The following is a 288,358-nucleotide window of genomic DNA, read 5'->3' on the forward strand; positions in this document are numbered from 1 at the left end:
ATGAAGGACTGAGCCCTAGAGTTTTAAGGGTTTTCCCAACTTTACTTCTCCTTTGGTTTTCAAGTGTCCAACCCTGCCATCTTCCAGTGGCGTTTCCCAGCTGACCCCAGCTCCCAGCAGTCCCCATTGGCCGCTCTTCCCAACTTTGCTCAGAGACATCAGATCTATAGCTTACTTACAATCAGCCGTGGCGGGAGCAGTCCTAACACAGAGACTGGCAGGCACAATAGATCAGATTGCTTTTGTTGCTGGAAAGCCAGCGGTTAAACACTTACCAGCACACCACCATGCCTCTCTCATGTCTGATGCTAATGAGCCTGACAGACAGTGCTCTTTGAATTTGGCATAGTCATCTCAGACTCCAGGGCAGAAACTAATACTTGGGTCTCATATTTGTTCCCTTCCCCTTCCCCACTCCTTGTCTCTTTTGAGAAAGGAATTACATATTTTTCAGTCAGCTTTGCGCAAAATCTTGGTATCATCTTTGTTTTATCTCTCTGCGCCCACAGAGAATATGCAGAGTTTTAATGGTTATTCCTTTGAAGTTTCTCTTAAAACCATCCTTTTTCCTCATTCTCCTTGCCAACCTTCATCATGTCACACCTGAGTGTATTCAAGAGACTCCCAACTTTCTTTTTTGTTTTTACTTCTGTCTCTCCAATCCTATACATGGCAACAAAATTTTCTTAGTTCCCATCTTTACCCAGTAAAAACTTTCATGGCTCCAGCAGCTCTCTGATCATATTTCATGTCTAACATCCCCTGCCTAGTTTATGAGGCTCCTGTCAATCTGGCTCTATGTTAGCCATCTCACAGGTTTTTCCTACTCTGTCCCATCCCTGTTACTATGACTCTTCCTGTCATCTCACATAAGCCTCAACTCCCAAGCTGTTCTCTCAAGGACTCAGAACACCATTGCTGCAGCTGCAGAAGAGAACGAAGCGGCTGTAGCAGCTGCTGATGCAGCGGCAGATTAACCTCCCAGGCTAAACCTTCTGTTGGACCGCTCTGCATTCGCCCATGTCTAGCTCCCATGGGCCCCTCTTTCTCCATCCAGCTCATCTCCACAACTAGGCATCGCCTTCTCATTTTGAGTCTTATGGAAATCCTGACCAGACTCTGAACTGCCTTCAGTGATTGTACTGCTCTTGCTGAGAACACAGCCCTAGAGGATGCTGGTCCTAGGCTGCATCCTGCTATGCTGATAACCCCAAACGCTGTAAGTCCTGGGTGCTAAACCATGTGCTTGGAGAGAACAGACATGCTTATTTATTCCTGTTGCCTGTGCCCTTTCCTCTCTTTATTCATTTATTTGAATAAAGTTTATTGAGCATATACTGTGTCAGGCACCAGGATGGGCAGTAGAGAAGCAAAGCTGAAAAGACATGATCTCAGCCTTCTGGGACGGGGGTTGGCAACTACAACCCACGGGCCAGATTCAGCTCACTAGCTATTTTTGTACAGCTCGTGAGCTAAGAATTTTTTTCACATATTTAAGTAGTTGGAAAAAGTCAAGAGAATATACGGAACTCAAATTTCAGTGTTGATAAATAACGTTGTCTCGCAGCTCAGGCGGGCCCATTTGCTAAGGTGGCATCTATGGTTGGTTTTCTACTCTAACACCAGAGACCTTATGGCCCACAAAGCCGAAAATATTTACTATCTTGGCCTTTACAGAAAGAGTTTGTTGACCCCATTCCAAGATTTCAACATTTAGTGAGTGAGATAGACATGCGAAACAATTACAATATCCTGGGATGACTAATTTGATGGCAGTAAAAACAAGAGACAGGAGTAGGAGAGAATAAAGCTCCTACTAGAAAAAGTGTCTGGAGGCTAACGTTTGAGTTGTACGGAAGGTGAAAAGATGTTCAACATTTGGATCAGAGAGTGGGGGGAGGGGAAGGCACACAAACATTATGCCAAAGGCACGAGGGCAGGGGAGAGACAGGCATGATTTGGGGAAGAGAACATTTCCACGTACCTGTAGAGTTGACTCCATAGCTTTCAAAAACATAACGTATTGAAGTTGCAGAATGATACTGTTTTTGTAAAGTTTAAATAATGCAGAATAGTAAGGTATGTCTCACGTGTGAATGATAAATACTCAAATCAAGATATGGTGACTACTTTTGAGAAGGATGGTGAGTCTGAGGATGAGCATCCGAGAGATTTCATCTGTACTGCAATGCTTTATACCTTTTAAAACATTTATCAGGCAAACAGGGCAAAACTATTTAATGTGACAATTGCTAAAGCTAATTACTGAGTTCACAGATGCACATTACTTATTTCTTATTCTTTCTATATGTTTGAAATATTTTATAAGGAAAAACAGTGATTTCACCCTCTGCTTTAAAGATGCTCACAGTCCACCGTTTAGAGGTGGAGGTGACTTGGCCTGTGACTAATTTGCATTTGGAACTTTTACAGTGACTAGAACAGAGAGTCCTCCAATCTAGCTTCAAAATGGGTACATTTATCATAAAGTCACACAAAGGACACCTCCTGAAATCAAAGGACAGAAACAAAAGTACAGCCAGGACTCCTGGGGACTGGAGCTGGGAACTGGAAAGTGGCCAGGAACCTGGGTAACCTTTCACAGAGACTGCAAGGTTGTGCTTGTCCTCTCTCTCTCTCTCTCTGTGTGTCTCTCTCTCTCTGTCTCTGTCTCTGATTTTCTCTGGGCATCTGCTTCACTCTGCTCTCTGCTTCCTTGTAACGCCTCTGATTCATCTGTAAGATGGGAAATGGAGTTGCCCTTCTACCACTGACGACTTCCATTTGGCTCTGTTCCAATTTATAATGAAAATATATAACTCATGTATATCATCATTTTGAAGAAGGCCACACAGGTTTATGCCCGTGCCAAGTCCATGTATAGATCAGTGCCACTGCCTAATCTCTTGTTTACTCCTAGTGGCCATCCCAATACCAAGAGTACCCAGGGCTGTTTCCCTGAGCAGAGGCTGTAGGAGGTACCACTTACTATTACTCCTTTTTCTTCTCTTCTTCTCCTCCTCCCATCTGCCTCCCCCTCCTCCTCCTTCTACTACAGCTACTACTACTACTAATAAACACTTTCTTTAAATGCCTACTGTGTTCCAAAGACTACACCACACACTTTACAGACATCATCATTTTTGCTTCATACAACATCCCTATGAGATAATACTATCATCCCCATTTTACAGATGGGGGGAAACGAGGCAGGAAGAAAGCTAGGTGACTTACCCAAGGTCATAGTGTGAATGGTAAAGCCAGGATTCTCAGGCAATCTGAGCATCGCTAGTAAATCGACTGGCATTTCTTGCTCTTTAATTCAGGCTGAGATTGTTGTTATTACAGAGATGCAGAATGCAGGGGGGAGGCGAGAAAGTCATTTAAACAGGGTGCTAAGGGGTAAATAGGACTTCTTACAACAAAGAAGAAGAGTGGATTTAAGAAACGAAACAAATGAACACAGTGGGGGAAAAAAGAGAGAGAAAAACCATAAAACAGACTCTTACCTATAGAGAACAAACTGAGGGTTGCTGGAGGGGATGTGGGTGGGGGATGGGTTAAATGGGTGATGGGTATTAAGGAGGGCACTTGTTGTGTTGAACACTGGGTGTTATATGTAAGTGGTGATTCACTAAATTCTACTCCTGAAACGAATATTATACTGTATGTTAACTAATTAGAACTGAAATAAAAAACTGAAACAAACAAAAGAACAGTGGACACAAAGGCAGGAGAAGAGCCAGGAATGCTCAGTAACCCAGATGGAACCCTGGGTTTGGGATAAGTGGGAGAAAACAGAGAAAACAGAGAAAACACAACAGCAATACCCTTCACTTAATGACCTGTGGGTGGAATTGGCCTCTGCCCAGCAACTATATGATAAGCCATGTAAAGTATAAGCTGTCTGGCTCTTATAAGTTTACCGGATGGGAAAATACAAGGGGATAGGAATTTTTATTTTCAAGGGCCTTGAAAAAATAGTAGGTATATACAGACATAAAAAGATGAATGCCATGGTATTTTCTGTAATAGCAAACGTGGTGGATATTATTAATATTATGGCTAATATTCACCGGATGTTTACTATGTACCAGGACCAGCTAAACTCTTTATACACGTGAGCATATTCATGTACATTAGATCATTTAATTTCACAGGAACCTTATAGATACCATTATCATCCTCATTTGACAAAACCAAAAACTAAGGCTTAGAGTGACTTGTTTAAAGTCCAAAGACTTGACTTGGCAGAACCCATGTCTCTCTGACTCAAAAGCCAATTATGTTAGTCACTGCATTATAATGCACAAAGGTACAACAGCAAATGTGTGCCTAGATTGGTTATGAAACGCCCATATTGTGGACTATCATGCAGGCATTACATGATGCTGTAGTTCTTTATTTTCATGATGCATTGTTAGATGAGAATAAAGTTACAGCATAGCATGTACGGCATAAATATATATATATATACACACATTTTATTTATTAGAAATATGTACATATATTAGAAAGACACAAGTTATGAAATACATTTTTATTACACACAGAAAAATCTAGAAGCATATACACCAAAATATTAACATTGATCTCCTTGTATTGAGATCTGGGATCTTTTATGTTTTGCATGGGTTATTTGCATAAATTCTAGTGACCCTGCTGTATTGGTATACTGCCGGAACAAAGAGGCTCCAAAGTGCAGTAACTCTCTCCTGTGACTCGGCCACTCTCGACTCACAACCTCCAAAGCTGCCTTCGGCATCCACTTGTTCCCAGACAGCTGGGGAGGAAAAGAGGGATCCAGGACAAGCAGTTTGTCTTCAAAGCAATGACCCAGAAGTGACATGATCTCTTGCATGCACACCTCATTGGCCTAATACGAGCAGAAGTGGCAGGGAAATGCAGCTTCTAGCTGGACGGCCCTACACCCTGTTCCTATCACTAAAAGCAGGAAGGGGCTAGTGAGCACTAGGGGACCCTTGTATACAGTTGGCTACTTAGGAAGCAAGATTTTCAGGCATTCCAGAAGAGAAGACTGTTCTATCTCCTCCCCTATATCTCCACCCTCCAAATCATGCTAGAAACCTCCTTCTCCCATAATCCTTTTCAGGGCCATTGCACAGATTTGCCCCACACAACTAGAGAGGACAACATTTGTCAATGCTGGGAGCTGAATGGTGTGCCAGACCAGGCCCAGGGGTGGCCGAGCTTCCTTTCTCTTTCAGTCTGTGCTCCTACTCAAGTGAGCAATCCTTAGCAACTTGCATAGCAGTGTGTGTGTTTCTGACCTGTCCTTGGGAGACTAGGTTTGTATTGGCTGGCCTTTAAGCAAGGATGTCTCCCATCATTACAGTGGAAACCAAACTGCTCTCCCATTGCATGTCTCACTGCTTCCTGCACCACACCCTCTCAGCCACATCTTCCAGCCCTGCACTTCTCAATATATATCCCACCTTGCTGGGGTACCAGTCCAGAGCTGTTGGGAAGGACTTGTTGTTGCTGTGATTAAAGCATTGAATATGTATACATACTGTATAATTCCCTTCACTATATTTTTTTTGACTTGATGTCATGACGCCATTTCTCTGGCTAGCTTCTCTAGTGATAAAACTTCTGAAACAGAATCATACTTAGAATTCATGAATTCAAAATATCTAATTTGTCTTAAAATAGGAATGCCTACACAGAGCAGGAAAAATCCAAGCAGGTCAAAAGGATATCGGTTTCTCCTGACTTCTGTCCTCCGTCCTCTGTTTTTCTATTAGGCAACCACGTAGCCAGTTTCTTGCATATTCTTCCAGAGGACAGAGAAACCATGGTAGTTAATTGGACACACCATAGCCATTGCATGTTTTATTTATGCCACAATCAGAGTTGGGGTCAGAACCTGCAGGGAGTGGACTGAAGGCATTTTCTGAACTCACATCCTGCTCTTCCTACTGCTGTTCCATCCTTTCTCTGTTTCTCCCCAACCATGAGCTCCTTCGTATGCATGCAGGTCAGATGTACCCAGCTCCGTGACGACCTCCATTCCCACCCGGTCCCGTGTGCTGCTTTGATTCTCCAAGAAGAACACTTTTTCCCCTTTTGGTGCTCCCCGAGCACTTTTCTCCAATTCTCCAGAGTTTCTCCAGTAGTCATCATTGTTAGAATGTTCACCTTTCTCTTTCCTTGCTCCCTGTAAGTTCCTTGATTTCATAAACCCTTCATTACAGATCTCTGTGGCTTTACAAAGAAGAGTGCTTATCACATAGTAGGGGCTCCGTAAATTTTTGGCAAATAAAAGAAGACACAGACAAGCCCTTCCCATTGGTGAGTGGAATCTAATTGAGATGTGATTGAATCCCAGGAGCAAACCCTGGCCGGGCTCCTTCTCAAGAAACTGTGAATTTCTCACTGCAGCTCTCCAGAGGGGCCTGCTTATCGGGGCTCAGTGTGTGGTCTAGAATCATGTGCACCGACATATTGCAACGCGGTATTTTAACGATGCCTTAGGTAGGAGGCAGCGCTGTCACATATAAAATGGCTAGAGAACGAGACGGCTCTTCCTCTCCCCATTTTGAAACTTATCAGATATTTTGGAGGAAGATGCAAATATCAGATCCCTTCAGACACACAGATATGGGCAGAGACACATACACGCACGGAAATGCTGTGTCTTCGCTAAATATAACCCTTTGTAGCGACAGTATCTCAATAATTTTCAAGTGAAAAGATAAGGAAGGGGAGCCAAGTCTTTCATAATGAATGCAAGCCTATAGCTTTTAAGCAGGGCTAACATATGGGCCACTGATGTGAATGTGAATGCAAATTAGATATTTTTGATTGCTTGAAATAAAGTCAGCAGAATCAAAGCCTCACACAGCAAATGGTGCAGATTTAACTACGTCAGTGCCAGGTTGGGAGCAAGAGCTCTTAACACATCCTCAGGAAAAAAAGGCTTTCAGGCTGGCATTTTGGATTGAGGCCTTGCTAGGTAGGACAAAGATGTGGCTTTATTGCCATTCTGGCTCTTCTTTTAGAGGAGAGTCTCGCACCCATATAGATTAAAGATCTGCTTTGACCTCTGACCTTTCTGACTTATTACGTTGTCAAAAACCTTAAGGTGGTAAGGAGCTTATGGAGATCATTTTATCCAGTCTCCTGCTTTCAGGGAGGTAAAATCATACTCAACTGGGGTAGGCACCATCCTGGGTGCTGGAGGCCCAGAAGGGAATAAAACAGTCACTTTGTTCAAGGAGGTTGTTTGCGTTTGGAGTTGTGAGACACAAACTCTCACTGCGGTGTTGCATGATTCTTCCTCTGGTGGAAGAGAGCCTAAAATACCAGAGGAGCACAGGTGTAGGTGTAGTTGAGAGAGAGGTTCATACAGTGAGGCACACAGTCCCTTGTGAGGGAGAGCATGGGAGGGTAGCGGGCAGGCAGACTGTGTAAGCGGAGGGGCTCTTGCTCCCAGTGTGCCCAGCCATCTCATGTGATGCCCAAGAGCTGGAGGTACAGGAACAGAGATAAGATCAAGCCTTTCATAATGTGAGGCTTTTGCCCCCTCAAAAGAATGAAGTGCCTGCCAACTAGGCTCCACCATGCAGAAGGTGCCTGCCTGGACTCAGGCAGGGAAAACATGAGAAGCAGAGGTGGTCTATTGGCCCCTTACCCTATATTCCCAGGCTTGAATCCCAGCCACCATAGCCTATCATTTGCAGGGACTTCTACTGTCAAATCAGCCCAACACGTCTGTCCCCTTCTAGTAAATGGGAATCTTCTCTCCACTGCTTCCCTACCCTCTAGCTTAGGGTTTCTAAACCTCACTACCACTGACATTTTTGGACTGGATGCTTCTTTGCTGGAGATGGGGGCTCTTCTCTACATTGTAGGATGTCTATCAGCGATGAGTTGTAACAATCAAAACTGTCTCCAGACATTTCCAAATGTCCTCTGGGGGAGGAGGTGGGGACCAAATTGTCCCCATTTGAGAGCCCTGGTTGTAACCTAAACACGCTGATACTCTCTCCCAGGAAATTCTCATTTCCCTGCTCCAGTGTTACAATGTGACCTTGGTGGGGGCTTGTGGCTCTCTTGTAACAGCCCCTCCCCTTGGCCACAGTCTTACTGAGCCTGGTATGCCTGGTTTGAGCTGCTGCAACCATCATTTCCTCGGTGCTCCCATTGGACCCGGGAGGCTCTTACTTACTTCTAGTAGCACATGTGGACATGATGAGCGTGGAGACTGTTGGTGGTCATATAACCAGTCATAGCCTTAGCTTCCCTAAAAGAGGTGGAGATGACATGAGCAAAATTCTGGTGGTCTATGAGTACCTGGGACTATACGCCCTAAGATCTGTGGTTTGCCTCCATGAGCATTGTACTCTCCTTTATACTGAGTTCATGTAGGTTGAGTTTCAGTCACTTACAAGCAAAGCAGACCTAAGGAACACGCTGTCCCATGGTGAGGAAAGTCCAGTCTGAAGAGAGGCAAACAAGTCAACAAGATGAGAGTGAGGTTGTGATTATGCCAATGTCTGGAGCACAGTCAGTCTGGGCTGCCGATCCCAGGCTGGCTTAGGGCAGAGCTGCTTGCTGGGGGTCATCCTACCTCCAGAAAGCAAAGCAATGACAGGGAGACAAATGACCAGGATTGGGTTCTTGTGTGGGATCAGACCTCTATCTCTTTTGCTTATCCCAGTGAAAGTTTCTATCCCCAGAAATGTGCCCTAATAAAGTGCCCTGGCTCCTAGTTCTACCTCAGTCTTCTAGTGATGGGTTGGCAGGGGCCAGAATGGAGCTGAGAGGAGCTTGACCCTATATAGAAGACTACATTTCTCCTCTTCTTGTTCTTTTCTCCTTTTAAAGGCCAATGACCAAGTAGAGATGCAGCTGTCCTCCCAAGGAGAGGAAATCTACTGAGGATCCTTAAAAAAATCCACTTCCCTTCGTCTGAATCCCCACCTTCATTCCTGTATCACCTGGGGCTTATGGGGTAGATGGCTCAACTCCCAAAGCCTTTATAAATGCTTCTTAAATGCTGTTTCCAGCATTAAATTGGATTGGTACTGGATATTAATAAAATTTATAGAACTTTTTTTAATTTCTATTTATTTTTGAGAAAGACAGAGCACAAGAGGGGGAGGGGCAGAGAGAGAGGGAGACACAGAATCCAAAGTAGGCTTCAGGCTGTCAGCACAGAGCCTGATGTGGGGTTCAAACTTATGAGCTGTAAGATCATGACCTGAGCTGAAGTCAGACACTCAACCAGCTGAGTCCCCCAGGTGCCCCAAATATACAGAACTTTTAAGGAGAATTTAAAATTAACCAAATCTGAGAAGTCAATCACATTTTTTTCTGATTATGAGTTATAATCAGTTATATTTTTCAACCAAATTCAACAGAAAATATATTTTGTATCAAAGAACAATATGGCCACTGTGGCTCCTGGGTGGCTCAGTTGGTTAAGCATCCAACTCCAGCTCAGGTCATGATCTCAGAGTTCATGGGTTTAAGCCCCGTGTTGGGCTCTGTGCTGACAGCTCAGAGCCTGGAGCCTACTCTGGATTCTGTGTCTCTGAGAGCTCTCTGCCCCTCCCTGGCTTGTGTTCTATTACTCTTTCTCTCAAAAATAAATAAACATTTAAAAAAATTTCTTTAATAAAAAAAGTAATATGGCCCCAAAATGCAATTTTGATACTATTGAACCTCACCGTCTCTGTCCATGGCACAGCCTCTAATTCTAATGAAAAAAAAAACACAGAAGAGGAACAATAGTAAAAACAATAGTACAAAAAATAGTACAAAATAGTACAATAATGGTACAAAAATAGTACAGGTCTTTTGTTATCTGCCCTGGCCCCAAACATCTTCTATGATGTATTTAAGTTTCCTTGCCTTGGACAACCCTACTAATGTAATCGTGACAGAAACATCCATGTTATCATAGTACAGCATCCTTTAGTCATAGGCCTTGACTGTATGTCTTTAAAGGAGCATATCAGCCTCTTGACCATGGCTGAGAGATAGGAGAAAGAAAAAATAGATCACCTTAGCAAGCACCAGTTCACCCACCATAGCTGAGTCCTTCAATCTGAAGGGCCCAAAGCTGCATGTCAGAGCTCTACTGGTTAGGAGAAGCTTCCCTGATCCTACAAACAACCCCTACACTAGCTGTGTTTCTTGCTGTGGGAAATTATACACTGAGAACACAACCGTGTAGCTGCTCAAGGTTCCTGGTCAAGCTGTTCTCATCCAAAAAAATTCCTTTCCCTGCTAATACCAGATCCTACTAACTAAACCTGGGTCACTGCTCATCAGGCCTGGAGCTGTATTTTGTGTTTTAAGGATCCCTGGGATTTGTTTGAATCAAGTAGAATAAGACATGCAGACACAGAAATGACTGTCAAGAAGCTAAAAATTTTATACAGTTCCCTGGAAATAGGAAGCTTAATATGCCATGCAGGACAGTACAGAGAAGCACTGGGGTCAGGCAGGAGGCAGAGGAAGCGGGGTCAGGTGGCTGGGGTGGAGGGGTAGGTGTATGGAAATGTAGGCAAGAGCTTTTCTCGTGGTTTCTGTGGGAAGGAAGAAGCAAGGCACCATGAGCAGCTTTAGGATTGGTTAGTTTGAATAATTTCAGCTTGCTCTGGGGCATAGGGGCTGTACCTGATGGTCTGGAACCTGGCCCCGGAGTGATTAGGGCAGGGGAATTAGTAGCTTGACATGTGAGACCCTAATAAATACTTTACTTGGGAGTATTGGTTTGCATATGAAAGGCATGCTGGCTGAGTTGTTTACTATCTCTAGGAATTGACTAACCCTGGATGACACAGTCCATCCAGGGCCAGTGAGGCCCCAGATGTCAAAGCAACAGAATATAGGAAATAAAAAGATATGATTAATACAGTTTGTCATTAGGGATATAAACATTAAGGTGGTTCTCAGACCTTGTATATGTCATGCTACAGAATTTTTTTTTTTTTTTTTTTTTTTTGAGAGAGAGAGAGAGAAATTGAGAGCGTGAGCAGGGGAGAGGAGCAGAGGGAAAGAGAGAAAGAATCCTAAGCAGACTGCACACTCAGTGCAGAGCCTAACGTGGGGCTCAATCCCATGACACTGGGATCATGACCTGAGCCAAAATCAAGAGTCAGATGCTTAACCAACTGAGCCACTCAGGAGCCCCACTACAGAATTCTTTATGCAAATAAAATGTCACTCAGGTGACTAATACATAAAGTAGTTAAAGGATAGCTGCTCTGGTTGACATAAGGATCACCGGCCCAGAGACTTGAATACACAGCCTTCTGTCCTTTTCGTGGGTGGTTCTTGAGGCAATACTAGAGATATATGGATGATGGCTTGGAAACAGGGCATTGGAGGCCTCTCCTAATACCGGTTGTACCTGCCACAATGTGGGAGTCAGTTGCTCACATTCTAGCCCTCTGTGTATACTGCTTGAGTCGGTTGGAGGTTCAAAGAAGGTTCTGGGGACCCACCATCCACATTTGTTCTGCCAGAACACTGCTCTCATGTACACTTGTCTGAAGACAAGGCCAGGAAAGGGGACACCTGAAAACAAGCTGGCACTTGTATGGGGGGCGGGGGGGGGGGGGGGGCTACATCATAGAGCAACTTGTCTGGCGCCCAGAAGATACCTCTCCTAGGACTTGGACGGGACCATGCATAAGGTGCTGGCCTAGGATAAAAGGACTTGAGCAACATCTTCTGCCCCCTTCCTCCTGAGCCTTTGAATCTCAAGTCCTCAGTATCTTCCTACTTCAATGGCTTGAAAAGACCAGTCTGAAGATGAACCAGACAGCCAACGAAGAATAAGGGCAAGACTTTGGCTCAGGGTCTAGTCCAGAATAATCATGATGACCTGCCCCAGACCCTCTTTCTTAGGCCCGTTTCAGTTCACTACATGCAAGGAGGCAATGCAAAGAAGAGAGTAAATCATCATTTCACTATCATTGGCATCATCATCACCGATACTGTTAATTTTATTGCAATTATCATTTTTTTTCATGATATCCCTTTCTTGCTTCGAGGCAATTGTTATTAATGTAAGTTTAAGGTGCTTCATTGCCCTGAAATGGCTGGGAGAAGCTATAGCTCTCTGTCTTGTTAACCTGAATTTTCTGTCTATGTTCTCTCAAGGGACTACAGCAGTGCTGTTGCTGTTATTTCTTGGTTGACTTATTACATCAAGTGCCTATAAGTATGCTGACAGCATGGGCTGGAGAGTCAGTCTCCTATTCCTGGGCTCACTCCAAGACCTCAGGAGAACCTCGTCTCCTCCTGTTCCCTGCTGCTCAGAGAGGATGACCATTTCTTGCCCTTGACTGTACCTCTGTACCCTGTTCCTCCCCATGGTCTTTTCTTATGGGAGAGCATCCCCTGGAAAGAAAGAGTGACCTTCCTGTTTGGAATCTGCGTTTGAAAATGAACCCCAGTTGTTTTGCACTGTGGAAACTTATAAGTAATGTCTCCTTGGAAACAGTGGCACCTGTTGACCCACTTAATCACTTATTGCTCAGGATCAAGTAATGGAATTTTCAGTTTATTTCTTCCTGATTTTGAACTCAGGGCTGTGTTCTGGAGAGTTAAATGAACTGGCTGGAAATCTGTCCTCTGAAAAATTGAACAACATCCTGTTTTTACTTAAGGCTGCACTTTGAATCCCAGAACATCCTGAGCACAAAGGAAACGTGCCTAAATTGAGAGATGATTATATACTATGTGGAATTAGGTTCCCATTCACCCCAGCAGAAACCTGATATGGGAGATTCAAGGTGATGTATGAGAACACTTGGCTAATGCTTAGAAAACTCTTTGTAATACAGTCATGCCTCTATGCATTGGATGCATGATTTTAAACTCCTCTTTTCCTTTTGTTCAAACTGACCTGAAAGTTGCATGTTCAAGTGAGATTATTTATAATACAACGTTTGAACTTTATATAGAGTACGATCCATATATAGGTTGTTATTGTATGTAGTTATCTAAAATGAAAGTACGTGTAATTCTCCACTTACTTTCTTGGCTTCTTAGGTAATATAGAAAATTAAAAGTTAACTGTAACTCATATGGACAGGTCGGTGAAGTAGAAAACAAGCTCATGTGGAGATGGTAAAGAACTGTCCTTGAGCGGATGAATAATGATACAGGGAAGCAGTTGGTGATGGCTTGTGCTGTTCCCAGGCCTTCCTGATTCTGGCACAGTCACCTTGTACATTTCCAAAAATGTAGGGGCAAACACTTTAATATATATCAACAAAAAAAGCAGAGGCATTTGAGGAATATGATAGTATAACTCCAGGGTTAATTTAACAAATTTATCTTTTTAGTTTTTGTAGGATCTGTTTACTTATGATCAGCATACTAAGATTTTGAAATACACTCAGAAATGTCTAAAACTCATTGATGTGGAAACCAGGCCAGACACTGTTCAAATATGTAAAGTGGAGATTCTGAGATGTTCTGTAATTCTAGAGTCGTTGCTGTTGTTATTTTCGTTTTTGTCATTTTGAATTACTAAATGATAGATCCACCAGTGACATAGGAGATGAACTAGTCCAATTATCTCATGATTCACATGATCATCCCGATTTCCAGGATGATCGCTGACCTTCTCAAGGTCACATTCAAAATCTATACTGCCTTATGTGGTAGACATTAGTTACACACAGCTGTTGAACACTTGAAATGTGGCTGGAGAAACTAAAAAACTGAATTTTAAATGTTATTTTAATTAATTTAAATTTAAGGGGTGCCTCAATAGGTTAAACGCCAGACTTAGGCTAATGTCATGATCTCACGGTTCATGGGTTCAAGCCCCAGGTCAGGCTCTGCACTGACTGCTCAGAGCCTGGAGCCTGCTTCAGATTCTGTGTCTCCTTCGCTCTCTGCCCCTTCCCCGCTCACTCTCTGTCTCTGAAAAATGAATAAACATTAGAAAAATTACATTTAAAACTGATAGTTGGTTCAGTTACTGGAAAATTTTAAGTACATCTAGAGTAACTTGGCTATGTTAATCTACTTTTTCAACTATAAAGTTTATGAAATCTAAATACAGATCAATTACTTCTGAGGAGTCTTTGGCATCCAAAGTTAGATGTGCTGTAAGAGTAAAATACACATTAAATTTCGAAGACTTAATATGAAGAAGATACAAATATTTCATTAATAAGTTTTCTGTTGATTGTATGTTGAAATAATATTTAGGATATATTGAATTAAATAAAATTCATTAAAATAATTTTACCTCTTTCTTTTTACTTTGCTTTAATGTGGCTGCTAAAAATTTAATTACACCTGTGGCTCACATTATATTTCTATTGCTAGTGCTGCTGTAGAGGATAAAACAATTAAGACTGCAAATACAGGTTTTTGATTCTTGGTCTCTTGATCTCTCCACTGAACCATGCTGCTGCTTTAGAACATTTTCTTATCTCCTCCATTATCTTTGCAAAAGCTGGTACGTGACCTTTCATCAAAAGTTAAAATGAAATTAAAAGGAAAAAAAAAAACTGTTAGAGAAAGCATTCTGGGAATACGGTGGAAGAGGAAGCACCAGGAATCTGTGTCCCACCTAGACAACTATTGTACTAGCAGAGTCTGTCAGATACAGCTCTTCTGGGACTCCTGAGTCTACTGAAGGTCTGTAACTTCCAGGGGGAGCTTTGAAAGGCAATTTTCACGGTTCTTGGTGGCTCAGTTAAGCATCTGACTCTTGGTTCCGCCTCAGGTTCTCCGGGTTTGTGGGTTTGGGTCCCACATCGGGCTTTGAGCTAACAGTGTAGAGCCTGCTTGGGGTCCTCTCTCTCCCTCTCTCTCTGCCTCTCCTCCCCTCAAAATGAGTAAACATTAAAAAAAAAAAAAGAAAGAAAGAAAGGTAATTTGCAGTAAATTTCAGTCAACATCAGCTCTTAGCACAGTAGCAGCTACTCATCTCCCACCCTCACCTCCATGGTAGGCAGCTGGGCATGTGCTCCTGGAGCAGTCTATGCACAGCTTTCAGGAGCCAACATGAGCAAAAAGGACCCTGTGCTCTGATTGCTGATTACTGCTTCTGGTCATACAGGTACAGGAAAAGAGATAGGTGGCCTGTGTTGTTGCAGGAACATGGCTCTTTCCATTGAGGCGAACCTCTCTCCCTCTGGTTGAAATGACTTGCAGGAGATTTAAAGAGCCAGCACCCATTCCCTCTTCTCCTTTCATTTTTCTCCTTGCCTCCTTTATAAGCCAGACATTAAAGACTAGGACATTCAGAAGCAAAGAATACAGTGCTACAGTAATAGTTGAAGACTGCAATACCCATTTTCAATAATGGATAGTACAACCAGACAGAAGATAAGTAAGGAAATAGAGGACTTACACAACACAATTAACCAATGAGATCTAGCATACATATACAGAACAGCAACGTCATATACATTCTTCTTAAGCGATGAAGCATTTTTTAGCATAGAATATACGTTAGACTACAGACTAAATATCAGTAATTTAAAATGATATATATTATACAAAATATCTTCTCCAAGCACAACCAGATGAAATGAGAAATTGGTAACAGAAATAAAACTGGAAAAGTCACAGATTTGTGGAAACTAAATAACACACTCTTCAACAATCAATGGATCGAAGAAGAAATCACAAGGGAAATTAGAAACAACTTTGAGATGAATAAAAATGTAAACACAACATACCATAACTAATGGAATACAGCAAAAGCAATGCGAATGGGGAAATTTATAGCTATACATGCCTACATTAGTAAACAAGAAAGAGGAGCACCTGGGTGGCTCAGTTGGTTAAGTGTCTGACTTTTCATACTGGCTCAGGTTGTGATCTTGTGGTCGTGAGATCAAGCCCTCCATTGGGCTCTGTGCTGATAGCGCAGAGCCTGCTTGGGATTTTCTCTCTCCCTCTCTCTCTCTGCCCCTCCCCCACTTGCATGTGTGCACTCTCTCTCTCAAAACAAATAAATAAACATTAAAAAAGAAAACAGGAAAGATCTCAAATCAACAACCTAACTTTACAATTTAAAGAACTAAAAAAAACCCAACTAAACCCAAAGCTAGCAAAAAGAAGGTAATAAAAAAGATTACAGTAGAGATAAATGAAATAGAATATAGAAAAATACTAGAGAAAATCAATGAAACCAAAAGTTTTTTCTTTGAAGAGAAATCAAGAAAACTGACAAAGCTTTAGCTAGGTGAATTATATATATATATAAAAAAAAAACAAAAACAAAAACAGGACTTAAATTACTAAAATCAAAGGTTAAAGTGGGTATTACTCCAAATTCTACATAAACAAAATTTATTATAAGACAGTACTATGAACAATTTTATGCCAACAAATAGGATAACCTGTATGAAATGAACAGATTTCTTGAAACACAAAAGCTATCAACATTCAATTATGAAGAAGTAGAAAATCTGAATAGACATAACTAGTAAGGAAGATGATTGCTGTGAGGCATGGGTCTCCCAGTTTGGGGACCTCACAGTGTTAAGGGGGAAGTGTGTCCATTCATGCTACTTTTGGAAAATAACTTAAACACAAACCCCATTCCTTGTGCACTGCTGGTAGGAATGTAAAATGGTGCAGATGCTGTGGAAAACAGCAAGGTATTTCCTCAGAAAATGAAAAGTAGAATTACCACGTGATCCAGCCATTCCACTTCTGGATATATATCCCAAATAACTGAAAGTGAGAACTCGAGGGATATTTGTGCACCCATGGTCATAGCAAGATTGTTCACAGTAGCTAAAGCATGGAAGTAACCCAAGTACCCATTGATTGAATTGATAAGCAAAATGTGGTACAGACCTTCCTCGACTGATGACGGGGTAACATCCTGATAAACCCATTACAAATTGAAAATATCGTAAAGCTGTAATGCATTTACTACACCTAACCTAGTGAACATCACAGCTTACCGTAGCCTACCTTAAATGTGCTCAGAACACTTACATTAACCTATAGTTGGGCAAAATCATCTAACACAAAGCCTACCTTATAATAAAGAGTCGAATATCTCATATAATTTATCGACTACTCTACTGAAAGTGGAAAACAGAATGGTTGTAAGGGTACAGAACGGTTTTAAGTGTATCATTTGTTTACTCTTGGGGTCACATGGCTGACTGGGAATGACTGTCATTGCCCAGCAAGAGAAGGAATCATACTGCACCTTGCTAGCCCAGGGAAAGATACAAAAGATTAAAAATCTGAAGTTATAGAGGTTCAGTTTTACAAGGTGAAGAGTTATGGAGACGGATGGTGGTGCTGGGGGTACGGTATCATGGATGTGGAATACCACTGAATGGTACATCTCAAATGACTAAGATGATAACATTTATGTTATGTGTACTTTACCACCATTTCAAAATAGAAAAAAGGAAAAAAAGAAAAACCTTTCTGGCTGGCCTGGACTCTCTGCTTGGTTATATTACCTATTCCCCATTGCTGGCCTTTTATTTTAAATCTTGGTATTGCTCTCAGTGTGGGCCTGATAATTGTCTCTATTTCTTTATATTATTATTAACCACATTCACCACCCCTCCCTGAAAGAGAACTGTATCGTCATCTCTTAAACTCAGGTGTGGTTGCGAGAGTTGTTTTGACCAGTGAAGCCTGAGGAAGGATGAGGTCTGTCACGTGGGGGTGCAAGCTCTAGAGCCATGTGGACTTGACATTCTTTCTTTCCTTTCTGCCATGATAATAGGCCGAGGCTATGATGTCCCAGGTGGAGACTGTCCCTCATCTGGGACCTGGAGTGAAGGTGACTGGAGCAAGCTGTAGCTGTGGGGACGGCTCAGTAGTGTGAGTGAGAACAGATCTCTTGGGGCAGGAAGCCACCAAGATTCAGGGGTCATTTTTTCTTGCAGCTTAATCTAGTCTCTGGTGTTAATGAATTCTGGGGAAGGTAGGTGGGAGGAAAGGGGAAGACGAGGAAGCTGGGTTGGCCAGCCTAGAGGCGATTTCCATTCTTTTCATTATAGAGGTTTATGTGCGCTTGGCAAAAAATAGCCCATCTAAATGATTTTCACAGAGGTAGAGGGAGAGTAAAGACTTACAGTGCTAAAGAGGCCTATTTAAGACAACAGTGGTTGGGGGGGCACCTGGGTGACTTAGTGGGTTAAGTGTCTGACTCTTGATCTCAGCTCAGGTCTTGATCTCTGTCCTGAGTTCAAGCCCTGCATTGGGCACGAAGCTTACTTAAAATGAAATGGAATTTTGGGGCGCCTGGGTGGTTCAGTTGGTTAAGCATCCGATTCTTGATCTCAGCTCAGGTCTTTATCTCAGGGTCTTGAGTTTGGGCCCTGCACTGGGCTCCATGCTGGGCATGGAGACTACCTTAAAAAAAAGGGCTACGATGGTTGAGTTTATTTTCATTTCAGAAATAAAAAGACTAGTTATAAGGTTTTCAAAGGCAGACAGTGTAGTAAGTGCAGGTCGTGTGGCTATAATGCAAATTTGACCCTGGCTGTTAGAACACAGGCTATGCCAGGCCCTCCTGATTGGAGATGTCACTACTTTCTGGATTTCTGAATGATTAACTACTTCTTTCTGCCTTTTCCAAAATGATATTAGAGGTAAAAGTGGAAAGGGAAAACAGAGTTAGTGACTCAGAGTTGCTTTTAATTGAGTATTTTTAATTATAAAAGAAGTAAACATTCATTTTCAGTTTAAATCATTCAAGAAGAAACAGAGCAAATAGTAGAAGTCTGCTCCTTCTCTGCCTAAAGTGCCCAATTCTATTCCTCAGAAGCTGTTATAATTTCTTCTGTCTTCCAGATGTTTTTTTTTTTTAAGTTTATTTATTTATTTTGAGAGCGAGCACGTGAGCAGGGGAGGGGAAGAGAGAGAGGAGGAGGAGGGGAGAGAAAATCCCAAGCAGACTCACACTATCAGCACAGAGCCTGATGTGAGGCTTAAACCCACAAAGTTGTGAGCTCACGACCTGAGCTGAAATCAAGAGTCGGACGCAAAACTTACTGAGCCACCCGGGCACCCCTGTCTTCCAGATACCGCCAATGTCCGTATCAGCACAGAGATAGCTCTGGATATGTTTGCTGGAATAGTTGAATATTATTTTTTTCAAAGCACCAATATGGTACCGTGCTCCACAAGCTATTCTGTATTTGCTTTGATCACTTCGCAATGATACCTTGGGTATCATGTCAACAAAAAAATTTGTACCATTCTTCCTGTTAGCTATGTAATATTCCTCTGCTTGTATGAACTATAATTTATTTAACTAATGTCCTTTTGACCAGTATCGTTGTTTCTAGGGTTTTTTTTCCTATTATAAAATACTGTAATGGACATCTTTCTCTCTCTTCAATCCATGTAACATTCTGTATAGGTCTTTATGCATGCGTGTTAATATATCTGTGTGAGAAATCAAAAGAAGAAAGCATAATTAAATAGTCCTTTAAAAATGAATAAATACTGTCAAATTGCATCCCAAAATGTGAATGTGAGCAAATCACCCTTGACTATCTTGGGAATGATAGTTTCTTTTAAATTTTTGCTAATATGGTTCAACAGTAGTGATATCTCATTTGACATAATTTGCTTTTTACTAGGAATGCACTTGAACTTTTTATCATACATTTATTGACCATCAAAAAGCAGAATGTGGCAACACTTCTGAGATCTCGTGAAGGGACTTTAGCTCAAAGGCTGGTACCTGAAGTCCTTTGGAGAATGAGTCTGGGCCCCTGGGGGTAAGATCCATGACCTATTTATTTCTGTATCACCTGTGCTCCAACACATCTCCTGAGATATGAAAGACATTCCTTCAGTGTTTGTTGGATGAATGAATAAAAGTGGGTACAATAATGTAGGAAAAGGCTGAAGAAGGTATAGAATTTTCAGAAGAACTGGAGACATGGTGTTTGGGGTACAAGGAATTGAAAGAAAACTCCATAAAAGTTACAGGCACACTCTGCTCATGGATGTGTAACCTGTGCCCCATGCTCGGAAGGGCCCTGACCTTAATTTAATGCATAGCTGGCACCATTTTGAAATTTTTAATAGTTTTTAATAAGGGGTCCTGCATTCCCATTTTGCAATAGACCTCGCAAATTATGTAGCTGGTCCTGAGTACAGAAGGTGAAAGTAAATGGGAAGATAAATATTTAAAAAGTGTTTGGAAAGATGAAGTTGTACTTGAGGGTTACATCTGGATGAAAGTGCAAAGTGGGGCCTCTGGAACCCTTTTATCACATGCTCCTACTTAAACTAAAATAGATCAGCATATGTAGTCCTTTCGAATCCTCATTTTTAGATTAGGAAATTGATGGATAGCTGACCTGTGGCAACAGTAAAATTATAGGTATGATCCCATCAAAAAACATCAGAGTAAGCAGCTGTCCACAGAGTGGGGAAACAAGAAATAGAAAAAGAAGACTCAACCAATTGTCTGCAATGGCAGATTACAATTTAGGATGTAATTACAATAATTACTATGGAAAGAATTACAGTGGGTGCTGAGTTAAATATTTTACTTGTGCAGAATTTCACACCAAGTCCATTGTTTTGTAATAACTGATTTATATTTACCTCAGTACACAAACGAAAATGGTCATTAAGACTCTGAAATGCAGCGGGGCTCCTGGGTGGCTCAGTTGGTTAGGCGTCTGACTTCAGCTCAGGTCATGATCTCGCGGTCCGTGAATTCGAGCCCCGCTTTGGGCTCTGTGTTGACAGCTCAGAGCCTGGAGCCTGTTTCAGAATCTGTGTCTCCCTCTCTCTGACCCTCCCCCATTCATGCTCTGTCTCTCTCTGTCTCAAAAATAAATAAACGTTAAAAAAAATTAAAAAAAAAAAAACTCTGAAATGCAGCAAGTGATAAAATGGAATTCATTTCTATATATTTGACAATTGGTATATTAGGCATGTATATGTCATATAATACATATTAACACAGAAGAGGGAGAATCATATGCCAAGCATCTTGCAAGGGAGAAGGAACATGGTGAATTTCAGGCACTCACTGACAAAGGAAACACCAGAAAAAGACCAAGTTCACGGTGGGAAAATCATAAGTTTGATTTCAGAAGCATATGAAATATTGAATCCAAAGTGCCTCTGAGATATCTCAAAGGAGATGTAATAAGGAATCTTTTGTATTTAGAGAGCAAAAGAAATGTCTAGTTTGGAGTTGCCTGTGTATTGCTGATGATTGAAGGCTTGACCATGGACTAAGCCAAGAAAAATAGGAGAGGGGAGAAACTAGGGGCCAATCCCTGTAGAATGGATAGGCCTGTGTATGGGACTGAGAAGGGGGCCCCAGAACTGGGAGGAAAACCTACCCTGTGTTGAGAACAGACACCAAGGGAAGAGATTATTTTAGGAAGAAGCAGTGGTCAGTGGTGCCAAAAACTACTAGCAGGTGCAATAAAATGATTCTTTTATTCATTACGTTAAGTAACATAGAGGCCGCCACTATCACTGGAAGAGCTGTTCAGGGGCCAGAAGCCAGACCAGGATGGGTCAGGAAGTGGATGGGATAAGAATAGTGAAAATACACATTTGCTGTCACCCTTTCGTTCACTCTCTCCCTCCTTCTCTTGTCCAAAGATATAAAGAATCAAGCCATCTGATTCTCCTTTCTACTCACTCACTTTTCTAAGAAAGCCTGAGATGTAGTGGAGGTGTCCAGGAAGAGCCCATTCTCTCCAGGAGTTGAGGACAAAGGCAGGGCAGTAAAGGTGACTTTCCTGGACCTCTAGCCCTGCTCCAAGTCTTAGTCTGGGGGTGATGTTTGAAGTTGGGGAAATCAGTGAGCAAAAGGCTCCATTCCTCCTTTCAGAAGACAAAGAGATTTGGGGCGTGTTCATCGCCTTCCAGAGGAGGACTAACCCTATATGTAAGCTGACACTCCACCAACAGGAAGTGTGTAGCCAGAGTGCACCGTCCATGAGGCCATGTGCCTGGTGAGCACTGTGCCAACTCCTGGCCTTAGTGCAAAGTGTCATCTCGATTACTGCAAATGCCCAGGGTCTCACATTCGCAAACATCTGAAATTTAGAAGTATGTCTCTGGCTAGAACTGAGACAACACACACAGTCTCAGAAGTACCATAACAGGATTGGAAAGAAGACAGCAAAAACTGTGAATCTGCCTCTATGCCCTTCCACCCCAGGCAACCATTGAATGTCCTGGTGCCCCAATTTCTTGAAATTTCTTGAAATATGGATTACAGAGTCTACTTCATAAGGTTGTTGGGGAGAAAAAATTAAATGATGTAAGATTATGAAAGACACATTGAGCAATGCATAGCATATAGTAAGCATTCAATAAATGTAAGGCATTATTATTTTTATTACTACCAGATGTTCATGAACAACATGATCACATCACATTGTATTTCTGGTATGAAACATAATTTGTTAAATGTAAATATTTTTGAAATAGCATCATTTTTATGACCTTGTTTTGACATTTCTTTATATTTTTAATATCCCAGAGCCTTAAAATAATCTAAAGGTTTCAAGCTCTTCTCCACTCTGGATGGACTGACAGTGGTCACTCAGGAGGACTTGCATATGGAAATGGAATGTGGGAGAAAGTGTCAGTGACAGGGGTTGGAGGTGGGGCTCTACCTCTGTCTTCACAATTGCAAGACATCTCCTGAATGCTCAACCTCCAATGTTTTTTTTTTTTAATTTTTTTAAATGTTTATTTATTTTTGAGATAGAGAAAGAGACAGTGTGAGTGGGGGAAGGGCAGAGAGATTGAGAGAGAGAGAGACAGACAGACAGACAGAATCTGAAACAAGCTCCAGGCTCTGAGCTGTCAGCACAGAGACCAATGCGGGGCTCGAACTCTGGAAGGGTGAGATCATGACCTAGGCCAAAGTCAGACACTTAAGCGACTGAGCCACCCAGGCACACCTTAACCTCCAATGTTCTTTACTGATATGGTGATAAGATGACTGTTGCTGCCAATTCTGTGGTCAATGTTGTTATTCAAATGGCCAGTTCTCCTTGGAAAACTGTCTTCTGGCACTTGGCCACATAGGCAAGGCCAGCTCTTAGCACGTCTGCAGGCAAATGGCATTACTAAAGGTTGCTTTGTGAATTGTTATGTCAAAAATTAGCTTACGGACTGTAGCTCACAAGGGATATTAATGTTTGGGGTGCTTATCAAATAGATTTAGAGCTTTCTAGAGACTGGAGTCTCTGGGGGAAAGAGGAAGGAAAAAATAGCTTGTCTGATCTAGCTTGATGGTCAGGCAGAAGATTCTTACTTTTCATAGAAAAAGAAGAGTTGCTAACAGAAAAGATTGATTACTGGACACAGTTACTCAAACTAGACAAATTAATCTTTGGAAATTCAGAGTTCATGGGATATATATTTTATGAGCAACAACAGGTATGTTACTTGCTACTATTGTCAAGGAAAGAAAATATTCACATTAAGCGATGGTGTTTCTGAAAACCAATTAATTTCTTCAGAAAGGCATTCTGAGTAACTGAGCTATGGCTGTCTTGGCCCCCACCTTGGACTAGCAAGGGAACATATACAGTATTTAGCAAAGCTAAAGCTTCAGGCTGGGAGGAGGAGAGACTAGTTCACAGTGAGTTCTATGGAAAGACATCTAGACCCAGGTGCATTTAGAGGCCATGAAGGAAGGCAAGAATGGCTCCCATTCCCAGGTTCTGTGCTAGGGAGCTCCATTTTGGCAGAGAGCATCTTCGTAGGAGTAGTAATTACATTAACCTGGTCGACAAGTTGAGGAGATATGGGTAGAAGAGAGCAAACAGTAGCTCTCTTCTTGGTGCTCAGTCTGCTAGCATTCATTTTATATCATTTTTATTTGCCTAGAGGATGGGTATTCCACCCACATTTAACAAATGAGGAAACCGAGGCTCAGAGAGTGTATGTGACTCATCCCAGGTCACACCGCGGGCAATTTGGCAGGAGTGGGTGGGTGCTGGGGTCAAGCCCACGTCATCGCTCATGACGCATGATCTTTTCTGCTCCATCCAAACTGCCTCATGGCACAGTTGGGTTCCCCCAGTTTGGATATCTCTTCTTGATGACACTTGGAGGTGTTTTCTAACCAGTGAATTACAAACACAGATTACACGAAAATGGCTCAATATGCATCATGAGATGAGAACTATCTGTGGTTTACTCTTCCATTAGCCTAAATGCAATCATTATATTCCTGCTGACATTGCTTGCCACGCCTCCTTCATTGTGATGAGTTAGTTAATTGACTCATATCTACCTTGATTATGAAAGGGCTCAAACAGTGTAACAAATAAAAATATCATACAGGGAAGTAGAAGGAGCTCAAGAAAGAACTAAGAAAATGTTACAGAAAGGACAGTAGTTCTCAATTGTACTTGGCTAAGGATGTGACTTTGCACTGCTCACTGCTGTGCCCTCTTTTTTCATTTCCTGGATCCTACCTAGCCTCTATCCGGGACTTGTGAGGTTAGTGGATGGTACAGGGCTGGTTGCCTCCTGCCTCCTTACACTGGAGACCCATAATCAATGACAGAGAATGGCCAGTATCAGCTGATAAAATACATCAAAGTTCAAAATTGCCCCCAAATGTCAAAATATTGGTCTATTTCCTTCTAGCACCTTTTTGTTTTTTGCATGTATATGTAAAAACATTTTTGCAGCGTTGAAATTCTACCACACACATCATTTTGTATTCTTTCTTTTTGCCCAGCATTGTATTGTTACAGCATATAAAATTCTATGAAAACAATTTGGGAAACAAATTTAATTAGCTTTTTTTTTTTTTTTTTGAGTTGCGAAACACGTATATTCATATGGTAGACACCTGGCAGGGTATACAGGGTTGTGGTCTCTCCCTACCCACACCCAGCCCTGGCACATGGGGCGGAAATGCCCGCCAGACCTCTTGCTAAGGCTCTGACTCTGGGGCCATCCCTGCGGCTGGTGTAGCAGAGCTGAGTTGCAGAAATTAGAGGGGGTGTTTGCATATGGATTCTCTGGATCTCTAGCCAGGCACCTTTCTTCCTTGATAGTTTTTGTCTAACTCTATGGAATATTCCCTTCTGCCCTGGCTGCCAAAGGTCATTTCTACTGCTTGACCGTTTATAATGATCATAATACTGTGCTCTTGGAAGATCTGGTTGTATCTGCCAGTTTGTTCTGCCCTCAGGCCTCTGGGCAGGAAGCTTGTGAGTTTGTTGGGAAGAGGGGAGCTGCATGTGACCCACGTCCATGGAGGCAGATAAAAGCAAATTCAAAGCAACAAGCTACCCTAGACTGTGCCTAAACCCTCTGACCAGCTGTCCTTGCTCCTGGACTCATGGCTTCAGTTTCTGAACTCTGTATCCAACTTGGATTGCTGCCTCTGGTATCCTTGGCAACTTTCCTGCCTCTTTTTACTACCTGGTCTTTGGCTGGTTCATGTCCGTGGCTTTTGGTGCTCTCTGTTACCACGTGGGTTTGCTCCACCATAACCTCTTGGCTGTATAGAGTTTCAGCTTTGGCCGTGGTAAGCCTATTCTCCATTTCCTTCTGTTGAAATGGGGCAGGTTCCAACATTTTGCCTATGAATGTTGTCAAACTGCTCACTACCTTAGGCAAAACATGAAGTTCCCCCCCACCCCCTCAACCTCCAGTCACCCTCTCACTGCCCCTACCTGGAGAATTCGGTGTGACAGGAAGAAAAGACAGTCATTATCATTGTCCCAGAGAAAGATGAGGAGATAATGGGGTTGACACTCAATTTACATGAGCCACTGCTTGTACTCACCACAATCACCTTGCCCGTATTTCTCTTCTTGAGTAATACAGGGGTAGTTCCAGTACCTTTCTAGGTTCCCAAGCCCAAGAGGGAAAGGCAGAGAGGAGGAACAGGCTGATATCCAGACTGCTCTTCTTCTAACAAGGCAGAATCGATGGCCCCTCTCTGAAGGCATCCTGCAGCCACAATTCTCTGCCTCCGGAGGACGTAGGGTTGGTTGGATAATATACCACCCAATCTGGCCAGACTTGCAGAGGACAAATTGTCAGAAGACTTTTCTTTAGGGAGGTCCCTCTTGCCCTTTCATTCACCGGTGATGTGAGTGAAATGGGCAATGTTTCCAGAAAGCAAAAAGGACTATAAACTGTATTTACATATCCTTTGTCCCAGACATACTATTTCTAGGAATTTACACTTTAGGAAATTACTGGACAAATGTAAGAAGGTGCAACCTGGTAACTGCCACAAGGTGATGACAAAGTTGGCTATAAAAGCCAAAGATACTTAAAGAGGGAGGGAAGAAGGGTAGGAAGAAGGAAAGAGAGAGAGACAGAGACAAAGATACAGAGAGAGAAGCAGAGAGAGGGAGAGAGAGAGAGAGAGGGAGAGAGGGAGAGAGAGAGAGAACTTTAATGCTCCACAATATGGAATTGGTTAAATAAACTGAGGTCCGTCTATAAATGAAATACTATAATACAATATAACATTAAAATGATTTATATGGGATTACTAGCCTAGAAAATGTTATATTGTTAAGTTACAAAAAGCAAGTTACCAAACAGTCTCTTTTTAAGGATATGTACTACATGTTAACAGTGGTTATCTGTGGCTGGTGTGACTTTTAAAACTTATTTTTGTTTATGTGTTATTTTAAATAATCTACAAACTCGTGCATTACTTTGGTAATTAAAAATAGTCAAGGGGGAAAGTATTTAGCAAAGTAATTAAAACCCCCCACCCCAGCCATTCTGAACCCCTTGCTTTGTGTGAGAAGTGACAAGCACCTTGGGGACCCAGACACAACTTCCAGTCTTTGAAGCAACGCTGTCTCCTCAACTCAGGATGAGCAGAGAAATCTGGATGAGAACCTCATACTTGCCATACATTGCCTCATATAAATCCTGGGTGCTGGCAATCCTTAGCCCACAGCAGAATCCCCACCTGCCTGGGGGCCAGCCTGAGGAATATTTTCAAGAGCCCAGAGGACCACCTTCTGTTTCCCAGAAGCTTCTGCACAGCACCACCTGTAGGACAGTCAAGGAAATCTAATGGTTCCTTAGCTCTTTGGACCCTTTTCTGATCTCAGGAAAAGGCTGCCGTTGTCTTTCAGCGCACTAATGCCTGTCCCCACCCACCCTGACCAAAACCAACCCGGCAGGCCCAGCTGCAAATGCGTTAAACGTGCCCTTTCAGGGGCCCCATCCCTGATGGGATCAGGATCTCTCCAGGCAGTACTCAGAATTCTGTGTTTTTAACAAACCATTCTGTACAACTAAACGTTGGAAGACAGGTTGCCCACACAGCCCTACACTCTCTGTGCCATTAGAAACTCATGGCCTGCTGGACTAATTTGTTCTTTCTCTCTGTAGCAAGGTGGCGGGTGTGTGGGAATTCAGACAAGCTGAACCCTACCAACAACTTGAGGAATTCCTTCCTTCCTTCATTCCCACTGCTGGATGCTGGTGGTGAAAGAGTAAGCCATGGCCACCGCTCTCCAGAATCTTGCAAGCAGAGGGAGTGCCGGCTTGTAAACACATGGCTATTATGCAGTGTAGTAGGCCGAGTAGCAGAGGTCAGGAGTAGAGAACCAAGTGTGACATCATCCCAGGCCATGAGGGGGTGGAGAATACAGAACTGGTAAGAAAGCCCATGTGCCTGGAGCACAGGCTGCATGGGAAACAAAGGCTGAGGAATCAGTGTGAGACAGGTTGAGCCCATTCTACAGCCGAGAAAGAGAGGAATTGGGGCTCTAGTAATTTGCTTGCAGTAATAAAGGGCACTAAGATCAGAAATAACTTTTTGTCTCTCCACCCATAGGACATTGGCTGGGATTCCTACCTCCCACCCAGATTGCTACGTTTGGCCGCACAACCCCAGGGAAAGGGATATATTACTGCATTAGCTCTTAATCATTTCGATGTCCTAGGCCCCTTCGAGAAACTGGTGGAATGTGCCTATGCACACACACTTGTGAAAAAATCTCGAGAGGTTTATTGACCCCCCCGAAGCACTTCTACCGTTCACGAGATAAGAACTCTTAACCCACAACAAAGGACAGAGAGAGGTGGGGAAGGGTAAGAACACAAGGAACTGAAATCTAAGAAAAAGATGTTCATCGTTAACTGGGAGAAAATGCCTTCTGAAGGGCAGGAGGAAAACAACAAAATGAGTAGGCTGTGTGATGCGTTGCCAGCAAAACATCCAAAGTGATGACAGCTGACGTGCTAGCAGTATTTTAGGATCTCTCCGCCACTTGCACATTTGTTCCTTAGATACACTGACAAAAGCCCACGTTGGAGATTATTGATTCTCTTTCCATTGAGCCCTTTCTATCGAGGACTACAATAAGAAAGCTCCAGGCCTGGAAAAAACATCGAGCCATTGGTGTGATGAAAACTATGCGATGTGTATTAATGAAATCACTTGGTGCCTTTCCCACAGGATTCCAGAACATTCTCGCTTGGGGACACAGCTTCCCCTGTAGTGCCTCTCTCCCAGAAATTACCTGGGGTGGCAACGACCATCAGTGTTGGCCCAGCCCGACCTCTGCTGTTTAGAGCCTTGTTTTGTTAAAATAAATATGCTAAACTCACTCTCAGTAAGTTTGACGATGGCTGTTCATGAGGTCGTGAGTGGCTCTGTTCAGGTGGGAGCTTACTGGTTTCAGTGTCTCAGTTAGCAGAAATGAGGAATGTAAGAACACAAAGGGTGAAGAGAATTGGGGTCCATGGCCGTAAGATTGCGTAGTTTATCTCTGAACATTGCCAACCTTGACATCTAGTCTGAGGTCATGTTAAAAAGGACATAGACCAGCACTAGGAATGTTTGCTCAGTGAAATTTGTCCTTTTCAAACCTCTCACAGACAGGACCTTAAATGACAAGTCCCCCCCATCCCTGTTTTTAGGAGCCCCAGAGGAGACCTTTGGGGAATCTCTTCATCCACTTCCCTTTCAAACCTTGCAAGGTGTAGATTACTATTGTTCCTGCTTAATAGATGATGAAAGTGGGTCATCTGTAGTGAAAAGAACATGGGGTCTGATCCCATGGAGCTCTGGATTTGGTGGATCTGAGCCTCAACATTCTTATCTATAAAATGGATGTAAACCCTATGCAATCGCACATTATTGTAGCAATGAATCAGATGCTTTAACTAAAGTCAAGTAGACAGTAGGTGTTCAAAATACAGTTTCTTCCCTTCACTAACTGCCCGAAGTTACTCTTCTGGAAAATGGCAGAACCAGGTGTTGTAACAGCAAGTCCAGGAATCATTCCGTGCATTCTGCCCTGCCCTGCCTACATCTTCTGTCTTCTCAAAGCCACCGTGGAAAGAGCTTCAAATTCCCATATGGAGCCTTGGAGATTCACCTTTCATGACAAAGATTCTTGCAGAATTAATTCACAGCATCGCTAAGGTGGGGTGCTGGTGGATGTGAGTAATTTTTTTTTATAGCGTTACAATAATTTATCATCCTCTCTCCAGCAGCCGTACTCTCGCTGGCAGCTCTAAAACCCTACAGTCCACGAGAGAGCAGTGAACAGAAATATTTTCAAGAGCAGATGTGACGTACCTTCAAAACGCAGGATTGTCCCACTGAAACTGGGACATCTGGCAACCCTAAAAAAGCCCAAACTAGATGAAATAAAAATTATGAGATGGAGAAGCAGAAAAATATGTCTTTGCATTGATTAGCAGGGAATGTAATTAATCTCCTTCAACTCCCTTTTCAGTCCTGTGGTGTAAAACAAGGAGAAATTGCAGTCCTGCTGCGTTCCCCTGTGACAGCTCTTACGTGATCATTTCAAAGTAGTACGAGTTTTAAAACTTTGTAGTAATGCCTCCCCTTCTCTTGCTCAGAACTGTTCGGGGAGTGATAAAATTCATGCCCGGACGTCCTCAACACAATGCTTTCCTTAGTAGCCTGGCCGACAGCAGGGCAAGAACGTTCAGCTGACTAGAATCAGGCCAACTTTTACCGTTTTATTAGGAAATTCTACAAACAACTCTTTCTTTGCCTGTGAGATGGCTTTATTCCAATTTCCCTTTTTGTGGATGGGCAGAAACGAGAGGGGAGGGCAGACCAGCCCCAAGAAAAGGAGGGAAGATCTCCAGATTCTTCTCATCTGCTCCTCCATCCTTCTCTTTCTGTTTTGGCTCCTAGCATCCTATGTTATGTTGGTCATTTTCTTCTTATCAAACCTGTGTTGTATTTAGCCTTAATACCATTAGACAAGACACCAGTGTCACTGTGTAGCTGTGTACCTTGGTCTGTGTTCCCTGCTCCGCTCGGTCCAGCACAGTGCCTGAAACGTGTAGGTACTTAGCAGTAAAATGTTTGTGGACTTGAACAAGCCAGGCCCCTCACACAGACCGACGAGCCTGCATTTGGTCTGGAAGAGTCAGTATCTGAGCTCAGTTTGTAATCTGCTAGTGGACAGGCCACAGAAATAAAGAACAAAGATAAAATGTAAGAAACTAGTCTTTTTAAGCCAAATATCCACTCTCTATAAAGGTATATTAAAAATATATAGAATATTAACATATAAATATATTAAATGATTATATATTATATGTGGTATGATATATAAATATATGTGCTATAATAATTATATATTATATATAACAATATATAATACAAATATATATGCTATATCAATTTTATACACACACACACACACACACACACACACACACACCTACTGAATTACATCTTATTCTCCCAAATATTCTATTATTCCTGCTTCCTGGATCAGAGAAGCGTTATGGACTGATTTGTGTCCTCCCCCAAAATCCATACATTGAAGCCCTACCCCCAGTGTGATGATGGTATTTGGAGAAGGAACCTTCTGGAGGAGGTCAAGGGTTAGATGAGCTCCCAAGAGATGAGATTTATGCCCTTATTAGAAGAAGAAGAAAAAAAACCCTCTCTCTCCTTGTGCATAGTCAGAGGAAGTGCCATGCAAAGACACAGCACGATGGCAGCCATCTGCATGCCAGCCAGAAAGAGTTCTCGTCCAGTTGACCCCTTGATCTAGGGCTTCTAGTCTCCAGAAAGATGAGAAATGAGTTTCTGTTGCTTAATCTGTCCAGTCTATGGTATTCTATTAAGGCACTCAGAGCTGACTAACACAAGAAGTGATGCCTGAAGTGGTTAAACACCATACTCATGAGCACTTGGCCATGGAATTTTTGTAAAGGTTGGAAAAAAAAACCCGTGTCTCTGATTGCAAGCCCAGGACAGTCTCCACTACACCATGCAGACAGCTCCAAGTCCATGACCCATCGTGCATGACTATGTAAACTTGCATGGATACAAGCAGCTTTTTCTTTCTTTCTTTTTTTTTTTATAAATTATTTTTTAACGTTTATTTATTTTTGAGACAGAGAAAGACAGGGCACGAACAGGAGAGGGGCAGGGAGAGAGGGAGACACAGAATCTGAAACAGGCTCCAGGCTCTGAGCTGTCAGCACAGAGCCCGACGCGGGGCTTGAACTCACGGACCGTGAGATCATGACCTGAGCCGAAGTCGGACACTTAACCGACCAAGCCACCCAGGCGCCCCTACAAACAGCTTTTTCATCCCAGGGGTTGTTCCCTGGAACAAACCCATTGAGGCTATGCAGGGAAGCTGGAAGACTTGGGTCTGCATCACCCTGTGCCAAGCACAAGCTGTGAAAGCACACCACCTGCTGCTCCCAGCCTCAGTTTCCTTATGTGAATAAGGGGGACTTGTTAAGAGCACTAACTTGAGAGACCCTTGGGAGCTAAGTGCCTTAAAACAACAGACAGCACATCAATTTCAGTCAGAAAGCTCCTCAGAGATGAGACAATTTCTCACTTTGCAAATAAGGAGATTGATCATAAACAATGATCTTTAAGGACTAGCCCTGCCAGAGTCACCTTAAATTCATCCCTTCAGAGAGAACATCCAAGGGCCTTGTTGATTCACACAATTAAGAGAGAGGTCAGGGCCACCTTATTCGTTAGGCACAGACAGTATGGAGTCTAGGGCCCAAAAGACTTTCGGGGCCCATTTTTAGCTTCTTTTAACATCAGAAGAAAAAACATGAACTTTTAGGTCAGAAAATTATGTTATTTTCACACCAAGGCAGTTATAGAATATAATTTTTAATACTGTTTATGAAGGAGGGGCCCCACAAAGACAAAAGTGCCTTAGGCCCATAAAAGTCAGACTGCAGGCCTGAGGAAAGCAGCAAGTAATGAAAATACTTTTACTTCCAAGGGAAACATTTCATTCACTTGGATTAAATACTGCTCTGTAGTTCTGCGGCAGCCACGTTCGACTCCCTCGTGTTCTCCTAAAAGTGCAGCAATCTGGCCAAAGTCTTGTCTGCTCGCGCTGTTCCCACTGTCTACATCATCTCTTTGCTCTATACCATCTTCTCCACTAGGCAAATATTCTTTTTTTTTTTTTTATTTTTTTTTTTAAATTTTTTTTTAACGTTTTATTTATTTTTGAGACAGAGAGAGACAGAGCATGAATGGGGGAGGGGCAGAGAGAGAGGGAGACACAGAATCGGAAGCAGGCTCCAGGCTCTGAGCCATCAGCCCAGAGCCCGACGCAGGGCTCGAACTCACGGACCGTGAGATCGTGACCTGAGCTGAAGTCTGACGCTTAACCGACTGAGCCACCCAGGCGCCCCTAGGCAAATATTCTAATGTACACTCACCTTTGTGCCTTTGCTAAAACGCATTGCAGCCCTTGGTCTCTGGGTTTTGACTACTCGCATCACCCTCATCACCCTGTGCTTTGTGTTTTAATCATTCAGTCAGTGAGCCAGCCATATCCAAAGTTTACAGAGTGCCCTGTGCGATGTGGTAAAGCTTAGCGGTAAAGACCGGATTCTGGTCCTAAGTTCGAAACGCAGTTTTGCCTAGTCAGTAAACATACTTTCTTTCTTCCTCTGTAAAATGGGGAAAATGATAGCATTTGCCTCACCAGATTCTTATGAAGATTATTTGAGAATACGCACATGTGTGCACACACATTTGCATACCCAGACTCACTGCCGGGAACATAGTAAGTACTATGTAATGATAGATATTATCATTATTTATTGTTAATTAATAGTAATAGTATTATTATTACCAATTTCTAGGCCCTAAGCATACGAGGAGCCCCTTACGAGGGTCACAATCTGGTGGGAAAATAGGCATATAAAGAAAAAACATTAAGATATATCTTTCTAAGTATTTTGAGAACCCAGACTCTCTCTAGCTGGGGGAAGTTGGGAAGGCCTTTTAAATGGAGACTGCATGCAGGTGGATCTTGGTAGAGGGTGGGTTCTTCAGGCTGATGAGGGGGCAGGGCATCTAGGAAGGTTTGCAGACTTGACTATCTCAAATGGCAAGCTATGTTTGGAGATTGGTGAGAAGTTTGGTTGGGCCAGAGCATAGGCCACTCCAGGGAGAGGAGCCGGAAGGGCAATAGGAGGGGCACAGCTGAGACACTCTTAGGAGTTTGGCCTTTTGCCTATAAGCTTTTGGAAACTGGAGAGTAATATGCTTAAATGGGTACTCTGGGGAGACCACCGGGTACGGATGAAGGGAGGCCTGGAGGGAAGGGTCATCGCAGGGGTAGCAGTCACCAAATTATTGTCAGCATGATCTCAGATCTTGGGACTGGATCTAAGGCAGATGGGGTGTGGAGAGAGAGAAGAAGAGGCCGGAAGTGCAAGACTTGGCAGGGCATGGTGACAGATTGGTTGTAGGAAGACGGGGTGAGGGAAAGATGGAGGCTGACTGATTCTTGGTTCTTAGCCCAGGTGGCAAGATCGATGGTGCCTGGGTAAGTGAAGACTGAAAATGGTGAAGAAGGAGGCATTTGCAGTGCTTCTGGAACACACGTGGAGACATCTGGGAAGCAACTGTAGGCATGAGTCTGTGTTCAGAAGGGAGACCTAGGCTGTGATAAAGGTTTAGAGGATTCAGCAAGCACATAGGTGATAGTCAAAGCCACAAGAGTAGCTGAGAGCACCCAGGTGAGGGTGTCAGCCATGGTTGGATGAGAGACACAGATAGCCTGCAGGGATTCAAACCTGAACAGTTTTGGTGAAGTTGGAAGGAGTCAACGACAGTATATTTTGTTAATTGTTCATGTCAGTTTCATGACAATAGCATCTTTGTGTTCTGCAACAAAGGCATTCAGAGCCACTGGTACCATGTGATATAAACTGGAGCATACTGGGGAAATATTACAAGCAGAGGGGAGTTGAGCATACATGATCCTCCAAGGTTCATTATCTCAGAGAAGGGTGTCAAGGTCAGGTGCACCATACAGAGAAAGCTCCCACTACTTTGAAGTTCTACTTATTTGTAACAGTGGGGAGGGTGTGACCACATAACAGTAGAGGCTTCCTGGTAGAGGAGTGTCCTCATTAGAAAATCTGCCTTGGTCCCTGTCCCAGTGAGCTAACCTTTCTCACTGAGCCATTAAAGGGAGGAAGTGAGCCTCCAGGCCCATTGGATCTGTATCTCCCCACTCAGGTATCCCAAACACCTACAACATTGCTCAGCATATAGAAGTGGTCAAAAATAGTCATGGAATCAATAATCAAGGACTGTCTGGTACAGTCCTTGGTACATAGTGAGTGCTCAAGGAGTGAACTTTCCTTATGTCTTCCAGATGCTTACAGGACTCATTTCTAAAAATTCTAATTTATTTCTCTTAGCCCTCTTCCCTGTCACACATCCTAGTGGGGACTGATCCACTTTAGGGCTTCTAAATACCCTGGGGTTCTTTTTCTGTTTTTCCTCCAATCACATTTGTTGTGCCCTCTGTCCCATCCCTCTATCCCTCCCCTTCCTATTAGATAATAACACTTTAGAACAAGTAGGGACAGTGCCATCAGTTGTCAGCTAAGGAAACTGAGACTCCCAGGGTTTAATGTCTTGCCCAAGACCATAGGGGTGGTAATTTGCAGTGTGGGATGGCCTAAGCCTTAGGACTCCAAGTCTGTGGCTCTGCTGCTGCCTGCTACGGGAAGTACTTGGAGTATGGTTCACAATGGTCCTTGAGCAGATCTTTGGGAGATGATGCTGCATTTCCAGAAAAGCTACACAACCCAGGCTGCTTAGGGTGGAATGGTGGAAAGAATACTGTTAGGAGAGCTGGGTTCCTGGGTCAGCTCGGACACTTAGCGTATGTGTGAACTTGGGCAAATCTCAGCAGTGCCCTGGGCCACAGTTTTCACTTCTGCAAAATGAGAATAATAATTCCTGCCCATTTTACACTATAGAATTTTTGAATCAACAATTGAAAAGTCCATATGCCTAAGAAATGCAAATGTACAAATAAATACATAACTGAGTGAAAAAGTTTAGAGGATTATAAAGTTGTCCATAGTATCAGGTGCCTCTTCTTCTTTTTTTTTTTTTTTTCATTATAAAAATGGTCAATAATGAAAAGAGGACCATTTAGGGTCTCTAAAGATTGAGTCACAGTAGCCATTTATGTATCATGTATTAATTTAGATTCTAAATTAATTTTTCCTAAAAGGCATCAGGCATGTTTGAAGTGTGCTTTATAAACTTTTTTTTTTTATCAGACAGATGAAATTTCTGATAGTTCACTCTGGCAGAAATAACTCATTGTCATTGTCATCACTTTGATAAACAAAGCTTTCAGGTCTTAAAACACCCTGGAAGATAGAACTGATATTTGCCAAGGGATCCTTTGGTCCATGAATCTCACCAACTTGTTCCTTGTGCAGTTAGTTACATGAATGAGAAAAAGAGCCTGGCTCTTGGATCTGGGACATCTGAACTGACTCCTGCCAAGTGGCAGGGACAATTTTAGTGCTGCTGAGAATCTGACTGCTGTTTCCGCCTACTCCCGCCTTCCTCCTTCCTCCTGTCCTTGAGCACGCAGATGCTGCCTGCCTTCTGCTCTCTCCTTTACCAGTTTCTTGTATTTCCATGTCTCCTTGCACCCGTTTTCCTCACTCCATATTCTCACTGTTTGCCTCCTCACCCCTCCCCACTCCCTATGCACAACTATGTATTGCTTGGCTTCTCCAGTAGACCTATGCTATCTTTCCTTAACCCTGTGAATACAGTGGGGCACAGCCTGGGAGTAGCAGGGTGACTTCATTTTCTCTTGACCCTCAAAATGCCACTGATAAGAACCCTCTCCAAATGTGAACACATCTCCACTCTCTCGTCTTTGCTCTGGGTTGCCACATCCTTCTGCTAACCAGGCGTCTGTCTCCAGCTCTGCCCTCTCCAGTCTGCAGAATCACCCCCTTACACTCAGAGTGAACTTTCTAAATATTAAATCTGACCAGGTCAACTTCTAGAATGCTGCAGTAAACTCCAGATAAGATCCATTCTTCTCAACGTCATATTCAAAGTCGTCTCTCACCCGGCCCCTGCGCACTGCTTCTAATTTACTCATCTCTAGCTACACATGTAGCACAGACTTAATGTTGACCTCTGATGGCATTGCTAGTGAATGGATGAGTGAGGGAGTGAGTGAGTGAATGAATGAATGAATGGCAACAGTAGGGTACAATGGGAAGAGCATGGACTTTGGGGTAGACCTGTGTGCAGGTGGCTACCACTTATTCACCTACTGAACAATTAGCCTCCTTCAACCCAACTTTTCTGATTAAATAATAGTAAGTCTTCTGCCCTCCCTCAGGGCTGGGACTACGGAGAGGTGAATAAAGGCTTCACCTTGGACAAAAAATTCAGGGGGTCACCAAAACCTCAGTATTCAAGAAAACATTATTTGCACATAATATTTTTTAAAAATCAAAATTAATGTAAAAGAGCCCCATGATGAACACATTTCAAAACTTAATAAAGACCATTTCTGACCTTGCTCTTACGGCTTGCTCTTCGTTCTGCCCTTCTCACAGGGTTACCGTGAGAACTCAGTGCAGGATGTGAACCACCACCTGGCTTGTACCTGGCCTTTTACTTGTTCTTGAGTTCTCTAACACAGTGATGCCTGAGGGTGGCTCACAGACCCATATCTATCCATAAACCATTGTGGATCTGCAAGGAGTTCAAAGTGTTTTTATATTTTTATAGTAATTGGACAGAGTGATGTTATGTCTGCTCAATCTCTTTACAAGTTTGGGCTTCTATTTTGTATGTCTTCTGTTTCTTTCTTTTCCTTTTTTAGCGATTCATCTTGATTATAGCTTATAAACGTTTTGGGGCATAATCGTTTGGAAATCATTTTACAAAACTAGTCCTTCCTCACAGATGATTCAAATACTGAGCTCAAGTTTGAAACAATTCAAAAGGTCTGTGGCTTTCTACAGTGGATTCACTTGTTACTAACATGGAGTGGACCAAACTGTGGGAGGAGGTGGTCTAGGCAATACTAACTGTAGGAGAGACCCCAATATCTGTGTAGTCTATGCAAATGGCGCCCCCTGGTGTTGTGAGCAAGGCAGCCCAGTGTGCATCCTGCACAGTCCATCAGGAGCCACTCTGAACCCCCTGCTTATGGTTCAGGCTGCATTTCATTTCCCCCTTTTATTCCTCTGCTTGCTGCTGCATTCTGCTAGACAATGTATCCATTCTCATCACTCACCTATTCAAGCAACGAATACTCATGAGCCCTTACTATGGGTGGGGACATTCGCAGATGCTGGGAACATAGTGATGAGAACACCAGACGCGGTACGTACCCTTACTGAGCTTACAGTCTATCGGACAGGCCAGATGAACAATTACACAAGCGAATAATTATATCGACTACAACCTGGTGAAGTAGCATAAAAACTAAACACAGTTTATAATGTGATACATTATAGAGCAAGCCCTACTTAACCAGGGTGTTCAGTGAACCTTTCTCTGAGGACGGGAGCCCCGAAGTATGACAAGGTCTTAACCGTACAGGCAGCAAGCAAGAAGCTTTTATAGGCAGAAGGAATAAAATGCATCAAATCACAGGAGGGAAAGGGCCTGCTGTGCTCCAGGACCTGGAAGGAGAGCAGTGTGATGCTATAGAGACAACATCAGGTGAGGTTGAGAGGTAACGTACCACCTCCCACGGCATCCGGAGGCTGTAGTGAGCTATTTGCACGCCACCCTAAATGCAACGAGAAGCCTGCCCCCCAACTTTCAACTGTGTGTCCTGTCTTTGAAACGTGTATTACTTGGGATAATCAGTGTAGCTAACACAAGCCAGCCTAATCTGTCAAGCCTGCGTTAACTGCTGTGGTAGACGTTGTGTTCAGCCGTGCAGGGCCCTGCCTTCCCTCGCTTCCTTGACTGCTCCTCCCCTCACCCCTACTTGTTTCTGCACCGACTCTGACCCTGGGGAACCAGGCTGGGCAGGGACGATCTGCTTGGATTCAGCGACCGGTCAAGGGAGGAAAGCGTGACCCAAGCTGAACTCCTCAGATTACTTCTCTGAGGTTTAGTCTGACTGGAACCAATAGGAAAGCCTTTTGTGATTGGACACCAACCGTGAGCACATTCTCTGCCTTAAGCAGAAAACTTGTGCACACCGTGGAATCAAAAACAGGCGGAGGTAAAGGAGGGATCGATAGGAAGTCGGGACTGTATACAGTTACAGGCCCCGGGCCCTGACCCTTCTGCACTGCTCTGGTTCCTTTATCAAAGAAACCTAACAAGTCCTTTGTACGTATCATTTTGTCCAGCCTTATGGGAGTGGTTTCTGTGACCTGTAACTACAGACATCACACCTGCAGCCTCCCCGGCTGCCCACCACCTGTAGGGCCTGTCCTTTCCCACATTCCCACATTGCCCGAGACTTCATCTGCCTCAACATATTTTATTTATTTTTTATTTAAAAAAATTTTTTTAAATGTTAATTCCAGTAGAGGTAACGTACGGTGTTAAATTAGTTTCAGGTGCACCATATAGTGATTCAACAATTCTCTATTTTAAATACAGTGAAGGAAAGTCCATGTTTCCTGAAGGGTTTCTGTCGGGAACTTTCTACCACTGGGAGACTGAATTTGACTGTTTCTCAATGCTTTGAGGTGTGCTTTATCATAGGGGAAGTTAGCAAATTTAAAGACCATAAGTCAGTATTCTTCACAGATTCTATGGGGCTCCTAAGAGAGGACATATACATATCACCTCTTCACAGATGCACAAGTGCTCACACACGTAGGTACATACACGTGCAAACTCACACATGCCAGAGTGCGTTCTTAATGGATGTTCAGGTTAGTTTCAGTTGTTGCTTTTATGACCAAGTAAAAGGAATACCGTTTTCTTCAATGTTCCATAAATAAAAGGCCTTTTCTTGGGCTCTGGGTCAATTTCAAGTTCTTCAAAACCATCTGGAGCATGATTTCCTTTCTTCTTAACAATTTCTTTGTGCTATTTTTCTTTAAGCTCAACTGTAGTAGAGGGGAAAAAAAAAAAAAAACCCTCTAGAAACCAAGCCAAAAATCGGTGTGAATCTTGACAGCAGGCTCCAAAATGCCAAATGGGAAAGAAAGAAATGGAAACACTGACTTTTTCCAAAGCCATATAACAATTTATCCATATAACAATGCACCCATCTCAACGCGTGTAAACTTTCAGAGGCTGGCCTGGGCCAGGAGGAGCAGTTTGTCTTGGTGGTTACGCATTGTCATATGCCCATCTATCCATCCACTTCTACTACTCTGAATCTGGTGACCTTTAGGATTCGCTGCAAAATCCAGATGTTCAATCTGGCTTGGAAACCCCCAGAGGACTAACTATGGGTGTATTGCAGAGGTACGTGTAGATATTTTAAGCTGCGAATGATAAGTTAATGAGGTAGGTGGCTTGTTGAAGTCTTGGAAGCAATGATCTACTGCCGGAAACTGGATTTTTCTGTGGTTTTATTCACTTTTAAGAATAACTTCTGTTAGTCCTAGATTTATACTAAATTGCTCATAAAGGCTGCATTATAGCTATGATGATGTGCCATTTAGGAGAACCATTTATACAAAATTTTCAACTTCAAAACATATTAAGTATTCACTAGTTATTTTCATATCAAAATAATTCTGTTAGTACATTTTCCTACTAAACAATTCTAGTAAATATCCAGCTTCTCTTGTTTCTTTAAAAAAGATTCTTTGTGGGCACTTTTATGTCATTAGGAGAAAAAAAATATTTTGAGTAAGGTGGGGAATCCATATATTCTGGAACAGAGGTATCAACTTGTAAGTTTTAATTATGTGGCTATTGCTATGAGAAGGTATGGTGACTGCCTTTGTTACTTTTGATCTTAGGAAAAAATTTTGGAGTTCTGAAGTTTAAAGTGACTCTATGACTGAAATAAAGATTGTGGCTGGCAATCAGTTAAGTGTGACAGATTCTATGATCTGCTCTCGAAGCTGGTAAGCTGGTCCTTGAGAAATACCCCTGGATTCTCTTGATTGTCTGCCTGGTAAGGGACAGGTGAGGGGGCAAGAAGCCTGAACTGGGAACCAGAAATCTGCATTGGAGATTAGGCTCTAGTATTGACCATCCAAGTCATCCTTTGGCAAGTCATTTATTTCTCAAATTTCCAGGTTCCCTGTTTGTAAAATGGGAATAATACTTGCCCAAATTTTCTATGTTGTCATGGGATTTAAATGAGATTCCACATGTGAAAATGCTTCTAATCTATTTTTAAAATCACATGAAGATTACTATCATCCTCTTCATTTTGTCCATAAAATAATGGTGTTCTCTGTGCCTGGAATGTTCTGTCCCTGCATCCTCTCAAGGTATATAGGTTTTGATTCCAGCAAAAGGCAGATTTCACCCCCAATTTGTTAATACAAAGACTATACTGAAGGAATAAATGTGTGGATAGGTTTAAGGGATCAACCAGGAAAGGTGAGAAACCTAGGGAGTGGCAAAAGTGAGAAGCCATTGCTACCTCTAAGGCCAGGGTGACTGTGGCTCGGGTGGGAGGCTCCCGGTTACAGAGCTGGAGCCATGGATGGGCTACCTCATGGGAGCCGCGGTTGTGGAGGGCTACAGTCTCCCCAGGGTGCAAAGGCTCAGGTGCTAAGCAAGGAAAAATCAGAAGAAATGCCTCAACTCTCCCTCCTCCTGCCCCCTGGTGTCTCCCTTGGCCAAATTCCATTGTGAGCCAGTTGAGAAGGGAGTTGGATAGGGAAGAGCCGGTATGGATGGGGGCAGGTGGAGAATCACCAGCTCACTGGCTAATTCCTTCTTGTTACTCAGTTCTCATCTCTTAAGAATGCCTTTTCTTACCACCTGGTCTAAAGGACTTTTTGCCAATCCTTTTCAACTCCGTCACCTTGTTGTACTTTTTTGTAACACCTATTATGACTTGAAATCACTTCACCGTTCATTTGCTTGGTTATTTATTGTTTGCCTCCCCCTACAAGAAGGTCCATTCCATGAGGGAGGGTCCTGGTGGGTTTTGTTCACTGCTCTAAGTCTAGAGCCTGGAACATTATAGATGTTTCCTATATCAATATTACTGAAAAATCATCAATGAATAATGATGGTAGAGTAATGGAGGAAGATGATCCATTGGTCAGAGATGCCATCAAATGAATACATGAGCTGTGACTATATCAACAAAAATCATCTTTGCTCCTTGAAAGGAACTGCCAAATTTTCTAGAGAATTCAGACTGCCCACTCTTGCCAGAGGCTAAGGGATGTTTTTGAATGACTTGCTACAAAGACTAGTTGTCCCCTGATTGTTCTTTGCATGCCGCAACAAAAATAGTGTCTTCGTGACAAAGTGTCAGGAAGAACCAAGACCACTCATTTTCTATTTGCATCTGGAGGTGGAGACTCTACCATTTCCTCTACATATCCCTTATCATTCTGGAAAAAGGGGAGCACGTGTTGCACAGAAGCCCTTGCCCCCAAAGACCTGGATGCATCTTGGCAATGACAACAATACTAGTAATCCCTTATACTTGTATAAAGTGCTTTAAGAATCAAAAAGTACTGTTATAGAGGCTCCTGGGTGACTCAGTTGGTTAAGTGTCCAACTCTTGATATCAGCTCAGGTCATGATCTCACGGTTTGTGTGCTGACAGCACAGAGTCTGCTTGGGATTCTCTCTCTCTCTCTCTCTCTCTCTCTCTCTCTCTCTCTTAAAGTAAATAAATATTTAAAAAATAAAGTCTTTTTAAAACAGTACCATTATAGCCATCATCCATTCATCCTGACACTACCTATGGGAGAAGTATTATTTTCTTGTTTCTTAGGTAAGAAAGTGGAGGCTCAAAGATGTTAGGTAAGTTGCCCTGTAGGAAAAATGGAGTTTGGTCTTGAACTCAGTCCCCTTGGGAGCTGTTTCCTATATCATTATCACTGAAAAGAACATAGATCTCTACTGGCAAAACCTGCCACTGACCAGGAAAATCCATGAATGGAAGACCTGGAAGGGTCTTATCTAGCAACTGGCATGAATTCATTCAGCATCTGTTAGTTGATCAGAGAGCTTGGTCAAGTAACAAAGAATGGATTTTGGACTCAGACTTAAGATCTTACTTTGGAACACATTTGCTTTTTGATTTTTAGGTAAGTCATTTCTCTCTGAGTCATAGTTTTCTCTTCTCTAAGTGGGTTATCCACACATGTCTTCCAAAGTCGTTTGGGAATTAACTTGCCCCAAGTTACACCATTAGCAAAGGGCAAAACCAGAATTTGAATTTAGTCATGGAAACTAATAATAACATTGAAATAATAGCATTGAAAATGAGACTGGACATTCCCCAGTCCTCCAATGTCTTATTTGCCCTCTCAGCCAACCCAGTGATTTGCCCACCCCATTGTTAGAAAAATGAGGGGGAGGGAAAGAGGGAAAAGAGATTTGATGTAATGAGTCCTTGCCCTCCAAGTGGGAGGTGAGTCTGAGCATAAGGAAAGCAAAAGATAGGAGCAGAGGCAGAGCGTTCACCCACATTCATCCTGGTAGAAAATTTAGTTTGAATAATCCAAGACTTGAGACTGTCCCTCCCAAATATAAAAGAATATTCCAAGATCGTTTACATGCCTATCCCATCCCTTTGACCTTTGTTTTTCAGTGGCCTCCCGGGAGGGGGGGGGAGGGGAGGATAGGAATCCTGTGGCTCCTTTTGATGCAGGCCGTGGGGACCCAGATGAAGGTAAGAACAGGCAGCTCTCTTCCTGCTGTTCCTACTGGACAGCAGTAAACAGCCAACTGTCCCCAAGGGATGCAGACCTCACCGCTGACGTGAGCATAAACTGCTAAGGCTGCACCCCGTGATGACAATGGAAGGGAGTCCTTGCCGCTCAGGAGGGCAAGTGGACTTTGCAGTTAATCAAGCAGCCGAGTAGACATCGTAGTTAATCATGTCAGATATTGTGGCATCAGCTCTATTTGAAACAAAAGGAGGGTGGAGGTCACCACTGGTACCAGGTAAGAGGAATGGCAGTTAAAGAGGAATGTTTTATCTATGAATTACTCTTTTAAAAAGACAGGAAAGTATGAGGGCTGTGATGTTAATAGGGTCAAGGTTATTTGAAATGTGCATAGGAGTTATTTTTGTGAAGCACAGCTGGCAGTGTCAGTACCTATATTCACCCTAAGAGAGGTGATTCCACCATTATAGCCTCTGAAATTGAGATCAGCTGTCTTGGAAAGTGGAACACACTTTATCTTCATTCACGTGTCCAGTGGAGCTGGGGGACGGTTAGGGGAACAGGTGGAGTGGATTCAATCACTGGATGGAAGAACATAGATTAGAGTGGCCTCCAAGGCTTGGGTAACCTAAACTGCCTGGGCTTCTCAGTGAGCATATCCATATAAGGAGAACAAGAACTCTAACCCCAGTGCCAGGCACAGAGTAATTGCTCACTTAATGAATGTCTAATAATAACAATACATACAGACTTTTTAAATTAAGTACTTATAAAGCAGTAGGTGTTTTGCTGAGATATTCATACATCATTCAGTCCTCTCCCCAACCAGTGAGCTGTAGAGCAGGGATTCAAAACCTGTCCCCCTAATGTTGGCCTTCACACACAGTATCTCTTGGTCACTGCTCTCCTTTGAGGCTTCACTGGCTAGGTGGTGTTAATCTGGGAAGCTGGCTCACACAGTAGTACTAAGTGCTCTCATGGCTTCACAAGGGTCTGTGCATTTTATGGTGTTCTCAGTGCTTTGATACAAATGTCCAATATGTGAAATGTTTGGGCACTTTGGCAACTTCATGGAGGTTTAGGGAAGCATGGAGGATTTTCTTCAGTAACTAGCCGCTCGTTGGAGATCTGTGCCTTTTGGGTAGGGCCAACCAATTTCACTATCATTTTTGAAAATGTTTTCATGAATCTTCAGGAGAAAGGAGACAGCGTCTTGTTAGGCACTGGAGTGGACTTCTCATTTAATCCTTACAATGACATAGAGAAACACATTGTTATTTAAATTCTTGTAGCAAAGGAAACTAAAGCTCAGAATGGTTTATGCACTTAACAGAGGCCACATAGGGACTAGCAGAATCTGGTTTTAAATATAAGCGTTCATGAGTCCAAAGCCCCCAAATCTAGAAGGTTTGGGGAAAAGTGGGGAAGGTGTTTAGTCCACTGCTTTTAAAACTTGCTCTGGGTTCAGTTAGATGGGGAACACATCTTACTTTACCTTGGTTTTAGAGATTCTCAGTGCACATCAGCTCAGGAATGATGCTCAGAATTCCTACTACAAGGACCATTTGTGTATGGCCAGCACTTCTCAAGGGTATCTGACCACCCAGCCTTTCCCATCACCATTCACTGTTGTTGTTGCTGTGCAGGGACTGGTCTTTATTTCCATGTAATATAGATGAACATTCCATGAACCTTGGACTATAAATTGCAAAATTCTGCTTTATTCTGCTCTTGTGAGAGAATCAGTGCCATAGCAGGGACAGCCAATAATTAATACTCTCTTTGTATATGTGATGTGATGTGATGTGATGTGTGTGTGTGTGTGTGTGTGTGATGTGTCTGTGTGATGTGTCTGTGTGCATAAGAGCCTGAGAGTCTGAGTGCTACCACTATGTCTAATTGGGAATAGGAAGAAGATGAATACAGATAAACAAATGTTTTCCCTACAAGTGGACTCAATGACTGCCCCAACTTTTCTTCTTACCCTTTATTACATGAATATTGCAAATGGGAATGTAATGGGAAATAATGTTATCAGGGATTGGCATGTGTTGCTGGGATTGCTGGGAATTGGGATGGCGGTTGTGGAGGAAGGTAGAAACAGGAATCCACTTCCTGGTATGGACAGATGATGCTAAAGTCTGGGATGTGACAGCTTCTTTTAGGAAAGCTGGCAAAGTGATTAGTACCCAGCTTCTCTGAGGCATTGAATATACACCTCTGACCTACAACTAGGGGTAGAGACAAAGGCTGATAAGAAAATTTTAGGATCTCTTCCAATAGAATTGCAGATTTTGGAGAGTCTGCTGGGGCATAAGTTCTTCTACCTCAGTTCCATATCTCAGATAGATGAGACTGGACTGGATGGTATTTAAGGTTTCTCACAGATTAATGCCTGATGACTTCATGATTTTAACCATCTTTACCAAAGGGTTACTAAAAATTGATCATTACGGAATTGTTCAGACTATTTCTTGGTAAGTAGCCCCCAGTATGGTCTCTCCCAGCTTCTTACTAAAATAATCATGAAGAAGCAGATTTAGAGAAAACCCAAAGCATTAGAAACTGAGATTTATATACAACTTGTTATCTGGATTTTGAATGCCTTGTTACTAAGTAAAATACAAATGGAATAATTTCGGAAAAACAAGATCAATTTGTGTCATGACCTGGTTTAATGTAATGAAACAGTATGATTAAAGAAATAATAGATGTTTTCTTTCTTCCATATCATCCCTTGCAGATTTAAGAACTAGAACCTGTACTCACAAGACTATCAGTGTGCATACTCCCCCGTCCTTCACTTTTTAAACTCTTACGCAAAGACTGTGTGTCTTAAAACTCAAGCAGGAGATGCAGAGGGCAGGGCTTCGGCAGAGTGCATTCTGGAAAGTTTCATTATACAAAGAAAATAGTGAAGCCCAAGTCTGAGGAAGGAAACTTACAGAGCACAGCAAGCTTGGAATGATTGATTTTCACATATTGTTTGGGCTCGTAGCCATGAGAGAACAAAGGCAGGAGAATAGCAGGAAGATTACACACTAGTTAAAAGTTTGGTAGAGGCTGGTCAAGGATCTGGAAGATGTGCTCATTGACTTGCCCTTGCACTTTAGGTTGGAGAAGGGAAATCAATAGTGGAAACACCCTGTCTGAAAATACAGGGAATGATTAGATCTCACCTTTCTAACAGCTATCTTATAAACATTCATTTCTTGAAAGATGGACACTAACAGTAAGAGAGCGGTATGGTGAGCAGTATGGGAAAGAAAATAGCATCCAAATGACACATTTGGCATATCATTGGAGAAAATAAGGAAAGGAAGATACTTCTACAAATCATCCATTCATGATCTCAAGGAAAATTTTGGGTAACAGGTTATATTGAACACAGAATGAAAAAGACATGGTCTATGTAAAATATGAGCAGAGAGCCACCAAGAGAGAACAGGTTGAGGTTAAAAGATTGGAGTGGAGAATTAAAATAGACTTAAATAAATAATATAGACTTTTAAAGACTTTTAAAGGACAGTGGCAGCATTAAATTTTACATTGGAGAAAAGTAGAACTAATGTGTAAAAAAATGTTTCAGTGATATGAATGCCAAATTTGTAAATTTTTTCCAGAATGCAGAGGCAACATACAAAAAAGGCAGTGGGGGGCAGTGGGAAGACTATAAACACTAAAGACAAATATAGATGGCCAATTTCAAATTATTATTTTTTTCTGAATGAAACTCTGGAAAAAGTAGAGAGGACATACAGTTATAATAAAAAAGCATTTTCTGCATATTCCATGGGAAGTCAAAGAAATAACATACATCTAGACATTTGGAAAAAGGCAAACAACTAGGATAAAGATAAAAATCAATTATGATCCAAATAAGAAAAACAGGTTTTCTGCAAAGAAACAAACATTAATTTAGCTCAGTTTCTCATTTGTAACCTTAAATGCCAGTAGAACATAAAGCAGTGTTTTTTCTCTGTCAACGAACAGTTTTTAGACCCAAGAATTTTAGACTCAATTTTGAGAGGGCAATAGAAATATATCTTCTGATAAAAAAGAAGCTCATAAAATATGCTAATGACATATCTACCCTACTTGATAAAATTATTTGCAGACCTATTCCAATTAAACAAGAAGGCAAGAAAAATTAGGAGCTCAAGAGCTCAAGAATGAAGAAGTCACAGCATAAAAAGAGTGAGTCTGCATATAGTCTGGCCTATTTAACAATTCTTTGTCAGCATAAATGCACAATATCGTGTATATGTGTAAAGTTATAAGCAAGATTATAGGGGATATGAACAATATGGCTAATAAAGATAATGTTAAAAATATATACCACATTTACATCCTTACAAACTGAGAATCTAAGATCCTATGCCCATAAAACACGAACACAAATCAATGACACATAAAGTCATATAGACAGTATCAAAATTTTCAAAGAATCAATAGTGTAAGCCTCAGTGTCCTGACCTCTGGCCATGCCATGCTTCTAGAATTTAATAACAAAGAGTTAATTTATGAAAGCACCAGTAAATGAAAAGCAAATTTCCAAACAAACCAGGCTGAGTTTTTCAATCTTGTTTTTCAGCTTAAAGTCTTTGGAAGATGACGCCTCTTGTCTCAGAGATGGGTTGGTGTTGGAAAGCATGTCGCACCGCCAGCTGAAGGAAAGGTCAGTTGTGAAACTTAGAGAAGACTGTGGGTTTTCACCTAACAGCTCTGATTACCAAGCAGCGCCTCACCCTTCAGCTAAAATTGCTTTCTTTTAAGTTTATTCATTTATTTATTTTGAGAGAGAGAGAGAGAGAGTGAGAGAGTGAGTAGCTGAGTCAGGGAGGGGCAGAGAGAGAAGGGAAGAGAGAATCCCAGCCAGGCTCTGCACTGTCAGCACACAGAGCCTGACCCAGGGCTCAATCCCATGAACCCTGAGATCATGACCTGGGCTGGAAATCAAGAGTCAGAGTCTTAACCGACTGAGCCACCCAGGTGCCCGAGCTCAAATTGCTTTTGTAAGAGATGTATAATATTGTATAAACCTGAGACAAATTCGACTTCAAATAAGCCAGAAGTGTCCTATGGAGAATGAAAGTAACAGGAAACACTTGCCAAATTGCCAGCTAACTTATAAACATTCATTTCCTGCCCCCAAAGGGTAAGCCTTGAGTAATAAGGGAAATATGTGTCACCTCCCCTTGGCCTGCCTTTAGCAAACTTATCTGAAGTAGGTATTGTTCTTTGTTTAAGTTGAAAACCCAGTCCCCTGAAGACTGTAAGATCTTCCCAGAGGTTTATGCCATAACTGTGGCTCTTTTCCAAGTCTTACATGGTGGAGATACCCGCAGTGTGGGTCCCAGGCCTGTGGGACCTGACATACCACTGAGGGCCCCTTGGCTGTGCCAGGTGGTTTGGGGTAACTTTGCTTCTTGTCAGTTCAGGTGTCCATCAGCTTTCCTTGGTGGTCTTGATGTGCTGCTCCATAGCTTACAAGCTTAAAGGGAGTAATTCACAGTTTTTCAAAGCAGAAAAGTGGTTTGATTGTTAGGCAGCTCTTGAGTACAGTGTTGAAACATCCCGGCCACTAAAACTTCTAGAGATATTGCTCTGTTGAATCATAATGTGTAGTGATTCGTAGAGTGAAAAAGAATATTTTAAGTTGGGCTTGAATTGCAGTGCAGTTCCTGTTTGCTGGTCCCCTTTGCTAGGATTTGGGTGTTGGAACTCCTGAAGCAGGAAGTGAAAACCACAATTTTTGCCTATGACTGGCTCTAATTGCTCATGTTTTGAAATCATCTCCTAACAGAGACTAAGGAATACAGTAGACATTTAATAGATATTTACTGAAAACAATGGAACCTAAGAGGAAGGTGTGTGGTGACCATACTTACTAAATTTTTCCAGAACCTTCTTCATTTTAAACATTCTGCCTCATTATGCAGAGAGGCATAATTTTGTCTTGATTATCAAGTGAAGAAGTATGGTTTCTTTGGTGTGGGTTTCAGATAGCTAAAGGAAGAGATGCTTTGGACATGCTATCAACCTGTGTGAGCAGCACACATAAAACACTAGCACAGTGACATCATGGAAAGCCTCTCATCTTTGGAATCAGAAATTCCTGGGTTTACACCCCAACTGCACTAGGTATTACTTGCATGACTGTGGGCAAAATCTTTATAATTGTAGTGGGCAGAACTGATGTTCCGATGGCCATGATCATGGAAGACATCTGGGGAGGGGGAAGGGAGAAATATTATAGAGTCATATTTCCTGGGACTGAAAGTCCAAAAGCCCTTGTTCCCCTAATACTGCACACATTGTCTTCATGGTCAGCTCTGTGCCTCCAGCTGTACCTCCATGAGAAAAGCCAGGATGCCTACAGTGGGCTTCCTAAAACAACTGGAAGAGAGAATGGACATCAGTAATGTCTCAATGCCTTTTCCTGGAAAATGTTTACTGTTACTCCTGCTCTTTCAACAAACCCAGGAGGATATTTGCAGGCAGTGTATGTTTCTGAAGTTGTAAAGAAATATTTCACTCAGCATCACGACTCTGTGTCAAGGCTGTAGGTTCATTCCAGTTTGAAAGGAGCAGGAAAGGAGAGAAGGAACAGTTGTTGCATATGGGAAAAGCTTTCATAGGTAAATTCTATGATAATGAAAGCCCAGAGATAGCCTCTGTATTTAAATAAACCAACATTTTTTTTTTCTTTTTCTGGTGGAAATATAATGCATTCTGTCATCAGGGCTGCTCCCTGCCTCACCAAGATGGAATAACAGCATCATAGCTGAATTCCACCTGTACCATTCTCTCACCACAATGTTTGGCCAGTGGCCTAAAATACTTGGCTGCAGATGAGGGAAATTAGAGTGTGAGTAACTGGTGTGATTAACTCACCTCTAAACTTAGGGTAAATGAAACTCCCTTTGGCAGGGGGGAAGGAGAAGGGGTTGTAATAGTTATAGCATGTGTTTTCAGCCCTGAAGAAGAAATTAGCAAATGAACTTGAGCCCAGTGATCAGGGATTCATGAGGAATTAAAAAGTACCAGATTCAATGATGCAGTCTGACCATGTTCAGTATTTAGAGATACACTCCACTGGTCCATAGTGCACCATGGGTCTCTGTTCCACAGTAAAATCCCCTAATGCAGGTGCCAAGCTATCAGTACAATGCATTTGGACTGTTTTCAAAGCAAGTGAATTATCTACTGATTCTTTTGTACCTCAAAACCACCCTCCGAGTCAGGCCGGCATGACATTATTATCCCGATTTGGCAGATAAAGAAACTGAGGATCAAAAAAGATAGACCACTTGCCAATGTCACAGAGCTAGTAAGTGATTGGTTCAGTTCTTAAATCCAGAACAATTTGATACAATCCAAATTTATGGAATCCCGACTATGTTCCAACTTTTTGTCTCTTCTTGTCTCTGTCTTCTTGCTCTTCCTAGCAACCACAAAGTCATATCCTCAGGTCCAACATCAGTGTCACTCTGGGTGCCCATTGGGCTCTCTGGTCACAGTCTTGGCCCTGCATTTCCTCAAGACAGATGCTCATGACTGTCAGTTGCATCTCTGCCAAATCTAGTAAGAGATGTTGGCAAATTCACAAAGATCTTGGAAACCCTTTCCTTTCTGAGGCTTCATGGACCCTCTCTGTTCCAAGTGGGTAAGTGTTCCTCAGCTGTGCACATTGGAATATTCAGTAGTTTGTGTCATGGACCACAGAGCAAGGCCTATGTGGAACACATCTTATATTTACTCATCCAGAATGGAGTCTCAAGTGTAGAAGAGGCTTCTTAGGTGTTGATGAGACTATTTATTATTAGGTAAAATTAAAAGGTTATTATTAATGATGATAATCATCATCATCATCTAATAATGCTAGTAGTGGATGCCGTTTACTGGTGTCACACTGTTTTCCAGATGCTTTTATACAATGAGTTCACTTAATCCTCATAAAATCACTACACAAGATGGAAAACTAACATGGCCTGGGCCTCCTTTCTGAGACTGAGCCCTGGACCTACCCCCAATGATAAAGAAAGACAAGGACAGCCCCATCCAACCTACATGAAACACGAGATATTCATGGACAACAGAAGGACCAGCACCACGGATGAGTGACTCAGCAGGAAGGGGGTTTCACACGTGCTCTTTTTTTTTTTCTCCAGACTACTTACTTCCCACTCCACCAACTCTGAAAGGCAAAATCAGCAGGCAGCCCAGAGAAGCTAGGGGACACCTGGTCAGGGTAGGGCTAGAGGCAGGCCACAGGGCCAATAGCAACAGATACATGACAACTGGACCAATCAGCAGTTGAGCTTTTCCTCTTTAATCACCATCCTCCCTGAGCCCAAGGTGTTGGTTAAATGGTGACAAGTAAATGAGAGAGCCACTGTAAAGGAGCTGAGTCAGCACACAGGTACAAAGGTAGCTCAGGTGACTCCTCTGACGAAGGGGCATTCCTTCATCCTCACCATTTAAACTCCTGTGGACATAACGAACAATCCAGGCTTTTACTCTTTCCCATAAGTTCATATAGCCAGCTGAGATGTCCAGTATATCCACAGGAATATGAGCTCAGAGGGAAAAATAGCAAGATAGCTAAAGAGCAAACAACATTAAAAGGAAGATGGCAACTTGAACAGCTTATACTGAATAAAGGAATATTAATAGACCAGAGGAAAAAAAATAAATGACTCCCTATGTGGAAAGACACTACCTTAAAATCATGAAAGTTGACATCACCAGTAATGGAACAAATTGACTTCATATGAGTCTTGATATGGTACATTGAGAGGAACACAGAACACAGAATCACTTTAGTGGTATTTCTGCAAAAATGCATAACCTGAATCTAATCATGGGGAAACATTGGATAACCCAAACCGAGGGACATTCTGCAAGTTTATGCTTCAAAATGTTGCTCCCATTATATTTAAAAGACTTAGGGATGTTCCAGATTAAAGGAGGATAAAGAGACATAACAACTGAATGCAACTCATTATCTAAAATGTTCTTTTGTTACAAAGGACATTTTGGGAACAACTGGTGAATTCTGAATAATGTCTGTAGATTATATAACAATATTTTACAGTACTTTATCAAGATTAATTACCTGATTTTGATCACTATATGGTGTAAGTGATTGTTCTTGTTTTTAGACATTTAACACTGAAGTCTAGGGATAAAGAGGTACCATGTCCATAATTTACTCTCCAATGATTTAGACCTATATATTTATAAATCTATCTGTAGATTGATAAGTAAATAGATAACTATATATAAAATCAAAGAGAGAGAGAGAGAGGACAGAAAATGTGGTAAAATATTAATATGAAATTGGGGTGAATGGCATATATACATTCTTCGTGTTATTTGTATAAGTTTTCTCCAAGAATTAAATTATGTTAAAATATAAAGTTTAAAAATAAGACTCCCACACACATTTCCTATCCCTTTCCTTGCTTTATATATCTTTTCTGTGCTTTTAACACCTGACATATATTCATTTGACTATTTGTTTATCTGTCTCCCTCCAGTATAATATAATTTCAATGAGACATGTTTTGTCCTAGCCATATTTCCAGCATGGAAAATAGTACCTGGCATGTAATAAGTGTCAATAAAACAAATGAATGTGTAATAGCTATTCAATGAATATTCTCAAAGGAGGATATAGAAGGATATTGGAAAAATGAGGCTAGAACAAGAATTCATAAAGAAGAATTTTAGGAGGTAATGGGTATAAAATATGTTAGTTATAATGTAGTGAAATTTAAAAACATGAAAGAAAAGTGCAAGTTCTGAAAGCTTCTGAACAAAAAAAGATCACCTACAGAAAAATAATAATCTAAGAGACAGAGCAGATTTCTCAAGAGCAACAATAGATGCAAGTACACAATGGAATGAAATTTCAAAAGATTTAAGGAAAAGCACATTGAATCTAAAATTTTATATCCAGCTAAATTCTCACTTAAACTTGAACATTAAAAAAGCTATTCTCAGGAATGTAAGGAATGTCAGGACTAGCAGATATACAAAGACCTTGCAAAATAGAAATTCATGTTATTTATAATAATACGTGGAAAATTCACAAAAATTCAAGTACTATCCATCAGTTAATTTCAGATCATCAGCATCATAGAAACTAAAAAATTTATAACTACTTAAAAGAAAGTTTATCATTCTAAATGTATGATCAATAAACAAGATAGGCTCAAAACAAGTGATCTAATATATAATTCAAGAAGATAGATATAAAGCAAGAAAGTAAACCCTTAGAATGAAGAAAGAAGAAATAATAAGAATTAGAGCAGAAACTAAAGCAGTATAGAATAAAAAAGAAATAAAGAAGATGAACAAAACTGAAATTTTGGTCTTTTCAAAAATTTACAAACTTTAGGCATTTGGCAAGACTAATGAAGACAATTAAAAATGTTTATCAGCATATTAATTATATCTGAATTTTAAATATATAATGTAATTAAAAAATTATCTGCAAAATATTTCAGAAAGTTGAGAAATAACTATGGGCAAAATGGAAAGTGTTTACAGCTTAAAAAAATATCACGGACAACTACAGGCAACAATTTGGAAAGCTTGAGCCAAATGCATAAATTTCAAGAAACATTAAATACCCAAATTGGCACAAAAATAAATAGAAAATATGAATAAATCCTATTATCAAAGAAACAGCTAAACACTTCCACTTCCACCCTGCTTTTACCAGCAGAAAACCCCAGGCCCAGATGACTTTTAAAAAGAATTATATCCATTTTTAAATTAAAAAAAAAATTAAAAGAAAGAAAGGTAATTAACTTACTTCATAAGGCTAGTATATTTGCAATTTCAAAGCCAGATAAGAACAAGAAATGGAAATTATATGGACATTTTGCCTAAAAACATAGATAAAAAGTTCAAATTAGATATTAGCTAATGGAATACTTAATGTATTTTAAGGTAATACATGATAATCAAGGAGAGTTTATCTTAGGAAAGTAGTGCCTAAAAGGAAAATTTAACTCAGAAAAAATATTAGAAAAGTAGAATTAGAAGATAGTCTTTTTGGGTTGATAAAGTCTACATATTAAAGATACCCAGGAAACATATGCATATAGACTTGATCCTTTTATTGTAGAGAATTACACAAGGATATACCCACTGTCACTCTACTGTGTTGTTTAAAATGGTGTTAGAAGTGTTGGCCAATGCAATGAGACAAAAATAAATAATTAAGGAGGAAGAAGAAAGAAAGTTATGAAGATAAAAAGGAAAAGGACAATATATATATTACTGTGAATTACATGATCATCTACACAGAAAGAGTAATAGAATTTTCAAAATATGGTAACAATAGAGTTCCATAAGGTTGTCAGATGCAGACTTTGCTGTATCAATATCAATATCAATATCAATATCAATATCAGATACAGACTATGTAACAATATCATTGTTCTATATTAGTGTATTGGTCAGGGTTCTTTAGAGAAACAGAACCAATAGGGGGTGTGTGTGTGTGTGTGTGTGTGTGTGTGTGTGTGTGTGTGAAAATATACATCTTTCTCTCTGTCTCTCTCTCTCACTGGATAGAAATTTATAGAGCGGGGCCTGGGTGGCTCAGTTGGTTGAGCGTCTGACTTCGGCTCAGGTTGAGCGTCCGACTTCCGCTCAGGTCATGATCTTGCAGTTTGTGAGTTCGAGCCCTGTGTCTGTGCTGACAGCTCAGAGCCTGCTTCCGATTCTGTGTCTCCCTCTCTCTACCCCTTCCCCACTCATGCTCTGTCTCTTTCCGTCTCTCAAAGATAAATAAACGTTAAAAAAATTTTTAAAAAAAGAAATTTATTGAGACAGAGATATGAGATATGTACATATATCTCGATATATGTATTGAGATAAATGGTATCTATCTATATAGACAGAGAGACAGAGACAGAGACAAAGAGAGGCAGAAAGATAAAGACACAGAGAGAGATTTGATAAAGAAACATCTCCACAAACAGGAGTAAGAGGAAGTGGATTGACTAAAGATTGTTCAGTAGATGATATTCAGAAAATTGGCTCACCATATGCAAAAAAAAAAAAAAAAAAAATGTTTGGATCCACACTTTATACTGTATATTTGAGTGGACTCCAGAGGTATAAAAGACCTATATATTAGAGGTAAAGCTATAAAATGAATGGGGGGGAGGGACATGATAATTTATTTAATCATTAGGTGGCGAAGTACTTCTTAAATAAGAACCCCAAAGCACAAACCAGAAGGCAAAAATTGGATTTGACAACATCAAAATTAAAGACCTCTGTTCAATGAACCGCTGTATAGATTATGTTAACATATGGGTGGCAGATTAGGAGAACATATTTGCAACTTCAAAAACCAACAAGGGATTAATCTAGAAAATACAAAGGACTCTTATGAATCAACCAGAAACAAAAATGAACACAGTAGAAAAATAGGCAAAGGTTATGACTCTACAATTCAAAGAAATGAGAGCATGGAAGGATAAAAGCATATGATGAAATTCTCAATCTTGTTAGTGAAAGTGTAATGAGAGAAATGAAAATTAAAGTAATACAGACATACTACTTTATGCCCATCTTAATGAAAATCAGGTACCACCCTGAGTTAACAAATGCCTGTGAAATGGGATCTCTCCTGAACCACTGGTGAGAGTATGGACAATACAACACCCTTCTGGAGATCAGTGTGGCACAGCTGGGTGAGGTAAAGGAATGCATGAACCTTCTAGAACAGGCAATGGCCTGACCTATAGAGATGAATAGGAGTAATGAGTCCATAAGGAAAAACCAGACAGAAGAGCAACCAGATCATTCCATTATTCTATAGCATAACGTTCCCTTTGTGGTAATAAGGTGGACCATCGATGTTGATGTTACCAACACCCACCATACATTCCTACTCAAAACAACAAACAGAATAGCCCAAGATGCTAGGCCTCTCAGCTATGATATGTCCTTCACTCTTCAAGGGTAGCTGAAACCTCTAAACTTTGGAGGTGACATCCTGAGTTAAAAAGAGACCCCAGGTAGCTGTAGTTATTCAAAACATCATGGATCCTTGATATTAAGTACATCATTTACACAAAAACAAAGTGAAAATGTAAGCTTAGATATATCTGAGTCATCATTCTTCCTGATCCTTGACTCTAGACCAGCCTTTGTAACTTTGCCTAACTGACTCTGATCCTGAAATCTGACTACAAGTTATATATCCCAGACAAACTCATACACAAGGTCATGAAAGTCTGGTCATGAGAGACATGAACAAGAATGCTTATAAAGTCATTATTGGTGATTAAGTAGCACTGGAGCCCAGTTGAGGCTCTATCAATGGTGGAATGGATAAGTAAAATAAATGGACTGAGTTTGAATCTTATTTGACAATTAGGAACTCTACAAGCAAAGAAGTAAGAGGAGGTTTTTCCTGATAGAGGAAAGAAGCAACATCTGTATGGGTGTGATGTGTGACAAAAACAAAAAATGAAAAACAAAATTATCTTTTAGGTTCTTCAAACAAGTACAATGGTGAGTAAGTGAGTGACATGGTCAGATCACTACTAGCTATGAGGATAGATTGGAATGACAGGAAGTCAGGAGGCTGGAAGACCAGCAAGGTAGCCGATATAACCCAGAATTGTCTAGTCTTAAACAGGTGGTGGTGGTGGAGACAGAATGGAAAGGATAAATTTGAGAGGAGTTAAGGAAGAAGAATTGACAGGGCTTGGTTGTGAAGGGAATGAGGAAGAAGGGATCAATCTAAAATAATCCCCACATTTCTGACTTGAAATTTGAGTGAATGTTTATGTCATTAACTGAGATCAGAAACACGGGGGAATATTTTCTGGGCTTAACAAGTATAAGTCTATGAACAAAAACAATTAAGTGGTTGGCTCTGCTGTCTGGAATCTTTGAGTTCAGTGGGTAAGAAAACCACATAGACAAGTGATATTGTAGCAAAATTGCAAGGAACAGTAATGGCATTGGGGAAGGGAGATTAGCTGCCTTGGGGGGCATATCAGCAGTAGATAAGAGTACAGACTCTGGAGCCAACCATTGGTGTTTGAATCCTAATTCTTCCTCTGAGAGGTTGTGTTCCTAACCTTTCCATGTCTTAGGATCCTCATCTGCAAAACGGGAATGACAGTAGCACCTATCCTGCAGGTCTGGTGTGAGGTTTTCATTAGGACAGTGTTGGAAACATAGTGCTTTAACTGGTGAGTTAGGCATGTCCTCGAAGCAGTATGATAATGTGAAAAAGGGATTCAGACGTGGAGGTAGAAGCATACATTGTTGTTCAGGTCATGTGACCTTGGACAAAGCAAGCCATCTTTCAGACTCTTAGCTTCTCACATGTTACATATGGAAGGAGAAAAAATAAAACAAACAAACAAAAAAAAAAAAGAAACAAAACAAAAAATATCTTTCCTGGCCTGGGCATCCAACAGGTCTTTAGAAACAAAGTAAAATAATGGATGCATTTAATGAAGCTGTAAAGCCAATACTAAATGGAGCAAAATATAATCACTAATGTGATTTCACCGGGGGAAGAAATGCTAACAACAGAACGTACTTGCTGTTTCAAGGGTTTGCCAGTCTGTGGGAACAAGGAAATATCAAGGACAGAGATCTGACCTAGGGATAGAATTACCAATGCATTCCACCTTCCTTTCAGGGTTCTTATGACAATTAACTTGCCAAGTTTCAACCACAAGACCATATGTTTACTAGATCACGTGGGAGAAATGTGGTTTGTTCTGATTATTTGTTTGCATTAACATTAGTGCAGTGCTTCATTTATTATGTTGGCCCAAATTCAATCTGTCAGGAGGCTTCACAGCACATAAAGTGTAAAAATATTCAAAATGCAAGTGATTTTTAAAATAGGAGAACCCTAAGCTCACCTCCCCCCTAGCAGACCTTGTTGGCAATCACCTTGGACCTCACAGAGAGTGGTACTCATGCTGATTACAGTCCCGACCCTTTCTAAAGATTTGAAGATCCTTCTGAAGTGCCAAAGGAATATTCACATGTACCAAAGACAGCTTTAATATTTAATAAAATTTAATTATTCTAATTATTTGGAAGTTGGTATTCAGTGACCTAATTCAAGGTAGGTCATTTGACCAACCAGACCACCCACTTTCTGAGCACTCAGAGTAACTAAATATACATCAACGCCTCCCTTCAATGTTTTCTTACAATTACAAATGGTATGCTAAATTCATACAGTAACTTGTAGGATCATTATAGTACCCAAATTCACAATTGTTATTTTCTAAGTCATAAATCATACCCCAAGGTGAGGCTCCACATAGCCAAACAGATGACTTTATAGCCATACATATGACTTTGCAGTTCCCCAAATGGATCATCCTGTTCAATAATTTTCTACCTTTGTTTGATATTCTACTTTCAACATCTTTCCCACTACCCCAAGTCTAGCTCAAACTTCATCCATCAGGAAAACTCCTACTCATGCTTCAAAACTCCTTTCAGACACTACTCCTTGGTGAAGCCTTCCCAAATTCCTGGTTGATAATATGTCCTCTATCACTCTGGGTCCTCAACATTTCTCCATGGAAGTTACTAGTTGTGGCCCCCAAAAGGCTGTGAGATCCTTGGGGAGAGGAAAGTGATTTGTTCTTCACGTCTCCTTTCCCCAGCCCTGGGTCTGGCACAAGGTAGACCTCCAAAAATCTTGTGGTGCCCATGCATACAGGAAGTCTCCTCTAATTTGGCTCATTTGTCTGAAGGAGCCCCACTATTTCAGATCCCTGTTTTGAATGTTTCCTGATACAAAAAGATCAGGAAAACAGGTTTTTCCCTGGGACAAATGGGTGTGGATTATGAAAATGTTATGCAAGATTAGTCAAATGCTACACTGTTTCCTTCAGGAACTGTCCAGGTACACAACTGCCAGAGAGTTCAGGAGTGGAGTTTGTGTTGCAGGTGGATGAGGGCCGATGGAGGCTGTTGTGATGACCAGCTTCTTGAGGGGGTGGGCTTTGCTTGTCCCCTGACTTCTACTCCAACGGGCCGAGGTAAGACTGTTCATCAGTTTTGCCTTAGCAACCTGAATGTTCTTCTTGATCACTAAAAGAAGGGGCATAGAAAGTCTGTACCCTCTTTCCCTCTTCCTATTTATAAGTACTTTTTATTTATAAGTATTTCCAAGTATCTTTTGACTGGGACCAAGCTAACACGCTTGGGTTGAATGCAGGGGATGTTGATGAGACTGCAGCTGTTAGAAACCAGTAGAATAATGTGAAATGTTGTCGATCATGCAGAGGCTGAGGAGTGAGGAGGAGACAGAGGAAGGGGATTAAGTCTGAGTCTCTGTGGGTGGGGGCAGATCACAGAGGATAATAATCTAGAGCTGTAGCTAAGAAAGGACAAATACATGGTGTGGTCATGAGACCTAGCTGAATGCAGAGGAGGGGAGAAAGGAGGGGGGCAGAGAGAGAGAGATAGAGAGAGAGAGAGAGGAGAGGAGAGTCCAGAGGTAAGAACTACTTATAAGCATGATGCTTCATTTCTGGTTTCCAGATGGTGATATTTTTGTGTGAGGATGTCATTCAGAACAATGCTCAGAATGCCCTAATCAGAATGATATTTTGGTACTTTGTAGCGATACAAAGTATGGCTTTAACAGACATAAGTTGTTGATTAATGAAACATGCTAAAACTAATGAAATTGAATGTTCCAATGGGATAATAGAGCAGATTTATACATATATATTTCCATATCAACATATAGAAATATAATTGCTTTTATTTGATACATGTGTGTCTGTCTCATTATATAATAAAAGTAACTGTACTATCAGTAGATACTTTTCTAAAGTCACTGCAGGGGTCCCTCTCACTTCTCCTGGTTCCAAAATCACCATCACGGGGGTACCCTCTGGAGAGCAGGACGGTCTCTAGTAATTGTTTATTCATATTTGATGATATGTTGCTAAATAATAACTTTCCTTGGCCACTCCCCCAACTCCTCCAAAACAGGAGATCAAGAAGTGAGGGAGTTTGGGGGAAAGGATTTTTTTTTAAGAAAATAGCTGTAGGGCTGCTTTTTAATTCCTTTTTGTACTTCTCTGTTGAAAAATACATAGAGGGATAAATGCAATGAGACAAACAATCTGCTTTCTGCAACAACAGTAAAGGGAAGTCTAGAGAGAAACCAATCATGATATGTTCATACAATGGACAACAATATGGCCACTAAAAAATAAGTCAGATATACATGCTTGGTCATGGCATGATGTCCAGCAAGTGTTTATAGTTGAAAAATGCTGGAGGACTATAATTGACAACAGTTTTTATGATGATTACTTCACAAGACTGAAAAGATAGAAACATTTTCTCACTTCATTTTGCATACATTGTCTTGTTTAAAATGTTTGTGATGAGCCAAAGTGATACGTTTCTTATGTAAAGAACAAGTAATCGAAGGAGGGGAGTGTGAATTAGAGAATGAGAAAAGACAATGAAGAAATCAGGGCACAAATCCCAAGAATGTGATCAAGGTGTACTCTTTTGCAGAAGGGACTAATGATTTTCTATTTCATGTTATAAGGGGCCAAAGACATTGTGTTAGGAAAAGACATAGTCTAAATATGTATTAAATAATCCTTAATAAGTTATGTTGCTAATAATATACTGGGCTCCTAGTTAAACATTGAACTTTTAACCAATTTAATATAATATTAATAAATGGGGGCACTCAGGAAGGAAGGGGAGTACTTTGGAAGCTTAGTTTAATGGTCTTTTAAACCATGGGGTGCACAAAACAACTTGAACAAGTTGTAGAGAATCCCAGAGACACAGGGTTGGGCAAAGGAGAGGGGCCAGAGATTAATAGTAAACCCCATTTTATAAACATCATATTTTATAATATGCACAATATTTCATCACCTTAGTGTCTTATTGGAACTTTAGGTCATTGTGCAAAGGTTTTTTGGTACATATGTATAGGTTCTAGAAAATAAGTATTGAAAATATTTTCAGGGGCACCTGGGTGGCTCAGTTGGTTAAGCGACCAACTTCAGCTCAGGTCATGATCTCGCAGTTTGTGAGTTTGAGCCCACGTTGGGCTCTGTGCTGACAGCTCAGAGCCTGGAGCCTACTTGAGATTCTGTGTCTCCCTCTCTCTCTGCCCCTCCCCTGCTCATGCTCTATGTCTCTCTGTCTCTCAATAATAAATAAATGTTAAAGAAAAAAAATTTTTTTAGTATTTTCAAAGAAGAGATTCAATAAATCAAACTTTAGACTTCATGTAAAAAGCCCACCCAAATTATACGATCTTGTTTGTTTTCTTATTTATTTCTATTAAGTCTATGAAGTCCAATTATGCCTTTTACCCTATAATTTTAGACACCCTGGCTATCCTTCAAATCTCAATAGAGAAAACTCAGGGATAGTGGGGATATAGTATATAAAGATGGCAGGAATTGTGGTTGAGTCAGAGATAGCAAAGCTCAGGAAAAAGTAAGTCACCCATTCAGAGTGACAGAGATAGTGGAGGGTGGAGCCCAGATTTACATCTAAGTCCAAAACTATACTCTTAAGAAAAAGATAAATTTTGCCTAATTCAAAAGTATTATATGCTCACATAGCTATAATTAGAGCCTCACATACCCTTTTACACTTTCTAAAAGGGCAATCTTTATAGAATTGTTAAAGCAGTGACTTCTCTGGGAGAAGATGTGACTGGCACCAAATGTTCCTGACCCAGAGGTTGCTGTGAAAATAGTGTTCCACACAAGAGGTATCCACTCCATTGGATAGTAAAAGAAAGATGGATATATGTTAGATGGAATAATGGCTCCCATAGCAAAGATGTCAATATATTTCCTGGCATATCAAAAAGGACTTCAGGGCACATGGGTGGCTCAGTCGGTTAAGCTTCCAACTTTTGCTCAGGTCATGATGTCACAGTTCTTGAGTTCGAGTCTTGCATTGGCCTATCTGCTATCAGCACACAGCCTGCTTCGGACCCTCTGTCTCCTTCTCTCTCTGCCCCTCCCCTGCTCGCACTCTCTCTGTCTTTCAAAAATAAATAGACATTTTTTTAAGGACTTCATAGAGATGATTAAGTTATGAGTCTTGTGATAGGAAGATTATCCTGAACTATCTGGGTGCACCCAGGGTGAGCACAGGGGTCCTTGTTGGAGAGAGGCAGGGGAGTGACTGAGAGAGGAGATGTGTTAACACAGGTAGAGGGTCCATCAGAGAGATCTGAAGATGCCACCCTGCTGGCTTTGAAGCTGGAGGAAGCAGCCATGAGCCAAGCAATGCAGGCGGCCTCTAGAAACTGGGAAAGTCAAGGAAATGGATTCTCCCCCAGAGTTCCCAGAATGGCATGCAGCCTTCCTAACACCTTGATCTGAGCCCGGTGACACCCAGTTTTGACCTCTGACCTCCAGAACTATAGGATAATAAACGTGTGTTGTCTTGAAGCTAAGTTTGTAGTAATTGGTTACAGCTCATTCGGAAACTAATACCACTGTGATAGGTTTTTCTAGGTGAACTTGTTGTTTCAAGCAATCAGTGTCACTGAGGGGCAGGAGTGAGACTGTGGAGAATATGGCTGATTAAGACAGAGCAGAATCTTTGATGTTGGAAGAGCCTCAGAGTGTGACTTGTAGATGTGTAGACAGTGAAGGGTGCTTCTCCATCATTCTTCCTTAATCTCAGGCCCAAGGAAAAAACAGCATAATTAAAGTGACATACATATAGCAATATGTTCACTTTATCACACAGAATATTTTCTGCAGATTGTAGAAAATAAAAAAAAAAATTTAACTAAGATCTTACAAAATAATTATCCTTGTATTCAACACTTTCATATTTTAACCATTTGTTAAATAATTAATAAATTATTTAAAACTTACAGAAACAGACTTTCTGAACCAATTCCCACAGAGCATACATTTCCTGAATCTCAACCTTCCATCACCTTCCAGAAGATCCAAAAGAAGAATTTGGGCAAGCCATATAATCTCCCTAGAGTTCTTATTTTGTGAAATTATGCCCAATTCATTTAGATGGGAAAAGAATCTTGAATCTTAGATCTGGAAGTCGCCCCAGAGGTGGCAATGGCCCAAATTTTTCATTTTGCATGTGAGGAAACTAGAGCGGTTACTTGTCCAAGATTTCACACTGCATTGCCCTCTGCCTGTGTCCCCAAAGGCACAATATTCCAGGATCTGTACGAGGTAGTAGGAATGCAGAATATTTTTTTTTCCTTGAGAATTTTGTAATTTAAGAAGAAGACAGACAAAACAAACAGCATAAATGTATAAAATGGTTTCTTGTATGGGGTGCCTGGATGGCTCAGTCAATTAAACATCTGACTCTTGATGTTGGCTCAGGTCATGATCTCATGTTTTTGTGAGTTCAAGCCCCACATTGGGCTCCATGCTAACAGTGTGGAGCCTGTCTGGGATTCTCTCTCTCCTCTCTCTTTTACCCTCCCCCACTCACACTATCTCTCCCTCTCTCCACATAAATAAACATTAAAATTAATTTTTTAATGGTTTCTTATAAATACAATGACAGAGGTAAGCACAAGGCACTGGTTGAGCTTAGAGGAGGGGCACACAGCCCAAAAGAGCATCAACCATTGATATCTATTGATTTTAAAAATAAAACTTCTATTCACTTCTTTTTAGTTTATAAAAATAATTATGCCCTTGGTAAATTGTTTTTAAAATACTGTCTCTCTGAATATATATATAATTTTAATGCATATATTCCTATCTGTCACTTAGCACACTATCACAAAAAAAATCTTAATTTTAAAGTCACTGAATCTCAGAGTTGGAGAGGATGTACTACTAAATGCCATCTAGGCCAATTTCTACATGAATAAAACTTTTTATTTTTTAATAGTGTTAGATTTATAGAAAAATTGCAAAGATAGTACAGAGAGTTTCTCATGTCCATTTGTCCCTATTATTAACATCTTACATTAGTGTGGTACATTTGTTGTAATTAATGAACCAATACTGATACATTATTATTAACCAAAGTGCACACTTCATTTAAATTTCCTTAGTTTTTACCAAATGTTCTTTTTTTCTGTTCTACAGTCCCATGCAGGACACCACATTACATTTTGTTGTCACTTCTTCTTAAGCCCCTCTTGACTGACACAGTTTCTTAGATTTTCCTTGTTTTTGATGGCTTTGACATTTAAAAAAACAAAAACAAAAAACACTGATCAGGTATTTTGTAGACTGCCCCTCAGTCGGAATTTGTCTGGTGTTTGTCTTCATGATTAGAGCGAAGTTCTGAGTGTGTAGGAGGAAGATCACAGAAGTAAAGCACCATTGTCTTCATACTGGATGAAGGGTACATGACTATCAACATGACATCGCCGTTGATGCTCACCTTGATCGCTTGGTTCAGGGACTGTCAGGTTTCTCTACTGTAAAGTTACTCCCCACCCCCCACCTTATACTGCACTCTCTGGAAGGAAAGTAACTACGCATCGTCCACATCCACGGAGTGGGAAGTTAGAAGGTGGTGTATCTACCTACATTATTTGGAATTTTTCTGCATGGGAGATTTGTCTGTTTCCCCACGATCATTGAGGACTCACGGATATTGATTTTAAACTTTTAGTTATGATCTCATACTGTTTTATTTATTATATGCTCATATTGTACCAGCTTTGGCCATTAGGAACTTTTTCAGCAGGATTTTGTATCTCTGACATACCACATCAGTGTATGTGTATGTGTGTGTGCTTAGCACTTCCTTACTTTCTGGTGCTGTCAGGACCTATGAGTTTCTGTTTTATATTTCCTGCCCTAGACCTATAATCAGCCATCTCTCAAGGAGCATTGCTTCCTTATATTGGAGAAAGGTATTAGAAACCAAGGCATGCTTATTAACGGTGGGGTGTTTTGCTTCTAGGCCCTCTCAGCTGACAGAAGAAATGTGTGCATATATATACATATATATATATATATATATATATATATACACACACACACGTATATATGTATGTATATATACACATTTTTATGTGTATATATACATACATATATATACATACACACATATATACACATATTTTATTCATACATATGTACATATATACATATATATGTATTTCTTCTGTCAGCTGAGAGAGCCTAGAAGCATATACATATATATATGTATATATATATATATATAATGCTGACCCATGTATACAGACATACCTATAAATATGTCCATATATAACCATCTGTACCTACACTAAGTTAATCATGAGTTAGTACTGATGTCCCCAAGTCTAATCCATTACCACCTGGATCGCTGTAGCCTCTTCCCTTTGCTTATTTATAAATTTCCACTCCAACTGTGAGAAATCTGGCTCCCACATTACGTTTGTGTCTTTGCCCTTTTATTCTCAGTTAGCCTGGCCAGAGATGTATCCCTTCTATTAATCTTTTAGAAAAACTGGCTTTAGTTGCATTCATTTTTCTCTAGTGCTTTCCTGTTTCAACGTCATTGATTTTCGCTCTCATTTTTATTATTTTTCTTTTCTTCTACTTGCTTTAGGCTTATGTTGCTCTTCTTTCTCTAGTTTCCTAAGGTAGAAGCTTAGTTGATCAATTTTAGACTTTATTTTTCTTTCTAAAACATGTGCTATAAATTCCTTTCTGAGCGCTGCTTTTGTAATTTTGTGTTTTCATTTTCATTGAGTTCAAAATATTTAAAAACTATCTTGAGATTTCTTAGCTCACATTGTGTTGTATAGAATTGTGTTGTTTAATGCCATTTGGAAATTTCCCATGCTTTTTTCCATTACTTATTTCTATTTTGATTCCACTGTGCATGAGAACGTATTAAATCTTCACATTTGTCCAGTCTTGTAAATGTATTTTTTAGCCCAGAATGTGGTCAGTCTTGTTGAATGTCCCATGTTAGCTTGAGAAGAATGCACATTCTTCAGCAGGTCGATGCAGTTTTCTATAAATGTAATTTGGATCAAGCCAGTTAATAGTGTTGTTCAGGCTTACTGATTTTCTGCCTACTTTGTGTATCAGTTACTAAAAGAGGGGGGTTGAAGTCTCCAACTATAATAGTAAATTTGTCTATTTCTCTTTTAAGTTCTACCCGTTTTTACGTCATTTTTTGGATGTTTTTTTGTTGGGTGCATATACAAGACTGTTATGTCTTCTTATGTAATTACATTATGCCCATCTCTATCCCTGATAATCTACCTTGCTCTGAGGTCAGCTTTGTTTAAAGTGTATATAGCTAATTCAGCTTTCTTTCGATCAGTGTGGTATATCTTTGTCCATCCCTTTTATCTTTAATTTATCTGAGTTCTTATATTTAAGTGCATTTCTTATAGACAGCATAAAATTAGGGCTGTTTTTTTTTTATACCCTCCTACAGTATTTGGTTTTTGACTGCTGTGTTTAGACCATTCACATTTTAAGTGATTATTGATGTAACTGGATTAGTATCTACTATGTTCGTAACTGTTTTCTCTTGGTTGCACTTGTTCTTTGTTGACTTTTTCCCCTCCCTTTCTGCTTTTAATGAGCATTTTATATGATTCTGTACTTCCTGGCTTAGTTTGTCAATTCTATTAATTTAAAAACATTTTTAGCGATCTCCCTAGAGTTTACAATGCACATTTTAAACTATTCTAAATTCACTTTTAAATAACGCTATACCACTTCTGGTGTAGTACAGATACCTTAAAATGGATACCCAATTTCTCCTTCCCATCCCTGGTGATATTACTGTTACCCATTTCACTGATCCATATGCTATAATCACTCAATACATTGTTATTATTGTTACTTCAAACAGTTATACTTGAGATCAATTAGGAATAAGAAAAACAAAATGTTTTACTTCACCTGTATTTATTTATTCTTCCATGATACTCTTTTCTTTTATCGATCCAAATTTTTTACCTGCATCATTTTCCTTCTGCGTAAAGAAATTCTCTTCACATTTGTTGGCAGACAATTCCACTGATGATGAATTTTCTCAATTTTTGTGTTTCTGAAATGGCTCTATTTTTCTTTACATTTGAAAAATAATTTCACTGGATTGAAAATTCTAATTTGGTGGAATTTTTTCATTCAATGCTCGAAATATTTCACTTCACTCTCATTTTGCTTGCTTGGCTTCTGGTGAGAAGTCTGCTGTAATTCTTATATTTGTTCCTTTGGAGGTACATTTCCCCTCCTCTGGTTCCTTTCAAAATTTTCTCTTTGTTTTTAGTTTTCTATGGTTTGAAAATAATATAACTAGGTATGAGTTTCTCATATGTATACTATCTGGTGCTTTCAAATTTCCTAAATCTGTAGTTTGGAGTCTGCCGTTAATTTTGGAAAGTTTCTGGCTATTATTTAAATATGCTTTTCTGCTCTGCTCTCTTTCTTGTGTTTCTGATATTAAAATTATACATGCCGCATCTTAAAATTGTCCCACAGTTCTTGGATGTTCTGTTTTAGACTTCATTCTTTTTCCTCATTGACTTTTAGTTTGGGAAGTTTCTACTGGCCTATCTTTAAGTTCATCGATTCTTCCCATGGCTGTGTGAGTCTCCTAATGATTTCATCAAAAGTGTTCTTCGTTTTGTTGCAGTATTTTTTCATTTCTAGACTTTCCTTTCAATTTTTTCTTAAGGTTTCCCTCTCTCTGCTTACATTACCCTTCTTTTTTTCTTACATGCTGTCTACTTTTTCCATTATACCCTTAACACATTAATCACAGTTATTTTACATCCCTTATGTGATCATTCCAACATCTGTGTCATATCTGGGTTTGGTTCTAACAATTGTTTTGTCTCTTCAGACTATGTTTTTCTTGCCTTTGATATGTATTGTAAATTTTTGTTGAAAGTCATACGTGTTGTATCAGGTAATAGGAACTGAGGTAAGTAGCCTTTAGTGTGAGAATTTATGTTAATCTGACTAGGTATGGGGCTATGTTTAATGTTTGCTATAGCTCTAGGTACCAGAGTTTCAAATTCCTCTAGTGTCCCTGTTTATAGCTCCTATCTTGACTTTGGTTTTCTTTAAGTAACTCCTCTGAGAAAAAGTGACACAGACAGAGACTTATAGCTCTTTCAGCTATAATCCCCTTTTATTATATTGAAACCCCATTGGCATGTTAGTTAAATTTTGGGGAGAGGAAGCATTCTACAATCTTCCGATTAGATCTCAGTCTTTAATGGCCTATATGTTAGGGTTGTGACTTTCACAGTTCTGTTGTGAAAAGACTGTTTGGTTAGTGGGATAGCCTTCTCCTTCCTGCCCACATTGCCCCACCTGGTAGCACCATTCCCCTCTATATCCTTAAAGCCCGACCCCCGTTGACTACGTTTTGTTTTGTTTTCTCCATAGGTGACATAGGCTAAAATGGTCTAGTATAGGAGAAAAGCTCTTCTACAATTGGAGTAAGAGTCTGTCAAAGTCTTTTTCCCTTGGAAAGCTCCAAAGACTATGGAGAAGGATCTGAGCATATTTCATAATACTTTCAATGCTTTTCCTCTCCCTTTCCCAGAGCCATGAAGGGATCTTTCCTTCATCTTCTCTGTGAGGACCTGGTAGGTTTCCTGGAGGTAAACCCCACAAAAATGTAAGAGATTGTCCTGAATTGTATCCATGACGGATCGTAGATGCTCTCAAACTGTGTCAAATTCAATGTGTTTGTGTTGTGAAATAGTAACTCACATACCACCCTTCATTAGAATTGTATCAGGTTTCAATCTAGATTTAGAAAATGTTATTCTACATTACAAATAATACTACATTTTTTATTATAGTCTGTTCTCAAACTGACACTTTTAAATTTTGTTAACATTTACTTATTTTTAAGAGACAGAGAGACGGTTATTTATTTTTAAGAGACAGAGTGTGAGCAGGAAAGGGACAGAGAGAGGAGACACAGAATTTGAAGCAGGCTCCAGGCTCTGAGCTGTCAACACAGAGCCCGACACAGGGCTCAAACCCACAAACCGTGAGATCATGACCTGAGCCAAGGTCGGGCACTTAACTGACTGAGCCACCCAGGCACCCCTCAAACTGACACTTTATTTTTCAGTTGTAGTTGACGTTATTGCCCTACCTTCTCCTTTAAATCTTGAAGGATTTTTTCTAGTTTCTAAATTATTGGAGAGCAATGAGTCAAATTTTCATATGGAAAAGAACCTAAACTTTAAGGAAGCTGATTTCCATGTTATTTCTAACAAAAACCAATCTGTGAATCCCTCAGTGCCATGAAAATTTTTTTGTACATCTTACTTGTGAATGTGTATTTGAATTCATATTTTCAATATCACAAGGAAAATGACATGTAAATTTTTAATCTGTTTCCTTTGAAACTTAATGAGTTTTCATTGTGTCATAAAATAAAATGCTTACGTGAAAAAAAAAAAGAGGGGCACGTGGGTGGCTCAGTCGGTTGAGTGTCTGACTTCAGCTCAGGTCATGATCTCGCGGTTGGTGAGTTCAAGCCCCGTGTTGGGCTCTGTGCTGACAGCTCGGAGCCTGGAGCCTGCTTCGGATTCTGTGTCTCCCTCTCTCTCTCTGCCCCTCCCTTGCTCATGCTCTGTCTCTCTCTCTCTCTCTGTTTCAAACATAAATTTAAAAAAAACATTAAAAAAAAAGAAAAGAAAAGAAACCTGGGCTTTTTTCTTACTATGTGAAGTTTGTTGACAAAAATGATAGTTGTAAGGGTGATGGTTCTTCTTGAACCACTGAAGAACCAGCTAGACTAAAATGGCTTAGAACCACTATATTGAACAATACTGAAAACACTCATGGAAAGGAATGTGACGAGGCACATTGTAGGAAGCATAATATATCACTAATATAACAACTTTCCGATGATCCTGATACTTTTCCATACTCAAGACAATGTGTAGGCCAGATGAGTCCATGTACCATTTTTTATGAAATGTCTCTGAATAATTGACACTCTCCCTTCCAACTAAACATGCTTAGTGGCTTTAGTAGAGAAAGGAACAAAATCAGTGCCATTGGTTCAGTTTATCAGACATTTACCGAACAGTTATTTATTTCCTATGAGCACAGTAAATAGGAATATGATCCAGCTGCCTGGAGTGTCCTAGAAAACTCCAATACCATCCATTTGCATCCTGAAACTCCAAATACCATCCATTTGCATCCTGAAAGCATTTTATACCTCAATTACAGTGATAAGCAATTTGCAGCATATGCAATATGCAGCTGTTTTGAGTCCTGGCTAGTGGTCCCATTTCAGGAGTAAAGATTAGAGAGCTGCCTCCATTGTGTTACTTTTCTATATGGTCAGATTTAACACATTCATTGTTAAAAAGCAATTTCGGTCTTCTTACCGACTTTCATTATTCTGCAGAGTGGGTAATCTAAGTCATAAGAATGTACATTTTTCCCCATGGGGATCAGTTAAGTGAGACATTAAAGAAAGGGTTTTGTTGTTGTTGTTGCCAGTAATAATGCAGCCCATAAACTTTTAAAATATATCTTGAATTGCTCTGCTTCTAAAAAAAAACTTCATTCACCTATCCTCTGTTATCTTAGATTATTTCACATAGCGTTACAACTTTTTGTTTATTACTCTATTTCCATCCTAAAAAGAGAGCTCCTTAATTCAGTGAGACTATCTTATTTTTACATCTGTAGTACCTAGAAGAGAGTTAGCCCAGAGCTATTGTTCAATAAATACTTGTTGAGATGAAATTAATAAGATTCTATTGAGATTTGAACCTGGCCTCTTTCATTACTGAGCTCTAAACCTAACCTATGTATCCAAGCTGCCTGCACAATTATTAGTATTGTCATCATACATACAAATCATAATGCATCTAAAATGACTGTAGTAAGTTTAAAGACCATTCTTCATACATTATTGCAGTGATCCCTACAATAATTCTGTGAAGGGAGCATCTGTAAAATAAATGTTTGCATTTTACTGGTGAGAATACTGAGATTCAAGAATTGAGATCTTCCCAATGTCTCACATGTAGTACACACTGGAGCCAGCTCTGGGTCCTAAGTTCTAAGCAATTTATGCTTTTCTTTTGTGTAACATGGGGTTTTTCTATCTCAACACTCTTTTGGTATTTGGAACGGAAAAGTTCTTTGCTGCTGGGAGACGGTGCCTGTTCTGTACATTATAGCTTGTTTAACATTATCCTTGGCCCCTATTCATTAGATTCTAGGAGCGTCCCCCACCCCACTGTGACAACAAAAATGTCTCCAGGCATGGCCAAAGGTCCCATTGGCAAAATCAGTTACAGTTGAGACCCAATGGTCTAACAGTAGGCACAATGTGGCACAAAGTACTCTGGGACCAGCATAAATAAAATGAGGGTAAAATGGTATTTGGGGAGGTCTCCTTCACAGTGGAAACAGCATTTAATTTGAATTTTTACTGTAGAAAGATTGAATTGACCTAGCAGGATTTATTGTGATGAGAATGAATTAACAAATATTTGTTGAGCATTCAGGATGTGCCAAATTTAACTCTAAGGGCTAAAATATAATAAGCATTGTTAAATGTCTTCTTAAAATGAAACACCATCTTAACATCCATCCAGTGGAACATAGAGCTATTTTGGGTCACTTAATCTCATGATATGCATTTAACATCTAGATTTATCATATTATCTGCTAAAGATTACTTAGGAAAGAATTGCCTCCAATTTATTTTTGTAGCTTACTAACATAAATCAGTCCCAATCATCATTTAATTGTACTGTACATGGAGTTTGTATTTTCTAGTAAGTTTCTGGCTCATTGGGAATGTTCAAAACTATTGAATTAAAGTGTCTTTGCAAAATGTGGAAGGAAGGAAAGCTTACCTTTAGCTCTGTCCCTGTTCAGCCAGGGTTCTTGGAACTGTGTAGAAACTCTCTCAACAAACATGACAGCTTGATGAGCCCGGGCCTAAATCTACTTCCCATCTATTCAGAACCACTGGAAAACTGAAAAAGACTCTGACATCTCTGAAAATATATGCTTTCTTTCCCTGAATTAATCATTTGGAATATGTATAGGAGCTGTTTGCATACTCTTTGTATGATCTCTAGAAATATATATAATTATTAAGAGAATGGATTTGGGGGACAGATAGACCTAGACTTGCCTACCTCCTACCTCTATCCATATGAACTATATGACTGAGGACAAGTTGTTTTAATATCTGTGAATCTCCGTTTCCTCATCCACAAGATGAGGATAAGAATGATTTCCACCTAGGGCACCTGAGTGGCTCAGTCGGTTGAGCATCCAACTTTGGCTCAGGTCATGATCTCATGGTTTGTGGGTTCAAGCCCTGCATCAGGCTCTGTGCTGACAGCTCAGAGCCTGCAGCCTGCTTCGGATTCTGTGTCTTCTCTTTATCTGCCCCTCCCTCCCCCAGTCATGCTCTGTCTCTCAAAAATAAATAAATGTTAAAAAAATGTTGTTTGTGTTTTTTTTAAACCAAATTTTTTTTAACGTTTATTTATTTTTGAGACAGAAAGAGACAGAGCATGAACGGGTGAGGGTCAGAGAGAGGGAGACACAGAATCCGAAACAGGCTCCAGGCTCCAAGCTGTCAACACAGAGATTTGAACCTAGCCTCGACGCGGGGCTTGAACTCATGGACAGCGAGATCGTGACCTGAGCCGAAGTCAGCCGCTCAACCGACTGAGCCACCCAGGCGCCCCCAAAAAAATGTTTTTTAAAGAATGACTTCCACCTAAGTTTCTTGGGGGGATCAATTAATAAAGTGTTGTCACACTTTTCATGTGGGATTTGGCACAAGCCAATAATAAGTGGTGGCCATCGTTACCATCACCTTATCATCTAATTTTTGTCACAATTACTAAATACAGAATTCCTATATGGGAGGACTCCCTTGAAATGAGAGTGGGTTTACCTTTAAAGGTATGTTGACATAATCTTTTCCCTAAAATAGGAAACACTTCAATGGGTCTTAGTAAACAATGAGGGTCTGAAGAAGATTCTAGGGAGGCTGAAGCTTCCTCTCCCTACTGCAGGCTCAGTCTCTGATCATTAATCTATCACTACCATCATCATTCACATCTTCTTTGTAAGGTTTTCTAAGGGTCTGAGTGGGAATTGTAGCACTCTTCCATCCTAATCAATATGTCTTTTTAAATATTTAATAATAGGAGGTGAGTGTGTATATAGAAGAACAATGACAAGAAGCAGAATTGACCAGAGTTCAATCAGGAGAGAGGATGCACTAACCAGAAACAATGATTCTGAAATACTGAGATTTGTTGGGATTTACTCCATAAGAGTTGTCTTGGAAAATTTGAGGGAAAAAATGTAGATTTTCTCATCCCACCCCAGACCTATTGACTGACTAAAAACATGCTCATTCAGGTTTGAGAACCCTTTAACCAAAAGTCTCAACTGTCTGTTGTCTCTCCCTATGATAACTTACTCCCAGTAGATATTTCAACAATGCATCCAACTCTGTTCCAGAATCCAAGCAACCTGATGATTAAAATTTGGCTTCTCATGAAGGTCAAAGGTTTCAGTTCTTTAGAGCTGACAAGTCTGCTTTAACTTTTGGCATTCTTAACCCTTTTCCTCATCTTGCCCTCCTTCTGGGTCTAGATTCTCCTCTCACTCCAGACTCTCTCTTGGAGTGAATTCATCTGTCACCCTGGCTTCAATTAGGAGTTATTTTGTGGCTGCACATGTATGTTAGTCCAGACTTCACTACTGAACTCTAGACTCACTATCCAAATTGCATTGTGATACTTCCCCTCAGTGTTTCCAGGGGAACCTCAAACTACATTTGCAAAGCAAAACACACTGGATCCCTCCATAAACTTACTCCTCCTTCTATAACCCCTGCCCAATAAAGGAAATGGTATTGTCCACTTGCCCAAGTTGGTAACCTGAGAAAAATCTTCGACCACTGTCTCCCTCCACATTGAGGACAGTCAGTAAAACCTACTGATTTTTTTCTGCCACGTAGTCCTAAATTACTCACATTTTTCTCTCTAATCTTGGGGCCCCGGTTGTAGCCACCATTATATCTCAACTGGTTTTCAGCATCCTGCCTTGAGTTTTTGTTCTTTCCACTCATTCCACTCTCCATATTGAAGCAAGAGGAACTTTTTAGAATATAAATTTGATCATGTCACTTCCTGCTACCCTCAGAATAAAATGTAAACCTCTTAATAGCATATGACATCTTTCATGATCTGGTTACTCCTTCTCATCTCTGGCTATATCATTTGACACTGACTCTTCATAAGTCATGCAGTAGCCGTACCTAGATTCTTGCAATTCTTCAAGTGGACCATTCTTTCTCTTGCCTGAAGACCTTTACACATGCTGTTCCCTCTGCCTAGATCACCCTCCTTCCTCCCACCCACGTAGAGCATAGGGGGGTTACCTTTACTTACTGGCACCTTAAGAAGGCTATCCCAGACAAAAGAGATTACAAGTGAAATCATTTGATCAGGAAGACATTAAAACTGTGCTTCTTTTAGCCTGTTTCCCAGGATAACCCATTAATGGTTGAAGCATTACATAGGGGATTCCTGAGACTTTAGTTCTAGTGCTGAATATACCAAAATTTCATTTTGTGACACTGTGAAATCACTTAGCTTTTCTGGGTCTCACTTTTCTTATCCTTAACATTCTATTACAAGATTTCTGTGTTAACCCAAAGAGATCAAGACTGTGAGAATGGCATACTTATTGAAAATATTCATGGCATCACTTTTCTAGTCTCACTTTTGCTCTACCCTCACCTTCCTTCTAGTTGGACAACACCTACCTTTTAGTTTATTTCTCTTCTCCTTCACCTCCTCAACTAACTAAAATATCAAGTTTAAATTTGATATTTTCCAGGATGTTTTTTCCAAACCCTCAAAGCTGGGCTGAGAACTCGACTTATGAGTTCCCATAAAACTTTCTCTTTTTCCCCAGAAAAAACTTAGCAACTCTACTTGTCATTTTGATCTACTTTATTACCTCCTCCCTTGGACGGTGAACTAGGTCACTTTACTTTAAGTACCGATTTGTGGCTAAGGTGTGTTCTTCTGAAGGCTGAGGGGCAGACCTACAAGGAAGTGTTCTATTTGGGAGACTGTTCTTAGAATATCAGTGCACTGGCTATCAACTGCACATTGTTTACCAGGCTTTGATATATATTGTATCTTCTTTAATTTTCATGCAGAAAGCTTTTTTTTTTTTGTATTCAGTGATGTACACATTACTTTTTCTGAATTAACTACGCCTCTGAAGAGGAATTGATTTTCCCAAGACCATTCTAGTAGGAGCTATGTTTAGATAATTCCAGTCCTAATTCCTAGGACTGTTCTCCTAATTCCTAATGCATATTTCAATGCATGTGCACTGCAATCTCTCACTAAATGAGCTACATTAATAAATAGATATGTAATTAATAGTCAAAATATGAGTAATTGAGGGTTTCTTTGTAGATGTAATTGCATGCTCATTTTTATTTTAAAAAAATCACTTTAAAAAATCATCTGATATAAAAACTGTTAAAATAAAGGACTTCATTTTCTAAGTCTAGTTCTGGACATGATATTTTGAGTAAAGTTTATTTTATCAATTAACCTTTGTCCAAGACCATCATATCCTAATGGGTGGTGCAGAGATCCTGGTCTTCTCAAGGGTAAGTGGGCAACGGATGCCACAGGAGGAGAAGGACGTGGTGTTACCCCTAGCCTTGAGACACACTTGGACTCCTGAGAGTAGAGATTTCAGACATTGGTGGTGAAGAAGTGAGAGAAATCCTAAGAAACAAGAGACATCTCCAGGGATAGGTTTAGGGCCACTTTATATAGGGCTATTGAAATCTTGCTCACAGACACTAGGAGGTTTGCAGAGGAACTCCCTAGGGGAGTGTGTGTGTGTGTGTGTGTGTGTGTGTGTGTGTGAGAGAGAGAGAGAGAGAGAGAGACTAAGAGACTAAGAGACTAAGGCTAAAACAACCTTAGTCCTTCCCTTTTGTATACTGGGGTTCCTGTTTTTTTGAAGTTAAATATCATTTGAAATGCACATGGTCTTTTCTATAATTCTAAACTCTGATAATGCAGTTTATCAAAATGAAGACAATTGTTGGCATGCATGACTCAAGAATAGAATAATTGTTAGGTTGTGTTTTAGCATTGTATCCTTTGTTAAGGATCTGTGGTAAATGTGACCATGAAATTTAATTTTTTTAAATGAGGATGATAATGTGCTTATTTACCTTTCTGAAATGGAACTGTCTGATGTTTCAATGAAAATACTTCATAGATACTGAAATCCCTAGGAAAGTAAAACTATTAGCCCTGACAATTTGGGCCCCTTCTTTATGGGTTTGGGAATATGTGTGTATATGTTTTGTTTCCTCTGAACTTTCTAATAGAACTTCCTGGGAATTGAATCTCTCCACCTGGAATATCAAGTTCTACTGTCCTCATTTGCAGTGATGGTTTGCAATGCAAATTGTTGGGTTGGTAACACATAGCACCATAACCATGGTAACCAAATGAAGACAAGTTTGCTTTACTTCCTCAGCAAAGTACTTTCCAGCCCTGCATTCAGACCTGATGCTACTGCCAACAGTCAAGGGCATTAAAGGAACAGCCAGAGGGTTCAGAGAAATAAAAACACAACTGGACCCATTGTATTCATTTCCCACACTCCTCCCCTTAGTCCAGAATTTGTTACTAAAAACTTCTGCCATTTCTAACTACTTTCTAACTGCTTTCTTGGAGGCAAGGGTAGAGAGAATCACCATGTATCTTTATCCCCAATTTGACTGTAGATTTTGGCAAGCAGACTATCCTGGCTTTCTATGTCTAACTTCGAAATAGGAGCAGATAGAAACCTGGTCACAGTTCTGTGGTCACAAGGACTTTTTTAGTGTTAGCAGCTGTGATGCTCAAGGAGACAGGAAGGTGTCCAAATAAAAACACTTTCTGAGAACAACTACAGCAAGCTACAAGGGCCACTTCTCTGCTGAAATTCCTTTCCTCTGGTATAGTAATTCTTATAATTTGTTAGTTTGTTTCTCGCCTGTGGGGGAAGGGTATTAGTCCTCTGTTCTCATTTTCTCTCCGTTGGAATGGAAGGGCAGCTGTGGCATGTTCTGAATCTTCTTTACCTGCAGCTATGTGACCGGGTGCTTCCCAGGAAGAAAGACTATTAGCAGTAAGGTAAGCAATCTAATTGTCATGGATCCTGGCCTAGATGATTTCAGCACTCCCGTGACTGCCTGGGTGGCCTCCATTAACACGGAAAGGTCAAAAACACAAGGGATGGGAATGCTCTAGACTCAAGATTCTTGGTTTATTTCCCCTAAGTTTGAATACCATTTCAAGTAATGTTCCTGAGATGAGATGCAGAGATTATATTTTCCTTCCTTTTGTAGCTATTGGGACTTGTGTGTCATTTTCACTGATTGTTTATTGCTGCAGTGTGGCTCAGTAGATGATTTTCTAACTCTGCCATTCCTTCTATCATTATTTGTTGGCATTCTACTCTAAAGAATAGCTTCTCCATCTCCCACATGTCTGCAGATTTTAGACATTGGTACATATTACCTGACTTCTCTCCAGGAGGTTTGACTATTTAATATTTCCACAGTGATGAGTGTCAATTTCCCACCTTCTAGATGTTCTCACACTAATGAATTTCTGAGAATCTAACATGGTAACCTATTGTCTTTTTAGCCTTCACTTCTTTGTACGTTACATTTACATTTTTTAGCCATTTCTAGATTTCCTATTTTTTAATTGCCCGATTACATTGCTGCTACTTCTATGTATCTTTTTTTATTGATTTATAATTGCATGTCATATAGTAAGTACATAAAAACCTTTAATTTCACATATTCCACCAAAATTTTTAGTTTTTTTTTTTTAACATTTTGACATTTTTATTATCTTTGCAATAGGAAATTTTAAATTCTTAACTGGTTAAATCCATCATGTTTCCCTTCTTCGCCTTTGGTGTCATTTCTCCACAGGTGTTTACCACCTCAAGATTAGAAAAATGTTTACCAATATTTTATTCTAGGACTATTTTTTTAAGTTTATTTATTTATTTTGAGAGAGAGAAAGAGAGAGAGAGGGAGAGAGGGAGAGAGAATCCCAAGCAGGCTCTGTGCCATCAGTGCAGAGCCCAGTGCAGAGCTTGATCTCATGAACCATGAGATCATGACCTGAGCTGAAATCAAGAATCTGATGCTTAACCAACTAAGCCACCCAGGCACCTCTAGGACTATTTTTGTTTCATTTTTCTCATATTAAATCCTTAACACTATTGAAATTTATTTTGATGAATTATTTAGGGCTCTCTTTTTTGTTTTGCTTTGTGGTTTTTTTCATTAAATTTTAAATTTAGAAAATTTAAATTTAGAAACACACATACAGTTCTAAGAAATAATACAAAGTCTACCTGCCTTAATGCAAAAATCTTTTCAACAGTACATGGATAACCTATTTCTGCCTATGTAGATTTTTATCTGGGACAGCCATCGACAGGTATAAAGTTGTGACATCAGGATAGTTTCTTACAATCACTTATAAGGAATACTATCTGTTTCTTTCTCCACATTCCCTGAGATTTTATGGTTATGATCATAGTGAGAAAGGAAGGATGATGATATCTTTGATGTCAGAGGAGTAAAGTACATGCTAGAATTTGCCTTTGTGAATAATCCAGGTAGGAAAGGAGATTTAGACCCAGGAGCTGGCTTAAAATTTGATCTCTTCTCCTCACTACCAGCTATTTCTGTGTGTTTTTAGATGCAACACTTTCTTGTTGTAGTTAAGAACTTAACCATTATGATGGTTTCCTATTGGACTGAAATATGATGCAATTTGTATTGTATAACAGCATGTTTTTAAACTTGAGGTGTGTGCATCTGAAAAGCTTAAAGAAAATGGCTTGACCAGTCACTTTTTAAAGGTATTAGGAAAGATATATAGAAGGAAGGTGTGATAGAGCCCAATGAAAAGTATTGTTAAGAAAAATAGTCATCTGCATTGGTCAAGGTTCTCCAGAGACATGAGATTATGTGTGTGTGTGTGTGTGTGTGTGTGTGTATACATATATACACATACACATACATACATACATACATACATATGTGTATATGTATACATATATGTGTATATGTATGTATACATATATGTGTATATGTGTATATGTATATATGTGTGTATACATATATGTGTATATGTATATGTGTGTGTGTAATATACATATATGTGTATATATATAATTATATAATACATAATATAATTACATACATTTAATTATAGATAGAGAAATCTATATCTATCTACCTATCTCTCTCTCACACAATTATGGAATCTTAGAGGTTCCATGATCTGCCATCTGCAAGCTGGAGACCCAGGAAAGCTGATGGTGTAGATACAGGCTGAGTCTGAAGCTTGAGAGCTGGGAGCATTCACTTGTGTAAATCCGAGTTGTAGAGCACGAGGAGACTGATGTTCCAGCTCAACAATCAGCCAGAGAAAAGGGGAATTTTATTTACACACTTTTGTTCTATTTAGGCCCTCAGCAGATTAAATAATTCCCGTCCACAGTGGGGAAAACAGTCTGCTTTACTTCAGGCTACCAATTCAAGTGTTAATCTATTCTGGAAACACCCTCATAGACATCCCCAGAAATTAGGATTAGCCAGATATCTGGGCACCCCATGGCTGAGTCATGTAGACACATAAAATTAATCATCACACCATCAGGTAAGATGAGTTGTGCTTTCAGTAAGCTAACATTGAAGAGCATGTGTTTAATTGTCACAAATCCACTGCTGAATAGCCCTTTGGTGAAATTTATGCCATTATTGCTCACATGCATTTTAATCCCCCTGTCTGGAATGTTTGCCTATCCATTAACCTTCTTCAAGAGCCAGAGCCAATACGTCCCTTTCCAAGAAACCTTTGTTATGCCCCTAAATGATCATTTTCCTCCTTCAATATTTGAGAACAGTTATTTTATACTTCTCTTAAAATGTGTTTTATGTCCTACTTCACAGTATATAGTTAATAAGTACTATATTTTGTAATCAACTGTAAGCTCCTCAAAGTTTCTTTGTACACAATAGACAGTAAAATATTTCATTGAATTGAATTAGTAGATGATATTATTGCATTTATTTACTTAATAGTTCATGCGTACGACTATATATATATATATATATATATATATAGTCGTATATAGTACGTATAGTACGTATATAGTACGTATATATATACGTACTATATATATATAGTACGCACAGTACTATCCCTGATGTGACAGAAACTATAAAGATGAGTAAGTCACACTTCCCACCTCCTGAGAGCAAAGACAGAGTCCAGCGTGAAAGTAATCATTCATTCAGTTAACAGTCATGGCTGATCACCTATTATCATCCATGGCCATGGATATAAAAATAAATAAGTCATGGTCCTTGCCAAGGAATTGCCAAGGAGTCCACTTAGTTGAGTGGGAAAGGCAGAAGTGCAAATAAACTCCTTGAGCATGAAAAGTGCCACTATAAGGAGTTGCAAAGGTTTCTGTGAATGCCAGGAGCAGGCTAGGACGGGAGTGGAGGGCGGTAAGGGGAGAAAGTGCTATAAAGTGAGTTCTCTTTGAGCTCAGTAAAATGGTATCCAGGAAAGAGAAAGGCAGCGCTAGCAGAGGGATCTGTAGCCAGTAGCATCAGAGAGGAGGGCATGTTGAACACAAGTAGTTCTGTGTATCCGGAATACAATGTATATGCAGGCACCTGGATTGGGATGCGTGGGAATGGGAGACACCCACACATCCTCTCATTCTCCCTTCCCAGGACGAGGCAAGGCAAATGTTGCGAAGACAAGAGTAGAAATAATGAGGAAAGAGAGAATCATTGAGAAAGAAAAATCTCTTTAAAGTTGGAGAAGGATTGGAACAGGGCTAGGAGTAGATGAGTCAGTTGATTCAATTTTACCAGCACTTCAAATTTCTAAGAAGCTGTATATGTGGTTATTGACCATAATCTTAGTACTCTTTTGCTTATTTCACCAGCAAAAGATGAAAGCCCCAAGTCTAAAAGAACTGACTTTGGGTTCCAACTTGGGCACTACTGCCTTGTCTTTAAATCCAGCTTGCTCCTAAATGTCAGGAGAGAGCACCCTTCACATATTTCATGGTGGGAGGAAGCCACCCACAGAATAAGTCATCACAGACTGCTTGTTCCTCCTAGCAGAGTATTGACAGAACACTCTATTCTCTAAGATCTGCCTTTACTTCACTGAATCACTTGGAAATCTTTACATGTATTTGTGGGACTTTGATACTTGGACAGTGAGGAAGAGCAGAAGGGCATTCCTGGCTTGGCTTTGTTGTTTGAGTTTTTGAGTGGTCTTCCAAGTAATAGGAATGGTGTTTTATTCTCAGCCCTTTTATAGTCTTGATGGACGTAACTTTAAAATATGTTTTAAATGTGAGCTCCACTCATCAACCAACAGGCTACGCGGAGGCCAGAAATAGAATAACCATCTTATGGAATCATCTCATCACATCCAATTCTCTCATATTATGCAAGAAGAAATTACATTCCAAGACAACTTGAAACCACATGCCCAATGTCATACAACCAATGAACTATTTGTTGATTAATTAAAATAAATTACTTTTTGTTTCCCTGGTGATGAGTTAAGATCTTTCCTCTGCTAACGCTGTTGGAAGGCACATAAGAGAAGGTAACAGAAGGTATTTACTCAGATAGCTTTGGTTGAAATAGTGGAAGTGGACAGACATCAAGTGACTAGCCAGAAAATTTCGCTTCAAAATGAAGGTAGAATATATATTTATACAGTTGAATATATATTAACATATATAATCTGATCACTTTTCTAATTCAAATTGCATTGTTCCCTGATATCGTATACCTGTTCCTGGCAAGTTGCACCTTCTCATAAATTGTTTAATTGTTGAATACCACACTTTTCTTCATGGTTTAATAACCAAATTTGCACCGATATTTCTCAATTCCTTTTTGGCATTCATTTAAACAGTAATTTATTCAACAAACATATATCGAGTACCTTTTTCATACAATTATGATATGAGAACTAAGAGCTCTGTCCTGAAGAAAATCCCACAGTGGGATAAACAGAAGGAGTGTTGAAAGTTGGCAGATTATTGAACTGAATGGTCAGGTGTTGATGGGTCATCTAGATTGACAATGAAATCTTCCAGGAGGATGACAAAAAAAAGTCCCACTTTCAATCAACACACACTTATAAAATGTGAAAATACTTTAGTAGTGATTTACATTAAGCTATTGGATTACAGGGAACAATTAAAGCCACACTCACATAGGGAAAGCATGTAGATTAAAAAAAAGATAAGAGGGAGTTGAGAACTGAGGTATAGAACACTAAAAACTTAGAAAAACCAGCAAAAGATCTTGAGAAAAAAGCCTTGAGTGAGATAGGAAGAAATCTGAGAGAGCGTATTATTAAAAAGCATTGTTTCCAACAGATTGTTTCCATTAAGAGGAAGTGCCCAACTACTGAAAATTCTAAAATGATAAGAACTGACAGTTAGTTGAGCATTAGCATACTGATTGGGGTGGGTTATAAAGAGAGTGAGAGGTGTGGATGGTGCTGTACATGGGAGCTTTTTGCTATGATCCAAATGAGACTACAAGTTCTGATTCACATAATAAGGTTGACAAAAGCAGAGGAGGTCAGTGTGAGATATATTTTAAGGGCCCCTCTCTCACTTTCTTCTAAGTAACCTGTTGTGAGGTGTAAAAGGAATAAAGGAATTAAGGAAGACTCATAAGTTCTTGGCCAGAGCAACTGCCTAAATAGTGGCACCATTTATTAATATTGGGGACGCTGGAATAAAGCCAGGGATATAGGGGGTCAAGTAGAAGTCAAGGAAAGAATAAAGAATTCAGTGTGGCACATAGTAACTTAGAAATGTCAGTATCCAAGTGAAGATATCAAGTAATTGGGAATAGCCCATTTGGAAACTCAGGGGCCCTATTCTAAGGATCTGGACTAGATTTGGAAATGTGAATTTGGGAATCATCATCTAGAAAACTAGAGTAGGAGTTGGAGAGAGATTGAAGGGTCATTCAATGACCAATGAGTGGAGGATCATTTTAAGATAAGAGACATTTTAGCATGTTGTAAACTAAAGGGAACAATTCAGTATGGAGGGAAAACAGTGTCCAAGCAACGTCTATGAGTAGAATAGAGGTGACAAGGGATGTTTGAAATTGGGAGTTTAGAGGATATTCACTTACAGTGATGAAGTATGACCCTGGGAATTGAATAGAGAAAGGAGTGTTGAAAGTCAGCAGAAAACTGAACTGAATAGTCAGATGTTGACGGGTCATCTAGATTGACAATGAAATCTTTCAGGAGGATGACAAAAATACCATCCCATTTTCAGTAAGTGAGGCCATATGTCCTGGGTGTTAATGACAACTTAGTTTGGTAGCCTTGAAAGGACAGAGGAAATAAGATCTGAAAGTAACAATGAGGAACATGGAGGAAATTGATATCACCTCTAAGGTTAGGGTCCTGATTCAATGGGTGAAAAGAAAAAACTCAGCTCAGAGAGTGACAAAGTAAGCTGTGTTCAGGTTTCAATTAGAAAAAGGAGATGAAGGGACATTCGATGAGGAGCTTAGGATAAAGAGGATCTGGTGGTTGACAGTCTGTGAATACCAGAGGGCACAGGTGTTGGGAGCACCTGAGAAGGGTGAGAGATTGGGCCAGATGAGGCAATGTCCACTGTCACATGAGCAAGGCTCTAAGGCATGATAAAATTAGTCCTATGATCTTTTAGAGTATGATGTTTGAATCAGTTCTCTTAAAGTGGCAGCCTCCCAGGACTGGTTTCTTAGTCTGTAGAGGGAAGGGAGTTGTATCAAGGGTCATGATAATTATTTTTTTGAGAGCATGAGGAGCTGTGAAGGCTTCTTTTTTAAACTTCTGTGTATGAAGTCATAGTTGAGAAAGGGGCAGGTCTTCCTGGAGCATACGGTTCTATGTAGACTTCTCCTAAATTTTTCTGCTGGGGAAGTCGTTGTATATGGAAGATGGAGGGGAGCCAGGCAAGCCTGGATATCATTGAGATCTCACGAAAGGCTTGAACAGAGGCTGTGGTGATGAGGATCCATAGAAGAGACATAGAGATGGTAAGATTCCTGTAGACTCCGAATTCCTGTGGAATTTTTTTCCTGTGTGACATTTTCTTCTTGACCACAGGGCTCCTTCAGAAGTGGACCCAAGGCTAGAACTATTAGTCTGCAATTATAACCTTGAAATTAAGATCATAGTTGAAGGAATTTCCAAGCTCTGATACGTGTCTCTGTTCTCAAATAAACATGCATTCTCATGGTCACAGAAATATTTTATTCTCGTACTCTCCAAATGTATCTTCTCAATTATTCAAACTAAGTAATCTCAAAATGACACAGCTTATAGGCAAACTATGAGTGTCAAATTTATCTCCTATGGAAAAACAACTGAACTGTTACACTGATTGGTGATTCTTTTTTACCGGACAGTTCTCGACATGAAAATGACCTAGAGAGGCAACATAGAGAAGGAAAATGAAACAAAACAAAAAAACAAAAAACAAAACAAAACAAAAAACCTGACCAATGTGGGTATTGATTGTTTTATACACATTTTTCATTAATTTTTTCCAACAGCCATATGAAGTGGTTATTTCATACTCATTACAGAGATGAAGAAATAGATTATCAGAGATGTTTGAAAATTTCCCTAAGGAGATGTCAGAAAAGCAACAGAGCTGAGATTAAAATCTGGAGTTATCTGACCTGAAAGCACTTGTTCTTTTAACCACATAAGAACCAAGAATACTGGCTAAACCAGCTGGTGTTCCTTTCCCAAATAACCAAGCAATCAACTTGCAGTTACAGATTCTTTACCCTGGGCAGAGTTCTGTGCTGGGATCTGTAGGGAACACAGAGATAAATAAAGCACAGTCCCTATTCTCCAGTATGAATAACCTGTTTGGCGAGATAACCTGTTTGCACAGAGGTGCAAAAAGTTAAATAACCCCAGAGGGCAAGAACGTAACCACTGTCACTGCTTTAAGTATGAGTATCAAATTCTATGATTTCACTGTGGGCTGAAGTCCTCACAGTGAAAAGGAGCAGGTATGGTTGCATTTGCTCAAGGAAGAAAATGTCATGGAAAATTAATGTCACAACACCATTTTTTTTTTTCATTTTGGTCTTTTTAAAAATTTTGAAAGCTTGATAATATTTTAGTACATTACTCTTTGTCTTTTCAATATACTTTGTTGTTGTTTTGTTTTGTTTTTACAAAATTGAGTTTCCGGTGTATATATTATTTTGCATCATCTTTTTAAAATTAAACATAATATGAGAAATTTCCCACATTAATGGAAGTTCTTTATACACATAAGGATTAATAGCATAGTAATTAGAATAGAAAGGATCTGAAGACAGGAAAGGGACCCTCAGGCACAGGAAACAACATAATCTAGGATGAAGATTCATTTTGGGCCAAGCCAGCATCAGCAAGAATTTGGATCCAAATGGTCCTTGGGATAAAGAGTTAACCAGAGGAATCAGCAGAGACCACATACTACAACTTCTGCTCTGTCAGTCCCCTGGGCAATTCAGGGCTACCACCCGATCTGTGTCCCTTTGCAAAGGACTGCTGTCAGGGTCAAGCCCGTGGATGCCAAAGGAGGGTCATTCAAACATCAGAGAATGCAAAGCAGATTTGTTTACTGATCAGAAAGGCATCCATGAAAAACGGCTGAACAAAAGAGTTGTTCTTTACAGACCAGTCCCTGACCCCAGACTTTAGCAAGGGTTCCCACTTTCCTTGGCAAGCTTTTTACTGCTCTCAAGCCAACGACAGCTGAGCTGGAAGGCAGCATACCCTCACTGGTTGTGCGAGCCTGGTGGCTGAGGTCAAACATGCCGTTTTAGAGAGGAAGTCTGAGACATACCAATAAAGCAGCACTTCTATTGAAAATTTTGATGATTTTTACAGGGTTGTATTTGGGAAAGTGGTAGCTAAGTTAAAATTTGACACTGGAGCACAGGAGCCGCAATTTGAGGACTGTGAGCTGCTTGACAGGCCCTGCTCCTACTACAGAGCAGAGTCCTTTGTGCTAAATAGGACCTCACTGTCAGCTGAGGTGGGTGGACGAGCAAGACTATTTTGGGGTATCTTATTTTCCCATAATACATTATTCTTTTCTTCAAACCCTGAGCACGTACTGAGTCTGATATTTCACGAATCTTGTTGAGCGTGATTTGGGAGATTTTCCCTCCTTGTGAAATTCTGCATTGTCAGAGTTGATGCTCTGATAATAATTCACATGCCCAAGATGCACAGCATTGCCAAAGAGAACTTTTTTAATTCAAAAGTACCAAAGCTTGTGTAAAATTAATAACTAGAAATTAAATTCAATTCCTACGGTTTGTCTCGTGTTATAAATTCTAGTATGCCAGATAACCCTATAAAGTTTAGAAATATATATCAGGGCGCCTGGGTGGCTCAATCAGTTGAGTGTCCAACTTCAGCTCAGGTCATGATCTCCCAGTTCGTGGGTTCGAGCCCACATCATACTCTGTGCTGACAGCTCAGAGCCTGGAGCCTGCTTTGGATTCTGTGTCTCCCTCTCTCTCTCTGCCCCTCCCCTGCTCACGCTCTGTCTCTCTCCGTCTCTCAAAAAATAAAATAAAACATTTAAAAACATTTTTAAAAAGAAATATAATCTTATCTGTATTATTTTTGACTTGTGTTAGCATCAAAAGTTTTATTAACATTTATTTGCTCCCAGAGGATATTCTAAAGGTTAACTTTCTGAGGTTGGCTGACTAAAAGGCTCCCCATAAATATAAATTTTAACTGTCCACTCCTTGCTATAATTTTTAAATAATTGAAATTTCTTAGTAATTGTTTTTTTATGCATAAAATTAATAGTCGTCACAATTGTCATTAATTTTTGCAGTAATTTACTATTGCAACAATAAATGTATATTTATACTTCGACTGGATTCTAGAATTTTAATGTACAAAGCATGCAAGGAAACTCTTACTGCCAGTTTCACCAACAATGTTCACCTATGTACTTAAATGAAAATATTCAAATGTTTTCAGTAAATTTGAATGACTTTGCCTTGATAAAACACTGATTAGAAACAATGGTTTATAGCATATGGTTGGTGATTATGCATGAGTTTAAGGATGTAAGGGGTGCTGCTGAAAGAGAAATTTGACTATTTGGTCATTTCTCTAAACTTGGCTAATACACTGCAAATTCAAGCAGATGTCATGGAAAGAAGTTAGTCAGAAAGTGCTTTGGAATTCTAGCTTTGCCACTTTAGTTTTATATGTATTTATTTAGCACCTACTATGTGCTGGGAATATAGTCAAATACTGTAGACATGTCAACAAGTAAGAGGCAGGCCCTTGTTCTTAATGTGCTGATAATCTGGGGGTTTTAACAACTCACTCAGCTGCTATAAGCCTCTGTGTCCACCTCTTACTCTGCAACTCTCATAATGATGTTAATAAAGGTTAAGTGAGATAACAATCAGTATTTCTTGTGCCATATACATAATATACTTACTAATATTCTAATTGTCCCAATCATCCTAGAGGGTAGATGGTATGGTTTAATGATTATGGGAATATGCTTGGAGTCTGGTGCCTGGTTTGAGTGTTGGTTGTTGTGTGGCTTTAGGTGTGCAACTTTAGATACACAACACCTTTCTCTGCTCTTCAATCTACTATAAAATTGTGACAATTAGATTGCCTCCTTGGTTGGCAATTTAATTAAATAATAGATGTATGGAATGCAGCATAGAGTCTAGCACATGATAAGTACTCCACTGAAGTCAACAGTTATTATAACTCAGTACAATTTACACCCAATTAAAAAATAAGAGAATGTAGAAAGATTACATAATTTACCCAAGTCCACCCAATAAGTTGCAGAGATGAGACTCATCCAGGTTGATCTGTTGCCAAAGCCCTTATTTTTTACATTTTGAGTCTCTAAAAATATTTTTATAGATGTAACTGTTGGATAAATTGGAAGCGTATTTATTATGTAATCAATACTTTTAAACTTCCTTCCTGGCTGATGTGCCCTCCAGTCCACAGTTTCTTTGCATCCACATCGCAGTCCATCTGATTGGATCCACCAGAGGGTGGATGTGGCCTGGTGACCGGTGAAGTCACATTAGTCCCAGCCTCCTGTGGCCTCTCCACTTAAGAGGCAACCACTTCTCTGCATTGGGACAGGGAACTCAGCTCTGGTGGGTGAGCCAGGCTCTGGAAGATTGTAAATGTTGGTGGTATGAGCACTCTGGCTTGTCCTTCTCACTGAACCAAGCCCGAAAGCTGACTCATTGCATCTGATTTGTTTGTCTGCATGTTGTAGTTTGCCGAATTACTCCCTTACAATGGCAGAGAGGTCACATGGATCCAGCAACTCCCCAGGAGGCCAAGAAAAGAGCAGGAGAGAGATCCTGAGGTCCACCAAGAGGGCATGGGCTCGCCTAGATCAGCAGCTGCCACCTGGCTCTGAGGAGGAAAGCCAGGGTCTCACCATCCCCCTGCTGGGTGAGAACAGGCCCTCAGGGCTATATGAAAACATCCTGCTGTGGGTGGTAAGGGATGTGGGGACTTGGCTGGGGGCAAATGATTTGGAACAAATGCTTGGCTTTGAAGATACCAGTGTTCCTGGTGGGATGCCAGAAGCATCTATGAAACGGGCACTTCTGACTTTCCCCACAGACATTCAAAACACACACCTTCTTGATGGAAATAGACCAACTGTTCCCTTTCTACTCCGAGGTCTTCTCATCCCAAGTCCCCCATGGACTTGGAGTCCATGCCAGAGACATGAGGCTTCCTTCAGAACACCAAACATTTTATTGAAAGGCTCTTATATGCCGGGTCTTGCACGAAGCATCCCTAATAATTTTAATAGTTTAAAGAGTAATAAGTAGGAAAACACTTCTCCCTCCACAGTGATGTTGCTGTTTGATGGCTTTTCTTCCTTGCCCACCACTTCATTCATTCTACCTCTCTGGAATCCCTAAATTTAAAAATAAGCATCTTCCATGCCCACCTGACATCTTGTGAGTGGGTAAGTCAGGTACTTCACAGTTTGGTGGGACAAAATCAAAGAAAATCAGCCCAGAGTAGCCTGTAGCCGACCAGAAAGGAAAGAAATATTTACTGAGAAATGCTGCTTTTCTACCCTCTCCTTTTTGCCTGTTAACTATTTGTTAATCCACCTTAAAAGGCCTGTGGCTTTTTAACACAGGGTGCCTTTGGCAATCCTGAGACTGTAGTGCAATATATCCCTGGAATGAATGCAAATTTGGTTTAGAACCTGGCAGAGAACTCCTTGCAAATCAACATCACTGGCTAGCCTCCTCAGGTAAATATGATTCAATAAGGAGAGGGTCCATGGTGATCTATATATGACAGGAGAAAGACAAAAGTCTGGTATGCTTAATCACCCTTCATGTTCACACCAGGTAATTTAAAAATTATTCTAACATCTCTTGCACTTTGGTGATTTGTTTTTCTTCCTTTTCACATTTCCTTTCCTTTTCCTTTTCCTTTTCCTTTTCCTTTGCCTTCCTTCTTTCCTTCCTTCTTTCCTTCCTTCCGTCCTTCCTTCCTTCCTTCCTTCCTTCCTTCTTTCCTTTCCTTTCCTTTCCTTTCCTTCTTTCCTTCTTTCTTATTTCTTCAAATCAGTCATTTGGCAAGTTTATATACTTTGTTCTCAGGAAAGGCTGATTATGGAAAGCAGGAAGTTTTGCCTTGGGAAAATGAATGAATATGCTTATAGAAACTTGTGATTGAATATGTAGGAAATAGAGCTATGGGTGGTGGCTGGGTAACAGGTAGCATTATTTTACCTGGTATGCTTTCATTGCTCTGTTTCTTTCTCTTCTGTAGAAGATACCAAACAAGCAAGTATTCAGCAGTGGCTGGACTCTGGATTCTCGTAAGTGTTTCTTCGTGCCCTTACACATTTCTCTTCCAAAGATCCTTGCAAACAATGTGGGTAGCTCTGCTGGGGCAAGGTGTGACAGGTAGGGATTTTCATTTTAACTGGGTGCATGAAGGATGGCTCCATTATTACAAAAGTTATATATCAATTTTAAAGTACACAATAGAATACTGTTCCAGTTCCTGGCTGTTGATTGGTTTTAAAAAGCCCTCCCATAATAAAGCCTAGCTCTGCATTTACTCTCATCTGTTTAATTAAATTGCAATTTAGTATAATTGAGTTGTGCACATAGTTTGACTCGCAATATTTTTGTTTCTTTATAGGGTCTCTGTAAATGAAAACTTTCAGCAAGACATCGACCACACTGGTAAGACAAGAGAACCAGAAGCAGTTAAGCTTTGTGGACCTGAGTAGATTTATTAAAATGTCTGTGTGAATAAATCTTCTTAAAATGAGATTATCGGAGCTTACTAGAAATGGAACAGATCTCAAAAACCACCCAGCTCAATTGCTTTGTTTGATATATAAATCTGAGGCTCAGAAAGGATAGGGGGTTACCCAGCAGCAGCAGGTTGGGGGCTGCAAACCAGGACTCTTGCCACATCATTAGCTCAGACTCTATCAGAATACTCACTGGGTCCTATGAAGACATTTTGTAAGGATATAATTATGGAAATGCAATTGCTTTAACTTTTCCTCGTGCTGTATTGTACTTCTATGTTTAAATCTAGTTTCTTTCTCTTCTTCAGTCTCAAAGTTATATCCTCTCTTTCTAACGATGCACTTGTTCTCAAAAAGAACAATATTGAATTCTACAGCAAACAGTGCAAGTATGTATTTCTGATGCAGAACATATATCACACCTGTTACATTGACGTGATAAGAACATTATAAAAAGAAAACAAAATTAATTGCAGATCTCACAGTTTCCGTATTCTCTAAATGAAATAATGTATTTCATAGAAATACAATCATAAAATGCACTCACCAACTGACTGTTAGTCTGTGGAGCATGCGATGCTTGATCTCAGGGTTGGGAGTTTGAACTCCGTGTTGGGTGTGGAGATTACTTAAAAATAAAATCTTAAAAAAAAATAAATAAAATGCACTCACATTTTAAGTGCTGCTCAGATAGGAATAGAAAACAAGCCCTGGCAATTATAAATGAAAGGCAACACTGACTACAAGATACTTTCTGATTTCATAGATGTTAAAATGTGAAAAAAAGTGTGTTTTAAAATTGGCAAAGTGCCATAAATAATGTATGTAAAAAAATGACATAAATTAGGAGTTTAATGATTAGAGGGGGAAACTATTAGTTTAATGGTTACTTACTTGACTGGTTTTCATTATTTCATTTCCTCCACTGACATCTTCAATTAAGATTGACCATTGGTTACAAACCAGTTTAAACTTGGGACTTTTTTACTTAAAAACAAAATAATACAGTAACAACAGCTAGGTATATCATTGAAATTTCCTCCTTTTCCAAGCTGCTTTATTTTTTTTTAATATAAAATTTCCATGATCCCAAAATCTCTGAAGATGTTTGCCAATAAACCGAATTTAAGTATCTGTTTACAATAGTGCAGAATCAAGAAAAGGCAAGAACTTAAGAACTATAGCCAGCATGAGATGTCAGATATCACTGATGTTTCATCTTACCCGGGTCATGGTGGGAGGCCTGGAACCCACTCTGGAGTTGCCAGTAACTGTTTTATTAAAAGCTTCACTGGGGCGCCTGGGTGGCTCAGTCGGTTGAGCGTCCGACTTCGGCTCAGGTCATGATCTCACAGTCTGTGAGTTCGAGCCCCGCATCGGGCTCTGTGCTGATGGCTCAGAGCCTGGAGCCTGCTTCCGTTTCTGTGTCTCCCTCTCTCTCTGCCCCTTCCCTGCTCATGCTCTGTCTCTCTCTGTCTCAAAAATAAATAAAAACATTAAGAAAAAAAAAAACTTAAAAAAAAAGCTTCACTTCCTAGAAATTAAAGACAACCATGGCCCTTCCACCTCTGAATCAAGTCAATGAACTGTAAAGGCACATACAGGAGGTGCAGAGCTGGAGGAAAGAAGGGATAGCGATCAGAAACACACAGTTCCCATTTGCCAAGTCCTTTATCTTCAGTGAGGTTTTTAATAATAGTGGAAGGGCTTATTACAAGTTTAATTGAGCCTTCATTTTTACAAAGCCCTTTATGATCTATCATATTTTAAACTCAGTCACCTGTGTGGAAACAAGGCTGGTGTTCATCTGAGCTTTGCAGGTGAGGAATTTGGGCCACAAGGTGATCACAGCTGGTTACAAGAGGGCAAAGGAGCATTAAGTCCAGCATTCTATCAGCCCTCCGTGGGCTGGTTTAGCCATGATGAGACCAATAAACGTGGAGTTTAGGGAGCCAAGAGTCATACTGAAAAATGTGGAAACTTAAACGGTATCAGAATCTGGTCATGTGAAGGTCGTGGTGAGGGTGGCAGGGAGAAAATCTGTGGCAAGGTGACAAGAAACTGAAAGGGGAGAAGAGCAATCCCTACTAGAGGCAAAATCCCATAAAAACTCATGCAATCCTATGGCACCTGGGCGACTCGGTGGGTTAAGTGTCTGACTTCTGCTCAGGTCATGGTCTCCTGGTTCGTGAGTACAAGTCTCGCATTGAACTCTGTGCTGTCAGCACAGAGCCTGCTTTGGATCTTCTGTCTCCCTCTCTCTCTGCCTCTCCCCTGCGCGTGCTCTCTCTCTCTCAAAAATAGATAAACCATTAAAAATAAATAAATAAAAAATAAATAGGTAGATAGATAGATAGATAGATAGATGATAGGTAGATGATAGATAGATAGATAGATAGATAGATAGATAAAAAGCTCTCATGCAATCCTAGTATGATGCAGAGTGCTGCATTAGTTCCTGGGGCAGCTCTAACAAATTACCACACACCTGGCAGCCTCAAACAGAAATTTATTGTCTCAAAGTTCTAAAGGCTGAAGTCTGAAATCAAGGTGTGTCAGCCAAGGTCATTCTCTCTCTAAAGGTTCAAGAGAGGAATCCTCCCTTGCCCCTTCCTAACTTTAGGTGACTCCCAGAAATCCTTGACATTTCTTGGCTTGTGGTGACATCCTTTCCATTCTCTGCCTCCATATCCACATGGCCACTTTTCCCTGTGGGTCTTCTTTTCTCTTTTTTTAAGGACATTAGTCATTGCACTTAGGACCCACCCTAATCCAGTATGACCTCATCTTTACTAATTGTATCTACAAAAACCCTATTTCCAAATAAAGAACACATTCTAAAATGAGAGATCAGATACGGAAATTAAATTCAACTCACTACAAGTAGAATTTATTTTAAGGCTGTTTCCTTCATTGGTCACCCCTGAGGCTTTTATACTTTGAAGTAGGAATAAGATTCAAGTGCCTGCTCATCTTATAGGTGACCCAGTGACTCCCAGAGAAGTCAGGTGGGCTTCTAGGTCTCAAACTGAGCCCCAAATAAAATGGGACAGGGGATGGCATAAGGCTTCAGTGGACCTATTGCTGAATTCCTTCTGAATTTTGAGATGACCAAGGTGGGGTGCTGTCCTCTTATGGTGACTCTTGGGCTTTCCTGCTGCTCTGTGTCTACCCAAAGTCTCATTTTTATTAAACTGGAATCTGACTGGCCCATTTCACATCGTGTTGAACACCATTACACCAGGTAAAGCCATTAGCCCTTGGCACTTCCGTCTCTTTATCAGTAGAACCGGGAGGGGAAAGAAATGAATACATGTGAAGGCCACACAGCTAGGTACTTTACATAAGCTATCTCATTTTCCCCAACCATCTTCCGAGGTAAATATTACCATGACTAACTTTTGCAAGGAAGAAAATGAGACTCAGAAAGGTTAAGTAACTTGCCCAAAGTAGCCCAGTCAGTAGACAGGAGGGTCAAGATTTGAATTTGGATCTGTCTGACTCTGTAGCCATGTTGCCTCTCCAGAGGACTGGTTCGATTTACTGTTACTATATGTGCTATGCATGGAAACCCCTGGGAGGAAAGCCCTGCATCAATGTCCTTGCCAGAAAAATCAAAGTGTGAGCATCATGGCTAATGTCACCGACATTTACTTCTCTCTCCAGGTCTTCTGGCTCTTGTGCATCAGCCTTCAGAGCCACAACACAGTCCTCCAGAATTTAAAAGTCTTAGAGTAAAACTAATTTTTGAAGTCAAGCGAGTATCTACGGAAACGTAAAATAACCATATCTGGATCTGAAAGTAAAAAAGACACATCAAATAATTCCTCTGGAAAGCCACATGAAGATAGGCTGGCTGCTTGCCTCCCAAGTCTCATTAAAGCACTTCACGAAGAATGGTCTCTCACTGTCTGCCCTGTCTTCTGACAAATATTTGGGCATTTTAGCTAAGGGGTCTGGCAGTCTTCTTTTTAAGTATCTCCAGAGCATTGTCTGCTCAAGGCACATGGATAACTTACAGGGAACACCCTTATGGAAATCCCTCAATTTTTTTTGTCTTTTTTCTGTCTGAGAACCTCCACCGATGGTGAAGATCAACCCCTCTTCGTGGTCACCAACTGCGCACACAAACACAAGTTTGATTCTCAGTTTTCCCTCAGTGAGGATCTATGGGCCTGCCTTCTTATAGCCACAAACACAATAGGACATTCAGAACCTCTTTGGGGTCAGTTGGGGTGCTAAAGAAACATGGTTATGACTGTTAAGGTCTCTCTTCTCAGGTTTCTGACTCATTCTTAATCCCAGATTCCATATTAAAACTGTGTATAAGAAAGCCTGGGGAGAGGAGCTAGTTTCTGGTAAACCCATTCCCACCACTGAAGAACAAATTAGACATCAGCACCGTCGCCCTGTTAGAGTGCATTGGCGTTATCCTGTGGGGACAGACACCTACACCGATGTGTGTGCCACATTATATAATGTACACTTGTTTACCAACACAGCCAAGAATAACTGCGAGGGAAAAAGAAAAAAAGAAAAAAAAACCAGAACCAACTCCTACAGCAAAGAAACAGTTTTTGTCAAAGATCTGCTTGGAACCATCGATTACTTGATGGGTGGTTAATTCATTTGTCCTTTTAATATTTAGATACTTCTCCAATCCCCAGAGAAATCTTTGAAGCATAAACTTACACCTTTCCGGAAGGAACTCATTAAATAAGAACTTACAGAATCAAATTCTAAAGCCTGTGGTCTATAAGATGAGGTCAATGTAAATCCAGTTAAACATAATAGATACTCCCTAATGCTTATCAAACAAAAGCACTTAGAGCAAAGAACTGAGTTAGGGGAGAATGCAAAGATGTAGAATGCATGGCTCCTGCTCTTACTTATATTACTCTGACTTCCCAGGACCATTGCAATCTGAAAACAACCTGGGCCAGCTTTTCACAAGACCCTCTCGTCTCAGCCCCTCTCATTGCCATCCTAATTCTTTATCTTTCTTCATCTAATTCCTCCCGTCCTAAAATCTTTCCTGTTCTGTTCTCCTCTTGCCCTTCTTTTAAGTCCTGATTCAGGTCCCGTATTCTCTATAAGGCCCTTCCTGACATCTGCATTAAAAGACTCAATTTTTTGTCTGAACACCGGTCACATCCATGAAGGGTTCTGCCTGTATGGCACTTGGTGCTGCCTCCAATTATTAGGGAGAGGACTCACTGACAAAATTGTAAATCCCACTGAGGTAGGAATTATCTCTAACACATCTGATTTCCCCAAAGCTAGTCAACAAAAGATCTTAGTAAAACTGGTCCATAATGAAGCTGATGTGAGTCATATTGGGAAATTTTCAAGGAAGAGAGACTTGGGCTAGTCAAAGAGCAATATGTTTTTGAAGAAAACAAAGAGGCAAAGGAAGACAATGCCACTTGGTTCAAGGAGCTTGAACAAAGGCACGGAATGAAAAGAAAACCAAATGTGTGCAGGAAAACATAGAAAAGGTGGTCAGATTAGAGAAATGGTTTCATGCTGGGGAGCAAAGGTGGAAATTTTTTCTGGTAAAAAAGGTGTTATCAGGTTATAAATGCCTTAAAATCCAGAAAGAAGGAATCACACTTGATGTGTTAAGATCATCTCAGGTTCCAAAGGAGAGGTAGTTGTAATTGGGGTCTGTATTGTGTAGGATTTGGGGACCGTATCTTTGGTCATGAATAGTTAGTGATGGCTGCCACAGGTGCAGTGCTGGGGAATTGAAGTCCACGTGTTACAAACGTGCTATCTCTACACTAGTGAGTTATGCATGATTTCTGAGAAGAGAAATGACAAATTCCAGTGTTTATCCTGCCCCCTTTGGGAAGATGCTGTTGTGAACTCATGAACTCGGGGTGATGTCATGAGGGTGTGGGCTGTGTGTCAGCAGTGGAATGGAGAGGGGGAGTCAACTGCATCCAGAGAAGAAGCAGATACATGGGTGAGGAAGAGCAAAGCATTACAGTTGGCTTTAAGGTTTTTGAGCATGAATGTCAGGGAGAAAGAAGAACCTTTTATTTTCTAAGCATATAGACTGCGATTATTTGCAAACTGAGACAACTCAACCCCGCTGACTGCCTCTACCAAGTGTCTTGGGCATGCAGGAGTTAAATACACAGAAAGCTGCAGAATGCTATTATTTTAGAGCCCTGTGAAAATGTAATTTGATTAGTCTATTGGACGATATTCCAAAGAACCAAATGTCTCCCATGAATCAGTCAGAAATGCTTAGGAAAACCAAAATAAAAAATGCTTTCTAAGCCAATAAAGGTGCTAATTAGTGCCTTCTGCATATCTCACTACATCTTCTCCAGTAATACATTTTGCAGGGTTAAGTGCATGTCTGCTGCTTCAGATGGCAGAAGTCCACCTAACAGTAGGGAGGGTGGCTGGAGACTCAAGTATCTAAAAGGGAATCAGAACCGGCGTTTAACCCATGCAATGGGATGTATTGAGTAGAGCAGAGAACTCTTTTTCTTGCTTTAATTCTCTTCCAAATCAACCCTTATAAAACCTAGGGAGAGTAGGACCTTACTTTTTCTTTCTTTCTTCATCCACCGTTGCTTTTAAAGAGTAGAGTCTGGTTTTTAAAAAACCCAATAAGGGTATCCTAGAAAGAAAAATAAATTGGAGAAAATATCAAGACCAAGCAACTGGAGAAGAAAGAAGGACTTAAGGAGATTGTAGCCAGTAGGGATTTACGTGGTAGATACAGACACATCTATAAGTGTTTTGTTTTCTGCTGGGGCAGCCTCAAGCGTGGTGCCTACAGAAGCTTGAGGAAATGCAGGGTAACAGGAATTTGTCCCATTATGGCATTCCCTAGGTGTCAAATTCTTGCTGTGGTCGGAGGTAGCTGACTCCAGTGCTTCCGGGAGCTGGGCAGGTAACTGCTAATGAACCAAGCAAGCAGGACAGAGAGAGACTGCGGAGAATCGCAGAACACGTGGGCTCCAACAGATCGCTCCCTGAAGAGATCTGGGATTGATACTGCTGTATCTTCTGAGTTTTAAGGAAATTCTAGGAATCTCGGTGCTGGGGAGAACTGGGCTACCAGCTTGTGCCTCTCGGTTCAGGTTCCTTATTGAATATAGGCAAAGGGAACAAGAACCCTGACAAGCCCAGGAAGTTTATCTTGCAAATTAGCAAACTGGAAAACAACAGCAACAACTATACTTGAACTAAAACCAAAAAGACCCTCCAATAGGCAAGGAATAATAGTTTCTTACTGTCCCATTAGTCTCTCAACTGCCTGGTTCCAAATGCTCGAGAGGTATGGAGTAGATTTATATTGTTCACCCCATATGACTTATGTGGCTGAGTTACATTTGTTTTGTAGGGCAGACATTCATTGCAGCCATACTCTCACTATCTTTCAAAATTGTAGTTGTGTATTCTGAGCTTAGTTAAGAACTCACTGTTCACTCACACCTCAGTGATATGCCTTGAGTCCTTATCCTTCCGAGACTGTATGTTCCTTTTCCATCCAGCAGAGTCACTGAGCCCTTGTAACAACAGATGAAAACTATAAGTGTTATTTCCATATATCAAATTTGGCATTCAGAGGCAAGTTCGTGGATACCTTGAGAACTGTTTCTAGTCTCCTCCCCAAACAAGTACTCTGGCTCCACACTGAAGAGCCCTTATTATTTCAGGCTCTTTTTTCATATGTTTCAATCATATAGGTTTGTTGTTGTTGTTTTTTTAATTTCTCCCACATGCATTATATTTCTTATGGTGAAAAACTTCACTTTCTTATGGAAGTGCTGAGTGGCAACATTTCCAGTATGTTACGTGTCACATGTTCGTACTCGGGAAAGCACCCGGGAGAACCACCCTGAGAGGAAATGAGAAGGTTGGTAAACTTCTGGAAGCACCAACCCAAGTTCTGAATGTTGCCCGGGCAGCCAGCAGCCACAGCATTACATCATCACTCCTGCTTACCATAACCACAACGCATCCTAAACGGGCCTCCGCCTCCCAATATCAGCTCTTCTATTCTGCCCTCAGCACCACTAACAAGGCAAATGGACCTTCCGCATCCTCTCTCTCCCATTAATTTGTTTGCTCAAAAATCTTCCCTGGTTTTCCAGGTAAACTCCTCTTTCTGCTTTTCAAATAAGTTACAGGACATTCTGCTGGCAGTGTGGTGTTTTGAAAAGCAACAATAGCAACAAATAAAAATAAGCTGTGGTATCCTGCTGGCCACGGAAAATTTATTTAATCTCTCTGAGCCTCAATTTGGCTCTCTATTAAGGAGAGATTCATAATACCTATTTCCTTGATATGTTGTAAGAATTAAAAGAGGTGCTGCATGCAACATGCTTAGCACACTGCCTCATTCATTTATTATTTAATGTTAAATAGTAACTGTTATTGCTATAATCAATAATAAAGGTAATGATAAATTCCTGGATCTGCTACTTTTGAACGTGTGATCACGGGCTCATTACTCAACTTCTGTGAGTCTGTTTCCTTATCTGAAAAATAAGGATAGGTCCTCAATTTTAAGAGTGTTGTGAGGATTAAGAGATACAAATGCATGGAAGATGGTCAACAAATGCTGGGTCCTTCATGTATTTTTTTTGCCTGTCCCCACCCTTGCTTCTCGACCTTGTGGGCCATGAGAGAGTATTCCAAAATAGCCTATGATCCCTTCTGAATAGCCCTATCGCTGTGCTTTGCATTTGCTACAGACCCTCTTGGTGCATGGCAACACCTCTTTCCATCCATCAAATTTTACCCATTCTTAAAAATCCAAGATAGTATCTCCATGAAACCTTGGCCAACTCCTCCATTTGCCACTGACTTCCCTCTCGACCAAGCAAGTACATTTCTTCAAGTGGTCATCACACAATTTAGCCATTCATTACATTCTGTCTTGTTCACTACAGAGATGCCTTGTACCTCATGCACATACAATCTCGGATATGGAAATCGATCCCATGTTAATTCGTCTGAGGACTAGAAAATCTCCTATGGGACAAAAGGAGATTAAGCTCATGTGCCCTTTTGTTTGTTGCAGTTTCTGTGCGTGAACAAGGGATGGTGTGCATGACCGTGACGGACTACATGAGGTAGGTGTCAGTGTCACTCTGCTCCAGTATCTGACAGCCACAGTTTTTCATAAATGAAAGGGAAGTGAGGAGCTTTCTTAACAATGCCATGGATCTTGGGATTTTGTCACTGGTTTAGCCACAGCACCTGGAACACTTTCACTAGCCTTGAGAGAAATAGAGGTTCTTTAAATGTCATGAGGCAGTGAGCACAATAAACGAACAAATGCTGGCTTGGAGGGAGGATTTAATTAAAATATATGCATAAAACACATGTGACTGTAATACGAGTGTTCAGAAGGACCTGTTCATGAAATAGTTGCATCCGTATTCTCACACTGTCAATGTTAGTCATCACCATGCTATTTGCTGGGCAATAATACAGTTGACCTTTGAACAACACGGCTTTGAACTGTGTGGGTCCACCTATATGCAGACTTTTTTTTTAATTCAAGTATAATTAGCATACAGTGCTGGTTTCAGGTGTACAACATAAAGATTCAACAATTCCATACATTTCTCAGTGCTTGTCATGATAAGCGTACTGTTAATTCTATTTCCCCCATCCCAGCACCCACCTCCACTTTGGCAACCACCAATTTGTTCCCTGTATTAAAGAGTGTGTTGGGTTTTTTATTTAATTTGTCTTCATTAAATTAAATTAAATTTCTTTTAATTTTTAAAATTTTTCTTTGTTTGTGTTGTTTCTTAAATTACACACGTGAATGAAATCATGTGGTATTTGTCTTTCTTTGGCTGATTTCACCATGCAGATTTTTTTTAAATACAATACAGTACTGTAAATGTGTTTTGCTTTTGATTTCCTTAATAACATTTTTTTTTTCTGTAGGCTACTTTATTGTAAGAACACAATATATTATATATAACATATAAAATATGTAATTGACTATTATCGGTAAGGCTTTCGGTGAACAGAAGGCTATAAGTAATTCTGTTTTAAGGGAGTTAAAAGTTATATGTGGAGAGGCACCTGGGTGGCTGGGTCACTTAAGTGTCCGACTCTTGATATCAGCTCAGGTCGTGATCTTACTGACATGAGATCAAACCTGAGTGTGCTGAGCATGGAGCCTGTTCTGGATTCTTTTTCTCCCCCTCTCTCTGCCCCTCCCCTATTCTCTCTCTCTCTCTCTCTCTCTCTCTCTCTCTCAAAAAACAAAGCAAAACAAACAAAAACCAAACAAACACAAAAACACAACAGAGAAATAAACGTTAAAAAACCACCAAAAGTTATTTGTGGAGTTTTGATTGTGTGGGGGGTCAGCACCCTTAACCCTCACGTTGTTCAGGGGTTAACTGTACATAAAATTTCCAATGTTAAGTAGAAAACAGTAAGATTATCTTAATATGAGAATAGAGACTAGGTCTCAAAGCAGTGCTCAACAGTGGCAGCAGCATGACCTCAGAGCTTAATAGAATTGCAAACTTTCAAGCCCAATCCCAGACACTCTGAATCAGAAAATCTCAAGGTGGGGTTCAGAAATCTGTGTTTTTGCAAGCCCTTCAGGGGATTCTGAGAAATACCCTCGTGTAGGTATCCTATGCCAGTGGTATAGAAGGTGAGCTTTTTGACTTTGAGAACTCTGCTTCCATGCCTCAGCCACCCTTGCGTGTCTCAAGATAATTCCAACTAGTTGAAAACCAAATACTCAATACTGTATCCCTCTGACTCCTACCAATTCACAATTTTTCTATTTGGTCGTAGTTTTTCCTTCTTAGCAGATTATTTTTGCTGCTTATAGAGTCATAGAGCCACAAAGGACCCCAGAAATCTCTCAGACAACTTTCTCATTTTGTTGAAGAGGAAAATGAAAGCCAAGGTCAGTGACTCACTCCTGCTCTCATGGCTTGATCAGAACTGTGACTATACATGGATTCTCCTGGATCCAAGGCCAGGGCAGTTTCTGGGTGGCTTTGCTGAGCATTATAAAGGAAAGTAATGCTTACAGACCCCGAATGAAACAGAAATATGGCAGGCTTAATACAAACTGAGGTGAGGCAATAAATGAAAGGATATCTTTTGCCTCTCTCCAGGGCTTCCAGCAAGTTCAACCATCTGTTAAAATCAGGGTCTTTATTATTCAGAAACATACATGTTCTCAGCCTTAACTGCTTCTCTTGCTCTCTTCTCAGAGAAGCAATTGAACAAAGAGGCAAAGGACAAAATCTGGGCAAGGACTAAGGAAAATTCAGGATAACTTGGTCTTCCAGGGAAAGTGAGATCTACATTGTATTCTTTGATAAATTCCCATTTTGTGCCAATTGGCTGTTACAACTGAGGCTCAATGAATCAGTGGTACATCAGAACAATATAAAACTGAACTATATTATAACAGGGGCTCATTCTGTTTGGAAGTGCTTTCAAATGACTTGCAACGCAGGCCCATTTAGCTAGAGTGTCATTGGTTTTTGTGGTGGGGGAGGAGCCAGTTACTGTTGCATATGGGTGGCCACAGGAGACAGCATTTAGAGATTGTTAACCATGCACTATGGAATCCGTCACCGTTATGGGAATTAATAGGGAGTCACTTCAGTAACCGCTCGTCGTACCTCTTTCATCACATAATTTTAACTTCTTTGGAAAGGTGGTGCCTAGCCGAGCTGTGTTCCTGATAGGTTCCCCAATGATTTGCCATCTGTCAAAAGTGAGACATTCTGTCACCTTTATAATGAGCACTAGCGGGCACCTAACACTTAAATTCTCACACCTTCTGTAACACAACGCTCTTGGAAACAGGAGCATCTTCTCCACCGCATGCTCTCTCTTCTCCAAAGGTGCAGCCATTAGGGGTTATTAGAAATGAGGAGGAAATGCAAATGTTTGCTCTGGAAGGGAAAGATTCACAATGATCTCCCAGGGGACTATCTAAATCAACACATCTCATCATTGGTATTTTCCCCCACTGTAGATCTCTGCATCCGTTTTCAGAAACTCCCACCCTTTCTAGAGGGACCAGTTTCAACTCTTGCCATTCTACTGCAAGTATACCACAAAGGTATGTGATTTCCAGGCACTTTTCACCCAGAGAAATCATTCTGTACAACTGTGGATGTCATGAAATTATAAATAGGCATTTGAGAAATAACCTGTTGAATGAATGGATGAGAGAATGAATAAAGGATTTCAAAACTCTGATTCACAAGAACGATGCAAAAGAGTCAAGGAGATCAAGCTAAGTATCTGCCAATGGGGAAATGGTCCAACAAACTAATGGCCCACCCATTTTATAGAATTCTATACAGTGATAAAAGGAATAGGCAGAAAGAACTATATATACTAGCTTAGAACGATCTTCAAGTCATCTTTTTGAGGGGAAAAAGTAAGATGCAGAAAGATATGCAGTAGGGTATGCTACTATTTATAGATCAAACAAGTGAAAACTATAAAGCATATATGTAATATAGAAAAATATATGGAAGTATACAGATAAATTTAGTAGGAGGGGAGTCAGGATTTGTGGGGATAATGGCCAAGGGGAAAGAAACCTTTATGTGTAATATAATGTTTTGACAATGTGAATGTATTTTATGTATTTCTTACATAATTAAATGTAAACAAGAAGAGTTAATGATATTAAAAATGTTTACTGACAAATCAATCAATCAATACATTCTGAGACATGAGATTGTGAGCCTTTAGAAGGCAGAACTATGTCTTTATTCCTTTTTGCACCTTGGGTGCCTAGCAGAGGGCCTAGAACATGACAAATGTTCAATAAATATTTGTATAAATGGGCAAGATAAATATTTGTACCATGAGGACAATATGATAACAGACCAAATCTTTCATACACAAGTTAGATTTCTCCCAAGAATTTTTTTTCTCCCTCAAAACATTTTTATTTGGGGGTGTCAAGAGATTGGTATCCTCAGTTCTTCAGTTCTTTCCAATGATTAAGATATCTGAGCTGAACCATTTAAGACCCACAGTAAGAGTTTTTGGCTTATCTTTTCTTCCTTGATCGAATCAGGAGGCAAAGCCCCAGATCTCTATGTCACATAAGAAAGTGTAAACGTGATGTTGAGTAATGTGTGGTAAGTGGGCCTGCCCAGCGAGACTACAGGTGGCTGTTGTTAAATGTGTGAATGGCTAAATACATGAATTGTAATTAACCCAATTTAAATGATGAAGTCATGAAAGTAAATCATCCAAACTATCTCAAATAAGCTCCTTGGTGTTGCATGTAAAGCAGAGGCAAACAGAAACCTGAAACAAAAGAACCAGGCAAACCTAGGGAAACCTCCTCAAAAGTTCTGCTTCCCATGTAATCCATGAGTTTTTAAAAAAAGGTCAATAGCACAGTTACCAAGGAGAAGGTCAGTGATTGGGAAGTGGTAAGTATACATAAATATAATTTCCAGAGAACTGAAGTTTATAATTTTAAGTGCCAAAGCTGAGTAAAATGATTTGAAGAAAGCACTTCTTATTTCTCACCCAAGTCACACACACACACACACACACACACACACACAAATACAGAATATATTTTAATCCGCTTTAGGGACTACAAATTATTATTTGTAAAGATCAGTCCTTGGAGTCTGCATTTAATGACACCCTCAGCAGATTTGTGTAGCTGAGGATGCCCTCAGACTGATTCTCGTTAAAAACATTCTTTTTTGAGTTCTGCTGTTCACAGTTTTGTTTTGTTTTTGTTTTTTCTTTCGCATCGCCATGAACTACCATTTCTTTGTGGTTATCAGTGCATCGCTTCTGGTTTCTGTCCCACAGTCTTCCTGCTGTCTCTAACTTAACATTTGCTTACTATGAAGTAGACAGATAAATAAACTCATTGGTCTTGCACAGAAAGTACAGCCAAGCAGTCCCTGAATGGGGTTGATGGACTATCCTTTGAGTAAGTATATGTGAGTTCTCATAAATGCACCATCTATTTGCCTATTTAGATTCCTCTTCCATTCAATTTCTAGAAGATTGGGTGTGTGAGGTGACTAGAAAAAAAATGGGTCTTGTTAAATGAACTGTTACTGGATAAAGATATTCATATTTTTACCACAGCATTCCTGAATGGCTGGAATTTTGGGAAAAAGATCCAGTGGAGATTCTCTTGGATCTGGGGTTTGGTGCAGATGAGCCAGACATCTGCACTCAAATCCCAGCCAGATTTCTGGATTGTGGCTCAGCAGCCAGAGGAATCAACAACCAGGTTTTTCTTGAAGCTCAGAAGCAGCGAATGGACATTGAGAACCCGGACTTGTATGGTAAGTGGGGACTGCGTGGTTACTGAATCTCAGCAATGGGGGTGGTGGCCAGGTGAGCCACAGTATTAGGAGAGACCATATGGGATGTATGTGTAGTGACAGTCACCCCTGTGTTGCAGTGGCTTAGAGCAGAAACGTTTACATGTTGATCACTCTACACTACGCGTCTGCTGTGGCTTCATGTGCATGTTTGGGGGAAGATCTGTTGCATATGTCTTCATATGTAGTCTTGGCCCCATCACCTGGAAGTCACTGGTTGCAATGACAGAGAAAAGGTGGAAATGGAGAATCATACTTGACTCTTACCTCTTTCTGCTCAGAATTTACTCATTGATTTCATTGTCCAAAATCAGTTACATGGCCACACTTAACTCCAAAGGGGTGAGAATGTGCAGTCCTACCATATGTCCAGAAGAAAAAATGCAATACCAGTGGAAAGCACTAATATATGCCATAGCCACTTACCGGGGAGGCAGAGAAACCACGAAGCTTATCACAAGTCGCAAGGTGAAACCTTAATTTCCTCATCTATAAGGCTTAGAATGTTACTTATTCTACCATGAGCCGTGAGTGGTAGGTATTAAGCTGTCAGATATCCAGATTTGAGGATTAACTATACCTAAACCTCTTAGTTATCATACATGCTGCTATTTTTCCCCAGCTGGTGGTCAATGGAATTTTCTCTAGGATGTTACTAGGACGCTCTTGGAATGTGTGCTCAAATAATTTGGGGGAAAGATGCCTTGCAGTTAAACAGGTTTATTTACTTCAGGATTTGTTTAGTATGTTGAAGTGCACTCTCAGTCTCCCAGAGAGGATGCAGTGCAGATTTTTCAAAATCATTTAAATATCAAACCCCTCTTGGAGGAACGTTGAAGAACATCTCCTCCATGGGATAGAGTTTGCAGAATTCTAGACTGGAGAAAATGCCAAAATGCTGTTTCTGAAATAAGTTCTTTAAATAAATTCATGAAAGTCAAGTGAGATAAAGTGGTTTTCTCAAACAAATATCTTAGATTTTTCATTTTAGTCTCTGTTTCCCCCATTTTCATGTGGGTAAAATGGGTCTCAAAATTTCAGCAATGCAGTTTTTTAAAAAGAGGATGTATCCCCGAAGATGTTGTTAGGAGATGTTTCTTTACATTTTGGAAGAAATTAGTATCATTCTTTGCTGTCTCCTTCTCCAAGCCGCAGGGAGATGCAAGTTCTTTGATCAATTCTTTATTTGGAGACAATAACTCTTATCAGTATTTGAGGAGTGTTTGACTTGAGCTGTAAAGTAAACATTTTATAGATGAAATTGACACACAGATTATAAAAGACCCGGGAGCTGGCCCCTGCTCCTGTGATTGTGCCCACTCATTTCCACCACTCAAAACTGTGCTAATAACACACTGTAGCCATTCTCACTCAACACTTACCACTTTTGATTCAAGAAAGCCGAGAAGGTTGAATGTAAAATAAGCAATAATAAAATTAGTTGGTTGGTCCAAAAACAGAAGGGAAAAGTATGTCTTATTCAACATCAATTAAAAAAGGCTCAAACGTGAAGGGATGAGAATCAATTGGTTCATTGTTCAATCTACCAAAGGCAAAACAAACAAACAAACCACAAAACACCCACTCACCCAACACCGTAAGACTGTTCTCTGAATTGACTTATCCAGTTAAATGGATAGATTCCTAGTCTAAGTATAAAAATCTGCTATAGGATGGATGGATGACAATCATAAAAATAGAATTATGATTCAATCATACCCTTGGGCTCACAAAGAAAGATTTTGTTTCAGTTAAAGCTGAATTTAGAGGAAAAATGTAATCAGAATGCTTCTGAAAATATCCAGAACCCAAGAGTTCCTTTAGATATTGAAAGAATATCATAAGCCTCTACGAAAAGCCCATCACATTTTTTAAAGTAGAAGGATCAGTAGTCAATGTCTTTGCCTTTCAAGTAGAGGGAGCAGGTAGATGCAAGGATGTGCTCACGGAAGAGTGGGTAGTCCTGAGGGTGCAAGCAACAGAACAGAGGATAGTATCCTTACTCACCAACGTGGCCTTTGACCTTTGCTGAGCTATGCAACCCTGCATGTTATCACTGGGGTTGAGAAAAGGTTGTGTAATAAAAACAAAATGTTCTGTTTCCATCTTTTTGGTTTTATGATCTGGAGATACCAAAACTATTCTTCACCATTTTCTTTCAAAGTGACAATGTGTCCCCAAATTGCCCTATCCGCACTAGGTCTCTTCCATATGCTAATTAAGTCAATAATTGCACATTGCCTACATGCACCACCCAGAAGGACTTACAAGTTGAGGAGCTGGTTCATTTGAAAAGACAAATGGATTTTCACATTAATGACTATCTTCCCTCGGACAACTGAGGACGATAAATTGCCTTCTAGAGTCTTACATATTTATAACTCTAACTACTGTATAGCATTGTGCTTTCACAACAGATGTGAGAGATACGTAAGATGGGTATTATTACACTCATTCTCCTGATGAAGAAACTGTTTACTATGTGCTTGGCACAGACTAAGCACCATATTTCTATTAATTCATCTACTCTGACATCACACACCCAATGATTGGTTGAACTGAGATTTGGATCCAGGCCTTCTGAGTCCCTATTCCATGATCTTTGCACACTGTAGGTGACAGGACAGGTGGAGATGATGGAGGTGATGATTATGGTATCTGCCACCTAAAGCTACGGAAGAATACTCAAGTTCACCTCACATGAAAGAGCTAGCTTCACTCTTTAACCTTTAGTTTAATATACAATATTAAGATTGATCCTTGCCTATAGTTTTTATGGATTTACACATAAAAACTACAAGCATATATGAGTGTATATAGCTATGCATATTTAACTAAATATAAAAGCTATTAGCTTTCCCCAAGACACAGTGGCATCTTCTTATGTTGAGGAATCACCACCACAATAACCAGTGGCACATAGTGAGAAAAACTTAAGTTTCAAGAGTTTAAGTCCTTCCCATCTTGAAAATCACATGTGTTACCAACCTGTTCAGTTTTTACTACATTTATGCAGCTTCAGTGAAAAGACCCAGTCTAAAAATTGTGTGTTTCTTGTATCGTTCAGGTCGTTTCCGACAACTAGAGATCCTGGACCATGTAGCCAATGCCTTCTCATCTTTGCTGAATGATGTTAACATCCTGCAGAATAAAGCTGAAGAGAAATATGGAGGGGGAAGTGTGCAAGGAACCTCAGTGAGTGAGGCCCAAGAACATCGAAGAAGAACGGGTGGACTTTTTAGGAGAGCTTCAAAGCAGAGTATTGCGAAGGACTGCAGCTCAGAAGTGTCAGAGTCATTGAAGATAAGGGGCAAATTTTCCATTGCCTCTGCAAAATCAGGAGAATATGGAGCAGAATTAGCAGCTGTGACAAACAACCATGACCAAAGTCATTTGTGTCCTTCAGCAGAACACTCGTCTCTCCAAGCCTGTGATGACTTGGTACCTTGTCATTCTCCCCAAGCTCTTCTGAGCAGGCAATGGCCTCACCCATCCATGCTGGCCAAGAGGGCTCCTCCTTCCTATATGTCTGAGCGGTCAGTCAAGGACAGAACTCAGAAGGTGAACTCGATCCAAGCTAACAAGCTCAAGAGCTTCTCTCGTCTTGCAGGCAAAGTACCAGACTCCTTCGAAATGGAAGAGGTCAGTGTTGTACCTACACACTCAACTTCTAAGGGAAGTAACCATTCCCAAGGCATCTTCTGCTTTCCACCCTCAGTTAACCCCTTCACCTTTCTAAAAAAATTTTTTTTAACATTTATTTATTTTTGAGACAGAGAGAGACACAGCATGAATGGGGGAGGGGCAGAGAGAGAGGGAAACACAGAATCGGAAGCAGGCTCCAGGCTCTGAGCCATCAGCCCAGAGCCCGACGCGGGGCTCGAACTCGCGGACCGCGAGATCGTGACCTGAGCTGAAGTCGGACGCTTAACTGACTGAGCCACCCAGGCGCCCCCCCCCCTTCACCTTTCAACCCCTCAGCTTTATATCTTATTGTTCCAAATTCCTGTTTTTAGTCTAAAACATTTAAGGTCATTCTAGCATGCTTCCATCCACTCTAACTTTCCTTGTTTCACCAATGGTCTTTGAGAGCCAGTTCAGCTACTTCCCACTCAGTGAAACTTGCCCACACATCCACTCTGTATTCTCACAGCCTTGGCAGGGAGAGCTTGTATGGCAGAGACTGTACATGTGTTTCAATGACATCTCCCCTGCTAGTCTGTCAGCTCCTTGACCACCAGGTTTTGTCCACAAGGAGATGTATCTTGGAAATATGTCCCCCGTGACGCCTAATGCAAGGCCTTGGACAAAGAAGTAGGGACCCAGGTTTGGTTTTGATTTTGCAGGACTAGTATTTTATTTGTTTGTTTGCTTTGGAGTTTATCGATATTCACATAACTCGACCTCCATTTCATACATATTTATTCACAACTCTGTCTACCAAGAACTTTTAGGACCAACCTCATTCCTATGCCACTACACCTTTCTGGGGCTGGCCCCCCCTTCTTCTGGTGACCACGCAGCTGTCAGCATCAGTCTCAGTCTATGCCACCATGAGTCAACTCAGGAAAAGTATGAATGCATTTGATAGTTATCTCACTGTTGGATTCTCCCTGGACTGCACCGCAGCACAGAGCCTCTTGGCATGGGTCCTGTGGCTTGGCTGAAGTTCACACATCAGTGCCCGCTTGCTTTCATGCTTTTCACCACATCTTATGCAGGCTGATCACCCTATATTTTGTTCTTAAAACACAGGAGTGAAACATGTGATGGGGAAAAGATTATACTTTTACAGACTCTTTCCTCACTTGCTGCTTCTTCACACTGCCTATTTGGTTTCCTCCCCACATCATTTATTTCCCATCTACCCAGGGTCAGAGCCCGGTAACTCCTCAAACTTCTCTTTCTTGACTGGGAGAAGGGCTAAGGAATGTCAGTAAACAAAAGATTTTTTGCCCTATATGTGCATGTATGTATATCTTCACATATTTCACAGTCTGCTCCTTCATCTTCCCCTTCACTCACTCATGCTAATTTTCACCCTCATTTAGATGACACCCTTACTTGCACTTCTCAGTCTTTTAAAAAAAATATACACACGTTTTCACACATTTCTCTATTCTTTAATATTATGACAAAGGAAGAGCAAAATTTTTTCCCTTTCATCATGTAAATCATCCAGAAGTGGGGCAGAATATTTATATGCAAATCCCAAGGTGGGACCACCTTTCTTAGAAGCCCTCTACAAGCCAGGCGCTCTGATAGTCTCTGGGGTGCAGAACCTGCCAGCAAGGGAACCTCAGTGCAATGGCAGGAGTGGGCACAGTAACACGCAGGGAGAGTGACAGCTCTACCGGTAAACTTTCATATCACTGTAGACATGTTTGGGACATCTAGGGAGCAGAAAGATAGGTTCCTTTTTTTTTAATGTTCATTTATTTTTGAGAAAGAGACAGAGACAGAGTGCGAGCGGGGGAGGGGCAGAGAGAGAGGGAGACACAGAATCCAAAGCAGGCTCCAGGCTCCAGGCTCCAAGCTCTCAGCACAGAGCCCGACGCAGGGCTCAAACTCACAAACTGTGAGATCATGACCTGAGCTGAAGTCGGATGCTTAACTGACTAAGCCATCCAGGCGCCCCAAGAAGATAGGTTCTTAAACAGCCAAGGGGCTGAGAGGATCAAGAAACTTGCAGGAGGTAAGACTTACCCATAGCCTTAAAAGAAGAAGAGGAATTAGGTGAATATGCCTATTGGTAGCCCTCCCTATCCCACAAAGATATGAAAATTGCCTCAAAATATGTAGCTGTTGATGATCCTAATATCTATGTATATATGTTTATGTGTATACATGTCTTATGTCAAAAATTATTTCAAGAACCTTAAAATATTAAAAAATAAGAACCTTAAAATATTAGTCTGAATGTAAACCAATAGCCTGCAAATATATAAAAATTATAAATGGAGAGGGGCATCTGGGTGGCTCAGTCGCTTAAATGTCCAACTTCAGCTCAGGTCATGATCTCACGGTTTGTGAGTTCAAGCCCCACATCAGGCTCTGTGCTGACAGCTCAGAGCCTGGAGCCTGCTTCTGATTCTGTGTCTCCCTCTCTCTCTGCCCCTTCCCTGCTCATGCTCTGTCTCTCTGTTTCTCAACAATAAATAAATGTTAAAAAAAATTTTTTTAATTATAAATGGAGGAAAAAAGGAGACCTTTGATCTAGTGCCCTGATCTGAAGATAAACTGAGGTAGCACTAAGAAAAATTTTCTTTTATTTCAATCTTGCAAAGATTACTTAATCACCAGAGTACTACTTACAGTAATATAAAGAATATCAAGAAAATCTGCAGTCCATTTGTCATCTGCTATATTACTTAGGATCCAAACAAGAAATTTCACCATCCCCAGCCTGTTGGGATGCCTCACAGACTCTACTGTCCCTTTACAAAGTTTTTTATGCTTCAAGCTTGATTGACTTAGAGGAAAATAAGGTCCATTGGACACCATCTATATGTGAGAGGACAGGGAGAGATAATATTACATTCAGGATAAAAAAGATTCAGAACAGAGTGTCAGTTCTTACATGGTACACTTTCAAATATTCTTAAATAGCAATTATTCAAGGCAAAGCTCTCTGGTGGTATGTATGGAGGTGGGAAGACACTCAGGCCCCAAAATAAAATAATACAAGTTCATATGTTTTGTGTGTTTGTTTGTTTTTATTTTTTTAATGTTTATTTATCTTTGAGAGAGAGAGAGAGAGAGAAAGAGACAGAGCATGAGTGGGGAGGGGCAGAGAGAGACAGACACAGGATCCGAAGCAGGCTCCAGGCTCTGAGCTGTCAGCAAAGAGCCTGAGGTGGGGCTTGAACGCATGAACCACGAGATCATGACTTGAGCTGACGTCGTTCCCTTAACCAACTGGGCCACCCAGGTGCCCCTGTTTCTTTGTTTTTTAAATAAATTTATTTTTATTTTATTTTTTTAAGGATGTTTATTTATTTTGAGAGAGACAGAGAACAAGTGTAAGTGGGAGAGGGGCAGAGAGAGAGGTAAGACAGAATCCCAATCAGGCTCCTCACTGTGAGTGTGAAAGGCCAATCCCATGAACCATGAGATCATAATCTGAGCTGAAAGCAAGAGTCAGACACTCAACCAACTGAGCCACCCAAGTACCCCAAGCTCATATGTTTTTAGGCACATACTAGGGACTCAATAAATATTTGTGAATGATTAAATTAACATCAAAAATATTTGATAATATTAATTTAGTCTGGGTGGCATCCATAGAAAAACAGAATACTCTCTTGAACTTTATAACCAACTTTGTCCCTGGTCTTTCTTTAGTATTTGCCCAGGTTTGTGTGTGTGACAGTCTATATGTGTATCCTAGGCATAGAGCCCCCAAAATGATATAAAGGAAATTCACTACTTGAATTTTGTTTTTCTAAAACGTATACCTAAAATATTATGTCCTCATCACAGTCTGGGAGAAAAATATTTGTTTCACTCAATACCAGTGGATGAGTAAATGAAGCTTGGGTACGTTGCATCTTAAACAGGAACTAATGCCAGATTTAATAGTCATTTTTTAATGGCAAATTTAAGAATCCAATTATAAGAAATGAAAAATATGTGTGAAATTGGCAGATTTTCATGGCATTTAAAACATGAGCCAATATACTTAAATATCTAGCTATCATAATTTCAACTGTGATTGGCCAAAATTACCTCCTGATCAATCTATGATGCTCCCCTAAAGTCCTACTTACAGGCTGAATTTGACAATATTTGGCTCACTTTTCAAAACTATGATTCCAAGAAAATTGTGCATCGATTTTTTTAGTGCAGAAATCAACATACTTTTTGTTTAATTTTACTTAGTGAAACTGAGTCTGTTCCTTTCTTTTTAAATTCCCAAACATATTAAGAGAATTTAATCCTAATGAAGCATCTGCAATTGTAAAGTCAAGGTAGGATGCTTCTTTATAGCCACTATAAAACATGTTTAGTCTTCCTCTCGCTTCCATACAGAGATCCTGCTCCTAGAACTAAATGTAAGAAACATTGACCCTATTATTAAACAATGCCAATTGGCATCCTGAGTAGGTGGAAAATGTTTCCAAAGTTTATAACTGTTCCTTTATTTTTAATTAAAAAAATTATTAATAAGTTTGGCTCAGGGGAAACAACCCAGGAATACACCTGGTTTCCGTTTTAAATTGTTGAGATTTTGTTGTCTGGGGTTGTTTTTCCCTAGATGACCATGTACTTTACATCACACAAAGTGGACTTTCCTCCATGATAATAATCTCAGCAGAAGAGTTTTCTTATTATACTTGAAAATGTCCATGGTACATGTATACAGTATACAGACAAGGTGCACGCTGGTTTGAGTTACAAAACCAATAAAAGTAATGTTAAGAAATATGTCTAATGAACCATAAGTATAAAATAACTTTAAAGAAAACAGATGAAGGATTAAAAAGAGGGAATAAATAGTTCTTCTTACACTGCTAAGCTGTAACCTCATGGTCTTCTCTTTATTCCTGAGTTTATGGCCCTTTCTGGCCACTTGTGCTGGAATGTTTAAATGTCCTTTGATTCAGTTTTCACTATTCAGATATGAACCTAAATGGATAATATGACATGTAGAATAAGATTTATATATAAGGATATTCATCTCACCATTACTTTTATTTGCAAAATTTAGAAAACATTCCAACATTAGGAGAATCATTAAGTAAATTAATGTACCTTCAAAATATGGCCTATTGTAGTCATGAAAAATGGTGTTTTCAAAGGAATTTCACAACGTGGGGAAAGAAGCTCTCCTTCTAAGTTTTGAGTGAAAATTTTTGATTACACAATGATGTCCAAAAACATCATATTAAAAGGGAAACCTGCAAAAATGAACTCTAAAATATCAACAGGAACTGTTTTCTTACCTTCTTTAACTTTTTTTATTCATCAAGTTTCTGTAGTACTTTATCTTATTACTTTTCAAGAAATATTTTTTTTTTTTTTTGAGAGAGAGAGAGAGAGAAAGCGCACAGGAGCAGGGAGGAGCAGAGGCAGAGGGAGAGAGAGAATTTCAAGCAGGCTCCATGCCAGGCATGGAGCCCAGTTCAGGTGTCATCTCATAAAACCCTGAGATCATGACCTGAGCTGAAATCAAGAGCCAGATGTTTAATGGACTGAGTCACCCAGGCACCCTTAAAAGAAATATTTATTATTTTGTTTTACCCATAATTTTATTCTCAGTAGAGCAGTATTTATTAATTTCTGAAAATAACTTTAACGATAAATTCTGCTCTATCAATTTGGAAAACAAATTTTCTTTGAGCTATCTAAGCTCTGTATAGCAACTGAGTTGTGAATTTTCTGAATTGCTTTCCATAAATTTACCAAGTCATAAATAAATCCCTCAGAGAAATAAAATTAAATGTAGGAAATAACTCTCATTCTCCAAGTATATTTAAAGCTCTTTAGGAGCAAAAAAAAAAAAAATCTAGAATAATATTATTATTATTATTTCAGTCTCGCTCAAATGCCGCATCTTCCAGACAGGGTCTCTATTCCTCCCACCTGGAAGTGATTCCCCCATTTCCCTCTCCTGATCTTTAGTTCTTTGAATCTTTATCCCGAGTGCTTGTACCATGCCACCTGCCTGCCCCCCAGTGTAAGCTCTTTGAGTTTAGAAATCATGGTTAATCCTCTTAGCGGTAGCCAGTAGGCACTCATTATATGTTGATTAAATAAATAAAGTGAATTCGTTATGAAAACATTTCTAATGAGATTGATGTATTTTGGTGTCTCAGGTCCAGAGCTTTGAGGAAGAGATGGGTAATCCTCTTGACATGACTTCAGGAATTGCAGGTAAGAATTTCTCCAGGTGTCCAATTTCATCGATGGTCTTTCAGAGAGAAACTGTAAATAACTAGCACTCAACTTTCTCAATATGTAGAACTTAAATTATCTTCAGGAGATATCATAGCCACCACTATGGCCATTTACTACCACCACTATTTCCACCTACTACTATTAAAGGCATACTAGTGATGCCAATGTGCATGCAAATTTCAAAAGACTTACTGCAGAAACGTTCAACGTCCCTGGGGCTGATGCAACATGTGGTTTGTCCAACATTAACTCAGTGTGATTTAATCAGGAGTGGAATGGATTCCACAAAGGACTGGGACTAACTGAATGAGTCATTTCTTACTCCTACTGACAACTGCTTGATGTTAAAAGTCACATCATTTTACCGGGCCTCAGACAAGTGGAGGTAATTTTTAAGTTCTCTGCGAGCACTTACATTCTAAATTAAGTGATTGTAGGACCTTCATATTAAACTCTCCATGGAAACAAGTTGCCTAGATGTAACGTTCCAAATAATCTCTCAGAATCATGTTACATAATCCTAGACAGCAGAGAAGGAGGGCTTTCTCTATACCTCATCCTTCTGCTCCCATTCAGCCATCATTGTGATTCAGCATTTCCATGATCCTATAACAGAGCTAAAAGTAGACAGGGATTAGTGAAGCAAAATAAAGCAGATGAAGCTATTGCATTTCCTGGAAGAAAATATGCAAATTTTTAATTTAATTTAGTGTGGTGTCAAACACATCTTTTTCATTACAAACTGTATGTATGGGCCTCATTTTGCTAAATGCTGTTTAGAAATTATGCATTAGTAATTATAGGGTCCTGCTGATTACATAAATTGTTATCCTGCTCTTCGAAGTAATTACCACATAACCTGCATTGAGGTTTATAAGACAAAAATAAGCATCTGTTTTTCATCTAATTGAATGCTTCTCAGTGAAGCTGGAGGTCCCCGTGCCAATAGGAACTGCCTTCCTTGACATTCAATTAAGAGGTCTACTGATATCATGTAAGTCACCCCAATCATTCCAAAAAATGATTTAGGACGTTAGGCAAAAGCACCAATCTCCATTTCATTTCAAATTCAGAAAGCAAAGTGAGATGGGTGAAGGTTAGCCTAATGAAGAAAATCTGAATTAAAGTAAAGCAAATGTAATTTATTACTTTCAAAAACATTGTCGTAAACCCAGGAAAAAGTAGAACTGAGAAAAAAATAAGTAAAACTAGTTCTATTTCTATTAATAGGCAAAGGGGAAAATTATTACTTTTATTTATATATGAATGACTGAATGAATTCATTTATGTATGAATTATATATATGGATGAATTTATATTTCTATATATATGAATATAAATGAATGAATTTTGACTCAAAGTTAAAAAGATGACTTCATTCAAAAATGAAGGTGTGTGGACTATTTTGACCAATAGGATATGGCAGAAATGATGCTTTACTACTTGTAGAGTGTTGCCTTTAACACACCTGGCTGCTTCCTGGCTCTTGAGATACTTGTTCTTGGAACATTCCCTATGAGAACCCAGCCCTCATGTTGTGAAAATCCCAAGCCGCATGGGAGTGTCCACTCCGGTGGACAGACTTGAATGAGCCTCCATGTGAATAAGGCATCCAAGATGTCCAATCCAGTCAAACTTTCAGATGACTTCAGCTCAGATGTCATCTGACTGCCACTACGTGAGAGAATCCAAGCGACAACCATGTAGCTGAGCTGAGTCACCCCCCAGAACCATGACGGATAATAATCAACTGTGGTTCTAAGTCACAAATATTTAAAGGTTTAGTAATACCAAGTGACAGTAAAAATGTGAAACAAACACTTACCCACTGTTGGTTGTAAGTTAAAATCATAATAATTACCTGAAGTATAATCTGTCAATGTCACACAATTTTAAATGTATGCAAATATTCCAGTTCTGGGATTTGACCCATCAGTAGACTCCAATGTACACACAAGGTTTTTGATTGCAAAAATATATTTATAATAATAAACAGCTAGAGGCAGCCTGAGTGCCCCAAAGTATAAATTAGCTTTAAATAATTATGGTACATTTTTACATTAAAATCTATTCAGATAGTATTTTGGAAAATGAAGCAGATATTTTTGTGTTGATATGAAAAGGTCTCTGAGATATACAGTTGTTAAATGAGAAAAAAATATGTACAAAGGTTTTATATAGACACCTCTTTTTATTAAAAGAGTTATCTATTTCTATGAAGGGGAGAAAGTATGCACAGAATGCTTCTGGAAGAATATCTCAGGAACTGCTAATGGAAGTACCTTAACAGAAGGAAAACTAACATGTTTTAAATTAATTGGCATCTTTTAATTTTCTTTTGTTACCATGTGCATATGTTATTTTCATAACACTACTTAGCAAAAAATTCTGGCAATACTATAGGCAATTGACACAATAAAATGGGGGATTTTGTTGTTAATTCTCTGCTCCCCATGACAACCAGTCCAAAACTTTTGTACACTTTGTATTTTGTATTTTTTAATTTTTAAATCAAAATTATATGTTTGAAGTATGAAACATGATGTATATGCACATACATACTGAAATGATTACAGTAGTGAAACGACTTAGCATATCATCTCTTCACAGTTTCCATTTTATAAGTGTGATAAGTGCACCTGAAATCTACTCTCTTAGCAAATTTTCAATATTCAATATAATATTATTGACTATAGTCACCATGGTTCTTAGATCTCTGGACTTATCCTTACTTAACTGTAGCTTTGTACCCTTTGAACAACATCTCTTCCAAAATTGGGAAACATTTTAATATTCCTCTCAGTCTTTTACTGATCAAGCATGACATAATAGAAGATGGTAGAAAATACATTAATATTATAATTGATAATATGAGCATAATAGAAAAATATTGAAATAAGTATTCTTTATCATTGTTCTTGATATACTTTGTTAGAAGGGCTAATAATTTGTAAATGCAAAGATTATTTCATTGATTTGCTACACGTGCACACATTATGTAAGAGCTACCTTGCCATGGATAAATGCAGTAATATGTGAATTCAATAATAAAAATATAAGCAATACTTCCTCCTCCCAACAAACAAAACAAAATACTAAATCTAGGACTTGTGGACTGAGTTCTCCATCTTTAAAAAAGTGCAGAAAATGCTCATGTAAAACTATTAAGTTCAGATCATTTAAGTAATAATGATGAATATTTCATATAAAATTGAAGAATTGGAACAGAAGCAGTAATCTGAGGCAAATTCATAGCTTTAATCGCTTTCATTATCAAATAAGTAACAACTAAAATGAATTATTTGCCTCAAGAAGCCATCATAAAAAAACATATTTGGAAGTTAGAGATTATTGAACTAGAAATTAATAGTGGAGAAAGCAGAAACAAGTTATTTGACAAGTAAAATCAAAGCATTAGCTTTTTTGTGGGCAAAGCTGTCAAGCAATAAAAAGAGAGAAATGCATACAAACAAAACCAGATAATCAAAATAAAATTAGAGAAAAGACAGAACCACTGATATAGAAGTTATACCATCTGAAAAACTGATGCTAAAATTATAAAGGAACACAAATACAAGTGGTATAATTAAAAACAGGGATAATTAACATGGACATTTCAGAAAATATATGTATAGTAAAACCTTGGTTTGCCAGCATAATTCATTCCAGAAACATGCTTGCTATTCAAAACACTTGTATATCAAAGCAAACTTCGAGAACCATTGGCTCAGTTGTGATCACGTGACATTCGATGTCATGTACTACTCCTATTGCAAGACGTTGCTCATTTATCAAGGTAAAATTTATTTGAAATGTTTGCTTGTCTTGCAGAACACTTGCAGAACAAGTTACTTGTAATCCAAGGTTTTACTGTATTTATATTTCCACATTTTATATAATTTTATATTTATGTTGCCATATTTATATATACATATCTATTGTAAACCTAAAATATTAACAAAATAACATAGCAGAACTCCTAAGTAAACTAATACCAGAGAGGGATAAACCAACAAAAATTAAGTTTATCAAAAGCAACCTGTAAGAACAGCAATTCGCAACAGCAACACCAAACCAAAAGTGTTACATGAGTAGACTCTTCCAGTTTTTCAAGAGATAATTGCTCTTCTGTATAAATTTTCCAGGTAATGTAAACATTTGCAAATCTTTCCAATTCCTCTTAGATTAAAAAAATACAACAACACTTGGTTTCAAAATTGACTAAATTGGCTCATAAAATTGATGAATTTTACTTATGAATACAGATGTAACAATTTTCCTTTTTTTTTTTTTAATGTTTCTTTTATTTTTGAGAGAGACAGAGTGAGAGTGGGGGAGGGGCAGAGGAAGAGGGAGACACAGAATCTGAAGCAGGCTCCAGGCTCTGAGCTGTCAGCACAGAGCCCGACGCGGGGCTCAAACTCACCAACTGTGAGATCATGACCTGAGCCAAAGTCAGATGCTTAACCAACTGAGCCCCCCAGGCACTCCTAAACATTTTCAATAAAGAAATGATGATTTAAATGTAGTAAAGCACCAGAAATATTCTAATCCTTGAAAACTAACTTTTATTCCAAGATTTCAATGTTTCAACAATTGAAAAACTAAAATAATTTGTCAACTACTATGATAAATTATGAAAGGAAATAAATGATATGATCAACTTGATGGATTATGAGAAAGATGTGTGTGCTTATAAAATATTTCACTCTTCACCAACAGAACTCTCAGATGAATGAAATTTCAGATGGATAATTAAATATAAAAAAATGGCACCCAAATTATAAAAGGGCTAATAGTATAAATGTAGATGAATTTTATATAAATTTGGAACAGAAACCTATTTTTAAAGCTTGATTAAAGTGCAATAGCTAATTGAATTAATCAATTTTTCATGACTTTTCTCAAGTTGATTTATTTTGAGAGAAACAAAGACAGCACAAATGGGGGAGGGGCAGAGAGAGAGGGAGAGAGAGAATCCCAAGCAGTCTCTGTGCTGTCAGCACAGAGCCCAATGGACAGTTTGAACTCACAAAACCGTGAGATCATGACCTGAGCCAAAACCAAGAGACGGACACTTAACTGAGCCACGCAGGTGCCCCCAATTTTTCACTAAACATTGAATATACTATGTATGTATGAAAAACAATCATAAAAAATTGAAATGTAAATGACAAGCTGAGAGTATATATTGTCATCATAAACAATAAGTGATTATGATTTTTGCTATACAAAGATTTCTTCCATTACAAACATTTAACAACTTAACAGTGGTGCTTTTCCATAAATTTGAGGGTGGATCAACGTTGGTAGAGTCACTTCAAGCATATTCTATCAACAGTTCAAAAAATTTAGGAATCTCAAAAGATGCAGAAAAAAGAAGACAGCAAAATGTAAACATGATTCATGATTAAAAATCAAAACAGAGAAAAATTATTTGCAAGTAGAAACAGAAGGAAATTTTCTTAATCTGAGAGGCATCTATCAAATCTTCATACCAAATATCAATCCTAACAATGAAACCTTCAAGGAAATCCCATCCAACAAGGAACAGAACTTGCTACACTCCTTTTATTCAGCATTGAACTCAAGGTCAAAGCAGAATGACAACACCATGAAGTAAGATGTATATAAACTTAAAAACTATTCACATTCGCAGGCAAAATAACTGTCTGCATAGAAATCCCAAGAGAACTAATAGGCATATTAATAGAATAATAAGGTTTAGCAACTTTGTTGAATGTAATAGCAAAATGCAAAAATCAGTATTATCTCCAGGCATCAGCAATAACCAATTAGGAAGACATTAAAGAAAAAAAAAAGATTTCTCTCACAATTCCAACAACAATAAACCTATAAGAGTACCTTTGAATATACCTAAATGAAGACTCAGGATATTTATTGGGAAAACTATAAAATATTACCATGTCTCTTAATGAGACCTAAATAAAAGCAAGACTATGTCATGCCCAAGAATGGGAAAGCTCAGTATTATAAAGAAACCAAATATCCACCAATAATAAAATGTACAATACAATTTCAATAAAATCCTGATAGGGCTGTTATTTGCTTTGTTTTGTTTTGTTTTTGTGTGGACCCTGCAAGATGGTCCTGAAATTCCTATGTCCTAGTAAAGGACCAAGGAGAGCTAAGATAATAATGAAGATCGTGGAGGAGAAGTTTATGTTCCTAGAAATCAACACTTATATCATAATTGTAATTAAGGTGTTATACCACTGTTAATTTTTTTTTTCTTTAAAAAGATGATGGATCAGTGAAATAGGGGTCAGAAACAGACCCTTACATGCATAGAAATGCTAAGTCAGAGAAAGCATTTCAAAACCAGTGGAGAAAGGATTAACACAATTGATACAATGAATTGGTTATCCATATGAAAAAGATAGAAAATTACACCCTTAGCTCGTCCCATTAACAAAGATAAATCCAAGTACAGCTAAGGTCTAACTGTGAAAAGCAAACCATTGCTACTTACAGAAGAAAATAAAGAAGGGTATACTTATGACCTCAGAATAAGACCCAATTTCTTAAACAGGACACCCAAAAGCACACTATAAAAAGAAATATGGATAATATGACTTCATTATAATTGTTAATATTGGTTCAACAAAGACAGCATAAACAAAGTTCAAAGACCAGTCACAGGTCAACTATATTACAATTGAAAAATAAACGAAGTCACAAAGTAATAGATATCTACAACCTATGCACAGCAAAATGTTTGTTTCCAGAATTAATATATAATTTCTAAAAGTGAGCCAAAAAAAAAAAAAAAAGGCAAATGACTAAACCAAAAATGCACAGTAAATAAGTATACAATTCACAGAAAAATTAACCAATGAAGAAGAGGGGCTCCTGGGTGGCTCAGTCAGTTAACAGAGCTTGGAGCCTGCTTCCAATTCTGTGTCTCCCTCTCTCTCTGCCCCTCCCCTGCTGTCTCTCTCTCGCGCGCGCGCGCGCGCGCTCAAAAATAAATGAACATTAAAATTTTTTTTTAAAGAAGAAAATATGCTTTACCCTATTATAATCAGGAACAGATAAATTTAAATTATTAGATACCATTTTAGACTGACAAAAATGTTTAAATTTAATTCTACCAAGTATTGGTGACAAAGAAGAAATCTTACACAGCTGATGAGATTATAAATTGGTACAACCATTTTGCAAAGCAGTTTGGCAAAATCCAGTAAAGTTTAAGAAGCACAGACCCTTTGACTCAGCCATTCCATTCATAGGATATGGCCCGGAGAAATCATTACATATATGCAGATGTGAATGAACGTATAAAAACATTTTTTGCAACACTGAAATAGTGAAAAACTTAAAACAACCTAAGGGCAATCAAATCAATAAGAATAAGGTTAATGCTATCATAACATAGTCATAGAGTAGAATAATATACCACAACGATAATAAACAAACAAGTTAACTTATCCACATGGAAAAATACCATGAGTACAAGGTGGAAGTAAGTAAATCAGTTAGATGCATACAATATATAAAATAAATTTACTTTAGCAATAGTTGGTATGTATTAATAATGCATATACAAAGTAAAAGCACAAAAATATACAAGGGAAATATAAACACCAAATTCGGGATCCTGGTTAACTCTGGGAGGTTAGGAGGGAGGAAATGAGTTCAGGAAGGGATAAACCCAGGTAAATAAGACTACTGTGTCTGTAATGGTTCCTTTTTAAAACAAATCTGAAGTAACTATGAAAAAATGTTAAATTTTAATACCACAGTAGGTGGTTACAAGGAATAGATATACATTATGCTACTTTCTATACTTTGTACATGTTTGAAATTTCCCAATGCAAGAAAATTGAACAAAAAATAAAGGTGTCAGTAGGAATTTTATTAACCAAGCTAATGCAAATGAAGCGATTTTCAACCTCAGTAGTAATCTGAGAAATATGAATTAAATTACACCAAAACAGGCAAATGAGTTATTAAATCAATGGAGGTTTAAGAAATCATATAATCTAATGTTGGCCAGAATACATATTGCTTTCTGGAAGGCAATATATAACAATATGTATCAGAAACTTTGCAACTGTGTTTATCTTCCTACCTGGATATACCCTCTAGGAAGTTATCCTAAGGCAATTATAAAAGAGGTGTGAAAAACTAGCTTAAATGTCCAATATAGAGGATTATTTGGAATGGAATAAAATTAAATGGAATATCATTTGGTCATCAAAAATGACAACTGGTATTTCTTGCCACAGTGGTTAAAGACTTACAATTAAAAGATAAAAGCAAGTCATAAAATAAAATGTGTTTCTCAATTCACTTATATAAAATTACATATATAATCTATATAATACACTTAAAAAATAAGTTAAGCTACACTTAATAGTTTGGTGACCATCTCAGGGTGATGGGTTTCAGGTAATATTTTTCCTTTCTTTGTATTTTATACAATTCAAGTTAAAAATTTTAATACAAGTTTCTAACCCTCAACCCTCTCACAAAAAACCAAAATAGAGAAAGCGTGAGTGTACATAGTGTAGACAATGGCAAGGTAGATAATAAATGACGTCTGGTTTTTCCTTCTTGTGCTTCTCTGTGTTTGCTCATTTGTCCACAACAGAATAAACAGTGATTCATCCAAGATAATGCTAAATGTACCTTTTTACAAATTGAGTATATTTGGGGATTTAATGAGAGCTAAATTATTAAGGTTTTACTGATAGGATTTTTGCTCCAAAGCAGATTGGAAAAGGTAACTTTGAAAAGGTACCTTTTATATCCTGTCTCCTGGTTGGTCTTTTGGTCTTCTTCCTGATCAGTTACCACTAAACTAAACTAGATTCTGTTTAGTCTCTTTCGATTTCACAATGTCTCTCTCTTCTCATCTCTCTGTTATTTCGAAGGGGCTGGTGTACTGATTAAGAACACCAAAGACAGCCCATTCTCTCTCTTTTTAAAATTTTATCTATTTAAATTCAAGTTACTTAACATACAGTGTAGTATTGGTTTCAGGAGTAGAACCCAGGGATTCATCACTTACATAGAACCCCCAGTGCTGGTCCCAACAAGTGCCCATCCCCCATTTAGCCCATCCCCCCACCCCATTCTCTTCTTAGGCAGACAAATTCCACAGTCCATGTACTCTTCCTCCTTTCTTTTCTCTACCTGTAAACTCTCCCTTTATGTTATTAGTAGCCTTGATCAATGACACCTCTACAGGACTCATCTGGAAAAACACTAACCATTTGCTTATGTCTCTCTCCCTTATGCTAAATTATGTTCTGCTTGAGATTAGGAATCTTGTCTAATCTACCCACCATCCCCAGACCTAGCACAGTGCCTGACCCATTAGGGAACCCCGTATATGGCAACATCTAAGCTTCTCTTACCTTTGCCAGAAGAGTTTACATTCTCATTCAACAGTGGTGATTTAATGTTGAAACAGTGTTCTGTGGGCAGAGTATAATGACTGTCTTAAAATATAACACATGGTATTTTTAATGATTTTATTGGCATGGACTTCAGTATTTGTAAATTAGGACTGCATCCAATAGGTGTATTCCTTTCAGATCAGCGGATTGGTGCTTTCTTTTTGCATGTTGCATTTAATCCTAAGTAATGTAGACTTACTTTATTTTAGGTTTGCACACATTCCAGCAACATCTCTCAGAAAGTTGTTTTACCTGAATATACATGGAATCTGTTGCTTAACTCTATATTCCAGTCAATTATAATCATTATTAGGAAGCAATTCATTGGGTTTGAGGGGGGTGGTTATTGGTTGCTTTTAAAGTTTATTTATTTATTTTGAGAGAAAGAGAGAAAGAGAGAGCAGGGGAGGGGCAAAGAAAGAGAGAGAGAGAGAGAGAGAGAGAGAGAGAATCCCAAGCAGGCTCTGCACTGTCAGCGCAAAGCCTGATGTGGGGCTCGAACTTAGGAACTGTGAGATCATGACCTGAGCCAAAATCAAGAATCAGATGCTTAACCACCTGAGCCATCCAGGTGCCCCAGGAAGCAATTCATTGTTAAATTAACAGTTAACATTTGACACCCAGACTCACAGTGTCCTGAGCAGTTTCAATTACATTATTTAATGTAATCACCATACTATTCTTTCCTCTTTAGAGATAAGACATCAACAAATTAAGCAACTTGCCTGAATTTACATAGCTGGCAAAAGAAGGACCAAATTCAAGTCAGGATCTTTTGAATGTAAATCTAGTCCTCCTCCCATACTGAATTCATTCATTCAGTGAATATTTAATGAGCGCTTATACAAATAAGAACCTGATCTAGGTGCTGGAGACACAAATGAAAGCAAAACAGAACTTAGTCTTGTAGAGCTCGTGAATAACCAGGGAAACCAACTAATTACTGAATTACTACTGTGGTAAATGTTATGAAGGAAAAGCAAAAGATAAATGGAAAGCTACTAACATCCAGGAAAGAGCCAAGTACACACTTGAGTGCCTTGCTAAAGCATCCCTTTAAATTCTTGGCAACATTTATTAAGTGCTAACTCCATGACAGGTGCCGTTCCAGGCACTTTACGTGTATTAATTCATTGAATCCTTCCTTTGGGGGGGGGGGGGGGGGATTCTACCATTACTATTCCCATTGAACAGATGAGGAAACTGAGGTAGAGAAATTGTGCAACTGCCCCCAGCCACACACCTCGGAGCCCCTGACTGCCTTTTGTTTCTAGTTGGCTTCTGAACTGATTTTGAGAATGCACCTGGTCACAAGCTCTTAGCACTTGCCTTAACTTCTAGTGCAGAACAGCTATTAATTAAAACAACAAAATTGCTCAAAGATAAACTTAGATCACGAGAGTCAGAAGATACTGATTTCTGTGGTTATTTACACATGAATCTACTTTGCCATCTACAGTTTCATACTTGAATTATCACCGCTGGCCTCCCTGATGATGGGGATTGCTAACTTGGAGGTAAGAAATGAACCCCACTGGCACTGAGCAGAGGGGCTGGAGTGCCCATCTCTTTTGTTGTTGGTTTGGTTTGGGTAGTGTTATTTGTTTTCAGGGAATTAGCACACAGGGAAGAGAGATAGGCGAAGTAAAGGGAACTGATCACCGGCGACTGCCTGTTCACAAAACAGACTAGGAGCAGGACACTGGCGAAGCCCAAGCCTCAGTGGCCCTGTCCCTTGGCTCCGTCCCCTGGCCTCAATTTGAGTCCAATTGTTTAATTTTCTACACACCCCACGAAAGGCAATTCCCAGGCTGCTCTGTATCTTCTTTATATTTCCCCGTAATGCCGTCTCTGGCTGTTTAACTGCAGCAGGCTTTATGATAAGAGTTGTTGTTTGTTTTTTCTTCCTTGGCAGTAGGCAAAGACTTAATTTTAAAAGACACACTCAGACTCAAACAGCCCTGAACGACTTACACAGAAAGCAGGGTGTTTTCTAGGCTTGTTTTTGAAATATTGCAATTTTTTTATTAGGCAATTTTATCATTGTTATAAATAAGTAATTGTACTGGGGAGAAGGGATAATCCTTATTTAATTAAATTCATCTATACTCCCAGGTTGGCAGCGAGAAGACATATGTGAGACTAATACCCACAGCCTGCCTCTTTGCATGTGCAATTAAAAATTCACTCTACAGTAGCTCTGGCAGTTTAGTGTTGCTTTTGGCATTTACAAATTCTTTTATTTTGTGACTTTTTTTTTTTACCATACACATATGCTGGAGCAGATGTTGCTTATTTGTTGTTTATTCAAATCTGTAGGCTCTGGCAGCTAACTCCATTGTTCTGTAATGAAGCTTTATTCGCTGTCCTGTATTAGGACCCAGCGCCTGCACGAGAGACTGCGTTAGTTCCCAGTAGGACGCCACAGTTATTGCCCTTGTAGTTGGCTGTTTAGAGTTGGAAGCTTGCGCTGGGGGAGAAAACCACCACAACAAAGAGCTGGGTGGTTACAGTTGGGGGGAGTGGGAGGGAACAGGCAGGAAGGTCACCCTGCAGTGCTCTGCTCTGTGTTTCTGCCCGGTGGCCTCAGCCTGGCATCCGGACTCTGCTGCTGTGGGGTTCTGGTGTCCAAAGCTGGGAAGCATTTCCTTCTTGCTCATTCTCTTCCTTGACTTTCTTTTTCTCTTTCTAGTTATTTGATTCGTTCACAAGCAGGGTGTCTACTGCACCTCCCCACCCAGCTCCAGCCCCTTCTTTCCAGGGCACCCGTGGATTCCTTAACAGCCACATTTAGCCAGAGGAACTCTGTCCGGGGCAAAGCTGTTTCTTCCATATATCACCCCCTCGTCACATCTTTCCTCGTCCACATACTGTTCTGGCTGCCCGTGTCTTGGGGGTAGCCATACTTCATAAAGTCGAGAATGTCAGGTCCACGTTGACCAAAATAAAGACCCGCTGATCCCTAGAGCTCCAATGCCAAATTTTGCCTTCTGGAAAACCCCTGTCTTGGCCAGGAGGCAATCAATCAGAGATGTAACCACCTCCATCTGGCACATTATGACATGGAACCTCACTATTAACACATTTGTGATTCATCTTGTCCCAAGGAGCGGTGCCAGGGATCAAACCACATCCTCCCTCCCTGTGGCAGCTGGGAGCACTCTAGCTTCCCAGCATGCAGAGTTCGCACATTGGCTCCCGTGACATCGCAAGTAACAATTCTTTTAATTATCACACCTTCCCTCCCCCTCCCCACCCACTCCACAGACATTTTGGCACCATGGGGATATTTTGCAGCCGGCAATCAGTACTTTTCTTAATTGACTGAGTGTGTTCCAATAACGTGAAGCCTGGTATTATCCACTATGGAATGAAAGGGGCAGTTGCTTGATGCTGAGTTCTGTAGATACAACGCCCGGCACGTGTTTGGTAGCTTTTACCTCCATAAGCATGCTGTAGTGTTTATTCATAATTTTTAAAAATTATTTCTCTTCATTGTCTATACATGTGAATGTGAATCTCCCTAGGATTGAACTCAAGGACGGTCTGATTCTGGCCCCAGTCCATCCTGGCAGTCTCGCTTCATCTCCCATAGCCTACCCTGCATATATTGGGGTGCTCAGTGTCCTCCATCATTCCCCACTTTTCCATCTCTGTAGTACCTTGCTGCTTTTTCATGGAATCCTTCTGATCTCCTTTTCCACATGCCAAATCTCACCCATCCTTCAGTGTCTCAGTTCAGTTACTACTTTTCTATCACTTTTTCCAAGAACCCTGTTCCCTGGGGATACACCTTCAGTGCTCCCATAAATTTTGACATATGCCTTTACTATAGGCCTTAACACAGTTTGCCTTGAATTATCATTAGCTGGTGTAAGACATATGTCCCTAACTAGATTGTTACTTCTTTTAAGGATTTGTTCCGTGCATCTTCTTAGCTAAAGGTTGGCGTCACATCTACAGAGGGGTTAGCATGGGGAATGGGTTTAAGGAACCAGAATAAATCTTCATTGAGCATTCTGTGTGCCAGGGACTATACCAAGCACTTTACATTCTTCATTTATCCTCAAAACAATGATCCAAACAATCCAAAAGTGGATTTTACTCCCATTTTCTAGATGAGAAAACTGAGGCTCAGAGAGGATAGTAATTTGTATCAAACTAACTCAGCTAGTGAGTGGCTGAGCTAGAATTCACAGAATTTTAGAATTCTAGAATTCTGACCCCAAGCTTTTATTGTTGCTGAAACACTCCCCTATTTTCCTAGTAAAATTTGAATGTTGTTATGTTAGAATAGCCAAGTTACTACCATAATATAAAAATGTAGGTAAAACTAGAGTCATCGTTCAACAGAGAAAACACTGCTATATTTCTAAGGAAATCAAAGTATATTAATTAAATCAAAGTATATTAATATAGCTGAAGTCATCCACACCAAAAAAAAACAGGGACCAAACTGAAGTTTATGACTTAACCAGGAGTTAAATTTATTTAAATTCAGACTTGATACATAATGATTATTTTCATTATGATATTAATATTATAATATTATTATTCAAATCCCCACAGAACTATGCTAGACATGAAAATAAATAGGACCTACCCTGCCATGTCCTTATAAAATCTTTTTGTTTAATAAGAAAGAGATATGTTTCAGAGTTTTTTCAGAAGATAGTTTATGTCAGATATGAAACCAAGAATCCTTTATTTCATTTTAGCCTGAGAGATTGTGGGTAGGGGATTAGAAAGTCAATCTCTCACTGATCTTTTTGATCCTGGATTGAAGAGTATGCAAGGAAGGGAGGATGTGGCCAAGGTCGTTGATGGAAGCCACCAAAGTGGAAGGAAGGGCAGTAAAGTCAACCCATTTCAGATGCTCTTTATCTTGTGTTTTATCCCCTATTCTTGCCCCAGCTCAGCCCTCCCACTCCCCCCACCCTACTGGTTTCTATGACCCTTTAATAACTAGCCAAATGCTAGTATAAAACCTTTCAAGGTGAAACAAGACCATTAATTAACAAGGCCATTAATCAAGAAACTAGGCCATTAATTTAAAAGGGTTTTTTTTTTGCCAAAAATCCCACATAATGTGAAGTAGTATGGAGATCAGTGGCTTGAGAAAGCACAAGGGGGAAATCTTCGCTTCCCAGCTCCTTTTTCAGTATCTGTCAGAAGGAAGTTCCCGGTTCTTGTCTGGTGTAGCAAACATCATCCTGTTATGAGAAGCACGAGGCTCTAGAAAAGGTTGGGCAAACAAGGTATCCCAATGGGAGGAAAACGGGTGCTAGTAAGAGGCTTTGAATATTAGGGTTTTTCCTTTCCTAACTGGATCTCATTCTGGTTGCCCTCCTCACCTTGGGAAGAGAGTTGGTATTTCCCCCTCCCAGCCTCAGCCTTCCCTGGGCAGGTTGAAGCCAGAGGTAAGGCTCATTCTTCTTCCTGGGAAGAGAGGTTAGAGAGAGGCACAGAGCCAGAGCAGCTGAGATTTTGATTGGTTTCTCCCGCTGCCAGCTCTCGTCGGCTTCTGGTGCCCACACAGACGTCAACGATCATATCTGACATGGTCTATTTCCTGCAGCATGTGCAATTTGCCCACCTGCATGGCAATCACACAGGTTTAACCTTGATCAGGGTCTGACGCATTAACCAATAGGCTTTAAAATGTATTTTATAAAATAACAACATGGTATGAACTTATAGATACTCTATTTTCATGAAGTGACTTTCTTTTAAAAATGGGTCGAGTTGGTCTATGGAGACTTTCAAAGTTTGTTTTCTATCGTTATTGTTCCTATTATATTGATAGATAATATTGATAGTATAAATTCTTAGAAATAAGACTGTTTCAGACACCAGTATTTGCTCTTTGTTAAAACTGGAAAGTTTGTGAGGACAAATTATTACGTCCTCACAGTCCGAAGCCCCTGACACGCATACCCTGGTTACCTAGTGTCTAGTGTAGGACCTGACATCTATTAGAAGCTCAAAACTGTTCAATGGGTGAATGAGATCAACAAAGATTTTTCAGGAGCTGTAGTTCCGCCTATGATTCACAGACAATCAAGCTCCTCCCTAAAAGTCTGCAACACAGACAGAAAGTCAAGATGGCCAATCCCCTGAGGCTTAAGTGAAATCAAGGTCACATAGATAAAACCTTGCAAAGATAATATAATCCAGTATCCTAGATTTCTGTTGAACTGACTTGATATGGAAAAAGAGCTTTGAATTTAAAGAGGAAAAAAAGATTTTTTTGTGTCCATCAGACTATCAGTTTCAAATATTTATATCAAATACTGTATTCACTGACGTGTTCGTCAGGGAAATTGAAGAAACTGAAGGTTTATATGGAGATGCTGAATAAAAGATATGGACCAAGGTATTTTGGAAAAGCATTTTTTTCTTTCTGTTTATTTTCCTTTGTGCATATTGCCAACTCTTTCTACATTTTCCAATACCTTCTCAGTATATATATATACATATAATAATTGGATTATAATTGGATTGAATCTTTGTTGGAGTCCCTATTTTTGGAGTACTTCTCTCCTCTGTCTCATGGATGCCTTCACTTTGATGGAGGAATATCTCTAGGAGCTTCCCAAGAAGTATGCTGTTCTTAAAACCAGGTGATTTCATCTCCTTCTAGTTCTGCCCTCATGCATTTTTATTTATTCTTCCATTTCTTTTTTATAATAACTTTATTGAGATACAACTTATATACCATAAAAGTCACTTTTATAATGTGTACCAATTCAGGGATTTTTAGTGTATTCATAGTTGTGTAACTATTATCGCTAATTTTAGAAGATTTCCATCACCCTAAAAATAAGCCCCATGCCATTATCACTCACTTCTTCATGTCTGATGCCCTCTCTCTCCCTATGAAAATTGATAATCTACTTTTTGTTTCAATGTCTATTCTGGCCATTTCATGTCAATGGAATTGTACAATTTGTGGTCTCTTGTGACTGGCTTCTTTCACTTAGCATGACATTTTTGAGATTCATCTATATTGTGGCCTGTATCCATACTTTATTCCTTTTTCTATTGATGAATAATATTCTATTTTATGGATATGACATAAATTCATTTATCCATTCATGAGTTGATAGACGTTTGGGTAGTTTCCACATTTTGGCTATTACGAATAATGCTTCTTTGAACATTTATGTGTAAGTTTTTGTGTAGACATACGTTTTTATTCCACTTGGGTATATACTTAGGAGCGTGATTGCTGGGTCATATGGCAGCTCTGTGTTTAACATTTTGAACAATTGTCGAATTGTTTTCCAAAGCAGCTCTGCCATTTTACACTCCTACCAGAGAGCTGTCACACAGGTCACAGAGTGACAATTCTCCAGGAATGGGGCTTTTCTGGGACTTCCACATCCTTTCTGCTTCCTCCAATAACTGCCAGACCTGTTGGCTTTCCCAGCTACCATTGTTCCAAGGTGCTGGGGCGACGATATGGAATTCAGGAAAGGTTCACTGTTCTTGTGTATACCCAGCTACTTTTTTCCTTTTAATTTTTTTAACATTTACTTATTTTTGAGAGACAAAGTATGAGTGGGGGAGGGGCAGAGAGAGAGGGAGACACAGAATCCAAAGCAGGCTCCAGGCTCTGAGCTGTCACCACAGAGCCCAATGCAGGGCTTGAACTCAAGAACCACGAGATCATGACCTGAGCCGAAGTCGGACGCTCAACTGACTGAGCCGCCCAGGTGCCCCCAGCTACTTTTTTCTTGAATATATGTTCCTTAGATTGTTACAGGGCTTTGGTTAGTTCTAGAGTTATGAAAGAGTTAATTTTGACAGTTCTTGCCGGTGTTCCTGTTGTTTTTATGGAGTAGGAGGGTTTGGAGGTTATTTTTCCACTATTCTAGAAGTACCTCTCTCCCTTTATGTCTTTGTAATAAAACACATTTCTTTCCCGGAGCTGTAGTAGGATATTTGCAAGAAAAAAAATGTGTGTTCCTTCTAGCATTTTGGTCCAGACCCTACATTTATGTTATTATTCAGGAACAATGGATTTTAAATTTTCCGCTAGCAGAATATCAGGTAGTAAGACACACCAGAAGGAAAGATATTCTTGGTTAAGGCCACCTTTCTTTTAAATTCCCATATGATCAGCAGTCTGTTTTATTTCGGTCTGAAGCCAGATCCAGTGGTTATGTTTATATTTATGTTGTATACCCAATAACACTCTGGACATTCCTGAATTTGAGAAATGGCTCCTCAGAAATGCAGATATATCATTTTGAACTCTTTATTGTTCTCTGTACAGCATAAGGACATTAGGTTACATTTGTGGCATTCTTGTCATTAACAAGAGCTTCAATATTTTCTAGCTCATGTGTTTTTTTCCTCACAGTCACCTGTGCAACAGCTCAAGCCGTCAGGCTTATTACCTTTTTTAGATGCTGGACGTTGGCTCGGAGGAGTTAAGTAACTTGCCAGAGAACAACCAGTTAATATGCACCAAGGTTAGGAGTTGAATCCAGGTCACCTACATTAAAGGTTAGAGACCTCTTCACTATACCATCCAGTGGCCTGGATCCCAGGTTTTTGATTGTTGTTTAATACAAACCATCTGATGCTTAAAGTACCTATACAACATCCAGGATTTTCTCAAGCATCTAAAATAAGGGGGCTGGGGAGGTGAGTCCATGAATGTTTCCAATAAATTATGCTTTACAAGGGAAGGCTGGAGCTAAATATCTTTGCTTTTGGAGGGGCGGAGAATGTAGACGGGACTATGAGGCTTAACTTGAGCTCATCAGCTTATCTGAAAAATAATTCTGCATGCAGGTCTGCAGATTTGTACTTTTTCTAGTAACTTAACAAATATTTACTAAGCATCCATTATGTGTCCAGAGCTATAAATAATACTGACAAATCCTCTACAAAAAGAAGAGGTGACATACAAAGTAAAAGGTATATATGCCTCTTGACTATCGTGATTTTCTGTTTCATTCAATACTGTATGCCCATATCCTTAGGACATATGCATATCCTGGTACATAATTGGTGTTCGATACATATTTATGGCATTAATTAACTCACAAGAAATTTCAGATATTTTTAAAGGTTATAAAAAGAGAAAATGGGGTAATGTAGTATAGAGTGTCTGGGCACAGGGAGCTATATTATACCGCATAATTAAGGAAGGTTTCCTGAGGAGAGAGTATCAGACACTCTTGTCATCTGACTTGAGAGTAAGTTATGGCTTATATTTTGAAACCTACTTCAGAAGCAACCACAGAGAAAACTCCTGACTTAGCAGCTATGTTTATGCTTTCAGATCACAAGGACTCCTGAAATGTCCTTTCTTGTTCCCTAGAGTAGAATGGCAGGGGTGGATGCCAGACCACACTGGGGTCCATTGCTAATATTTTCCATCGGCCAAGGGACTCAATGGATATTTCCTTTTAGCTATAAGCTGTAGGCTTGAGAGTGTAACTTAGTTCAGGTTAACTTTATACTAATTTTTTAAAGGAGGATAAGATGGCTTCAGGACATATATATTGATTAGCAAAATGGTAGAAGTTACCATAATCCAGAATTCACCCTTAGAAAACAAAGTGACAAAGGTTCATTAAACACATACTGCCAATATATTCTCATTTGTTCTTCAGGCATGGATACAGGACTAACTGGAGAAAAGCCAAAGATTTGATACATTTAGGTTAATGGAAAAAGGTCCGATCACATGTAGTATTCGTGTGAACTGCAGTAAGTTATTTGAGGCCCACAAACCTCAATGTTTCCATTTTCACAATGGGCATGATAACATTTACCCAACTTGGGTGATGGGCATTGAGGAGGGCACCTGTTGGGATGAGCACTGGGTGTTGTATGGAAATCAATTTGACAATAAATTATATTTAATATAAAAAAAATTCACCCAACTTGGAATTGTAAGCGTGAGGGACATGTACGGAACATCACAAGCAATAATGGCAAGCAGTAAGTGGTAACTATTAGCACTATTGTTACCAAGAAGGATTCATCTCACAGATCCTTTGCAAATCCTCTTCTGTTATTTCTACAGACAAAGATATAAAGACATGAGTGATTATCAGTGTATTGTCCTTAGTACTCTTTTAAGGAAAATGAAACATTAACTTTTAAAAAATGGAAATCCTTTCTCTGATTCTTAGGAGTAAAGTATGTGTAACTACATACACTTTAATTTTCAGGTATGATCAAGACTGTTACGAGTAACATACTAGGAATCGAAGTAAGGACCAATGCAAGTTGTATGGTAGAGGTTACTGGGATTTCTAATTCAGTCTTCTGTTAAGGGGCCTGGCTGCTAGACAATGCTTTGAAAGCATGACAAGAAGCCTACTATCCACACGAACATGTAAATTATTGGAATTCTTGCCATTTTCAAGAATTGTGGTTTGTTATCAATATATAGTAACATCATCTTTAATTGATCATGGCTTTCTATTGTGGCTTTTCTTGATTTTTTAAAAGGTGCATCAATGTTCATTTATATTTCTTTATTTATCAAGTTCATGGTTAGCCCTTCAGGGCCTAGAGATGACTGTTTATATATCTGGGCTTTTTGCTTTCAATAGTTAGATTTTTTAACATGTAGTTTCCAGAGTTCAGTTATGAATCATCGCTACCATTTGTCTTTGACACTGACCTTGGGGAAAGGTTTGTGTTAGAGTGATTTATTAGGAAGTATTCCTAGAAAAACAAACAAACTAACTAACATAGGGGGACTGAGGAGTGGGACCGTGAAGAGAAGGAGGTAATATACTTTTTAATGCACCCTTCCACAGAGCAACAAAGGTCTAATTTTTTCATCATCTCATTGGTTCCACAGGCACTATCTGTTATTTTAGCCTTGAAAAGAGCTAGTAACTTAAATCACACAGTACATTCCCCAGGTAACTGGAAGAATAGTTTTCAATGGCTTTTTTCTGATTTCCTCTGTGCCCAAAGCAAGTGAGGATTATGCACAAGTGAATGAGACAAAACACGCAAGACCAAAAAGGTTTCCAAAATGCATATGCTGGCAGCATGAAAGCATTAGGTTGTCTTTCAAACAATCGTCAGACTCCCAAACCTCTCCTGCCTTCCTTTTGCCTCTCCACACCTGAGCACTCCATTGATCAATGGAGTGATTTTAATCTTCATGGCTGGTATATATGGTGTGGTTGCCCTGGTCGTATTCCAATCTAGATAATTATATCTCCTCTTCCTCAAGCCTCCTGTTGCTGATACTCTGAGTGGCATTCTTCTTTCCTTTTTAACCAACTGCTCCAGGGCATCACTGTGAGGTGGTAAACAGTTGGAGGGAGCTGCCCCAGAGATGGTTGCACATCAGTGGTAGGTGTGCCGTCCTGGTACGATTTGTCTATCAACTTTGTTCAATATTCAAAACTTGTGGCATCTTTCAGGAAGAAAAGCCTAGAGAAAAAGCCTAGATCTTACGATCATTCCTAAACCCTTAGCAGATTCGAAGCATTGCTCTCCTGAGGATGGAGATAACACCAACAATTAAAAAGTGATAGACCTTTACAGAGAGGGTGATTAATGTAAAGGGGTTTCTCAATATGAAGTATTCATTGATAACCTATCATAAAATTAGCCTTCTGTTCAGGTTACCCACAGGTATCATACCTCCGTGCAGTATTAGGCATTTCTAAGTTAAGCAAGAGGGGCATTAAAAAGCACCCAAGGGGTACCTGGGTGGCTCAGTTGGGTGAGTGTCTGACTTCAGCTCAGGTCGTGATCTCGTGGTTCATGGATTCGAGCCCCGCATCGGGCTCCATGCTGACAGCTCAGAGCCTGGAGCCTACTTCTGATTCTGTGTCTCCCTCTCTCTCTGCCCTTCCCCCGCTTGCATTCTGTCTGTCTGTCTCTCTCTCTCAAAAATAAAAGAAACATTAAAAAAAATTTTAAATAGCAACCAAATATACCCAACAATTTACTTAAAAGAAGATGTGTTATCAGCATAACATCAAAACCATCACGCTTTATGTGAAGAAAACTTCATTGTGACTAGAGATAACAGAGTTCAGACAACATTATTTCAGAGAAAACACATTCCAATTGGTCACCTCCATTAACAGTTATTCTCCAGACAAGTTCCTTACCTTCTAAATAATGCAATGTCTCATTTTCTAAAGAAAAAAAAAATCACCATACTCTCTTGTCATTTTTCTGGTTCATGGTTGTGTCCCTCCCTCCAGCTCTTAGGGGAGGGACACTACTTTACCTAAAATAATCAGTTAATTTGGTTGAGGGAACAGAGATACAATATTTGAATTTCAGAAAACAAAAATTTGAGTTCTTCAGAAGAAATGTGCTTACATTTACTTCTAACCCTACAAATCACTTCAGGAAAAGAAAATATAGTCCCTTTTCTATTTTAGCAAGGGAAATGGTGGGAAAAGAATTTCAGAAGCACACTTATATGTATTGCTGTTAAAGAAATTCTACATGCTCTTCAGACATTTCCTGATAGTTGTGGCCTCCCCACAATCCTAAGGAAGCTTGGAGAAGGCAGCAGCCCATCTTCCTGATAGACTTTTAGGAATTGCCTTCCTTCTTGATTCTATTAGTGTTACAGAAGCAAGGGCTATGATGTCCATATCCAGATCAAAAGTATATAAATATTTCTCCAAACTTAAGAACTTTTCTGCTTTATGTATATCTTTCTAGTCACTACCCAATTTGTCCCTCCTTCCCCACAACATGACCAATAGCCCATAACCAATAATTAAGGCTGCTCATGGGAAAATGCAAAGAGGGCAAGTTTACAAATTCTTTGGGAGTTCATCTCATGTCCTTTTCTTCTGATATACAACACTGCTGGAGGCATCTGGGTACTGCCACCTCTGGGTACCCAAGCTTCACAAAACTTTTGGTCAAGAACGGGAAGGCACAGAATGTTTCTTTGCAGATCCATAGCTCACTCCTAAGACAAAATGCCTCCAGTAGGCTCTTCTCCTTAGAGAAGGTAGAGAAGACATTAAAGAAGGTTTTCAGTCAAGGGGCGCCTGGGTGGCTCAGCCGGTTAAGGCACCACCTCTTGATTTCAGCTCAGGTCATGATCTCACGGTTGGTGAGTTTGAGGGTTCTCTCTTTGCCCCCATCCCCCACACATGTGCTCTCTCTTTCTCTCTCTCTCAATCTATCTCTCAAAAAATAAACTTCAAAAGAAAAATAAAAAGGCTTTAAGTCAAGATAGCCAAAGGGAGGGGTGCCTGGGTGGCTCAGTCGGCTGAGCATCCAACTTCAGCTCAGGTCATGATCTCTAGGTTAATGAGTTTGAGCCCCGCATCAGGCTCTCTGCTGACAGCTCAGAGCCTGGAGCCTGCTCTGGATTCTGTGTGTCCTCTCTTTGCCCCTCCCCAACTCATGCTCTGTCTCTCTCTTTCTCAAAATAAATAAACATTAAAAAAGAGAGAAAGAGGGAGAGAGAGAGAGAGAGCCAAAGGGAGCCAAAGAAGGCCAGAAGCAGACTTTCAGAAACTCACTTCCTTAATTGGGTTACAATGTAGAACACCATAATTATAGTTGAGGATTAAGACTCACCTACAATTATTCCTATTTTGTGAATGAGGAAATCAATACTCGTAAAGGTTAAGTAATTTGCTCAAGTTCACCCAGCTGGCAAATGTTGGCATCAGGACAAAGCCCAGAACTCTCTGACTCCAAATGGCATACTCTGCCCAGATCCCGTGCTCTAAATAACTTTATTATAAAATGCGCTTTGCTGATGCAGACTGCTTTCTATCAGAAGCCAGATGGATAAGATGGTTTGTCCCACATATCACAGGGGGTGGGCGACACACAGCATTTCAGGATTCACTCTGTACAACCTGACGGCCCATCGCCTTATATATAGCATGTCTGAGAGAGGAAATCCCTCCACTCCCTGTCTCCGTCTTTACCTTTGTCTTCTTCCAATTTCTAAAGTACACCCATGCTGTCTTTAATTTGTATATAGTAACCATAATGTTCTATTAGTTGTTAAAAATAGATTTAGCCCCCTCTCCTTTTCTTCATCTGTAAATACACGTGAGGTATTCTTTCTCCGTCTCCAGAGGCTTTAGTGCACCATGTTGAGCCAATATGTATACTCATGTTAGATATTTAGGGGTGGGATTGGGGTTATGGTTATTTTCAGGCAATCACATTTTTGTCATTATAAAACAAAGGCTTATGACCACATCTCTAGGCCAACCCTCATACTTTACATATGAGGAAAGAAAGTCCCCTGAGGTTAGTAATTTGCTCCAAGTGCCAGTGATAATTAGTGCCAAATCCAGACCCAAGATTCCATTTTGATCTTCAATTCTGATGATTTTTTTGATTAATGAATTCTCTGTGTAACATGTTCCTAATTTACTCTTTGTTTACACCATATGTGTAGAGCTGAGTTCAAGCAGGTAAATCCACTATACCACAGCATTCTGATGTCAGGAATAAGGTCTGATTTCTCTTCAATCCCTAGAATTTCCCTTAGTGACTGGCACATGGGAAACACTCAAAAATATGTATGTTGAAGAAACAGATGACCAAATAGGTTTTTAAATAAAGCATGTTCTTAAAAACAGTTAAAAAATTAGAGTAAGCTTTTCTTGTGATGTCTTTTTTTTCTTGATGAAACCCAGCGTATTTTATTGATTTTTATTTTATCTTTTTATTTATTTTTAATTGAAATTCAAGCTAGTTAACATACAGTGTTGTCTTGGCTTCAGGAGTAGAACCCAGTGATTCATCTGTTACATGTGACCCCCCAGTGTCATCCCAAAAGTGCCCTCCTTAATGCCCATCACCCATTTAACCCATTGGCCCACTCATCCCCCCCCCCCCGCCACCGCCAACAACCCTCAGTTTGTTCTTTGTATTTAAGAGTCTCTTATGGTTTGCCTCCCTCTCTGTTTTAATCTTATTTTTCCTTCCCTTCCCCTCTGCTCATGGATTGAGTTTCTCAAATTCCAAATAAGAGTGAAATCATATGATATCTTTTTAAAAATCTTTTCCTTTATAAAGTTATGTTATAAATGCTTCATCAAAATAAAATGATCTCACCCAAAATTACAACACTATATTTCAGATTCAGCTACGTTAAATGTTAATAAGAAGGTTCTTTATTTACAGGTATTTAATGATGATTAAAAAAAAAAAACCTTCAGCAAACTTTGCTAAGACTTCTTTATCTACGTATGGCTCAATCTGTGATTTTTCCAGTGTTAAAAGGAACCCAAGTTGATTCTAAAATCAAAGAACAGACAGAAGTTCAAGTGGGTTGTAATCTTGGCAAAAACATGTTCTGCCAAGAAAAAAAAAAAAAGAATTCAGCCTCCAAATCTGTTACTGTGCATGCATCTTCTGGTTTTCCTTTTGTATGAGCAAAGTCCAGGAAAGAGAATCATAGCAACACATAAAGCAATGGAGTATATTTTGTGTGACTAAAAACATAAAAATTGCTCGTTTGAAATTAGACCAACTGTATAACTCCTTTTGAAAAGTCAATTTGTAGTTGGCCACCCTATCACCGCAATTATACTTCAAGTTTGGGTATATAACCTTATGTTCCCAGAACTGCCATGAATAACATTGTATTGTATTGTATTGTACTGTATTGTATTGTATTGTATTGTATTGTATTGTATTGTATTGTAAGTTTATGTATTTTGAGAGAGAGAAGGACAGCACGAGCCAGGGAGGGGCTGAGAGAGGGGGAGAGAGAGAATCCCAAGTAGGCTCCACACTGTCAGCACAGAGCCCAATGTGCGGCTCAAACCCACCAACTGTGAGATCATGACCTGAGCCAAAACCAAGAGTTGGACGCTTAACTGACTGAACCACCCAGGTGCCCCTGTCATGAATAACATTTTAAATCACCATAATTAGCCTAATTGCCTAAATAGCACCTAATCTGATGCTACTAGGTAGAAATAAGTTTTTCTAATATGTTTTTGCTTGTATTTCACTATTTACAGATCTGCAGTTGTCCTTTTCCTTTGTTATCATGTTTCCCTTTGCTATCATGAACATCCCAAAGGTGGATACAACAGCTTAATTTGAGTTCCCCCCTGTAGTAGTTATTCAAAATTTCTGTTCTGAATAGCTTTTAGCATTTAAATCCAACAGTTTTCACATGTCCATGAAACCATGCTCTATCAGAGAAGCCAGTGCTGTTGGGGCCTCAGGTAAAGGGACTTAGTTTTAAATGTGCCCCCAAACTCTTGTTATAAGACCATTTATTCTTTGTAAGGGCCACTGGCATCCTCAAGGTTCATTCTCAGAACATTACACTGTGAACTTCTGGAAAGGAGAGGGATGATCCTATTCACCATGTATCCCCTGAATCTAGCACATTGTCTAGCACACAGTAAGCACTCAATAGATAAATGTTTGTGGAATGAATGAATACATATAGCAAACTTCTTCTAGAAGGTAGCTAATCATCAGTTTTAAGATTATTTTATTGTTTAGGAGGCATACCTTGTGAATTGTGTGTTTCAAAGAAAACATATGTTGGGAAAGATGTTCCGAGATATTTTTCATTGCTATCAAAATAAATAGAAAAGCATTCTTAGTATTTTTCTTTAGCATCTATGCTATCCTTAATGTGTGGCTTGTCCAGTAGACAAGCTCTTCAAAGCCTGGGCTGCATCTTTCAATTCTCATTGTCCATCCAGTGCCTGGCACAGAGTAGCCAATCAGTAAATGGTTGTTGTTATATGAATGGGAATATATATAAAATAATTTTACCAAAATTTAAAAAGGCTTGGTAGCAGAACAGTAGTAGTGCAAAGAAGAAAAGAAAAGAAAAAGCTGACATGGAAGATATTCTCTAGAGAATCATCAGCATAAACAGGACAAAGAGAAGTAAGTGAGTAAATATTACAGATATGGAGGACAATGCCCAATCCTCTGTTCATCTTTTCTCCAAGCTTGAGTGAGTTGAGGTCCCTAAAAACCCAAGCCTATTTTTTATTAAAAAGCATATTAATCAGAATTAACATGAAAGAATATTATGCTATGAGAAAACTAATCATGGCAAGGCATTTTTAGTTGTTGGGTTGATTGTATAGGGTATATCACTCAAACAGGAAAGAGAAAGTATATCAAAGCGTTTGACTAAAAAGAGTTTGAAAAGAAATTATTTACTATGGTGGGCTGGATTGAAGGAACCAGTAAGAGATTGGGAAGTACCCCCAAGACTAGCAAGAGTACAAGGCCATGTCTGAAAAGACAGACAGAATCATGTAACTGGAGCCAGATCAAAGTGGAAGCCTTAGAAGAGAACACCTCACCAAGACTCTTACTAAAAAAGGAATGCAGCCATTTTCAAAAAGCACCTTGAAGGAAGTGGGTGAATAAATACTCCATATTATTTCCCCTGCCCTTCAACCTCCTACTTCTATTTAGCACCTTCCATCAGTGGAACACAAATGCAAGCTTGGAGCATAGACGGGGCAGAGAATGACCTGAGCGAGGCAGTGAAGGTAAAGAAGGGTGAATGGAAAGCACCAGCACACAGCTGGCTTCCCTGAGAGCCCCCTTTGTCTCTGATGCAGCCATGAGTCTCACATCTGTCCCCTAGAATGCAGCTAGATGAAAATCATAAGCCTGATTCTTGAAGAATCTCTTAGTTCTCTAGCATGGTGAATCTAAATGTTTGGTGTTTTTTTTTTTTTTTCCTTTTTGAACCCTGGATTATTACTTTTGATGAAGTAGACTGCCACATAAAAGGGATACTTCCTCCTATCTGAGGATTTGACATAATCATCTGCCAATCAACTGGTTAACTCAAGCAGGAATAATGTTTGCTCCCAGACTGGAGCAAACAAAAAACGAAAAACATTTGGACTGGTTGTCTCTACAACTGTGGCAGTTGAATCAGTACAGAAATTAAAAGCTACAAAAAAATCAGCATTACAAAATCTGCAATCCACCCATTGCCTAAGATGGTGATGGGGACATTGTTCATTTTACCCTGGGAACTTCTAATTTTCTATTTTCAAATATAGGATAAGCACTGGATCTAAATTTAAATGTGTCATTACATTCTTCCAGGATAATGAATGCAGGTTTGCTATTAAAAATTGGATCTGTGCCCCTTCTTTTTCGTCTCAGGAATATCTAATAAATAAGAATCTATGTAGACAAAGAGGATATGTAATTGAAACAATACAATCTTTATAGATCCTTAAAAATGTTCTGTTTTAGAAATATGTAATTGAATTAGAATTCTAACCTGTTTCATTCCAAAATTCTGCATGACCAAACCCCTAATTACTTTATTTCACTTAGCTCCAGGCACACTGGCTTCTTTTCTTCTGTGGGTGGAAACATAGCTTGTGAGGGGGGAGGGAGCAGAGAGAAACATCACAAGTCACTCCCTGTGAATATATTACTCCATAGTGTCCTTTTCAACAATTGTCAAGGTAATTTGTTGATATGATGATTTTTAAGAAAATGGTATTGAAGAGATGCCAGAGGAAGCAGTGTGAATAATGCATTTAAAAATACAATGGTCAGGGGTGCCTGGGTGGCTCAGTCGGTTAAGCGTCCGACTTCAGCTCAGGTCACGATCTCGCGGTCCGTGAGTTCGAGCCCCGCGTCGGCCTCTGGGCTGATGGCTCAGAGCCTGAAGCCTGCTTCCGATTCTGTGTCTCCCTCTCTCTCTGCCCCTTCCCCGTTCATGCTCTGTCTCTCTCTGTCTCAAAAATAAAAACGTTAAAAAATTTTTTTTCTTAAATACAATGGTCAGACCATGGGACCAATAGAGAGGGGTTTTCGTGCTCACTTAACCTCTCAACAAACATCCTCTTAATAGATGCCAGAAGATAGTGGAGGCACATTTTAAATTGGAATTTGTTGCTGAAGAATTCTATACCCTTTCAAATTGTCATATATTTAGTAAGGCATCATTTCAGATAAACAAAGTCTCGGGAATTATAAATTACATAGGCATAATGCAAATGCCATGAAAATTCTTAGAAGAAACATGACAAAATAATTCAACAACAATATCCTCGATCTAAAACCCAAATCATATCATAGAAAGCTGAATGTAGAAGAAAATAAAATATTCAGCAAATACAGATTAATTAGGGAGTCAATACATACTGCTAATTCTTAATGTTGCTAATTGTAGTTTGAAATGTTTGCATATTTTAAGTTATCACCAATTTAATTTAAAAATACTCTACATGCGGGGCGCCTGGGTGGCGCAGTCGGTTAAGCATCCGACTTCAGCCAGGTCACGATCTCGCGGTCCGTGAGTTCGAGCCCCGCGTCAGGCTCTGGGCTGATGGCTCGGAGCCTGGAGCCTGTTTCTGATTCTGTGTCTCCCTCTCTCTCTGCCCCTCCCCCGTTCATGCTCTGTCTCTCTCTGTCCCAAAAATAAATAAAAACGTTGAGAAAAAAAAATTAAAAAAAAAAAAATACTCTACATGCTTTGTGAATTACCAGAGGGGAAACAGCAATCATGAAAATATAGTATACTTGGCAAAAGAATAAACATTAAAATTTAATTATATTAATAATACTACCAAATATTAAGGCCAGGAACCAAGATAAGTGTTTTATATTATTGCCTTTAATCCTCACTGAAGTCTCTGAGATAGCTATTTATGGTGCAGTTCAAAACCAGGTCTACTTAAATGTGATGTTTGGGGGTTATTAATATAACAGTAGGATAGCAAATCCACATTATAACTTGTATCCCAGTTTTCACTGATTTGTATCAGCCATTGGTAATGTCGAACTGTTAAATATTCTAAGGCTGAATTCCAGCTCAGCAGAAGAGATTGTCATGAACTATAAGTGATGCCTATTTTCAGATTTTCATCGAGTATATCACATATTTGCTGAATCAATTCCAGTTATAAAAATAGAAAACATAAAATTACAAACATTGAGACCAAATGCATATCTTATGAAAGTAGTTATAGACGGAATAGTGCATCTAACAAAGGAAAAGACTCAAAAGTCATTTAAAAATTTATCAACATTTAAAATAAGGAATCACAGAAAACCTAAAAGAAAAATGAATGGGCAAAAATATACCACAAAGTATGCCAATGCAAAAAAGAAAAAGAAAACAGGAATGACAGCATTACTATTAGATACTATGGAATTTAAAAAAAAAAGAGGGACCATATAAAAACTTATGAAATAAGTCCAAAGCTATCTTAAGAGGCATAGACATAGTCTTTTCTCTTTTTAGAGACATTAGAATGAAAATAAATTATCTGACTAATGACATTAGAAAATAAATTTTAAAAAATAAGAATTGGGGCTCCTGAGTGGCTCAGTCGGTTAGATGTCTGACTTCAGCTCAGGTCATGATCTCACGGTTCATGAGTTCAAGGCCCGCATTGGGCTCTGTGCTGACAGCTCAGAGCCTGGAGCCTGCTTCGGATTCTGTGTCTCCCTCTCTCTCTCTCTCTCTCTGCCCAACCCTTACTTGTGCTCTGTCTCTCTCTGTCTCTCAAAAATGAATAAATGTTAAAAAAAATTTGTTTTAATAAAAAATAAAAATAGAAAAGTAAGAATTACTATCAATCCAAGAGGTAGAAATCCTGAAATATTAGTAACTATTGCCAAAATTAAAAATTATCAAAAAATTGTATCTTTTAAAATGTGCCATAGTCAGTGGTTTTATGGCTGAGCTCTTTTAAAAGTTTAAGGAAATAATACAATATCAGCTCTCCAAGCTGCTTGAGGGCATAGAAACAGACAGAAACCTACCCAGTTATTTTCCACACAAGTGGCACAATTCTTATACCACAGTCTGAAAAAGAAATGCATGTGTTCACAACCACACACATGTGCACACACACATTATAAGGAATTTTTGGAAAGAAAAAAGCTCACATATATTATGTGAAAAGAAGCAGATTATAAATTGTGTCTGTTATGATTTTAATTTCACAAAATACACACAAAGACAGGTGCACAAAGAAACTGTGATGGATTTAAAGACCGATAGACATATTGTAGTAATTTTCCTGCATGGTTAGAGTATAGGTGATTTTTATTTTCTTATTGACATTTTTTCATTTTCATAATTTTCTTCACCACCATGTACTACTTCTGCAATGCTAAAAAACAACTAATGGTATTAAGCCAAAAGAAGCAGCTTAGAGAAGCAGCCTCTCTCTCTGCATCTCTGTCTCTGTCTCTGTCTCTCTCTCTTTTTTTTTTTTTTTTTTTTGGTAATGATAAAGAAAGTTCATTCTCACCAAAGAACAGAGGAAAGACTGCTAAGCCTAGAGCAATAAACGAACAGAGACAGAGAGAAGGAAGAAAGGGAAAGAGAGAAAAGAAAAAGAAAGGAAGGAAGAATTCCTAGGTAGCAAGAGAATGTCGAGAAGGCACTCATGGAAGTTATAAAAACCTTATGTAGAAATCTTGATAGGATAGAAACTCCTCCGTCCAAGCCTGCTGGCATAGAAGGAAGAATCAAATTGCTTCAGGAATATTTGCCACAATCACGAATGTTCTCAGCCATTTTTCAGTTCTAGGATCACAGTCAAGATAAATATAAGCTCTGTGAGGGCGGGTACCTTTGTTGATGTTGTGCAGGAGTTTCTAGAACAGTGTAGGATCCCGCAGGGGCCCAGTGAACATTTGTGAAATGAAAGAACGAGGGTTTGCAGTAGAGCACCCCCTGGCTCTGCGTCGTGGCCTCTTCTCTTCAGAGTCTTCTCAGTGGCTTGGCCCACAGCAAGAATGGGTTTCAAAGCCAAAGGTAACACCAACAGATTTTAGAATGAAGATCAAAATCATCTCGACAGGATTAGCCAGACCAAATTTCACAAGAAAACAAAATAGAGACTGATCTCAGTATAACTCAACTGGGAACCCAACATCTGACTAGACTAACCCTTGGGCTGTGTGGATAGGAGTGAAATATTCAGAAGTAGGCAAAGGGGAATCCTCCTGTACTCCCTGTTGGTCAGACCACATCGCACCTACTGAATCTAGTTCTGAGTCCTGGATTGTATAGCAAACATTACTGGGTAATGCTTATTCAAAAGTACAAGACAATGGCTTGAAAACTCTGCCCTGTGAGGGCTGATTTAAAGGATCTGGGGATATTTAAGCTGAGGAGGAAAGGCCTGGAGAGTACAAGAGAGCTGTCTTGAGGAAAAGGGGTTAAACATGTTCAGTATTACTCCCTGGAGCAAACTATGACCAAGAAATGGAAAATGCTAAAGCAGATTCAGCTCAATATAAGAAGCATTTTATAAAAGGTATGATATGCTCTGACTCGATAGAAGTAGGTCCCTGTCACCACAAACGTGTAAGCACTAGCTAGATGGCCATCTGTAAGGAATGTTCTGGAAGGGATTCCTGCATTGGATGATAGGTGACACCATTCTATCTTCCAACCTGGAGAACTGACTTTTGTTTGCTCTATAAAACATTTAAAATTCATTTTTAAAATGCCTTTGGGGGAACACAGCCTCTGGAGTCCAGACACTTCACACTGTCCCTATTGTCTTGCATTCTAGCTGCTTCACAAGCTTATGCCATGCCCAGCTCCTGAGGCATTTAAGTTTGCATAGTCTGTAATGTCCAGTCCAGTTCCAAGATAATTGGCCTCTGTGACTCAACCTCACCACAGAGCTGTCACAGAATTTTCTCCCACTAGGAGGCAGAAGGGAGGGGAACATGGCAAAGAAATCAGTGAAGTATAATAGATCCATGTAGACAGTGAGCCCCAATTTAAGGCTGAACTATTCTGCTCTATACGACTCCAGCACATGGTACACCCCCTAAGGACTCCTTTTCTTTTCCTCCCTCCCTCATTTATGTTTCAATTCCACAGACTTCCTTTTTCCTGAGCCTCTAGGAACTCAGACTACATTGAGAGTAAAACTCTCTACTTAGGATTCAGAAGTTATTATCAGCTCAGCTCAGAAAAGCAACCCTTTGAGTTGACTTTTCTGACTACTTTTAGCCATTCCAGAGACTCGGGGCGGGGCCCTGGCTCCTCTGTTCTGTGGTTGGTGTAATGCTGCCACCTGCTGATTATTCAGGCAAAGTGCCTGAGGCATCTGTCTCCTGGCGGGCAGAAATGTTTCAAACTTATTAGGCAGTGAAGCAGTCTTACCCAGGCAGGGTCCACCCACCTGGGAGGGTAAAATCTAACTCTGTGAAGACAGTCCTGTGCTGAAAAAAGTAATTTCTAACAAATATTAATATTAATAATGGTACATATTAATGATATTTATTAATATTATTGATTTATTAATATAATTTATTGATGATATTAATAGTGACAGAATTCTAATTGGTAATGTTACTCTGTCACAAAAATATATATATATATATATATATATATATAATCTTTTACATGTACAGAAAGTCTTCAAGTATTCGTGTATCCAACATGTATTATTAAATATTACCCTCATCACAACCCACAAGTAATCTATCATTACCACATTTATTCTTTTTCCCATGATGAAACATTCAGAGAGCATAAATGGCGTGCCCTAGATCACACAGCTAATAAATGAGAGAGTCAGAATCTGAATCTAGTAGATCTGGTTCCAGATTTTCTAAATGACTCAGTTATGGGACCTGTATGGATCTCAGTAACATATGATGTAGCGAAGTTAGCCCCCTTGAGCTATGGGATTGGCAGAGTGGGGGACCCAGCAGTCTAAAAGGGGCATGACAAACCCATAAGATGGCTGATGGTGGTTTGGAACAGCATCCCTCCCGTAGTGGAGGGTTTGAATAATAAGATCTAGCTAGGAGAAAAAGACTGGTAGGTAGAGGTAAGGTGGGAAGTCAAGGCCCCAACCTAGTGAATTACGGAGGAGCTGTAGTTCTTGGGCATATTAAGAGTCTGTGGAAAATTCCATTGTAGGTGATGAGGCTTCTAAAGTTCTCCCAAACCTGACCTAGATGGTTTCAGCAACTGAGCTGGGTTGGCCTGGGGGTGCTGGTAGTACTTCCATCACTCCCACCAGAGGCCATACTGTCTTCCCATAAGTCTTGCTCTCCATATCACTTATTAGGTGTGAGGACATAGGAGTAACAAACAAACACATTTGAATTTGTCTGTTTCATCATCTATTGATCTATTGTAGCCACCCTGGGTGGGGAAGTTTCTCACCCTTTGTATCATTTAATTGCTACAACCTTAAGGGAATATTTAGAATTTTGCAAACCCAATTTCAAGATGTTTATTGTCTAGTTGCTGAAAAGGTGGTTTATAGGCAAGAAAGATTTTTAGTTTTCTGAAGAAACTAAACCATCTGTAAACTGGCCCACATTTTGCTTGGTGACTCTTTCTAAATGATTCAGATGCATATATTTGACTACTAAAATACAAGATAAACAAGCCTCTATTCCTGGGAGAACTATGCCCAATTCCACCATTTGATCTCACCATCAAAGAAAAACTCTCAAAATCTGGTTGTTTCACAAATACACTTAAATGAGTTTCAGAGGTTATGTTTGTTGTTTTTGTTTGTTGTGCTTTAAATTAACTGAAGGTAACGGTTATAATTTTTAAACCTCCATCTTAGAGGAAATTACTCTTTTTACCTTTTAGAGGCCCTTCATGTTAGTGGTTGTTTATTTCCATTTGGACCAGATTGATATGGACCAACCAGCATATGGAGGAATGAACCCCAACATAGAATTTTGTTCTAGTTCTTGAATGCACAATTTCATCTTAGACTTGTAAGAAGAGGAATAGCAACCATTTTATATGAAGCTTATACGCAATAATAGTAATTGGTTAGGGATTATCTAGTAAGTTCAAAGACTAATGATGTACCTGGAGTCCTTCACAGCTTGCGGTGCAAATCTTGCACCAAAACATATAGAAAGAGGAAGAGGTTCCAAAGCTGTTTTGTCCGTCCTTCAGCAAGGTTCAACCCAGCTATCGAATATCTCTGGGCCCTTTAACGTTTACATGGTATGAGGACAGAGAGTGAGCGGTAAAAATCAGTCCCTTCTTGCTTTCTCTTGTCCCATGCTCTGTCTACTGCAAAGTGGTTCTGGGGGCTAAGTAGAATGTGGGTCCCAAAGCACGTAAACTGGAACAGGAGTCTTGTGTAGAAATCTCTTGACAATCAGCCATCCACTCTGGAGGGCTAGTCAGTGGAGAGGCCCCAGCCAAAGTGATCAGGGCCCTTGGGTGGTACCAAAAAAGTATTTGACATTCTGCATTGAGAGTTTGAAAGGTTTCTGCCCTAATCATCATTTATTTCATACCCATAGTTGATATAAGGAGAAAAATAGGTGATTTGAAAGACAAAACTAAGAGCCTAGAAGACTAAAAAACTAAAACTCTAGAAGAGTTTTAATATTGGTTGAGTTAATTATAACAAGAGCAGTGAAGTCTTAAATATTATACCATATTCTGTAAATATTACACAAGTAAATTTCCTATAATAAATATACAACAGGTATACACTATTTCCTTTGTCAACAAGTAAACAAGTAGTCTGTTACCCAGGCTAAGGTCTCTGTAAAGATTGTACCTCATAGTTAAAGGGAAAGTTCACAGGGAGTTCCTTCCATATAAACTACTCAATTTTATAACAGGTGATTGTTGGTTCGTTTGTTTTACTCTCCTAGGTCTTTGTTATAAACCTCACACTACACTGTTAGTGTTTTTTGTTTAAAGAGTTAGTTGTTATTTTAAAAGATTTAGAGAATTTAAAAAACAATCTTTAAAACTTACCTGCACCTTTTTTTCTTGCAGCACTGTAATGATGTCACTCCACTGTCTTCTCACTTAGATCATTTCCAGGGAGAAACTCTCTGCCTTCCTTAACTTTGTTTCCTTTGTGTATAATGTGTCTTTTTGTTTCTGGCTGATTTTAAGACTTTTCTCTTCATCATTTGTGTTGGAAAATTTCACTTTGATGTACCTTGGTACAGTTTTCTTCTTGGTATATATTTCTTGTGCTTGGGGTTTGTTGAACATCTTGAAAGAAACTTTTTTTTGAAACATTTCTTCCAGTGCACCCCCTCCTCTTTGGGATATTCCAATGACCTACATGTTCCATTACTTGGCTTGTCCCATGGCTCACAGATGCTCTTTTGATTTAAAGAAATTTTTCTTTAATCTCTGCTTTTTACACTTGATCTTAGCCAAAAGGCTGAAAGCTATAATGTCTATTTTGTATTAGGGATACTTTCTACTGCTATGTCTTCAATTTCATGAATTTTTTCTCCTGCAATTTCTAAAATGCTGTTAATTCCACCCAATATGTATTTTACCTGAGACATTGTAGTTTTCATTTTTGGAATTTCTATTTGGGTATTTTTTAATATCTAGCAGTCTCCTCCTTATCATATTTAATCTTTCTTCTAGCTTCTTAAACATATGGACCATAGTCAGACCATTATCCTGAGAGGTAATTCTAACATCTGTGTCAGTTTCAGTTTATTGGGTTGTTTTCCTCACTATGGGTCATACTTTTATGCTCCTTTACATGCCTGATATTTTTTGTTAGATGCCAGATATTGTAGATTTTACTTTGTGGGTGCTAGATATTACTCTATTTCCATAAATATGCTTGAGCTTAGGTCTGGGACACAGCTGAGTTACTGGGAACCAGTCTGATCCTTTCAACTCTCACTTTTAGGATTTGTGATGTGGGGGAAATTGGTCCTCACTCCTGAAGTAAGACCTTCTGAGTACTCTGCCTCACCAGTGCTCTGAGAATTGTGAGGCTTGGGAATCTGGCTGATGGAAGCATTGCACTATTCCAGGCCTGCATGAGTGGTAGGCACTGTGTCTTCTAATCCTTTCCAATGATTCTTTACCTAGTCTTTGGCGTTTCCTCAGGAGCTGATCAGCCTCTCTGGTAAATACTAAGGGGGGTTTCTGTGAGTTATCTCTTTGTGAAGATCTCTCCTCTCTTCCACTCTTCCTGCAAACTCCAGCTGGCTCAGTCATTCCAGACTCTTAGTTTTATCTTTTCAACTTAGGGAGTCTGCCAGGTTCTGCCTGGGTCTGCCCTCCCTCCCTACACCACAGCCTGCAAACCATCTCAAGGCAGGAAGCTGAGTGATCATAGGGCCCACATTATTTGTTCCTGACTTTCAGGGACAGCTACAGCCATTTTTAATTATCTGATGCCTGTACTCTTGAAACCATTTTTTCACATACCTTGTCCAGTTTTTTAGTTGTTTCAGGGGAGGGAAATATAGTTCTTATTACTCCAGCTTGCCAGAAGCAGAAGTCTTCTTTAAGTCTATAACCAGAAACCATTTTCCATGTTTTACCCTTAACTATAGAATAAGAGGTAACAGCAAGGTCAAAGACATTGTTTTCTCAAATTTTCTCCCATCACTCTAGGTTTCAGCTATTAAAAACTTACAGTCTCCTATTAAAGGGCTAGTATCCAAAATCTATAAAGAACTCCCCAAACTCCACACCCAAAAAACAAATAATCCAGTGAAGAAATGGGCAGAAAACATGAATAGACACTTCTCTAAAGAAGACATCCAGATGGCCAATAAGCACATGAAAAGATGCTCAACATCACTCCTCAGCAGGGAAATACAAATCAAAACCACACTGAGATACCACCTCACGCTGGTCAGAGTGGCTAAAATGAACAAATCAGGAGACTATAGACGCTGGAGAGGATGTGGAGAAATGGGAACCCTCTTGCACTGTTGGTGGGAATGCAAACTGGTGCAGCCCCTCTGGAAAACAGTGTGGAGTTTCCTCAAAAAATTAAAAATAGATCTACCCTATGACCCAGCAATAGCACTGCTAGGAATTTACCCAAGGGATACAGGAGTGCTGATGCACCTGTACCCCAATGTTTATAGCAGCACTTTCAACAATAGCCAAATTATGGAAAGAGCCTAAATGTCCATCAACTGATGAATGGATAAAGAAATTGTGGTTTATATGCGCAATGGAATACTACTTGGCAATGAGAAAGAATGAAATCTGGCCTTTTGTAGCAACGTGGATGGAACTGGAGAGTGTTATGCTAAGTGAAATAAGTCATACAGAGAAAGAAAGATACCATACGTTTTCACTCTTATGTGGATCCTGAGAAACTTAACAGAAGACCTTGGGGGAGGGGAAGAAAAAAAAAGAGAGGGAGGGAGGCAAGCCATAAGAGACTCTTAAAAACTGAGACTAAACTAAGTGTTGATGGGGGGTGGGAGGGAGGGGAGGGTGGGTAATGGGCATTGAGGAGGGCAACTGTTAGGATGAGCACTGGGTGTTGTATGGAAACCAACTTGACAATACATTTCATATTAAAAAAAAAACTTACAGTCTCTGATTTTTAGATTTTCACTTTAATGGAGGCTGAATTAAAGAATATGGAGTTTATAAACTTAGATTCTACAAAGCTAAGCTTCTTTCTCTTTACTCTGACCCCAGGATGGGATAGTTGGAATTTGGGTTGGGGAGACCACCTCTGGAACCACATCTCCACCAATTATCTCTGTTCAGACAGATGGGCAGTTAAGACTGGTGGGAGAGAGTCCTACAAGGAGATGAGGTGCTGCTACCCTTATTAGCAGGGCTTCCCCTGAGGGCTGGATCCAGAACACTTAAGCAGAGGTTGGACTGCTTGTTTGTGTGCTTTTTGCTTTTAACTCCTCTGCAGCAGCTAGTGCTTCAAGCAAAGGTAAATTCCCTGTTTCTCACTTAGATACCAAATAGCCAAGCATGACATCCATCAACAACCCCACTCCCCAGACCCACACCCAACCTTTCTCCTAGGACAAATGAGGCTCCTCTTTCTGCTTCTTGTAGAAGAAGGGCTATTCTCCAAATGCCCTCTGCCCAGGTGACTTCCTCTTCTAACCCCATAAAGCATTTCTTATTAAAGAGCAGCAAAAAAATCCTACAATTTAATCTTTAGCAAGTTGATCCTCTAGTAGCCACCCATATCCCCCACCCCCGCTAATGTAACATATCTATGCAAAAAGTTCAAATAGATTTAGAATTTCCAGACGCTTATGTTTACAAAGTTGTTATCTGCCCTCACTTAACACTGTTCTTTCTCTGCCCCTTCCAGCCTATTGCAATGACAAGAGAAGCAGTCTAAAACATGAGCACAGACTTGTAGTCATATAGAGTCCAGATGAAGCTAGCTAGGTTCTTATCTAACATTTCGTTAAAAAAAATAAATAAAGAAGATATACATGTCTTAGTCAGTTAGGGCTGCTATAACAGAATACCACACATTGAGTGGCTTATAAACAACAGAAATGGATTTCTCCCAGTTCTGGAGGCTAGAAGTTCAAGATCAAGGTGCTGGGCCATTTCAGTGCCTGGTGAAGAGCCACTTCCTGGTCCACAGATGGTCACCTTCGCACTGTGTTCCTGCATGGTGGAAGGGACAAGGGGGCTCTCCTCTTTGGGGTCTTTTTTATAAGGTACTAACTCTATTAATGAGACCTCGGCTCTCATTTCCTGATCACTTCCTGAAGGCCCCACCTCTTAATACCATCACCGTGGGGGTTAGGATTTCAACATATGACTTTTGGGGGCCATAATATTCAGTTCATTGCAAAATATATACACACAGATATATACATTTTGTTTTTTGTTTTATCAGCGTGGCATTTAAGATACACGCATTTCCTGCTGGATTTTCTTCCCCTTAGTCAAGACGCATCACAATCATTTGTTATTTAGTTTTAAGAGATGGTAGTTCTTTTTACTTTATTTCATGTTTTTACTCCTTGTATCAGGAAACCAGTGGCACAATTTTCCATGGGCCCTCTGACAATCGATAAAGTAAATCCTTGTAATTCCCTCCTTCATCTACATTTCTGCATTGGGCATTTATGAGGATCTACGGCATGTCGGGCACAGAGGGGGTTTGATCTCAGTCCTGTTGACAGCCTATTTCCCTTCACTTACTCCAGGCCTCTTTATTTCTTTCCACAGGTGCCACAGTGAACAGAGAAAACAGCTGCCAGTCTGACAGCAGTGGGTTCCTGGATGAACCACCAGAACCACTGCCCCTGCAGGTAGAAAGTCCCTGGAGGGCTGGAATAGGAGTAAAAAGAAAGATAAGTAGATTACACGCTGCCACATTTGGAAAAGAGCAACCAGCCCTTAGAAGATATGCACCCTAGGCACCCAAGGGACAGGGGACGATGAAGTCACAATAAACAAGGTGCCATAGGGACACCTGGGGGGCTCAGCCAGTTGAGCTCAGGTCATGATCTAGCAGTCCTTGAGTTCGAGCCCTGCCTCGGGCTCCTTGCTGACAGCTCCAAGTCTGCCTCAGATTCTGTGTCTCCCTCTCTCTCTACCCCTCCCCCACTCAACACTCTGTCTCTCTCAAAAATAAATAAACATTAAACAAATAAAAAAAAAAAGCAAGGTGCCATAAAGCTTAGCATTCCTTTCCTTTTTTTTTTTTCTTTTGACTTTGCTAAATAAGGAAGGTGAGCCTCCTAGAGAGAAGGTCCCAGTTAAAGTAGTAAACTAACATAAACCTGAATTTGTAACCCTGATCTCCTGACTCCTAAGTCAATGGTAATGATAAAGAAACGACACACACATTTTTTTTTTCCCAAGAGACAGAGACAGAGTGCGCGTGTGTGAGCTGAGGAGGGGCAGAGAGAGAGAGAGAGAGAGAGAGAAAGAGAGAAAATCTAAAGCAGGGTCTGCAGCGCGGAGTCAGAGGTGGGGCTCAAACCCATGAACCGTGAGATCATGACCTGAGCCAAGATGAAGAGTCAGACGCTTAACAGACTGAGCCACCCAGGTGCCCCAGTCGCACCCACTTCTTAAACCGAGTGCTTCCACCACCCTCCCGACCCATTTGCCTTTATCCTGGTTTCTCACACAGATGCCTTCCTTGCCAAGCAGCCAGAGTCCTGCTGAGGATGGATGTAGACAGCCGAGGGATCAGAGCCAGCATGCAGTCTCACCCCAGGGCTGCCAACCAGAGTCAGATGAGTCTGATTACAAGGGTACGGTGGGCACATCCTTTCCATATCAAGGCTGGAGTCTCTTGGAAGAAAAGGCCTCGATACAAATGGCGGAGAAAGAGTCTCAGTTTGAGGATATGGAGGAGCCGCCACGGCCACTGACTCCAGATAGTGCCCTTCACAGGACCACCAGAGGGGGAGAGCGCTCGGGGAAAGGGAGCCACGTGAGGCAGCCCCCACCCATGCCCCCAACTGAATGTGAGACTGTGGTGGGCACAGTCACCTCTACATGTGATTGTCCTCTGGGGTTTTTGGCGACCCATATCGCAAAAATGAAGGACGGGTTGCTGAAGCCTGAGGGGCCTGGGGAAATACATGTGCAAACCCACTGCTGCGAGTTCCAAAGATCACCTGGAATTGAACCTGCTCACAAGTTCCTCCATGTTGACTCTGAGGCCCCAACCGAAGAAGAAGGCAGTAAAACTTATTCTGACACCAACAGTATCTTACCGATGGGAGAAAGTCCACCACAGCACGTCCCCAAGCCCAGTAACATCATGCCCTATACAGTTGACCTCATTCAAATATCCAAAAAGTCCATTCCCCACCTAGGCAAACTGGCTGGAGATACTCCCCAAGCAAAGCCAACATTTAGTGCTTTGGGTCAAATACCACCTAAGGCAGAACCTGAGATGGAAAACCTTCCTCCAAATGCTGACTCAAACACTGTGAGCTCCAAGGCTGTGACAGTCCAGATGTCCTCCAATCTGGCATCGGCTGCTCAGAATGCTGTGGCTCTGGGGACTGATTCTAAAGGAACAACTTTAGAATGCACTCTGTGTGACCCTGTCCCCACAACAGAACCAGGACTGGAGACAGAATCAAGACAGTGCAGTGATGTTTCCATTCAGACCTATATACGTGAGCCTAGGCCCTGGCATTGCTGTTCGGCCCCAAGTCTCACCAAATCTGCCTCTCTAGACACAGGCTTCCCTCGTATCTACCCAGCGGGCATCAGCCATGCCGTACCCACTCACTGCTGTGTCTGCTGTCATCACTGTTCGCACTGCCACTCAGAGAGGCAGAGCCCCAACCCTGTGCCCTCAGCCTGTAGGCACTGCCCATGCTTCCATAATCATCTGGAGGCCCAGTTCATGAAGACTTTGAACGTCCTTCAGGACACTACAGTGAGGGAGTTGTGTTCGGTAAGTATTCATCTCTGCAAAGACGGGAAGACAGATGGAGCGATACCACGTTGGGGATAATGTTCAGGCCTCCTGAATGCGGGCACTGAGGGCATGCCTTTCTATCTCAGATCATGAGTAGTATCTGTAAAGTGTTTTTTTTTTTAATTTTTTTTTTAACGTTTATTTATTTTTGAGACAGAGAGAGACAGAGCATGAACAGGGGAGGGGCAGAAAGAGAGGGAGACACAGAATCCGAAACAGGCTCCAGGCTCTGAGCGGTCAGCACAGAGCCTGATGCGGGGCTCGAACTCACGGACCGTGAGATCATGACCTGAGCCGAAGTCGGACGCTCAACCGACCGAGCCACCCAGGCGCCCCTCTGTAAAGTGTTTTATAGCTTACCATATATGCCCTCAAATTTCTTCTTATCTGATGCGTCCAATCAATCACCTTCTGAAGTGAGGCAAATTTCATTATTAATCCCCATTTACAGAGGGATCTAGAACAATAAAGTCATGTGTAAGGTTATAACCAGTAACGCATCTGTACTTATCTCCAATTCAGTCTGACTGAACAGTTCTCTGTCCTAAATTCACTTAGCTGAATAATCTAGCGCAAGGTATGAACGCTCTCTGAGCCTGTTTTGTAAAATAGGGAGACTGTTCATGCCACCAACACAGGCTTGTTTTAGGTTAAGTGAGAGATTGCTTGTGAAGCACTCAGCACACTCAGGCACTCAAAACAGTGCCCAGCACACAGAAAGCCCTAGAAAATGCTAATTGTATGGCTGCTTCTGAGACATAGCATGGGGGGAAGCTCAGAGCCAGGTACAGGATAAGGACTGGCTCTGGAAGCCAGGCAGGAAGACACTGATTAGAACGAGGACCACCGATTAAGCCTAAGTCACTCCACGGGTGAGTGACCCTCCATGCAGACAGAGCCCTCCTCATTTCTCTAGCTGGTGTTAACAGATGACCTTGGGCCCACGTAGACCCAGCTGTGTGGAGATATCTGGCAACTGGAAATAGACCTTTCTCTTCACTTGACACTATGAGACATCAGCACTTCTGCAGAAAATACAGGGGTTTTGCATCTCATTATGCACAATGACCATCTTTAGACTTGTGTGTGGCTTTCAAATGAGTAGGCGTTTAAATGAGAGTGTCCATACAACCAGCTCATGTCTTCTAAAACCTTGTCTCACATTACCTTAGCCTGCTCTCCTCCTAGAATTCACAATTATCAAAAAAAAAAAAAAAAAAATGAGGGGGCGCCTGGGTGCCTCAGTCAGTTAAGAGTCCAACTTCAGCTCAGGTGATGATCTCATGGGTTCAAGCCCCATGTAGGGCTCTGTGCTGACAGCTGGGAGCCTGGAGCCTGCTTCAGATTCTGCGTCTCCCGCTCTCTCTGTCCCTCTCCCGCTCATACTCTGTCTCTTTCTCCTTCAAAAATAAACATTAAAAAAAAATTTTTGATGCTATTTTTACAACAACTTGATCTGACATTATACATCCTGAAATGCATGACATGTCAGGTTTTATTAGATGATAGTGCATTTCTCCATATTTAGATTCAAGGGACCACAAACATACATTCAAAGAAAATAATCAACACACAAGTGCATTATTATACTTACGTGCGGGTATACACACATGCACACACACACACTTGCAGAAAAGCAAGTAAAAATGGGGGAATGCATTCACCCATGAGAGGAGGCTACTTAAACTGAAGAACAAACTCAAGAATGAAGAGAAAAGCCATCTATGGTGGGTGAGTCTGGGTTTGTAAGGCCTGAAAAATATTCTGGAGAAAAATGTCTCTAAATCAGATGCTAAGTGCTAACTAGGACTACAAAAATTATTTATAAAAAAAATTATCTGGAAAATAGATCTTGAACCACATGAAGATTATAGGCAGGGATAGGTACTATCTCTTTACCTGTCAATGGAAGTTCCAACTGCACATTGAAAGTAAGTGCAATTTTAGATAAAAGACTCAGAAAAAATCCCCATCTCATCCCCTTACAGAGAAATATGTAACTGTGCAGAGACTCATTTGACTAATTGGCAGATTCCATTTTTGTTGTCCTGTGGGTCATCTAAAATAATGGTTTGTAGGCATGATTAATTCTTATATATGTGTGTGAATTCTTCATAATAATTTATTAATTTAAAAAAAATCTCCAGGAGAGAAAATGATATTATCTGAAAAAGATTTTTAGATATTAGAAAATGCTTCTATAATGTTTATTATTTAGATTAAATAAAAAGGAAGCATACACAGAACGTAGAAGGTAATAGGAGCCAACTCAAAAGTGAAGTTTCAATGTTTTCTGGTGCTGTTGCTCTTACTATTGAAGTTAAAGTCTGTTTTAATGGGCTTGGGTCATCAAAGTAGACCTTCAATTAACCTTGGGTTACAACCCAACACTTATATTGGAAAAAAGAGTTCAAAACACTTCTTTTTTGTTTTCCTTGCCGAAATTTTTCCTTTTCTCTGAAACTACTTCTATACCTGTTCTAGAGCTGAAATGTAGCTTTAGTATTTCCAAATGACCAGAAGATGGCAGTGTTTCAGAATCTTCTGCATCACTCCCTTCTGAGGGACCAAATGGCCATCAGTTATTCCTAAATTCCAGCCCTGCATGCCTTCCAATCACAAAGGGTTACCCTAAAATAACTAGATGAAGCATAATATTTAATGTCTCTAATGCTCAGCCTACTTGAGTGCCATATTTCCATGCCCCTGGCCTCACCATCCCTAGAACTTGTCAATTAGGACCATTCAAACAACTCACTCTTAAGAAACGAATAACTTCTCCCTGTGTCCAGCTACACTGTAGTTAATAATCCCTGCCATAACTCAGTTAGATCTTGAGAAGAGAATAAATGAATCAGGATACCTGCGCTTGAAATCTGCCCTTTTTTGACCTTGGACAAGTCAGTTTGCCATTCCGTTTCAGAACACTTCTCTATAATAAGAGCCCTCCATGGCCTCTAATATTTTTCTGGTTTCAAGAGCCCTACTGAGGTCACCTTTCAAGCATGCTTGTCAACATCAATAACAGTTCAAAGACTCCTCTACCTGGTTCGAATGTACTCACACTGAAGCCAAAGTAATTTGAGAGTTTTGCCATGTAAAGTATGTTTTTCATGTAAAAATATTAGAGGACGGAATCAAAACTGAACTCTCAAAGCAAAATGATGAGGAGTTTTCAGTAGAAAAACATCACTTGAAGGAAAGTATATCCATTATGACAATTTCAGTAAAAATAACCATGAGGCTGCCAGGATTTGACCATGGCGTTTTGGGGACAAGAGTAAGAAATCTGAGACTTCCTAAAAACAGGGCTAAGAGGAATTAACACAGTTGTAAGACCAGTCTCTGTGGAAGGAATAAGAGGAAGTTGAAAGAGGGCTGCCATAAAAATCAGCTTCTTTTAAAGAGCTTTCCAGGGGTGCCTGGGTGGCTGAGTCAGTTCAGCATCCGACTTCGGCTCAGGTCATGATCTCACCATTCGTGAGTTCAAGCCCCATACGGGCTCTGTACTGACAGCTCAGAGCCTGAAGCCTGCTTCAGATTCTGTATCTCCTCTCTCTGCCTGCCCCCCCATCCTCATGCTCTGTCTCTCTTGGTATCTCAAAAATAAATAAACATTAAAAAAAAAAATTAAAGAGCTTTCCAGAAGCTCTACCAGGCCTGGGAGAGAGAGCATTACAGCCTAAAAAGCATTAATGTCACTTAAAGTCAGATGGATGGAGATGCTGGGGTTCTGGATCATGCATCTGTTCAAAGCATGATCCAACCTGGGCTGGAAAACTAGGCGGGTAACTAGTAAAAATTCAGCAAATCGTGAGGTTCCTGACAAATGGACTGGGCTTCGGGGCTGCAGGAAGATACATAAATTAGGAAACCAAGGCAGAAGCACAGTCATGCAGAGAAAGTACGATTTAAAGAACGATTCACATCAGGAGCAATAAGGAGCAGGATAGGGAGAATAGACAGAGTTCAATTCTAGATTCACTTCATGAGAGAGTAGGATGCCTCATCTATGTCTGCCTTACTCCAGATGAGCTTGTTAGCTACATGGAGCTGATCCTGCAGATTTCACCACCAGGGATTGTGGTTAAGCAGGGCTAAGACTAATAAAAAAATATTCTAAGCAGACTCTCTCTAATCAAACACATACCATCCAGACAGATGTGTTCAATGTTATTGAGATTCAGAGTGAGGCAGTATTCAGCACCCAAATTAAACAAGATTTAACAAGACTCAACTTTTCTAAGCACAAGCCCTCGCTCTGGGCGTTTGTCTACTGCTCTCCCTTTATCTACATCCTCGCACCCCCACATCACCTAGTCCTCCAGACAGACTTTCTGTCTCTGGGACATGATGCCACCAAGGGCCATCCTATAACAGCTGCTCTTCTGTCCCAGACCAGTATTGCCTCCACTAGCCTGGAGAAGCCAAAGGCTGGCCTTTCCCTCTTTTCTCCCCCACACATTAGCAATAGGGCTCCACTGCAGACCAGGGAGCCCAAGTGGGAAGGCAGGCTCGGCCATGGTGAGCTCTTGCAGTGAATCAGGAAGGACTCCCTTCTCAGCTCTTTTCTAATTGTTCTCAGTGCACAGTCCAGGAGATGGAAGCCATGAAGACGGTGTGCCAGTGTTTCCGGGAGCATTTAGAGGAAATTGAACGGCACCTTACAGGACAGCAGGCACTCTTTTACAGGGACATGTCAGAGGAGGAAAGGTAATTATTGAAGAGAGTCATAAAAGTAAGTAGCAGCCCACACACCTGGAGCAAGGAAAGGTAATCAGGGCAGGACAGATGAGCACCAGGGAGCAGGATTAATGAGAAATGAGTCCTTTTCCTTTGCTTTCCTGTTCTTGTCCTTTGCTTTCTCAGTGGGAGTCAGTGAGAGCTATTTGCTAGATAGCAACACTTACTCTTTAAGGCCAAGGCTATTTGAAGTCAGAGGATGGGCAGTCAGCTGGGAAGAGGGGTGGCCAGCAGGATATCTTCAATTGATGTCAATGGGACTTATGCAAATGTAAATGTTGAAAATCTGCATTATTTTCACATAGATTAAAAGCATATATCCCAAAAGTAGATTAGGCATTGCCTGGTCCTGAAGGGTGGGAATAGGGTTCAACTGTTAAGGGGCACAGCTTTTATGGGGCAGATGGAAGCATTCTTAAACTGGTGGTGAGAGATACCACTTGGCAACTTTACTAAAAATCATTGTAGTATACTGTTAAAATAGGTAAATTTTGTGGGATGCAAATTATTCTGCAATAGAGTTGTTTAAACAAGAAAGGAAACCTGGGGCGCCTGGGTGGCTCAGTTGGTTGAGCATCCGACTTCAGCTCAGGTCATGATCCCATGGTTTGCGTGTTCGAGCCCCGCGTTGGGCTCTGTGCTGACAGCTCAGAGCCTGGAGCCTACTTCTGATTCTGTGTCTCTCTCTTTCTCTGCCCCTCCCCTGCTCAAGCTCTGTCTCTCAAAAATAAATAAATTAAAAAAAAAAAAAAAACATTTTAAAAGAAAGAAAACCTGCCCTGGTAATATACCTATGTCTGCAACTGATACAAATAAAGAAGGTGACATTCCCTTTTAAGAAATGCCAGAGGAGTGAGGCACCTGGGTGACTAGTCGGTTAAGCTTCGGACTCTTGGTTTCAACTCAGGTCATGATCTCATGGTTTGTGGGTTTGAGACCTGCCTTGGGCTCCACGCCGACCTTGCAGAGCCTGCTTGGGATTCTTCTCTCTGTCTCTCTCTCTCTCTCTCTCTCTCTCTCTCTCAAAATAAATAAACTGAAAAGAAAAGAAAAGGAAAGAAAAAAGAAAAGAGGAGAAGAGAAAAGAAGAGAAGAGAAAAGAAAAGAAATGTCAGAGGAGTGACCTCCATCTTGAGAGGGACGATGGAGGACTGCGCTTGGAGGTGATGTGAAATTTGGTGATTTTCTATTCTTTCCGTGCAGGGAAGAGGCAGAGCAACTGCAGACTCTACGCCAGGCCCTGCGGCAGCAGGTGGAGGAGCTGGAGTTTCAGTTAGGAGACCGGGCTCGGCAAATCAAAGACGAGATTCTATTGGTACGAGGCAGTGGGGTGTGAAGATTGATCACATCCTGCCCACCGTAGGAGGGATGCGTTAAATCAAAACCTGATTGCACATTCATTTCAGATGCTAGGGTTATGTGCCAATGCCTCTATTTTAAATATAAAGAAACTGAAGCCCAGAAAAGTGCATCACTTGGCCCAAGGCCACGTGGCTGCCTAGCTGATGGCAGTGCAGGATTAGAACTCAGGTCATCTAATTCCTATGCCAATCTTTCCTCCTGCCTTGTAAATAAGAGATAAATATTATTAGCCATTTCCCCAAAGAGAAAAAGAAACACAACTTTTGAGCTAGTGTGGCTTAGTCACTTCCAGAAGCTCCTGCTAGCTCACAGAGCCCACTCTAGAGAATTCCCTGCCCATGAGTACCTTTCCCACAAGTCTGGCTTAGTTATTTGGCACAAATATGGTAAATTGTCCTCTCTTTCTTTTCTTATTTTCCTTGTAGCAGTTTGAGCTTCTCACAGAGGAACAATGGAAACACTATACAAATCTGCATCACTGTAACTGGACAGAAGAAAACGATGGCCAGACTTCGTGTGCTAAAATCCACTCAGCCATGGCCTCCCAGGTTGCCTTTCTTCTGGATGAATACCAGCAGGTTCCCGGCTCAAGCGTGACCCATACAGCTGCCTGTTCCCCACCCACCTGGAAGAGCAACACCAGGATATCTCCTCCAGCTCAGGCTGAGTCAGGTCCAGTCCCTTTGTCAAATTGTCCTATTGGAGAAAAGGATACAAATGACTTCCTCTAGATCAGAGCCGTTTTGATGACCTTCCTGCAAAACATAAGAGCACATTCTCACCAGACAAGGAAATCTAAATTTCCCCCCAAAAGGTGTCTATCAATTCTTCTTCAGCTATTTTTGAAAACATTCTACTCTGGGGGGCAGCTGGGGGGCTCAGTCGGTTAAGTGTCTGACTTTGGCTCAGGTCATGATCTTGGGGTTCATGAGTTTTAGCCCAGTGTCGGTCTCTGTGCCGACAGCTCAGAGCCTGGAGCCTCCTTTGGATTCTGTCTGTCTGTCTGTCTCTCTCTCTCTCTCTGCCCCTCCCCTGCTCATTCTCTGTCTTTCTCTCAAAAATGAATGAACATTAAAAAAAATTTTTTTTTAAATATTCTACTCTGGGGATGACTGGGTAGCTCAGTCAGTTAGGCCTCTGACTCTTGATCTCAGTTCAGGTCTTGATCTCAGGGTCATGAGTTCAAGCCCCATATTGGGGCATGAAGCCTACTTAAATATACATATATTCTGTTGTTGAACCCAGGATAAACTCAATTATTTCAATATTCATTCAATACAGAATAAATGAGCACCTACTGTGTTCCTGGCACAGGGAATATGTATCTTGGTAGCCAAGATGTTAGACAAAGAGAGAAAATAACAACAAACGAGTAAGATGATTTCAATATTGACAAATGCCATCGGAGAGGATAGTGTGGGAACAACGTAGGGGGTGGTGTGGAAGAAAAGCATATGGCATTCCTGAGGGTGACAAGGAAGACCTTGCTGACAGGAGGCTATTTGACTAAGACCCAAAGAGTGAGGAAGAGGAAGCCATGTGAAATTCTGGGGAAAGAACCTTTAAAGCAGAAGGAATGGGAACCTTAACGGCCCTGAGACAAAAACAGCCGGAGTCGCTGAGCACATGAGTGATGGGAGCACGGAGGGAGACGAAGTCCACGGGACCCATTGTGCACCAGAGTCTGAGAGCAGATCCTTCTTCCATGTGGAAGCCATTACAGGTTTTAAACAGGATTGTCATATAGTCAGGGTTACATCTAAAAATCACGCAGACTGCCTGTGGAGAACACACCGCCGGGGACTTGCAGCTGGGCAGCACTTCCGGTCATGACACCATTGGTATAATCCCTGAGGTGAGAAAGCGTCAAGCTGCTTGCGTGCAGCCGGAGAGGTGTGTGAGGCCGCCATCCCAGGGAAATGCAGGATGCATTGGCAGGCTTGAAGTACTGAAGGAATGCTAAGGAACAGGGAATAATCGAGGAATGGAATCGTCAGAAAAACCGGAAAAAGTAACCCCTTGAGAGAAGTTATAATTTGTATAAGATGGGCAAGTGGAGGTCACTTCCTAGCACAGAAACTAGGAGGCTAATTCTTTTGAGACCCCCCACTACCAGAATGGGTCGCCTAGCCCTTCTCATGCTTCATCCTCCTTGCTTTTCAGAAACCTTTGGCTTCAGTAGACCTCTCCTACCCTCTGGACCATCCCACAGTCTCTTCTTTTTCTCTCTCCACACCCACTTCCCCAATATACACACTCAGTCTACAAGCATCTTTAGCTCCAGTTCCCGCCCTCTCTGGAATTCCTATCCAGCACTTTCTACTCTCTGTCAGATAGTTTCACTCGGAAGACCTGCCTGTATGTCTCACTCAGCATCTAACACTTATCCTGTTATTTCCCGAATCAGTTCATCTTCCTGATACTCTCTGTTGATGGCATTACTGTTCTCCTTGACATGCAGACTCAGAACCACAAATTCACGTTGTCGCCTCATCCTCCTTCACTCTCTTCCCCCAGAATCAATGAACACATCACTGCTGAGTTTACTGCCGTAATGCCATTCCCACAAGCCCCTTCAGAACCTGTTACCCAGTGAAGACCCAACAGAGGGGCCTCCTAACTGCCTCTAGCTTCCTTCCCTCTGAGCTATACTGGCCTCTGCCAAATTGGTCTCCCTCATGCATCACTTGGGTCAAATTACACTGGCCCAGCAAGAACTTTTAGGATATCCTAGAGACTTAGAGAGAAGTCACAAGATCATACTTCCCAGAGCAGTCTTGCACCAAAAAAAACTCTGTGTCTTGCCATTATTATGCCCCTCTCTGTATCTCCCGTTGCCTCATTTCCCTTTAGTACATCCCTGTTTTGGCTCCTACATGATGGTTCAGCTTCCAGCCCCAACTTGGCTCCTGTTATATTGCATATATATCCCCCTAAATTGTCTTTTTCTAAAATTTTTAAGCTTTTTCCTCTTTGTCTGGGTCAGACTCCAGGCTCCCTGGTTTATCTTTATTTCTCCAATGTAGGCTTTGGAAAGTTTGCTGTGGTTTCTGCCTGGATAATCAGCCAGATGACTTCAGATATGATGGAGGAGGAAAAGGAGACCTGTTGCCTTCAGATGAAGGGTAGCATATGGAAACCCCAAGGATCGCTAAACATCTCATGGCATTTCCTTACTTAGTCTCCTAACTTTCCAACAAAGAGCACAAACAGGGAACCAGGATGTGGAGAGGCTGCCCATCTCTCCAGAACCATGACTGTCTTCAGCCCCCGATGACCTGATTGCCAATGCTATATCTTCCATAGCTCATGCCCTTCCTCTCATAGACATGAGACCTCTGGAAACCCAGGCCACCTGGGGATCTGTGGATTACTGCTGGTGTCCACAGTGGTTCTCCATCTTGAATACCCTTTAAACTCACTGGGGAGCTTTAAAAAATACTGACATTGAAGCCCCACCCCAGATCAATTAAATAAGAATTCCCAGGGATGGGATCCAGGTATCTACAAATTTTTAAGGTTCTTCAGATGATTCTGATTTGCAGTTAAAACTGAGAGTTGTTGTTCTAGACAGAGAGGCTACCTTACAATTCAATCTTTCCCTGCTGTTTTCTAAGGACTCTTTGATTTCCCCTTTTCCTTTCTATACCACCCCTCTCAGCTAAAGAAGGCTTTCACAATCCATTTGGTTGCGACAGTCACTAAATAACAAAATTAGGAGAGAAAAGAAAGAAAAAATGACATGTGGACTTTATTTCTGTTTTTACAGCATTGACTTCTACCTTGCTCATCAGTTTCATCTTTATTTATAGAGAAGCAGTAAACAGATGACTTTGTTCTGTTTTCCTTCCTTTCCCAAAAGTCCTATTCCAAATGTGATGAAACAGATTAAATATACATATTTGATTAGGTAGGTCAGGGTAAGGATTGTTTGTTTCCTCCATCGAACACCTTCATTCTCTTGCAGGAAACGTCTGTATAAAGTAGCCAATTACAAAAATTATGGAAATTTCTTTTCAATGTATACAGTTGTTCCACCCAGAGGATACAACACAAACATTCTAGGAAGGTGAGCAATTAGGCAATTTTCCTTTACAATGTAAACATTAAAAGTAAATGCAAGGCTGGGTGTTTGAATATTATTTATAGCACCCGAAGATACGAAGCAAGTCTCTCAAGGATAGAATCCACAACAAGCGCTCAGGTAACTCAGAAACTCTGACCTTATGATGTCACCTGTCTTTCGTTCTTCCACCTTCTCCATAAATAAACTTCGAAAATTCATGTGTATAAGTACCGTGCGCTAACTGAATGCACCACTGGAGCACTGGCTGTTGTATGGAAACCAATTTGACAATAAATTTCATATTTAAAAAAATAAATAAACGTTAAAAACAACAAACAAATTCATGTGCATATCATGGTATTTATAGCTGCTACAGTGCATCACTCTGGTATCAATTTGCTCAACTTAATATATCATAAAACGTTGTGGGTATGGACAGGATGTCAAGGTGTTTTCTGGAGTTACCCGGCAAAGAAAATGCCTTCCACCTGGAATCTTCGGGCATACCTTGCTGGCCTATGTCTTTATTTCAGTGTGATACACAATGTGCCATGCCAAGCACTTACATTACAATCTCTTGTTCTCAAAAGTGTGTTCACAGCAAAACTGCTCATTAGGCTTGGAAAACATTTTTTTTTTTTTCCTCAGAACCTAGCTTAAAGCTAAATAAGATTCCACTTTGGAGTCCAGATGTATTTTAACAAATTTCAGCATGCTTTTGTCTTGAGTTGATTCCACAGAAAACAGATGGAAATTAAGATTTGGTGGTTATTAGCTGATATGATCAAAGCGGATAAAATGGACTGACCATGCAGGACACCATTTGTTTATATAAAACTAGGAGTCTTTTGCGTGTGACAAACTTTATCTCGTTTGAGTCTCACAGTGCTGAGGGGAGTATTCCCCATTTGAACAGTGAGGGAGTGAAGATCTGGAGAGATGGACCTACACACTGAGTCTTCTGCTTTATCATTAATAGACAATGGCATGCTGGAGTTAGGGACTCAAGCTCTGGAGTTACATCCAGGGTTTGAAGCTTAAATCCGACTCGACTACTTATCTCTGTGTTGGGTAAACTACTGTAACCCCCTAAGCCGCAGTGTCACCATCTATAAATTACCAGAATTAATGCATACATTAATGCCCTTTAGAACAAGCCTGGAACATGGTTCAGTATGATTCCATACTGAGTCTGGCTCGGTATGATTAGGATCCTGTTGATAATAATGAGAATAGAAGCAACTTTTTAATATCTACTCCATGCAAGGTACTGGGCTAGATATTGTGTGTGTATTTTCACTCATCTTTACAACAATCCTGAAAGAGGAGAATGAACACAAGCTCACACACACACACACACACACACACACACACACATACTCAAGAAGGTTGTAAATTGTCTAAGTTCCGGCAACTGGTAAGAGATTGAGTTGACTCTCTGATTCCCTGCTTTGCCAGTGATTCCCCTTTGTGGCTCTGCCAAGGCTTGGGGCTTATGTGGAGCTCACTGATGGATCCAAATCAGCCAGAGTAGCCCTGCTTTTGACTACATTTCATATTGGGCTTTAATAGAGATTTTCCTTTAAAAAAAAATCTCGTTTCTACAGAAAAATTTGAAAAGTGCTGTACTATGCTAATCACACATGACTCATACGTTCAGATACAGGTTCTGAGTTGCTTTCATACAAGGAAATGACTGCCACCACACAGGAACCCTCAAGAACCTACCATCCAAAAACTCTTAGCTTACTGCCACTTGCCCCACTGCCAGGAATAAGGGCAACAGGTCCTTTGCAGTCTCTGAATGATTTTCTGGGGAGTCTTTTTGTTCTATCATCAAGTCCCGAGATCCTGAATTCTCTTTCTTTGAATGTTGACTGTATTCAAGTTGACTATATTCAGGAAAACCCAGATCACATATTTAAAAAACAGAGGAGATCGTTGCAAAAATATTTATAGGAAGTTAAAAACATAGCAAACTCTTGCAGCACCTGGGTGACTCAGTTGGCTAAGTGTCCGACTTCGGCTCAGGTCATGATCTCAAGGTTCGTGGGTTCAAGCCCCACGTCAGGCTCTGTGCTGACAGCTCAGAGCCTGGACTCTGCTTCGGATTCTGTGTCTCCCTCTCTCTCTGCCCCTCCCCTGCTCGCTCGCTCTCTCTTTCTCAGAAATAAATAAACATTAAGAAAAAAATTTTAAGAAACATAGCACACGCTTTTTAATTTTGAAACCCAAGTCAGGGTTGGAGTCATTTCATTTCATTTCATTGGCAAAAAAGGAAAAGGTCAAACCATACTACCAGATTATTTTCAAATTTAGAAATTGGCAAGAAAACAATTTAACCTCTTCTATATCAAAGGACAGGAGTTGCTTCCCTGTATTAACTTCATTCTATCCAGATTCTATTTCTGTATTCAAGGCCAAAGCTTTGAACAGAGAAGACTGGCTTGAGAAACAATATTGGTAACTCAAGTCACATATTTTCCTTGGTTTTGTTATGCATGAGTGAAGACCCAGGTTGCAAGGTAGAGACAAAAAAGATAAAACCTTGAAGATTGCTTCAAACCACAGCATATGCATAGGCTATGTAGTTTTGTCTAGGAAAGTACTTTTTTTTTTGGTCCACAGATAAACATTTCCCACAAAAGTATCCCATTAGATTTCATTTAACAGATTTTCCCTTATATGTGGATTTTTGTCCACAGGACCAGAGTTATTTTGTCTTCAAAAGGAATAATTCTGTTGAGAAAAAAAGAAGAGAGAAGACTTTCTCATTATGTGAAAACCTGGTCTATTTTCTTTGGGTTTTTTCTTTGTTGAGAAAGTAATCCGTTTCTGTGGCATAACACTAGTCAAATAAAACGGGACATTTGTGCAGAGGTTAAAGATTAAAAGTAGCTTCCCTTTGAGAAGAAAAGCTTCAGAGTGTTTTATTGTGGGTTGGTGGGTTGCATATCTAATTTCAAATTATAATTAAAATAACAACAGCCATACTTTGCAGGGATTGTGGGTTATTAAAAATGATGTCAAATTACCTTTTTTGAAAATTGAGAGAATATGAACAGAAGCCAAAATACAGATGGCATCTTTCTCTAACCAAACTCAGTCTCTAATAGTCTAATTTTAAAACATTAGTTGGCCAGAGGCTTAGTATGGGATGTGCCCTCTCTGAATCTGCCCTCAGTTAAGTAAAGGAAGAGCCCTCTGCATCGAAGGTGGTTTCTTATTTGAATCCTATTGAGGACTTTTCCCTTTGGGGGTACTTTAAGAGCTCAGGAAAATGGAAAGGAAAATGGAAGGGAAAGACAACAATTCCTAAATTACACCTACATTTTCTTTATTCCCATTATCCTTCAATAATTGCTTATTTGTTGATGACAATGTACATGAGTCACAGGACATCTGCATTTTTCTTTTTTAAAATGTAAAGTATTGGGGGCTATTTTACAAGTGTGTAGTTTAGAAGAATTAAGAAACATAATAAGTATCCACATAATAGGTACCCCACATGGACTCTATCCTTACCTAAAGTCTACATGGCACTTAATTGTTCACATTCCCACCTTCCCCTGGACTTCAGAGTAAGTTTCTTAAAAAAAAAAATTTTTTTTAATGTTTATTTATTTTTAAGAGAGACAGAGTGCAAGCAGGGGAGGGACAGAGAGAGAGGGAAACACAGAATCTGAAGTAGGCTCCAGGCTCCAAGCTGTCATCACAGAGTCCAATGACAGACTCACAAACCACAATGATCATGACCTGAGCCGAAGTCAGACGCTTAACTGACTGAGCCACCCAGGCCGCCACCGCCCTCCCCCCCCCCCCCCCCCCCCCCCCCCCCCAGAGTAAGTTTCTTGAAGAGGGGTATTGAGTCCTTATTTTGTAAAATTGTTTGTACAGAGCACTATACCTGGAACATGATAGGGGCATTTGGTGAAAAAAATCCTGAGTGATATTTTCAGAGGGCTTGGAAATCAGCACTGATGGTACTTTTCTTATGACGCTTTAAAATGTTATTCCACTGTTTTCTTTTTTTGTTTTTGCTTTGCCTCCATGGTTTCTGATAAGAGAGTTTCCCTCGTTTGAATCACTGATTCCTTATGTGTAACGTGTTGTTTTTATCTGGCCTTTTTAAGATTTTTGGCTTTGTTTTCTCTGTTCTTTGATTATGATGAATCAGAGAACAGCTTTCTTCAAATTTTTCCTATGTGAGGTTTGCTGAACTTCTTTCATCTGCAAATACATGTTCTTTTTCAAATCTGGAAGTTTTTCAGCCATTATGTCATCAAATATATTTCTGCACCATTTCTTTCTCCTCACCTTCCAGGATTGCAACAACATCAAAATAAGAAGCTTTGAAACTGTGGTTTCTATGCACAATAGAATACTACGTGGCAATGAGAAAGAATGAAATCTGGCCTTTTGTAGCAACATGGATGGAACTGGAGAGTGTTATGCTAAGTGAAATAAGTCATACAGAGAAAGACAGATACCATATGTTTTCACTCTTATGTGGATCCTGAGAAACTTAACAGAAGACCATGGGGGAGAGGAAGGGGAAAAAAAAAAGTTAGAGAGGGAGGGAGCCAAACTATAAGAGACTCTTAAAAACTGAGAATAAACTGAGGTTTGATGGGGATTGGGAGGGAGGGGGAGGGTGGGTGATGGGCATTGAGGAGGGCACCTGTTGGGATGAGCACTGGGTGTTATATGGAAACCAATTTGACAATAAATTTCATATTAAAAAAAAAAAGAAGCTTTGATACTGTCCCACAGCTCTTTGAGGCTCTGTGCATATTTTATCAAACTTTTTTTTTCTTCTGTGTTTTTCAGATTGGATAATTTTTACTGATCTACCATAAAGTTTATGGATTCTTTTTTTTTTTAAGTATTTTTTAAGCTTATTTATTTATTTTGAGAGAGAGACAGAGCAGGAAAGGGACAGAGAGAAAGAGAAAGACAGAATCCCAAGCAGGCTCTGCACTGTCAGAGCAGAGCCCAATGCAGGGCTCAAACTTATGACCCATGAGATCATGACCTGAGCCAAAATCAAGAGTCAGATGGTTAACCAACTGAGCCACTCAGGTGTCCCATTATTGATTCTTTTCTTACTCATCTCCATCCTGCTTTTGTGGTGCTACAGTGGACTTTCTACTTCTGTTATAGTATCTTTCAGTTCAAAATTCCCATTTGGTTCCTGATACACCTCCTATGTTTTGGCTGAGAATTTCTGTCTTTCCAGGAGTGTTCACACCTACTTCATGCACATCATTGTAAGAGGTTCTTAAAGTCTGTGTCCGATTATTACTACATCTGGGTCATCTTGGACTTTGTGTTTGTTGAATATGTTTTCTCTTGAAGGTTGCTAACATTTCCCTGATTCTTTGTATGTCAAGTAATTCTGGAATGTATCCCAGGCATTTTCATATTATGTCCATGAAACTCTGGGTTCTGGGCTTAACTCTGGGTTAAAATTTTTCTGGGGAGTGTTGTTTTTTGTTTGTTTGTTTGTTTGCAACCTAGTTAAGTTCAGACCACAGTCCTGACCCACCCGCATGCTGTGGCTCCAATATCAATTTAATATTGACAAACTTTCTGTATTATCTGGCCTCCCCTGTGCATGCACCATCCAGGGCTCAGTCTGAAACCTGGATGGTGGTCTACACTGTAGGTCAGTTCTCGGAGTGTTTGCTGTGTTGCTTATGGTCAAGTTCTATGCGTGCATGGCTCGTGGTGAGCCCAAGACTTTGCAGACTTAAAGGATCCCTTTCTCCAGCGACCTCTTTTCTGTGAATCCCCCACATTCTCTGACTCCTAGGAGCCCTTTTTCATGGAGAGCCATGGTTTTAGCATCCATGCACTATAATGAACTTCCTGAAACTAGGTCTACCTCGGAGCCAAGTAGCAAGAGGAAAGAGCCTTCGAACCACCTGTTGCTGTGGCTGCTACCCCTATGCCGTCTCCACTGTTGCTGCTTATTGCCACTGCCACAGATACGCCACTACATTACTCAGGCACACCCGAAGTAGGGATTGAGGAGGTAAACCTCTCTCTTTCCCAGGGACTCCTTTCCCAGCCTTCTGGCCCAAGAGAGAATTTTTCTTGCAGCATCTTCTGCTCGCCCTGACTGCGCAGCTTCAAGATTCAGGCTGCCATGGAATCTATGCCAGCAAATACGGGAGGAAAGAAGAAGCAGAGACTCTTCTCGAAAGGTGTGTCCTTTGAGTTTTTTATTCGCCTCCCCTGTTGGCTTGCTCTTCTATATTTTTCAGAGTCTTCAGATAGTTGTTTCATGTATTCTGTTCAGGACTTTGGGTTGTAATCAGGGGAAACGATAGGGTGGCATGCAGTTTCTTCATCTTAACCAGAACCGAAATTTGCCAATCTAATTGTTTCTAATATCCCTTTGTCATGGTAAACAATGCTAACACTTGCTTACTATGTGGTGAGTACTGTCTTGAACCTTTTACATGTAGGAAAACAACAAACGTTTGTCGTAAGCGTCATTATCCCAAGTTTACAAAGGAGGAAACAGAGACTTACGGGGTTAGGTGAATGTTAGGTCAATGTCACACAACTGGAAAACCAAGTGCAATTCCTGGCCGGTCTGACCCCAGAGCCAAACTCTGAGTCAGTCTGCAGTATAGCCATGGCCAGCCCTGTCACACAGCCTGAATGGGGCCAGAGCTGCTGACACTCTGATTACATGTGAGGATCAGGCAGCAGTCTTCTCTGGGACCCGTGTTTTCATAGCTTTCAGCATTGATTAGGTCAAGCTGAAAGATGTACTTATGCACAAGGCAGGTTGAGATTTACTATTGCTTTGTGTTGGTTACTGGGCAGGTGTTTGTTTAAAAGAAGTGGAAACAGGTGTGTGGGCTCTGATTCAATTACATGATGGAGAGGAACACACTGATCCATGGCCATTTTCAAGGAGAGATGCTGATTGTGCTAATTAATCATTTGTCTGTCAGCACAAAATAGAACATAATAGAAAATGATGTTCCAGTTACCACAGGTATGGAACACGGACTCTAGTGTCTGTCACTCCAGCAACCAGATGCAACTGTTTATGATGACAGCAATTAAGATGCAGTAGCTGAGTCCTCCTGGACTACCATGTCTGAGATGGTTTGAAGGAAAGGTGTTTTACAGACTCTTGCCAACAACATGGGACGTCATCCAACAGGAACTGCGTCTCAGAGGAACTGTTCCCTTCAAAGAGATTAACTGAGTCCTTTCGGATCATGACGGTATCCCAGAGATATGGCTGAATGGAATGTTTTTCCATTCTGTGATCTTGGAACACTCAATCTACCTCACGTAACCATGACGTTTATGCCCATAACAGAGTGTCATAATAATATTCAATTCTTTCTTGAAGCTATCCACTTGCCACCCAACAGCCAGAGTGGTCTCTTAAAAACAAATCGGGTACGTTGCTCCTCTGCACAGGAGTCCCCAGTGGCTTTTCAGTACATGTATAATTAAATCCCAACTCCTCACCCAGATCTACAAGGCTCTGCACGACCCAGCCCTGCACACTCCTATGCTCTCTATGATCCAACTTCATGGACCTTCTTGCCAATTGCTGAACAAATTGAGGCCATTCTCACTTCGGAGGGATTTCCTTTGCTGTTTCTTTTTTGTATTTGCTATTCCACTTTCCCCAGACATTCACACAGGTGGTACTTTCTCATTCGGTTCTCTGTTCAAATACCACTTTTTCACAAAGGCTTCCCTTCACAGCCCTACCCAAAATAGGGCTTATTCCTGCACATACCTCCATATATTCTCTATACATTTAGCCTACTTTGTTTTCTTCATGCATTTATTATCTGGATTTTTATTGCTTCATTTATTTGCTCAGTGGCTGTCTCCCTTCCTAGAATATAAGCTTTCTGGGGAAGAGACTTGTCTGTTGCCTTTCCGTATTTTATCTGCAGGCCTAAAACACTGCCTGACACATAATATGTTCGTAAAAGAATTTGATGCGTACATGGACAAGAAGATTAATTAACTAATAAATATTGGATATACACAAATAAGGCACAGTCTAATCCACCAAGGAATTTTTCGTTTGGGGAAGAAAACACATACAGCTAATAATCTGTCCGTGTCACTTCCTTGTTTATACCTTTCAAAAATTCCCCATCAACAGTGAGGTTTCTGAGCCTGGGATCATCATTTTCACCAGATAGTGGAGAAGTTTAGAAAAAAATATTAGGTCACACGTTAAGTCTTTAATAAAGTGAATGCAACCCAAATTACAGTGTTCTAACTTTTGCTTCAGGGTTACATCTTCTTTTAAGTTGGAGGACTTTCCTCTTGGTTGCAATGTAACAAACCTAACTGCATATTATAGTCTCTACCTCAGAGATTTCTCCTCTGCTCCCTTACTTCTCCAGCACATGGAACTTGCTATCTGAGTTCCCATCTTTGTAGGGGCACCTGGGTGGTTAAGTCAGTTAAGCATCAGACTTCAGCTCAGGTCATGATCTCGTGGTCTGTGGGTTCAAGCCCTCCCTGCGTGGAGCTCTGTGCTGACAGCTCAGAGCTTGGAGCCTGCTTTGGATTCTGTGTCTCCCTATCTGTCTCTGCCCCTCCCCTGCTCACGTGCACTCTCTCTCTCAAAAATGAGTAAACATGTTAAAAAATGTTTTTGAATCTCCATGACTGTAAAAGCACTTTCTTCCAAGGGCCTGCTTTGAAGCAGACTATAGTAGGGACAGGTTTCCTTTATCTTTAGGACCTCATGTCTATGTCGGTTTTTCAGATTATGGTAAAACATCTAGCTGGTGATTCTTGAATATGACTGCCCATTACAAAAGCTACTGTTGCCTAGAAAAAAACACCCAGAAATTTTCATATAATAAAAATCTAGTACGGGACCCAGGCAATTCCTTCCAAGAACACATAACCCCAGCCCAGTCATGAGGAAAACATCAGAAAAATGCATTTAGAGAAATTCTACAAAATATCTGACCAGTGTTTCTGACAACTGTCAAGGACATCAAAACAAAGAAAGTCTGAGAAACTGTCACAGCCAAGAGGAGCTTATGGAAAGATGGAGACTACCTATAATGTGGTATACTGAATGGGATGCTGGAAAGGACAAGGGAACAACAGGTGAACACTAAGCAAAAATATATATAGACTTCTTTTTTTGTTAATGTTTATTTAATCCTGAGAGAGAGAGAGAGAGAGAGAGAGAGTAGTCAGCACAGAGTCCGATGCGGTACTCGAACTCACAGACTACAAGATCATGACCTGAGTCAAAGTCAGAAGCTTAACTGACTGAGCCACCCAGGTGCCCCTAAAATACAGACTTCTGAATAAAGTCTGGAATAAAGTATAGATTTCAGTTGGTAATAATGTATCAACATTGTTTTTTTCATTGTAAGAAATGCACTGTGCTAATAATGTAAGCTGTTAATAATAGAGGAAACTGGGTTCAAACACATAGGAAGGAACCTTCTGTACCATCTTCACAATTTTTCTGTAAATCGAAATGTTCCTAGAAATGAAAGTTGATTTTTATTTTTTTTTTAACGTTTTTATTTATTTTTCAGACAGAGACAGAGCATGAACGGGGGAGGGGCAGAGAGAGAGGGAGACACGGAATCGGAAGCAGGCTCCAGGCTCCGAGCCATCAGCCCAGAGCCCGACGCGGGGCTGGAACTCACGGACCTCGAGATCGTGACCCGGGCTGAAGTCAGACGCTTAACCGGCTGAGCCACCCAGGCGCCCTTTTTTTTTTTTTTTTTTAATTTTTTTAATGTTTATTTATTTTTGAGACAGAGAGAGACAGAGCATGAATGGGGCAGGGGCAGAGAGACAGGGAGACACAGAATCGGAAGCAGGCTCCAGGCTCTGAGCCATCAGCCCAGAGCCTGACGCGGGGCTCGAACTCACGGACCCTGAGATCGTGACCTGAGCCGAAGTCGGACACTTAACCGACTGAGCCACCCAGGCGCCCCTGAAAGTTGATTTTTAAAAAGAGAGAGAGAATAATACCAATGTACAACTAAACCAAATTGAAAAAAATATAAATAAACAAATTTTAAAAAGAAGAAAGAAAATGAAAAGATATGCTGTAGGTGGGGAGAAAATACTTAGAAAATACATATCAAATAAAGAACTGGCATTCAGAATATGTAAAGCACTGCCATGACTCAATAATAAGAAAAGAGCCCAAATGGGAAAAAAAAAAAAAACTCACATAAGATTCAGACAAATACTTCAAGTAAATAACATATAGATGGCAAATAAACACATGACAAGAGACACAAATTATTAGCCACTTAAAAAGGCAAATTAAAACCACAATTAAAAAAATAACAAAAAAACACAACAATATACCAGAACACATCTGTTAGAATGATATTAGGGGCACCTGGGTGGCTCAGTTAGTTAAGCATCTCTTTTTTGTTTTTTTTTTTAAGTTTATTTTATTTACTTTGTGAGAGGGAGAGAGCAAGCAAGCAGGGGAGGGGCAGAGAGGGAGGCAGAGAGAGAATCCCAAGAAATGCAAGGCTTCATCCCAAGAATCGTGAGATCATGACCTGAGCCAAAATCAAGAGTCAGAAGCTTAACCCGACTGAGCCACCCAGGCTCCCTGGTGTCCAACTCCCGATTCTGGCCCAGGTCATGATCTCATGGTTCATGGGATCGAACACCATGTCAGACTCTGCAGGAACAGCACAGAGCCTGCTTGGGAGTCTCTCTCTCCTTCTCTCTCTCTGCCCCTCCCCTGCTCGCATGCACACAGTCTCTCTCTCAAAATAAATAAATAAGCTTTAAAAAAAAAAGAATCATGCTAATAACCATAAAAATGATACTGATTATAAATTGCCAAGACCCAATGCTAGCAAGGATGTGGAGCAACTGGAAGTCTCCTACATTCCTGGTGGGAATGCAAACTGCTACAGCTGCTTTGAAAACAGTGTAGCAGTTTTTTTATAACATTAAACATACATTTATGAAACAACCCTTGTGACATTCCACAGATTATGTCAAAGGCGGACTCTGTCCTGTCTCAATGTATATTGAAGGAATATAGAAGGAAATTCTTCCAAACTTGCTTTGATAATTATATGTTGCTTTACTAATTTAGATAGTTGGTTTATTCAATAAATAGCTATTTGGTGCATATTATATACCAGGCACCATAGTAGAGTCTCAAACATACAAAACAAGACAGACAAGATCTTTTCTTTTCCGTGGTTTACATTCTAATGGGTAAAGGCAGAGATAAATAAACAAGAGTCAAGTCAACAAAAACAATAAAATTTCCAATAATGGTAAGTGCTTTTATGTAATCCATAAATACAACAACATGATGGTGACTGTAGAGGTTACATTGTACTGGTCACCAAGATGGACCGGCTCTGTCATTGGGGTACAGACCAGAATAATGGAATAAAACAAATCAGATAACAAATGTTGGCAAGGTTGCACAGAAACTGGAGCTCTCTTACATTGCTTGTGGAAATGTAAAATGGCACAGCCACAATGGAGAACGATTGTTCAAAATGCTAAACAAAGAATTACCGCTTGACCCAGCAATTCTACTTCTGTGTACCCAAGGAAATGAAACTGTATGTCCACACAAAGGCTTGGGCATGAATGTTCATAGAAGCACTGTTCATAAGAGCCAAAAAGTAAAAACAGCACAAACTTCTATCGACTGATGAATGGATAGACAAAATGTGGTACGTCCATACAAGGGGAAACTCTTCAGCAACAAATAAGAATGAAGTACTAATAATGCATGCTGCAACATAAGTGAACCTCGAAAACATACTAAGTGAGAGAAGCCAGCCACAAGAGACCATATGCGTTATGAATCCATTTATGTAAAATGTCCAGAATAATCAAATCTGCAGAGGCAGAACTTAGATTATCAGTTCTCTAGGGCTGGAGAATGAGGCAGGTAATGGAAGTGACTGTCAATGGGTACGAGGTTTCTTTTGGAGGCCATGAAAGTATTCTGAAATTAGATCATGGGTGATGGTTGCACAATTCTGTAAATATAATAAGAGCCATTATATTGTCCACTTGAGTGTAAACTATATCTCAATGAAGTGTTAAAAAATAATAAGGCAATTATGCAAACACCTGAGGCAGAGTGTTTCCAGGGAGGGAACAGCGAGCATGGCCATGAGAGCTGGGAATAAATTTGGTCTATTTAAGGAACAGAGAGAAAGTAAGGCTGGAGCTAGTTGGGGAATGAGAAGCAAATAGAGACCAGGTCAGATAGAGTCTATTAAGCCTTAATGGGAAGCTCGGATTTTATTCTGAGTATGATAAGAAGCCATCGGAGGGTTTGAAGTAGGATAGTGACGGGAGGGGATGCATATTAAGATTAGTCGGGCTACTTTGTGGGTAAGTGACTCAAGGAATATAAAAGAAAGCAGGGAGGCCAGCCAAGACCTATTATGGCAGTTTGTGCAACACTCAGAAATGTAATAGATTTCTTTTTTTCTTTCCTTTCCCTTTCTTTTCCTTATCTTTTCTTTCCTGTGCTTCTCTTCTTTTCATCATAAACAAAAAAACAAGGTCACTTTATATTTAGCAGGACAGTTCTCATGAGTGATCCCAGAAAAAGACACTAGCCAAAATATTTGACCCTCTGTTAACCTTTAGTACCTCAAACAGGTTGTACGTCACCGGTCACAAGAGAACAATCTATTAATAATGAAAAAATTTAGACTCCTTTTATATAATTAGTCCTTATAAAAAAAAAAAGGTAACATTCCAATTTAGTATCAAAACCTGCTTTTCACTCCAAACAGCACTGTCACGGTAAAACATAGGCCACTTCATGTGACTATGACAACTCTTTCCACACCGATTTCCTACCTCACCGCAGCCAAATGATTTCCCTACATCACAAACAAACTACAGTCTTCGGGGTTATGTTTGGAAAAGGAACAATAAGGCATCTGTAGAAAACAACATTTGCATTAGATTCCTCTTCTTGCCTAAGGGGTTATTTGCAGCTCAAGTGGGTGGCAAAGACTAGGCAGGCTTTGTTAGACCATTACTCATGTAATGAGATTTGAGGTCTGCTATTCAACACAATTTTCAGTGGGCACTCTCCCCATGGTTAAATTGCTGCCTACAGACATTTTGATTATCAAATGTAATTTAAAAATGAAAGAACACAAAATACCCCTTCTTTTCTCCAGCCCCACCTCCGCCTTTCAAGTTTTCCATTTATCTCCTAAAGGAGGTTTGCTTAGCAGAATACTATGTTCAACCTTGGAATGTCTGACTCTCACCTGGGACTCCTCCAGCCCTCCTCCCATCCCGTGACAGGTCCCAAGGCATCTCTCCAGTTGACCCAGATATTTCTATGTCAAGAGCCAATCAACCTTGAAATTATGAGTGATTTGACACCTTGTGTTTCAGCCAGCTCCAAACATCCATATACCACATGCCCACTTCTCCATAAAATTAAGCTACACCCATACACTGGTGATTATAACCATTTTAGAGCCTGTTTATGAGTTCTAAACCTGCCCCTGCTTTCAGTGCAATTTTCCTCCAGTTTTTCTCCTTTATGATCCTACACATTTCCCTGTGAACTTTGTTTTGCCCTAATCTCTCTGATAACTTTGGTCTTATTATTACTTGGACTCTAGAGAGATGAAGCAATGTTTTAAAGTAGACTTGTGAGAAACTTTAGAAGTTTGAGCTCAGGCCCCGTGTATCAACTGCTGTGAGACTATCTTAGCACCTCGGCCACAAGCCCAATTGTGTTTCACTGGTCACTCGATGCCTTGCACCATGATGATAGCCTCACAGGTCCACTGGCTCTGGACCTGCTCTACACCACTTCCCTACTCTACACCATCACCACCTCATCACCAAACTGGGGCACACAGGAATGTCTGACTGTCTTCAGCATCATGCCTAGATGGAGGGAAATCATGGGACCCTGTCTTAGACCCTCTGTCCATCTCAGACTACCATGCTGACATTTCTGTGGTGCCCACTCAATATAGTCATAGGATATATAAAACTATGGTCGTGAGTCAACCAGAAGCTCAAATGTGAAGCAAGCTGTAAGTCCCCTGAGCTCTGAGATTCCAAAACCTCTATCAGGGAATCACAGAGATCTAACAGGGATCTAACCAGAAGTGGGGCACAAAACCACACTAAAACTAAATTATTTTTCCCCTCTTATTTCTTTCCTAGCTTCTTCCACCCCTAACCCCACGAGGAATTTTGTACATGTGTGATAGGAGTGTTCTTTGTATCATAACTCCCACTATTTCATGCTCCAAGGATTGATTCAATTTGTGAAAATCTAGTCTGGGAATTTTCTAGAAAATTAATATTTTTCTCTTCTTTCCTAAAGCCCTGTTTTTATAATTTTTATCTTGATGGGGACTTCAAAATGTTCAAAGCTGAGCTATTACTTTTTGTTCTAGGCATTATCAGTTCCCTCTACTGGGGCAAAAATTCTGATTCATGGCCAAAGATTAATGTAAAAAAATGCTGGGTGGAAAGGAGGAGGGAGATATATTTTAACAAGATGAGAAAGTACATTGTGTGATCTTTCAAAACACAATTGCAAACATGAACATTGCAATTACAAATCATTTTCCAATACCGCTTATAGAGAACAAGATGGAGTCACTCATGTCAAGAAGGGGCCCGTGTCAAGCAATGATGCAAGCAGTTAAGGGTACTATGGCTACCAGATATCACTGAGCCTAGCACTAGTTGACGACACCCCAGAACTGATAACAAGCAGAAGCAGAGGAGGTCTGCAGGAGCCCAAAGGGCCAAATCCCTTTTTTAAAAAGGATTTTTGCAGCAAACTGTCAGACTCTTCAGACATAGTCCCCTCTATGTCTGACCACTTCAAAAAGGCAGCTGCCTGATGGATCTCTGAACAGAACTGAGGTCCTTGCCTGCTTGAACTTAATAAACAGCAAGTGCTGAGAGCTGACCCCGACCAGACTGAGGCTTTATCTCAACTGTGTGCCCACAGACTGACTTCGAGTTTGATTCGTTAACTTCCTACCTTCTGTGTTAATCTTGTTTGTTATGTGACTTGTGTTCTGTTTTGTGCGCTGTGTAAGAAGCCAAGTTAATCACATGGTGAAATGTCATTGAGTTTGGGATCCTGAACCTGCTTTATAATTATGTTAACCTTGCTTTATGGCTGAGTAAAGCTGACATTGTAGAAAGACACAACTCGTGTGTTTGCCTTTGTAGTGTGCTCATGACACTAATGCCTTCCATTGATATACAGCTAGCTTCTCATATTTCCTTCTTATTAACAATGAAATAGATATCTTTTTACACAGAACAGACAGTTTTGGTAGGTTAAATTAATAAGAGTGGAATTTCAGGGCCAAAATATTAACATTTTTAAAGCTTTAGATACATGTGGCCAAAGTATCCCTTTCTCCACATAGACCCCCCAACAATTACTCTTCCTCCATACTCTTTTCATAATAAGTCACTATCATTTATTTAACTCTGTCAACCGGGCATGTGAGTTCGGTTTGCATTTATCTGAATATTATGGAAATCAAACAGATTTGCATATACTTTTGACTCTTTTTTTCCTTTGCTTCTTTTCTCTGTTTTTTTCTGTTTTGGTTTTTAATAGCCGATTCATATTCTTTGTACATGTTTGGGAGTGTGGAAATAAATGAAGAGCTTTCAAATGAGAGCAAGCAAAGACTATTCATTTCAGAGCCTCCTATAACAAGGCAGTCGGCCACCATCACTTGTGTTTGGCAGTGATTCAAGGGCAGACAGGGAAGGGGGAAAGCTTTATTGTGAAATAAAGGGAAGTCTTCAACTATGCTCTGGGTGGGAGTTGTTGGCATGGTGAAGCTGGAAATGAATTAAGTGCAAGTGGGCCATCCATATGATTGGTTTGGGGAACATATTTGACCCTGAGTTGGAGCTGGGCAAAAATTAGGGAAAGTGACAGTAATTACCAAGTCACGGCCATTTGGGGCTGATTACTGCAAAGGTTACGGGTCAGAGTTCTTTTTTCATATGTGACCTAGCCATTGTCCATTTGTATACCCAGATTTTCAAGAGGGGAAAGATGTCTTTTTCTCTTTGATACGTAAGAACTCTTTATAGATAAGGAGACTCATTCCTGGACACATGTGTTGCAAATTGATTTTGAATTCTGAACTTGTTGAAGAGTGTTTATGTTATATCAGTTTTTAAATATTATATAAACTATTAATTTTCATAGCCTCTGCTTTAGTTCGCTTGGAAAGATTTTTCACATTCAAGTATTATAAAGTATTTACCTGTATTTTCTTTAATACTTATACTCTTGTTTTAATATATTTAGAATTTATGTTAGTGTAAGATGGGTGGTAAAGACTAGTTTTCCTTTTATCCAGACTGATAGGCTTTTGCCTCAACAACATTTATTAACAAACCCATCCATTGCCCATCAATGGATTCCCACAATAGTTTTGGTTTGACGAGATTATAATATCTGCACGTGAATTTGTAATTGAAGTCTAAGCTTATGAAGTATCTCACAGAGCTTTTAAGAGTCCAATGTGGGGCAAGGAGTAAACTTCAAAGAAAACCCGGAACTAATTGCTGAGGTAGGAGTGTGTATGCCATTGGTAAGAGTTTACTATGTGTTTACAGTTTGTGTCCTTTAAATGTATCTGAAATGCACAAATCTTAAATACATCATTCAATGACTTTTGACAAAAAGTGCAACTCAAACTATTATCAAGAAAATGTGGGGCGCCTGGATGGCTCAGTCAGTTAAGTGTCCGACTTCGGCTCAGGTCACGATCTCACCGTCCGTGAGTTTGAGCCCCGCGTCGGGCTCTGTGCTGACAGCTCAGAGCCTGGAGCCTGTTTCGGATTCTGTGTCTCCCTCTCTCTCTGCCCCTCCCCTGTTCATGCTTTGTCTCTCTCTGTCTCAAAAATAAATAAACGTTAAAAAAAAATTAAAAAAAGAAAAAGAAAATGAACACCATAATAATCTCAAAAGTTTCCTCCTGTTCTTTCCCAGTGAGCCCTTCCCCCTCCTACAGAGACAATCATTACTCTTAATTTTTTTCCCATCATACATTAGTTTTGCCTGTTATTGTCTATAACATACTTTGAAATGCAACACAAATAGTATGTATTGGGGCACCTGGGTGGTTCAGTCAATTGAGCATATGACTTCAGCTCAGGTCATGATCTCATTGTTCATGAGTTCAAGCCCCACAATCAGGCTCACTCCTGTCAGTGTGGAACTCATTTCAGATCCTCTGTCCTGCTCTCTCTCTCTCTCTCTCTCTGTGTCTCAAAAATAAATAAAACTTTAAAAAAATACTATGTGTTGATCGAAGGAGAGAGGAATAAATAGATGGATATTTATATGATAAAGCAAGTATAATAAAATGTTAATGATAAAATCTGGAAAATGGGTATATGTATATTCCCTATAAAATGCTTTCAACTCTGTTTTTGTTTGGAAATGCACATAATAAAATGCTAAAAAAGAGAAAAGAAAAGAAAAAAATCAAAGAAGAGCTAAAACAGTTCTGAAAAAGACCAAGATTAGGGAAATATTGCTACATATCAAAAAATATATAAAGATATATTAATCAATATAGTGTGGTGCTGGTACAGAGATAGAAAAACTGACCAAAAGAATAGACTAGAGAAACCGGAAATAAGGCACATGTATGCAGAAACTTCATTTACGATGGAAATAGCATTGCAGATCTATAAACGAAGAATAACTTTTTCAAGAAACAGTACTTGGACAATTGCTTATCCACATGGAAAAATAAAATAAGATTCCTTTCTGACAGTGTAATATCAGATGAATTAAATGGACTTAAATGGGAAGGCAAGATTGTGGAAGTTTTTGAAAATGTAGTTTACTGATGTGCAGAATCTATTTCCACTTTCCTCTGATGTGTATCCTTGTACTACAGAAATCTTACCAAAAAAAAAAAAAAAAAATTCTCCACTTCCCACTAAGGAACAGGATACAATTAGGTCTAATCAATTAGGCACACTCACATGAGATTTAGAAAGTGGCAATGAGGCCAAGGCCACCTACCTGCTGCTTTAGGTTGCTTTTGGCTTTAAGCAAGTCCAAGGAGAATCCAGCAGGCAGCCTCACTGGCGGAAGGACAGTTGTGATGGCCGCAGTGGCTGGATTCTGTTCCAGGCTTCAGTTACCGGCTTCAGAGCTGTCAAGACATGGCTGACACGGTGGTTGTGACAGCTTTGTGAGTATGGATTTTTTATTCTGGATCATAGATTTTATTTAGATGCGAGATCCAGATTTCATCAGCATTAACTCCCTCTTTTAAACCGCTCAGGTTGAAATACCTTGGTTATATTTCCTGCATTCTGACTGACAGAGCATGCAAGATTAGAAACTACCCTTATGGCCTTTAGGAAAGTATTTCTTAAACAGGACACATCAAAAAAGTCATAAATCAAAGTAATTCACATTTGACTTCTGTTCAAAAAAAGACAATATAAATAGATAAAACCTCACAAAATAGTTGGCGATACTTGCTACATATATCCTTGGTATAGATTAGAATCCTAACTAGATTTTTAAAAAAAAATTAATACGAATCAATAATAAAAAAGGGAGAGAAAGTTTAAAACTTGGCAAAATACATGAACAAGAGAAAGTGCAAATATCCTATCAGCATGTGAAATTATACTTAGTTTCACTGGGAAGCAACAAAATGCAAAATAAATCCACAATACAAAATTCGAACTCATCCGATTGGTAAACATTTAAACAGTGGATCATCCAGTGATACTTGGATATGGAAAAACCATAATTCTAAAACACCACTAATAAGAATGTGTTCTGCTACAGCCACTTTGAAAAAGAGTCTATAATTACTTGGAAGAGTCCAACAAGAGTCCTACCACACAGATATTTCATTGCCAGGAGTACATGTTTGAGAAACTCTTACACATATGAATCAGGAGGTACGAGTAAGAATGATTCTGGGAGCTTTGCTTCTATGGAAAAAAATCTGAAATAATCCAAATGTTCATCAGTAGTAGCATAGATGAATGAACCATAGAATATTCGTTCAGTTACTATGCAACAATGAATTATAGCTACTTGTTGCCTATTTACTCTCAGATCTATTCCTCGCCCTACTGCAAACTACACTTTCTGGGGTCCTTTGCCAACTGACTTCTGGTTAGGTGGGTATCCTGGCCAATCAGATGTACAAGATGGAGGCTGGGGAGTTGGAGGGAGCAGAAATCTAGGATATTTCTCCCTCTTTTTTCCTCTGTTGTAGTGGATTTCCTCCAGCGTAAGCCACATCTCTGCCATTTCCCACCAGACAACTCTTTTCTCTATGGATCCAGCTCTTGCTATGGTTCTAGGTCTCACCAGATGGCCTGGTTCTAAGGTCAGGACCTCTTAAGTTCTTCCAGCCCCCGTGGTGGCAGGGTCTTTGTGCTGATGCTAATAGCTGGCTTCCCTCACCATTCTCTACTTCTCAGGTCTTTGAACCTCCATGGAAACAATGCCTCTATTGCATTTCTTTTGTTTCATACCTAGAGTGGTATTTTTTTTTCTGATCCTTAACTGATACACACAACTGCATATATCAAGTGGATCTGAAAAAGCTTTTTTTAAAAAAAAAGAAAAAAAACAAATTGCAGAAGAATACCGACAATATAATTATAATTACATAGGTTTCATAAGTATGCAAAAGTAATATATTGGTTACGGATATAAACATATGCTAAATCTATAAAGACAAACTATGGGGAAATTTCAGCAGGGGAGGTGTAGTTTCTGAATCTTGTAAATTACCCATTAAAAAAAGATAAAACCAGGGGCACCTGGGTGGCTCAGTTGGTTAAGCGTCTGACTTTGGATCAGGTCAAGATTTCATGGTTTGTGAGTTTGAGCCCCACGTTGGACTCTGCACTGACAGCTCAGAGCCTGGAGCCTGCTTCAGATTCTGTGTCTCCCTCTGCCCTCGCCTGCTTGTTCTCTCTCTCTCCCTCTCAAAAATAAATAAATATTAAAAAAAAAAAGAAGACAAGACAAGGCAACAGAATAGCAAAGCCAAAATCCACTGACATCTACAAGAAAGCAAGTGACCAGGTATCCATCTGAGGAACTACATATAATGAATGTATCTCAGAATCTACTGCCTGAGACATGGAAGAGAATATTTCACCAGTCTCCCATCTTCCAGAGTTGCCCCAGGAAATATTAGTGCCTTGTTAATACCACAATGCTTTCAGGTTTGCACATGTGCCAGAATGGCTGAGCAGGCTTCTGCAGATGCTCAGATGGTAGAAAAGCCCAGGGCAAAAAGCAAGAGATACGCCAGTGCAGCTGAGCCAAGAGCTGTTAACAACGGTCAGAGCAAAATGGTGGGCGAGCCGGAGTCAAAGCCACATCCAAAGCAAACTCTGAAACCTGACAATAAAAGAATACATTTGCTTTTCAAATGCATATATAACATTCAGGAAAATTGGTCATAGTTTAGGTCACAAAACCTCAATAAACTCCCAAGTATGGATATGGTACAAAGAGCATTCTTTGACTCCAATGAAATAAAACTAGAAATTAATTGCAAATGATAGTAATTTTAAGAAATATAAACACACACACACATGTACATACACACTATTAACTTCTAAGTCATGGGGGAGATACAAAACAAAATTGCAGAAGTTCTTTAAAATAACAAAAATGAAAGCATTACACATCAGAAGCTATGACGTACAGTCAAAGCACTAATGAGAGAGAAAATTACATACATATATTGTATATAAGTAAGTATATATATGCAAATGCACATACATATATAAGTACAATATGTATGAATTAACTACCAATTTCAAAATCTAGAAGAAAAAAAATAGTAAACCAAAATAAAGCCACAAGAAGGAACAAATAAGACAAAAACAAAACTTCATGAGTTAAAAAACAGGAAAATACTAGAATTATTCGGTAAATACAAAGTTTTTCTTTGAATAAAATAAATGAAATAGACAAACCACTAGCCAACTAATTAAAGAAAAAAAGGCAAGATGGGGAAATGATGAAGACATAACGTCAATCAGGAATTTTCTTAACGAATCATAAGAAATGACTGCAGAGGGTGACCATTGGTCCCACCTTCCCTAGGACACATTATGTCTGTTGTCCTAGCATTGCTTCCAGTGATCACACACTTTAGATCTCAATTGGAAAATGATTTTTATGGTCACCTCAATTCTGCACAACTCTCTCTATAAATTTGGAAACCCAAATTGAAATGAATAATTTTGTAAAAGATGCAGCAGCAAAACTAACAGCAGAGACAGGAAGTATAAATATGATAATTACCATGGAAGACAAAGAGAAAATAATTATATGGATTCCCCCCAAATAAGCACCGGCACCAGAAAGTTTTACAAGGAAATTTTACCAAACTTTTTAAAGGTCAAATAATAGTAATGTGACTTAAACTATTCCAGAACACAGTAAAAGAAGAAAAACTTCCAAACACAGTTGTGAAGAAAGTAGATTGACACCAAAAGTTGAAAAAGATTATACCAAAATGAAAACTAAATCACTCTCAGTTATGAACGTCAATGAAAACATCTTAAACTATTAGCCACATTAGCCAGTAAAATAAAAATATATATCCTAAGTGATCTCCCCTCCCACAAATGGAAAGCTTGTTAAATATTAGAATGCCTTTTAAAATAATTCAGCATACCAATAAAGCTAAGGAGAAAAATTATATTTTTATATTCATAGGTGCAGAAAAAATATTTTTTGAAATAAGTCAGTCAGAGAAAGACAAATACCATACGATTTCTCTCATAATGTAGAATTTAAGAAACAAAACAAATGAACATAATAGGGGAAAAGAGGCAAACCAAGAAACAGACTGTTAACTATAGAGAACAAACTGATGGTTACTGGAGAAGAGGTGGGCAGAGGGGTGAGTGAATTAGGTGATGGGGATTAAGGAGTGCACATTTTGTGATGAGTACGGGGTGTTGTATCTAAGTGATGAATCCTTAAATTCTGCACCTAGAATTAATATTACACTTATGTTAACTAACTGGAGTTTAAATTAAAACATGGGGGAGAAAGTGTAATATAGAACACAATGTCATATGTATTTTCCCTTTGATCCAATCATGTCACTTCTATGAATCTTTTCCAAAATGAGATATAGAATATTTACATCACTCCCAGAATGTGTCCTATGTTCAGTTACCAGCCTTCCTACCATAAGGAACTTCCTGATTTTTTTTTCAGCATAAATTAGGTTTGCCTGTTTTTGAATTTCATGTAAAATATAATCATACACTATGTATCTGAATTCTCTGCTCAACAAAATGTTTTGAGATAATTTATAATTTTGGGTGTAGTTGTTTACTCCTTTCCACTGTAACATAGCATTCCACTGTGTAAGGACGCCATAATTTATCTATCCATTTTCCTATTGATAGAATTTGGGTTTTGTTTGTTTATTTGTTTGTTTAAGTAGGCTTCGTGCCCAGTGCAGAGCCCATTGTGGGGCTTAAACTCATGACCTTGAGATCAAGACCTGAGCTGATATCAAGAGTCCGGATGTTTAACCAATGGAGCCACCCAGGTGCTCCTCGTTTGGGTTGTTTCTACTTTGGGTTTTTTATGAATGATGTCATTGAAAATTTGTTGAAAATACTTGTCTTATTGAACTACTTTGGCAGCCTTGTCAAAAATCAACTGGTGATATAAATGTGGGTCTTTCTGGTCGGTTTCATTGATCAATTTATCTCTTTCCACTATCTCTATGTCAGTGGTTCTCAACCCGAGTGATTTTGCCCCACCCCTGGAAGGACAGAGGGAGGGAGTCATTTGACAATGTGTGGATAAGTTTATTTGTAACAATTCAGAGAGGGGGCTGCTACTGGCATATAATGAACAGTGGCCAGAGATGGTGTTTAGCATCCTACAGTACATGGGACAATACCCACAACAAGGAATTATCTAGCCCAAAACATAAAATAGTGCCAAGGTTGAGAAACACCAGTCTACATGAATATAACACTGTCTTGATCATGATAGCTTTATAGTAAGTCTTAAAATCTAGTAGTGTAAGTCTTCCAACTTTGTTTTTCTATTTCAAAATTGTTTTGGTTATTCAAACTCTAGAATTTTGAATAAGAATTGCATTGAATCTTTAGATAAACAAGGGAAAACGAGCTTCTTAATGATACTAAGTCATCCAATCCATGAACATGCTCTTGGCTGCAATATTGGTTGATAGGTTTTTTTTTTTTTTTTCTTATCATGTGCTTGCCCAGTTTTTGTATGAAAATTATGCTGGCCCTATAGAATGGGGAAGTATTCCCTTCTTTCTATTTTCTGAAAGATTTTATGTAAACTCAGTATTATTTCCATCTTAAATGTTGGTAAATTTAGTAATGAAGCCATCTGGACTGGAAGTTTTCTTTGTGCAAGAGTTTAATTATGAATTAAATTTCCTTATAATGAAGGGCTATTCAGATTTTCTTTTTTTTTTTTCCTTGCATCCGTTTTGGTAATTTGTGTTCCCTAAACGTTGCTTTAATGACACTCTACAAATTTTTGATATGTTATATTTTTATCAGTCAGTTGAAAGTAGTTGTCTTTGATTTTTATTTCTTGACTAATGGATAATTTTGAAGTTTGTGTCTTAATCATCAAATATTTGAGCATTTTCCAAACACTTTGAGTTCTTTATTTCTAATTTCATTCCACTGTGGCCAGAAAATGTACTGTTTTATTTCAATCCTTAGAAATCAAGGGTGTGTGTGTGTGTGTGTATGTGTGTTTATGGCCCAGCATATATTCTACACTGGTAATGTTCTATATGCCCTCGAAAAGAATGTGTTGTTGAGTGGAATGTTTTAAAATGTCAAATAACTTAACTTGGTTGATACTGTTCTTTAAATCTTTTGTATTGCTATTGATTGTTTTTCCACATGCACTATCAATTACTGAGAGAGATTTAAATCTCTAATTATGTTGTTAAAATCGCTATTATTGTGGATTTCTCTATTTCTTCCTTTACTTCTGACAGTTATTGTTTCATTAAATCCTGCTACTAGGTACCTACACACTTACCATTTATATGTATTCTCGATTAATTGACCCTTTGTCCTTATGAAATGTCCCTCTTTATCTCTGGTAATGTTTCTTGTCCTCAAGTCCACTTTGTCTGATATTAATATTCTAACTTGCGCTTTCTTAAGCTTGCTCTCTGACACATTTTCCCCATTTTTTTGCTTTTATTATATTTGTGTCTTTATGTTTAAAGTCTGGGTCTTATAAACCATAAATAGCTTAGCGTTTCTTTTTTATACAATTGGACAATCCCTGCTTTTTAAATTGAGTGTTCATTTCATTCTAATCACAAATATTGTCCATTTTAAGTCTACAATCTGTATATTTGCTAAGTAACCCCTCTGTTCTTTGTTTCACTTTCCCTCAATTCCTGCTTTCTTTTGAATTAATTATTTCTTGAGATTCCATTTTATCAGTGCTCTTGATTTATCAGACACACCAGTTTGGTTTTTTTTAAGCTGTGGCTCCATGGTTTATAATATACAACTTTAATGTATTACACTCTACCTTCAAGTGATATTATGTCATTTTACACATAATGTAAAAACCTTACAAGAGTATTCTTCCCTTTACCTCCCTTCCAACCTTTGTTGTCATACAATCATACATTTTACTTCTACGTGATATAATCTCAATAAGAAATTGCTATTCTTTGTGCTTTCAGTATCCAACTATCACTTTAAAGATTAAGAGATGAAAAAAATAAAGGTATTTTATCTTTATTCACATGTTTACTATTTCCACGGGTTGTATTTTCTTGCTTCTTTGCATGTCTCGAATTTTTTATTGTATGACAGACATCATGGGAAAAAAAAAAACAAAACAGTAGAGACTGAGGCAAATAATATTTGCCCTGAGCAAAAGGCACACTTATTCTTCTTCTATCATACACTAGCATGGGGGCCTGAATAAATCGAATCTGAGATTAAGCTGGGTTGGGGGCTTTGTTACAGCTTTCATTAGCTTCAATTCACCACTGACTCCAGGTATTTTCAGGGTGGTATAAGGACCTTCTCTTCACTAGGACTTGGGCTCGATGCATTAATGATTTCAAGATTTCTTTAAGATTCACTGTCCAGGGGCGCCTGGGTGGCTCAGTCGGTTAAGCGTCCGACTTCAGCTCAGGTCATGATCTCACACTCTGTGAGTTCGAGCCCCGTGCACAGGCTCTGTGCTGACAGCTCAGAGCCTGGAGCCTGCTTCGCATTCTGTGTCTCCTTCTCTCTCTGCCCCTCCCCTGCTCATGCTCTGTCTCTCTCTGTCTCAAAAATAAATACAAATATTAAAAAGTATATTTTAAAAAAAAGATTCACTGTCCAGCTGCTCCCCTTCAGCACCCTAGGATAGCTCTCTCTACTCATCAGTCAGCTTTCAGCTTTTTGAGTCATTGGGGGCTTCTCTTTGCCCTTCAGTCCTTCTTGTTTTGTGCATTTCTGTAAGATTTCTCTCCATCCTGCTGCCCCGATTCTACCCGTTCACAGTCTCTAAAGTGTACTTGGCGATGGCCTGAAGTGCACTGGCATGATTTCCCCTGATTTTCCTGCTCTGCTCCTTGCATTCTATGGGTTCCTGCCTTGCACTAAGTGATGGCCTGGGTGCCTCAAGGAAAATTTCTTCGCTCTCTTGCCCTGCACGCAGCTTTCAGTGGAGTGGACCACTACATTTAACTTGGAGAAGGTGCTATGAGTCTCAAGGAGAATATCTTTGTTTTCCTCCAGCCCTCCTGCCTTGCCCCAGCCCTCAGCACACTACCTACTCCCTTGCACTCAAGGCAAACCCTTGGGAAAGTGAGAGCAAGTAAATATAGTTCTCTCTGGCCAGGGCTTTTCAGGGTTCTAATGAGCCCTGCAGCTCATACCCAGCCATTAAGATTTCTCTTCATCTACAATGAATTCTTCTTTTGCCTCTCCCTTCCCCAGTGATAAAGGCAATCATTCCTCTATTTTCTCCTAGGAAAAATTCATCACTTTCTCTAATTTTTAGCTCATTTAGCTTTCTTTGCATCTTCGACAATCTGATAGGTTTAAAAAAACTATAATATTTGTGGTTTATCTTGTTTGCTCTCATTGTTAAGACCTTGCAATTTCTTATATGCTAACTGACAGCAAAAGTCTCTCCCCACCTTTAATTTTAATGAATGGACTTTGAATAGTCATGGAAATATAACCTCTTATAACATGTTCTCACATATGATTTCCAAAGTTCTACTGAGCCTCCAAATATAGCTTTTGTCTAAGTTGATCCAGGAGATTCCTATTTGACAAATTAAACTGGATTTTATTATTAATGGCAATGTGAGAATAAAAAATGAAGCAAAGGGAAGAGGATGAGCATTTATTAGGTGTCTGCTATAAGCCGCACACTGTATCAGATACGTTTGTGGTCCTCTCTCTCTTACTACTGATCACAACCCTGTAAGGCAGATATTACTGCCTCCATTTTACAGGTGGGAGACTGAGGTCTCAGAAACTAAACTACCCGTGTTCACCCAAGTGTGACTAGACAGGATAGAATCCAAGCCCAGTTTTCTAGATTTCACATCCTGTGCTTTCTTCCCCAGTATATTAAATGCTCGACACAAGAATGTAGGGGGCAGGGAATGAAGAGGAAATCACGTTGGCAGTAGGGGCTGACCAGGTTGGAGAAGTAAGATCGATCAATGAACCTTGATTCTAGTTAAAGATGTTTGAAGTTGACCTCAAAGGCCATTGGTATCATTTCAATTTCCTGGATGGTGGTGGTAAGGTAAGAAAAGGTTTTCTGGAAACACTGGCAGAGACAAGAGCTGGTTGACTTAGTTTCCCTACTGTGTACACTACCAATCCAAACCCAAATGAACACACAGTCTAGTGATAACCACGTGCTTGTTTGCAAAAGTGGCTTAGAAGCCAAGCCTCCAACCTTCCCTCCCACCAGGGTGCACCCCGGGGCCTCTGCTCTGCAAGCATTCGAGAGCTGCCACTACCAAGCCAGGCAGACTGGACAGACAAGAGGAGGGGCCAGAGTCCTTGCCAGAAATCGGGTCACTGACCTTCTCACTGGCAAAAGGCTGGAGAGTTTCCCACTGGGCTTTATGTGGATAGTAATATGAGGCATATCATTTCCTTGAAATTAAGTGCAGAAGTTATAGCTGTTATTTGAAATACACGCTGGGCTTAAAATTTGCTTTCACATTTTCCTAAATGGTGTGTCATTTTTCATGCAGTTGAAACTAAAGAAGCAAAGTCCTGAAACTTAAAAAAAAAAAATTCTACATCGTAAAAACCTTAGTCAACACTTTTCTTCATGCTCACAGAGTTAATGAACTTAACTTATTAATATTTTTGTAGCACAATTCAAACATGATAACCCTTCATTTAACTACTTCTCCCTGAGCAACAGAAGCTTTAAACTACATTGCACATACCTTAAAACTCTACGTGCCCTTTGGGAAAATACATGTGCTTGCTCCCTCTGTGTTTAGAAGCCCCCATAAGCAGTGTGTCATATCTGCCACTATTACCATCTGGTAGCTGACATCAATTCCCTCGCTGGTTTCCTCCAACAGGGCAGCCTTATATTTGCAGTAACATTTGACAGGCTTTGGTGACGCGGTGGGGATTAGGCTCAGTTCCTTTATTGTGCTGCCTCTCTTGGTGGAGGTTTCTCAGAATTCGGGCAAGTCTCAGATTTGGGGAACTCGTAACAGCTTAGCTTGAAAGAAGCGAGCATGGAAATGGCGATGAATTCATTCTCTGCAGGCCTATCCCTTCTCACGTGCTGTGAGAGGTAACCAGTGACCAGAGAGCACTCGGGTTCCCTTAATGACTTAGAGCTGCATTAGTCAGCATATTTGCAGCATGTTTTTCATCTTTAGTACACTTATTTAATCGAGCATCAGAGAAGCCATGATAGAATTAATATTCAAGCAAAGCTTTGGATTAGTCACCGAATAAAAGCCACATGGCTCCCTTGCTGTTCTGCTGAGTGGTGATCACCATTTTATACAGTAGCCAGATGTCCAGTTTTGAGAACATGTGACTCAAAAGGAATAAAATCAGCTTGATTTTCAGGAAGGAACAAATGATGGGTCTGATTTGTCTGTTTCATTGATGCAGGAGAATAGAAGAGTACGAAACATGGAAAGACCACCAATGCAGCTAGGGGAAGTGTCACACTCATTTAATGAGTGTCACACTCATTAAAGGTAGAGGGAAGAACATTGACCCTGTAGAGGAAAAGACTGGGTTCAAATCACTGCTTTGCCCTTGAGTAGCTATTCAGCATTGACAAGTGATCTAGGTCCTGAAAATCAGCTTTTAAATCTGTAACGTAAAATAACATATACCTGATACAGATGTGATGACAATTAACCAGAATATAGTCAGGAGATTGAAGTAAGAACTTAATAAAAAGCTAGCTAGGTCAGAGTGACTATGCTGTTTAGATCAGAATAATGCTCAAGATCAGTCAGTGTGATTATGTCCCATTGGGTCAAAATGCTGCTCAAGGTCAATGAGACTATGGCCCTTTGGGTCAGAATAAGGCTCAAGGACCTCATAACTCTAAATCTCTATTGGATATGACAAATCAATATAAGCCAGGACCTGGAGACTAGATAGAAATGCAACTAAGTGGGGCAAGTCTTGGAACTGAATCAGCTTCAGGAAATGAGAGAAAATTAAAGCAAAGATAAAAAAGAGATCAAAGATGGCGTATGTGTGGAAAATGGGGATGCAGCTTAGATCAAATACCCAGTCAAGCATCAGAAGACTTCAGTGTCATGTCCTGATAGATGAGCGGCACATCATCAGAGACATTCAGGCAGCCAAATGACATCAGAAAGTAGCGACCAACCCACCCCATTTAAAGACAATTCACCCGTATTCGTGGGAAGGTATTATCATCATAGCCAAAATATCAGAAAATCCAAAGTTTTAGTTAAAATTTGATGGTTCTTGAAACCATATAACACTGTCCCTACAGAAAGATTGGAACTTTTTATTCTTTCTCAGAAGGATAGGTAAATAACTGCTATATTCTGTCAACTTTCAAAATTTGGCTATCCTTGACCATCATCCTCTGCCATATTTCATGCAAAGAACTTTGAGATTGTGATGAGACTGTATTTTATTTACCACTGTATCTGCAGTACCTAACACACTGCCTGCACATAATTCCTCAAAGTTCAGTTGGATGGGTGGATGGATGGATGGGTAGTTGGATGCATGGGTAGTTGGATGCATGGGTAGTTGGATGCATGGATGGATGGATAGATGGATTGTTTCTCTGTCTGGATTGACTTTATCTGCCTTTCATTCAAAATCAATCCTCCATTTCTTCAAAGACCTCAAATCCTCTTCCAAGAAACAGATCCTTGCTTCTTTTCTGACGATCCCACAGCTCTTGGCTCATATCTGCTAGATCACACAGTGTACCCATCATTCTTTCTGTATCTACCTCCTTTCATTTCTACCACATTATGAGCTCCTAAATGGTACGGTCCATATCTTATACGTGTTGAATTCCCTCACCAGGGGTTAACTTCATACCAGTCATGACACCAAGTTATAATTTGAAAACTAAAGGCATAGGAAAAATATTGACAGCAGCCAGAGACAAATGACAAATCACACATGGGAGAACACCAATTTAAATGACAGAGAATTCCTCATCTGAAACCAAAGATGCCAGAAGAAGTAGCATAATATTCTTCAAGTGCTGAAAGTAAAAACAGAAAACAAAAAACAAAAAACTATCAACATCAAAATCTATATCTAGTGATATTATCCTTCAGGAATTAAAGGGAAATAAACACATTCTCAGTAAATGGAAAACTAAAAGAATATGTTGCTAGAAAATATACTCTTTAAAATTTAACCAAAGGAATTTCTTCTAACAGAAAAGAAATGATATAAGAAAGAATCTCAGAGCATCAGGGAAGAAGAAAGAACAGTTGGAAGACTAGAAATATGCGCACTTATAAGAGACTAGCTTTTTGCTTATGAGTTTTAAAAATAATATTTCATGATGAAAACAAAAATTAGAATACCACTTGATATTCAAGACAATGTTTAAAAGTAGGAAAGGTAAGGGACCTAAATGGAATTCAGGTTTCCACACTGCATGTGAAACACTAAAGTGTTGATACCAATAGACTGTTATATTCTGAATGTTTTTGGATGTTTTTATGAGTGTTTATGGATGAGATTAACATTTAAGGCGGTGGACTTTGACTAACCCAGACTACCTTCTGTAATGTGGATGGGCCATATCCAATCAGTTGATGGCCCAAATAGAACAAAAATTAACCTTCCCCAAGTGAAAGGAGATTATGCTGGCAGATCACCTTCAGACTTGAACTGCCTGAGTTTCTAGCCTGACAGCCCACCCTGAAGATTTTGGACATGCCAATCTTCATAACCACATGAGCCAACTCCTTAAAATAAACCTCTTTCTATATGTATGCACTTCCTATTGGTTCTGGTTCTCTGGAGAACCCTGACTACTACAGAGATACATTCAAACAGTCTCTAAATGAATGAAGGTAGAATCCTAAAAAATGCTCAATTTACTTGAAGGAAGGCAAGAAAAAAGAAAGAGAGAAAAAAGAATCAGAAGAAACAAAAAGGAAACAAATAATAAAATATCAGAGTTAAATGCTAATATATCAATAATTGTCTTAAATGTAAATGGTCTAAATATATCAAATAACAGAGATCTGAAGAATGGACAAAAACCACTACTCAACTATATGCTGCTTACAAGAAACTCACTTCCAATTCAACAATACAGATAAGATGAAAGAAAAAGGATGAAAGAAGATATGCATTGCAAACAATTTTTAAGAAGCAGGAGTGTCCATATTAATATAAGGCAACATAGAATTCACAAGAACAAACCTACTAGTAACAAAGAAGAACATTACAAATAATAACAGGATTAATATACCAGGAAGACATAATGGTCAAAACTGCCTAAGCACCAAGTGACAATCTCAGACACAAAAAGCAAAAACTAATAGAATTGAGGATGCAAGGTTGGTTCAATATCTGCAAAACAACGTGATTCATCACATCAATAAAAGAAAGGACAAGAACCATATGATCCTCTCAACAGATGCAGAGAAAGCATTTGACAAAATACAGCATCGTTTCTTGATAAAAACCGTCAAGAAAGTAGGGATAGAAGAAACATACCTCAAGATCATAAAAGCCATATATGAAAGACCAAACACTAATATCATCCTCATTGGGGGAAAACTGAGAGCTCTCCCACTAAGGTCAGGAACAAGAAAGGGATGTCCACTCTTGCCACTGTTATTTAACACAGTATTGGAAGTCTTAGCCTCAGCAATCAGACAACACAAAGAAATAAAAGGCATCCAAATCGGCCAGGAGGAGGTCAAACTTTCACTCTTTGCAGATGACATGATACTCCATATGGAAAACCCAAAAGATTCCACAAAAAAAAAACAAAAAACTGCTAGGATTGATTCACGAATTCAACAAAGTTGCAGGATATAAAATCAATGCACAGAAATCGGTTGCATTCCTACACACCAACAATGAAGCGACAGAAAGAGAAATCAAGGAATCGATCCATTTACAGTTGCACAAAAAAGGCATAAAATACCTAGGAATAAATCTAACCAAAGAGGTGAAAAATCTACACACTGAAAACTATAGAAAGCTTATGAAAGAAATTGAAGAAGACACAAAAAAATGGAAAAAAGATTCCATGCTCCTGGATAGGAAGAACAAATATTGCTAAAATGTCGATACTACAGAAAGCAAACTACATATTCAATGCAATCCCTATCAAAATAACACCAGCATTCTTCACAGAGCTAGAACAAATAATCCTAAAATTTTTATGGAATCAGAAAAGACCCCAAATAGCCAAAGCAATCTTGAAAAAGAAAACCAAAGCAGGAGGCATCACAATCCCAGACTTCAAGCTATACTACAAAGCTGTAATCATCAAGACAGTATGGTACTGGCACAAGAACAGACACTCAGATCAATGGAACAGAATAGAGAACCCAGAAATGGACCCACAAATGTATGGCCAACTAATCTTTGACAAGGCAGGAAAGAATATCCAATGGAATAAAGGCAGTCTCTTCAGCAAGTGGTGCTGGGAAAACTGGACAGCGACATGTAGAAGAATGAACCTGGACTACTGTCTTACACCATACACAAAAATAAGCTCAAAATGGATGAAAGACCTAAATATAAGACAGGAATCCATCAAAATCCTCGAGGAGAAAGCAGGCAAAAAAAACCTCTTTGATATAGGCCACAGCAACTTCTTACTCAACATGTCTCCGGAGGGAAGGGAAACAAAAACAAAAATGAACTACTGGGACCTCATCAAAATAAAAACCTTCCGCACAGCAAAGGAAACAATCAGCAAAACTAAAAGGCAAACAACAGAAGGGGAGAAGATATTTGCAAATGACCTATCAGATAAAGGGTTAGTATCCAAAATCTATAAAGAACTTATCAAAGTCAGCATCCAAAAAACAAATAATCCAGTGAAGAAATGGGCATAAGACATGAATAGACACTTCTCCAAAGAAGACATCCAGATGGCCAACCGACACATGAAAAAGTGCTCCACATCATTCATCATCAGGGAAATACAAATCAAAACTACAATGAGATACCACCTGACACCTGTCAGAATGGCTAATATGAACAACTCAGGCAACAACAGATGTTGGCGAGGATGCGGAGAAAGAGGACCCCTCTTTTTGGTGGGAATGCAATCTGGTGCAGCCACTCTGGAAAACAGTATGGAGGTTCCTCAAAAAACTAAAAGTAGAATACCCTATGACCCAGCAATTGCACTACTAGGCATTTACCCACGGGATACAGGGGTGCTGTTTCGAAGGGACACATGCACCCCCATGTTTATAGCAGCACTATCAACAATAGCCAAAGTATGGAAAGAGCCCAAATGTCCATCAATGGATGAATGAATAAAGAAAATATATATACATATATATATACACAATGGAGTATTACTCGACAATCAAAAAGAATGAAATCTTGCCATTTACAACTACGTGGATGGAACTGGAAGGTACAATGCTAAGTGAAATTAGTCAGTCAGAGAAAGACAAAAATCATATGATTTCACTCATATGAGGACTTTAAGAGACAAAACAGATGAACACAAGGCAAGGGAAACAAAACTAATAAAAAAAACAGGGAGGGGGACAAAACATGAGACTCATAAATATGGAGAACAAACTGAGGGTTACTCGAGGGGGTGTGGGAGGGGGGATGGGCTAAATGGGTAAGGGGCACTAAGGAATCTACTCCTGAAATCATTGTTGCACTATATGCTAACTAATTTGGAAGTAAATTTTAAAAAATAAAACAATAAAATTAAAAATAAATAAAAAATAAAAAAACTAATAGAATTGAAAGGAGAAATAGACAAATCTATAATTAAAGTTGGGGACTTCAACACCCCAATCTCTGCAAATAGACAAGAACTTATCAAAGAAATTGACGATCTGAACAATTCGATCAATATCTAATTGAAAAATATAGAACACTCCATACACATTTTTTTCAAGAAATCATAGAACAGACACCAAGATAAACTATATTGTGGGCCATAAAACAACTCTCAACAAATTTAAAAGAATTGAAATTATGCAAAGTATACTGTCAAACCATAATAGGATCAAACTAGAAATCAATAAAAGAAAGACAATAGAAAAATCTGTAAACATGTGGACATTAAATAACACACTTTTAAACAACCTATGAGTCAAAAAGGAAGCTTCAAAAAATTTGAAGTACCTACAATTAAATAAAAATAAAACCTGGCTGCCTCAGTCAGTTAAGTGTCTGACTCTTGACTTTATAGCACAGGTGATGATCTTACAGTCATGAGATTGGAGCCCCACATCCAGCTCCACGCTGAGTTTCTCTCTCTCTCTCTCTCTCTCTCTCTCTCTCATTCTCTCTCTCCCTCTGCCCCTCCACTGCTCACACTTGTGTGTGTGCATCTCTGTGTGCACTCTTTCTCATATGTGTGTGTGTGTGTGTATAATAAAACTACAACACATCAAAATATGTGGAATGCAGTTAAAACAGCGCTAAAGGGAAATTTATATCATTAGTGCTTACATTCAAACAGAAGAAAGGTCTCAAATCAGTAACCTAAGTTCCTACCTCATGAAACTAGTAAAAGAAGGACAAGATAAATCCAAAGCAAGCAGAAAAGGGGAAGTAATACACATAAGAGCAGAAATCAATGAAATTGAAAAAAGGAATACAATAGAGAAAATCAATGAATCAATAAAATTGATAAGCCTTTAGCAAGACTGACAAATACAGAAGACACGAATCACCAGGGGGTATGTCTACATATCCTGCAGCCATTGAAAAGATAACAAGGGAACAACTTTATGCTCATACATGACAAACTTAGAAGAAATGGACCAGTCTTAGAAAACCACTAACTACCAAAATTTAACGAAGATGAGATAGCCCTAGAATCAGTAAAGAAGTTGAATTTTTGAAGGCTTGAAAGGCTTGAAGGCTTGAAGTCTCCCAAAAGAAATGTCTCTACCCAATGGTTTCAACATCTGAATAGAACAACACTAGTTTATCATAGCTTCTTCCAGCAAATGAAAGAAAAAGGAATAATTCCCAAATAATTATACAAGGTCAGCACTAATTAGATAGTAAAACCAACAAATGACAGCACAAAAGACAATATAGAAGGGATCTACCTCTTTGTATTATTTCGTGTGTATCTACAATTATCCCAAATGACACCACCTTTTATTTCAATAAGCACTTATTGAGTATTTGACAGTTCATTTCTGAAATGTTAAATTGTTTTATATCTTAATTTTAATTAAATGAGAATAAATGACATCAGAACTTATTATTGGGTAATTCAAATAGTCCTCTGTTATGAAGAACTAAAAGGTGTTCAGAGTTTCCCAAAGCAAAACACAGACACTTATTTACCAGAAAATATTGATCTGAAACAGTTATTTCTCCTCTTTAAGGGCTGAAAGAGACAACCAAAGAGACCCAGCAAGATGTCTGGGATAAAAGCAGCCTACAGATATTCAGTGCATTTGCTTATGCTCTTTCTCTCTCCCTTGATTGTGAAAGCCCCATCACCCCTCAACACAGAAACTGCCTTAGATTGATTCTGGAAAGCAAATATTTCAAGTACACACTCGATAGGCTATTGACTAAAATAAATTGTCTAGAAATGCTCATCACTGTGATCATTCTCATTCATAAAGATTGAATATTTGTGATTAAAATGAAAATATATTCATTTAAAGCTAGTTACCATTAGGCATCCATCAGGAATGAAGCCAGAAGCCAATTGAGCCACACGTCAGAAGGCTCTTGGACCAACAAATCATGTCATGGGCACAATGGCTCCTTGCACTTACGCTGGGAGCGCTGTAGGCCAAGGGTCTATGACTTCAACACTGCACATATGTGGCTGTTATTTAGAGCTCTCTGAGGTATAGATTTACATTACCATCTGCCATCTCAGTTGCTGTTTACATCTGCCTTAAAAGGGGGGTTGGGCATAATCAATTAAAGTGTGCATAGAAAGCCCTGGAAAAAAAAAAAGAAACAAAAACCCCACCACAACAACAACCTGAACTTGGCATAAGTACACATGTCCATCCAAAGGGGAAATAAGGAATTCATACTCTCTTCTTTCTTTGAAATATTCCCTTTGAATTGGGGAAATTCAGTGACAGAAGAGTGTTTTAAAATTCCTAACACCGTTTAGCTTCCCTGAAGAGCTTCAGAAATATTCTCAACTATATATGTTTTAAAGTTAATTTATTGATAAATGAGACCTGATATAAATTTAAAACTTTTGCTCCATGAAAGACTCTGGTAGGAGTTAGAAAAGACAAAGACAAGCCATAAACTGGGAGAAAACATTTGCAAAACCGCATTTCTTATAGAGGACTAGTATCTAAAATAAAAAGGAGTTTTCAACAACACTCAACAGTTAAAAAAAAATCCAATTAAGAAATGGGCAAAAGATATGAAGAGACATTTCACCGAAGAAACGTACAAATGTCAAGTGCATGAAAAGATGTTTAACATCATTAGTCCACAGAGAAACACATTAAAATCACAATGAGATACCGCTGCACACCTATAAGAATGACTTTAAAAAAATTGCAACAAAGGGGTGCCTGGGTGTCTCAGTCGGTTAAGCATCTGACTTTGGCTCAAGTCATTATCTTGAAGTTTGTGAGTTCGAGTCCCGCATTGGGCTCTGTGCTGACAGCTCAGAGCCTGGAGCCTGCTTCGGATTCTGTGTCTCCCTCTCTCTCTGCTATTCCCCTGCTCACGCTCTCTCTTTTTCTCAAAAATAAATAAACATTAAAAAAAATTTTTTTGACTGCAACAACACTGAATGCTGGCAACTATGAAGAGAAACTGGATCACTCATAATGGCTGGTGGAAATATAAAATGGTAGAGCCATTTTGGAAAACAGTTTGGCCGTTACTTATTAAATATGCAACTGCCATACAAGCCAGCAATTGCACTCCTGGGCATTTATCCCAGAGAAATGAATACTTATGTTCACACAAAATCCTGTACGTGAATTTTTAGAACAGCTTTATTTGTAATAGCCAAACACTAGGAACAATTCAAATGCCCTACAACATGTGTAAGGTTAAATGTTGGCATATACCATGGAATACTAGGCAGTGATTAAAAAGGAACAGATTATTGATGAATGGAACAATTTGGATGAATCATTGGGAATAAGGCTGAGTTAAAAAAGAAAAAAGCCAAATCCATAAAGTTTCATACTGTATGATTGCATTTATATAGCATTTTTTAAAAAAATTTTAATGTTTATTTTTGAGAGAGAGAGAAGAGGTGAGAGAGAGAGAGAAGGAGACACAGAATTTGAAGCAGGCTCCAGGCTCTGAGCTGTCAGCACAGAGCCTGATGTGGGGCTTGATCTCATGGACAGCGAGATCATGACCTGAGTCAAAGTCGGACGCTTAACCAACTGAGCCACCCAGGTGCCCCTATATAGCATTTTTTAAAGATTTTATTATTTTTTTAAGTAATCCCTACACCCACTGTGGAGCTCGAATTTACAACCCCAAGATCAAGAGTCATATGCTCCACTGACTAGGCCAGCCTGGCTCCCCTATATAGCATTTTAAAAATAGGAACATTATAGAAATGGAGAACAGATTAGTGGTTGGAGGGACTGCTAAGCAGTGAGTAGGAGCAGGGAGAATGAGGAAAGAAAAGGGAAGGGGATGGGTGTGACTAAGGACAACATGAGAGATTCTTGTGATGGAGCTCTTCTGTATCTTGACTGTATCAACACCAATATACCAGCTGAGATACTGTCCTATGTAGTTTTGCAAGATGGCACCACTGGAAGAAATGCTTAAATGGTACAGGAGACTTGTCTGTCTTTTTTTTTTTTAATTTTTTTAACGTTTATTTATTTTTGAGACAGAGAGAGACAAAGCATTAATGGGGGAGGGTCAGAGAGAGGGAGACACAGAATCTGAAACAGGCTCCAGGCTCCGAGCTGTCAGCACAGAGCCCGACGCGGGGCTCAAACTCATGGACTGCGAGATCATGACCTGAGCTGAAGTCGGATGCTGAACCGACTGAGCCACCCAGGCACCCCACATTATTTCTTATAACTATATGTGAATCCAAATTATCTCAGAAAATGTTTAATTTTTTAAAAGAATTGAAGAATTTAGGAAGAAAGCGTGTTTTTTCCCCTCAAGTTTGGAAATGAAGATACTGCTAACCCATTGGCCAAAAAGGCTGTTGATAAGAAGATAAAGCAGGCAGTTTGGAACAGAGAGATGCTTCTAGGGACTTTCTCTTAATATCCAGAGCCTCCCTTCCTAGCCAGGAGCATTACCTTGTGGCAGCCTCCATTTCTTTCCAGTAGATTCCAATAAGGACTAAGACAAACCGGATCTAACAAGGAAGGCTGCTCCCTGCTGATTTGTTACCATGGCCTCTGAATAAACTAACCCTAGGAGTCGGGATGAGTTTATTATGGTTCCAGCCCTATTATTTGGGATACTGGCAAATGGAAAGCGGGAATCAGTCAACTCAATACTGAAGACTAACAAGTAGTTGAGGCCAATGAGGGGCTTCGAGGGATGCACACTGCTTGCAGCCTCTGGAAGGAGAGGAAACAACATGCGTGGATTGTATTCATACCTCTTGGGTGTCATTGGTGGGTGTCCTCTTGGCTGCCCTCCAGAGGTCTCAAGCTGGTCTCTGCCCGAACCCCCAGACTAACCTCCCTGCTCTTCATGCCCAGACCAGCGACTAGATACTGCTCCTCTGGTCAACACAGGACTCCCTCCAGTGAGCTTACCCCCAACACAGACCCTTCCTCTCCATAGGACAGCACATCACACCCAGCCTCGCTTCAACACCATTTGCTCCCCCTGCCCTTTCCTGTAGTGCATGTGAATTCCTAGTATTAGAACATTTGGTTTAGTTCCTTTGGAGGAGCAAATTTTTCCTGGCCCCCACACCCCAACCTAGCTAAGGAGGGCTGCTTTCTTCGCTACGTGCTGTCCTCTCAGAATGATGAGCAGTATTGCAAACCGGTTAAGAGCATGGATTCCACATTTGATTGCCCAGTTCAAGCTCTAGCCTTACCACTTACGAGCAGTGAGATCTTGGGCAGATGATTTATCAGCTCAGTGCCCCAGCAGCGAGAGGGGGATGATGACAGCAGTTTATCTGGCAAGACTGTACTGAAGATAAAATGAGTCAATATGGGTAAAGAGTGCCTGTCACCTGGGAAGCCTTATGGAAATGTCAGCCATTGCTGTTATTCTTCTCACCCGGGGCCCCGGTGGTGAGTGAAAGTGCCTCGTGGTATTTAAACTCAAGTAGATTTGAGAATTAAAATTAGCTGTAGCACCTTTCGGGCAAGTCACCTAAACTGACTGTGCCTCAGCTACCGTATTTGCAAAGTCAGGCCAAAAAACCCTACTGCATCGGGTTGTTTCAGGGATTAGAGGGTCTAGCTGGCTTGTCTGGATTTCTCCAGCCTTGCACACTGGGAACTCAAAGTACCACTCTGTATTGTGTTTTGTAATGGACAATTATTGCAGTGGGAGCAGTGGCAGCGAGATTATCGTCTTCCCCTCTCCATCCCCCTTGCCCTGGCGCCTGTGAAACGGAGCATCCCCATGGCAACAGCGGCAGCTGGTCCCTTGATAAGAGGAGCTGGAGCCCAGCAGCAGCCACTGCTGCAGAGAAGCCGGCCCAGCTTGGGGAGGAGGCTTGCCCTCCCCTTCTCTCGCCTTCTCATCCCAGAGCCTGCACTGATTGGTAAGTGCTTCAGATTTTTACTCCAAGAACTTTTGCAGCAAGGAAAGCAAATTTTCAATAAGTTACTGCTTCTTGATGGTCGCTGGGACAAAGGAGGCGGCAGCTGGTGGTGAAGGGGCAGGGAAGGGGGCGGGGGCGGGGGTGTGCGCTCTGGAGCAAGACTAAGCTGGGGCTAGATGGGGAGCTGGAAAAGTCATCATTTTCAAGACATTTTTTCTAAAGGAGGTGGAGTTCTGAATTCTGTAGAGTCAGAATTCTCGCAAACTAAATTGCTAAGTTTCGAGATGAACACTGATATGTCCACATATTCGCACACCGTGGGAAGGCTCATCTTCTAAGGCTGGGGAGGCTGTGCTTGCCAAAAACACCTTTCCATGCCCTACTTCAAGTAAGACTCACTCCTTGAGGAATACTGCAAATTTAGTCTTTTAATGAACAAACCTGATTTTAAAACGTAGTACTTTTTGACCTGAATTAAATCCTCAGGCTAAAAAGAGATTTGACAAAGGATACGGATTTTATATAATCAGACACCACATTGGGCTGTGGACATAACCTTCTAACTTTTTATTCCATCAAATCAATCCAGGGATGATTACTTTGGGGGAAATTCTTCAGAATTCTTTAGAATTTCCTCAGTTAAGCTGCATCCGCTCGCTTCTGAGAATCAGTAGTACCATATTCCCAAGACTTGGAAAGGGGTGTCTGTGTTGGTTTGTACCTTGGATTGTTCTAATCTCGTGATTAGCTTCAAATAAGGCCAAAGATGAGACAAGGAGACGTTTCCAACGGTTTAATTTAATAAGGATGAAAAGAACAAACAAGGCAACGCACACTTTTTAAAGTGTCAGTGTGCACTGAGATCTGGGCTAGAAGCTTTAGACACGCTGTGTGAATACCCTCAACCCTGGAGAAAGAGCCACCATCAACCCATTTTACAGATGCGGAGACTAAGTTTCCAGGAGGACATACAATTTCCCCAAGTGGACCCAGCTAGAGACCAGTACAAGTAACCAAACATTTGCTTCTACCCCGTATTGCCTCACAGGGCCAAATGCTTGATGTCAGTGACCTTGAGTTAAACTACATATTCTAACATCCAACCAAGAAACTTACTCGGTGTTGAGAGAAAAGACAAAATGCCCAGGCCTGCTTCTGACCTCAAACTGAACTGACCAATCTTTTTAACATGAGGAAATAGCACTACTGTCCCCAAAGTAGGAACCGGCTCTGGGCTGGTGGAGGCCCCCCGCCCCCACAGCGTCCTCAGCTTCAGCAGCCCGCTCTGGCTTGGCTGTCTTCCTGCAATTTGGTGGGCTTCCTTCCCAGGTCCCTGATCTTCCGGTTCCTGTTCTCAAAAGAGAAGGTGACTTTTATCATTAAATGCACTGGCGCCCTTGTGTATTATGTGATGTCAGTTAATATATCTCTTCTCTAGGTGGTGTTTGCATTTACAAGTGTCTCTCTGTGGGGGAAGAAAAAAAGGCTTTTCAGGTGAGGGTGGGCAACTTGATATTATCCAAATCAACACTGTGTGTGAGTGTTAAAATTCAGAGACATTGAACGTGCAATCAACAGCAAGAAGAATGTGAGAGGGTGAAAAATCTTTGTACTAGAGAACAGTTTATGTAATACCCCCAAGGCATCTCATGAGGCCCTAGTCCCTTGGTTAGAATCTGAACACCCAAGGGGCCAGGTATTTAGGTATGAAAGAAAGAGGCAGCACTAAGAACATTCCCAAATTACAGTGAGCTGCTGAGGGAGATGATACAACCTTCCAGGGCAGCATGACAAGCGCAGGGTCCCTTCGCTGGTGCTTGGGATGGGGAGGCTGAATTGAACAGAAAGCATGAGCAGGGGCAGAAATCATTTCTTAGTTCATTCATTAGACTGGCTCGTGTCTTACAGTGGCTCAATCACACAGAGCACTCCTTATTCACCGGGAGGGAAATGACGAGTGAGTAGGGAGAGGGGGTCATCTTATACTAACATTCAACAGACAGGTAAAATGACAGTTACCAAGAAGGTGATACTAAACCAAACTTTTCTCTCCTCGAGTACTTGTTCCTTTCTTTGTGTGAAGGTTTTCTGCCAAAAAGATCTTAATGACATCATCCATGATAGCAGTATCCTCTAATCCCCTGGGCAAAACTCAACCCTGCCCAGCACAGGCTATTGTTGTGACATAAAACCCCAAATCTGAAAACCATCTTTCAGCCCCATAGCAAACAGAAGCTTGCCAGCCTGGCCCAGCACTGCATGCTTGCAATCACACTGGTTTAAAACAGTGTTTCTGGGGTGCCTGGGTGACTCAGTCGCTCATGCGGGGCATGGAGCCTGCTTGGGATTCTCTCTCTCTCTCTTTCTCTCTCCCTCTCTTTCTCTTTCTGCCCCTCCCTGCTAGCACTCTCTCTCTCTCTCTCTTTCTCTAAAAAAAAAAAAAGTTTAAAGTTTAAAGTAAGTAAATAAATAAATAAATATATGAATGAATAAAATAGTGTTGCTTCCCCTACAGACACGAGGTACTATCTTGGGGAAGAAGCAGGTGCCCTCACCTTGTCCAGGGACTTCCAACACTTGGACAATTCACCTGCTAAGGGAAGGCTTCTCTCTCACACGTCCAGTACCGTGAGAGCCGTTTTGTTCAGATGAAGGCTAGCCCGCCCATGGTTCAGCATCTAGATGAAAATGAAAGGTTTGATAATTTTTTAGCTAAACAAGCTGGTCTTCATTAGCTAGTCATCCGGTGTGGTAGAGATGTTACCTAACAGTGACTACCATTCACTCAGTACCTGCAATGTGCAAAGCAGGGAGCTATTCCATTTAACCTTTATAGTAACTCTATGAGGTAGATACTATTTCCTCTATTTTACAGGTAAGAAAAGTGAGGGTAAGAATGGGATAGGGGGGACAGAGAGGGACCTGTGACCCCGGGGGCCCATCCCTCAGTGCACCCCAAAGAGGCTAGCCTTTGCTAATTCTATCATAGCAGCTGTAGCTTGTAGAAAAAAGGGGAAAAAATGATGACATGGTTACTTGGGCTCCATTTACCCCCACTACCTCATTAAGATTTAGCTACTGAATCAAAGTCATACCTCTTTTTGAAGAGCTGAGATTCAGCCTAGATCCATTTGAACTTGAAAGCTCAGATTCGAGTTAAATAACCAGCTATTGAGCACACAGAAGCAGTCATATGATTCAAGTACAAAGAAAAGAACAGCTTACTCTGGCTGGAGAGAAGGAGAGGGGGACCATTGCCAGATAAGACCTAGAACAGAGAGTAGGAGCCTATGGTCAAATGACGGCTCTGACTCTAAGTGTGTAACTAATGATAGGTCCCTTCAACCTCTTCAAGCCTCAGTTCTCCTTCTAAATGAACACTGGACTAGATCCTCAATGGGGTGATTTTCAGCATCAAGTCAATGACGGGGCCTGTGACTTTCTGCCCAGAGTGAAGTAAGATTGGATTGGTTAAGGCGCACAGGCCGTATTTGAGGCTGTAACTTTCCCTCGAGACCTCAGCACTGAGCCCACTCATCCCGACTGATGGTCCAATGGCTTTCCTCTCCACTTGAGCAGGTGGGTGGTAACCACCCAAGTTAACAGCATACTTCCTTATGGTCCCAGGGAGTTGGCAGTCTTTATACAAACATTAAAACAATGGTCTAAATTGATTTCTGCTAAAGTCACTCAGTACAGTCAGTCTGCTCAGAATGACACTAAAAGCCGGGTTCAAGTAATCCGTTAATAGCTCCATCTGCTATGCAATGATCTCAGCTTGTAGGGGGAGAGGCCCTCCAGCCTTCCCGGAGAAAACTGGCTTATTCCTCAGAAGACAACTGAGTTGAACTAATTCTATGAGCTTGAAATGTTAACACAACTGGTCTCTGTGTTCGTCTGCATGCCAGTGATCCAGGAATCTCAAGAACAGAGGATCAGTTTGGGCCACTTTAATCTTTTTTGTCTGCAAGTATTCTTGTTGTGATAGAACGTGAGAAATAAATTTTCAGAAAGAAATAGAACCAAGGCAGATTCTATAAATCTCAAGTAATGCATTTCTCATTCAGACTTGACATATGTCCATTCTGGATTTCCACTCCTGGAGAATGACTACAATAGCTCTGAAAGTTCAATGGATTTGTGGTCTAAGAAAATGGGGGAGGGGGAGGGGGAAACAGACTTGCTTTAATGTCAGAAATCTCTGGGGAGAAAATAATAAAGATCCATTTCAAGACCTAGATTTTTTTCTTACCACCTTATAATACGGGCAGGGAAAAAAAATCTTATTACCTTATAATTACTTTATACTATACATTTATACGTTACATGCTATACTTTGTAGTATGTCATGATAGAAAACCAGAAGGCTGATTCAATTTGGGTTCAAAGGAATCACTGTTTTAAGAGTCTTGGGTATCTAATGGAAATCTTCAGGACTGGGTTTGGACCCAGGCTATTTAATAATTGGATCTTGGCTATTTAAGAATTGCATAACTAAAGAAATTATGTTTTCTGATTCTTGCTTTCTTCATCTATGAAGTAGACATAATCCTACTTTGCAGAACTCAACAGAATATATAGACAAGATTTAATCAAGATTTCTGTAACTCTCAGCTAACTCATTTCTAATTCAGAATTGACAAGTATTCATTCAGAAACTCCCACAGTGCTTCTGAAAGAGGAATAAATATTGAACGTTTGATGAATGGCAGTTATATCCATGTATGTGTGTGTTTCATTTATTTTGACTTAAATCTTTTTTCATGTTTATTTATTTTGAGAGAAAGAGAGAAAGAGCATACATTCACGCACATGCATACAAGCAGGGAAGGGGCAGAGAGAGAGAGAGTCCCAAGCAGTCTCTGCGCTGTCAGCATGGAGCCTGATACAGGGCTCGATATCCGATCAAGAGATCATGACATGAGCCAAAATCAAGAGTTGGATGCTTAACTGACTAAGGCACCCAGGAGCCCCTATTTTGCCTTAAATCTTAAGTTAGAGCTTCTAGTAGTTAAGCATAAGAAACAGACTTGAAAAAATGGGATTGAATTGAGAACGTAGTAAGTGCTCAATAAATACGCTTATTTACTAAGTGAGCAAATGAACAGAAGACACACTAATGGTCTTGTTTCTTATACTTCTGTAGGGCTGGAGAAGATATACCTCCTTCGATGATGTCCACTGAGCAAATGCAGCCACTGGAGCTCTCAGAAGACAGGCTGGACAAGCTAGACCCTCATCGTGAGCACTTAGGTAAATGCTGCAGCGTGCATGTCAGTAGTGAGAGTCAGAAAGGAGGTGTCTCTGCCATCCTCTCACCATTCGGTTGGCAGGCAAGTCAGCGGGAGGCCCCCTGAAACCTGATCGTTTGTACCTTCTGGTGACAGCCAACACCAGCTGGAAAGGCAAATAGCCATGGCTCTGTGGGGTCTGCCATGTAAATATTAGCCGAAGCACTGGAGAGAAGTTCATTAGAGTTACAGAAAGAGAGAAAAGGCATTGTCCTCTTTTCTGGGTCTGACAGAGTCCCAGACAGAGCATTTCTGAGGCAATAAATGGAATGTGGCAGGAGACCCGCTTTCCAGTATTTGCCGGCACACTTACACCCCATGTGCAGTGCAATAAAATATTTCAAATATCTCTCTTTGCCTATCAAGACAGAATTTTAAATAGCCTTTTTCGGCTTTATTGTCAATCTGTTTCCTTTCCAGAACTGACTTTTTGCATAACCTTTGTAATGAAAATACCAGAAACATTTCTGCCTCTACCCATTTCTAAAAATGAGACACTCAGACTTTTGATGGATGGGCCTTTTGCATATTCATAGCCTTTGTTTATGTCTCGCCTGGTTATGAGTCCCCCCTCCTCTCCCCTCTCCCCATTTGCCATCAAGATAGTTTATGTTCAGGATTTCTCCAAAAGTAGGAAAAAGTGCAATGGAAGTAAAAGTCCAAATTGAAGCAAATGTCTTGCTCTCTGTACTGTGCACTGAGTCGTATCCTGGGGTTGAATGGTGACCCATGACTGGTCGACATCCAGCCTGTACTTCCAGAGGCCCTACCGCTGGGCAGCACCCATTCTGACCAACATTCATTCATTCAACAAATGCCTATGGTATGTATGATATGGGGGGGGGTGTTAACTGTGCTATGTGGCAGCAAATTTTTAAAACGGTAATTTCAGTCCGTATGAAACATAGTCCCAAGAACCTCGGCTTACTCTTGGTGCCATAACACGCCAGGAATGTAACCTTTAGTTTTTCATCTGGCCTTCCCAACTTCAGTTTCCTCGTCTGCAAATTGGAGATAATAGCACGCCTTCCTTGTGGGCTTGGTGTAAGGACTACATGAAAGAATGTGTTTGGGATACGATATGAATATTTAACAACCGGTAAGACACAGGAATTGATTAGTCAGAGAAGGTGTTGGTCATTCCCACACACTAGAAGGATGTGGAATTATCTCGTACATAAGCAGTACTCAGGAAAGTTCCCCACTCACCTCTTTTTTTTTGTATATGTAAACCTAAAAGCAAATAGTGCAATGCCTTACATATAATATGATCTCAATAAATATTTATTAAATTGAAATGATTGGATGGAATTATTCAAATCCTTTAGGTGAAAGGAAACATGTGTTACTATTAAATATGGCTGAAGGGAATGATGCTATTTGATTTTTTGGTTATATACTGTGATCTTTGGATGATGCGGGCATAATAATGTATGGTTACTAAGTATTTCTCCTGGTAGGTTTCTCATGCATATTGAATTTTCTAAAACAAAGGACCCCATCCAGACATAAAGCCCAATAGATCACAGCAACTTGAAAACAAGGACCATTTCTTACCTGTCTTTTTAGCCCTAGAATCTTGCTCAAGACCTGACATAGAGTAGGAACTTGATCAACGTTTGTTGAATAAATGCATGAATGAATGACACAGGTTATATCTAGACCCACAAAACTGAAGTGAACAGGTTTGACACATTTAACCCCCAGTGTTTTGAAGACATTGACCTGAATATTTTCATAAAAGAGAAACAGAGAGAAAAAGAAGGGAGGAAGGAAAGAAGGAAGGAAGGAAGGAGAATAAAAGGAAGAAGGAAAAGAGGAAGGGGCTGAAAATATCCAATTAATACCTGAATTTCCCCAAATTCATTCACAGCCGTAGATGTAACCAGACTGTATCCAGGTCATAGTGAATTTCTTCACTGTCTATGGCTTCTTTGAACCCTAACAGACTATCTCCTTATATATAACATGTTTGAGTTCATTCATTCAAGCATACATCCAACAAATATTTATTAATTGCTGTAAGGAGATAAAAACACAAGATACCTGTCATCAAAGACGGCAGAGAAGATATATGCAGAAAAGGTGTTACATGAACAAAACTCCTGCAGCTACCCAGAAGCTGAGAAAGGATACCCAAGACTGTGAAAGACTTACAGAGATGGGGTGGGGAGGTGGGCTTTCTTTGGATCTTATAGAAGGTGTCAGGGGGTGAGCAATGGCCAGAGTCAATTTTTTTTGAGGATTTGAGATATATCAAATGTAACAACTACTTTACCAACATTAACAAATGTAGTCTTCTGTCACACACACACACACACACACACACACACACACACTGATTTAATATTATCCCCATTTAAAAATTTGAGACGATATCAAAGTTCCTAGAAAGTGAGGGCCAAATTCTCAGAACTAACAGGGGACAGAGTCAGCGATTGAACTGGGATCAGTCCAACATCACTTATCCATTCAACATGCATTTATCGGAGGGAGAGGCAACTAAGAATAAAATTATTAAAAGGACATAATCCTTAATTTCCATGAAGCCTCTTTCTAGAGCAGGAGAGAAACCATTATAGAATAAACAGGTGCTAGAACAATGACAGAGAAGCTCAGAGGAGTGCGCCATCAACAAAAGCATTGAGGAGTCAGATGGAGCAAAGAAAATAATGGGCGAGGAGTGATCAGACTGGATTAATTGTGTACCCTGGCATCTGATGGATGTGATGCAGAGCCTCACAAGCTCCGGGCACTGAGAAAGGTAAAAAGCTGGGTAAGAGGGCAGGAGGACCTGGGGTTGAGATGGGCAACTGGGAGAATTGCAATGCCAGTGTGCAGTGAACCAAGACACCAATGCTGAAGGCAAGTGTGAATCATCCGGGTGACCACCTGACCGCAGAAATGGAGGTGGGTGAGGAATTTGCAGAGAACTTTACTACAAGACTGAAGAGCATGCCTGGCTCCATCCTGACCCGTGAAGTCTTCAAGAGAGCAAGCCTTGAGGAAAAGAAGTTAAGAAAGAGCATTTAGCACAGAGAACCTGTTCTCCCATCAGAAATTTAACTCACACCCACTCTGTGGCTTGCCTAATTATATTTTAAAGTTCTCTTTTGCTTTGATTATCCATCCCCTTTGGCGTTTTGTAGAATATTCCAGTTTTCTGTTTTACTGTGTATTTGTGCAAGGCTCCTAAAGTCTGATGTAGACTAGGCCAAAATATATAAATAATTTTCCTTTTCAGACCAAATGGCTCCTGCAAGTGCTTGGAAACCAACCAGTTTGTGAGCAACCCTTATTCACATCACATTCTTTTTTATTTTGCATCCCCTCAATATCAGATGACCTTTCAGACCAGTTCATTAAGGACTGTGATCTCAAAAAGAAGCCAAGAAAGGGAAAAAATGTGCAGGTTGCCCTGAATGTTGAGTCAGACCAAAAAAAACCAAGAAGAAAAGATACACCGGCGTTGCACATCCCGCCTTTCATACCAGGTAACGGACAATGAGTTCAGTTCGCACATCTGTAAAAGGGAACCGCTGCCGTAGATCACATTGGTCTTACAACGTTTCCTTAAATACTTGGGTGTTTTTAAATCACTGGTACTATCCCTACATCTGTCTTCATGACAATATGGCCAGCTGCTATAACAAATGAATTACAAAATGTTAATGGCACAAGTTTTGGGGTTTTTTTTTTTTTTTCACTCATCAATAGTGCAAGTTGCAAAAGCAGGTTCTGCTCCAAACAGTAATTCAAGGATTCTGGCCGGTGGCAGTTTGCACGTCACCAGCACATGGCTTTCAAAGTCACCGTGAGCCTCAGCATCCAGCAGGCCCAGGGATGAAGTGGGGAGGGGCGCAGAACAGAGGGCAACATTGGCAGGCCCAAAAGGGGCACACCTCGCGTCCTTCAGTCACAAACTTCACCGGACTGCAAGGGAGGCTGAGAAGTGTAGACTCTCTGTGCCCAGGAAAAAGCAAAATGGTTTGACAAACACGTTGTCTAACGTGTCTCTCTAACAACCTTGTGTGTGAGGTGTGATACTGTTTCCCAACAGTTTTGTTTGGTCTTCTTTCCTTTTCTCCTTCCCTCTGGGTCATGTATTTAGTGTTCTTTCCACTCATGACCCACTTGGAGGGCCACAAAACAAATAAAAGCCAGAGCTTCCTGGGAAGGAACTTTCAGTTTTACAAGACAAAACAGAAGCACCTAAATAGCTGAAATATGCAGGAAGAAATAACAACTTTATGTAAAAGTTGTTTACTTATGTAAAAGTAAAATAATTGCTTTATGTAAGTAATGAGGTCCTTACATAAAGACTCCAGGAGCTCAGCCTGGGCAAGGGGTTGTGGAAAGTTTCCTAGAAGAGGCCGCTTTCAGAGAGTCTTTAAATGATGGAGAGAAATTTCACATGTGGGAGAGGTGAGAAGGCAGGCAAGACACTGAAGAGTGAAGCATGTGGCCTGCAGAACAACAAATGATGCATTGCTCTAGCCAGGATGGCCCTGGGAGGCAGGCAAACCTGGGCTCAATTCCTGGCCCTGACCCCTGGGAGCTGGGCTGCTGTGGGTATATTTCGGTGCCTCGTTTTCCTCAGACGTGTGACGGTGATGGTAATATGAAATTCCTCAGTGTTTTCTGAGGCTAAAATAAAATCAGGCACGTGAAACCCTTTACTTAGAGGATGTTCGCTAGTGTTGCCTCAATAGAGACGAATTCTTAATATTGAAACGATTGTTTAAAATAAGTTTGAAAAGATATATTGACTACCATCACTAGGTATATGTGCAAATATGAAGGCATAGTCCTTACGTATTAGGATATATGTGTTTGACCCTGTTTCCCCATTTGTTCCCCAAACCATGCAGGTGTGCTTTCAGAACATTTAATTCAAAGATACGATGTTCAAGAGAGACATCCAAAGGGCAAAATGAGTCCAGCTCTTCATAACACTGACCTGGAACAGAAAAAACCAAGGAGAAAAGACACACCTGCCCTGCACGTGTCCCCCTTTGCAGCAGGTAAAAGAGCTGGTGCAAGGCATTTGCAGGGGGTGATGGGAACAGGTCAAGAGCCTTGCCATCTGGAACTGCCACGGGCGTGGCCTTTGTCCTGGCCCAGCAATCTGTGTCACACAGAAGTGCTCTGGGGAAGAGGAGCATTTATTGCTGCCTTTCACGTTTACCTTCCCCGGCAGCTCCCCCAGGGCTGAGTTGGAGCTGGGGGAGGTTCAGAGCATTACTCATGCTTCAGCAGGACTGGTCGAATTCACTGGGCCAATGAAATAGAAATGTCAGTGGGTCCTTGAAAAGAGTTGAAATATCCCCCTCCCTAGTCTTCCATGAATCATGCATCCTATGACTGATAGCTGATTCTCCCAAGACGCCTGAATATACTGACCAAATCTTTAAAACAAGAGAAAGAGAGAGGGAGAGGGAGAGAAAGGGAGATTCAGAAATAATGATAGCCACCTTAATATGTGTCAAATCAAACGAAAAAGTCTTGCTGAACTATGTACACCACCCCAGGCTATATAAGGCAGCTAATGTATGAAGTGTAGTCTTGTCCCTGAGAATGTTAAGTGCAGGTTGGGGAAAAAGACATATACATTCACGATTAGGTTATAAGACTGAGAGAGTCTTATACATGTGACTGAGTGAGTCACATGTGTGAGTGTGTGTTTTACACAGATATTTGGAGGGGGTGGCAGAGAAGAAAATGTAGTAATGTTCATTGAGACTCTACTAAATGTTAGGTACTGAGTTCAGTGTGTTTGTGGATTTTGTTTAAATCAGCTGAGTAACACAAGAAAGGACCTATTAGGTCCCTTCACATAAAAAAGCTGAAAGAGAATGTATGTAACTTCAAGTCTTCTGTGGATGACATTGACGGAGAGGTAGCTGCTTGGTTGATTGGTTGGACTGAGATGGGATGATTAGGAGGACAGATAAATGGATCAAATTATGCTCAAGATCAAACACAGTGATGCAGCAGAGCTGGGGCTCTAATCCAGGTCTGCCTTACGTCGTACTGTGGTGGATAGTTGGGACTTTCAGCTCTATGGCAATCCAGAAGGGACCCTTAGGGAGGAGATGAGATTTTGTTGCTATAGAACTATGTTTCCCCATTATTTTATTTAATAAAAAATTGAAAGACACCTCAGAAGAAGACATCATAAATAGGCAGTCAGGGATACAGACAAGGCCACTGATCTCTGTGGAGCAGAGCCAGGCAAGGACGCATGGAGCATTGAGGAGGCATTTCTCTGAAGAAGTGGACCAAGGACCAAGTGGCAGGTTCTGAACTGCCTCAAACGTGTTCTCATATGCCTGCAATGAACCTCCAACCCATCACACATTTCCCCCAAGCTCTGCCTCTGTCCCAGTTCTAGTCACCTTTCAAGACTCAACCAGATCAAAGTCTCTGCTAACAGACCCCTCCGAGTCCAAAATGAATCTTTTCTGTCCGTAACTAACTCTGTAGTAGATGGGCGTGCAAACTGAGACTGTCATCTTTCAGTATAGTTTTCATCATTCTTGCTGCTATTTTTGTAGCTTTTCTTTCAATTGACTTAAATTTGATGAATTCATGAGAACTGGCCTGTGATTGCTCTATGTTGCTGGTATTGACCTTGCTGTCTAGCCAAGTCCCTTCTGTACAGCAGTGCTCAATAAGGATCTGTTGATTTGATATTCTATTTGCCAATCACAATTCTTGGCAGTTCCAAGTTCTCTATTAGGAGATTTTATTTCTTTACCTATTCCTGTATTTGTTTTTATTGAAGTTCTTCTAGGGGAAGACTTGATCGAGGAACAAAATATTTATGGGCATAGAGTCACCTTAGCAGAGGCATTGAACATGGGCTTTGCGATCAGAAAGGACTAAGTTTGATCTCTGGTTCTGCTCATCCTAGCTTTGGGAGCCTGGGCAACCAGCACAAACAAAAGAGCCTCCTTCATTTCATGCATTTCTGAATGGAGGACCATAAAAATCTGTTTCCCAGGATTGTTAACAAAATTAAATAAAGTATATAAAGCACTTAGCACAGATCCTGGATTGTTCAAAGTCCTCAATAAATGTGAGTTCCCCTCCATTCTCTTCAATCTTATATTCCTTGAGATTATTCAAACCATTTCTAAAAGTGAGAATTTTCCTAGCTGCAAGTGTTTTTACCTCTCCATATAAATCTACTGATTCAAAGGACTTCCTAAAATGTTAAGCCCTGTTTATTTAAGCAATGGATGCTGCCTACATCCCAATATCTACATCTTAGGAGAGCAGCTTCCGAGCTGAATTTTTTAAAAGTGTTTATCAAACAAGGCAAAGTACACAGAGCTAGAAAGAGAGGCTGTATATCCACGGACTCTACACACATTATGGAATTCCTAGGATCAGCAAATCTCTGTGTTGTATTTGCAATTATAGATAGTGTTCTATGATTCTAGCTTTTATTAGCATATTAGCTGAAGCACTTTATTTTTGAAGAGGCTTTTAGTATCTAAAGATTTGGCAGTAATCGAAATGCTAGTTAAGCTGATAAGGATAGAGCCTTCGGCAGATGTTCAGAGAGACTCATATTGGTTCTAATAAGGGTGTTGAGAGGAACTCACAGACAAATGCACTCTGGAGACATCTCCTCTCATTAGCCCTTGGCAAGTGAAGACCGGACAAGGATTATCTCTCTCTTCTAAATCTCTTACTAACTGCCTTCATTCCCCTAGGTTAATGAGCTTATTTGTTGGGTTCCAACTGCCAGACAACTCCTTAGTGAGGAGTCATCTCTGACTTCCTTGCCAACCCAGGTCTGTTCCCAACTTGGCCCACATTTGCCTGAGCCCCCCATCTTGGTGACTGCATGGCAGGGTGCATAGGACTGTGATTAGTAAGATCTTAATAGCCGAGAGCTGCTTAAAAGAAAAAGAAGTCTTTAGCTAAGGTTTGTGGCAAAAGGAACCAGGGAAAGTAAAGAATAACGAGGCTGGAAGCATTGAAGAGAAGTTGCTTGGAACATTGGCCCACGAGCTGTAAATATTTGGAGATCAAAGCTCGGTAATGTGCTTGTAGAAAGGAGACTGATATGTCCTTTGAAAGTGACACCTCTTCTGTTTTTCTGGGAATAGTGTTCTCTCTGGTGTGGTTTGCCAGGACAGGTGGCATCTCAGCCCTGGCTTCCTTGAATTAGAGGCATACATCTGTAATGCAGGTGACCAGCTCTGAGTGGGATCATGGCCTAAAACAGCTTGTTACAAGGCTAATTGGTTGGCCCTTAGAGACCTTGGACTGACAGCTTTGGCCTTAAAAACATACCAGTTTCTAACAAACAGGCAAGTTCCTTAAACTCTCCTACACAGAGAATGGAAAGGTAGGAACTGATATTTTCTAAGTCCCTACTGTATCCCAAGTCCCCTGCTAGATGCTAGGATATCCTTTAAGAACCTCACAGTTCTTGGCCAGGCAGGCTCAGTTGGTTAAGTGTCTGACTGGATTTCAGCTTAGGTCACGATCTCATGGTTCGTGAGTCTGAGCCCTTCATCAGGCTCTGTGTTGACAGTGCAGAGCCTGCTCAGGATTCTCTCTCTTTCCATCTCCGCCCCTCTCCACCCTCTCAAAATAAATAAATTAAACTTAAAGAAAAAAAAAAAGAACCCGAGAGTTCAGTAGGGGGTAGGGGTGATGGATGTATTGTCCAATGATTCCTACAATGTGAAAAGTGCTTTAATGGAGGTTCACGTAAAAGTGTGCTTGAAGCATAAAAGAATGTTGGTCTAAATCTACCTGGCGGTATCACCCCCTGAGGGAGATATGATTTATTTTTTTCTCCAGTTTTGCAAATGAATAAACTGAGGCTCAGACAGATTAAATGACTTGCTCAAAGTTCAATGACCACCAGGACAAAGGTTTCTGGCTCTAGAGTACATTTCTTCAATAACATACCTCTGTTTCCCATGGGAGAACATAGGCTCAGGACTGGGTTAAATCACAGACCAGTGTTTATCAAACCTCATTCATCATCAAATGAACAAAGCTGACAATATGAAACATCAAGCAGAATGCAGTGATGACATAGGTGTTACTGATTTAAGGCTCATCCTAAACAATGATAGCCATGAAATCAAGATTTTGATGAGCCACAATATGTATTTTTCATTGTAAGACATTATTTTAAGGCTTAACTATATTAATATAAATGCTAGTTCACTTTCCACTTGAAATTATCTCCTGTGTCCCTGTGGAAAGCCTAGCCTAATTTGGGAAGGGCTGACCTTGATGGTTAAACAGGCTCCTCCTTTCCCTGGAATCCCAAGACTTTTTTTTCCTGCCCAGATGCTTGTACAACTAGGTTTCAAGGATACCCCAAATAATCAGAAAGTTGACTGGGATCTGGGAATTTAAACGCTCTTGTCCACTTTGAATCAACTCAAATTTGGCTTGATGTGAAAAGATATCAAGGAAATTAAGATGGAAAGTTTGGGGGATTAGCATAGTTAACTGTATGTTCTCCTACCATGATAGCCTTAATTCCAAGTAAAAATCCAAACCTCTTTGCAGCAGGTATAAGAGAAAATATCTCCCACTGTGTTTCCTAAGTGATTTATGCAAAATCCTCATTTTCAACCAGACTTCTGAAATTGTTTTTCTCCTCCAATAAATATCAGCTAATTGGTAAAGAACCCATATGAACAAACTAGGAACTGAATCAAATGAATAGTCATTAAGATCAACACGTAGTTTTCATTAATTTGCCGCTGTTGAATGGAGTCCAGTGTTGTAGAAAGGCCTCTTGTGGTGCACAGCTTTCTACCCTCATGTTTAGATCTTTATGAAATGCTTAATGAACCGAAAGGATTCTAATTATGAGAAGGTGGGAGTGGGGCAAGGCACTGTGGTTGGCTGGGATGAGATGACAGAAATCACGGAGGACTGGCCTTGAATCATACCCTCCTTTATGTTTTTATTAAAATGACCCTACTTCACAATTCACAGGATGAGCAGACCCACCCAGATCTCCTTGGATGGTCTTAACTGGTCTGATCGGTCCAGAAAATTGTGCTTAGGCTTCTGAATTTCAACGATCAGTAAACTCTTGAAAAAGAAAATATGTTGGAGCCCAACATAGGGATACCACCTTTGGATTCTGCCTAGTAAGATGCTAAAAAACTAACCACCTGCCTAAAATTTCATAGAAGAAAGGATATTTTAATACCCAAAAGGAGAAAAAGAGTCACCTCAAAATAAAGAACAATTTTTTTAAATGGTAGTCACAGAACTTTACAAAAACTCACTGCCCGTTCTTGAGTTTCTCATTTTGCTCTGAACCACATAAAGTTTAGCGCCTACCAGCACTGACACACAGAAATGGCATGTTCAGAGCCTCTGCTCAATATTTCCCCTAGATGTTAAAATGTAGTTGACTTTGACTTTATGCTGCTGACCAGTTCTTTGCAAAGAAGTGAACTAGCAAGTGTAAAAGGAAGGGATGGGGCGCCCGGGTGGCTCAACCGGTTACGTGTCTGACTGTTGGTTCCGGCCCAAGTCATGATCTCACCGTTTGTGAGTTCAAGCCCCGCATCGGGCTGTGTGCTGACAGTGCGGAGCCTGCTTGGGATGCTCTCTCTCCTATTCTCTCTGCCCCTCCCCTGCTCATGCTCTTTCTCCCTCTCAAAATAAATAAACTTTACAAATGAAACAAAAATGTATAAAATAAAAGAAAGGGAGAAGCGGACTCAGCTGCTCACAGGCATGGTGCTGTGCTCAGCACTGGACGAGCTTCTTGTTCAATGGGCACAATAGCCCTTCACACCAGTATCAGTGTGCTCATTTTACACCCGAGAAAATTCAGGTGTGAAAGTGTTCACGGGCCTAACACAGATCGAGTGAGTGACAGAATGAGAGGTCGGAAGCAGTTGGACTCCAAAACCTGTTTGCTTTTCATCCAACTGTGCTGTGAGCTTAAATGCAGAACACAGACACAGGGGTAAAAGTTGCCTCTGACTCCCAGGTTAGTGTCTCCTGGTAACCAGAGCGGTGTCCTGCCTGAGTCACAGCTCCTCTGGGAAGGCCAAATAAGGTCACCCGGCTCCCTCTTTCTGTTGGCACCTTTAACACTTAGCTCTGCAGATGCTAAAGGGCTTTTGGGTTGTCATGCTCCTGTGTGCTGTGTCTACGCTGTAAGGTTGTCTAATATTTTAATTAGAGGCACTTAATTGCAGATTGGTGCTTTGTTTTGCAGGTATGACACTGCTCAGGGACGAGAGACCCAAAGTGATCATGGAAGATGACGAAAAGGATGGTGACAAAATAGCTATTTAAACAGAGTTCCCCTGAGACCCTTGTAAATAGGTTAGATTGGTTCCCTGTGGCGACCTAGAAAAAAAATAGACTTGCTTCTGCTCTCATTTTGTCATAGTCTGCCTTTAAGATCCAGACACCTTTCCCCCAGGAGACATACTATCTCAGATTGCCAGTCACCTCTTTGACTCTCTCTTCTTTCTTGAATCTGGTTTCTGTTCCCGCCTCTTGAATTTTCGTTTTCTAATGCAGCAGAAAGGAAACAGATCATTCCACAGTGGGAGGTAACAGGGAAAACTCTAGTGTTAGCTTCTGCATCTTCTGGATCAATTCATGGAGCAAAGAATATGAATAGCATGGAAGTGCTTTATTTCTTGGTCTACACTGGTGACCAGGACTTGACTTCACATTATCCAAATAGCAGCTCAAGGGGGGACTGACTCCTTGTTGCCAGTTAAGGAGGCGGGAAGGCTTGGTTCAGACTCACTGATTACTTTGGAGAACATGGTCTTTTGTGTCCTTTATCTTTCCTCAAGAGTCCAAGTGTCTCTGGTGACCTTTCTATGATCCTTGTAACTGATACCCTAAAGGCGAATGAGTTGGGGAAGTCAACCCAATTGACCATGCTGGTCTACTGAGAAGCTTAGCAATATTTCTTATTTATTTTTATTTTTTAAAACATCTCTTAACCATGTTATCCTGAAATTTGTGAGCTGTGTCCCAAGTGAACCATGATAGGTAGAATATTGTTCGTGATGAATTTTCTCTTTAAAAAATTAATTAAGGTCGATGGAAGGCGTTTGTATATTTTTAGCATTCTGACTTATTTAGACCCCAATATGCTTTCTTGAATGGGAAGGAAAAATGTGGTGTTAGCTACTGAGCAGGGATCTACACATAACCCCAGCCCCAGCCTGCTGGCTATGGGTGCCGTGGGAAACCTTTGCGTGAAGGCCTCATCCACCAGGTGATGGATGTGAGGAGATGCAAAAACTGTTGTGCAAAAGTAGAAAGGTGGATATTCAAACAGATCCCGCCTGAAAGGGCTAATGTGGAGGCTCTATATACACCCTCCAAAAGGCTGTCTTTCTCACAAACGTGGACAAGATATAGGACACTGCTGGTAATAAAAACGCTTCTAACCACATGTTTATGGCCTGGTGCATTTCTTCTAAAAATTATTTACTTACAAATACCAAGAGAAGAGGTTGCAGGAGAGAATTACAGGACTGATTCTGTTTGTTTTTGACCCACGTAAGTTTAAAAATATTTGAATTGGCCATTAATATTTCACAATCCAATCAGGAGAATTAGCCTAAAATTCTAGATGTGCAGATTCTCTTAGAAAAACACCTCAAGATCTGACAACTTCGGGCCTGATTAGAAGCATGGCAACTGTCAGCTGATGCTGGGCACCGGATGCCCTTTTACAAACACACATTGTCCAGCTCGCCCTCTGCCCTGCATGGAGTATGTCGTCTGCTGACTTTACCCTCCAGCCTTCACATCTGGGTTTGGAGTCGCTGGTGAAGACCCACACTTCGTGTTCCTAATGATCTCTTGCCAATTTGATCCCAGGACTCCCTTTTCACTTCTGATGGCCTCAACCCCAGGGATCAGGGAGGAGGGGAATAGATGTGGCCAGGCTGCTGGTTTAGGCCTAAGTGGTGCAACAGGGCCACCATAAATTCTTTAAGAAACTGAAGGCAACTACTGTACATAATAGGATTATATCACTACCAGCAGCAATTTTTACCAAGGGGTTCTCCCTACAAAAACACAGATGCCGTCTTCTGCTATCAGATTTGCTGATAAGCATGGTGTGTTCCTGTAGCCACGCTTTCAGGGTCTACTCAATAGACTCACAGGCTGCTCAGGGAAAGCCCAACCCATTTCTGACTTCTAGATGGTGTGGAGAGTAGACTGGCTATTGTAGAGACAAAGGCCTTGGGTTCCCAACTGTGCGACCCTGAGCAAGTCCCTGAAACTCTCTGTTTCTTTCTCTTAAAAATGAAAATAAGAATCCCTATTTGGCTTTCTTAATAGTTTGAGAATGAAATGAGATCATGTATGACAAAGAGCTTTGTGAATGAAAAAAAACCACATCGATATGTAACACAGGATACTTTTAAAGACATTTTCGGAGCAAGGACTCTACCTCTTCTATTGCCAAATCTCCATTGCCTGGATATTAAATGGGTAGCGATCATACGGAATTCAATGACAGCACCTGACAAAGGACTTCCAATAAGGGGATCCCATCATTTGCGCAGCCTTAACTGAAAGAGTAGCCCTCCTCCTTCTGGGAATGGCCTTCGTCACCGTCTCCGCTGAAAAGGAACGTTCACAGAATGCAGAGGGGCAAAGCCAAACATCCAACCAATGCTGGACACCGCTGGGGTGATTTGGACTGAAATCTAATCTCCCTTACTTCCCTTGACCTACATGGCCCTTTTCTGGGCAGCTTAAGTAAAGGCTTCATAATGAGGATACATTCTGATTAACATAGACAGCTCTTAGTACGTTGTGAACAACTTCCCTCCAGCCACATAATAGAATTAAGAAAATAAAAGCATTATATGGTAGCCTATTCAGAAAGAAGGCCCAAAGTAAAGGCATCCCAACAGAACTGGCAAACCAGTTGGCCATTTGTCCCTTCTGAAGGCATCTACTAACCCCAAGCTACCTGGATGAGGAGGCACCAGATGTGAGACACACCCACACAGGACTGCTGCCTTTCTTTAGATCCAGACCCTCTTTAAAAGCTGTTGCCTGAGATCACACAGCCAACTTCTCATGTTTAATTATCACTTGGGGAGGCAGAACCAAGCAGGTGCTGAAGGATAGGGATAGAATCATAAAGGACTCAAGCCGTGTTTCCTTTTCAATTCAGTTGAGTGAACTTTCCTTCCCAAGCCTGTGTTGTCCAGGTTGTTTCTTAAAACAAGGATAGATTGAGATAGCATGCGGTTGTGAAAACAAGCTAGTCAGGCAATTATTTTTCCTAGCTGAGAATAAGAGGCTAGTTCCATAATGGATTTTGTAGAGCCTCTGTCATCTTGTGGAACTAAAGCTCCCTTTCCACGTGTAATTTCTAAGTGTGAAAAGGTTACTCAAAAACTCCCCAAGGCAGGGAATGACTGTACAGGAAACCCATGAACTGAGAATATCCCCCTCCCGTTCTCCTGGACACAAGATTGCTTTGAACTGGCTTTGAAGTATCATCTGTACAGAGGGTTCAGAACCCTAGGATGGCCATAATTCCTGACCCACAAAATCAGGGCAGGAGACTGCTCATAGATAAATGTGCAGGGAAAATAATGCACTATTCAAAAGGAGCTCTTGCCTCAAGAGCCCCTGATATCAGCTTACCTTTTGCAAGAAGAAAAGGGTAGGAATTTCCTAACCTACGGTAGCAGGTCCTTCCAGCAAAATAAGAGTCCTCGTTTTTCAGGGGACTCCCAGAGAAGAAATAGAAAATGGAATACCACTGTGCTCATCCTAACCAATGTCACTCTGCCTCCTGATGACAAATGTGAACGTCAAGGTTGACTAAGATAGCAAACTACAGATCTTCTTGTCCTTATAATTATGTGAGAGCTTCAGAAGAACAATATATAGGGGTGCCTGGGTGGCTCAGTTGGTGAAGCATCCAACTTTGGCTCAGGTCATGATCTCACGGTCTGTGGGTTCAAGCCCCGCATCGGGCTCTGGGCTGACAGCTCAAAGCCTGGAGCCTGCTTCAGATTCTGTGTCTCCCTCTCTCTCTCTGCCCCTCCCTGACTCATGCTCTGTCTCTCTCTGCCTCTCAAAAATAAATAAAAACATTAAAAAATTTTTTACAAAAAAGAGCAGTATATACTTCAATATTTATCAACTAAATCATTTATAAACTATATTTAAAATTTATTAAATGCTACTTAAATAATGCCCTTCATGAAAGGAACAGCGTGCTCTGAGCCCTTGTGTTTGTTCAATCTTTTTCCTATATCATCTCACTGGATCCTCAGAAGCCATTGTAGGAACGCGTACTAGCCAGGGATATTGACTTGAAGGAGTGGCCAAGACCGGAATTCAGGTCTCTGAACTCCTAGCCCAGCACTCTTTGTATTTTACAAAACTGTCCTGAAAATCCCCCTAACAGCCAGTTCTGGAGGACAGAGAAGCTTAAAGAGGGAGGTTTTTCAGTGATCCAGAAAGGAGTGCAATATGTAAACGATTCCCTTTCGTGACTTTTCCCCACCCTCTCTAAGGAGACTCATGTTTGCCTAAGCACATAAACATTTTCACCTTTCTGACACCCAGAATCTGATGGTGAGTAGCAGACCCTATGCTTGAAGGAAGTGAGCGGATTATCTTCATCTTCTCATTCCACCCCAGCCCACATATTATCCATTCTGTTGTACTTCACGGCCAGACTGATCTTTTCCAAAACCCAAATCTGACCATGTCTGACCTCGCCTTAGTGTCTTCTCCTGGCTTAGAATAAAGGCAAACATCTAGAGCCTGGGACTACTCCCTTCACCCTCCTCTGTGCTCCAGGGGTGTTGGCCTCCTGATAACTCCTAATGTGTGCAACATTCCCTCTACCACAGCATCCTGCCGCTTCCAGGGATGCTCCTCTCCCCTCCCTCCCACCCACTCCCCCACCCGGGGCCACAGGACACTCGGTGAAGTCCACTCAGCCTTTAGAGCTCAGCAAAATGACACCTCCCCAAGGAACCTCTTCCTAGCCACTTTTTGTTTTAAACTTATTTATTTATTTGGGCGGGGGGAGCAGAAAAGGGGCAGAGACAGAGGGAGAGAGAAAGAATCCTAAGAAGGCTCCTCACCACAGAGCGTGTGGAGCCCAATAGAGGGCTCGAACTCACGAACTGTGAAATCACGACCCGAGCCGAAATCAAGAGTCACACACTTAAACAACTGAGCCACCCAGGTGCCCCTTCCTCACCTCTTTGACCAGGTCGGGCTTCTCCATTACTCACATGTTCTCCAACCACCAAGTTCTCTTCCTTCATGGTCCTTGTCTTTCATGACAGTCCATTTGCAAAACTGGTTAACCTTTGTCTCCTCGCCCATGAATACAGAGGTTGCATCTGGTTCTGCACCACTAACACCCTACGCCTGGCATAGAATTTAGCATGACATAAACACTCTAGAAATGCCAGTGGAATTTCTGAGTGAATGGGCGAAGGAACGAACTTTGTGAGACGCCAAACCTGATAGTGCAAGGTTGCCATGCCATCTGTCAAACTGGAGGAACACAAGGTTACTAACTCTTGCAGTAGACCGGAGAGTCACTATAGCCACAGCAAGCTGGTCTGTGTTCTGGACCCCAGGTCCTCCCGTTAGTACCAGAGAGTTCTCTCAATTAGCAGCCCACCTGCCGGTGAGCAGGGTTTTCTGTTAGCAAGTCCTCTCCCCTCAGAATCAATGGTGGAGTCAGAGGGAGGGGCAGTGGCCCAGTAACCTGAGGGTGTGAGTGTCATGGCTTAAGGGTGCCATGGCCGGCCAAGGTGACGACCTCACAGACGCTGGAGTTGGGGGGTTTCCAGCACGAGGGGAAGGGAGAGAGTCGCTGTGCTCTGGCACCTAACGCTTCTGCTTTTTAAGCTGCTGTATTATCATCATATGTGTTCACCCTAGTGATTACGTAGTACGTGGAGAAAATACCAATCGATTGACATTTGAGACAAATGACAAGGGAAAATCTAAGATGTTGGTTTGACCATATAATTTGCGGAAACAGTTTTTTTTTTCAGATGTATTATTATTATTATTGCAAGAGCAATTGAGCTTCTCATTAGTTGCGTGTGGAAGGCATCTTTGTTCTTTTTTCTAATCACAGAAGGAATTCTCTGTACCTCCAGTCCATTTTCCAGTCTGTTGGCTTCCCAGCACAGTTTAGGCTAGGAGCTCCGAAGTGTTAGACATACCTTCCATCAGCCTTGACCTCCGGCCTGCAGAGTTGTGGTCCATCCCATTGTCTATAGCCCAAGGTCCTGTGCGTCATACTCCTGAGAACGTGAGACTTCTAGTGCGCCCAATGCCTCCACAGGCTGAGGTAAACAGGAGGAGGTCTGAGACCCATCGAGGCCCAAATCATCCCTGCTGTTCCAGGTGACTTCTAGGTGAGTCAGCTTGTCGTGTAGATTCAAAGACCCTGAGACCCCATGCCCGCCTGTGCCTGAGTCTTGGAAGAAATCACATTTGCCATGAACTTTTCCAGGACCTACTGTTACAAAAAAAGTCCTAATCTTTTGACTTTTTTTAATGTTTGTTTATTTTTTTTATTTTTTTAATGTTTATTTTTGAGACAGAGAGAGAGAGAGAGAGACTGAGCATGAGCGGGGGGGGGGGGGGGGGGGGAGGGGGAGATACAGAATCCAAAGCTGCCTCCAGCCTCAAGCTGCCAGCACAGAGCCCAACGCGGGGCCCAAACCCACAAACCGTGAGATCATGACCTGAGCTGAAGTTGGATGCGTAGTCGACTGAGCCACCCAGGCACCCCTCTTTTGACAGTTTTGTACAGCTAAGGACCAACTGCCACCTTGTGCTATGATCCTGGCAGCTGGGTGTAGAGGAATGATTGCTGCATACAACCTTCTGCAGCTAAAAGCTGCTGCCAGACACCCAGGGTAGCTCCTACGGGCTTGTCATGGGTCCTGGGATCACCCTAGGGGAAAATGTGTGAAACACCCTCTAAGGGTAGTATAGTCAAGTTCAGGGCCCTCCTGTAGTTCTAGAACCAGTCTGAATACCAAACTGACCCTTGGTTACCAGCAGGGGGCCACGAATAGCAGCAGTGATGCAGGCAAAGGCAGGTTGAGAGACAGTTTGAAAGAAATATGTGAAACTAGGAGGGTGTCGATGTGGGGAGAGTTGGTCCCTGGGGTAAATCCAAGTTCTGGAATCTTGAATATCAGGGTCTTCTGTGGCTTCTTTCGCAATTTACCAGAAATGCTTCCAGATGGCAGCCTGGCTTTCCCTCCTCCCTGAACACTCTATGGCTCCCAGCTACCCCCAGCATTCAAGAAGGCCCTGCAAGTAAAGGGCCGCAAAGCTTAAACTTCATTCGCAACTTAATCAGTCTGCCCTCAGTGGACCCAAGAGACAGACGCTGGCTGTGCTAAGGACAGGGGAGCTGCTATGAGCCTAGGCAAGTGCGGGCACCTGTTTCTTTCACCCTTTTTTGCAATGGTACTCAAATATCATATGTTCTCCACACTTTCGCTGACCAGATCTTGTAGCAGCACGACTGATGAAATTAAAAGGCGAACATTATTAAGACAAGACTACCTGCTTCAGGAAATTTTGATAAGGCATCTTCCCCAGTTCTTGCAGTGCTGACCAGGTTGTCCTTTAATGCTAAGTGACTGATACAGCTCCTTTTCTAAATGTTTATGCATTTATTTTTGATATAGAGAGAAAGAGAGCATGCATGCACAAGCCAGGGAAGAGCAGAGAGAGGGGGACACAGAGAATCCCATGTAGACTCCACGCTGTCAGCACAGAGCACGATGCAGGGCTCCGAGTCACGAACCGTGAAATCACGACCTGAGCCGAGTTCAAGAGCTGGATGCTCAATTAACTGAGCCACCCAGGTGCCCCATGACTGATTCAACTCTTTACTGCTCTGGTCAATGCTAGCACAATTTCCTGATGTCAAGTTCTCATGTGTTCTTGGAAACAGCTCTTTCCTTGACGTGATCCCTTCATTCTTTCGCAGTCACACGTTGCCCCCCACCATCCCATTGCATAACCACATGGCTCTATGTTCCTTCTTTTTTTTTTTTTATTTTTTTTTAACGTTTTTATTTACTTTTGAGACAGAGAGAGACAGAGCATGAACAGGGAGGGGCAGAAAGAGAGGGAGACACAGAATCGGAAGCAGGCTCCAGGCTCTGAGCCATCAGCCCAGAGCCCGACGCAGGGCTCGAACTCACGGACCGCGAGATAGTGACCTGACCTGAAGTCGGACTCTTAACCGACTGGGCCACCCAGGCGCCCCTCTATGTTCCTTCTGACAGTAGTTGCGACAAAAATAAATTCCACACATTTGCTGAAATGAGCCAAGATCTATGTGAAGGGCTTGAGGCATCCTGGTCCACACCCATTGCTCTGAGGCTTCTGTTCAGAAAGAAAACAAGCACTATGGCCAATCCGGCTCTTCCTTAAACCCCTTAATCCCACAGGAAAGCTTCTTGCTTCCGTTGTCAAGTGTTTGAGGGATCCTTTTGAAAGGAGATGATACTGGGAAGGCTGATATGTAGAACACATAGAAGCAGAGGTGTTAAGTGAGAGGGTGGTGGGAAGCGCCCTGTTTCCCCTGCCGTCCCTCCTCCCCTCATCCTCCTCTGGCCTTTAAGGAAACCCTGAGGACTTTGCTGAGCAGAGTTAGGAAGCACAGGAACTAGGTAATTAGGGAGGCCAAGCATTCCTTCAGCCGCTTCCAATGTGAGAGTCCTCGATTCACACTCAGCCCCAAGCCTCCCATGTTGAGTGGGATGCAGGTTTTCATCGTGTGGGTAATGTATGGGTTTTAATATACATGTTTGCAAGCTCCGTCTTTGATATACCCCGTGCATTTCTGAATAGGAACAATGTCCCTGGTGATTCCTCAGTCTGAGCAGCCGCCAAATCTGCAGCCGGTCTCCCATAGAGCAAAGCAAAAGCCAGCAATAAAAAAACTAAATAGCAAATCAACAGGGTGTAGTTCTTGAACAAATGCACATTCATAATTTGTAACTGTGTAGTTATAAATCCCCTCCTAGAGCTTTGCTCTAACGACCCAAAACAGAGAGGAAGCTTTTATTTTTTTTCTCCATTTGGGTATTTGGTGAAGGAACGATGTACATTTGCCAACAGTACAAATATTTATACTTTTTAGTACTTTAAAGCGTTACTTCCGATGTAGTGGAGTTACAGAAAATCAAGGCCTGGTTTTACCAAGCCCTGCCTCTGCAACAAAATTCCTATCAGCCGCAGATATTAATTTTAGAGAAGAAAAGAGTATTCTGGATTTGTCACGAGAGGTTTAAAGACAGGCTCCACGACAAAACCCTCAACTGCATGCTTGTGTGTGTGTGTGTGTGTGTGTGTATGTGTGTGTGTGAACATACGCATATAAATCTCACCCCAAATCTTCTCTCAAACCAATGTCAAGCACACAATGCTTGGCAAAAGACAGAACATCCTGTGGCCCATTTCATTGCAAGCTCAACCTTAATCTGCAGTAGTAAGACAAGAGGTCAACAGAAGGAGAATTCTAGAGCAGAGTTTATGTTTGCCATTCAGAGATGATTGGCTCTCAACAACAGGGCTCCTTTATCACGGAGCTTAAATGAGGAGATGAACATCCATTTATTCGGAATAACGTTGACCGGCAGAACTCCCTGCGATGATGGAAATGCTGTAGGTGTGTGATGTCCAATATGGTGGGCACTTGCCACCTTATGCCTCCTGAGCACTTGAAATGTGACCGGGGAGACTTGGGACCTCAATATTTAATTTTATCTAATTTTCATTCCTTTAAATATTAATAGTCACATGTGGGTAGTGCCTATTGTATTGGGCAGCAAACGTTTGGAATGTAAACGTATCTGATTTGGGATGCTGTGGTTGGAAATAGAATCAACCATCCAAGCTGTTGGGTTGGGTGTAGAGAAGCAAGTGACTTTAAGTTGAAAGAGATGTTAACGTCCTCGTGTGGCAGAGACAGTAGGGTTTGGAAACTCCAAGTTAAATGTTCGATGTTAAATAACCCCAATAATGGAATTTGTTAGATTTCCAGGAATGCTTGGGAAAACTCTAGACAGGAAGCTCCAATCCACAGACACACACTCAGATGCTTTTGCTCTTGAGAGAGCCAGGCTAGATGTCCAACCACAGCCATGGTTGCACAAAGAAGGCTCGGTTGAAAGCAGAGAGCGTGGAGAGAGATGAGACGGTCAGAATAACTGCTCTGAGCAGGATGCTATCCCCAGTGGATTCTCATTTCAACCTCACAACAATCCCATTCACAGGCACTAGGAAGGGGAAAGAGTCCCAGAAAAGTAAGAGCCCAAGGCTCACATGATAAGTATAACCCCTGGGATTGGAACCCTGTCATATTTGCGCCGGAACCCCTCAGAAGGTGCTGTGTCTCTTTGCTGATAAAGACTTCCTCTAGCGGGCTCCTTTTGCACCTGCCCCCAACCATTGGATTTCCCATCCCCTCCCAGCGTGCTTTGGCTTCGCCCTCCAGGAGCCGAGCTACCCTCGGTTCCCCACCAGCCCTCCTGCAAACGCCAGATCCCACACCCTCAACTGCTGCAGGCACGCCACTCTTGCTTCACTCCAACCTGTCTGTCCTGAGCCCAAGGTCTGTCAACCTGACTGCTCTTCTGGGCTTTGACTCAATGTTCTGTGTTCTTCTTTTGGTGTGAAATTTAATAGCCACATTCACTCAATAAACGCTTATTGAACACAGGACTGGACATACACCAGACACGGTGATGGGAAGGTAAACAAGGACCTTGCTCACTGGAAGCCTACAGTCCACCAGTAGGATAGTTTCAAACAGAAATAATTCAATTAAGTATTTATATTGACTAAATCAGGGTATGGGAACTTACAACAAAGGAGCCTGGCCTCGTCTTGGAGGCGGAGGGGCAGTCAGAAAAGTCTTCCCTGGAGGAACAGCGTTTGTTTGCACTGAGATCTGGAGGATATATGTGTGTTAATCAGGTGCAGGTCTCCCCAGAAATCTGGGAGAACCTGGCTCTGGGTCTGATGGTGTCATTTTGGAAGTTATGTTAGAGTTCTTATGGTCAGTTTTCTATTTGGAAGTTCTGGAAGTTATATTAATTTATCCCCCCCATTCCTTGGGTATTTATGGGTCATCCACTGTTTTCTGAGTACTGATAGTTCAGAGATAGCGGGGCACCTGGGTAGCTGAGTCGGTTAAGCATCCAACTCTTGGTTTCAGTGCAGGTCATGATCTCACGGTTCGTGAGTTCGAGCCCCGCATCAGGCTCCATGCTGACAATGTGGAGCCTGCTTGGGATTCTCTGTCTCTCTCTCTCTCTCTCTGCTTTTCCCCTGCTCTCTCTCTTTCTCTCTCTCTCTCAAAATATAAATAAATAAACTTAAAAAAAAATAAGACATCATCCCAGCCTTTTCTCAGTTCATACCACCGTAGAGGAAGCCATCAGCAAATGCTGATGACTTACTACGTGCAGTGCTAGATAAATGTCAGTTCTGGAACCTGGAAGAGTTGGGGTCAGAGGAGAGGCTAAGTACCGCCAGGGAGGTCGTAGAAGAATTAACAGAGGGGGTGAAATCTGAGCTTGCTTAGAGAAAGAGAGAATGAAACGTGAGAATTTCAGTTCTAAGGACTGAAGTGAAAGCAAAGAGGGGTAGAAGCCAAAGAACATAGTCCACATTCTCTGGTGATAAATCTTTCCCGTCTGGAGCCTGGGTTTTGTACGTTGTAATCAGGTAGCCCTGGCTCAGTTTCAGACTCCAAACCACTGGCCTGGGATTTGACTCTAGGCCTATGTCTTGACCTCTTTGGAGTCATGCTTCCTCATCATAAATAAATAAACAAACAAATAAATAAATCGGACTTTGTTATGCTTTTGTAAAGATTAAATGAAAAAAAATGTGAAAATTTCTAGCACCTGGTGTGTCATAAAGGTGGCATAAAACAAACGATAGAAGCTTTTTGGTAAACGTCGATTTTCTTCGTTCATTCCACCGAATAAGGGTAATCTTCTACCTGGGCCTTCCTCAGATATGGCTGCCCCTGCCCAGAGACCGTGGTTGATGGGCTTGGTCTGGGATTAACCCGGGATGAATGAATTTCATTTGCTCTTTACCAGAGGCTTTGCTCTGGCATGAATGACAAATTTCATAAAACCTCAACTCCTAACACACCACAGAGCAGCCATTTGGTGAGGAGGCAGTAAGACAAAAAAGAGGTTTTGCATTTTTTAACATTTTTACCTCTTGCATGACCCTTTTAATTTTTTTTTTTTTTTTTTTGATGTCTATTTATTTTTGAGAGGGAGAGACAGAGCATGAGCAGGGGAGGGGCAGAAAAGGAGACAGAATCCGAAGCAGGCTCCAGGCTCTGAGCTGTCAGTACAAGCCCAACATGGGGCTCAAACCCACAAACCGCGGGATCATGATCCTGAGCATGATCCTGAGCGTGACCTGAGCTAAGTTAAGACAGACGCTTAACCAACTGAGCCACCCAGGCGCCCCTTGCATGGCCCTTTTAAAGTTTAATAGTAGCAGTGAATTTAACCTCAGTAAAACCCTCCGAATCTGAATCCATTGTACCCGGTAGTTGACTCTCTGTTTTACATCAAGGAAAAGCTTCTCACACAAGGGATCTTGGAGAAGAGCAGGGCTATACCCCGAAGGATTCCTGCCAAGGAAATGGACTGAAGGCCAGCTCCAGATCGCAAGCTCAGTCCAGTAAAAAGAACAGTATCAGGTAAGTGAGAGATGTTTGGGCATGGGGAAAAAATACCAGGAGATTTCTCCCTTTAATCCAGGATCATAATTGCTACAAAACAAGTTTTTCTGATTGATTCCAGGAGAGGAAATGAAACAATTTAAACTTCTGTTGGGACCATGCTGTATAAAAAACATGCAAACCTAATTTGAGAGCACAAATATTCATCCAGGGAGGACATGAACCACATGGGAGCTTTGGAACTACACCTGTGGGGTTTGACCCAGTATGACTGGAGGCTCGGTCATTTACCAGCTATGCCTTCGGTGGCGGGTTCCTTGGCCTCCCTTCGCTTCAGTGTCCTCATGTGTAAAAACAGTTTGCTTATTATACCTTCCTTACCGTATTGATGGGACAAGTAATTGAGATCCTGCACTTAAAGCCTCTGGTTCCTGTGGTTAACTCAATCTTAGTTCAGCTCTCTTCCCTGCTTTCTCCTGTTTGTGACCTCACCGACAGATACTGTGCTGCACAAACTCACACGTGTCTGTGCATGCACAAGAGTACATACTCAAAACACACACACACACACACACACACACACACACAGATGCTTTCATCTCTGCAGAAAATATTTCGGGATCACTGACCTCCAGTCTCACTTCTTGCATTCAATTTCTGCTCCCTCCACTAGACTTCCTCCTCACCCCCTTTACCAGGCTTCCAGCTCCCCCCACCCCAGCATCCCCCAGTCCTCCCCAGGGCCATGTCAGCCCCTTTCCCCTCTTACCACCATCCAACCACCGCTCCGCCTCTCTGACCTCTGAGCTGTCAACTGTCTACACACGGTTCATCTCAGTCTGTGAGCCCTTCCAAACTGGAATTACCCCCCTGCAGTGTGGGAAAGAAAACCTGGGCTTCCAGGTCAACCCAGTTAAATAAGCATTTGCTAAGGACCTCATTTTCAGTTTTTCGACTGAAGCGTGTGTGCATCCTCTGTGGCAAGCACTTTATTAGTTGCCGCAGGCAGAGAGGTTGAATCATTTCTGTCCTCAGTGAGGAAGGGAAAACACACATATGAATAAATAGATACAATTCACTGCAATACATGCAGATACCCATTCGAGGGGCAGAGGTCACACCTAATAGTGGGTTTACTTTGCTTGGAAGGAAATGAGGGGCCCAGAAAAAGCTTAAGGGTGAGAGGACCGATGAAAGCGGATAGGAAGGGTGGACAAAAGAGGAAATGACACAGCGGGGGAAGGAAGCGACAAATAAGACAGACCTAACGTAGCCTGGTGGGTCTGAACACCTAAAGACTAGATCAGAAAATGCAAGGAGTTTCGGGGTAATGAACTGGAAAGGTATAGGTAGGCAGATCAGGGAGGGCCTTGCAGGGCAGCAGAGGAAATCAGAACTTCATCGTCCCATCCCGTTGATGGGAAGCCTCTAGGTGACCTTATAGGGAGGAATGACACTGAAGGTCTGTGTCGCTGCATGGTGGGGAGTGCCTGAGGGAGGCGGCAGGAGCATCAGGCACCACAGCTCCCGCAAGCTCACAGGAACCTACAAGACCCTAAGGATGAAAAGGGAGCCTGAAGATCAATGGGTGGGACTAGCTTAGCTCTTCCCAGAAGCTCCGACCAATCAGTGGCTACAAATCACCTCTTCATACATCTAAGGACCACATATTTGGGGGGAAATGGCATTTTCCCACTAAACGCTAAGACAAAATTGTTCCGGGCACACCTTTTTTCGCAATCCTCCAGGCACGATACCGAACTTCCACAAAGTTTACCTCTTACCAGGGTTGATCTGGCCCCTATTCCGGCCCAGAGAGGAGAGAGGTGGGCATGGAGGGCATTCCTTCGCTTTGTTTATTTTCCCAGAGCTCCATTCAATTCTGAATCTGAAAAAGCAGGGTGTTATTCCGAGGGGACTTGCCCTGGCGGAGGAGGAAATGTCGATGTAAAGGGTACATCAACCCAGAGATTGATTGCCTTGTGGTGATCACGCACATGCAGATGTTCCCACACCCACTCAGATGTTCCCATTCACTGTGTGGGGCCAGGAAGCCCAGACATGGGGCGTTGGAGGAGGAACTTCAGTATTTCATTTTCTTAAGACATTTACCTGGAAAAGTTCCTCCACCCTGAATGTTTTCTCCCTCTAGGTTTTATTCATCTCAAAGTGGAAGCAACTGAATTATGATAAATAGCTGATTTTAGGCTGTTTTTGAGGGACTCAGTCATTTTTGGACACCAACAGTGATGCTGAGTTTTGTCCACCTGGGTAGCCTCTGGTGGCCAACTGTGTGGTCAAATACCAGGATAGATGTTGCTGAGAAAGTATGATTACGATGTGATTCCCATTTAAGTCGGTAGAGCACAATGTAGGCAGGCCTCATGCAATCATTTGAAGGCCTTAAGAACAAAAACTGAAGTTTCCCAAAGAAGAAATTTGACCTCAAGCCTGCAGAGTGGGGCACCTGGGTGGCTCAGTCGGTTAAGCGACTGACTTTGGCTGATCTCGCAGTTCGTGGGTTCGAGCCCGGCATCAGGCTCTGTGCTGATAGCTCAGAGCCTGGAACCTGCTTCAGATTCTATGTCTCCCTCTCTCTCTCCTCTCTGCCCTTCCCCGACTCATTCCCTCTCTTTCCCGGTCTGTCTCAAAAAAATAAACATTTTAAAAAAAGACTGCAACGTAGAAACCCTGCCTGTGTTTCCAGCTTGCTGGACTGCCCTGCATATTTCAAACTTGCAAACCCCCAATCACATGAGCCAATGCCTCAGATTTTTCTCTCTCTGTGTTATTGGTTCTGTTTCTCTAAAGAACTCCGACTTACACACCCACATACTTAGAGCTCTTCATTCCCGCAATTTGTGTTAACAATATGACTAAAATTGATAACGGTAAACTGCAAACCAAGGAAGACCTGGAGGATTCATTGGTGGATGTTCTTTAATCTGATCCTCAAAAGATAGGTTTGGTAGAGCCCTGATGCCTCCTTATGATTAGGGGAGAGGATTGCTGAGTTAGGTGGGGGGTAACAGTGATTCATCCTGATATTGACGTGAGGTCGTTTTAGGGATGTGTGTCAGGCTCTGAGTTTGGAACTTCCATTTGAAATGGAAAGTCATTTTATAGGGTTTCCACACACAAAAAAAGAATAAGAATGGCTGGCATTCTGCTGATCTGTGTTTGTTATTCATTAAATAAATTGGCTTACAATGCCTAATTTTTTACCTCTCAAACAGATAGAGATTGAGTGTCTCCTTGTCCACTCCCAATGGTTTCTTTCAATTACCTGGATTATACCTGAGCCCTAGCATTAAAATAGGGCAGGGAGCTCCCTCCCAGTTATGGCTTTTGGGAGCTATGTCGTTTGCTGAATGTAGCACACAGTCATGTCACCCCTCTGCACATGGGTTGGTGAGGGGACCATGGATGCCTAAGATTCTCAACCCACAAAGTGGTCCGCACAGAGCTGGACATGGGGCTAGAATTCATGAGCCTCGAGATCATCACCTGAGCTGAAGTCAGATGCTTAACCGACTGAGCCACCCAGCCACTCCCAGACTTTAGTTTTGAGTCCTTGTTCATTGTTTATTAATATCCCTGCCCTTCCGGGATTCCATGACACAAATGGCTTCACTATGTGCGCATCCTTTTAAAATTACTTGTAAAACACTGGCCCCTGAAAAGTTTCTTTCACACCTAAAAATGCTCTAGATATTTCAAAAGTAATAAAATCTCCACCCACCCCATTCCACCAGAAATTAAGATGTTTTTAGAAAGTGCTCATTGCACAGCTCTTTATTGAGCAACTCCTATGAAGACGGTACTGGGAGATTTGATGATAAGCCACGGCCCCAGAGACGTGTGCACCGACCATTAAAATCACAGATATTTTTTATCTGAAGGATCTTAAAAGTTAGTTCATGTGGTCCCCGCTCTGGTCAGAAAATGACCCCAAGACCTTGGCAACCTGCTGAGGTCACAAAGTAACTTAAAGAGTCCCTTGGCTCCTGGTCCAAAGCCCTGGCCAGGCTCCTTACTGCTGTTCTCTAACACAAATCGGTATCTTAAAGCCATGCTTCCCAAACCGTGCACCGAGGAACCCTGGAGCGTTATGGATACTTTAAATTTCGAGGGAAATACATCAATACTTGGTATCTGTCGGATTCTGTGTTCACTACTGATTCCAGGTAGTTCATATTTCAACATGTCCTATCTTTTCAAAGCTGAGTTTTCGACTGCTGCTGTGCTAAAGAGCAAGTGTGTCACACACACACACACACACACACACCAATAAAGAACAGTGAATGAGGGGGGCGCCTGGGTGGCTCAGTCGGTTGAGCATCCAACTTCGGCTCAGGTCATGATCTCATGGTTCGTGAGTTCGAGTCCCGCGTCAAGCTCTGGGCTGACGGCTCAGAGCCTGGAGCCTGCTTCAGATTCTGTGTCTCCCTCTCTCTGTGCCCTGTCCCCGCTCATGCTCTGTCTCTCCCTCAAGAATAAAACATTAAAAAAAAAAAAAAAAGTGAATGAGGGTGTTGCTGTCCACAGTGATTCCAAGGTTTGAGAAACTGCAGGCCTCGGGTGTGCATATATCTCATTGGTAAGTAATTGTGGTTGTTTAAGAATAAAATTAAAGTATCATAGTTTTCTTTCAATTTATGCATATAATTCTTTTCAAATGGCTGCTAAGTTGTTAGAACATAATGCCTAATAAGTTGTGTGAAGCTAACAACGTAAAAATTGGAAAAGGAAGTTCTTTTGGCTTAGAGTCCTGAGACAAAGCTGCTGAGATGCAGAAAGTTCTGGAATGTCTGCAGATTAAAGCCTTGCTACTCCAAGTGTGGCCCAGCACCTTCCCTGACACCTGGGAGCTCATTAGAATTGCAGAATCCTCTACCAAATCCAGATGGGAAGTTGATTTCTCACCAGGTGAAAGGGCCTCGGGTGATCCTCATACCCTCCCCTCACCCTTAAGCTCTGCCTTAATAGAAGCAAAGCCTAGGCCTGCGGGCTCCTTATCAGAGTATCCCCTGGAGTCAGAATTCAGACCCCACCCCTGATGCTTACTAGCTCTGGATCTTGGGGAATATTGTGAACTTTGAGCCTCTGTTTCTTTACCTGTCAAGTGAGAATAATGGCCTATCCTGGCTCTTTGAGGTGGTAATAAAAGCTAAATGAGGGGCGCCTGGGTGGCTCAGTCGGTTGGGCGTCGGACTTCGGCTCAGGTCATGATCTCACGGTCTGTGAGTTCGAGCCCCGCGTCGGGCTCTGTGCTGACAGCTCAGAGCCTGGAGCCCATTTCAGAATCTGTGTCTCCCTCTCTCTCTGCCCCTCCCCTGTTCATTCTCTGTCTCTCTCTGTCTCAAAGATCAATAAACATTAAAAAAAAATTTAAAAAAAAGTTAAATGAGAGAATATAAAGTAGACCGCCTGGCCCAGAGTAGATGGTCAAATAAACAATTGTTTCTTTTTGCTTCCTGGGTCTGTGGCTAGAGCCACAGGCAGGGGATTTGACTTTTTTTTGTGTGTGTGTGTATCTTTGAAAGGTCACAACTGCTACAATTGGAAAGCAATTAAAAACACACTCTCTTCCCAGGTCTTGTTTGTAGGCTCCCTGCCTGGACATGTGTGCAGGTTTGCTTAGGAATTTTATTGTGTCTCTATAATGAGGGCAAACACTGCAAGGGGGCCCAGGGGCATAGGACTTGTTATGGAGGGGTGTGTGTGTGTGTGTGTGTGTGTGTGTTTGTGTGTGTGGTAAAATACACATAAGTACCATGTTAACCATTTTTAAACGTGCAGTTCAGTGGCATTACATTGTGCAATCATCACTGGGGTCCAGAACTCTTTTCGTCTTCTAAAACTAGAACTCTGTACCCATGAAGCGAGAACTCCCCACTCCCCCTTCCCCCAGCCTCTGGCAACAACCCTTCTACTTTCTGTCTCTATGAATTTGACCACTCTGAAGTGCTTCATATAAATGCAATCTTACAGTATTCGCCTGTTTATGACTGGCTTGTGTCACTCAGCATAATGTCTTCAAGGTTTATTCATTGTAGCACGTGGCAGAACTTCCTTTCTTTTCAAGGCTGAATAATCATCCTTTTTGCGGATACACGACATTTTGCTTATTTGCTCATCTGTCTATGGACGCTTGGTTGCTTCCTGCTTTTGGTTGTTCTAAGGATATACCCAGAAGTGGAACTGGATCAGATATTTTTAATTTTTTGAAGACTTGCTGTACTGTGTTCCACATCAGCTGTACCATTTTACATTCCTACCAGCAGTCCACAAAGTGTGGGATTTGTTTTTAAGGTTTTTCTCTAAAAGCAGAATGAGGGGCGCCTGGGTGGCTCAGTCGGTTGAGCGGCCAACTTCGGCTCAGGTCACGATCTCGCGATCCGTGAGTTCGAGCCCTGCGTCGGGCTCTGGGCTGATGGCTCGGAGGCTGGAGCCTGTTTCGGATTCTGTGTCTCCCTCTCTCTCTGACCCTCCCCCGCTCATGCTCTGTCTCTCTCTGTCTCAAAAATAAACGTTTAAAAAAAATTATAAAAAAAAATAAATAAAAAAATAAATAAAAGCAGAATGAATGACCCTGCCTGATAGACAAGGACACATTGTCCCCTATGACTGTGAGGTCCCCAAGCTGGGTGACACTGCCTCACTCCTACTGGATCCGCTGCACATTTAAGGCGGTGCCCGGAGACTAGAGCGGCTCAATACAGGATTGCGGACTCAAATGCAACGTTCCCAGTTAGCGTCTATTCTGGTCTATCGTGGAGACCCTGGTCTCAGAGTGCAGCTTTTCTTCCTACACACCACCGCCACCTGCTGGAGAAAATTCACATTGCAGCGCTAAGGTAGTGCCTTTAATACCCTGCAAACATTCATTTAGAACCTGCATATTCAGGTTTTTGTGATCCTTTAGACAGGTTGAGGCTTAGTTTTGTTTTGTTAATTTCTTTTATCAGAAATAAAAATGTCATAGAGTTAAAATAATGGGTGCACAAAAAATGAGTGTGTGTGTGTGAGAGAGAGAGAGAGAACCAGGATGACCGAGAATAACTTGTATGGAGGGAAGCTCTGTAAAGAAATGGAACATGGCAAAGTGTGTTAATGGTATGAAAAGACACAAGAGGAACAGGAGAGGGCCAGCCTTGAGGCACTTTAAAAGTGGCCATTTAGGGGCACCTGGCTGGCTGGCTCAGTCGGTAATGAGATGCTTGATTACAGGGTTGTGAGTTCAAGCCCCATGTTGGGTGTAGAGTTTACTTAAAAAAAAAAAAAAAAAAAGAAGTGGCCACTTAATGAAGTTGATGTTCCAATTACAACTCATTGTAACAGCTCATTGTAACAACTCCTCTGATTCTGTCCTTAGCTGCAGGAAAAACAATTAATGAACACACCCGCCATTAACAAAGTTTGGTCTCTTTGTATTCATATACAATAAAACTATAACTTTTGAAACCTAGAATCAAGAATTACAGCTTTTCAATAGTTCAAACTGACCTTCCCCAAATAATATTCATTATTCATTCTCTCACATATGAAATATCGCCACTCCAAAGATGTCATAGTACAGAGAAGCTAAAGCCTGAATTTGTATCTGTTTCTTCCACAATAACCATCCCCAAACACTGTGACTTTGGTCATCATTAATAAGAAGAGAAATGAACAGGAGATTTTAAGCCTCGCTTGCCTGAGTGGACTATTACATAGGTTGAATAAGAGAATATAAAGCCTGAAAACATAGTAGGTGCTCAACTAACATTTGTTTTCTCATTGGGCTCAAGTTTCCCTCCCAAGTTCCCATCTGTGCCCCACCTCCCCCCTCCCCCCCGGTCTGTATCACTGAGGTCCTACAGATGCCCTGAGTGATGGGATGGGTCCTAGGGGGTTATCAGTTCACACCTCCTAGCGTTCAGCCAGGTGAGCCAGGAAGAGGGATTATGTGAGTTGAGAAGAGGTAAGGAGAAGCAGGGATGAACGCAATCTCATTTCAAAACAGGTGTTGCCTAAAAAGAAACAGTTAGGGGAGGAGGGGTTTCGGAGAGGCCACCCTAAGGGGCCTAGTTTCTATAGTACCGAGCACTTTAAAAGGGGCCTTCAGAGGTGTCAGGAGGGGGCAGCAGACCCATCGGTCCCTTGGGGAGGTAGCTGCTAAAGAAGGCAGGGCTTTGGACTCAGGCAGACTGGGGTTCAAACCCAAGCTTCCCCAGTCACCTGCTGTGTGGCCCCATGCAGGACACTGAATGCTCTTAGACTCCATTTTCTCTTGTTAGAACGGGAACGATAATTCTTATGATGTGGTAAGGATATAAAGAACTAACATATGAAAGCCTGTCCCAGAGAGACCTTCTCATAGGACATGCTCAAAATGTGCTTGTCCCCTTTGGAGAACACTAGCTGCCCTTCCTCATCTCACCCCCCTAACTCCTCATCCACACCCCTATACATGCCCCCCTGCCAGCCCCCATCCTCAAACCTTTGGCCTCCAAACTCAGTGGCAACCTTGTGTGCATGATGTACAATCATCTACTGAGATCTCGTGGGATTCTCAAAGATTTCCTGTTCACTAAGACACTATTGACTGATGTGAGCAATAATTTAGACACATACCACACACGTACACAAACCAGGCTTTCTAGAAGGAATTTTAATAATGATAGCACCTTTAAATGAATAGCATAAAGCCTCACTCAGGCATCAGCCAGCTCAGGGGAAAATTATGAAGAGGATAGGGAGCAAAAAGGCCTTCCCAGAGCCCCTAGAAATCTATGTAATGGGTGAGAGGTAATGGTCTTATTTTAAGAAGGCTCCTGGAAGCACTCATAGTCTTGATGGGAATATAAATAACTATTTATTGAGTACTGACCATGTTCCAGGCACTATGCCATGAGCTTTACATGCATTTTATAATGTCATTCCAGCCACTATTATGTTCACTTAATCAATAAGGAAAGGGTTGTTTGAAAGGTCATATAGCTAATAAACCAAGGGGCTGTGAAGTAAGTCTGATGATGGGGGTGTGCTAGGGTGCCCAGGCACTCACAGGAGTCCTCCAGAAGTAAACCTAAAAGCCCGCTCACGGTGCAGCACGGCTTCTGAGCCCTCTGACCACCCTGCCTCATCTCCCTCGTCTCAGTGTGCAGCGTTGCTCTTGGGTTGTGATCTTGACTTACAGTGACCACAAGCCTCTGCTGATGTTGTGAGATCCCAACTAGCTCCGCCCACCCAGGACCATGACCCAGAAGCTGCCCCTACCTGCTGGGTTCCTGCCCCACCTTATCCCCGGTCTTGGCTACTAGCTGACCCAAACCAAGCAGAGGGAACAAGGCATGCAAATGCCGGGAACCCCAGGACTGTTGTTATTTCCAGCTGCTCATGGAGCATGTGTGGGAGGGGCAAAGAATGAAGGCAAGGCAAGAGGCAGGCAGGCACAGATCTCAGAAGGCACCTAAGGTCTTCTTAGGCACTCAGACAGTGTTCTGAAAGCAATGAGAAGCTGGAGTTCTTAGGCAGGAGAAGTGACTTGATGACCTTGGTAACGAAAAGTATCTCTCTGGTAGTTTTAGTGGCTATGACTTTGAATTTTATCCATCAATCCATATATTTATTCCTTAACCCGGTAGACTGCTTCTAGGTGTCTAACACAGTCTGTAATAAAATACAAATAACATTCATCTTGGGAAATGGAACTCAATTTGTGAGTTGATTTAAAAATAAAACATTCTCCTCTTTGTTAAGAGTTGTGGGTTCTCCATCTGGGTTGTCATAGAATGGAAAGTAATAAGTTTACCTATAAATAAAAGAACAAAGTTATCTGAAATTAGGGAATTTTATAAATGGGAACAAACAGTAGAGATATTCTAAGTCAATGGTTCTCTGCATTATTATTTAAAAAGTTCCACTTTCATATAAGAAAACTTAGACTTTTGGAAAGCATTGTTTGAAAAAAATGCATAACAAAAAGTCACCATGAATTCTACGATATTAAAGGCATATTTTACTATTTGCAATACCACCCACAAAGATTAAGAAGAAATGTGTATCTTCATGTGAATATAGATATGTGTGTATATGTGAGTGATATGCCTTCCTCTTGTAAAGTCTTTGTATATAAATCAAGTTTTATCCAGTTAATGATAGGGAGTAAAATAAAATATTAAAAACCATAAAATAACTCTAGAGGTATTTTAGAAAGAAGCAGAGTCCATCATCTAAAGACCAGCAGACTTGCCCCTTCCCTTCACCCCAAAATACAAACCCTAAGGTGCAAAGACTCTGATAATACATTTGGGTCAATTTATCACCAACCAGAATCCACAAGATATAAAAGGAAGTAAAACTTTGCACATTTTTGATCCCACCGTTGGCAGAAACTTGAAAGTAAACATTGTTTGTTGAGGGGGGTGCTAGCTTCTGAAATAGACAGCCCCAAGTCTCAGTGGGTTATTACAGGAAAGGATTGTTTCCTGTGACGCCACAGTGCCATGTGGGTTGCTGGGGGAGGAGATTCCTACCTCTACTCAGTCATTCAGGCCCCTTCCATCTCATGGTTCCACCAATCCCTAGGGCTTCAGGCCCCTCCACTGCACCCACTGCATGCAGCAGCTGGTGAGGCCACAGAGAAATTGTTGAGAATTGTACAGAAGGTTTGGGGAAAGAGTTGGAGAAACATACATCAATTTCCCTGCATTCTATTGGCCAGAAATTGGTCATGTGAACGACTTGATTGCAAAGGATTCTGAGAAAGGAAGTCTAAGCATCTGGCCAGCAGAAAAGGAAACCGGTTTGGCAAACTGTCTGCTCTGGCCCTCCTCAGCTCCCCCCACTAAATATGTAAAATCCTAGAATTGATATTCTCATCCAAACAGGACCAAGCAGGCTCCAGCTAAGAATTTCAAATAGCAGTCCTCAAGATGAGACATGCCAACCATGTGTATCGCAAAGACTTTCCAAGAGGCACATGGATGCAGGACACTTTAAATGACTCATCTTCCCAGCTTAACTCTACTCTGTCCCCTAAAACTGAGCTGCCTGAGAACTGGTCTGCGTGTTTACATGAATTTCCATTTTCCACCTTACTCTGCAGAGGGAAGGCCCGCCATAAAACATGAGTTAACCGTGGAAGCCTCATTTAAGTGTGAATCAAGGCCTTCTGTCTTGAACATTTTGCTGTGACAGGTCAGAACGAGGCATGTGAACTCCCTTTGTGTTGCTTTCTTGGAACTCCCTTTCTTTAGGGGATGCAGGCAACGAAGTCACCCACCACCCTTCTCTCTAATGTGCCCCAAGAAAAGGATGATATCGACAAAGGCATGCTGTAATTGTTGTTTCTATTTTTCCAAGTGGTGAATGGCCAACATGTAGACTCATCATTGATGAGTCTAGGTGAAACTTCTTGGTGTACCTGAAAAAATTGAGCCAGTGAGTGACTCTAATGCCTGGCTTAGAGATCCTTTTCAACCCACATCATTTCCACTTTTTCACTGACAACAAAGTTGAAATAGGTCCTATTTAAACTGTCAGAATAACTATTTTGGGGCTAGATTACCAGTGTATATTTTTGGCACATTACCCACACGAGGTTCAAAGATTTAAGGAACATAACTATAATAAAACTTCATCTATTTCCATATCCTTATTTCTGTGAACCAGTTTTCCTCAAACACTTGTTTCAATGCCCAAAATGAGAGTATATCATTCCAGCAATAAATAACATCCATCAATGGATCCATAATCTAATGAGGAAAAAGACCTCACTGTCTCATTAGGAAACACATTTCCATCAAAATTATACATTTGATGACTAATAATGTTTTACCAAAATTTATAATATAATTATGTTGTTTTGATCTATTTTGTTGTAATCATAAGTTCACATAATCCTCATCATTAAGCATAGTCCCTATGAGAATTTGTGATTAAATATCTTTTAATCTCAGATTTTGTGGTGCTGGGACTTTTTACCTTTTGGGTTTTTCTTTCTTTGTATTTTGTCTTTCCTAGATATCATTTATGAGAAGTTTGGAGAGTTTACATGAAGTGGTGGTGACTATATTAAATGGTTTTGTCTTAATTTTACATCTCTTATGAGTTCCATAATATCTCTTACCTGATCATTTTTCAGTCCCTTACCATATTTTCACCCTCTATTGTTTTTTTAAGTTTTAGCCTTTCCTGCTCTAAACCTAAATTCATCCAATTTTCTCACTATTATCATTTTTCTCATTTTTTAAATTAATAAGGTCTGTTAAGCTCTTGTTTTGTTTTCCCTTCAATTTTATTCTACTCTATTTTTAACTACTTCGTATCTTATTTTTAATCTTCAGCTTCAGGCTTATCTTCAGTTATTTTCATCAGTTATTCGTTTTCGTCTTTAAGATTCTTCTAGCCGGTGACTGGCTTTACAGCAGCCCACAAACAGCAATAGTTTCTCTTCCTTCTTGGCAGTCGTGCCTATATTCCCCCAGATGTGGCTCGTCAGAGGGACCAAGAAGAAATGAGCTGAGCCAGGGATGATGAGGGATTTGTTAAGAATTTGGTAGGACTAGAGAAAGGGATCTGGGGTGGGAAATGGCTGCAAGGGATACTGGAAAGGAAGGCGGGGGCAGGGGGACAGGTTATATATATATATATATATATATATCCCAATTCTGGGCCTAAAGCATTCCCCAGAGCTAACAACTCTTTCTATTCTGGAAACACTTTATTCACAGCTGGAGCACAGCCCTCACTTATCACATTGGTAGTTATTTGGTCATAAAGCTACGTTCCCCACCGGATGAGAGCTCCTTGGGGACCAAGGACTATGACTCCGCCAGAGTTGCAAATTCCCAGAACACAGCACAGTGAAGGTATTCAATCAATATTGTCCAATAAAACAATGAAAGAATGGTACTCAAAGCCAGGAACAAGAGGCATGAATAAAGAAAATGGAAGTGGCATGGCGTGTGTATGTACATTCCAGGACAATGAGAGCATGTCCCCCATACAGTCCACTAAGAAATCAATAAAGAACAAACATGGCACAGGACTTCTGTTTACACAGGAAAACCCTAAGTCCCTCTGCTCTGCGGCTATCAATCGGTTGTTAACATCAACTAAGAAGCCAACATCTTCCTAAGGTCTTACTTGATGATGGCTCTCTAGACTCTACAGTTTCTGTTCTTTTAACAACTACAAATGTCTTATGAATTGGAACTTTAGAGATTATATTTCAACTGAATTCAAGACATGCTTCCCAGTCTTCCTTCACTGAAACACTGCTTTTTTCCCACATTCTTTGCTTTCCACATTCTCGAAGCTTAATTTCCCAGAACTCACCTATACCACCAAAAGTAATGCTAAGCACCATTGGGGGTAAGGGCAAGTAGATCATGAACATTTCAAAATTATGTAATGTGATCCTCCGGGAATGTCTAGCTCTAAGGCAAACTTGCTTCTGAGCTCCTGACCAGCAAATCAAACTGTTAATTGTGTGTCTTATAAACCACATGCGCAAAATGGAACAACCAGTTTCCATTCTGTCCCCAGATGCTTCCTCTTCACCTCTCCCGTCCATCCTGCCCTTGAACTCTCCACCTCAGCAACCATTGCCTTCATTGCCCTCACTCATGCAGATAGCCCTCCCTCAACACTCCATCCTTGTTCTGTTGATTCTACTTTTCAAGTCAGAATTAACCCTACCTACCTTGCTGTTTCCAATGTCATTCCTAGTCTGGCCTCAGTTCCCATCTCTACGGTCTCCTTATTAGCTTTCTGGTTTTTTCTCTTTACCTCAACTCATTCTCCATCCTCCAGCCACAGCAATCTTTATCAAATAGGAACTTTATCCTGCTGGAAACTTGGTAAAAAAATTTTAAACCTTCCCTCCTTCCTCCACATCCTCAGTCTGCCTCTGTGACCACTACATGATTCAGCCCTTTCCTATTCAGAGAGGTTCATCTCATGCCAGCCTCTCGATTGGTCACAGTGCTCCTACAATATGGGCCTTTTTGCATTTCACCAAGTGTATGCTTTCTGTTTACGCACTTTCCATTCTTCTACCCACTCTTAAGTCTCTTATTTTCTTCAAAATTTTTGATGTTTTTATTTATTTTTGAGACACAGAGAAAGCATGAGCAGGGGAGAGAGAGCGAGAGAGAGGGAGACAGGAGCCGAAGCAGGCTCCATGCTGGCAGCAGAGAGCCAGATGTGGGACTCGAACTCACGGAGCCGTGAGATCATGACCTGAGCCAAAGTCAGACGCTTAGCTGACTGAGCCACCCAGGTGCCCCCCAACCCTGCTTCAGTTTCTTAATTCCTACCTATCTGTCAGGTGCCTGCAACTGCCCTCCTACAGCAAGTAAGACGAAGGGGGCAACAAGAGTGTAAGCAGAAATGTTTTCTTGTGTTTTTAATGGCGACAACAACTGAAGTGAAAAGATCATATTGGCCCTGGACAACTGCCTAGAGAATGCAGTGCGTGCACACACACACACACACACACACACACAATTCTGTCCTGCAAAAAAGTAAAACGAATATTTAAGCACCTTGGTGAAACTTTCGGGGAAGCAGGGTCTTTAATTTAGCTAGGAATAGGCTTCAGAAATAGCAAGAGAAATAGTAACTTAACAGTAATTCAGAGAAATAGTTTATTTTTCTCACAAAACAGTTAAGTTTCAAGAAATCAGGCCAAGGATGGTGTAGTGGTTCAATGATACCATCAGGAACACGGACCCTTTCTATCTTTCTGATTCCTTAGGGTCAGCATGTCGGATTTTATTTCCATGCTCCCCATTGCCTCGCGGACCCAAAATGGCTGCTGTACCTCCCAGCTAAAGTCAGTATTCCAGGAAAGAAGAACTGGAAGAAGCAGCTTTATATTTCATCAGCAAAAACCCTGTCACCTGACTGCCCTTAAATTAAAGAAAACTGGGCAACTGAATGTTAACTTTCACAGCTTCTGTAGCAAAGATAGAGGGGGAAGGGCTTGGAAACGAAGGTGGTGCCAGCATGCTAGCATACTAGGGATAATAAACAGAAATTAATGGTGATGTCATTAAATGGCAATGCAATGAAATGGCGCTATAAATAATAAATTGTTATTTATTTTCATATATAAATGTCATGGATATTGTCAACTTAGAGTTCTATCTTTATTATTTTAATATTTATTTATTTGGGAAGACAGCAAGCAGGGGAGGGGCAGAGGATCCATAACAGGCTCTGCGCTGACAGGCTGACCGCAGTGAGCCCAACGCAGGGCTCGAACTCACAAACCACGAGCTCATGACGTGAGCTCAAGTCAGACGCTCAACCGACCAAGCCACCCACGTTCCCCAAGCTCTGTCTCTATTATAGTTATCAGGATTTCTACAATTTGTCTCCCAATATTTCCTCCAACTACATTTCTTCATATTTAAGGCTTTATATATATAAATTATATATAATATATATAGTCCTAACAATAAAGCTATTCAAGAACCTAAGCCTTGTGTTTGATAATAGTATAAACATATACAGAAATGTAGCAGCACGATTAGAACAAGAATGGTATTTGCTGCAGTTTGACCTTTTGAATCTAAGAATTCATCCAGCTAAAAACCATCCCCACTAAAGATGCCCTGGAACCCAGCAAACAGCTCATGCCTCTAAAAGACACCAGGTGGCAGTGCAGCATAAGAAGTGAGTAGATTCCAGTCTGGTAACCTGATTCCACAAAATTAATCGGTACCATTTTTGAATGTGTGCCTTACCTGGCTGCTTGGACTACCCGTTCATCATGGCTTCGACTTCCTTTCCAGAAATGAGCGAGGCAGGATGCGCTTTTAGTGATACGGGTTTCATCTGGTTATTAACATGCAAATTCTTTTTCAGCTGGAAGACTGTTGACTGACAATACAACTGTGTTGTCTGATACCACATCACCCCTGGCATTCTTAGCCTGTTTTAGGAAATGATGAGATCACACTCTGATATTTGTTTCCAAAATTCTGGATCACGTGGGAGCTCCATGGGCAGAGATGTTTTGTGGAACAGAATGGCCTACGTGAGCTACCTACTTTTGAGGGTGAGACTCTAAGGCCTAGAGCTATATTCCATTATTCTCTAGGAATTTTGAGTCTGCAGGTGAAACAGGGACACATATGAACAGCCAAGTAGGGTGTTTTTCTTTTTTAGAAAAGTACAACGATACTTCAATCTTTAAACGTACATTTCCTTTTCTGCATCAACTGAGATTTTGACATCTGAGAAGATATTGAATCAGCAGAGAATTAGAGTAAAGGCAAAACTAGGTTATTTCTTCATCCAGGGATGATACACTGACTTTAAAAGAATAGAAATGCCAACGGATTTCAACCAATTGCATGGAGCTCTGTGTTGGGAAGGCTTTTCAGGCTGGGTCTGGACTTGGTGAGAAGAGGTGCACTGACTGACTAGTAATGTCTGTCGTAAGTGAAAAGAGGAGATGTGGTAACATATTTGTCACATACTGACACATTTTCTTTTTTTTTTTTTTTAATTTTTTTAACGTTTATTTATTTTTGAGACAGACAGAGACAGAGCATGAACGGGGGAGGGGCAGAGAGAGAGGGAGACACAGAATCGGAAACAGGCTCCAGGCTCTGAGCCGTCAGCACAGAGCCCGACGCGGGGCTCGAACTCATGGACGGCGAGATCGTGACCTGAGCCGAAGTCGGACGCTTAACCGACTGAGCCACCCAGGTGCCCCACACATTTTCTATCTCTATTTACTCTTGTTCGGTGCCATCTTCAGCCATTACATTTTTGAGGATCTATTTTATATGAACCACTGTGTTGGTTGCCATAGCAAACACAAATATGAAAAAGTGTGTGTGGGGGGGTGGTCTTTACTCTCCCCAAAATGATCATATGGTAAGAAATAATTAAGATCTATGTAATTTGAGGCAGAATCACTGAAGTGTCACGAGGAAGCAAAAATAGATCATTCTGAGGGTTAACCAGGGCAAAAGACCAATTCTAGTCAAAGAGATCACAGCACATGACCCAGAGAAGATGACATTTTCTGTTGGGTCTTGAATAACGAAGATTTTCATAAGGACAATAGGTGTAGAAGGAGTTACATAAAAAGAATGATGTGAACATACAGGAGAATAGGCCTGGTTCAGTCAGGAAACAGTTCCATGTGAAGGTGAGTGTAGGTGACAGATGTCACTTCATGAGGAGCTTGTCTTCTGGAAAAGGCACAATTAATATATTCTCCACATATTCATTCATTGAACAGAATCACCACCCAGTGATATCTTTATGCCTTTATGGCTTAGAATGCTTGAATTCAAATGCTTTGGCATTCATCTGACCTCTGATTATGGCCGGGAAGAAGGAGGGAAAGGGAGAGCTTGTACAGGATACTAGAACACCCAAACGTCTCTATAAACTTGTCAGCCGTCACGGACAGGCACTGAATCTCAGCCTATAAGGAGCCCACTAGATGAGACAACAGTCAATTAAACTCCAACAGGGGAGTATGCTCATGGCAGACTTGCTCTTCATGTTTGTCTTGATAAAGCCTCTACCACTGGCCATTAGAAGTCAGTTTTTCTGGAGCTAGGAGGTGTCTGACATGCGAGGGAATATCATTTCCTGCTACTAAAAGCCATAATTATTAAGGAAGAAATCTGGAACTGGTTAGCAGAATTCCAGAGAAGTGTCAGTGAGAAGAGTGTGAAAACTGATTTGGAGAAATAAAAAAGATAAATGACTTTGAGAATGGGTGACTAAAAAAAATGGAGGTAGTAGCAATAACAGAAATATAGACATCAGGAAGATCACAGTTGCAAAAGAATCCGGGAGTGAGGCTTAGGGTACCTTCAAGACATTGGGATGGAGAAGTCCATCTCAGAGTTGGGAATGCTTGTGTAGGCTTGAGAAAGTGATAGGGACAGATTTGTGGAGTTAGAAATCAAGCTGTTGGAGTTGGTGCTTAAAATCCTAAGAAAAGATACAGTTTATTGGAAGAAATCTGAGGAGAAGAAGGCTGATGGCTTGATTTGGGGAAAAGTCCCATGAGGAGGAGGAGGAGTAGCCAACTAGTCAGGCAGTTAAGTAAAGAGATAAAAGACAAATCAGGAGAATGCAGGGCTCATAGGCAAATGGAGGAGAGTTTCTAGATGAAACGGTGTGGGCAACAATGTGAAAGCCTCCAAAAAATTCAAAGGGAGCAAGCCTGTGGAAATGTCGTTGTGCTTAGGCAGTTTGGATATCTATCTATTTGATTGTTGAATTTCATCGCTGATTTTCTATGAAAATCAAACGTAAGCACGTTCTGGCAGTAGAAAAAGGATACAGTTCCGTTGGTTTTACAGAGGAAGAGAAATTATATCTTCCTTTGAGATATCAGGGATGGATAAGAGGATGGCACAGAGTCAGATACCCACAAAGATCAGAAGCAAAATAATTAAGGAATGTTTTTCCTCCATGGACTGTATTTTCTTAATGCTGCAGTAGAGAGGACGGGGAAAAGGAAGCAGGAAGTTGAGGAAAGAGCCATCCATTTGGATTAACTGATGAGAGGTCAGGAAGATGCATTCAATGAGCAACGGTCCTTGAAAGGCTGATCTGCAGGTGTGTGAGTGGTCACGTTAGCTCAGTTGTAGGGCTTCTCTTACCAACGTTTCATGACATAGGTTCAATAAAGAACACAACACTGGCCCAAGATGGAGAGGGACACAACCAGTCTGTGTTGGGAACAATCATGCTATCGTTGTTGGTCCTGGATTCTGTATTGGAACCACATGAGAGCATCGTTGAAGGACAGAGGATGCATAATGCGGGCGAGCAGGCTCAACAAAGAGGTACAGCAAGTCTGCAAGCAACATGACATGTGGAAACAATATACAGTCCTGTAATCAAAGGACCACGACTAAATCTCCTCTCTACACTTTTCCACTAGCTCTGCAAACGTTCTGTAACAATTTAACCCTTTGAATTTCAATTTATTGATTAGCAATAAGGACAATAAGTCTTTCCACACAGGTTTATTAAGAGTTAAATATATTATTAGTACATGTTCAAGTGCTTTAGACATAGTGGGTACTTAAAAAATACTAACCAAATTTTACAATCTACTGTACTAGAGCAGTATAATGTAATTTCGGGTTTTAGCCGCCATAATCGGACATATTTGTCTCTGTTGTTACATTTACTTAATATCCTTTTACCATTGGGTCTTAAAGTTTGGAATCTTCTTATACCCAGTGAGTCATAAAAGATGAATTGTTTCTATAATGGCTGGTTTCTAGGCAAGGTGCTTCTATAAGCACTGGTCAGCTGAACCTCTTACTCAGGTGCACAAAACAAAGTATGCCATAGAACGTTCGCAGAGAATCCAGAGAACATTAAAATACACACTTGAATACAGTATTCTGTAGCTATTATCACTTGTCATTCCCCAAAAGCAGTTTTTCATTTTCTTTAAATATAACAAAAGTATAATGAATGCTCATAAATCTCCTAAATGAGTCTTTAAACAATTCCACCAGGAAAGGCCTACTATCTACATCTATGATACAGCAGAATCTTCCCGGGCCCCAACTGGCCTCGCTGTGGCACCCGAGGCTATGCCAGGGTCAAGCCTGGGGCCAAGTAACTAATCTTTCACCCACCCCCAACTCCCAGTCCTAACACATCCTCACATTTAACTTAATTTGACAGACTCCCAATGAATCAAGATGTCGACCCAACAGTTTTTTTTAATTAAAAATGGATCAAAGAGGGTGTAATTGATGAAGTGAAGTTGGCAGTCAATGGGAAAATGAATTTAAACTTTGCAGATAAATAGGTGGCCTTCCATCTGTCTTAGGACATGGATCTTTATGGAAATCCCATACTTAAAAAATAGTCGTTATCAACCATCTCCACTTTTCCTCTCTACCTCACAGGGCTTAGAAACCATAACAGTAAGAGTGCTGGAGTGTCTTCCCTATTTCAAAAGCTCAATGGATAAGATCATGGTAAGGCTTAAGTGGCTTGTGGTAAAAAGAGGTAGGAAGAGAAGGAAATTAGTATTCTCTCAACCCCTATTAGTGACAGTCACTGCCCCCTACCCATCTGAGGTTAGTATTACAACTAGATGGAAAAACAAAAACAAAACAATACCTAGGGACTTATTCTGGCCAGAAGTGGGGTGGGAAGAGGGAGGGACAGGCAGATTTATACTGCTCTTTTCTTACAGGGACTGGTCCTGCCTAAGAATTAGATTATATTACAAAGAAAAAAAATGCCATTCTGAAGCTTCTGTCAGTTCTTTGTGCTTATAGAAGCAGGACCCAGAATAAATGCGCTTTGTTTGGCAGAGTGAGTTCATAAGCTTTAAAAGTGCCTTGAACTTGTGTGGTGTAGGGAGTGAGAGAGATGGATTGCTCTGTACATTCATAGGAATTTAAAGTTCAAGAGCCGGGGGGGGAGGTCTTGGTAGAAGGAGAAATCCAAGAAGATGCAGGCAAATCTGTGTCTAAGGAAGAAACAGCCATGAAGAATCATCCACAAAGGGAGACAAGCTGATACTGCTATTGGATTTTTAATTTACGTATTTCCTTCTGCTGTGCCATCATCCTAAACTTCCTGGGAAAGTCCGTTCTACACAGTAGGCTTGTATCGGTGGAACTTGGAAAAAACAAAGGGATGGGGTGCGGGAAAAGAGATGGGGTGAACAGGAAGGGACGAAAGACAGAACTGTAGGAGTAAGAGGCCAGGGGTGAACAAGGGTTCAGCGAAGTGCAAGATGAGAGCAAGAGGCAGCCACGACAGATAAAAGACGGAAGCCCGAGAACTCCAAGGGTGCAGGAGACACAGGTGAAGGGAGCATGGGATGAGGGTGGGCTGTCGGGTTTCCAACTGAATGTTGAAATGCATATTAAAGATTGAGATGCAGGGTGAGGCAGAAACTGGTACCTGGGAGAACAGGCAGGTGGGTAAACATCACTAATTAAATCATTAACATCTTTTTACTGAAGGTGGAGGATATGAACAACCTATCTGATGTCATAAAACGAGTAAGGGACATTGCTCTCAAACTCAAAAGCCTAACTTCTTTTTACTACACTCCACTCTTTCTCCAAGAAATAATAGAGAATGTTTATTGATAGCGTTACCATATGCTTAGCCCTGGTACTGTGATAGGTGTTTCTACCCCCCAAGTGCCTGTTCTGAACTGCTAACTATACAGCTTAGCCTGGAATAATATAAACCAAGTTGATAACACAGGTGTTTACCTACAGACTAGCTGGTATTACGGGTTACTCATATTAACAAGTTAATCGATTGGGTTTGTGGTATAGGAAGAAGGGGGTTTAAAAAAACCCTACCACCTATACAATCAGGAAGCCAATTGAAAAGTTTAAATTATGCTATTCATCTTGACAAGATATTCAGGACTAAATAGTGTCAAGGATAGGGAAAATCTAATGCTTTTCAAATGAATCCCAGAATTCTGAAGATGAAAAAGGTGACTCATACAAGAAAATCCTTGAAAAGCATCTTTTTATTTGCTGTAAGAATATAATCTGGCATTTGTGTACAATCCATCACGCAAAAACAAAAACAAAAACAAAAACACATGGTAGGTATCTTACAAGCAATGAGGAATCTCAGTATCTGAATTCAATCAAAATATTAGCCAAAGCTGAAAAATAGCATCTTGGGATAAAACAATACAGAAAATTCTGCCCTAGGATCATGGCTTCTAACGTCAAGAAGCACAGTCAAGAAAGCACAGCCACGCTGCTATCTCAGTGCCTAAGACTGAAAGTATTGAAGGACAGATGAGAAACATCACTGATGATCCACTGGGAGCAAGGAGGCCAGTACCCTATGGGCAGTTTCACTGTTTGCTTAATGGCTCTGTGAAGCAGGCACTAAGGCACCCGTATACAAACAGGGAGGAAGTACCTGTTGAGCTAACCTTCTTCGGGCAGAATAGACGCTCTGAGCCTGCAGAAGGATCCCTTCGCTCAGGGACCAAGCAGGGAGTTAAGAATTACAATTGCTTTCCTAACAAAGAGTCACAGTGATTTTTCTTTTTTGTATAGTAATTAAATTTCCCTGAAACACCATCGTAAACCATGTTATAAATAAATTACTCACTAGCATGATGGGCACTAAACTCTGGAGCTGGCTCAACTTGCATAACTGTGGTTTACTACAAGTGAACTATGGTGAAAGAGAGAAGAGAACACTAAACCATTTGCAGTCAGACTCCAAAGGCTAGACTCCAGACTCCAGACTCCACAGCTTCTTCTTTGCAGGGGTGCCTGGGAGTTTGTTTTTTCTTTTTCTTTTTCTTTTTCTTTTTCTTTTCTTTCTTTCACCATAGTTCATTTTTTTTTTTTTTGGATGTGGAATGCTTGTAATTACATCTGTTCTGTTCCTATTACTCACTGAGTTCAGCAATAACAATCCACACCTACATTACCCTCAATGTTCACCACAAAAGGCAGAGTGGGTATTATGAGTCCCACTTTCTAGTTAAGTAAACTGAGGCTTTTAAAGATTATGCCGTTAGACCAAGGCATGCAACTAGTTATAGACGGGACAGGACTGGAGATCAGAACTGCCTGACAACAAACCTAAAGTTTTCCACTGCACCAGACCATTTCTAAAGGGATCAAAAGCTATTTCTGGCCTTGAAAGATTCCTTCCCACTTTGTGTGATTTTAGTCCCAAAGTAAAAACTCTAGGAGAGATTCAGAAGAGCTAAAAATGCCGCAATGGAGAGAGGTGAGTTATTGACTTCCATTCCTCCAAGAGCTAAGAGCAACTGAGATCCCAAAGGGCTCAGCTATATGGTCTGCCGGGAAGATTATCCGAAATTTAACTTAAAGGTATCTCCAACTTTATGGAGAAAAATCTGCAAATTAGGGATTTAAATTAGGTTCAGCAATTTACATCCTCCTGCCCCAGGACCACAAGACTTCTCCTGGGGTAGATCTCAAACCTGGAGTCTCTGAGGCATGGGCATCTCATTGATTTCTAGAATTGTCAACTGTAAGTGAAAGTAACAAATTAGAAGTACAGCCAAAATGTATCTCCTGCAAACTCTCAAATATTGAGAATTGGTTATTAAACCAATATTCTTACTGGGGCAAGTCAACTTCTAGGGATGAAAGAAGTGTCAGTGGGAGGGATTCCATGTTTTCTAAAGAGGTGGCATTATTTTAATTTGGGTTCTATTTAGACTTTGAAAGATCTATACAAATATAAGCCACATGAGACTAACCTCTTACTCCTGGAGTCTCCACTGACTCCCAAATCCAGTAACGGTTGGGTCCATAACAGAACAAAGGGGAAAATCACATACAGGCTTCACTTTGCCTTGGTGGAGTCAACCACGAAAGCACCAGCCCCCAAGGCTTCCAACGGTCTTGGAAGCACATCCCACTGTGGCCGGTGAGTGCTGAGAGGCAGGGGAGTGGGTCTCTCCTTCACTCCCTCTCTTCCCCTTGACCTATTTCCTGTTCCAGTTATGTGAGATATTCTGAATCTTTTTCATTTTGATCCTCTGATCCAGCATCTTGTACCTCGCAGGATGCTCGTCAGTTTTCTTTGGGACCGAAGGTGCGTAGGAGCTAGACGCATAGGCAGGGCGTTTAAAATGACGTAGAGGAGGCTTGATGACTGGAGGCCATGCAAAGGAAGACAGACAACCATTAGCCTCGCCAATGACACGGCACAACCTAACTACTGTGGGCAACTTGCTCTCCCCTAGACCTGTCTGTTCTCTGTAAAACCAGGAAACAAACAAGTTGGATCCTCACTGGGAATCTTACTGCAGGTAGATGAATAAATAACATTATCACCCTCGTCATTTACTTAAAATAAATAAAGAGATAGACAATGGGAGCAAGGAGGCCAGAGATAGACAATGTACACAACCTAGAGATAGACAATGAGGATCCCAGAATACAAAGCTTCTCTGACAACGAACGAATGGAGTTCAGGAAGTGAGTGGGAGCAGTGGTATCACTTTGGGGAACAGCAAAGTAAACACAGGTGAGCAGAGTCATACCATGATTCAGCATTTAGCACTGTGTGTAAGCTTCCAGGCTTGCAAAGTGGCAAACAATCTCGAAGCGCTAATAAAAAGTACATCACCGGGAAAATATTTGCCAAACACACACAGAAAGGTCTAGTGTCCAAAATGTTTTTTGAAAACTCTTAAAATCCAGCAAAAGGAAATAAACAACCCACTTTACCTCGGAGCAAAAGATCTGAACTGACTCCTCACCGAGGAAAATATGCATATAGCAAAAAAGGCACAGGAAAAGAGGCTCAACAATTTATGCCATTAGGGAATTGCACATTACAAGAGCAATGATATACACCACACACCTATTAGGATGGGCAAAGTCCAAAACAAAACTGATGACACTGCTGGCGAGGATACAAAGTGTCAGAGCCACTTCGGAAGACAGTTTGACAGCTTCTTACGAAGCTAGACATAGTTTTACCGCACGATCCAGACATTCTGCTCCTGGGTATTTACCCCACTGATTTGAAAACCGGTGTCCACATAAAAACCTGCATATGAATTTTATAGAAGTTTATTCATCATTGCCACAGACTGTAAGCCAAGAACTCCTTCAACTGGCTGTCCATGTTGTAGACCATCTACACGACGGGATATTATTCAGTGATGAAAAGAAATGAGCAGTCAAGACACATAAAGACATAAAGTACTAAAGTGATTCCTCCTCCTCTGCTCCCCTGTGCTCTGCCCCCCACCACCCGCCCCACCTCTTCCCTGTCTCGGTCCCACTGGAGAGCACTCTGTGATACCATGGAAAAGTGAATAAAGGTAAAACCAGGTTAAATGATAATCACAAACAGATGAGATAGAACAATCAGGTAAAAGGTATGAAGGACAGAGCAGGTGCTGAGCCATTTCCTCAAACACTAGTTCTCAGTGAGGCGATTGTACTAACATGTAAAAGGCCAGCAAAGAAAGGTAATACACAGTTGTGTCAGCGTGGAGGGCTAAGATTAGGGGACAGATCTACCAAACAAGAGGTTACCTTTGTGAAAACCAGTTTCACATACCTCTTCCAATATGATCATGCAAAAGATCAGAACTTAAACATACAACTTAAATATACCATCATAGGGGTTAGTGAACTTCCGGTACATTCTTAAAATATACTACTGTGATACTATGGAAAAGGGATATAGATGTCTATTAATAAAAATAGAGGTTCATGTAATACTGTTAAATCAAAAAAGCAGTAAACAGAATCTAATCTCATCGCTATAAAAACATATCAATATGCGCATAGGAAAATCCCAAAGAACATACATTTAAATCATAGCAGTGATTACCTCCAAGTAGTATAAACATGGCTGTTGTTTTTTGGATGTGTACATTTTCTAATTTTTCTATGATGATCAGGTTTTGGTGACGTAACTTTTGAAAAATAAACATGCTATTAAAAATTCCTTCCATAGAATCATACATCAGAGTTATTCTACAAAATCATACGTAATAAAAAGCCAGAAAAACGGGGGTGACTCTGGGATTTAATATTATAGACACCTCAGAGAGCTCATAGCTGAGTATACTTTTCACAGTCTATAGACTAATATTCATTCACTGATGTCTTAGAGCACTTATGTGTTGCTGATAAAACGGTGAACAAAACAGATAGAAATCCCTGCCCTCATGGGACTTCCATTCTAGTGATCCCTGCTGAAATTTGTGACTTCACTTACAGAAGAAAAACATATTCAGGCATAATAAGGGATGCTATTACTACCATAACACCCACACCAACTTTCCTAAGATGTTTAGCAAATGGTCCTGTAGTGACAGAATAATACATGTGCAGAAGAATCGAGAATTTTTTCAGACTTCACAGTGCTTAATTCTGTTTCTTAGGGTAAACAAGGGATTGCAGCACAAAACACTCTAGGAACAAGTGTAAAAACGACCCTGTTACCCTGGAGAACGGTGTAGAAACAAGAGAGGGTTTCAGATTAAAAGCTGATTGTTGCAAGCATCTGGGTTAGCTGATTTACTGCTCTTCAAGTCACAATCCCTCTCCATATTCATTCTATTTTCGCTACTCAGCATGAACCCAGCCAAAGTATTATTGAATTTCCCACTTCTCAGCAGGAAGAAACATTTACCGTTTGCTGGAATTCTTTTTGTCTGAACAAAAACTCCCCTTGCCACTGGAGTCGCTGCAAATAGAGTTGAACCCGCTGATAGAGATCGGCTCCCCACCAAGACTGTGGAAATACTTATATGCCTGCTGTCACCTTTACTCAAAATGTTGGAAAAAAGAAAAATTCATATAGTGCTGTTTTGTATGCATTGATTGCCTCTCCACTCTGCAGGGAAACATGATTTGATGACAGAGCAAAACAGCAGAGCTAGGGATAAGGGCACCATCTTGAATTTAATGGAGACTTTTGTTCTGGGATGCTCGCCTGGCCTCCAGGGCTCTTTCATTCGTCTCCTGGCTATTCTGGAGATACTGGAGGAGGATCTGATCCTTCCACTTTCAATGACTGCACACATCCCACAGCTGAACCCAATCAGTAGTGTTAAAATCCACCTCTCCTTCCACCAGGGTAGAGAAGAACCAAACTGGGAACAGAATCCCCTCCCCTCCATATGCTTGATTATCAGCAAGTTGGACCTTTTTTCTCTTGGGGACATATTTACAAAGTCGGCTCTCATCTCTTAGAGCAATTTACTTGGAGGAAATGATCTAATTAGCTCATGAAGATTTGACAAAGTCACATTTCTGCACTGAGCCTGAACTTGGGAAAGTCATTATCTATATTACTTTCAAAGGTGCTTAGGAAAAGAAAAGTGCATGACAAAAGTTGATCCATCACCATCCTTCATTTCACAATTATGCACAATATTTGTTTTTCATGAAAGCAATGCTCTTTGAGGGGTTTTAATCCTCATCTGTTTACACCTTATCTTACTCATCAACACCAGGGTTCTCCCATTGTCTACGATCTTCTCCCCTTCCTCAGCCACCACCAACCTCTCCGTTACACCCTCCCTGTCTCTGTCCCTGTCTCTATCAAGACCATTTTGCTTGGTGGCTACTTTTCTTGTGGTGTGGGAGAAGAGTCTATAGAACTAGTTTTCAGAAAATAGATTCAGACTTAGTCCTACGTCAAAATCATACGGTTGTTAGTTGGATTCAGGCATTGCAATGTGAAAGAGGGCTTTTAAAGCTCTTTAAGATCACAGAGCCTGGAGCCTGCTTCAGAGTCTGTCTCCCTCTCTCTCCACCCCTCCCCTGCTCATGGTCTGTCTCTCTCTGTCTCTCAAAAATAAATAAATGTTAAAAAAAAATTTTAAAGCTCTTTAAGATCATATTAGACTACTGTTTCTCAAAGTATCCTTCAAGAAAGTTGCGAATGTAATAGGTATTGTTAGGGGATTGGGAGATTCCTTGTCAAATTTAACTGGGTTAAAGGTAAATTACCATCTTCATGGTACCCCATCTTCTCAGACACCTAAATAATAGGGCTATGTATTAATGAATCCTTAAAAGCAGCCAATAGCATGTAGCTTTCCTGTTTCTTTTTAGGCTAAGGAACTCCCTTTATAGGGTCCTCTCACAGAATGTTCAGCAGAAAACACTTTCAGAAAAACTGGGCTAATTCATTACCTTATGGCATCATATCATATGCTATGATGAATCCCGACCTCAGGACACCTTGTTGTTCTGCACTGAGAGCAGGTCAGAGAGAACTGTCACTAGTCCTCACCTAATGTTGGTCCTGCCTAATCTCAAGCTAAATAACAATTTGTGTGAGAATCCGTCTCTGTTCTTCTGATCCACTATGACTTGATTGTGATCTTCTGGAACCACTAACACTGAATCTCTGTTGCAGAGCACTACCTGTGATGGCAGCAACTTGGTCTATTCTTAGCTTCTGAATAAATTCTAATTATTAGCACCTTTTTATTTTATTTTTTGATGTTTATTTGAAAGAGAGAGAGAGAGAGCATGAGTCAGGGAGCGGCAGAGAGAGAGGGAGAGAGAGAGAATCCCAAGCAGGCTCCATGCCGCCAGCACAGAGCCTGACTCGGAGCTCAGTCCCAGGAACCACGAAATCATGATCTGAGCCAAGACCAAGAGTTGGACACCCAACCATATATATATATGCCAACCATATATATATATATTATTTTATATATATAAAAATATTAGCACCTTTTAAAAATAAGAAGTGTTATACATGTATTTTCTGCTCTTTCAAAGAGAATGCCACGATAAGACCTTTGGAAAAAAATATTTCCATTATACACCTTTTCTATCTGCATTCACACACACACACACACACACACACACATCCCACATACACTAAACTAACAAGATAAAAAAATCACTTGCTGCCTCTGGAATATTGGTTTACGTGAAGAATAAAAATCCCACTTCCATACATTCCATTTCTAAAATCAGTGTCTACTTGTGGTATCTGCCTGAAAGCTGATGGAAAGTCCTTATGAAAATTACAAAAATCCTTCACAAGTTTTGAATTGCAAGGGATTTGAATGCTAACATCAGCTCCACTGAAGACGGAATGATAAAAGAACCTGAGCTTGTGATTTTCATTTCAGGCTTCACCATGGTAAAATAGTTATAATATCTGACATATATTGTGTACTAGGCACGATGCTAAGAATTTAACGAGAATTAGCCTTTAATCTACTCTACAACCCTATGAAGCAAGCACCGTTACCACCCTCTTTTTGGGTGAGAAAACTGGAGCTTAGAGAACTTAAGCAACTTGCCAAAGCCTACACAACATGGCATGCAGGGAGCCTGGATTCTGGATTCACCTTCAAGCAGCTCAGCTTCAGAGCCTTAGTCCAATGTTTACGATAACCTTGGGCCAAAGTTCAGAGTAAGTTTTAGTAACTACCATAATAAGTTGAAAGAGTCAAAACTGTATCTCATTTGCACTATCAATATTTGAGTATATAATCTGTATAATATATGGGATTCTTGAATACCTTGTTAGCAGCTATAGTTACACTTCCCCAAAAGCAAAAGCCAATCATCCCCCCCTTAATATAATTTGTGGTGATAACTTGGGAAGGAATTATATAAAGGTCTTAGCTAACAGATCTCTTAGATAACTGCTTTTGTCTCTTCCTTCACTTATGCCAGGTTGGAACGTTAACAGGAATTCCAAAAGTCTCAGCCCCTATCGATGAGCAACCAAGCTAGGTTGAGCTCCAGGTGGTTCTCACCCTGGCTGCATATGAGAACCACCATGGGAGATTTAAAACATCCACATGCTCAGCTCATACCCCAGATCAACTAAAGTAGAATCTATGGGGGGTTAGTCTGAGACTTCAAGAGTTTTTAAAGCTCTTCAGATAATTCCACTGTGCCAGAGTTTGAGAACTACTGTTTTGGTCTCTCCAAATGTCTCCTTCCCTATCTTCACAAAAGAAACAATAGTAATAATATTTTGCACACTGGAAGTGTTCTGTAAACTGTAGAGAGCCAGCCAATGTTGCTGCTATATTTTGATCATAACATCCTGCCTTGCTAGGGAGGAGTATTTTATGCATCTATTAAGGTTGCTTGTGGCCTTCAGAATTATGCTTTGTCTCTCTCTCTCTCTCTCTCTCTCTCTCTCTCTCTGTCTCTCTCTCCTGTCCACTACGTTTTGTTCTTCTGTTGGGTCTACCATGAAGAGACAAAAGCTCTGAGAAATGAAAAGGTATTTTTGTTGTTGTCGGAGAAAGCAACTTCGTGATGCTATCATTTGAGAACTCTAAGAAGACCCACACCAAGAAGAACCAACCCTGAGATTAGCCATTATTTTCTAAATAAATCTAACACTTGGAAAAGCAAAGAATAAGAGCAAAGAGGACATTCCTGATGTCTGACTGAAGGATAAGATAAGAGTGAGAGCTTGCCAGGCAGAGATTAATTTTAAAGCCTGCCTCTACCACTCCTGTTTTTTTCTTGGGCAAGTCACTTTTCCTGTAAACTCCAAGTAAGTTCCACATTTCTCGTCTCCAGCCCAAGCGTAACAGTTGCCTACTTCACAGGGCTTCTGGGAGGACTCAGCCAGACTGGGCATATAAAGGACTTATTATGGCGTCTGCAATAAAAAATGCCTTCGGTTCTTTATTGTTATCATTGTAGTGATAGTGATCATGTCCAAGGGTAACTCCTGGTGGATAAAGTGGGACTAAAACCCTGAACAGACAGAATGCCAAGAAGACTTCCATGGTGGGCACTGCCATTCCCTGTAGGACTGATCTTGGGCTGATAGTTATAGTGTTGTTTGGTTTGAGATAATCTGCCCTTTTGAGATAATCTACCTGATGTTAGTTTATGCCTCTGGATTTGCATTCTCTCTGGACACTTTCTATCTTCTTTTCGGGGCATCTTTTCAGATTATCTGGAATTCCAAACCTGGTTTATGTCTGATTCTGATCAAGTCAGCCATATCAGCTAATTTGGCATGAATCAGTTGCATTTTGAAGGTGAGCCCAGGAGAAAACATAAAATCAGCCAAAAGACTCTTCTCTATGTTAGCATCAGCTCCATGAAGGGCTGAATCAAGCAGGATTCTTCCTATTCCCAAGGCAGAAACACACCCTTTAAAACTCTAGCAGTTCGGCTGGACTGGCTTTCAAAGGTGGTCTTTTCCTTAAAGGGCAAGTGGAAGATATTAACTGGCTTCAGCAGTAAAACAGGCTGGCTTCTTGTTCATTATCTAGGCTTCCCATGAGACGTTTTAAAAAATGAAAGCGAAATAAAACAACCTTTTACAAACTCGAGGCTTGGCTGCTTAAGGAGACCCAGTAGCATGGTCTCCGTCTTCTGTACTGTTCGGTGTTTGCACATGCATTATCGCAGCTGCCCTCATCCTTGGAAGGGGCCAGATTCAGTTCTGTCTCTACCGCGTATGACTCGGGCACATGGCTTCAGTGCCCCACATTAGATGTAGTGTTTCTAAGGTGATGATCTACTCTAAAACTCCTCAAGGTGTGTTTTATATTAAAACTAAGATAATGAAACCCATTACCTACATTTTAAGAGTCTGGCTCTCCAAGGACTTTACCTCAAGAAACTGAGAATGCTAAATAATCCACTGGTTCCCTGTTTTCACCTCACAGAGTAAAGATCACAGAAACAGGAAGCCTGCCTCTGAGAAGCTATCCAGAAGGAGCTGAGGTGACACTGCATGAACCAAACCTCTACCTAGCATCAAATGATGACCCAACTAGCATTTTCAGGTAGGTCCCCAGAGGAATGTATGTCCATAGAGAAAAGATAACCCGCCTGGTTTTGTTGCCCTTCATCCAACTTGAAGTTGTTTGCTTCCACCTGCGGTTCTCCACCCTGGCTGCACATCAGATTGCCTGGAGAGCTTTAAAATTTACTGATGATGGGGCGCCTGGGTGGCTCGGTCGGTTAAGCGTCTGACTTTGGCTCAGGTCATGATCTCACGGTCCGTGGGTTCGAGCCCCGCGTCGGGCTCTGTGCTGACAGCTCAGAGCCTGGAGCCTGCTTCGGATTCTGTGTCTCCCTCTCTCTCTGCCCCTCCCCTGTTCATGCTCTGTCTCTCTCTGTCTCAAAAATAAATAAACGTTAAAAAAAAAATTTACTGATGCCCAAGCTCTACTCTCAAAAGTCTCTGAAACGATCTATTATTTTAAGTTGGAGCCCAAACATCAGGATGTTTGTCACGTCCAGTGATTCTAACGTGTAGCCAGGTTGAGAAACACTGGCTTAGGTGCCAAGTTCGTTTTGAGAATAAGTCAGTTTATACTTAGGTATTAAGGAATATCTGGGGCAGCTGGCAGGATCTGGTCATTGCATGCAGGAGTTTCCAACCCTTGGCCATCTGCTAAAATCTGTGACAAGAATCGAACCCTTGAAAACCTACTTTGGAGGGAGGTGGTGTGGTATTACAAGAGAAGCATGGGTTTGGGACAGCACCTAACTGGGTTAAGCTATTACTAGCTGTAAGATTCTAAGGAGATGAACTATTCTGGGACTCAGGTATTTTTGTTTTGTTTTGTTTTCTGCTTTTCTGTAAAATGGGAAGAATAGTAACTACCTTGCATGGTGCCATAAGGATTTTAACGGGGGTGTAAATGAGAACGTATATACAGTACTTTGCAAGCTTGAAGACTCCCAGTATGTTGTATATATTTGATATGTGGCTACCATTATTATTACAGAGCATAGGGGATGAATGGTCATCACTGAGGGCCTTTTCACGGCGCCCTCCCTGATGGATTTCTTATGATAGTGTAGAAAAGTCATATAATTCCCCACACAACTAGATGCTACTACATCAAAGACCTTACCAAACAATGAAGAGATTAATTTAATTTATTTATGAACATTTGGCAGAGAACACACCATTCTGATTCAAAAAAGACTAATTATCTAAAAAGTGCATATATATATATATATATATATATATATATATACACGTATATATGGAAATCTATATCAGCTACCTGAGGGAACCACTTTGCTGAAACTAAGTGCCATTCTAACCAAAGCAAAAGCATCTAGCCCACATTCTAAACTACTTATACAATGTACAGATATGGATGTTTGTGCAATCACTTTGGGCAACACCTAACCATGAGTGTGAAGGGGTGCTGGAAATCCTGGCTGGGATGGGAAGTGTGGTTTAGACAACCAACCATGATGGAAGAAGTTTCAGTCACTGATTTCTAATCTTGATGTAATTAGGAAAATCACAAGGGCACTTTTGATTCTTAAGACTCTGCATTTATTATGCTGAGGCATAATAATTCTTCAAGTCACCTTCATTGGAAGCCATTCTTAAACCACTGATGCCCTGGTCTTTTAGATGCTTCTTTATGCTTTATCCTGCAGATCATTAATCCTGGCTACAAACCTCATGGGGACAGGGACAAGGTGTTATGCACACTTGCATCCCCAGAACCTAATCACAGAACTGGTAACAGTTGGTGCTAAGAAATACTTAACAAATGAGTAAGCTACTCTGCATCACACTCAGTAACTTTCATAAATCTCCCATTTACTAAAGAATAAATGAATCATTTAGAAAACACATCAGCTGGCAAAGGTGATTGGAATCTACAGACCTTGATAGGTCCCCCTTGCTTCAACAACGTTTGATGTCTAGATTTGCTGCCCATATTTGTTCCAAGAAGGGTGACAGCAAGTTCCTTCATCCTGAAGTCTCAAGTCTGAAGCCCGAACACATTTGCTTTACACAAATGCTACAACCTCAGCTCATTTCTACACTAGAGTATGGAGAGGCACTGAGGCATGGTTTTCAAACCCCTCTCCCTCTAACAAAGAGCTAAAAGAGGAGGACCAGTTAAGTAAGGCCTGAAGACAAGCTCTCTTCTTATTCAAACAATGGCTGGTTATTAAATGCACTGCAACCTGAGGATTTAATGATCAATGGTTTCATTTAATAACATTATTTCAATTAATAAAAAAAAATAAGGAAGTCCTCCCTCAAGGAGGTATCACCTTCAATTTAGTTATTTGTTTTCATTTTGTTGGCCCCAGCAGGCCCAATGCATGTGAGCCATGCTGTTTTAAAGGAGAAAAATATTTTGGAGAAAAGCCAAGTATTTTTCCTGAGTTTTTTTTTTTTTTTTTCCCATCAATGTGTATGGTTTTCCACATGCACATATGAAATGGGAAGTGTAAGGCTCAGTCAGTAACTCTGCCCTTTGTTCATACCAACAAGGACCTATGCCTGGAGAAGACTGCAAAGCTAAATTTCACCAGGGGTCTGGAGCTCCGAAGTACTAAATCAAAATATAACACGTGAGCTTTGATCTACACCAGTGTAAGAATGACAACTTCCATCCCTCAAACTGAACTCAACATAAAAGAATTACGAAAGAGCACTCACTGGAATCTTCACTCAAAACACAGGGCAGGGTCCCTCCACACTCATAGCTGGGTAATTGACCTAATCCCCAGACAGAGCACAAGTGTGCAAGAAAGGCGGTTACAGTGTGGACTATTTGACGTCTGTCTTTACCCACTAGCAATGAAACTCAAGCAAAAAGCATAGGCTTGTCTTGCCTCGCTGCCTGCTAACTTTCAGCAAGCTACTTACCCAATTATGCCTCAGTTTCCTGATTTGTGAAATGGAGATAACATTACCAGGATCAAGTGAGGTAATACATGTTAAGAATCTAACATTGTCCCTGATATTTAATAGATGTGCAATACATACCAAAGTATTTATTGTTAAAAACCTGTGTTAGGGAGATCAGAAGTTATTTTTTGAAGTTCATCACTCAATAACTTATAATACACATAATGTTTCGTCCTGGTTAAAAAAAAAAAAAAAAGCATAAACTTCCTAAAATGTCTTCAGACCTCAGAGCTGGTCAGGTCTCTTCTGAGGAATCCTCCAGATGGACGTTTTATCCGTAGTCCCCTAGAATAGGACACAGACAATGTCACTGCAAGCCAGCTGGCATCTCAACACACACGCTCTTTCTACGTCAGACACAGAGATTAGAAGCTGAGCTGCGTCTATTGCCAACACTACTGTGCATGCCAGCAGCTGCACACACAAAGAAGCAATCAGCTGTCTGCATCAGCAAATGGTGACAGGACTGTACCTTTCCATCTAGGGACCACTTCAGGAGAGTGATGGGACTGAGGCGCCCTGGGGAATCTGCTCAGAAGTAAGTCACTGACTAATCTTCATCATCAGCAGTCATGACTTTAAGTAGTGGTGAAGCTCCAGGCCACTCCTCCAGTGAGAGGCAACATCTCCTCAGCTCTCCATCATTTACAGCCCACCGTGGAGCTTGACTGGGTTCACAAACCCCATGGGGCACAGTGGAAGTTGGCTCTAGAAAAAAATCGGCTGCAGGTGCTATTACTTTATGACATAGGAGTCACTTTGCGATAGATGTGCCAAGAATCAAGGTGATGTCCCCAGAAGCGTTTCCGGGTGCTGGAGTTTTAGGAGGACTCCTTTGATAACTTTGGAAACCACACAAGCAGTTCCTTAATGAGTTGTTCTCTGGTGGCTTCTGGATTGAAGCATGGTACGAGCAGAACTTTCTTCATATCTGAATCCTCGTACCTCCCCCAGTATGTTAGAAAGAGAAAACATCAAATTTCTCTGCAATATATCTAAAATCAAGTTTTACATGGATGAAACCAAACAAAACAGTCTTGGAAGACAACCATAGATTTTTCACTTAAATTCTTTAATATGTAATACTTTGAGCAGACAGAAAAGTATAGATAAAGGTATCAAATTCCCATGTATTCTCAATACAATTTAATCAAATGTTAACATTTTGCATATCAGTTCAAAAATGTATTCACTTTTTAAAGTTTATTTATTTATTTTGAGAGAGAGAGAGAGAGAGAGAGAGAAAGAGAGTGAGGGCGATGGGCAGAAAGAGGGGGAGAGATAGAATCCCAAGCAGGCTCTGTTCTGCCAACACAGAGCCCAATGTGGGGCTTGATCTACCGAACGATGAGATCATGACCTGTGCCGAAATCAAGAGTCAGACACTTAACAGACTGAGCCACCCAGGCGCCTCAGTTCAAAAATTTATTTAAAGAGATTAAATATCACAAATAGGGTTGAAGTACCTAGTACACTGTTCCATGATACTTCTCTCCCCCAACCCCCCGCCACATGCAAAAAGCATCATATAGAATTGGGTATTCATTAGCCCTCTGCATATGTTCACTCAATTATTGAATTTGTGTGCATCTATTAAATATCTAACATTTTAGCTTGTTTTAAAAGATAATATACATTGTATTAGATGGTATATATCTTGTTGCAACTTGCTTTTCTTGTTCAATATTATGTTAAGCATTGTTTGTAACAGCAAAAAATGGAAAAAAAACCCATCAATAGGAGAATAATTAAATATCTTGTGGCTCCTTTATATAATGGACTGCTATACGAATGTTAAAATGGATCATTTTCTTTTGTCATATGTTGTCAAACTTTCTGTGGGTTTTTTTAAAGGTGTGCACTTAAAAGCAGGATAGAGCTGGATTTTGTTTTCCTTATCTAATCAGATAATCTCTTAAACCATTCGCAATTATTGTTATTACTGATATTTTTGGACTTGATTCTACTACCTAATTTTGGTTTTGTTTTGAATTTGATTCTACTATCTAATTTTGTAATCATTCTTTATTCCTTGCTTCCTTTTCTTCTGCCTCCTATTAAGTTGATACGTTTTTATATTCCCCTTTTTTGTTATTGTTCAGTTCCCAATTTAGATGTTACAGGCTATATCTCCACTATTTTACTAATGATACTTTGTGTTGAAAAGTTACAAAATTACAACGTTCTGCCCAAAGACAAAATAGGTATTAGCAGTCCTTAGCTTTCTACTGAACAAACCTCCTTTCATCCATAGATTCTGTTTCTCATTTTAATACAAAAATTGGACATTATTTTTAGGGTCACTAGTTACTCAGATTTACCAATATGTTTTATTTCCCTGTGCATACACCATTTATTCTTGTATCTCACACCTGCTTTGGGTTTGTTTTTCTTCTTATTGAAGTATATCCCTTAATCATTCTTTTAATAAAGACTGTGACTGAAAAATCATGTCACTGTATATCTGAAATTTTTTTTACTTTGCCTTCACTCATAACTAATAGTTGAGCTATTTTAGCTATAGTATATTGGTTTATTTTCCCACAACACATGGTAGATACATTTTCATTGTCCTCTGGCATCTACTATTATGAACGCAAATTTTGCTGCTAGTTGGTTGTCATTTTATTATAGGCAAAATGCTTGCAGCCTCCTTGAATATAACCAGCTTTTCATAGCATTTAAGATTTTCTATTCTTGAGGCAATTTTGGGCAATCTCACACAATATTTTTAGATATGCATTTGGTTTTATTTAGGTATGGCAACTGAGGTGCATTTTCCACCTACGTTGAATCTCTCAAACCATTTAACTATCTTCCATGCTCTTTCATTTTTTGTTGAGATATAATTCATATACCATAAAATTCATCATTCAAAGGGTATAGTTCAGTTAGCATATTCACAAGGCTGTGCAGTCATCATCAGCATCTAATTCCAAAACATTTCCATCACTACTAACAGAAATCCCATATTCATGAGAATTCACTCCCCATTTTTCTCTCTCCCCAAGTTTCTAGCAATCCCTAATCTCCTTTCTCTTTCTACAGATAAGCCTATTCTGGATATTTCACACAAACAGAATCATATAATGTGTAGCCTTTTGTCTTCTGGCATCTACTAGCAATTTCACTTCTTTCCTTCACTTAGCAAAATGTTTCTAAGGTTCATCCATGTTGTAGAATGTATCAATACTTCAATACTTTAGTATGGCCCAATAATAATCTATTATATGGGTATAGCACATTTGTTTTTTTAATTTTTTTAATGTTTATTTATTTTTGAGTGCAAGCAGGGGAGGTGCAGAGAGAGAGGGAGACACAGGATCCGAAGCAGGCTCCAGGCTCTGAGATGTCAGCACAGAGCCTGACCCGGGGCTCAAACCCACGAACTGTGAGATCATGACCTGAGCCAAAGTTGGACACTTAATCAACTGAGCCACCCAGGCGGCCCAACATTTGTTTCATGTACTCATCACTTGATGAACAGTTAGTTTCTCTCCACTTTTAGCTATTATAAATAATAATGCTATGAATATTTGTGAACAAGTTTTTGTGTACACATAGCTTTTCAGTTCTCTTGGGAATACACCTAGGCGTGGAATTGCTGTGTCATACGGTCACCGTATATTGAACTTTTTGAGAAACTACCAAGCCATTTTCCAAAGTGGCTGCACCATTTTACATTCCCACCAGTGATGTAGAAGGCTGGTAATTTCTCCACATCGTCATCAACGCTTGCTATTATTGTCACAATTTTCGTCCATGTTGAGTCGGATCTGACTGTGGTTTTGACCTGCATTTCTCTAATGACTCATGCTGGTGAGCGTCTTCTCATGTTCATCTGTATATCTTTTTTGAAAAAATGCTTCTTTAAATCCTCTGTCCTCTGATTAATTGGGTTATTTATCTTCTTCTTGTTGAGTTGTAAAAATTCTTCGTATATTCTGGATACTGGACCCTGATCAGATATATGATTTTCAAATATGTTCTTCCATTCTATGGATTTTCCTTTCCACTTTCTTAATAGTGTCCCTTGAAGCACAAAAGTCTTTGGTTGGAATGAAGCTATATTATCTATTTTTTTCTTTGGGTTTTAGGTGTCATATGTAAGAAACCACTGCCTAATCCAAGGTCATAAGGGTTTATCCCTATATCTCCTTCTAAAAGTCTTACAGTTCATGTTCTTTCACTTTTGATATGGTTCCCTCTCTAAACTGTGTTTGGTATCTGGTCCTAAGGACTAACTTCCAACATTAATTCTCTTTTCATCTGTGTTCCACATTGTTTTTCTTTCTCTTTTTAAATTCCAGTGGCTATAAATTTGTTGGCTTTTTAAAATTTCAGATTCTGAATTGCTTCTTTTGCATATCTCTGTTCTTATTTTTTTTTCTGCACAATTTTATTTTATTGTTTTCAAGGATTATTTTCCCTCTGTTTGGCTTTTTGAGTATCCTTAAACATGGTATTTTATTTTGTTTTACTTTACTTTATTAGAGAAAAATGGGGGAGGGGCAGAGGATGAGAGAGAGAGAGAGAGAGAGAGAGAGAGAGAGAGAGAGAGAATCTTAAGCAGGCTCCACGCTCAGTGCACAGCCTAACACACGGGGCTCAATCCCAGGACCCTGGGATCATGACCTGAGCCAAAAGCAAGAGTCAGATGCTCAACCAACTCAGCCACCCAAGCACCCTTAAACATGATATCTTAAATTGCTTGACACCAAGAGTTTATGGTAGAGGCATTTGAGTCAAGGGAGGCAACGTGGTATTCCTGAGGTAGGACAGTCGTGGGCTGGCCATCGTAATGAGTGAGGTGAAGGGTGCCTGCTGGACGTTGCATGGTTAATTATGTCAAATGTTTTGAGAACTCCAGTTCTGACCACTTGGAATTGCCAGAACTCAGAGCCCCCAACGCACAATTTAGGACAGTTCAAACTGCCAAACTGAGGCCAAAGACAAGGTGTCTGCAAAGACAAGGTGACTCATAAGCCTTGGAAAACTAGCAGGCCAGCAATAGGCCCCCAGCACAGCAGGTGGGAACCAGGTCAGCTCTGCATATTATTGTGGATGTCCAGGATGAGGTCAGAGGTGCCATGTGACTCAGGAATGACATAACCTTACAGAGAAAAGCAAACACTATCACAGCACACTGGAGTTGCTTGATTTGGAGTCGTTTCCCCCCTAATGCCTATAGTCCTAACACCACCAAAACTACAAGCAGGAACGAGATGAAAGAGCCTTCCAGAGACAACAGAGAAAGAAAGTTAGTAGAGTTAGTGCAAATCCAAATTTGAAAACGAGTCTTTTTCTGAAGGCAGTTTCTTTCTCTGCAGTCATAAATGAAACTGGACAGTTCTCACTCACACACCCAGCACCCAGTCTTACAGACACTAATGAGCACCCAGTGTGAAAGGCACCGGGATAGAAAAAAACACAGTCCCCACTCTTGGAAAGGCCGCTATCAATGAGTGAAGGCGTTTACAAGCAAATCATTGTAAGTCAGTATTAATTCTACCTAGATGATTTGGAAGGACCACCAAGAGAAATCATCCAGGAGGAGAAAAGGGTAAAGAGTGTTCTAGGCAGACTGATGGTGGCAGGAAGGTTTCAGGGCTATTCAGTGGACGCTGAGTCCCGTTTTTGGACTGGGGTAGGGAAGCTACAGAAGTTGAGGTTGAAAAAGCACATATATATGGATTATATTTCATCTACTCTAAGATGCCACTGGTTGTAAAGTGAACTATTATTTCATGTACAATCAAGAAAAAATGCTGCTCACTAAATTATAACACAGCATTGATTGCAAAACATTCCTATTGTAGAGGGGCTAAAATGGAAGGCAATGTCCTGCTCAGAGTGGATAAAATTTGGCAATTCCCAAAAGAAGAAATATAAAAGATAAATTAACATTGGAAAACAGATTTAAAAAAAAAATAAAACAAATACAAAGTAAATGTGAAAATAATTTTGTCTAATCAAATTGGTAAAGCATTAATGTTAGCATTAGCAAGGGCATGGTAAAAGGCAAACTCACCACTAAAAGTATAAAATAATATTACCTTTATGGAAATAATTTTGACAATAATATGTCAAGAACCTAAATATGTACATATTCTTTGAGCTAGTAATCCTACCTAAAGAATCTATTCTAAATCCACACTTACAGACTCAGAAGATTTGGATACAAGACTGTGAGATTATTTATAATAACAAAAGTAACATAAAAGCGAAAGTTATCCATGAATAGATACATAAATTGTGGCATAATATGAAATGTAAGTCAGTCACTGAAATATTATTTAATATTTAATAATGGGGGAAATATAATATAACAGTAAATTTTAAAAGGGAAGAAACAAAATTCTCTGTAGAATATAATTCAAATCTAGGGGGAAAAAGCATCTAATATAGACTGGAAGGAGCGGCAATCTTGGTCAACTCTAACTGCTAGCATTATTAACATTTTTCCTTCTTAAACATTTTATTATTTTTCAAATTTTCCAATGTCCATATTTACCTTTTATGACCTCTCCTTCCTCCCAAACAAGTTTTGCCAGATTTTACTTATAAAACTTAAATTGTGGTAGAGAATGTAAGCCTATGCATGGAGACAGAATGACCAATAGGTGTTCCTCATATTACATAGCAATTACACAGGATCATCGTGAATGCTTAAAATTTTGTGGCAAACGTTAGATGGTATCCAATACAGACCGTACAGGACTTTCATCTCTCTCAATAGTGGAGATTAGCTATGAGTCAGTTCTATGCTAAATTCTCAAGCATTATTTCTAATCCTTACCATCATGCAGACAGATGAGAAACAGAGTTCCAAGAAGCTGAATAAGTGTAGTGAGCTTGCATAATTTGAACAAGGCAAGGCTGGGATTTGAACCCTAGCCTCTCACAAAGACTCACACTCCCTTCCCTGTACCATTTGTCTCTCAAAGAAGTTCTTCCATAGCCTGCCCCAATGGACATCAAGGAAGAACACGATTCTACTCTTTCCATCAGTGAGCAGGAAAGATTGTGAACCAAATATGTGTACATAATGTGCATTCCAAAAGGAATGTTACAAATGTTGATGACAGAGGCAAAGCTCTCTGATAATGTGGGGTGGACTAGATAGATAAGGGACCAGATTCCCATTTTATCAACCGTCAAAATCAACTCCTGAGAAACCAGTCCTTTCTGTCCCCTGTGATTGCTAAGGTCATGGTGCTGTGCCATCTACCCACCTGGCAAGGTAAGGCGACTCACAGAGCTAGTGCTTGGGGCTGGCGAGCCGTGGGAGCGCTTCTTGGTGCCTAGAAAGAGGAAAAAAGGGGTAAGGAAAAGCAGGATTGCGGACAGACTTGTAGGACAGGTAAATGCTCATCTGAAACATTATCAAATAATCCAAACATTTGGGTCTTAAAACAACGTTTGGGAGAAGGTTGGGTGAGGTTGTGGGAGCAGCACGTATTCCATGGTCCAAAAGAACCAGGAGCATAGCCTCTACCTCTGTGCGTGTGATGGTTCTCAGTTTCCTGTCCCCAACACATCACAGAGCAGGACCACACTTTAGAACCACCAAGGAAGTTTTCTAAATACACAGTTGCCTGAGCGCCTCCCCCAGAGATTCTGTTCTCACTGTACTAGGGTGGAACTCTGGCATCAGTATGTTTAAGTCCCCCAGATGATTTTATGTGCATCCAGGGTGGAAGACTGCTGCTGTGGAAGGGAAAGTTCTAGATTTAGAATCAAGGAATCAGGGGTTTGTCCCCAGAGACTTGACAGGCTATGGAACCTCAAACAATTAACTTGATTTTTCTGAAGCTCAGGTCTTCTGAAAAATAAGGGAAATAACAATGACATCAAAGTGTTCTGGCGAGTAGGGAAGGGACCACGGTGTGTGTGCATGTGCAGGAGACCATACTAATGCTCGGTTAGTGGGGTCCATGGGCTCCCTGCAGCTGGCATCAAAACTCCCACCAGGATGGGGCACCTGGGTGGCTCAGTTAAGCATGAGACTCTTGATTTCAACTCAGGTCATGATCTCATGGATTGTGGGTTTGGGCCCTGCATCGGTCCCGAGTTGATAGTGCAGAGCTTGCTTGGGAATCTCTCTCCCTCTCTCTCTGTCCCTCCCCTGCTCCTATGTTCTCTGTCTCAAAATAAATAAGTAATAACAACAACAACAAAAACATCCCACTGGGAAAGGGATTATCTCTCTTCGTTCATATGAACAGTTTCGTGGGTCACGAGGGAACGACAAGGCAGACCCCAGAGTGAGGATCAGGAAGGAGAGAGAAAACAAAGGGAGGGCTGAGTGGTTGTGCAAAAGAACATTCACATAAACATATAAATAAGTATGTGTGTGTGTGAGTGTATACACACACAAGTATATATATTTTTTATTATATTTATGCATATGCACACAGACATGCATGGGTATACACATTCACATATATTGTGTATACAAATGTTATTTATCCACTCATTCATCTCTTTCTTTATTTTGTCATCCAGAGTGGGGCAAAAGAGGCCTGGACATCAGAATCCAGCAACACGGCAGACGCCTGGAGTCTGAGCTGGCAGATGTGCGGAGAGAATTCTTAAACAGAAGATATACGTGATCCACTGTCATTTCTGTTACAAGTCCCCTGAACCTACTCCAACTTTCTGTAACGTCTACGTTACACGCAGAGGCCTGATGTGTACGGAGGTTGTGTTCATTGAGAAATCACTGTCTGAGTCAACACAGTTGACTTCTCATCAGAGGAAGAGGGAACTTGGGGCCGGAAGTGAGCGGGGAAACTTCCCCCTCCCCCGCCGAATCGCAGGTGAGATGTGGAGAAACACACTTGGGGTGGTGTCTGAGAAGTTTCATTTTAGTCTTACAGGCTAGGGTACCACCCTGATATTCTGTGTTATTGTTATTATTATTACTGGCAGTGGTAGGGGCAGTAGTGTTAACAGGAGGAGGAGAAGCAACAGGAAAAATAGAAAACACAAATGAACCCAAATACCTCAGGGCCACAGAAACGGTTAATTTGCAGGAGGTGAGAGAAGCTATATCGGGCAGAACTTTACGTCCCTGTGGTTCAGGTCTCATATGTGCCCTGAATATCAGAGTTGGCAGGGAATGCAGAGGGCCCAATCCTGGCTCTGAGGGTGATTCAGAATCCCCTGAGGTGATTTCTATAAATGTGGCATCCAGGGCCCTTTCCTGAGCCTACTAAAGTGAAATACCCAAGGAATGGAGCTAGATGTCTGCAAGTCAACAAGTTGCCCAGGTGGGTCTAATGACCACTGGTAGCATGAGGTGTCACAGACACCCTGAGGTGAAAAGCCCAAAGTGAAACTCTGGGTCAGGACCAGGGCTGCCTCATTGCACAACTCCAAGGGGTGCCCTTCACAATGCATCCTATGGTGGGCCTGTGCGTAGCACAGTCAGCTCTGATCAGGGGTACTACCAGGATGCAAATCCATGCCTCTAACCTTCTTGTCCAGAGCCACTTCTGGTCCACCAGAAATGCCTCTGTGTCCCACTGATCTGCATCTACACCAGGGCGCCAATGACTCAAAGCATTTATCCCTCCACTCACAAAACACCTTACTTGTCTCACTGTCCCTCTACCGTAGGGTTTACAACAGCAGCACAACACCCAGGCTGTGGGAGCGGGCTGTCCTGTGCCTAGTAGGAGGCTTAGCAGCATCCCTGGCCTCTACCACTAGGTGTCAGTAGCACCTCCCTATCGAGATCTTCAAAAATGGCCTCCTGACAATGACAAATGTTCCCTAGGAGCAAAATTGCCCTCAGGTGATAACCATTGCTTTAGGATGGAGACTGGGTTCAGGTTTTTTATTCAGAGTGGTAGTTCACAATTTGACCGCTTGGTCATTAATAATAGTCACTGTTGCACATCAAGTGGTTACTATGTTCTAGGTACCATATTAGCTATAAATAATTAAATGTACATTAGTTATCTTTTCTGATAGTAAGTCTCTGATGATAAAATAATTCCCATTTTATGGAATTATGGAATTTGGAGACAAAAGCTTTTGCACAAAGCTACTGAGTGGGGCAATACTTAAGCCAAGATCCTTCAGAGTTCAAACCCAGAGACACTTTTCCCTGTGACTCTTGCTGTTTTTTGACTAACTCAATATCCAGGCTCCCTTCAAGTGCAGTCATACTAAATTTGCCTCACGGTAAGAAAAACCTAAACAATTATTTTAACAAAAAGGAAAAACAAAACCAGATTTTCAGGCCCAACCAAGCACTGGTGAGCCAGCATTTCCAGAAGGGCTTGGAAGTTTCACAACTGCCCCAGGTGATTCTGATCATCACGCAGGCTTGGAAAACTTTCTGCAATAGAAATTTCCTTGTTGTTGTCTCACTACTGGAAAATATGGCACTCTGCTTTCCACGGCTACTCTTGTGAACTTGAGAGATCAAACATAACGTTGCCTATGCGAGCCCTTGAAAACCTGCAAGGCACTGAATGACAAGCCTTCAGTGTTATTACCTGTAGAAACGTTCGCTAGTACTAGGTGATTTCATACAAATGCTTGGTGCAATTAAAAGAAAAATGACTCACTGTGATTTTTTTGAAACCCTGCAGTTTGGTGGCTTTTCCTTGGGACAGGTTTTCATCCCCTTGGTATGGTCTTTGCAGACACTGAGTGACATGGGGACCTCTGGGAGCCTTGGGTCAGTGGAAAAGTGGAACCGCAAGCCCTCTAGACATGGAGTTATTTTTTCTGTGTGCTGGATGAAATGCCCAATGTACCAGGAGAAGGGAGCAATCATCCACATCTCTCCTAATCATAAGTCACAAACAGGTAGCATGTGGAGACACATAAAATAAACCTGTTTGTGATTTCTCCCACCCTTTAGATGGCATCATGGACTATTGTGCGTGGTTAAGTTCTGAGTCAACCTCCTACTGGCTCCCCGTAAACTGGGGTTGTATTCCTGAAATCATTTTCCATCCCACAGCCACCAAACTTACCTATCATTTTACTCACAGTTCCATTTGTGGGAATAATACTCAACTCATGTAAGTTTCATTTCTAAAACCCCACCCCTCCTTTGCTCCAGTTGCCGGAGAAACACCAGAAACTGAGCTGGAAGATCTAGGTCTGGATCAGCTTCCAAATTGTGCCCTACTGTTCCATGCCAGCAGAACACCTTGGGACACATATAACTCTAGGATTTATCGTAGAAATCTACTTGGGAATGATGCTCTGTGAGTGATTCAGAATTCACTCTGTCAGAGCTTTTCCATCCTGGCTACACATTAGGATCACCTGGGGAGTTGTAAAGAAAATATGCTAAAACCCAGGCACTTCCCCCAGAAATACTGTTCAATCGGCCTGGGGTGGAGCCCAGGCCTGGGCAATTTTCAAGTTCCCAGCTGAGCCTGCTCTACAGCCAGGAATGAGAAGCACACACTCAGTGAATACCTATAGAAGATATTTCTTTCGGCCATCAGGCGAAGCGTTCTTTCTTCTGAACAACTGGTGTGCTTTATCCTCAAGGATGATGGGAATCTTGTAAATGGCTTCTTTTCATTTTTTATTTAGGTTTCCAGGAAACTCAGATCCAATTTATGAAATAACGCTGGGAACTGGGGAGGCCTCTTCAGCCTGCGTGACTGCTTACTAACATTTGTCCTGGTTTGCTCCATCTACAGTAGCTACTTTTTGCCTCTGGTTTTAGTTTGCTTTCTTAATGTCTTAAAAACAAATTGATTAATGATTTTAGAATTCCAAAATATTTTATAAATGAAGTAGGTAAAATGAAAACATGAATAATCAACCACATCAGGGCTGACATCGCCAAGCTTTATGTTCCTCATCTCTAAAAACTTAAAACCATCGATTTCAAGATACAATTGTGGGGAGCAAGTAACGGTGCACATGTGGAAGTACTTAGCAAACTGTGCAGTGTGATATAGTGTTTATTATTAGTTTACGCTCGAAAGAAAGGGGTGTGTGCTTGAGTGTGTGTAAAGTAGCTAATATGTCATCTTTGGAAGATAAGCATTTTAAGGTCACAGATTACACCGTCCTTGACCCACGGCATGTGAATGTTCAAAGAGTAAACAACCCAATCAGTCAGCTCGGGGCAGAAATGTCATCACTGCAGCTTGTGTGACTGGAAGGATCTTTTGACAAACGAATAGCTTTCAGATATTTCAAATTAATGTCCTTCGTTGGTTCAGCTAACGGGCAACGAATCCAATTCATCAAGAGTCTGGAGAAGAAGACACTGATGGAAGTGACATCCAACCTTGGGGCAGATACACACACCTAAGACTCAGGACAAGAGGCTAGCAGTAAACCCCAGTGATAGGCAGCTTGATGTTGAACACACAATTCCCCTTCTGCAAAATAGGGTGAGCACCGCCAAGCCCGCTGGGAAGGGGTGTTTTAAGAGCCCTTGAGATCAAGTGTCATCATTAGTAATGGTGCAACAACAGCAATGTTGTTACAACACAAGCAGATGGATCCCACAGGCAGAGGTGGGTGCTGAAAACGGAAGTAGGAAAAGTGTCTATCAACCTACAGGGCATTTTCAATCCCTTTCTTTTAGCATTTTACAATGTCTGCCTTTGTGATACGCACAACCTCTGATCTCTGTTGCTAAGCACATCCACCAACACCTTCTCCGTGTTTCACCCGGGGTGTGGCAGAGGGCAAACAAGCCATTGCCTGATGCCTCAGAATAGATCATCATTTTTGCCTCTTCCCATCCTTGACAAAAGCATCAAGAGAAGCCCACGTTCTGCTCAGGGCTGTGGCATCATTGAAGGAGGCTGCATTGCTTCCAACCCACCCATACCTCCCAAAGAGTTGTCTCCCAACAGCATATAAATTAGAGCTGCACAGTCACAGTTAAATAACCCTTTTCCTCCCCCCTACAACCACCATCAGTACAATGCCTTCTTTGTAACTTGATCTCTGTTTATCACAAAGAACAATGCCCCAAAACACAAGAGCTACTCAGATACGCAACACTGTATGCTATTTAAATACGGCTGTTTTAATATTTGAATGTGCCTTGGAATTGGGCCTGCAAGTGACGAGTCAAACAAATGTTCATAACTCTTGACCCAGTAACTATACATCTAGGAATTCATCCAATGGAGATATTCAAAAATGCTATAAAGCCTAGGAACAAAGAACTCCATTGTCATGTTGTTTACAATTGCCAAAAAATTAAAATAAAATAAAATAAAATAAAATAAAATAAAATAAAAACAGGTAATTAATTGTCCCACAGCAGAGAGTTGGTTAAGTAAACTGGACTAAGCCATGAAATGAAATATTCTGTTGTCATTGAAATCACATTAACAAAGAGCGTTTTTTAAATGGGACAATGCTGATAATCCAATGTTATGTGAACAAGCCATAATACAAAAGTAAACATACTGCACTCCATGGCCTCAATTGGGTAAAACACAATAGCAAAAACCATAAGGAATTGAGGAAGGAAGTGACAGTGAATAATTTTTGGATAGGGCATTACAAGTGAATTTCATTTCATTATACTTCTCTATATTTTTTTTATTTAAAAAAATTTTTTTTAACGTTTATTTATTTTTGAGACAGAGAGAGACACAGCATGAATGGGGGAGGGGCAGAGAGAGAGGGCGACACAGAATCGGAAGCAAGCTCCAGGCTCTGAGCCATCAGCCCAGAGCCCGACGCGGGGCTCAAACTCGTGGACCGCAAGATCGTGACCTGAGCTGAAGTCGGACGCTTAACCGACTGAGCCACCCAGGAGCCCCATTCTCTATATTTTTTAAAATGAGTAAAGTCTGCGTTTGCTTTCAGAAAAAAAAATTTAAAAATACGTTTCAATGCACAGCAAACACAGCCGCTTTGGATGAACATCACAGCCTCCTTTGTTAAAGTAATAATCCAGTGGAGTTACTATGCAGGAACAATACACAGAGGTAGCCCAGATAAGAGGGTGGTGTCTGTGTAATATCCTCGCCACCAGGAAAGTCCCTCTTAGTGGCTGGTTTGAAGGAGGTAGGCTCAGAGCCATCCTGTATGTAAACCACTAGTATGCCCACAAACAGGGGTAATGACTATTCCCTAGTCAGGCTCCTGATGTTCATTGCTGCAGAAAAAGAAAATATTGCCAGGTAGGCCTTTCAAGAGAAAAGAAAAGGAAAAAAAAAGTCTGGAATTTGAAAACTGGCATCACAGGATTGGAAAACCATGCCATCATATCCAGAAGAAAACTGAACATATGGAAGCCAGCTTAATTCCATGAATGCTGACATTTCTTATGCCCTGAGGAGCTTCTGATAACCATCCACCTCACCTCTCAAAAAAGATTATGAGATATGATGCACTGTGTATATCTTCCAATGGGCAGGCAAAGGCACTTGGTACCTAGGTGTTATGTGGTGTTCAGAAGGATACAAAAGAGACAGATGGTTGAGTGAGTTTGGACAACCCCATATCTGGGACAGAACACAGACAACAGCAAGAAAACATTAAAAGAAAGAAAAAACAGCATTTCAGTTTTCAAATTCCAAATGAGAGATGAACTCATTGTTTTTATTTGGTAATCGGAAGAACATACAAGTACTTATTCATTACTAGATGATGGGGGAAATTATACATTGACAGACTGTTGGCCTCATCCATGAAATAAAGATTTACAATAAACACATCTTTAATTTATTGAGAGCAGTTTAGCATTTCTGTTTTACATGAATCTTTACGAATTATTTTTGCATTTGGAGATGTGATGCTATGGCATTTGAATAGTTTGTTTTAGTACAAACCAGCATCATAGGGAACAAAACACTCTTCTTTAGAATGGATGACCATTCTCTTGCCCTACAATATACAAATGCAAATCACAACCAGCATTTTATCTGCTAGAAACATATTTTACATTATGGAAGTACATTCTATCACTGCCATAAAATAAAGACAAGTCCATGTTACCATCTTCCCTCTTGAAAGAGCATTCTCAGGACATATCCAGAAATCTCTTCCTCAGCCCTCCAAAGAACTACTTATTTGGCATGATTTGGATGGAGGTTTGGGGTTTTGGTTCTGCGTGCCTCCCTCTTTTGAGTCTTTTTAGACATTCTTGGTATTAATCTAGACATCTCCCACAAATCCAGCTGAACAGCAGCAAAATCTAAGGCTAAGGAGATGAGCTGAGTTATGCATTCACATATGGCCAGTGCCCATATCAGGAGAGGATCTACAGACCCACAGTGAGGGTATGGCATCCTAAGGAGAAAAACCCTGTGAGAGCAAAGTGTGCTCTACACTGAGGGAAGATAACAGCATTACATCAGCCTCAAAGTGGTTCACCTTGCTTTGGGTAACTGGTCTCCCATGAGAATTTCCTTTTTCCTGCTTCCTTTCCCCAGTCTATTCCCTACTCCCCACCTACCTACCCCACCCTTGGCTCCCAACATGTCCTCATGTTAATTACATTGGAACAAGATGGGTTAATTACCACCCCCCCCCAACACACACACCATTATTTTGTGTTTCCTTGTGCTTAAAGATACTACAGGCAGAATGGCTTGCCTGGACAGAGGCAAAATAAGGAATTTATGAAAGGTAGAAAAATGAGGGAAGAAAAGAAGGGAAAGGTAACAGAAAGGTATGAAAAAGGGAGAAGACACTTAAATTAGGTAGGGGGAGGAATCTGGCTGTACAGTGGGCACCGGAGCTGATAAAAACCTAACTGAGCTCTACAAATGAAAATAGCAAATATTTTTAAAAATTTTGTACAGCATATAAAATTGTATAAAAATATCATCAAAGCAAGAAAAGAAAAATGTATATTCTACAGTTCTATCTCTAGAATCAGTTACTAGACAATACTTATGGCTGTATATTTTTACTATATATCTAAGTATATCAGTGTGTGACTATATCTCTGTACTATCGCACATATAGCCATTCAAAGACAAGGACATTAGTATACAGATACCTACCCCAAGATAGATCATGACAGAGAAGCGAAGACTATACAACAATGTGCCTCCAGGGCAATCTTTTTAAAAGCCAATCCATAGCTACTGGGTTTTAATGGGTTTTATTTTAAATGAATTATCCTGCACCATAACCTGACAGAGAAATGTTTCTGCAGGTTCAGAAGCCAGCTCCTATGAAGATACGTGGGTGAAGTTCAGGGATCATGGCTGAAGCTGACCAACGCTGAGGGCCTCCATGATGGTACTGAATGGCCTGCTCCAGACAGCATTTACCTCCCAAGGGAGGGTGAGTAAGTGTGCCTTGAGTGAGCTGAAAGGGCCCACACACCACCCCCTGCTTCTTCTGGCTCAGTGGAAAGCAATGTGGGCTGGCACCAAGTTCATTTAGTGAAGCCAGCCTTTGCCAGCGTTGAGTCACTTCCACTTGGGAACAGAAACCAGAATAAAGGTAAATTCATCTCAAATACATCTGAAATATTTCAATGGAAAATGGGTGAGATGGTGGTGGGGATTAGTTAAAATAACCAGGAACTAAGAATGTTTAAACTGACGTTCATGAATTTTCCAGTCCAGACCTTCCACCGTGTACCCACTCTTGTTTAGTGTAAAAACAAGGTGTTCTTTCAATGAAACAATTCTTGATTATGCAGACTTTCCTGGGAAAGGACCTAGTCTTTTGCAAATGTCTAATGAGAATACCCAGAGGACTACTTCCCATTTTTCTAACCTCTCTGAAGCCAAATTAACTTAACTCTGTCAAATGTCCTAGGTGGCTCTGTTACCATTCTAATTCTCGTGTCACCTCAATGCTCAGTGTCTTGACAAGAGGAAATCTTAAACAACTGAAATCTGGTCTTGGCAGGTAATGTGTCCCTGGTTCTCAGAGGGATGTTTCATAGAAATATTGTGTTGTTCATTACATTTTTTTCATTAAGTTCATTTTCTAAGTGATAATGAGGCCTTTAACGATGGAGCACTGCTGATGAATCACAAGTATTACTTCCCATTTATTCATACATAAGATCCAATATAACATCGTTATCGCACCATTATGTTCCTTAATGTCCAACTTTATGTGGTTCAATGCTGTACCAACCGTAATATCAGCAGAGCAAAACTGGGCAAAGATTCCCCACCCTGCACATACAGAATCTCCTGTTTGCCCCCAGAGAGTCTATTTTGGATTTTAAATATTTCAACTTGGATTATAAATATAAATCCACTGGTATTTCATATAGATTGGTGTCATCATCCCTTTTAAAAGAACAATTTCAGAGAAATCCTGTTTTGTTTTATTTTTCTTAAATCCTAGAGCCATAGAGAAGTTTTTATTTTTTATTTTTTCACAAATTTGGCTCTGACAATTTCCCCCAAACTACTTGCAATTTCCTATCCCTTATGATAAGCTATTTGTGTCTCTAGGTTATGTTTGCATATACTTAGAAATTAAGCCTTTAGTGATATGCTTGGTATATAGGAGCTGCTGAATAAATGTTCAGGTAAATCTGAGCTTTGTTTGCACTCACAGGTGGAGGGTGGAATGCAGCGGGACAGTTGTGTCTGCACTTCTTGAAAGCTGACTGTGTGCCGGGCCCTGTGGGGACCCCCCCTGCTGCTGCAACTCCTGATGGGATATGTGGGAATCTCAGAATCAGAACAAAGTTTCCAACTGGAAAAAAAAAAAAACGTTGCCTGGATTCTTTAAATCCCCTTTATTTGGGACATAATACTGCACACATAGGCTTTAATCTCAGAATCTTCTCTATCTCATTATGAGAAAAAGATTTAGTGCTTTTTTTTTTTTTCTTGTTTTCCCCCATACTCCATGGGGGACATTATGAAATCATTTCTAACATATAAGTCTCTGCCCAATGGTTAAGAATAGAAGAAAATATATATTCTATCTATCTATCTATCTATCTATCATCTAAACAAAAGTGATCCATAACAGAAGTGATACTAAAAGACCAGTATTCTTACTCCCAAACTATGGATTATAAAATTGGTCTCCATCTATTTGTCTACATTCTGTCTCACGTCCTGTAATAATGTTGCTCTTTACTTTTCGCTTTTCAAATTTACTAAAGGCGTGGTTCCAGGTGGAAAATATAATACAATGGCTTTAATTCAGCAAATGAAATAAACAGGTACACTCCATTGTTCTTTGGCTCTTAGGTGTTTAGATACTATTTTACTGTTTATGTATATCAGGTCCTTAATGGGATCCTGTCAGATGTGTTCAATAGTTTTTAAAAGCTCCAAGAATGAAATGGATAATGGAAGAAAATCCATTTGAATTTAATGGGTTAGAAATGAGTCTCTTGCCTGCTGCCATAAGTTATTAGGGCTCATAACCTAAGAAAGGTTGGAGTGAATAAAAGATGGAACAAAGATCTCCCTATGGATGGATCATTATGCCATCAAAACATACCACATCATCAAAACCTGGATGTAGACAATTTGGTGACACAGGGACCCAAACGTTAGGGCCACCTGCACTGGAAAGCGTTCCACCCAGGGATATGTAGAAATTGTGTTTTGTCCATGGTGGAAATGTCCCTACTGCTTTCTCCACACACTGGTCAATTCAGGTGTGTAAGCCCTTGCTTTCTATGTGACAGCCTAACACTAAGATGCCGTACTCCATGCAATGGAAGAATGTGTGTCCCTTATCACTGTTCTTTTGGAAGTTGTTTCAAGAGAACAAAAACACCACAGAGAATGAGCTAGAGCTTTGGAAATACTGACTTGTTTTATCAATGTTTTATCTACTCCAGTATCAATTTATACCACAATAATACATATATTTTTATTTTCAAAAAGTAGAATAATTTTGCATTTTTACTCAATGTCCCTTCAAAATACTTTTTCTGGATTTAAAAATGAGTTACATGGAGCTTTGTTTTTCCACACAGCAAATTCCAAGCAGAGTTCTCTACTGAAAGCAATTCTCTTCCCATTCTTTTTTAGCTAATTAATGACTCAAGGCAAATGAAAAACATTTCCATCTTTATAGGTGCTAGAAAAAATGGCTATATTCCTGTTTCTTTCTCAGATACTGTTTATTCTTACTTGTTAAGAGTATAAAAAGGAAATTGTAAGCTTTCTATTTTGACTGGCTGCAAAGCTCTACATACAAAAATACAGAATAGAAATGAGGTAAAAGGCTCCA

At 40.6% G+C, this 288,358-nt stretch overlaps 3 protein-coding genes across 6 annotated transcripts in view; 2 read left to right on the forward strand and 1 right to left on the reverse strand.

Moving 5' to 3' along the window:
* Positions 1-47,696: 47,696 nt before the first annotated feature.
* ITPRID1 (ITPR interacting domain containing 1) lies at positions 47,697-163,548 on the forward strand. The gene is made up of 14 exons (XM_049642288.1): positions 47,697-47,722; positions 88,515-88,696; positions 90,050-90,098; positions 90,428-90,471; positions 99,598-99,649; positions 102,556-102,642; positions 104,664-104,866; positions 107,973-108,547; positions 114,724-114,781; positions 154,136-154,218; positions 155,049-156,335; positions 160,945-161,072; positions 162,306-162,417; positions 162,890-163,548. Exons 1-14 carry the CDS (start codon positions 47,697-47,699, stop codon positions 163,193-163,195), a joined length of 3,192 nt encoding a protein of 1,063 aa, XP_049498245.1. The 3' UTR covers positions 163,196-163,548.
* Positions 163,549-211,157: 47,609 nt separating this feature from the next.
* Positions 211,158-222,606, forward strand: PPP1R17 (protein phosphatase 1 regulatory subunit 17). 2 transcript variants are annotated; one of them, XM_049643152.1, is made up of 4 exons: positions 211,158-211,255; positions 214,635-214,787; positions 216,165-216,317; positions 222,527-222,606. In XM_049643152.1, exons 1-4 carry the CDS (start codon positions 211,174-211,176, stop codon positions 222,604-222,606), a joined length of 468 nt encoding a protein of 155 aa, XP_049499109.1. In that variant the 5' UTR covers positions 211,158-211,173. The 2 variants fall into 2 exon arrangements, with proteins under 2 accessions (XP_049499109.1, XP_049499108.1); XM_049643151.1 differs by lacking the exon at positions 214,635-214,787 and having other exon boundaries at positions 211,172-211,255.
* Positions 222,607-257,406: 34,800 nt separating this feature from the next.
* PDE1C (phosphodiesterase 1C) overlaps positions 257,407-288,358 on the reverse strand; it is a 293,394-nt gene continuing 262,442 nt past the window's right edge. Inside the window, exons 17-18 of one of the 3 annotated variants that reach the window (XM_049641659.1) lie at positions 276,448-276,516; positions 257,407-258,697 (exon numbers count right to left, since the gene is read on the reverse strand). In XM_049641659.1, the coding sequence (XP_049497616.1) occupies positions 258,528-258,697; positions 276,448-276,516 (239 nt within the window). In that variant the 3' untranslated portion in view covers positions 257,407-258,527. Of the gene's footprint in view, positions 258,698-269,420; positions 269,498-276,447; positions 276,517-283,743 lie in introns of those variants that run through there. The other 2 variants (XM_049641657.1, XM_049641658.1) reach the window with 2 other exon arrangements.

Source organism: Panthera uncia, chromosome A2 (assembly GCF_023721935.1).
Source record: "Panthera uncia isolate 11264 chromosome A2, Puncia_PCG_1.0, whole genome shotgun sequence".
NCBI lineage: Eukaryota > Metazoa > Chordata > Mammalia > Carnivora > Felidae > Panthera > Panthera uncia.

Coding starts and splice junctions, on each gene's coding strand:
- ITPRID1 (XM_049642288.1), top strand. CDS start 47,697: ATGTCGCACCGCCAGCTGAAGGAAAG. Junction 90,099..90,427: donor TGGCTGGACTCTGGATTCTC/GTAAGTGTTTCT, acceptor GTTTCTTTATAG/GGTCTCTGTAAATGAAAACT. Junction 156,336..160,944: donor CAGTGAGGGAGTTGTGTTCG/GTAAGTATTCAT, acceptor AATTGTTCTCAG/TGCACAGTCCAGGAGATGGA.
- PPP1R17 (XM_049643152.1), top strand. CDS start 211,174: ATGATGTCCACTGAGCAAATGCAGCCACTGGAGCTCTCAGAAGACAGG. Junction 211,256..214,634: donor CCCTCATCGTGAGCACTTAG/GTAAATGCTGCA, acceptor CCTCAATATCAG/ATGACCTTTCAGACCAGTTC. Junction 216,318..222,526: donor CGTGTCCCCCTTTGCAGCAG/GTAAAAGAGCTG, acceptor TTTGTTTTGCAG/GTATGACACTGCTCAGGGAC.